Genomic DNA, 255,120 nt, shown 5'->3' on the forward strand with positions numbered 1-255,120 from the left:
TCACCACCGTGTTGTGTGGCCAGGGCCTGCCCTGCCAGAGTGCTGAGCTCCTTCCCGCCAAGTGGCCCAAACCCAGCGCCTCTGTCCCTTTGCACCCCAAGCAGCCAGGGCTTGGCTGCCACCCCCCACAATCCCTCCTCTTTTGGCTCCCAAACCCTTCCCAACCCTCTGATGTGCAAAGATAGAGTTGACAGGGAAAGTTCTGATTCTTCTAAGACATCTTTGTTCTACTCCCCCTCCCCCAGTGATCAGAGGAGCTCCCAGCTGCACCACACCCCAGTTCAGCCCTTTGAACTCCTGTCCCGAGGGCCTTGCAGGGAAGCAGGGGCAGTTCCGGGAAGAGCCGAGGGTCAGAGAAGACCCCTGCCGTGAAGCCCTGCCCTGCCCACCAGCTCTTTTCTAGCTATCCCCTGCCCGGGCGCAGGGTTGCGTTTGGTTCAGCTCCTCCGCTGGGTGGTAGCACAGGTGTATATATGTTTTGTACGTCTGCCGATGACTGTACATAGTGTATGAAAGTTATTTAAACCTCATGCTGTACATTTCTGTTCCCGGACCAGATGTGAGTGTTCTAAGAAGCTGTCATAAATAAAACGCGAATGACCCTTGTCTATGGTGTGTGGTGTGACCCTGAGGGCTACGGATGTTGGGCTGGTGGTCCTCCCTGGGGCAGGGGTTGGGGGAAGGGGCTGGTGGCGGGCGGGGCCAGGCAACTGGGCCAGGCCCTGTGTCCCCTCCTGGGACAGGTGCGCAGCTGGAGGCAAGGGCACCGGTGTTTCCTGAGCGCCTGCTCCATTCCAGACACTGTTCCAGGCGTCATCCATCGGGTTTTCACTACCTGTGTGACAGGCGGCGTTTGCATTTTCTGAAATGAGAAACATCTCAGAGGAAGCGGCTTGCCGGGCATCCTAGCTGCTAAGGGCAGTCATGGTCGACACCCGTTCCTCTCGCTCCATCGGGCAGGAGGCGCCGTGCGGGTTGCCCCCCAGATGCGGTTCTGTTCCTCGTAGCTTAGGAGGAGGGGACAGAAACACAAACGGTCACACGTGCCAACGGCTCCACCGAAGGCGTGACGTTTGCTTCCAGATCACGGCTTCTCAGTCTTAAAAACTCGTATTCCCTTTTCTTTTTCCCACTGCCTTAAAAATCCTCTGTGCTCTGCCTAGACGTCCCATTCTTTTGAACATAAAAGCCCCATTTTTAACATAAAAACGTCTATGAGACGCCGAGCAACCCTGTAATGTGGTCTTCACCCCGGAAGACACAGAGTTGTTGCTGTAAAACGGAGCTGCTCTCGTGCTTGTAACTCACTAGATCCTGTTCGTTACTACGGTTTTCCAGGCATCGGTGATGCTCATATAACTTAGGAGTGTACGCACTTCCGGGTCCATAGTCCCGATGCTCTGCACTAGCTGTGTGTGCAAATCTCTGCTTCGTCAGGTTTAGCTCTATCAAAACTTTTTCATAACAGTTTTATTGAGATGTAATTCCCATACCATAAAATGTACCCTCTTTTTGGGGAGGTCAGTCCTGACTTCATCTTGTTTCTTTCTGTATTCCCTCAGCGCCTTGTGGCCACAGATGCTGAGCAAACATTTAAAGAGGGAGAGTGGGAGTGAATGAAGAAAGAACAGCCATCCTGGCGGGTGGAGTGATGAGCTGTCAGCAACTATCTAAACCTGCCTTTTCCTTTTGAAAACCACACATCCCCCCCCGCCCCCCCACCCCCACCCCTGCACCACCACCTCGGGGGCCAGTCTGCACCTTCTTCCCTCCCCCGACCACTCGGAAGCTTTCCTTTCTGAGGTCTGTATTAAGAAGACAATTGGGTCTCTCTTTTTGTTTTCCCAATACCAAAGCAAGCTGCTTCCTCAGCCCGCACGGGCCCTGCTGCTGATCCGGACCCACGGCTGGTGACAGGTGATGGTGCTGAGGGGGTCGCCGTGGGCGGAGGAAGGTTCCTCCCCAGAGGGTCCTGGTCCTCACAAGGAAGGGGCTTGGTAAGTTGGGGGACCCTGAGCCAGTGACGGAGATGCATCCCCCCAGCCCCGCGGCGGGCACGGGAGCCTCCCAGCCCCGGGGAGCAGCGGTGGCTCTGGAGTCCGGTTGTTTTTGGCTGGTTGACCGAGCTCCACCCATGCTACCTCCCACCCGGCCTCACCCCACCCTTGCTCCCCACAGGCCATCTTTCACATAGGATTCTGCCCTTCGGGACAGAGCCTACTGTCGACTGCGGGAAGTGACAACGGGGCATCGCCAGCTGCATACCAGCGGGGAGGGGTGTGGATGAAACCAGAAGACGGAGGACCCGGAGCTGACTGCACCCAGCGGACTCCCCCTCCGCCCCCAGACTTTGGCCACAAAAGGTGGTTTTTCCAAATTCAAGTCTTGAAGAAGCCAAGGCACTTAGGGGTGGGGAAGCAGGAATAGTGAGTTAAGGGACATTGCTTTTTATTCTTTTAATGTGGGATTTTTCCCTCCAGATTATGAGTAATAACTGCTTATTATGGCCTCTTTTTAAAAACTTTTTGGCCACACCCCACGGCATGTGGGACCTTAGTTCCCCGACCAGGGATCGAACCCATGCCCCCTGCCCTGGAAGGCAGAGTCTTAACCACCGGACCACCGCGGAAGTCCAATAACTGTTTATTATAGAAAACTTGGAAAACAAACGAGGATGAAGAAGAAAAATTCTGTTTAGGATATAAGTTCCCAGGCGGCTTTCCCAGGCAAGAAATTTGCACTCCTCGGAATCTGACACGAGCCATTCATTGCCAGGGCTGGGTGGCATCTTAAAAGATAGTTTTTTCCAAACCTCTCAGTTTACAGGTGAAAGGAACTGAGGCCCAGAAGCCGACAGATGTGGCCAAGATCATCCCAGGACAAGAAGACCCTAGAGTCCATTTCCCGGGCTGGTCTCTGCCCATTGAGTCCCTTAACTTGGCTTGACCAAGGCGAGGAGCGTGATTGTCTCTGAAGAGGGTCCTATACCAATGCACTTGACCTGCTGATAGGTTATAATACAATCCATCCTTTGCCATTGCTTGTAGCAAAGCAGGATCGCGCTTTGGAGGGCGAGGCAGGGACCGTGAGTGTATACTGAGTCTTGTGACTTTCCCCGAGCACCGCCAGCTATAACAGGTGCGGCCGGAAAGGCCCCTAGTGCCAGCTGGTGACAAAGGCGGTGGGTGGAAGAGGCTTCTGGCCATTGCCGGGTTAGCGCGAGCTTCAACGCTGCCTCTGAGGTCTGTTTGCAACCGTGGCAGTGACTCCCGCCGCTCCCCGGGCCCAGATAACCCGGGGAGGGTGGCCACTGCTGAGAGGGAGGCGTGGAAGGTGGAGACGCGGCCACCGAGCGGGAGCTCCACACGTCCCCGGGGTCTGGGGTGCGGGTAACAGAGGCCAGACGCTGCAGGGCCAGAGACAGAGCCAGGCTGGGCGTCCGCCTCGCTGTGGCCAGTTTGGGCCGCGGGGCCCCTGCTCTGTAGGACATGGGGTCACTGTCCCTGTACCCAGAGCTCTGCCCAGGGCCCGGCTGACTGAGGTTGGGGGTAACAGGTGACACCCCGGCTCCAAGGCGGGGCGGGGTGGTGGCGATGGGAACAGCCAGTGGCCCTGCGTGGACGGAGAGCCGCCCCGGGATGGTGGGACGGCCCCCGGCAGGGCCGGTTCCAGCAGGGGCAGTGGGATATGGTAGGCGCTCACCCCGCTGACCCGTTGGCGTGGCAGGAGGGACAGCAGCCAAGTTTTCCATGCCCAGGCCTGAGCGCTGTCACCTGGGCCAGGGTGTGCTGAGCCACAGGCCCGCCACAGCGGTGCTGCGGGAGCCGCCTGGTGCCCGGACCGCAATATCCGAACGCTGATCCCCCGGGAGCTGACTGATGCCCTTTAACAAGCGGCGTAAACCAGCCAGCGTGCACTGCCTACGGCCAGGAGCCCTGCCCACAGCCCCGCATCCCAGCACCACTTTCCTCCCAGTTCGCAGTGCAAGCTGAGGTTCCGCACTCTGGCCTCAGGGCCCTGGCTGAGTGAGGGCGGGGCTGGGAGGGGCCTGGACCCAGAGGTTCGCTGCCGCCGAGAAGGCAACTCTACCCCGGGCGGCAATGGGCTCCAGGGGAAAGACGAGGAAACACCTCCTGCTCGGATGTTCCCTCTTTCTCCTTTTATTTTATTTTTAATTTAAAAAAAATTTTTGGTTTTTGACCGTGCTGCACGGCTGATGGGATCTCAGTTCCCCAACCAGGGATTGAACCCCAGCCATGGCAGGGAGAGCCCAGAATCCTAGCCACTAGGTCAGCAGTGGTCCCTCTCCCTTTATCATAGAGGCTTTGCAGGGACGCACCCGCACGTCTAGAGCAGGGCTTAGAAGCCCAGCGCAGTCACCGTGGCCACCGTCTTGTTGGCCCTGGACGCAGGCTCATTAACGGGCCTTTCTCGGCCTCCTGCAACAGAAGCAGGAGCTGGGCGCTGGGGATCTTCATCTTCTCCTTGGCTTCCAGGACGTAGGAGGTCTGCGTGGCCAGGCAGCTGACCGCGGGGTCGGGGTCTTCCTGCATGTGCTTCAGGGCTGCAACACAGACACAGCGGTGCTGGGCAGGAGGGCCAGGGCCTGGGGGACGGGGGCTCATGGGCAGGGGGGCGGTGCTGTGCAGCAAGGGGCAGGACAGCTTGTAGAGTGTAAGCAAGAGCTCCTCCTGGGGGTGCACACACCCGGTCACAAGCAGGACGTCCCTGGGCCCCTCCCTCCACCACGCCCCCCACTGACCCTGCGCCTGCAAAGGTCACAGCAGCCCCTGTGGTCCAAATCCAACGGGCCGCCCCAGCGTCTCTCTTCCTACACTCATGCTATGGTCACCATCATTTCCCGAAGCTTCTCCTCTTGGGTGACCGTGACGCTCCTCTCTTCTCGTCCCTCTTCCACTCCTCTGCCGGATTCTCTTTCCTAGACTCTCGCTGGGTCCCGGAATCCCGATGCTGACTGCGTGCCTGTCCCGCTGTGCGAGTCCAGGCAGGGCTGCAGCTTCCACCTGCCGTTCAAGTGCACGTCCCTGCCCACGGCCCAGCCCGCTCTCCCTGCGTCAGTGACCCGTGTCTGACGTCCAGTGGGACGGACCCCACAAGCCTTACTGACTCCACGTGTATGAGTCGAGCCACCGGCGTCCCCTCCACACCTGGTCCTACCTCTGGATTCTCCCCTCAGCCTCCGACGCCAGCACTCACCTGTGTTAGGAGCCCGGGAGTCCACCCTTACCTGCACGCTCCACGTCAAATCAGCCTCCAAGACTGGCTAACCCCCATGTCTTCGTCTCCATGACCCCATCACCTCTCCCTGGCCCCCGGCCCAGACCCAGTCCTGTCCCGGGAACTTATCCTCCGATCTGCCACCAGGCGGTCTGTCAAAACTGCGCGGCCATTCGACCACGTGACCCCCTTGCTTAGTGCTTCGATGGCTCCCCGTTTCCTACAGCGTCAAGTCCTGCTCTTGTGTCCCAACCTCCACCAAACCACACGACCCAGCCTCCTGCTTCCTGCCCTGTGGTCCTGTGCCAGGACGGCACCCCGGCAGCCAGGAGCCAAGCCAGCCCGCAGATGTTTCCTTCTGCTCCGCACACTGTTTCAAACCTTCTAAATTAGTTGCCAATATAAACGCGGGAAATTGCACCTAAAATCAGGATTTCCACTTCCTAGAGCGAAGTGGAAGATGTAGCGACCCTGAGCCCACGTTTTCTCATAGATGCAATCAGGGGGTCTCAGCCTTCTCAGGTGGGGACTGTGCCGTCCGCAGAGGGATGGATGGAACTGTTGAGAGGATGAGGGGAAGGACACAGTTCCTCATGTCCTACTGATACCTGTGCAACCAAAACCTTATTTCTAATCGTCTGTGCCCAGAACTTGACTCTGTCTTTTATAGAAACACAGAGTACTTTTTACGGTTCAGATATACACTGGATTTTCTAGGGACGCAGCTACAATATAGATCGAAGCAAGACTGTACTTCACATTTTCAGAACTTCGCCAAAAATCGTCCATCACTTTGGAAGTCACATCACCAGCGGCAACACTTGTTGGGTCACTATTTGCGCCCCCAACACACGACCTGCCTTTGTAGCCGGTCCATCCGCGGGCAGGAGGCCCCACGTCACGTCTCCTAGAGGCGCTGGGCCGGGCGCGGCCACGCATATATCACGGTCACATCCTGCCATGTTATCACGTCATGTTATGTTACATTCTATGAAAAAGTACTTTCATTTCTCCTCTGGAGCTAGGGTTTCATATCTCTTTACTTTGGGAGTCTGTAGAGGCGGTGATATTACCCACACATTTCACTTCAGGATAGTAAGGGGCGGTTGTCGAACGTGTGCTCTGTCGAGGCCGAGAAGCAGGGCCGGAGCTGCACCACGACCCTCAGCCCTCCAGACCCACCTGGCCTGCTCCTCTGCTTGACGTTACCTGTGTGGCCCGGAGGCATTTGAGTTTTCTGCTCCTGCTTTAATGGTTCCAAGCCACTTGTAGCTCCCCACACACTGGGCTCTCCCGCCCTCATTTCCCATTATCAAGTCCTATCAGATGAGGTGGCCCAGGCCCCGGGGACAGAGTGAGAGCCCTGCTCCACGCCCCCTGTAGGGCAGCGCCTCACCTGTACCCCTGAGCCCAGCCCTTTGCCGCAGTGTTACCTCGCCCTCCACTCCCCACTGCCCCCAGAGGACACCTCTGCAGGAAGCCTTCCTTCAACCCCCAGACTGGGCTGAGCGCGCCCCCACCTTGCATTACGAAGTACATTCCTCTCTTTCAGCCTTTACTCGACTATTCCAGAATGATCCACCTGTGTGCCTAGTTCCCCAACTCAGACAGGAAGCAATGGGAGCGGGGTGGGGCAGGAGCCACATGTAGGTGCTGGGCGCAGAGTGGACGGCCAGTGGGCATCTCATCACCGCACCACTGCAAACCCGGAAGCCGCAGGAAAAAGACCCACACGGCTGGGTGCCCCGGCCTCCCTGCCCAGGAGCAGGCGCCGCGGGAGCCGCGACTTACCAGGGCTCTGAGGATGGTCCAGACGTCTTTCTCGGCAAATATCGCTTTGGGCTTTGACCAGCCCATCGAGGTGGCCATAAGGCAGAGGGCGGACCGGGCAATCTGGAGAGACGGGGAGGCTCAGTGCAAGGTGTTACAGGGCAGGGCAAGGAGGAGACCCCGAGGGGCATGGAGAGAGGAGACGGACGGCGGTGAGGTCAGCCCTGCGGGCACGGGACTCAGTGAACTCCGAGGGACCCCGGGTGGGAGGAAAGCCGGGCCGTCCTTTGGCTGTACCTGCACCCTTTCTCCTACCAATGAGAAGTTGAAAAATCAGGGTGGTAATGATTTTCCCAGTCGCTATGTTACTGTACGGAGACCCACCCAGCGCCCAAAACAGTTTCTCAGAGAAGAGATTTCCCCATCAGGGTCGGCTCTGCCAGAAATGTCCAAGCCGAGTTCCCTGGGAGGGACCCCCCCCCACCCTCCACAAAGATAACGTCCCAGCTCAGCTGCTGGTTCAGCGCATCCTCACGCGCCCGTCAGAGCCCTGCCGGGCAAATGAGCCGGGTGTGTGCAAGCCAATATCAGCACTTCTCAGCTGCAGTTCACGCGCCCAGGCTCCCGGGCTCAGAGCCAGGCCATCCACTGCAGAACACGGACCGGTTCCGGGCCCTCTCTGTTCTGGACGCCGTGCTGCCTCCAATGGGGGCCTCCCCGCCCTGGGAGCCCGTCTCTGGTCAGTGGCAAAGGGCAGAGAGCGGCTTGGAGAGAAGGCCAGTGATGCCTGGGGCCGGGAACCACGGGGGCACTCCTGGGAAAGGAAGTGTCACACCCACAGCTTTCCACTGTGCGCTGGTGGCCAGCCGGGGAGCCGGGGCTGCAGAAAAGCCCGGTGCAGGCGTCGGGTCACCCCGAGCCTCTAAGTGCTGCCCTCCAAGGTCAGAGACGGGAGCCTCCTTCAGCCCCGCCCCCGGTGCGTTCCCCTCCAGCATTCCGTGAACTTTGGGGGCCCGTCCCCGCACTGGGGATTACCCCTCTGCGCCCCAGGCCTCTTCCTCCCCTGCCAAGGCTCCCCGTCTGGGCATCCCATACTCGGTGGAGGCCGAGGGTTACCATTGTGAGATCCTGTATGTTGGCAAACCATTCCGCTCGGAAATGCTTCTGCAGATCCTTCAGGATGTCCTCTGTCTCGTGTTCATATCTCCGACCCAAAACCAACAGTTCGGGGCAGGGCCTTAACAGGGAAAAAGGAACACGCCCTGCCCTCTCCCCTGCAAACGTCAGAGATCAAGAGGGTTTATAGGTGGGATGACGTTTGCCCAACAGAACAAGGAGGGTTCCCTGGTCCCTAGTGCCAGGCCAGTGGGTTGGAGGGGGAGTGTGGCGGTGAGGTGCCTGGTCCTCTAGCAGCTGCTGCTCCTGTACCATGTTCCCCCCTCTACCCGCTGCTAAGCAGCCAGGAAATACACCCTATTCACTCACAAAACGTCAAGTTCCTGAAACTCCCTTTGGGGGAGACTTGCAAATTCCTGTGGCACCTCTGTAAGTGTGTGTGGTGGTCTGTATCTTTGGTTTTCCTGGGGCAGAGAAAGCCTAGATCAGGGACGCCCACGTTTGTTCCGTGAGAAAGGAGCCTCCTTTTCCCAGCTTCACACCTCACGGTGGCAGTGGGACAGCTGAGAAACACTGAGGATTCAAGTTGATCTCATAGGTGGCTGCAAGCCTAGCTCGCTGTTCTCCCAAGACTCTCCTGGAACCTCTGAAAAGAGGGCATTGCATCAGCACTGCACTTGGGGTTCATCTAGATAAAGCACATTTACAGCATTGCAGCTGTGAGAGAGGCAGGCCCTTTGATGCCCCCAGCACCACATGGGGTCTCCACGGTCGTCCTTGTCACTCCTACGAACCAGAGGGTCCCACGGCCACGGCCACAAGGCAATCCAGGCTCATAACACTTACCTCTATGAAGACGAGGATTTTGAACAGGTAGTGCAGGGCCTCTAAGGCCCCCATGCTGATCTCCTGGTTGGGGTTCATGCAGAAGAGGCCTAGGGTGCCCATGAGCTGCCCGCTCATCGAGAACTCTGCCATGTGCTGCAGGAAGAGGACACTGGGTGCGCCCAGCCGTCCACAGGGGGCTCCTACCCCCACCCCCGGGGGCCACCATCCCCTCCCCGCCCATATCACTCAACATCTGCTGTGGGTGCCCACCCACCAGCTCCGCACTGTACTGGCAAAGGAGACCTTCCAAGTCAGCACACAGGGGAGTGGAGCAGCCAGACCCCTGGGACACGGTAGCCAACGGGAGCTGTGGACCCAGCCCGGCTCTCTAGGCCAAGGTCCCCCACCAGGGCTGAGATGTGTGTGCCTGATTGGAGCTTACAGGCGCGGGGTAGGGGGGAGAAAAAGGCCCTCTGACCACCCTCCAGGGCCCCCTGCAGAGCCCCAGTCGGGTGTCCCATGTGCACAGAGGCAGGGGTCAGCCTTCCGCCGCCCCAGGCGCTCACCGACAGCTCAGGGAAATTGCAGGTAAGCCTCAGCAGCCGGGAAATGGCCCCCAAGGCCCGGGACTGTTCGTGCACTTTCTCCGACTGTACCAAGCAAGGCAGGATGATCTGGAAGGAGAGCGAGGAGACTCCATCCACACACGTGGGAGCACCGCCCCCTCCCTTCTTAGTCTTTTTAGTGAGCGGGGACCACTCTTCATTGCGGTGCGCGGGCTTATTGCGGTGGCTTCTCTTGTTGCGGAGCACGGGCTCTAGGCGCGTGGGCTCAGTAGTTGTGGTGCACGGGCTTCATTGCTCCGCGGCATGTGGGATCTTCCCGTACCAGGGCTCGAACCCGTGTCCCCTGCCTTTGCAGGCAGATTCTCAACCACTGCGCCACCAAGGAAGTCCCTCCCTTCTTAGTCCTGAGTCCACATCCCCGACCCCCTTAAAGGCAAGCAGGAGCCTCCTGCTGCAGCATGTAGGCCAAAGAAACGACAGGAGGGAGGCCTCAGCGGGCAGCAGAGTTCACGTATTTCTAGTTTTCTGCAATGAACATGCTTTGCTTGTAAAATTAGAAAGAAAACAATAAACATCATTAAAAATGAAAAAAAATACAAGAAATGATACGTTCCAAAAGAATGATGTCCCAATGTGGACACAGTTCTTCTCTAGATACGGCCCTCATCAAAGTTCTTTAGTAAGATATATGGGCAGGGACTTCCCTGGTGGTCCAGTGGGTAAGACTCCGCACTCCCAATGCAGGGGGCCCAGGTTCGATCCCTGGTTGGGAAACTATGTGCACCGCAACTGCTGAGCCCACGTGCCGCAACTAGAGAAGCTCGGGTGCCGCAACAAAGACTCAGTGCAGCCAAAATTAATTAATTAATTTTAAAAATTAGATATCTGGGCAATCTTGTCTCCTTATCTTTAGTCACACCTAATATTATATCCAAAATTATATTATCCTAATTAATTCCCGTCTTGCTCATGAAAGTTGGTTTCAAGTGACTCTGGGCTATTTCTCAAATTCACACTCACCCCTACGGGTGACAATTTATCATAACTGAGAATATTTGGGAGACTCTATGAAGACAGAGAGAGACACAGGAACCTGTCTCCGGGTGACAGTCACACCTGCGGAGGTTTGAGGACCGATGGCCTTTGGCTGGAGCGGCCCCCAACACACCAGATTTAACCCAGGACTTCAATTTCCCTGACTGCTGTGGACACTCACCTCCAGGAGGCTCTGCAGGGTGACCATGCTGGGCTCCAGACGCTCCAGCACAAGAGCCTGTAACATATCATCTAAGGCCTGGACGGTCTCGCAAGTGGGGGACGTGGGGTGTCAGAGGATGGACAGCTCCTTGGGGCACTCCATCCCCCTCAGACCCCTCCCCACGGGGAAGGGAGCCCGGCCAGCTCTGCTGCCACACTCCCAGCTTCCCAAGCGCTGGCCTTTCTTGACCTCACTGAAGCCCGGACCTGCTCCCCTGGCAGGCCAGAGAGCAGCAGTGGGCAATGGGCAGTTCTTGCCAACAAATACAGCCCCACGGGGCCCTCACCGTCAGCGATTCGTTCTCTAACGTTTTCGATCAAGGAACCTTCCAGCTTTAAAACTGAAAATTCTCGGGAAGATTTGGCCAAGTCTATTGGTCAGTAATTCCATAGAATCTGTGGGTTTATCGCCAGACTGTCTCCTCCTGAGACTGGGGCTGTCATGGAACTAGAGAAACGTAGCCCTCGTGAGAGGAGGACGTGGGCTGCGTGCGAGCAGGAACCAACCCTGGGGAGATGGGGAGGGTGGGCAGCCCGAGGAGATGGGGAGGGAGGCCTGGAGGGAAGAGGACGGTGGGTGGGTGGGCTCCTCGGGGGCAGACCAGCCCCGGCAGATGGGCCAAGGTGGGTACCTGGCTGTAGCGACTAGCACTGTCCTTGCGGTCCAGACTGGGCGTGATGGGCGGCAGGGGGATGATGCTGGAGAGGCCAGCCTTGGCCAGGTCCAGCTTCTGGGACAGGTGGAGCGGCGGGGTCACCTGGCTGGAGGGGAGGGGAGGGGAGGAGCCACGGGAGGGCTTTGGAGGACAGGTTAGTGTCGAGGGCCCCGGGGGAGACTCTGCTCTGCCCTCTTTCTGCGGCACGGGAAACAGTGGGACCTGAGCCCCACACGCTTCCCTGCCAGGGAAGGGGGCCCCGGCTTCTTGGGGAGCCTTCCCCACACGGATGTCCTAACAGCTTTCTAACAGTGAAAGCTGGGGGCATCCCACCCCAGGAGGCTGGGAGGCCAGGTGGTGGTCATGGGCCCTGCCACCCACAGCCCAGAGCTCAGGTCCCCAAGCCTTGCCCTCCTCACAGCCCCAGTGCTCCCGCAGCAGAGACCCTGCGGCTCGGGGGAGGGAACGGCCTGGGGAACCTCAGGGCCGCGATGCAGAGCATGGCTTGCAGGCGCACGGTGCTGACCAAGGCCTCCGTGGATTCTTCAAGGATTAATGTCTGGAAGGGCTAGGAGGAAAGGAGAATTCCTCTCAGAGAGGGACGCCAGCCCCGGCTCAGGAACTTCAGCGTGTCGACGTCGAACTAGGACGGAGGGACACTCAAACCTCTGCCCGCGGCCCCCCTGCCGCCCGCCCCCAGACCCTGCCCCACGCCGGGCGCAGGCCCTGCCCTGGCGTTCACCGTGGCCCGGCCCCTCCGTAGGCGTCCGGGGACGGGGGCCCACGAGGCAGATACTTTTGCCCGGCACCTGTCCGGTGGCCTGGCCGCCTAAGAGGCCAAGTCAGGCAGCTTCCAAGCCAGGGCTAATATCCAAAACCCAAGGAAGCGTGAGCCCTCGTTTTTTCCTACTTTCCTCCGCAGCTCTCAGAAAGCTCCAGAGAATTTCCTTACCACCTGTTCTTGTCCCAGAGATTCCAGAATACACTCGCAGGCTTCCCTTTCCGACTGGCGCAGTCCTGCAGCTGGGAGGAGGCCTGGCCGATTCCCCCGGTGCAACAGGAAAGCAGAAACCCCCTCCCCCCACCCTCGGCCAAGAGGGCTCCGCAGCCGTCGGGGGCCAGCGTGGGTGCCCCAGCTCCAAGGACGAGCTTCTCCAGGCCTGTGGCCAAGAGTGGACCTCAGGAGCCTCTGTGGAAAGGCAACCACGTGGGGACTTGGTTAAGAGATTTTCTGCATCAGGTATGGCCGGGATAGGACAGCAGTGGAAAGAGAGAGTCCTTTAAGTCACCCCCAGGGGCCGCAGATAGAAATCCCTGAACGGGAGGGGACTGGAAACCGCAAATCAGCCTCAGCATCTCCCCTGACGACTGGGCTGGTGTAACCCTCGGGCGAGCCTCTCTGAGCAGGGACCCAGGTGTGGACACAGAGACCGGGGGAGGGGGTGAGGCTAAGAATAGGCCTGCCCACCCACGGCCGTCGGGAGCGGGTGAAGCAAGAGGACGGAGGTGGTGGCAGCCCTGGGACCCGAAGCAACACCGGCTACTAAGCCTGAGGTCAGGCCATGTCTCACCGCCCTGCCGCAGAGCACCCTGGGTGTGCAGGTGGGGTTCAAGGCACAGCACAGCTGCCACGTTTCAAGTGCCCGAAATCAGGGCCCTGTGCTTTACGCGTCCTGCGACCTTCCCGAGTTAAAGTCCCTCAGCTCGCTTCCCCATCTGTACAGTGGAGAGGATGACCGCCCCTGTCACTGTTGTGAGGATTAAATGAACGACAGCATGATAATGATAAATAACAAATGATAATCATAAATAATGAACACAGGATAATGATAAATAAAGGAGAAATCTTGAGCAAATTAAATTCTCCTTTAACTCGGGGATGATAATCACAGTGTCTATCACTGTTATGATGGTTAAATTAATTCGTTCACGTAAAAAATTTAGAATGGCCTCCGGCCCGCAGTAGGAAATCAATAAGTGCTTTCTTCTCCACACATTTCATTGAGCACCTTTTACGTGAAATGTGCTCTTTCAGGCAGAGCTTACGGACGTAGCGTGGACATATCAACAGGTCCCTTCACGGGACATGCGTCTTCTGCGTCTGCTCGTACACTTTTGTCTGTATGCATGTACACATTGTGTGTGTGTGTGTACACGCAGGAGGTCAGAGAAAATCTCACTGACTGAACCTGAGTGGCCCTGGAGGCCGTGAGGAGCAAGCCCTACAGATACCTGGGGAAAGAACTTTCTAGGCCAGAAGAGCAGCCCTCGCAAAGGCCCTGGGGCAGGACCACGCCTGATATGTTCCTGCAACAGCCCGGAGGCCTGGAGCCTGGAGTTGGGGGAGCGGGGAGAGTGGCCAGCCACGAACGCAGAGCGGTCAGGGCACAGGTCAGGAGGGCCTCGCGAGGCCACTGTAAGGATGGCTGTAGGGACTCTGGCTTTTGCTCTGTAAGGGATGGAGCCCTGGGTAGGTTCCCGGTAAAACAGTGGCAGGTGGTCTGCTGTGTTCAACAGAATCACCCTGGCCGTTGGGTTGAGACTAGTTGAGACTAGAGGGACGGTGTGGAGTGTGGCAGGGGGTGCACGGTAATAACCCAGGGGAGGGGTGATGGGGGCTGGGACCAGGGCACGTAGGAGAAAGCGCTCAGACTCTGTATCTCTGTGGAAGGCAGGACCAAGAAGGGAGAGCAGTGAGCTGGGTGTGAGAGAACACAGAAGCGCAGATGTGGAGCCTGAGGGACTGCACTAGTGGGTGGGGCGGGTCTAGGGCTGGCAGCAGAGTCCGGAGGGAGCGCAGCTGGGACACCTACGAGGCATCAAAGTGGAAATGTCACCGGGCAGCTGGATTTAAGAGTTGGGAATTCAGGGGTGGGATCCGGGACTTGCTGACACACCGGTGGGTCTAGAGGTTTGCCGTGGCTCTCCTGAACGGTCAAGAGCCCCAGACAATGTCCTGGCCCCCATCCAGCTCCAGGCCCCTCAGGGAGGCAGGTCTCAAAAGGGACAGGCACGCAGAGACCAGAGCTGCGACTGGGCGGCCAGGAGTGGGCAGACTCGTGCCGATCAGTGAGTCCCCAGCGAGGGTTGGGCAACCAAGCACCATCACCTCTGAGCCGCTGGGAGCTGAGACAGAGCCCCTTCCTGGGCTGACTCACCTGCTAAGTTAGGGTTCCAAGAGACGCGGTCAGCCAATGGTGAAAAGGTGACCTTGTTGGGAGGTGAGTCCATCTGCACACTGGGGGCGGCAGCCAGGGCGGCTGCGGAAAAGCAAAGGCAACTGGCTGAGCGGTGCCCCCTCCGGTCCCACTGCCGGCTCCCCGCTCCCTCCCCCTGGGAAGTGGGGACCCTCTGAAGGGCCCTGCTTCCTCCCCACCTCTCTGCATGTGGATGCTTCAGACTCAGAGGTGGCCTCCCATCCCTCTGCCTTGGGAGGCTCGCTGCTGAAATCCTGAAGCCCCCGACCCCTTGCCCAATTCATAATCCCATTCTGTCCTGCGGTTGGGGGGCTAACAGCCCCCAGATGTCTGCCCAGGTCCTGCCTGGGAGCAGGAGGGAAGTGCTGCCTGGCCGCGTCTCCCACGCTGGACACTGGGTCCCCAGCCGGGGTGCCCACTGCCCCTGCCCCCAGAGGACCCTCCAGGGGCCTGTCTCCTCCTGCCGCCCCGTCCTGCTCGCTGGACTTGGTTGCTCCCTTTGCCGGGGAGCTTCCCCCTCGGCATGCACCCTGGGGCCTCCGGTGATGGTTTCCCTGGGCCTCACTCCTTATAATGGTCTAAAACACAGAATCCACAAAATCTGGGCCGTGATCCACGACTCAGTTTGGTGGAAGAGGTTCAGGTCTGAGATTGGGATGCTCACACTTTTCCAGAGACCCTGGGCTGTGTCCCCTCGGAGCCCACCCCAGAATGGAGCGCCCCGGCCCCCAAAGCCGCAGTCCCTGGAGCCCAGGGAGGGCAGAGGGCACAGTGAGGCCAGCCCACCCACGGGCATCTGCCCAGCCTCACGCCCTGCCCCGGGGCCGCCGCGAGGGCCGGCGGAAGGGACGCCTCACCTGACACTTGGTGCCTCAGCTCTGGGGCGCACGCCCATCTTGGGCATCGAGGCTCCAGGGGGCGCTGCGCTGGGTTCCAGAGCGGCCCCTGCAGGGCAGGCATGGAGGTAGCCGATGCGAGCTGCCCTTCCCGCCCCGTTGTGACCTGGGCAGTCCACCCCCCCCGCCCCCGACCTCATCCAGCTTTGGAGAAGAGGGGCTGTTTCTCCCCCCAGAACGGCTCTGAGGAGGCTCAGCCCCTCCCATCACTGAGCACAGTCTCGGAACCCCCAGGGGCTGCCGTGGCCCCAGGTCCTTCTCGGGGAGGGACTCCCAGAGCCCAGCTCCTCGGGCCTCGGGCGTAGGGGGACCAAAGAGCTTCAACTCCTGCTTCCATCCTGCCCGGGGACGCAGAGAGCTTCCCCCCCACCCCACCCCCCGCCCCCCAGGGACCTGGCCAGATCCTCTGCTCACGGAATTCAGCACAAAAGAACCTTCCTCACCGGCTCCGCCTCACAAAGACAGACTTTATTGGAGTAACTGGCACGGAAACCCCACCGCTCCAGCCCCGCAGCTGAGGACACAGCCACTTCTCAGGCGCACCAGGCATCACACAGGACCAGTAAGTCAACGCGAAGGACCCGCGGGCGTGGAGGGCGCACTCCGCGAGGACCCGGGGCGGCAGGGGGCAGAGGCTGTGCTCAGGGGCAACGCGCTCAGACACCCACCGCCACGGAACAGCGCCCAAAGTCAACACGACGGGGCAGGTGCTCCCAGAGCCAGGATGCTGCGGGCCGGGAGCACAGGGATGCGGGCTTCCCCTCAGGCCCCTCCCTCCTCCCGACCCCTGGGCCGGGCCGCCCTCCCCAGGCAGCGGGAGAACTGTGCTTCGTCCGGGTCAGGCCTCAAAGTTCTTAGAGCCTCGAGCTGTCTGTGTAGCCCCCGTCCTACAGACAGAGGATGCCACGTGGGCAAGGTCAGCGCTTGGTGCGTCCAAACCTCCCAGCCTCAGCTCAGTGGCTCTCTCCTGGGAGCAGGACCCCTATTTGGGGATCTGACCCGGCAGCAAAGGCCCAAGGATGAGAGCCCGGGACCACGGACGGTCTTAGCACGGCCGGCTTCCGGGCCTCAAGTCTCAGCACTAGGATGATTCCTTAACACCCTGCAAGGCGGGTGTCCCCATGTCTGTAAAAACAAGGACTTGCCCTCCTTCAAGGAAATCCGGTCTCAGGGCAGCACAGCCGAGTGCGGGAAGGAGCAATGACACCCCCGGCCCTGGGAACGCGCCACAGGGGGCGCCCTTCCAGAAGCACATGTAAAGCGCTGGTTTTTAGGATGACGACGATGAAAAGACAACAGAGGAAGTGGGGCGGTGGCGGGGGGGAGCAGGCGGTGGCCTGCAAGCCCTCAAGAGGCCCAGAGAAGGTGGTCAGCTCCCGGCCAGGGCCTACGGATGCTCCAATCTGGAGAGGCCTCCAGCCCAAGGCTCCTGGGTCCGGGTCGACGCTGGGAGCCTCAGGACAAGAGCGCACACAGTGACAGGGGCCCCTACAAGGAAGTCACGGGGTCAGGAAAAGAGCAGAGCCCAGGAAGACAAGACTCCGCCAGGACACGCTGACCTTTAACCTAGCTCGGTGCGTGCATCACAGAGCACATCACAGAGGGGACGACTCGCCCCCAGCCCGGGCACCCTACAGCCTGAGAGCTGGGAAATGGCGGAGGGAGGTGCAGCCCCCAGCGGCAGTGGGGCGGGAGGGCCAGGGGCTGTTCTCTGGGGATGCGTCCCCGACCACACGTCTTGCACACGGAGACAGGTGCTGTTAGTCAGAGGCAAGGCCTCGAGTCCAGTAGGCCTGTCTCTGGGGAATAAAGCATTGTCATATTACAGGGATCTTGGGGACAAACCACAAGTATAAATCCATAGGCCAGAGCTTCTGAACAAAAACTGGTAAAAAAAAAAAAAAAAAGTCTCAGCTCCAGGTCATCGACCTGCGATGGGGGAGGAGAGCCGAAGAGGGCTTCAAGGGTGGGCGGTCGCAGCCCCAGCCCCGCTGGGAAGCAGTCTCTTCGGCCTGCCGGCCACGGCGTCCGGAGCCCAGGGTCACACCTGGCTGATGATCTCTCCATTCTCAGGTACAAACACTTGCACGGGGGCCCCCTCAGGCGATCTCCGGAGCACACACACGGTGGGCACCTGCCCGGGCCAGGGGGAAAGGAGAGGTGGGTGAGCAAAGCAGGTCGAGACATCAGGACAGCAAGCCCGGCCACACCATCCTTGTCCCCTAAGGACGCTGACCGGTGGCAGCACCGGCCCAGCCACTCAGCCCTCGCCTCCGCGGCAGGCTCTCTGTGCCCTCGTCCATTTCCACTCCAGCTTTCTTTCGGGTGTGACGGGCACCCTGACCTTTGCTCCACCCCCACCCCATCCCCCCCAGCTCACTTCTCATCACCCTCCCCGTCTGGCAGGTTGGGATGGGCTGGGCCCGGGCCAAGGACAGGTCCAAGCTCGCAGGCATGGAAAGGCACGTCAGCTGGAGGGTGCGGCCTGGGACTGCGGCCAGGGTGCTACCAGGCCCAGGATGCCAGCTGCAGCCCAGAGGACTGGGGGCGGGGGAGGGAGGTGCAGCTGGGCCCGGCCAGAATCTTGGGTCTCAAAGCAGCAGCCTGTCGGGGGCTTCTGGAGCACACCCCCTGCAGAGCCCTCCTTCCCAGGGAGCAATAAAGAAAGGCTCACTCAGCACTTCCCTGGCAGTCCAGTGGTTAAGACTCAGCGCTCCCAGTGCAGGGGGCATGGGTCCGATCCCTGGTCGGGAAACTAAGATCCCACATGCCACGCAGCCGAAAAAAAAAGCTCATGCACGGTCCCCCTCTTCCAGAAAGAAAAAACTGGGCACAGAAATCAAGAGTGGCCATGCTACCTCACGTCGGGGTGCTCCACCTATATGCTGCCCACCAACTCGGTCCCCGACCTCGGGGGGCCCCAGGTGATAATAACACCACGTATTAGGACTTTCTATGCATTGCTCTAATCATTTCCCACATATTAACTCATTTCAAGTTCTTACTGCCCCTCTGTGATGGGTCCTTTAAGACTCCCATTTTACAGAGAGTGACGGAGGACCAGAGGAGTTAATAAACCTGCCCAGTCTGGCAGGGCTGAGACTTGAACCGGGGCCTGCGCCCTTAGCCATCAGTCACCCTGCTTCTCAGCTGGGTGGCGGGAGGGGAGTGGGGCACAGTAGCTGGCTGACAGGCGGTCACAGGTTATGGCCCCTGCATACACACTGCCAGACTCTCCCTCCGTCCTGGGCACTCAAGTCGGGAGACTGGGGGGTGATGGGGATTGGCCTTACGGTTATAAATAGAGGCCTCTCTGTTTTGTAGATCATCGGTGGAGCCATTAGGAAAAAAGGTCTTAGGTGTCTGGGAGGGTCACCTCCACTGGCGCACGTGGACACGCGCTCTAGAGCTAAACGTCCAGGCGAACTCAGGAGGCCGCCAGGGGAGTCTTCCTGCGGGCCTTCCAGAGCCGCGAGGAAATGCTCTGGGGCCTATTCCTCCGAGCTGAAAGCTGCCCGGCCACCGGACTGCAGGCTGTGCGCCTGCGCCCCAGCGCCGGATCGCGGGACCTGGGAGGGCCGGACCCGCGCGCGTACCTGTGTGCGCGCGAAGCTCTCGGCGCCAGGCGGTAGGCTGCGCACGCGGAAAGCCCCCTGGCGGTCCAGCGAGTGGGGGCGTGAGCTCCGGAGCCGGGCCCGCTCGTGCCACGACTTGAGCTCCTCGGACACGGCCGCCTTGCTGAGCCCGCGGCCCGCGGGGCTGTCGCGCAAAGAGGGCGTCCGGACCACGCGGCCGTGGGCGGGCGGTGGGCGCTGCCAGCGCGGGGCGGCCGCGTCCTCGCCGCGGCCCGGGCCCCACTCGATCCACTGGCCGGGCGGCGGGCGGCCCTCAGCCAGCACCAGGTAGCGCGCGGCCCTCAGGCAGGCGGGGGGAGGCCGGAGTCGGGGGCCGCGGGGCACGCGCGGGCGGGGCGGCGCGGGCGGGGACAGTGGCCGCAGGAAGGAGATGTCGGGGCTGCTGCTGCCGGGCGGCGTCGGGTGCGACAGGCTGGAGGCGTCGGAACCGCTGTCCTCGGAGCACGAGTGGCAGGCGGGGCACGGCACGGGAGCGGGTGCAGTCACCGTGTAGTAAGTGGGGCGGCGGCGCGGGAGGGCGCTGCGACCCCTGCCGTCGGGGCCCGCGCGGAAGGGGTCGGTCCTATGGAGAGAAGAGGGGGCTCTGAGCCAGCCCTGCCTGGGCGGCGGGGAAGGCATCGCGCGTGCGCGGCCTCGGCCACGCCTCCCCATGTGCCCACAGCCTCCTGGCCCGGCTCGCCCTACACGCCCCTCCTGCACCCCACACCACTGCTCCACTGCACGCTGGGGTTTGGGTCACGGAGGCCACCCACAGCTGCCTCCTGTTCTCAGCCATCTCAGGTGCGAGGCGTCCAGTGGCATTTCAACCACACAATCTGAACGGGCGGACACCATCAAGAGTCCGAGGTGAAGGCGTGAAGCTGGTGTGTGGCCCATCCCGAGGGACTACCAGTGAAGAGAGGAGAGGGCGGGCCCCTCTACAGCCAAGGGCAGAGGCCTCAGGAGAAACCGCCCTGGGGCATCTGCGTCCTGGACTTGCCGCCTCCCAGTCTGGAGGCGGTGGTGTGTGTCCAGTTCCGCTGCTCTATACGGCAGCCCCAGCCGGCTAGGACAGGGTGGCCGCATGCAGGTGGCCCTCCCCAGGGCACTAGCTCCGGACAGCCAGCGGGGCTGGAATCCAGCCTCCCTCTGCCAGCACCCCGGGAGCAGGCCTGTCCGTCCAGCGGGGCGCCTTTCACTAATCTGCACAAAGGCCCTGTGTGTAAAAAGGCCCCCCAGTATGTAAACTATAAGATGCATTTCTGGCCTCCAGCCCAGCGCTGCCCAGAAGCAAAGTTAACCTGACGGAAGAACCCAGCAATGTCCTGAGGGTGCCCTGGGCTGTAGGACGGTGTGGCCGACACTGCCTGTCGTAACTCGGTCACTGAAACGAGCACCAAACAGCAGGGAACTTGGAAAGGAGCATTGAGTGGATTCTCGTTATTCATGGGTTCTGTATTTGCAAATTCACCGACTGCTCAAATTGATTTATAGCCTCAAAATCAACACTCCCGGCGCTTTTGTGGTCACGTGTGGACACACGCAGGGCCCAGCAGGCTTTCCCAGCCGAGGCTCTGAGTTCTGGGTTCAGCTCTCATACGATTCCCACAGTCTACTTAGTATCATGCTTTTCGTATTTTTGTGCGTTTTGTTGGTGATTTCAGTGTTTAAAATGGCCCCAAAGTTGATGCTGCAGGACCGTCTGGTGTCCTGAGCTCAAGGAAGCTGGGACGTGATTTACGGAGAAAATAACATGTTAGGTGAGCCTCGTTCAGGCGTGAGATCTAGGGCTGTTGGCCCTGAGTTCAATGTTAATGAGTTGATGGTACGTATTAGATAAGGTGTCTTTAAACAGAAACCCCATAAAACAAGGTTACGTATGGATCAGTTGACAGACACGTTGTGACCAGAAGCCGTAACCCTGTGTGTCCCCGGGAGCAGCGGGTCAGCTTTGCACTTCACAGGACATAACTACCCAAGTAATGAGAATCAACTGTACGTCCGTTGAGAACGTGACCCGTCCATCGTCAAGAGACTAATAATAAAACAATCACAGACAACTGCAAAAGTATCTTCTAAGGTACACTCCTGCTCTCGCAGGAGAGTCTGCAGAGACGGGGAGAAAAGTGGAATCTGGTTGTGCAAAGAGACAAAACCGGAGTCTTTGGAAGAAAACACCTTGCTTCACGAGGGACTCGCCCTTGGCTTTGCTGGTTGGGGTGCAGCCTCTATTGAGCGGTGCTTAAGAAAACATCCCAAGGAGAAGCCACTGCACAAGCCATGTGTCACCCACGGGTGTCCCACATAATCCTGGAAGCCACCACCCTCCAAAGGTAAATTCTCAATGGTGGGTCTCACCCCCTGCATCACTGGGGTGGCCTGTCTCTTACCTCAGGGGCTGTGACTGGCCCCTCCTGCCCTGCATCTCAGGGGTGGCCGGGGCACTGATGCGGCCCTGCCGCTGCCCAGCAACGTTGCGGACGGGGACCACGTAGCAGGAGGCAGGACTAGACTCGCTGGGCCCATCCTGCGGGGTGCTGGCCGGGCTGCTGGAGATTGGAGGGATTGGAGACAGGTCAGCAGCAGGAATGCCTCCATCCAGGGGCTCCGGTGTGTGGAGGGACGGACTCATGCCTCCCACCATCACACGCAGGATCGGGGTCTCCTGCACTGTGCCCCCCACCCAGATCCCACCTGCTCCTGGCCCTCCCTTCCCCCCGCCTGACCTGGACTCGCTTCCGGGCTCGGAGGACTTCCTGGGCTTCTCGTAGGGGTGGTCCAGGCTCGTCTCCTTCCAGGGGCTGTTCTGGATGGGGGCCCGCTCCAGGCCCCCCGTGTCAAGGCCTGCTGGCTGCAGCCCCTCGAGGGTTTGGGGAGGGAGAGGCCGGGAAGGCGCATCTGGGGACTCTGGGGGAGGTTTTGGCACTTGAGATGCCTCTGCAGGTAAAGGAAGCCCGGGAAGGCAGTGGTGGGGGAACCAGCCCAACCAGAACCTCCGTGGCCTGTGCCTGGCCCGCCCTCCCGTGGCTGCCAGTCTGGCAGTGCCAGGCCATGGCTCTGGGCCCAGATGCTTCTAAACACCTTATTCTCCTTTCAGACTTACTCCTTACAGCTCCATCTTATACCTGCCTCCTACAGGAAGCCTCCCCAGATTGACTCTCTTGGCTCACATGACTCCCCTTTCTAACCTTTATTCCTGATGCCGTATCTGCAGCTAACCTCCTGTTTCCCTATTCTTCCTCTCACGCTGTGCCCACGTGTGCTGTTTCCTTACTGGCCTGGGCCCTCCCCTGGGCAGGACCTCACCACCCTCTTGGCCCACCTTGACCCCTCAGCATCGTTAGGGTTTGTCACCAGGGTTCTCAATCTACGGACTTGTGTTTCCTCCCTCAGTGCTACCCTGTTTTCACAAAGGGCAATGACTGTGGCCCGATGGCTGAGGCTCTGACGGGTGCGTATTGACGTAAAGGCTAAGTCCCAGGCAAAGGCAGGGAGGCCCGGGGCCCAGGGCTCTGCTGGATTCCCCTTCCCCTCCCGGTCACGATGACCGAGCACCTGGACCGGCAAAGCGTCAGCACATCCCCCCCTCACCCACGCACAGGGCGCACAGGTGGAACGGACGCTGAGCCCAGCCCGGCTCCCGCCTCCTTTAGCTCACTGAGAAGTCACAGCCAACGCCGCCCAAGCCCCGAGTTCTCGCGGAGGAGCCCAGCGCTCACAACAGCCCCTAAACTGCCCTCTCACCTTCCTCACGGAGCAGCCCGTCCAACAGGGAGTCATCTGAGGTGCCGTGCTCTGGGGAGGCCAAAGGAGAGAGGAGGAGGTGAAGAAATCCCCCCGCAGAGCTGGGGCATCAGCAGTGCTGAGCAGCTGCCCCGCCCCCTTCCTGATAGCATCCCTTATCGGGAGATACCAACCACGTGTTCAGTTCTGTGCTAGGTGTGAATTTATCACTTGGAAGGAGAAAATAAAAGTCAGTAAATAGGAGTGAGGAGACAGGAAACTCCATTTTAATCCTGGCTCTGCCATTAGCTTTGTAACCTCGAATAAGCCATCTCAACGCTCTGGGCCTCCGTTTCCCCATCTATTAAAAAAAAAGCCAGGCCTTCCTCTGGCGGGGTTTCCAGGCAGTGGAGGGGAAGGCAGAGAGTCATTTTGGAAGGCCCCCGGGGTAAAGAGATTTTTGCTAACTGTTGTATAGTCTTCTGATACCATAAATACAGCTCAACTCAAACACCCGCAAATCTGAGAACCCCTGCATTACCAGCGAGAGTGGGAATTGCAGCTATGGGGTCGTGGGCTCTCACAGTTCAAGTGAGAGTGGCCGTCTGGGTCAGGAAGGTCCTTCCCTGGTGACAGGACAGCCGCCTAAGGACATGGAGGACGGTCCTTCTGCATGGGCAGCAGCAGTCTGGACCCAGGAAGACAGAGGACTCAAATTTACCATTGTCCCTAAAACACTGAAACTTCAGATACTCGGTCTAACCTAACATGACCCGGAGGGAACTCGCAAAGCATTTTCAACAACATTTGAGAACACGGGTGAGGGCAAACTGACAATAGCTAATTATTTCTCTTGGGCTTTTCTAAGCGCCTTATATACGTGAATTCACGTGAGCCTCATAACAACCGTGTACGGTGAGATGACCATCTCCCCGTAGCAGCTCAGGACACAGAGGCTTGGAGGAGCTGATAACATAGCTTAGGTCAAACCGCCGGAAGGTGGTTGAGTCAGATTCACACCCAGACCGTCTGACCAGAGTCTGGTCCTTCACCACCACCATTTATGGGCTCTCCTGTTAGCTGGCCTTTCATGCAGAGGTCATTAACCAGAAAATTCTAAGAAAAGTAGATTCCGTTTCCAGCCATCTGAAAATCCTCTATAACAGGGATTGGCTGGTGGCAGGCCTGTGGGACAAATCCAGTTAACTGGATTTTTTTTTTTTTTTTTTTTTTTGGCCACACCGCGAGGCATGCGGGATCTTAGTTCCCTGACCCGTGCCCCCTGCAGTGGAAGCACAGAGTCTTAACCGCTGGACCACCAGCGAAGTCCCTTAAAAACAATTTTTTTTTTTCTGGCTGGTTTTATAAATAAAGTTGTATTGAAACACGACTGTGGGTTTGTTTACGTAACGTCTGGCTGCTTTCATGATACGATGGCCAAGCTGAGTAGTAATGACGGAGGCCACATGGCCCACGAGCCTAAAACATTTACTCCCTGGACCTTTACAGAAGTTTGTCAACGTTTGCTCCTCAGTTTAAATGAGACAGAACCTTTACACAGAGCAGTCTGTAAACATGCAGGGGCGGCTGCCCACGGAGCAGCCCGTGCTTTAAGGTTCAACTGGGGAGACGTGCTCTTACCTAATGCTGGTTCCCAGCCTCTGATCTTTAACAAAAACCTGGGGAACCGAGATGTTTATGTTTCACAAATGTCAACTTGAAGAAATTGTGGGACTGTTACTGTCACGGTCCAGGGATGCCGGGGTCGGGGGCTGGGTGTAGTCACGTGTTTGGGGTTTGAATATATGGTCTGGGAAGACAGCCATCAGCCCCGGTGGCTTAATCAGGTGGTTCGTGGGGGCTGCTTGCTGTCTTGGCCATGCTGCCCCACAGCCCTACCCTCGGCCCAGCAGCGGCAGGCGGACACCCCAGGCAGAGGCCATGCAAACGCTGGGCATCCTCAAAGCTGCACCGTCCCGTGCAGCAGCCACTGGCTGCATGGGCTATTTTAGATTAAATTAAAATTTTAGTTTCTCAGCCGCACGGGTCACAGTCCAAGTGTTCAACAGTCTCATGCAGTGAGTGCTGCCGATTGGACAGCACAGATCTGGAACGTTTCATCATGGAAGAGCTCCTACCAGCGTTGCCAGCACGGGCACCGCTAATCAACAAAAGCGTCCTGAGCACCTGTTACGTCAGCTCGGTGCTGGGGGGCCTTTCTCATCAGGCTCCCTGTGGTCGATTCGCCCCGCAGCTGACCGCTCCCGCCACCCGCAGGGGACAAGCTAATGGCTGCCACCTGGTAGAATTAGGTTCCAAACTGAGTAACCTTCCTGCGGAGACCAAGAGGGTGGGTGGATTTTTCTAACTTTTTTTGGGTTAGTTTGTTTGCTTTTTTTTTTTCCTCTTTAATTCAAAACACCTTTCAGCTACTAATTATTTTTTCATACATCTTTATTGCTAGTTAACTATTAATCCCTCTCTACTTCCTGCTTTCAGGGCGAGCCCAGCTGGGCAGATGGCCAAGAGCAGGAATTACCTGTCTAGAACCACCTCCTCCTGGGCTCCCAGGAGAAGACATTGCAACCAGGACCTCAGGCCTCGTCAACACAGGACACTAGACCCAGGACCTCAGGCCTCATCGACACAGGACGTTAGACCCAGGACCTCAGGCCTCATCGACACAGGACGTTAGACCCAGGACCTCGGGCCTCATCGACACAGGACGTTAGACCCAGGACCTCGGGCCTCATCACCACAGCACACTAGACCCAGGACCTCAGGCCTCATCGACACAGGACGTTAGACCCAGGACCTCAGGCCTCATCACCACAGCACACTAGACCCAGGACTTCAGGCCTCATCAACACAGGACACTAGACCCAGGACCTCAGGCCTCATCGACACAGGACACTAGACCCAGGACCTCAGGCCTCGTCGACTCAGGACACTAGACCTAGGACCTCAGGCCTCGTCAACACAGGACACTAGACCCAGGACCTCAGGCCTCGTCGACACAGGACACTAGACCCAGGACCTCAGGCCTCATCAACACAGGACACTAGATCCAGGACCTCAGGCCTCGTCGACACAGGACACTAGACCCAGGACCTCGGCCTGGTCAGGCCAGGGCTGCGGGTGGAGAGCAGAGCTGCCTCTCTGATCAGGAGGGTGGAAGCAGTCGCATGGCCAAGCCCCTTCCCCACAGCTGTTTCCCCTGGACTAAGTGCCCCCTCCCGCGGATGGCTGGCCAAGCCCCAGGCGTGTCCTGGCCTGCTCCCCACTCCCAACAAGCAGCCTCATCGTCGCAATGATAGGAGCAGAGCCACAGCCCTACACCGTCCACCACCCCACACCGCAGGCCTGTGGTCAGAGGAGCCCACAGGGCGGTGTGAGGCCAGACGGGACACAGGAGGGGCTGGGACACACAGACGGGGCACAGCCCCCCGGGCCCCTGCCACCAGGACAGCAACGAGCCCTCGGGGGCTTCCGTGCCCAAGTCAGCAGCTGCCTTTCAAGGGGAGCTTGCATCCTGGGCCCTGTCAGGAAGAGGGAGGACGGAGGCCCCTCTCCACCAGAGCCGGTCGGCCGTCCTGCCTGGGTCTCCCCGCCGCCCGGGGTTACTGGGTCAGCTGTCGCGTGGAGGCATCTCCTCCCTCGTCCTCCCCTCCTGGCTGCTGGGGGGGACCTGGGAGGCGTCTGGACTCACCCTAAATTAGAGGCCACGTGCCCAGCCGGGGCAGGAGGCGGCCTTGGCACAAAGCTGACCTGAGGGGCAGGGGTGGGAGCTGGGGAGCCCAGGTGGAGGCCCCAGATCCGGTTCAGCCCAGGGCCCAACTCCCTGTGCCAGCTCCCTCACACGCACGGGAGGCCTGGGAGCCAGGAGAGGCCTGGGGCAGGGCGAGCCCAATGCCCTGGCGCCGGAACGGAAGGGAGGCCTCCAAGGACTGACCCGACAGGTTGGGCTCGGGTCAGGAGAAAGAAAAAGCCACACGCGAGGGCCCAGAACCACTTGCTGGAAGAGGAACTGGCCTGGACGCGTGATGTCCCCTGACGCCTGGGCCTGGACGACTCACTAGGTGCCGCACAGTCAGCGGGCGCTGGACCCCGGGCTCAGGGACTAGACTAAGAGGCACAGTAACTAGAGAACAGAGCGCGGGGGCCCCAGTCCTGACTGGGCGGTTCTAGGTACTTCAGGGACGGTGGGTGTGCACTTCCACCAGAGCATCCGCCGGCAGCCGTGGGCCCTGCAGCACTGCAGCGAGCAGATATGCACAGAATGTGGGCCCTCGGCCGTGTCACGGGACCACCTGCCCTGTGGGCCTGGGATCGGAGGGCTGGACAAGCCCTCGAGATAAGCTGAGGTCAGCCTGGGGGTGCCTCCTGTCCGGGAGGCCTCCTGCAGGGCGTGGATTCCGAGGGAGGAGTGGGTTGTTTTCTAAGGAAATGGGGAGGGTCTCAGGGGAGGGCGATGACTGGGCTGAGGCTTGTGGGGTTGCCACGGGTCAGGATGGGGTGGGGCGGACCGGGGAAGCAGGTTTCCCCCAACGACGGGACGGATGGGTCTGGGACCGGCCGGATGGGTCTGGGACCGGCCGCTGCTCACCTGGGCCTGGGGCCGGGGCGGGAGGGGCCCCGTTGCCTCGCTGCCACTCCCCCAGGCAGCGCTGCAGGTCCCGCAGCTTCTTCTCTTCCTGCTGCACCGCGTGCTTCCGCTGCCGGCGCGCCTGGCGGCCCAGGTTCCCCTCCCGGCACAGGCGCCGCGCGGCCTCGGCGATCTGCAGCTGCAGGGCCAGCTCCCTCTCCAGGCTGCTCAGTGGGTCCTGGGGGAGGACGCAGTGAGCGACACCGGAATGGCCCAGACCCCCAGCAGACGGCGGTGTCCAGGGCCCAGGCCTCCAAGCAGCTGGCCCAGGACCCACCCAGCAGCCTGACCCCGAGCCAGGCAGGGAGGGACTGAGGTGGACGCTTCCCTCCCACCCCAAAGGGCCAGGCAGACGAGCCACCCGTCACACCACGGGGAGGGACCCGAGGGTCCAAGCCACCCCACGGCCCCCCTCCTGTGCTGAGAAAGGGGAGGATGGCCCCAGGAGCCAGAGCGACCCGTCCACACAGGCCACTGCCTCTCCGGGCCGGCTGCGCTCTTGGCTGGCCTTCTGCCCTCAGGGGACTGAACCCCACGTCCTCCCTTGAGGTCCCAGCCCTCCCGGCACTGGCACGGCTTCCCTGAGGCCACGTGGGCTACACGTTGGCGGGTGCCCCTCGTCCACGCAGAGCCAAGCGGCCTGAGCTGTGTGATGCTAGAGCAGAGACCCCTGCGGAGGGGAAGCAAGGCCTGGGGACCACAGCCGCCAGCCTCGGGGAGCAGGGACGGCACCCTGCAGCACCTCACCTCTCTGTGCAAGGCCCACTCGTCCAGTTTGTAAGCGGCTCCGATCCTGCGGCGGACCTTGGGGGCCTTCTCCCCCGGTCTGAAGGGGTACTCTGCAGGCAAGATGCCCGTCAGCTCCTGCGGGGGAAGCAAGTTCGTGCCAAGCCGCTCTCCACGCCCAGCCCTTGGCCGAGCAGGAACAGCCCGTCCGGCGGGCCCTGGGTGACCTGTGCCGCCCTTCCCCAGAGGCCTCTGCCCATCTCCGCGCGTCCCAGCATCCAGGGCTGTCCCTCGTCCGGGGATCTGCCCTGGCCTGGCTATGGTCCCTGCAGCCCCTCCTCTGCCCGGCCATATGCCTGGGCGCTGCGGGGAGAGCTGTCCCCTCGCTGTGCCATCCGGTGCCCCGTCGGACCCCCAGAACTTTCTCAGGGCCGGGCCTCCCACTCCTCGGCACCGACAGCCCCGCACGCGGCTCCAGCCCCCGGGGTTAAGCCCGCGCTTGTGGGCGGCGGGGCCCAGCCTCACCGCTTCCCGCAGGCAGATCCTCCTCAGCTCCTCCAGGCAGGCCTCCAGCCGCGCCTCCAGGGCCCTCTGCTGCTTGCGCACCGCGTGGGTCAGCTCCTTCGCGGGGGCCACCGGGCTGTCGGGGCCTGCGGCGGGGCAGGGGCGCGCGCTCAGGGGAGCCTGTCCCGGGCGCCGCGGGACGCCCCCGGGGCTGACGGCGCACACGCGCGCTCAGGCGGCCTCGCCTGCCCAGGCTGCGGGCCGGCCGCCACAGCAGGCCGTGTCACACCCAAAAGGCGGCGTGTACCCCGGCGGCCCGACGGCACCGTTACGGCTCGGAGGGACGGGCGGCCCCTCGGCCGTGTGCGGTGAGGGCCAGGCTGTGGTCAGAGCCCGTTCCTTCCCGCCCTTCCCTTCCCAGCCGCCACCCGTGGCAGGTGCCTTCTTCCTTGTCTGCTCCCCCACCCCTCTCTCACACACACATACACATGCATACACATATACACACACACGCATACACATATACACACACGCATACACACACACACACTCACACACATGCCCAACACACACACACATACACACACACACATGCACACATATACACACACACATACATACACACACTCATACACTCACACACACATATACACACACATACACACATACACGCACACACATACACTCACACACATACACACACTCTCACACACATACACACACACACACACTTACACACACACACACACACACACACTGCACGCGCATCTTCTCTCTCTGTCCAAACCAGACCCGACTGGGCCCATCGGCTGTGGCCAGCCTGAGCCACGGCCCCTTCCCGCGAACCAGATAAGAGTTTTCAGCTTCTTAGGAATCATGGGGCCAGAGCTGAACACGGCAGGTAGCTGTTCAGATAGGATTGGCACTCCAGGCCAGAGCCCCCACTCCCACCCAGGGAGGAAAACTCTCAGCCCTTCCAGGGTCTGCACCCCCCTTCCCCGCACAGTGGCCTCCCCGCCGCCCCCGCCTTGGGCCCCTCAGCCTGGCCGGGCCTGGAGCCTGGGACTCGAGGAGTTGGTGGGGTCGGGGGCGCCCAAAGCCCTCACCAGACTGCAGGATGATGCCGCTGTCGGTGTCGCTGACCTCATCCTTGCTCTCCATGGTGGACTTCTGGGAGGAGGGGGCACAGAGGAGGAGGGGCCGACACCCTTCCCAGCCTGGGCCAGGATGTGCAGGTGGCCTGGAGTTTCCCCAGCTTTTAAAAGAACAAAAAATGATACACGTAAACCCCCTTGCCTCCAAACAGAGCTGTTGAGTCAGGTGGGTGAGGGTGCGAGATGTGGCGTGAGGCCCATGCTTCCGGGGGAGTGAGTCTGGGATGGGGGTGTCAGTGCTAGGGGCGCTGCGGACAGAAGGCTCTGTGGGCCTCTCCAGCGCACCTGCCCTGGGCCCAGCCTGGGCCCCTGCTGCCTCCTTCCCAGAGAGGCCTCCGAGCCCAAGGGGTGACAGCAGTGGTGGCCACAGGGACCACGACACTGGGGAGAAAGCCCATGAGGACAGGAGCAAAGAGAGAGGATGGAAAGGAGGGAACGAGAAAAAGGTGGGAGGACAAGTCAAGGAGGAAGGGAAGGAGAGGAGGGAGGGGAAACGTCGGTGCCAGGAGGGAGGCACGGCTGACGGTCCTCAGCCCGAGACCCATCCCGCCGCCCCCGTGGGTGAGGGCACCGGGCACTCAGCCAGGCCCTGTCCCGAGGCCCACAGCCCAGGCTGCCTGCTGTCTGTCTACACCAGGCGGTCCACCCGAGGGCAGGTGCCCAAAGCCGTGAGCCAACTCCCGGGCCACCAGCTATGCCTGGGAGGCCCCTCGAAGGGGAGGGGGCCCGGACCTCACACCCCACAGCCGGGAGCGAGGCAGCGCGCACGTGCATGTGTGTTGGGCGCGTGCTGCCGGGGCTGGAGGGGTGACCAGAGCCGAAGCTGCCCCAAGATGGGAAGGAGACCACGGCCACTCTGCTTGCCCGGGCCGGGCGCGCGTGTGCAGCTCAGGTAGAGTTCCAGGTGTGCGTCTGCCGGCAGCAGTCACCCCGGCCGCACCCGCTGGCGCCCCCTCTCTCCTCGCCAAGTCTGCACCCCTGCTCAGGGTCCCAGCTGGCCGGGGCCTGGCGGCGGCTGGCTGGAGCCAGGGTGGGGAGCGCGGGCGGGGCCCGGGCAGGCGGCCTGGAAGCCCAGCCACCTGCTCCCTGAGTCAGCCATTGAGCAACAGTGCAGAAGTCCTCCGGAGTCTCTGTCTGGAGCTTCTCCTGCTTCTCCTCAGGGCATCACTGCTGGGCAAGGGGGCTCCTCAGCCAGTGGGAGACAAGCTGAGCCCGCAGCCAGGCCCCTGGAGGAGGGACCGCTGACGGCCAGGCCCCAGGAGCACCTCTCTGCCCATGGACAGCTTTACAGACCTACAGAAACAGCACAGCCTATCAGAGCACCTTGGGCCTGTTAAAAACCTCGCCCTGAAAACAATAGGTACCTGCACTTTGGAGTTTCAGTTCTCCAAGGAAGTCTAGAGAGTGGAGGGGAGGATTTTTTTTTTTTTAAAGTTTATATGGGGCCTTTGCGAAGATGCCAAGGAGAGAGCCTGGCCACACGTTCTGGGAACCGAGACCAGGGTACTGGGCGTGAGTTAGCTCTGCCCGGTTCACCCTCCCAAACCCTCATCCCTCCTGGAGATGGAGCGGGACAGACGGCAGGCAGCTCCCCCGCCGCCCGCTGCAGAGCCCTGGGCAGCCTGTGGGCCTCCCCAGCAGCCAGGGGCAGGGCCCTGTCAGAGCAAGGAAGGAAGGCCGTCCTAGCACGTCTGCTTGGACGAGGGAGGGGGTGATGTGGGAGGGAAGCCATCCATTACTCACACTTACTAATTAATTATTAACCATTAAGGAGTCGCCTTGGGAAGCTCTGACAACTCAGCCCTGCTTCTCATGCTGTTGCCTGTTGCAGAGTGAGCAGGAATTGCAGGGACCGAGGGGTGGCCCAGCAGAACGGCCCCCTCAGCCCCTTCCTCCCTCTGGCCAGGGTCGGGGGCAGGCCTGCTCCAAGTAGGGCAGAGAGCACGGACCGGACGTTGGGAGCCCCAGATTCCAGCCTGGATCCTGCCATCACCTATGTGATCTTAGGGGAGCTCACCTCACCTCACCTGGCTGGGCCTCCCGTCCTCACAGGCACGGTGACAACTGGACGGTACCCGGGGCCCTGGCCAGTCCCCACACTGAATCTGGATAGCGCCAGGTTGAGCAGGAAGGACCCACACGTGTGCGGCCCGCTCATCTGCCCCCCCGGGGGCGGCCCTCCAGCTTCGGGGACCCTGTCCCAGGGCCTGCAGGCTCCCGTGGGTGTTGAAGGCATGCCTTTCAGATACAGGCAGTTCTGGGAATATCCCCGCCTCTCCGCATGGGAACCCTCCCTGCCCTCCAGACCCGCAGCCCCAGGTGGCAAGCCCTATCCGTCCACCCTGAACAGAGAAAAAGAACGGAGAACAAGCAAACGAACGCAAACCCCCAGGAAAAGGCAGAGGAGGACAAAAGGGGAGGAAGGGGAGCGCCGTGCACTTGCCCTCGGGCTGAGCCACTGGGACCCTCTCCCGTCACAAATGTGGCCCCAAAGGGAGGCCCTGGGACTCTCTCGTCCCAGCCTTCCCCGCTCCCGTGGAAACTGAGGCCTGGGAACTACAGTGCTGGGTCCTCATCCGAGCCCACCAGCACCCCCATCACCCCTGTGCCCTGTGGCTGACGGCCACTGCTGGGCCCCCCACCCCTAGGCCGGCTTGCCCTCGCCCCAAAGACCCGCTCCAGCTGCCCCACCCTCACCTGCTTCCAGCTCAGTCCAGGAGTCCGGGAAATGCCCCCTGGTCCCAAGTCAGGGGACCGAGGGGCCTGGCATGTCTCCTCAGGGTGTCCCAGGCCGCCCCGTGCTCTCTGGCCCACTTCCGCTCCCCACGCCGATGGCCGGTGGCTGTCCCTCCCCTGGTCCCGCCTGTGTCCCTCCCAGGCTGCCCGGCCAGGGGAGCCAGGTTACTTGTTCCAACCTGAGTCAGAGGGAGGAGCGGTGAGCAAGCCCTTCCCAGAGCAAAGCCTGCCCCACAGGCAGCCCGGGCCTCTGCACTTCCGGGGGCCGCACAGGCGGGAGAAAGGGGCTCCCCACGGAGGAACCCCAGAAGAAGGCAGCAGGGATCAGGCCTTCGCGGCCTCAAGGGCCCCCCTGCCCTGTGCTGAGCCGCCCGCCCCCCCCAGATTCCGGCTCCGCGCAGCGCCCAGAGCAGGCGAAGACCCCAGCGCGTGGGGACCACCGGCGAGAAAACTACATGCTGACAAGGAGGGTCCCTGCTCCCCAGACCCTGAAGCGGGGCCAAGGCCAGATGAGATTAGAAACTCCGGGCCGGGCCGTGACCCCGGAACTCCACGCGGGGCGGCTCTGGGGTCCCACAGCAGGCCAGGCTGTTCTGATCACAGACATTTCCCTCCAGAATCATCATGGCCGCCACCTCCCTGTTTATCTTTACAACCATCCCTCCACAGGGCCCATGGCGCACTGACCTGGACCCCAGTCCTCTCCCTAGTCCACAGGAGGGCCACTGGGACCCCGGGGTCTAAGCTCAGTCCCCAACCACCAGGGGCCAGAGACCAAAATGGAACTTGTTCCCTACAAGAAATGAGCCTCTGGGTCTCCACGCCACTGACCTTCAAGGAAAAGCAACAGTTTGGAATTCACTCTATTTCATTGGTGGAAGCAAGGGCCAAAGACACTGTGACCCATCACAGGAGGCAAGAAGACAGACAGCGCTGCACACGAAGGAGACCCCTCAAGGCTTAACGCCACCTGCTTTTCTCACCACGCCCCTCACCTTGGGATCCCAGCACTCACGAGTCTCCAATAGCTCCACTCCCCCAACACCAAGACGACCTCGCCAGACGCTAGACCACATCCCCAGCCCCAAGACCACCTCCCCAGCCCCAAAGACCTCCTCCCCAGCCCCAAGACCACCTCCCCAGCCCCAAGACCACCTCCCCAGCCCCAAAGACCTCCTCCCCAGCCCCAAGACCACCTCCCCATCCCCTAGACCAATCCCAGCTCCAAGACCACCTCCCGAACCCCTAGACCACCTTCCCAGCTTCAAGACCAAATACCTAGCGCCAAAGACCACCTCCCCAGCCCCTAGACCACCTCTCCAGTCCCTAGACCACATGCCAAGCCCCAAGACCACCTCCCCAGTGCCTAGACCACCTCCCCAGCCCCAAAGACCACCTCCCAAGCCCCAAAGACCACAACCCCAGCCCCAAAGGTCACCTCCCCAGCCTCTAGACCACCTCCCCAGCCACTAGACCACCTCCCCAGCCACTAGTCCACCTCCACAGCCCCTAGACCACTTCCCCAGCCCCAAGACCATCTCTCCAACCAGAAGACCACCTCCCCAGCCAGAATACCACCTCACCAGTCCCAAAGACCACCTCCCCAGCCCCAGGACCACTGCCCCAGCCTCTAGACCATTTCCCCAGCCACAAGACTACCTCCCAGCCCGCAGACCACCTCCCCAGCCCCTAGACAAATCCCCAGCTCGAAGACAACCTCCCGAGCCCCTACACCAACTCCCCACACCTAGACCACCTCCCCATCCCCAAGACCACCTCCCCAGCCCCAAAGACCACCTCCCCAGACCCAACGACCACCTCCCCAGCCCCGAGACCACATCCCCAGCCCCAAAGACCACTTCCCCAGCCCTAAATACCACCTCCCCAGCCCCTAGACCACATGCCAAGCCCCAAGACCACCTCCCCAGCGCCTAGACCACCTCCCCAGCCCCAAGACCACCTCCCCAGCCCCAAAGACCACCTTCCCAGCCCCTAGTCCACCTCCCCAGCCCCAAAGGTCACCTCCCCAGCCTCTAGACCACCTCCCCAGCCCCAACGACTACCTCCCCACCCCCTAGACCACCTCCCAAGCCCCAAGACCACATAGCCCTTAGTCCACCTCCCCTGCCCCAAAGACCACCTCCCCAGCCCCAACGACCACCTCCCCAGCCCCTAGTCTACCTCCCCAGCCCCAAAGACCACCTCCTCAGTGCCTAGACCACCTCCCCAGCCCCAAAGACCACCCCTCAGCCCCAGGACCACTTCTCCAGCCCCAAAGACCAACTCCCCAGCCCCTAGACCACCTCCCGAGCCTCAAAAACCACCTAGCCAGCCCCAAGACCCCGCCCCCAGCCGGAACACCACCACCCCAGCCCCAAAGACCAACTCCCCAGCCCCTAGACCACCTCCCCAGCCACTAGACCACCACGCCAGTCCTAAGAGCAACTCCCCAGCCCCTAGCCCACCTCCCCAGCCCCTAGACCACCTCCCCAGCCCCAAAGACCACCTCCTCAGTGCCTAGACCACCTCCCCAGCCCCTAGACCACCTCCCCAGCCACTAGACCACCTCCCCAGCCACTAGTCCACCTCCCCAGCCCCTAGACCACTTCCCCAGCCCCAAGACCACCTCTCCAACCAGAAGACCACCTCCCCAGCCAGAATACCACCTCACCAGTCCCAAAGACCACCTCCCCAGCCCCAGGACCACTGCCCCAGCCCCTAGACCATTTCCCCAGCCACAAGACTACCTCCCAGCCCGCAGACCACCTCCCCAGCCCCTAGACAAATCCCCAGCTCGAAGACAACCTCCCGAGCCCCTACACCAACTCCCCACACCTAGACCACCTCCCCATCCCCAAGACCACCTCCCCAGCCCCAAAGACCACCTCCCCAGACTCTAGGCCACCTCCCCAGCCCCTAGACCACCTCTCCAGCCCCTAGACCACCTCCCCACCCCAAAGTCCACCTAGCCAGCCCCAAGACCATGTCCCCAGCCAGAAGACCACACCCCAGCTCCAAAGACCAACTCCCCAGCCCCTAGACCACATCCCGAGCCCCAAGACCACCTCTCCAGCCCCAAAGAACATGTCCCAGCCCCAAAGAACACCTCCCCAGCCCCAAGACCACCTCCACAGCCCCAGAGACCACCTCCACAGCCCCAAAGACCACCTCCCCAGCCCCTAGACCCACTCCCAGCCCCAAGATCACCTCCTCAGCCCCTTGACCACCTCCCCAGCCCCTAGTTCACCTCCCCTGCCCCTAGACAACCTCCCCAGCTGCAAAGATCACCTTCCCAACACCAAAGACCACCTCCCCATCCAAAAGACCACCTCCCCAGCCCCAAAGACCAACCCCCAGTCCCAAAGACCAACCCCCGAGCCCCGAGACCATCTCCCCAGCCCCAAGACCACCTCCCCAGCCCCGAGACCATCTCCCCAGCCCCATGACCACCTCCCCAGCCCCAAGACCATCTCCCCAGCCCCATGACCACCTCCCCAGCCCCAAAACCACCTCCCCAGCCCCAGAGACCACCTCCACAGCCCCAGAGACCACCTCCCCAGCCCTAAAGACCATCTCCCCAGCCCCAAAGACCAAACCCCCAGTGCCACTACCACCTCCCCAGCCCCAAAGACCAACTCCCCAGTCACAAAGACCAACCCCCCAACCCCAAGACCACCTCCCCAGCCCCAAAAACCAACTCCCCAGCCCCAAATACCACCTCCGCAGCCCCAAAGACCACCTAGCCAGCCCCAAGACCACGTCCCCAGCTGGAAAACCACCACCCCAGCCCCAAAGACCTAATCCCCAGCCCCTAGACCACATCCCGAGCTTCAAGACCACCTCTCCAGCCCCAAAGAACACCTCCCCAGCCCCTGTCCCAGCCCCCAGGGCAGGGATGACAGAGGAAGTCACCCCCCCCAACCACCTTCTGTGGAGCTGTGTCACCAACACAGGCAGTCTCCCCACTCCCCCTGCACACACACCCATCTCCCCTCACATTCCTGTGCACACCCTCTGTCCAAACAATGTGAGCCCTGAGCCCTCCAGGCTGACCACCGCCTTCTTTACCTAGGCTGAGGGGCCCCAACAGGGGACAGCCCCCCTGTGCTGGGGGGCCTCCTCTGGGTCTCCCAAAGAGCCCGCAGCCCTTCCCTTCCCCCCCACAGGTTTGTCACAGTCTTCCCACAACAAACAGAGGAGTTGACTCTGAAGCTGCCTCCACCCAGCCTCCACCTTGCCCATCCCCCAGCTCGGGGGGGGGGGGGGAGGGAGTGATGGAAGTTTCTAGAATCAACTCATAGCATATTTTTTAATGCATAAACTAAGATGAAGAGAATCACTAAGATAATGGATTATATTAAATACAGTTCTAAAAACAGTGAAACATAGTAATCTATATATGTTTCTTTATTAACATCAAACAGGATCTAGTAGTGGGCAGTTCCGTAGCAATGACGATGGTAAACGATGTTTCATGACCGACGGTAAACCAGGTTTCAAGACAGCGATCACAACTGCACCGTGATATGAAACCCTCTGTGGTGTCTATTAATGGCAAATCACAGGTACTACCAAGGGTTACAAGGCAATGCTAAATTTCAGTAAAGGTTAGTGAAAAATAAACCCTTCCCATCCGAGTACACGACCCTCTGAATGCTATCCACAGATGCTTGGGTGCCCACGGACCCAGTTAAGAATCCCGCCCTCAGGTAACCACCCCCATCTCTGAGCTCAGGGAGAGAAGGACAGAGGACCGACCAGTCTCCGCGTTGGTCCTCTGGAATCCTCCAAGGCCCCTTGCTCCCTCAAATTCACACGCAGCATTTCCCAGCCCAGCAGGATCTGAGGCTTGGAGTGGGACAAGCCAACCAACTCTCCCGACCCCCAAGGCCATGGATCTCCCTGGCTGCCATGCCCTTCAATTCAAAGTATCCAGAGTGGGCATTCCAGAGGCCTGCTGAGAACGTGGGGTTCAGCGCCCTGCTCCCAGCCAGTGCCCCGAACCCCAACCCCACAGCATCATTGGTGAGGAAGTGGGGTTTCCCCACACACTTGGAATCTGATCTTTGAAAGAAGGGAAAAAATTGCATCTCTTTAGGGTTTTCATCTCCTAAGGAAAAGTCCTGAATCAGAAAACTCTTGCACCTCCTGCATCCATCCACTCTCCATTATTTTTTTTAAGTTCCTCCTTTAAGTTTCCTGTGATACATGAGATCGGAAGTCAGAGCAAGGGCCCGACCTGACGCCCCAACCAGCACCCAGCAAAGAAGAGTCTCAGGCGCTCCTACAATTTCACTTAAACAATTAAGGAGCCAATGGTCGGCTGCTCGAGCCAAAACAGTGAAAAGAGAAAGGAGGGAAATATCCCGGGACCCTCCAGGCGAGGGGGGCGGGAGATGGTTCCTCAAACTGTTTTCTTTCCCCTCTCCTCCCTTCCCAGTGGGAAAGGTGCTCGCCTCCAGCGAGCGATGGTGGAGCGGGCTGGGACAGGGGACTCCACGACGGCCTGGAATGCGCCCTGGAATCAGACCTCTAGGCTCTCCTCAAAAAGCCCCTTTGTCCGGTCCACCCTGCTCCCCTCCCCCACCGCGCCCTCCGCGTCCAGGCGGCCCGAGACTCGGCTCCTTTTGTCTGCCTTCCCGGAACCTGCCAGGGGATCCACAGGCGTGGGGAAGGTCGGAGGAGAAAGGTCGAGGAGACGGAAACATGCATTTTCGGTAGGAACTCGGAATTCCCACCCCCCGGCAAATTCCCCCCATTCCCCGCAGGGCCCCCTCCTCTAAGGCGGAAGACTGTGGGTTAGGGGCTCGATCCCCCCGGCTCCCGCGTCGCGCCCCGGCGCTCCCCCTTACCTGTCCCATGGAGATCCCTCGCCGCCCGCCTGCCCCCGCGCCCCCCGCGCGCGCCTCGCAGCCTCGGGACCTGCTCGTCCAGGCCAGCTCTCCTCCCCCCGCGACTCCTCCCGGCCTCCCCTCCCCGGAGGTATTTCATTTAACTTCGGCATTTGCAGCATCCCAAATGTTAAAGATCCCAAGACATCTGTCCCCTGGGGCGTACCAAGGCCCAGAGGAAAGAGGGGAAAGACGCAGGAAGGGACCCGGGAGTCCGATCCGGGAGCCGGGGCGGGGCCGCGCGTCGGGGCGGGGAGGTGCCCGCGGGGGTGGGCGTCCCGCGGGGACCCGGGCGCGGGGCGAGGCCGGCCCCCTCTTCCCGCTTCCGGAGGCGCGCGCGGCGGGACCCCCCCGCGCAGCCAGTTCCCGCGGCCCGGCGGGGGAGGCTCCTCCCGGACCCGGGCCGCCTTCCCTCCGCGCGCTCCGGCCGGCCCGGCGGCTTCCGCGCCTGGAGACCCGGGCTGAGCCGAGGGGGTGCCGCGCCCACCCCCAAGGGCGCTCCCCGCCCCCCGGTCCCCCATTGCCGCGGCCCCGCCGCCCCCCGGCCCCCCTGCGGCCCCGGCCGGGCCCCCTCCCGCCGCTGGCAGCCCCGCCGGGAGAGGGAGGTGCGCGCTCCGAGGGGTCGCCTCCTGCAGCGTACCGCGAGCCGGCGCCCCGCCCGTCATTCATTCACTCACCCACTGATTCAGGGAACACGCTGAGCACCTACTAGTGCCCGTCCCGGCGGATCAAAGTTAAAGGGCTTCGGGGATCCCCAAGCTAGCCGAGCAATCCCTTGGCAAGAGGGTCAGAGAAAGAAGGCCGGCAGCACCTAGGCGGGGGGGCGGCGGGGCTGACTGAGCGGAGGACGGCACAGCCTGCCCGAGGAGGCCATGCCAGGGAAACTGGGGGTCGGGGCGCGAGGAGGAGCCCACGGCAGCAGCGATGGGATGCGCAGAAGCAAAATGGCAACGGAGCTCAGGAGGGTCTAGGCGCAGAGGGCACTTGGGGTGTGGGGCCAGGAGGGGCAAGGGACTAGAAGACTGGAGCCGCAGGCAGTGGGCCTGCAGGAAGCAAGGCCGCCCCGTGCGGTTGTCCAGGTTGTGCACCAAACTAAGAGGGAACGCTCACCCAGGCTCCACCCACCAAGCCGTGGGCCTTGGCCAGAGCCGCATCTCCCCAGAGGCGGTGGCTTTTTCCAATTTGTACTGAGGCGCTAGGTGAGCTAAGTTGGCTGAAGAGTCATGTGGGCTGACTAAGGATTTCAGATTTTTATCTTGAAATTGAGGAAGAGCTCCCAGGAAACAGAACCAATAGGGGATCCCCCGTGTGTGTGTGTGTGTGTGTGTGTGTGTGTGTGTGTGTACACACAAAGAGAGAGGAATTGGTCCACGCCATTCCTATTCCAAAGGCTGACAGGTCCACAACCTGCAGGGTGGGGCTGGCAGTCTGGAGACTGGGGGGAGTTGCAGTCCGAGCCCAGAGGCCGTCTGCTTGCCAAACTCCCTCTTTATTAAAGTCAGTCTTTTTGCTATTCAGGCCTTCACCTGAGTGGATGCGGCCCACCGACATTATGGCAGGTCATCTGCTTCACTCAGAGTCTACTGTTTATTTCAATGTTAATCTCATCTAAAAAAAAAAATACTTTCGCAGAAACATCTGGAATAATGTTTGACCAAACAGCTGGGTACCGTGGCCTAGCCAAGTTGCCACATAAACTTAACCATCACACTACAGAAGACAGTCCGCCCGAGGACAAGCTGGGCAGACTCACGTTCCCGTCACTTTGGTGTGTGAGTAATTGGTGCGGGGAGAGTTGCAAAACAGGGGAACCGTGGAGAGATGGCATTCAGACAAGGGGTGAATTCACGCTGTGGAACTGGGGGGACGGGGGGAGTCAAGAGCTATTTGGGACCTAGTCTGACTCTGTAAGTGACTGACTAAAGGCTTGGCAGAGAGGAAAGGGACGAGCCGGGGGTTCCCGTGTCTGCCTGAGTTCAGGGTAACGTGTGTTCATTTTAGGACACGGGTGATAATGTCCTGAGAGCAGCCAGGCTGCAGGGAGGGCTTGGGAGCCGCAGCAGAGCTGCAGCTCCGGGACCGGGTGAGATCACCCGGGAAGGGTGTGCAGGACGAGAAAGGATGGGGGCGGGGGGAGGAAATTCTGGGAGCACTTAAGGGGTGGACAGGTCGTAAAGCACCTCCAAAGGTAAGCATTATTATTATTACTCACGCGATGGAATAATTTGTTGAAATGTTGATTGGTAGCCCCTCCCCCTCCCAGTCACCCCTGCCTTTTCTCTTGCTGGGAGGCAGTGGCTTCCTGAAGGCCTCAGCTCTGGGCCCACTGAGACAATGCCAGGGGGCCCGAGGTGCAAGGGTAGGGATGTGGCTTTGAGGGCCCGGACACAGAGGGGAGATAGACTGGGAACGGGAAAGAAGACGCCCTGTGCAGCGAGGACCCTGAGGTGCCTCGGGAGGTGGTGAGACCTCAGTAGAGATGGGGGTCGGGATGCGGGGCCCCAGATTTCTGGCCTCGGCAGATTCTTCCACTGCACGCGTCCAGGGAGCAGGAGCCCTGGCGACAAGAGACCCCCCGGGGGCCAGAGCCACTAGGATGGCTGCCTTCCCCCTGCCTTCTGGCCTCCTTTAAGCCTTAAAGGATACTGCATGAGAAAATGCAATTTTTTGCCATCCCAGCAGGCCCAGGACAGAATCAGACTGATTTAAAATAAATTAAGTAACATATGTGTCTTGCAAGCCTGCGCTTGTAGGTTGAGATTTGCAGCAACGCTGTTCCCTTCATTTACAGGTAAGGAAACTGAGGCCCCGAGGAGCTCAAGCTGTGTTAAAAGCACACAGCCAGTAAGGGACTGACGTGCTTTTGCGAGGTAGACCTTTCTGATTCCATAGCCCTAACCTGTGGCCGAAAAACTGCAGACACGCAAAGGGACCGGGCAGACACGGTGAAGGGAGGAAGCGTGTCAGGGCCGAGTGCTGGTCACCACAGCTCTTACCCGGCCTTGGTGTGTGTGGCAGGGGTGGGGCAACTGTGGAGGGCTTCCTGGAGGCAAAGTTCAAACACTCAGGCTCTGTCTCAAGGGGCCATCGCTGCAAACGTGGTCATAAGAAAAAGGCGTCTGTTTCAAAGACAAAGCTGGAAATCCACATTTTCTATGTGAAATCAGATGGGTACACCTTCGATTTTCTTGTTAAAAATTCAGAAGCGTCTGGGCTTCCCTGGTGGCGCAGTGGTTAAGAATCCGCCCTCCAATACAGGGGACACGGGTTCGATACCTGGTCCGGGAAGATCCCACATGCCGCGGAGCAACTAAGCCTGTGCCACAACTACTGAGCCTGCGCTCTAGAGCCCGCAAGCCACAGCTACTGAGCCCACGTGCCACAACTACTGAAGCCGTCACGCCTAGAGCCCGTGCTCGCGACAAGGGAAGCCACCGCAATGAGAAGCCCGCGTACCACAACGAAAAGTAGCCCCTGCTCACCGCAACTAGAGAGAGCCTGCGCGCAGCAACGAAGACCCAACATAGCCAAAAATAAATGAATTTAAAATAAATTTTTAAAAAAAGTATAGGTAAAAAAAAATTTCACAGGGGTCAAGCAAACCGTGTCTACGTGCGTTGGGCTGTGGGGCAAGGTGCTGCTCCGGGACCCGCCACCTCTAGGAGCCCGAGTCGGAAACTGGTTTGGACAGGAGGCCCGGAACACTGGAAGATGCTGGGCTTGGAAACAGAAGCCGGGCCCTCACTGGGGACTGACCGGCCCAGACCGTGGAGGGAGGGGTGGGTTCAGTTTGGGAGAGCCCACCAAGCCCGGATCAGCCTTCCCTCCTGTGCACTTTGGCTGAAGGGGGCAAGGGCACGCCTCCATCAGCCATCAGAGGGGCTTTTGGTGGCTGGGCAGCGGCCCGTCTGCACCCTGAACCCACCCACTCACACCCCTGCCCCAGTGGAGGGGGCTCACCCATACCTCTCCCTGCCCAGTGGGAGCTGCCCTGGTCCCGCTGACTCGTCCGCTGGGGCCTCAGGCCCAGCAGAGAGGATGCGGCTCCCCTTGCCCACCCCTCCCCCTGCTCTGTGGCCCAGACGGTGCCCTGTCGGTGCCCTCGGCCAGAAGCTCTCTGGAGACTCCAGGATGACTCGGAGCCGAGGCCCTGCTTCCTCTCCTGACCGCATCCTGCAGCTCGCGGCGGGGGCAGGTGCAGGGGAGGCACTGCCCCAGGCCTCTGTCTCGGTTGCCAGAAGCTAGAACTTGTCCGGACGGCCGCAGGTTGGTGAGTAGCTCTGCGAAACTCAGACAACTGACTTTGGGGCCAAGCCAGGGGACTTCATCCCACTTCTTCTCAAGGGAAGGGAACCCCGACACTGGGGCCAGACAGGAGTCAGGGCTGCTTGCAGTGCAGGGCAGCTCTGCTGCCTGGGGCTCAGGCTCAGGGCGGGAAAGGACCCACTGCCCAAGAGGCCAGCATCCTCCAGGCCGGCGGCTCTCGCTGGTTTCTCTCCGGAGTTTAGGGTCCCGCCCCGCACCCTCCCCGCCTGCCCTCTCTCTCCTCTTTCATTTTTCCTGTGCCTTCTCTCTTCCTTCTCTGCTTCATCTCCAACGCCTCCATCCCGGCCTGCGCACTGCCTGGACCAGGATCCCTGAGGCGCCACCCTCTCCTCGGCCCTGCTCCCCCCGCCGCGACCACCAGGGGGCGACAGTTCCCGGCGGAGCCTCCGGTCTCCGTGCGACGGCGGGGGGACGGGGATGGAGAGCCAGCCGGGGCCTGGGGCTCTAATCCAGCAGGGTCTCTACCTCGCTTCCCGCCCGCGAGCCCCCTGGCCCCGCTTCCCCTGCGTCCGCCGTGGGGCCACGTGTCCAGCCTGCCCCACCGCCCTGGCCTCTCTGGCCGGACCCCCTTTCCTTTCTGGAGACGCAAAGAGAACTGGGAACTTAAGAAAAGGCAGTGAATGGTGTTGAACATAATACAACTGCAGAGATAAGGCTAGATACCAGAACAAGGGGAGACAGGCATTTTGGGAGCTTTTTCCACCGTGGCAGAGACCAGCATCTAGACCAGAAGACACCCGGGTCCTGAGGGTGGGTCCAGAGGGCGGCTCCGCCCCAAGCTCCCCAGCGGGAAAGCGTGTCTGCTTGTCAGGTGGCAAGTCACTGCCCTCCTGGCCCCCACCCATGTGGCCCCTGGGTGGGTGGGTGTGCTGGAGAATCCCAGGCCCCAGGAGCAGCCCCGCCGCAGGACCCCATGGTGCTGCCCCCCGGAAAAGGCTGAGAACCGTGCAGCTGGGAGTGTGTGTGCCCTGCCCAGGGCTGGATTATCGCCAATACTCCAGTAACCCCTGCCCTTTTCAAAGGCCCGGGCTGGAGGTGCGTCTGAAATAGCGCCGGAGCCCCCCCAGCCCCCGGGCCCTTGCATCACTTTACCTGGCAGGTGCGAGCGTGCAGAGTGGCTCAGGGTCATCATTTAGGAGAGACGTTAAAACACGTGGGTTTTGGAGTCAGACAGCCTGGGTTTCTTCCTCTGTAAAATGGTGGGGATGGGATCACGCGTGTGGCCGTGATGAGGATAGTGAAACTGCGCGGATAGAATGTCCTCTGCACAGAGTAAGCTCTCAGAAAGGCAGTGACTTGTTGAAAGATGTTTTTTCGACATTCCTCATCTTATAAAAAAAAAAGTTTTTCTTCTTTCTCGCACTCAATTCTCAGGAAAAAATAATAATATTTCTGCACGATAATTGCATCTTTCATGTTCCAAACCTGTTACCGGTGACCAAGTTCCACTTCCTGTGGTTTAGCTGCTTCAGGCTTCAGAAGGCGCACCTCCTCCTGTGACCAGGCCGCCGGGCCCGCGGCCTTGGCACCGGTTAACTGAAAACAAGCTAGTGCCTCACACCTTTGGCGTCGCTTAAACTCCTCAGTGATGAGAATGGAAGGGAAGGGAGTGTGTTGAAGGGAAGTTGGTTTAAACTGAGGTCAGATGCTGTTGAAATGGTCCATGAACGCCGCTGCGTGTGACCTTTCGGCACCTCCCTCAGAGCTCTGGTTCCAGTCACTCCTGCCCTCACCCTCTGTGACCTGGTGACTTAGGTCAATGCATTTCTATTGATTTGTTCATAAATGCACTCACCAAAGTGTTCTAGGTGCTCTGATTACTCTGTAGGGGGTGGGTGCATTCCATGGAGTGGCCGAGAGGCCCCAGGAGGAGCTCAGGCCGGCTGGGCACTTGTGACGGGACGGGCAGAAGGTCCAGGCTGGAATCGGGGGGAGATGCCACCCGGTTTGTTCAAGGAATGTCAAAACTTCACTGTTGTCTTGGAGGCTGGAAAGTGGGTGATTTCCATCTTCTTACGCACTGTTGAGAGCTGGGATTTCCAGCAGGAATAGGTAAGAAATTGAGAAGCGATTAATATGCACCCACAGGGTAACAGGGCGGTGGGGGGAGGTGAGAGGACAGAGGGACGTAAGCTTTACCATTTCTGCGTGAGCTTTTTGTTGTGAAAATGCATTCTCTGTGTATGTGCAATTTCTGTAATGAAAATAGTGTAAAACTTGATATGAAGACTTTCCAACATTAGTAGAAGCAGAGCCTAGTATAGTGAGTTCCCATTTATCATCACCTAAACTTAGTAATTATCAACATGTCCCTGTATTTCCATAGTTTATTTTTTCTTTAGTGAAATATTTTAAAGAAAAATCCCAGGCCTGGTAACCTATCACTTCTAAATGTTTCAGAACGCATCTCAGGAAAAAAAAAAAAAAAAAAACCGCACCTTTTTCTTGTATAAACATGTGGCCATTTTCACAATAACTCCTTAGTAGTACACCTAACACCAAATCCATTCAGAGTCCTTCAGTTGTCCCAACACTGTCTTCTAAAGTCAGTCTTTCTATCTGGATCCAGTAAGGCCTACACGTTGCATTCTGCTCTTTTAATCTTGTGTGGGTCCCCTCCCCACCCTGATTGTTTTTTAATCATGTCAGTGACTTTTTGAAATCGGGTTAGTCGCCTCGTGAAATGGCCTACATTCTGTGTTTCGTCTGCTGCGTTCAACTTGCTCCTAACCCCACATTTCCTGCGACCTGGAAGGTATCGGCAAAGCCTTAGACTGGGATCCTGGCTTGTGTTTTGGGTGAGAACACCTCACAGACGGTGTCCGCTGCTCCGTCCCCGCCTCTCCCAGAGGCAGGTAGCCTCTGGTCGCCTCTCTTACAGCAATGATGTGGAGCTGACATGGGGGTTCCGGGTGACAGCGATCCTCCCCCATCAGACTGTGTTTTCCCCTTGTCACTGGGAGATAATCTGTGAGGTGACACGTCCAGCCCCCATCAGCTCCCACCGAGTGGTTTTAGTATCTTTTTCTCTAACAAACACCCATCACTGTGGCCCGAGTCAGTTATTGTACTGAGACTGCCGAAGGAGATTTTCTATGTCTAATTAAAATAGTTTTTCTCTTAAAAAGCAATAAATTCCATACGATGTGAGCAATTTCCTTCTTCGTGATCCATTTTCCCAACTCAGATTGTGACACAAGAAAACCCCCAGAAGACGTCCACGCTGGTTTATTACATTTTACAATAACCTCCCTATTTATACCACATGCTGGGGAGCCCCAGTGCTGGGGTCTTGCCCGCAGCTGCCCGACTGTCCAGCACTGGATACAGCACCTCAGCAGAGTGGTGACCGTGGGTGAGGCTCTCAGCCCCTCTCACTGCAGGGAACACTCTGGCCTCTGCAGGACATTCCCCGGCCGGAGGGACCAAATGTCCTCGGTCAACTTGAAGGCTTTCACTGAAGGGTCCCTGGGATTAACTGATACCCTGGAAATCAGTGATGTACAAAAAGTGGCTCAGTCACAAGACGGAATGCTGTGTGTGATTTTCAGTTTCAAGAAAAGAGAACTAGGAAAAGAGAAATAAAGCTTTACCCAAATTAAAGGTCCACCTGGCTTTATTTCCTTCTTTGATGCCAGTGAGGCTACCATCCCCATCTTTTTTGTGTTGCGGCTGGAGACTCAATTTACCGGGGTTATCCTGGAGGCGAGCCGAGACTCTTTTTAATTTCTGTAGTCCTGTGGTCTTGCACGCTGACTGGCACATAGTAAACTCAAAATGAAAATGAGTTGAATCAGTGATTTTGAGAAGAGAAATCCAAAACGATGGTATGACTCAATTCTATTTAACGAATGTCTTTCTCGGGTTTTTTACTCCCAATAATTATAGCAAACATACGATGCTTTTTTAATATGTGTCAGATAGTCCCGAGCACTTTTCACATATTAACACATCTAACTTTTTCACATTCCCTTTGTGCTAAGAAGCATGATTCCCATTTTAGGATGAGGATTTTGAGGTGAATAACAGGACAAAGACGGGGAGGAAGAAGCTGAGAGCTGCTGGCGTGGTTCACAGTCAGCGCCTAGCATCTAAAGTAATCATGGTAATTCTGACAAAAACCTGGTTACATAGTTGTTGTGCTACTTTTCAAGGTGCTTTGTTCCCGAAGCCGCTGCTCCTGGGGAAGGTGAGGCGGTCTCCAGAGGCGATGGGTCACACGGGGCCCGAGGGCCGGGAGCCCCGAGGAGGGCCGGGTGGCAGGGGGTTTGGGACCCACGTACAAACCAGCCCTGTACCAGGAGGAGGAGGTGATCACCGCACACACTGACCAGAGCAGGGGTGCTGGCGTCAACTGTCTGACAGCGGAGGCCCCGCTAGTTACATGCAGCCTGGCCCCGGATGGAGCCTTCAAAGGGACCACTGTGACATCTACGTGGTGGCCAAGAAAAATGCTGCTAATACCTTCCGGGGAAAAAAAGCAGAGCACCTTGTGATTGCAGTAACGTGACCTGGGACCATGACAGGAGAAGGGCTGGGGAGAGAAGGTCAGAAAATGAAAATGAGTACAGTTAGGCGGCAGGATCCTGAGCTAGTCTACTCTGAATGGGGCCTTGTCTCTCTTTATAGTGATCACAGTTTTAGAAAATGAGACCTGAGAAGGTTTGAGGCAGTAGCTTATATAAAAACCGAAACTTTGGGCGAACCTGAGACCCTCCCCGGCGCTGTGACTTTGCGGGCACGGGATCTGGGGTAGGGACAGCCCGGGCGTGAGCTGCTTGTTTTAGGGTATCTGTGTGGCAGGGGAAACGGGGAGTATGCACACCCGAAGACGGTCGTTTTCAGAGCAGGACGAGCTAGATGAATCACCCCTCGTCTGGCGCCTCTTCCTGGGCAAACCACAGCCTCCCAGACGCTGCACTTTCAGCTGCTTCGCGGGCCAGTGCCTGAGGCTTCTCCCCGGCAAAGCCCAGCACCTTCCACCCGCCTGTGGGGTTACCCAGGCAGCCCTGGGCGGGGGCGGGGGCGGGGGCGGGGGGGGGGCTTTAGCACTGCTTCTCCCAATCCCGACCCCGAGCCCAGCACGCCTGGGAAGAGCCCCCTTCCCCCTCTTAATCGGATGCCCAAACTCCATCTCCTGAGGGGACCCTGGTTGTATTAGATTGGGTTCTTCAGAGAAACAGAATATATATAAAGACGTTTATTATAAGAAATTGGCCCAGCCTTCCCTGGCAGGCCGGTGGTTAAGACTCCGTGCTCCCAATGCAGGGGGCACAGGTTTGACCCCTGCTCAAGCAACTAAGATCCCGCATGCTTATCACGGCCACTCCCCCCCCCCCAAAAAAACACAACAAAACAAAGAAACTGGCCCCCGTGGTTATGGAGGTTGAGAGGTCCCAGATCTGCACTAGGCAAGCTGGAGGCCCCGGAGAGCCGATGTGAGGGGTCCCAGTGCCAGTCCGGGTCCGCAGGGAGCAGAAGCCTGATGTCCCAGCTCAGCGGGTCGGGGGAGGCTGGGTTCTCTCTGACTCTGCCGTTGTGCCCTAGTCAGGCCTTGAGCGGAGGCATGAGGCCGGCCCTGTGATGAGGGCCATCCGCTCCACTCAGTGTCTGATTCAAATGTTAATCTCATCCCAAAACACCCAGAATAATATCCGACCGAGCACCCAGGCGCCCGGTGGCCCAGTCAAGCTGACACGAGGTTAAGCGTCACACCCGGATCTTCTGAGAGCAGAAGCAGGGCCAGTGCCGGTGGCCTTCACCCCAGGTCACCCTTTGGTTTAGGGCTAATCGGTGAGAAACAGGGTAAGCCGGGCACCAGCAAACTACAAGAAGTGGAGGATGGCTTGAGCTGGGCACCAGGATATGGGCTTAAGTCCTGCCCTGGGCGTGACCTCGGCAAGTCAACACACCTTGGTGTTTGAGTTCCCATCTATACGGTGGGGGCAATAACACAAGTCTTTAAGGCAAGTTACATGAACTCTCCAAGGCTCGATTTTTTCATCTGGTGAACAGGGAGAATAATATACATGCCATAAAGTTGCTGTGAGGATTAATAAGATAGTACATATAAAACCCTTAGGTCAGGGATTCCCTGGTGGCGCAGTGGTTGAGAGTCCGCCTGCCGATGCAGGGGACACGGGTTCGTGCCCCGGTCCGGGAAGATCCCACATGCCGCGGAGCGGCTGGGCCCGTGAGCCATGGCCGCTGAGCCTGCGCGTCCGGAGCCTGTGCTCCGCAACGGGAGAGGCCACAACAGTGAGAGGCCCGCGTACCGCAAAAAAAAAAAAAAAAAAAAAAAAAAAGAATCTATGGCCTTTATGTTATCAGAAAATAAGGATTTGATAAATTAATTTGTCTTTTTTGTTTTTAACCTTAACACTCAAATCCTTTCTGGACTCTAAAATAGACATGCTAAAAGAGGAAATAAAATGGAGTCATTTAAAATGTTCAATTAGGGCTTCCCTGGTGGCGCAGTGGTTGAGAGTCCTCCTGCCGATGCAGGAGACGCGGGTTCGTGCCCCGGTCCGGGAAGATCCCACATGCCTTGGAGTGGCTGGGCCCGTGAGCCATGGCCGCTGAGCCTGCGCGTCCGGAGCCTGTGCTCCGCAACGGGAGAGGCCACAACAGTGAGAGGCTCGCGTACCGCAAAAAACAAAAAAAAAAACCCTTAGGTCAGCACCTCTCATATAGTTTGTGCTCAATAAATATTAGCCATTATTTTAACACCTACTTCAGAGTGATATTGTAATAATATGTTGTATAAAAAAGGTATTTGAAATAACATAATAAGATGGTAATATTGTATTCTTTTAAACTTGGGCAGATACCAAATTGGCAAATATTTTTTTACGAGAATAACGCCTGGTGTTTGTTCAGGGTGTGGTGAACGGGCACCCGCATACCTCCAGAGAGAATGTAAATTTTTCAACATTTTTGGCACAGTGTACCGAAGTCTTAAATGTTCATACTCTCTGATGAATAATTTCACTTCTAGGAATTTGTCCTGAACAAAGAATCAGAAGTGAATATAAAGATTTTTGTCCAAGGATGTTCATCACAGAATTACGTATAAGAATGAAAACTTGAAAAAAAGTTTAGGGGCTTAGTTAAATAAATGTGGTTACATTTCATATAATGGTGTAATGTAACCTTAAAAAGATGTTTAGAATAATATATATATATATTTTTTTTTTTTGCGGTACATGGGCCTCTCAGTGCTGTGGCCTCTCCCATTGCGGAGCATAGGCTCCGGACGCGCAGGCTCAGCGGCCGTAGCTCATGGGGCCCAGCTGCTCAGCGGCATGTGGGATCTTCCCGGACCGGGGCACGAACCCGTGTCCCCTGCATCGGCAGGCGGCAGGCGGACTCTCAACCACTGCGCCACAAGGGAAGCCCTAGAATAATATTTAACGACCTGATAAAATACGGCATTTTGCAAGTGAAGGAAGCATGCCACAAAATAAAGTATATAACATATATTCAACAAACTGTTACTGAATGCCAAGTTTGTGCCAGGCACTGGGTACACACTTGGAAACACAATAGACTCAGTTTTTGGTCTCATACAGATTGACCCCAATTTACTGGTTTATTTATTTATTTTCATTTGATTTACTTTATTTACTTACTCATTTATTTTTGGCCACGTGGCAGGCAGGATCTTAGTTCCCTGACCAGGGATTGAACCCATGCCCCCTGCAGTGGAAGCGCAGAGTCTTAACCATTGGACCGCCAGGGAAGACCCCAATTTAGCTGGGAAACAATGTACATGTCTATCATTATATACACAGAAAAAGAAGGTATCTTCAAGGTGGAATAATGGATGTTTTCCATATTTTTCCTTTATATTTTCCCGTAATTTCCTTTTTTAAAAAAAACAAAGAACCTGCATTACTTAAACAATCGGGGGGGTGGGGCGGGACTTAACAATTTGTAAGAGAGAGCCTGGGCCTGGGCATCCCTGGGCGTGAGCTGGGTGTCACCCGGGAGCGGGTGACAGGGTCCAGAGAAGTCGGGAGGGAGAGACAGAGGCTTAAGCTGCCCTGTTGCTGGTCTGCGACCCTGACCAGGCTGCTTCCAAGCCCAGCCCCACCATCAATAAAATGAATGGATCATTCCTGCCTGCCCCAGGGTCATGAGGGCCAAGGAAAGCATGTCTATGTGCCTTTTACAAACGTGTGCTGTGCTGCAGAGATGCAAGTGGTCGCCGTTACCTTAAGCAGGTGAGTTTCCGGGTCTGGCCCTCCCTGTCCCTGACTTGGAACGAGCAAAACGGGCCTCCAGCTCTGCAGGCCTGCGATGGACGTACTTAGGGGTCGCACACAGCGCCCATTCTCATGAGAGATGCAATGGCACGCGCAGAGACACTCTGGTGACAATTCACCTCCCCGCTTCCTCCTTCCCTCCCGCGAGCCCAGCATCCCTGCCCTTGGGCTCCCGGGTCTTTCCATCCTTTGCCCCACTGGACTGAGCGGGGGTCTTGGTGGGGACGTGGGTGGTGAGGAGCTTGGGCTCTGACGAACGAGATGTCCTCACCATGCCCAGAGCGACGGTGGGGCTGAGTCATCTCACCAAGCGTGGCTTCACCCACTCTGCCATTCCCATGAACTCCCCAGATCACTCACCCAGGGGCCTGGGTGACAACACGGTGCCCTGAGAAAGGGCCCAAGAAAGCCCAGAATTAGTCACAAGTTCAAATCAGAGTCACACAGGCCGAGGTGCCCAGCCTTTGCCCAACGTTGACCTTTAAAAAACCCAGAGAGGGCTTCCCTGGTGGCGCAGTGGTTGAGAGTCCGCCTGCCGATGCAGGGGACACGGGTTCATGCCCCGGTCCGGGAAGATCCCACATGCCGCAGAGCGGCTGGGCCCGTGAGCCATGGCCGCTGAGCCTGCGCGTCCGGAGCCTGTGCTCCACAACGGGAGAGGCCACAACAGTGAGAGGCCCGCGTACCGCAAAAAAAAAAAAAAAAAAACCTCGGGCAAGGGGAGGGGGCACCCTTGGAAGGGGAGGGGCAAGGGCAGCCAGGCCTGGACCCAGCTAATCCTGAGGGTTGGGCTCCTGTGATTTCTCATGTACGGCTGAGCCCCTTTGCTGTGCACCTGAAACTATCACAAGGTCGTTAATTGGCTATACTCCAATACAAAATAGTTTAAAGAAAAGAACGTGATTTCCCTCGATCTGTGAGGTGCCTGAGTAAACTAGAACCATCTCCATCCTTCAGATGAAGAACCAGAGGCTGGAGGGAGCTGGCAGAGATGCCCAAGGAAAGCCCCCGCCGGGACTGAGCCAGGTCAGGACCGGCTCTGTCTTCAGCTCCAGCACTGGGGCACTGTGACTGCTCTTTGTTCGCTGACCTTAAAAGAAGCTTGCAGAAAATTTCATGACAGAGACATGGAGGGGAAGGGGCTACCACTCCCTCACCCCTACAGCCCTTTCCTGTGTGCCTAGATCGTAATACCATGCAGCAACCCCGCTTTTACGCTTCGCGTTATTTCTTATCATTTCGGATGACGACGGGGTCCCGATGACCGTTCCCTCCACGGGGGGTTCATGCGTGTCCCCTTCCCCACCAGACACTGGGGACACAGCCTCAAACCAAACAGACATGCTCCCTTGGCTTATGGAGCTCGCATTCTCAAGGGAGAGACAACACAAACAGAGAGAAACAGGACGGCTTCCCACTAGTTGAGAAGAGAGACGCCTATGGCGCTTAACTGGAGCTAGAGAGGGAAAAGCACAGAAGGTGGTTTTTACCCAAAGGACCCTGTGGTTCCTAATGTTTTGCTTCGACAACACCAAGGCTAACAATTATTTTATATCCTCCAGCCTTGAAGTGTGTGGGTGTTTATTTAACACAAGCAACTCTGTTACCCCTTTTTTCTTTTCACTTATCAGCATTTTCCAATCTCCCAGCAGGGGGAGGGAAATGCTGAGCTTTGATAACTGCTGTGCTGGGGGGAGCTGGAGAAGTTTTCTGTCTGTCTGTCTTCAGGGAACTCAGTTCATCAGCAAGTCGGGAGAAGCAAGGTGACAGGGGTCCAGGTAGGGGCTCCGTCCGAACAGCCCAGTAAAGCCCTTCTGCTGTAAGTTGAGGTCCCATCATATGAAACGGTCACCTCTTGCCTCGGAGGGCGATGAGGTGAGGATGGGGGCAGCCCCGATGTACCGAGGTTAAAGTGTCTGGACTCGGTCCTGCCGGCCCGGCGACCCCACAGGCTGCAAGGCCTGCCTCCCTCGGGTGCGTGGGGAGGACGTGCCCAGGTGTGCTTCTTCCCAGCTTGACCTCCCAGGGCCGCTGACAGGCGGGTTTGAACTGCTCTAACCCATCAGCCCCAAAGACTGGACTCCACGCCTGCCCGGGGGTCTGGCGGAGAGGGGGGCCCTCAGAGAGAAATTCTGAGCTCCTTTCCGCAGCGACCAACACTTCTTCAGGCCAAATCCTCTTAAAAGTAGAAACACTGAAATTTCAACCCCTCCAGAAACCTCAAACGATGTCACAGAGTCAGAAAATGGACACCCTCAACATTTGTACTGGATGGTCTCAAAAGGGGTAGGAGAAAAAGCCCTGTGCTGATCTGAGAATCACAATGACACATTTCCTCTTTGAAGTGGCACCTGGCTGGCAGATGACCTTAAATCTTTTTTTTTTTTTCCTCTTCTCTCTTTGAAATCTTCAAAATGTGAAGCATCCTTTAAAATAATGAGAATTAAAAGCTATGCCGCCCTCCCGTGGGACTGCTGTGCCCACGGTGGGATCAGCTCTCTCGGTCCCTGACCTTCACCCCAAATTCCGATCACTTTGAGGTCAACCTCAACTCCTGGGTTGAGTTTTGTCTGACCCAGTGTTCCATCCGCCTCTGCTCAAGTAAAGACCGACACAGTTGTCGGGCGAGGGCAGCGAGAGTGTTTATTGAGAAAGGGGAACTCACACTGAAGGGCCTGGTGTCCGGGCTGGGGGAGAGAGAATCCAAACACCTGATGAGAGATGCCGGAACCCTCTGTCCAGAGGGAAGGTCCAGGATAACTTCCAGGGTGAGTCCTGCCGCTTGTTGGGAGAGGGGAGAAGATACGGAACTGGGGCAGGCCCGGGCTTCTGGGGAAACTCAGGAGGAATGGCTGGGTGAGCCGATAGCAGGACTGGTTCCCACGCTTTGGCAAGCTTTGAAAATGAAGATCTGAACTGATGGTGACTAATGATTCAGCAAACTCTGCCCCAAGACCGCTGAGTATAAAGGGCTGTCGGTTTCATAGTCTGTAGGATCTTTTGGAAAGTGAGGGGCCAGAGGGTCTGGCTTGGAGGAGGTATTTCTCAGACGGCAATGGCGATTGTAGGGACCAAAGGTAACAGAGCCCAAGACAAGAGTGGCTTTTGGGGGGCTCTGGCCAGTGTTGCTATCCACGGGGCAGAGAAGGGAGGCCCACTTCCCTTTCCCCTACTCGGCGGACCCTGCGGTGTCCGGGCTGCTGTGGGCTCCATCTTGCGGGACCTTTCTTGGGCTGGAGACAAAGAGCCCAGGTGCCCGCGGGGCCGAGCGGCAGAAGACCTGGTCTCAGCCGCCTGGCGTGGGGGGAGTTCGAAACGCTGAGGTTTTGGGAAAGCTGGTGAACCAGACCCGCGGGGTCTAGGCGGTGCCGGCGGAGCCGCTCTCCGCGCTCGGGAAGGCAGGTCCGGGGAAGGCAGGTAGGGGGTTGGGGGCGGCCCACCTCGCTATGCCTCCCGCCCCTCTCCGCGCGCCGCTGCCGCGCGCTCCTCCGGGCTGGCCAGCTATGGGCCCACGGCCGAGGAGGCGTTCGTCGTCTGGGCTCGGCGGGCCGGGCTCCGGAACGGAGAGCCGTAGTCCTGGGAGAGCGAGGACGCCGAGCTGCCCCCGCGCGCCGCGCGCGCCGCGCGCGCCGAGCGCCAGCAGGCCCCGCGCCGCCGCAGCTGCGCGCGGAACGAGCGGTCGAGCAGCAGGTAGATGAGCGGGTTGGCGCAGCTGTTGACGAAGGCCAGGCAGGTGGCGACGGAGAGGCCCCAGCGCAGCGCCAGCAGCAGGCGGCAGGGCAGCGGCAGCGCGCGCAGGCTCGCCAGGTGGAAGACGGCGCGCAGCGCGCAGAAGGGCAGCCAGGAGCCCACGAAGGCGCCCTCGACGGCGAAGATGATGCGCAGCGAGCGGTTCCGGGCGCGGCTCAGGTGCGCCGGCCCGCGCAGGCGGCGCGACACGAGGCAGTAGCAGACGACGGTGACGGCCAGGGGCAGCGCCAGGGTCAGCAGCAGCGACAGCAGGCTCAGGCCCTGGAAGGCGTCGGACGGCTCCTCGGCGCACTGGCTGCCGTGGCCCCCGGGGAGCGGCCGCAGGCGGCGGAAGGCCAGCGAGGGCAGGCCGGCCGCCAGCGCCGTGGCCCACACGGCCCCGCACGCGGCCAGCGCGCAGCGCCGGGTGCGGCGGGCGCGCGCGGCCAGCGGGCGGCCCACGGCCAGGTAGCGGTCCACGCTGAGGCCGGCGAGCAGCAGGGCGCCCGCGCAGCGCGTGCCGGCCATGGCGAAGCTGCTGAGTTTGCACAGGCCCTCGCCGAAGGGCCAGAGGCCACCCCGCGCCGCCGCCGCGGCCCACAGCGGCAGCGTGAGCACGAAGCCCAGGTCGGCGGCCGCCAGGTGCTGCACGAAGGTGTCCACGAGCCGCCGCGGGCCGCGCCGCCCGACCAGCAGCCACAGCACGAAGGCGTTGCCCGGCAGGCCCACGGCGAAGGCCGCCAGGTAGAGCGCGGGGATGTAGGCGTAGCCGTAGGGCAGGTCCCGGGCCGCGCACAGCTCCTCCTCCAGCTCCAGCTCCAGCTCCTCCGGGGCGCCCGACCCTGAGTAGTCCCAGGACGCCGTCCCCGGGCTGGGGCTCCAGGGCTCGGTGGGGCGCATGGCTGGCGAGACCCGGGCGGACGCGGCGTCGAGAGGAAGGGTGGCTCTTCACGAACGGTGCCCAGCACCTCCCTTCCTGTCACCCACCCGGGGCCGAGGCGACTGGGTGGGCAGGAAGGGGTGGGGGAGGACGGGGGGGAGGGGGGCGGGGAGGAGGGGGGAGGGGGGAGGGGGCGGGGAGGAGGGGGAGGAGGGGAGGAAGAGGGGAGGGGGAGGGGAGGGGGGGAGGGGGAGGGGAGGGGGAGGAGGGGGAGGAAGAGGGGAAGGGAGGGGGAGGGGAGGGGGAGGGGAGGGGGAGGGGAGGGGGAGGGGAGGGCCAGGCTCCTGGGGCGGAGACGGTGGCCGACGATTTGGGGCGGGGTCGGAGGCCGGGGCGGGGGGGCTTCCCAGCTGGGTCCTAGGAGGAAAAGTCCCCAGGGCTGGGACACGGCCCTGCCTCCCTTGGGAGCCTAGCCTGTCCCTCTCCGTAAGTCGCTCGGTTTCTTTGTTTGTTCATGGGCCAAGAACGGCAACCGTCTCAGGGGTCTGGTGGCCGGTTGAAGAGACGCCCAGAGCCCCAGGCGGTCCTCATCCCCGCTTCCCCCGCTCCCCGCTGCTGTCTGTCTCTGGGAGGAGACAGGACCAGGGGTGAGTATTTTATCTGGGGAGGAGCCTCCGCCGCAGTTCCCCTGCCTTCTAGGAAAGAGGGGTTCTGCCATCTGTGCACAGCGGGCATGTTGCGGGGAGCCTGCCCTTGGGGGGCCTACCTACTATCAGGGACTGGCCACCAGGCCCTCGAATGGTGTTAGCTCCCTGAGATGCTGGGCCGCGTGCCTTAGCCCAAAGGGTGGCTTTTCTGACCAACTCAGGTTCCCAGGGAGCCACAAGGGAGGGCTTGACCCTGGAGGGGGAGGGTCAGACTGTCCAGATGAAAGGAGCAGAGCCTGGAATCCAAATCCCAGCTCTTCCCCACCTTCCTGCGTCGGCAAAACCTACCTGTTAAGCCAGACACAGATGTAAGTTCAGTACGAAAGATGACACGCGACGGTACCTGACTCAGCGGATTAGTCGTCCTAAATCAGGAGTCAGGATCTTAGAAGGCGGGCGAGATCCCTCGTGCACTGAGAGAGGTGGGGAAGGATACACGGAGAAGGGTGGGCGTGAAGCCTGGCCTTGAAGGAGGCGGTGGGGCCAGGGAGGGAACGGGGAAGGGTGCACGGGGATGCTGGACGACTCCAGTTAGGTCCCAACTCTTCTTAGCAGACTTCCTCCCATGAGCTGCTGTGTAGCAACTGATGTGACAGTGTGCGTGTCCCCCCAGAGCCCCCGCCCCATCGTCACCAGGAATGAATGAACTGTTGGGCCATCTGGCTTTAAAAATTTGAGGTGGATTATCTATCCGTTTTATAGCATACCGTCCCGTTACAGCGAGCTCCTCCGTGCGCAACGCCCTGTTTGGGCGTCACAGAGATGCCGTTCTTGACCTTGGAGGGTGTCTGAATAGGAGGCAAGGGAGACAGATTCATGCACAGGACGTGCAGTGGCCAGCGTGCTAGAGGTCAGATGGCCTGGAGTGAATGTTAGCAAAGTCCCCCTGGAGCTCAGACGGGAGGGAGCAGCTGCCTTTGATGAGAAGAGTCAGAAACCTTTCCCGGCACCTGAGGTCAGTTCCAGAAAGGAGCTGAAAGGTGAATTCTTCGAGCAGCAGAGCCCAGGTGGGAGGAGGGTGTTAGGAGGGGATGCAGCAGAGGCAACAGGGGACTTGGATGTCACCAGTAGGAGCCCCCAGACATGTTGAGGAGGGCAGTCCCCCCATCTGCTTTGCACAGGTCAGTGCAGAACTGTGGACTGGATGGGGAGAAGCTCCAGCCGGGGGACCCCACCGTGGGCTGTTGTCATTGTTTGTGTTGGGGAGAGGCAGGGTCGGACATAGGGAACTGGACGAGGGGACAGAAAGGAGAGGATCTGTTCAAGAGAATTGCGGCACCGAGGACCTCAGCGCAGAGGAGTCGGCTGGGCCTGGACGGCCAGTGGGGAACGCCAGGGGCACTGCCCGTCCACTGAGGTCGGGGCCATGGGGCGGCTTGTGTGTGCATTCCGTTTCATGTTGATTTGAGGTGGGGTGATGGAATAATTCTTTCTTTGTTGGTTTTTGTTTTTTGTTTTTGCGGTACGCGGGCCTCTCACCGTTGTGGCCTCTCCCGCTGCGGAGCACAGGCTCCGGATGCGCAGGCTCAGCGGCCATGGCTCACGGGCCCAGCCGCTCCGCGGCATGTGGGATCTTCCCGGACCAGGGCACGAACCCGTGTCCCCTGCATCGGCAGGCGGACTCTGAACCACTGCGCCACCAGGGAAGCCCTGATGGAATAATTCTTGATCCACAGCAGGCACTTCTGAGAGTGAAAGAAGCATTATCACGATCAACCTGGCCCGTTCTGCGCAAACTGGGACATGAGGTCACCCTAGCTGTGGCCCCTCTGGTCCATGGAGATCCCCAGGGGTGGCAAAGCCTAAGGAGGGGTGGGCGCGCGTGTCCACGCCGTTCCGGTCAGGAATTTCTCTCCTGGGCCAGTTACAAGACGGGAGAAGCAGGCAAGGGAAGAGGCTGGGGAATGGAAGGCTCTGGCCCAGCCCTCCACGGCATCCCAGCCCCCAAGCCTGGGTTTCTCCTCAAGACCCACATACAGCGTGGACACCTGAGGGGCCACGGGACATGTGGAGCAATTTTTCTGATGTTTGATCACGTGCTTGCTGCTGAGGGATGCTCTCGTCCTGGGGGGCCTGGGGGCCACAGCCTCCTTCCCCAGAAGGCCAGCCGAGGTGGTGCTGCCTTGCAGGAGCCCGGGACAGTCAGGGACAGGCCCAGACCTGCCGGGCGCCTCTCAGCCTGGGGCATAGAAGGGGCGTAAATCTGAAAGCTCAAGATGAACGGCCGGAAACCTCCAGGTGGAAGAGAATAGGGCAAAGAGACCAAGAGGGTCATGGAGGCAGGGGGTGGAGGGGAGGCAGAGTGGCCTGTTTATTAAAAACACAGAGGTTCTTGTTTCCTGGGCTGTGGTCTTGTGGTCCCGAGCACATGGCGGATTTTCTCTGCCAGGGCCTGGGCGTTGGGCCTTTCCGCATGTCTCTTGCTGGCAGGAAGCAGCTCGGGCCAGAGCTGGGGGCGCTGCTCTGGGCCTGGCCTGCCACGTGTCCAGCCTGGCTTCAGTGACTAAGGCCAACTCCATGACACTGGTCTCTCCTCCCCTCTTCAGGGGACCCCCCTCAGGGTTAGAAACAGTCCATGAGTGGAAACTCATCGCGGTCAGCTGAGAATCCAGGCCACTGCTGATGGGTGTCAACACAGCAGAGAGGAAATGGTCCTCCCTCTCTCCATCCCACCCGGGGGCCTTCCTAGGCCAACGGGCCCTCCTCCCTCTGGACGGCTGGAGCCCGGGTGGCCTGGTCACCTGGGCCAGCCTCACCCTGCCCGTGGGATTATCAGCTCCTGGGGTGAGGGAGGCTCGCCATCACCGCGACTGGTACAAGCCTGAGATCAGAGGAGATACTTAATAAGTAAATATCCGACGCTTTGAACTAGATGGCTTCCAGGAGCATTTTTATTTCTGGCCCTTTATGGGCTGTATATTTAAGCCCTTACCACTTCCCCCCTCAATGTTAATTTTTCTGTACAAATAATCATCTTAACTCTTTTGGAAAAATTTTGAAAATTATGTCGCCTTTTTCATCATAAAAACCACAGTCACGTCGCAGAACGTGGAATAAGAAAAGGCGTCCCAGCCCTCGTGAAGCATGACGTGGTGAATTTCTTTCCTACCAGTGAAAGACATTTTCAGAAGTGGAGAATTCGTCTGTAATCCCATTATTCTTGGGTTTTCTGTTTTGTCAACATTCCATTTCAGATGTTCTCCACGTACATAGATTTTACACAACTATTTCAGAGGCATGTATGTCATCAGAATGTGCCCTGTTCTATAGTCTGCTTTTCTCAATTCATGCAAATTCACATTCTTCTATGTTGCTGAATTTTCTGATCCCTTAATATTGGACATTTAGGTTGTTTGCAGTATTTTTTGCTGTTATAGAGATTTGTAATGAGTAACCGCACTTACAGCTTTTTTCTTCTTTCACTGTTTTCAGGGTATAAATGCCCTCGTGAAGGTCAAAGGCTATAAGCATTTTCCTGGCTTGATACAAATGCTTGCAGTGATCAGTAATCACCTGGCATTGTAGGAGGGTACGGGTTCAGTGCAATCTTGTTAGAGACATTCATCAGTAAAATATATTTTTCCACTTTAATAGGTAATGAGGTCAAATGGTACCTCATTTAAATCTACATTTCTTTGAAAACAATAAGACTGAAAATCTTTCTAGATGTAATTCCTCTTATGTGAACAGCCTAATTACATCTTTCAGACATTTATCTATTATAATCTTTTGTATTTCTTATTAATGTGTATGGACTATTTTATTTAGGATAAACCATTGTCCCATTTGGTTTAAATATTTTTCCAGACCTTTTTCTTAGCGATTTTTAATTGTTTGTTTTACATTTCCATAGTCATTTGTTGCTTTTAGCAGTTTCAGAGTTTAGAATGTTATCTTCTCTTTGATGATCTAAAAACATTCAATTCTATTCTTGTTAAAATTTTGTATCTTTTTTAATCCACCTAGAGTGTGGTCATTCTTTTTAGATTTCTGTCGAAATTCCCCAACACCACTAAATTAAAAGTATTTTTAAAAACCCTGCTGTGTTGTGATGTCAAGTTCATCATGTACACACCTCACACGCTATGTCCGAGTGTCTGCTTCTGGCCAGTGAACAAACGGGTCAGATTGTTACTGACCTGAGTTTGGCTCCCACGTCAGTTTTATAACTTGACACTTGTGTGCAGCTGGGCTCCAGTTCCTGTGTCTTAGAGCGGGCGGGAGAGGGTCTCCCTGAGCGGGTGAGGATCACATCAGAGAGCCCTGGGGAAGGCCCCCCTCCAGCAGGGTCTGAGCAGGGGGGTCAAGGGCTCCCCCCCACCCGGAGCTGCCAGGCTCAGCTTCCCCCAGCCCCATCCCCTCTTTGCTTTCTGTGCACACAGTGGGTGGTGGGTAATGATTTGGAATTGCTCTGGGGAACTACCAAGGGATCATCCCCATCTGGGGGCTTGTAGACCTGACCACCACAGGTCCCTGGGCCTGGGCTCATGGGTGGTGAACTCCACGGGGTGAGGGGGCTTCTGCTGCAGATGCTGACGGGGCTGAGGCAGACAGGTGGCATTTTGCCAGTTCTGCGGTCGACGGGTTAACGGCCCGTGTGTGTACCTGTGTGTGCACTGTGCATGCGCGTGTGTGCATCCGAGCATGTGTGCCTGTGTGCGTGTGCAGGGCAGGGAGGGGTGTCCAGGGAAGGAAGGCGGCGGTCCTGCCCCTGCCCTGCAGCCTGCCCAGCCGAGGGGCCCCACCCTGGCTGCCGGCCGAGCACTGTGTCACATGCTCGACTGTTTCAGAAACTCTCAGGAAATAAACCTGGGTGGCTGGGAAGGGGCATCAGCGTACCCCAGGTGCGCCGAGGTGACTCAGAGTGAAAGCGCCTCAGGGCTGCGACCTCACTGCCAGCCTGCGGGTCGGGGGTGGGGGTGGGGGTCGGGGGCGGAGGGTGGCTTTCAAGGAAAGGGAGACTCCATCCCCTCCATGGCCGGGGCGCACACAAGGCGGCAGGAACCTGACAGATGGGCGGCAGGGAAGTCCCTCGGCAGGACCAGGACCCCAGAACGTGTTTGGAAAGGAAGTCACAGCTCTCGGTAGCCATGACTCAGCCCACACAGGCTGCTCGCTAGGACCTGCCATTACTTTCCAGTGATTTCACTGAAAGCTGGAGTGGGAAAGTGGGTGCACATTTCTAGTCATTTCAGTAGGAACTGGAGCGGGGTGGGGGTTGGGGGGCGGCTCTCTTGGTTCTGTGACCCTGCCCTTCCCACCCCATCCTGCCCGACCCTGCCCTTCCCACCCCATCCTGCCCGACCCTGCCCTTCCCACCCCATCCTGCCCCTGCCCCTGCCCTTCCCATCTGACCCTGCCCTTCCCACCCCGTCCTGCCCCTCTTACCACGGGGTGGATGCCCCACCTGTCAGGTAACAAAAGACAAGAAGAAAATGACGCCCTGCTTCCCTGAGAACCGCTCTCACGTTACTGGAGAGGATGAATTCTACCACATGAATCAGCATGACTCGAGGCAGCCCGCGGCATCCTGTCCCGGGTGCGGGCAGCGGGGCGGCCTCGCAGAGAAGAGGACTGCGTCGGGGGCAACGTGATAAGCGGGGTGATGTCCTGAGTGGCCCCAGCGCCGAGGGGTCACAGTCACCCCAGCACCATCCTCCCCGCAGCTCGACAGACACAAGAGGAGTTAAGATAAGCCCAAGACCGTCCTTACAGTTTGACCTTTTCTACGAGTACCTTGATGACTTACCTCGGAATGTCAGACTGTCTTCTTTTCGCGGTGTCTACTGGGGATCTCCCTGCCGGTTGCCATGACAGTGACCCGGCCGGCTGGGGAGGGCTCCCGAGGCGAGGTCCGGGCCCAGGCGAGGCGGCCCCGGGGTTGTGGGGGGGAGACACTCGAGATGCATCGGGACCCGAGGCTCACCTGCGAGAGCCGCCTGACAGGAGACTGGGGGCGGAGGGAGGCGAGGATGGGACACGTGACGGGGGTCCGGGCCTGGGTGCCTTCCGTGCTGCACGGGGGAAGGAGGAAAGGATGCTCTTGAAGGTTTCGGCCTCGGTGGCTGGAGGCTGCCAGGAGGGAGTTGGTTCCACTGGGAGGTTTGCTGTTCGGTTCCTGAGCAGGTTGAGCTGGGGATGGCCGTGAACTTCCAGGGGACAGGTCAGACGGATGGTGGCGGCGGGCGGGGCGTGGGGGGCCGGGACCCTGAGGGGCTGGAGGCCCCGAAGGAGGGCAGGGGGTGAGGAGGGCCTGGGGTGGGCGTCGGGGAGTGCGGAGCTCTGAGACAGGCCCATAACTCGCGGGGGGAAGATGGGGGCCCAGAGAGAAGGTCAGAAGGTCACCGTCGTGATGACCCGGCAGTTTGGAATTTCGAGCTGCCCCCGGGTCCCAGGGAATGCTGTGTGAACCGGAGAGGTCAGAGCGGGAAAGCCAACGCAGGGTTCTTACTTTGAGGGCAGAAATATCTTTAGTAGGAAAGCAGGGGTGGCCCAGCAGAGACCAGACTAGGTCTGGGTCTGATTTTCAATTCCGGGCCTCCACTGACTCACCTGGCGAATACTGACTCAGCACTGTTATGTTTACACACGGATCGCAGGGTCAGGGATGTAAGCACAGACTTCCAGTGTCCGCAGGCACAGCTGTGTGCTCCCCCGGGGCCCCGCGCTCCGCCACCTTCACACCCTGTGGGACGTGGGACGGGCAACACAGTGGCTGCCTCTGGCTCCAAGTCAAGAGGGTGCAGTTTACAAGCCGCTACCTTGCTGAAGGGCCGTGGTCGTAAAAGTAGGCCCTTACGGCGACTCAAAATTCAGGTCTGAGACCACGTTGCACGCGCGTCCTACAGCTAGTACTGTAGGACCGTCTTATGTTCCTTACAAAACTGGCTTTCATGAGACTGAACTTGCTGCCGTTAAGGAGAAAAGGACTCGCTTGCCCCCATCACAGTAGAGACTCTACCAGCTGTTTTCAAGGCCTGAGTGCGTCTGCCTGGAGGCAGTCGAGCTCCCTGACGGAAGGGACCCTACCGTGGTGACCCTCGCACCTGACGACTCTTTCCCCGATACGTGTAGTCAACCTGTTGGCAGGCTTCGTTTATCTCCAGTACACTCGCGATCGCTCCGTCTTCCCATCCTTGTGAATCCAGGTATTCAAGGCCACGGGAACACACTCGGCTGGTTTTAGCTGCTGCTGCTGTGTGGACGTTTGGAGAACTGGGCACCAGAGGGAAGCCCACCTCAACCCTAAGGGCTGTTCCCCACCGCCGGTGAATGTGTGACCGCCTTTTGCAACCGTCAGACTGCGTTGTCTTTTCACGCCACAGCACCTACGGCAGCGGGAAAGGCTGCCCCGTGTGGCCCGGGCGGGGAGGGGACCTGAAATCCCCAGGCTGACACGCCGGCTGGGACGCCGCCACTTCTTAGCTTTGTGTCCCTGACAGAGTCACTAACCTTCCAAGGCCTCGGCACCCTCGTCTGTAAAATGGAGATGTCAATGCTCGCGTCTCCACGGAGAGCACGTCAGAGGACCCTTCAAGTCCTCAGGCGATGTGAAAGGGGACGGTTTCTGCTTGGTCGGGGCTGAGAGCCACGTTTCCTTTCTCACATCGACGAGAACCACCGCAGCCGAGTGTAACTGTCAGCGACACGCGCCCCCCTGTGTCTTCAGCCTGCGGTGCTTCGCACCCCAGCAGATGCTCCTGAAGGAGGGCGAGGATTCAACCACCTCAAGCCACAGACTGGGGTGGAGCAGAATAAATGCATCAGGAGCTGAGGTTCCACAGTGGCTTCGCTTCGTATGGTAAAAAAACCCCACAAAAACCCTTCGCGGGCCTTAAAATATGTTTCTGTTAACTCAGTTGCCTTTACCCTCTTCAATGGAAAGTAAAAAAATCCTTTTTTTCTTTCTTTCCGACATAAATAGGAACTCACTCTTGTTGGGGCACGTGGAAGGGAACCCGGAGAGAGCGGGCCACCGAGACGAGGTTCTAGAGCCCCGACGTGAAGAGCAGCTGACGTACCCCCCAAATGACACAAATAGTTAATTTCTCATGTGTCTCTGAGAAGCAAAACTGCCATTTTAAGGAGATGCAGGTCTACTTTTTAAGCACCCGTGATTCTGAGGGAGGGCAGAGCTTCAAACTCACGCCCGATTCCTAGGTCAGAGCCTCACAGCCGTGTTCCCTTTGCTGTTACCTCTCCGCGTGGACAGGTTACGAAATAAAGGCGCCTGTTCCTATCCACCAGGCTACCTTCCTCTGCCCTGAGTAAGGACTCCCAATGAGCCAGGCCAGGGGGCGCACTCCCGGGCACCACGGTTTGCGCACGCTTCTCTAGTGTCGCCTGAGTCTCACGGTTAAATACTTTCAGTTTTGAAAATGGAAGCGCAACTCCGTGCTGAGGCCCGAGTGTCCTGTCAAAGGACCAAAGGCGGAGGACGCACTTGGGCTTGGCAACCGCAGACATTTCTTCAGGTGTGGAATTATGCGGGAAGGATTTCTGTTGTTGTTAACCGGTTGTTAGATCTTTCTTTTTTTTAACTGCTCTGCTCTGAACGAGGAGAATCAGCAAAATCAAAGTGAAACTTAGAGAATAATGGCCAAGACCTGGCTTCCCACCGCTGCCAGAGACGGCGGGGTAGGCGGGGAGGGGGTCGCCTCAGCAGCCGTTCAGTTCCAAAGGTACAGAGGGTTAGTTCTGACACGATTACTAACTCACCAGAAGGAAGTGAAGCAACACGGACAAAATTAGTGTGGGACGAGCACAAACACTTACACGCCACCACACAGACCGTCTGAGCCGAGCACGGAAGGCAACAGACTTTCAGCACTGCCTAAGTCAGGGTTCAAACAACATCTAGTGTTAGTGGCCTCTTATGAATATCTCAACTGTTCAATGTAAACAGAGGTGAAGAGATAGGAAAAACAATATGATGAGTTTGCCCAAGTTCAAATTTTTTTTTTTTTTTTTTTTTGCGGTACGTGGGCCTCTCACCGTTGTGGCCTCTCCCGTTGCAGAGCGCAGGCTCCGGACGCGCAGGCTCAGCGGCCATGGCTCACGGGCCCAGCCACTCCGCGGCATGTGGGATCTTCCCGGACCGGGGCACGAACCTGCGTCCCCTGCATCGGCAGGCGGACTCTCAACCACTGCGCCACCAGGGAAGCCCTCAAGTTCAAATATTACCCCCAAAACCCGTATTTTATTCAAGAAACAGAAAAGGTCATTTGGTGCCATGCTTTTATTCAAATGAAAGGGGAAAAACTACACGGTACCAGGAAGTAGCAAATAGGACAGTCCTTTACAGCACAGCATCGTAAAAAACCTGTAAGCGATGCTCCGGGGCGCACGGTAAGCACACCAGACACTGCACCGCCCGAAGTGCCCATGAAACCACATTAAAAAGCTGAATTCGGCTTTAAAAACAGCCAAATAAAAACGGTTAACAGTCGTTCGAAAGCAAAAGGGAAAAGCCGAGAGGAATGAAAAGCTTTCCAAGGCTGTGTCACGTGGCAGAATCTGACAGGCCGCACTGGTAACCGTTACGGGTCTGTTTGGCAAACGTAACTGAATAATTGTCCTAATAACGTGACCCTCCAATGAAGAGAAGCACCAATGTGTTTCAATAGGGTGGACGGATATCTCCAGACTGTATGAAGTAGCGTAATTTTCATGTGTATAATTTTCAAAACATAATTTAAAAAAGATCTGCAGACTTAAATAGATCCATATTCTTTCCGCATGAAGAAAGCAAAACATACTGAGAGCGAGGAACTTCTGTGGCAACATTCACATTCTACCTTTAGACACTGTGGACATTGCTGGACACACACAAATTTGAGAATAAAGGGTGGTCCTGTCCGGTTTTACATAGTCGGTTCCTCCATTGTCTGGCAGCCAATTTAAAAAAATTTAATGGCCAAGTAATGTCACCAAGAAGATTGCTTTGATAAAGGAAATTTAATTGATCGAAAAGAACAAATTTAGTAATGTAGAACGCTTATGAATTCTCCTTTTGTCTCTATTATTTACCACATTTTGATTAGATTCACTTACTTGTTTTTTTTTTTTAAAACTAGTCAATCTAAACATGTATTTGACAATCATTTCCTTCTCATTGTGATAGAAACGGTTGTCTGAAAGGTAACATGTGCAGTCCCCCAGTTTAAATCTCCATATATTATATACACAGTATGTATACACTTAAAATATAAGAGTTACATATATCCTGGTCTCTTACATGCAAACAGTAGATCACAAATAGTTCTGAGCTACACATATATCTTGCACAGGTACTGGAAAAAAATCTGTGAATTTTTTTTTTTTTTACAGTTTTAACAAATATACATAAATATAAGGACATAAATTACAGTAAAATATTGACAGCATTTGAGAAAATGTTGACAACCCAGATGCACTGATGCCTAAAGGCCTTATAATAATAGAAAAGTACAGTTCAGGGACATCTCATTCCTACTCTTTTTAAAAAATAAGTAAATACATCATATGAGATATTAGTTATTTCTCTAAACAACTCAGTTAGAGAAATGTATAAATTTTAGTCTCTACTTCCCGTGAAAGAAAACAGACTACACATCTCATATATGCTACAATACTGTCTTTCCCTCTAAGTTTACACGGTTGTCACAACACTGAAACATAACAGGGTCACAGAATCATTCAAGTCTTTTCCTGAGAATGAAGTTTTTCCCCAACTAACCCTCTGGTATACACTGTTAAAGGAACAAAGACCACATAGAGAAGATTTCAAGTGTGTACTTAATCTAAGCTGAACCACTTGAAAAGGATAAAGAAGAAGAAAAACTCAACGTAAGCAAAAGAATGTGAAGCTATTTTAAAATTAAAACGTAGCCCTTTGTACATGTTTAAAAATTCTAAATATAATTTTTTATATCAGTTATAAATATAATGTAAAGACCTCTTGAGAACTCATGGCAGGAAGTCTTACATCCTCTGATTCCGAGACTATTCTCCAAGTGTCCTTCACTTCCGCCAGCTTATAAAGTGACATACTTTCAGAGAGACAGAAAGCCTTTTTGTTAAAAGAACAATCCAAATTATTCTGAGTTGGCCAGAAGTGGTGTAAAAACAGCACTGATTTAATCAGCAACTTCTTATAACATCTTCTTGGTTAAGCTCATGTGGTTTAAGTGAACCTATAGCAGCTCTTCACGACTTCTCCTCTTATTTAATAGAGAAACATTAATACTTGAGTGAATAATAAATATGGAATTGTAAATACTCAGCAGAATAATTCTTGCAAATGCTCTAACACCATTAAAACATGAGGATTGCTGTAAAACTAAACACTAGTGTTTCTCTCGGCGTCCTAAGAAAGACGCAAGTTACCTCTGAAGGCCCATTTCCTACTCGCATGATCTCCACGTGAAACAAAATACAAAGGTATCTTGGGACAAACCCCCAGCAGAGAAAAACAGCAAAATAAACCATCTGAAGACAGGCATGTACGTTAAAAAGTTCTTTAAAAAAAAGCAACAAACAAAACACACAATTCGTAATCTTAGCCGTATTTCAACTAGTGTCCATATGAGAACTCAGTGCTTCGATGTATCGAATACCGAGCAGGCGAACCTCCACCTGTGAGCTGGACAGCGCGTCACCGCCTGGCCTATCACCCGTGTGGGTCCTCCTGCACTCCAAACACTGCGGTCTACATTCCAGTTGTCATGACAACAGAGCTGGATGTCCAGTTTCAATTAATAAAAGTCTGTTGGCAATTAGAAAGGTTTTCTATAGGCAGGAAAGATGAAGTGCAAATTTAGCATGAATGTTCTGAAGCGAGTATTTCCCGGTTCCTATGCTTTAGTGGGCAAAAGTTTCTTGGGCGTCACTGGTCTCTTGGTCTGCCATAAATGGCTGTGAATGGTAATGGCATCAACACTGGCAGATAAAGTTTTAGCGGGGATGTGGCTGAACTGTTTCCTGTCAGAATTATATTTGTAAAGGCCCTCGATCATCTTTTTAGTGATAGATTTAGGGCCTATCCCAGTCAGCTTATTAATCTCTTCAGTCTCTGGGCAGTAAGTGTACAAAGACCTGAACTGGCAGCCTGAATCCCGGAACAAGATTAGGAAGTTGTTGGCATCTGACTTCTCCATCTCCTTTAGGATAAGAAACAAAAATAAAAGCCCTTAAACATTTTGCTGAATATAATTTATATAACTGTGTTACATTTCTTGGCCAGTTTTTACGACATGTAATTTAAAATATAAGTTCTTAGTAGCCGAGATGAGGCATGCAATCCGCGTCCAGCACACGGGGATTGAGATGTGTGCAGAGACCTTACCGCTGAGGTCCTGTTGGCTGTGCCGGAATTGTAATCCCGGAGGGACTTAAAAGGGCTGCAGGGTCTGCTAACTCTCGGTCTCAGTCAAACTGTCTCTACCACTAACAAGCAGGCACTGGCCATCTCCTTCGCAACAGAGCTTCATTTTAAAAAAGGCAGATCACGTTATCTGCATTTATGAAACGTGAATGAGTGACTCTGGGCAAGAAAATAATTTATAATTTTATATTATCATCTTAAGTCTATGCCTAGTCTTTAATAAAATCTGCGGTCTTCCGGAATCCCGTTTGAAAGTAGACTCGGTCTAACAATGAGAACATAGTTAACAGATCTTTCATATGCTATTGAAATTCTAGGAGTCCCCTGAAGAGCATTTCCTCCTGAACTGAAAGAGAAGACTCCGACAGTTTTACAGTGTTGCCAAGTCTAATTTTCATGCAGACATGCTTACCTCCAGTATCTTTTTCTTCTGACCTTCATTTACTTTTCCAGCCAAACAGCAATGCGCTAAAGCATTTTGTATTATGTGCTTATTGGACTTTGCACTGGGTTCTTTGAAGAGCTTTGGTCCTGTGGCAGAATTTAATAACAGTAATAAAACAAAAACAGCATTCCTACGTCAGAAATACGACTGTGTTTAAACGATGCGGCTGTCCCTACGCTGATTACACTCTGTGATGGAAAACCACATTCTGTGCCTGAGGGCCTCTGGCTGCTCTGCAGCGGTCAGAGGAGGTCAGAGCACTGCTGCATCCCCAGGGACACCCCTGGGGGCCTTCGCGGGCCTTGCTGTGATCGTCGCACTGCCCGTTTCCCCTCTTTCTCGGGTTTGGTAAGGTGATTGGTGAGCTTAACGCACAATGGGACCGCAAGTAACTTTAGCTTTTAAAAGACAAGAAAAAGCTTCATCTTTTTCTTCTTCCGCACCTCTGGGGTTTTTTCTTAGCATTTTTTTTTCACAACGGTGTCTGTAAAGCACAGAAACCCTTTCTGCCACTTTGCTGGGACATTCGCGCTCGTGAAGGGCCGTGTGTTGGCAGGCTCCCTCCCCCTCACACTAACTCAGCTCTGCCCCGAAAGGCCCTCGGTAGTGTGCCGAGAAACTGGTTCTTTGGGAAAGAAAAAACATGAGCCCTGACCTTTACCTATTTCTAGAGTAAACTACTCCTACCGTGGCTGACTCAGGGCCAGCAATTGTTCTGCAGCCGCATAATTCCTGGAATTTTACAGTCAGCCGGTGAGCTGGTCTGAGCTGGTCAGGTGCGTGCCGCAGGCCTGCAGCTCTGGGCTCCCAGTGGTGCTGCAACACGGCCATTAAGCTGGCCTTGAAGGCTGACACGCTGCTGAACGGGGCTGTCGTAGAAGCCATAGAACAGGGAGGGAAAGCTCACACCAAGTCAGCCAGCTTTGCCTCCCTGGGCCTTTGGGGGCCACTTCCAGGGCCACACGGATGCAGGCGGGACGCGGGCGGTCTCTGCTCCTCCGCACTTCTCCTGTCCTCCCACCTACCTCTCCAGGGCGCTCACATTTCCTCTCCTGCTTCTTTTCTTTAGTTCTTACCTACTTTCCATTCCATGAGCTTTTCCTTCAATAACACCTCTGCAAACAGAGGCTGGAGGCGGGCCTGACGGGGACGTGCAAGGCTGGGTGCCCTCCTAGACCCAATGCATTCCCATGTCTTCTAGAGCCTCTCAACATTTTTTCAAGACGCACTGTTCCAGATACTGAAATCCCAGCGTTAGAGCAGGGGCTTGGTGGACTCTAGCTGTTCCCAGTACTCAGGACCGATGCACTGCTGAGGGACCCTCTCTAAAACTTCTTCAAACCCAAACCACAACACAGAAACGGCCTGCATTTTTAAGGGAGAAGTAGAGGAACGAGGTGTTAAGTGGTGCTACTACCTTTTAGAAACTTACCTTAATTCTTCTGGGACAAACCATATCACTGAAACCGACTTACCTGAAAGCGACCACCTGCGTTCACTGTTTTGGATCAGTCTTCCGTGTTTAGACCAAGAGGCAAATCAGTGAACCTTTCTTAGCACAGCCTGCGGTTAGTCTCAGCCCCATGTTAAACTGTTTCCCTAAAAATGCACAGGCACTGACCTGTGTACTCTGTTCCAGAAGCCACAGAAGAAGTGGTCGAAGCGTTCTCCCAGTCCTTCTCGCCATTTCTACTGCCACAACGGCTTGGGGACAAGAAGCCTTCTACAGACTCTGATCTAAATAATAAATAACATTTTAATGCCTCAGATAGAGAAAAACATTTGGGGTTCAGAAGGGTATACGTGAGCACCAAACACACTCAACCCAGAGGCTTTAAAACAAGACGACGGTGATAACTTCGTCTCATTCACAGCTATACATCCAAGTCCTGAGAACTCAGCAGGCACTCCCTAAGTGTCTGCTGAATGACAGGATGAATGGTTTGTCCACATGACAATCGGCAATTAACGCAGTGGGGTGGTGATACAAAGATCAGAGCTCAGAGCTGATGACTGTCCCTAGAAACGCTCTTTTCTGTATATGGGTGTTATAGTATAAAATAATGAAATACTGATTTTTAGCTTCTAAGGTACATATATCCTAGAGAAAGAAAGAGACAGCGTACAAAAGAGATCTTTCCTAAGTCACGAGCAATAATTCCTTACTTTGGAATTATTCTAAAGGGGAAGAAAACTAGAGGCCGGCACTATACCGATGAGGTACTTTCTGTTTTTACCATGATTATATCACAATCGTAGTGGCAACGACTGATGTACAATTACGGTTAATGTCTTGTTGGTGTCATAATTCTAAAATTCTGCAGGATAAAAAACTGAAAGATGAACAGACCTCTTTACATATAAATTTCTTTTAACAGAAACCCAAACTCTCCTAGCGAGCAACACTTATAAACATTTGTGACTATGGTCCGTTCACTGGGAAATACAAAGTAACGTTTTCTATGAAAACGCTTACGCTGCAACTTACCTCGGGGTCCTCCTGCCTGAATGCACACTCTCGCTGTCGCCTGTGTTCAGTGACGCCAAAGAAAGGCTAGAGACTGAAAAGACACGATAAATTTGTGATCCTGAATAAAAACAAGATTAGAAATTCAAAAGGAACAACTGGAAAAGAGTCTGCTCATTAGGCAACACCAGCATATGAAAACGGAGCTCACGCAGTTTCTTTTCCTTTTTAGATGCATAATATGCTTGCATGCATGTACGCACAATTTATTCAAAATGAGCAAGGAACTACTTTTGAGAAATAATGAAATAAGTGAGGAATTAAGAGGTACAAACTTCCAGCTGGAAGATAAATGAGTCACGGGGATGAAATGTACAGGGTGGGGAACATAGTCAATAACTGTGTAATATCTTTGTACAGTGACAGGTGGTAACTAGACCAACCCTGGTGATCATTTTGAAACGTATGGAAACATCAAATGAATCACTATGTTGTGTAACAGGAACTAACACAGTGTTGTAGGTCAATTATACCTCAACAAACAAACCAACTCATAGATAAAGAGATCAGATTTGTGGTTACCAGAGGTGGGGGGAGGGAGGGGGAACTGGAAGAAGGTGGTGGAAAGGTACAACTTCCAGTTACAAGACAAACAGTCCTGGGGATGTGATGTACAGCAAGACGATTACGGTTTATAATTTATCTAACACTGCTGTGTGATATATGACACGAAAACTGCTAAGAGTAAATCCTAGGAGTTCTCATCACAAGGAACAAACATGTTTTTCTTTTCCTTTAATGTTGTATCTATACGAGATCAGATGATGGATGTTCGGTAAATTTACTGTGGTCATCATTTCATGATGTATGTAAGTCAGATCATTATACTGTACATCTTAAACTTATACAGTGCTGTATGCTAATTATATCTCAATAAGGCTGGAAGAAAAAAAAAAAGAAATAATGACAAAATTAATTGCTGTTAGGATTTATTCCAGAAACAACGTGGTAATATGAGATATAATACAGTGATTATAAGGAAGAAGTTAACAATAAGAAAAATTAACAAAGAAATCAACAAGAAGAATAAAATATATTTAGGAGTATCTAATTACCAGGTAGAAAATTAATTTATTAATTTCAGCCAATACCGGGTATCAAAAATTTTCACTGACTAGAAAAGGTAGAGTTCTCTTTATTTTTTGAACTGAAGTATAGTTAATTTACAATGTTGTGTTAGTTTCTGGTGTATAGCAAAGTGATTCACTTATATATTATATATATATATATATATATATATATATATATACACATTCTTTTTCAGATTCTTTTCCATTATAAGTCTATTACAAGATACTGAATATAGTTCCCTGTGCTGTACAGTAGGTCCTTGTTGGTTCTCTATTTTATATATAGTAGTGTGTACCTGTTAATCCCAAACTCCTACTTTATCTCACCCACCCCGTCCCTTTTCCCCTTTGGTAACCATAAGTTTGTTTTCTATGTCTGTGAGCATTAGAGGTCTCTTTAAACAGTCAATGTTATGTTATTTTCCTTCAGTTTTAGAATTACTCTAGGAATTCTCTAAAATTTTCCATGGCATTTAGTTGTAATAAAGTAAACATTAAAAAAATAAGAATATGCATGTTGAATTTAGAAAAAAATATTATCTCAACTCCAGAAATTATAAATTTGGATTTTTGACCATTTATATCTTAAAGGAGGGACTCATGAACTCCTGATCTTATATTCCTGGTTCTACTGACATGTTCTGTACACATTCCTGGCACACAATGCTTATCCTTCAATTTACCAGTACAGAAAGGGCAGTTAATGATCCAGGGAGCTGACGTCTGCGGGCGAGCTCCCTGCCAGGTTAGTGTTTAAGCTGGATGTTCAGCCCCTGCGTTTGCTCTGTTGGCCATAGGCATGCACACATAATACACTCAAGTCACCGGAAGCATCCTCTGCTCGTTCTGGTTCTGCACACAGGGAGTGTGCAGTTCAGCCCCGAGCACCCCCTGCCAGCGTGACTGCCCGGGCTGCTGTGGCTATGAACAGACTCCTCACAATGCACGTGTTACCTGGAGGACCTTTTATGGGTGTTTTGGGGGATTCAATGTGGTCTCTGTGGATAGACTTCGGCCGCTGCTTTTTCTGCTTTGCTCCCTGAGGCCGAGGTTTGATGACCGTGTCCATGTCTTCCATGAGCTTCAGCTGCTTGCGCCTCAGGTACTCCTGCCGGATGAACTCCCGGCGGGCTCGCTCATCCTCCTTCTTCTGACGTTCTTCCTCGGTTTTACGCCTAGGAAACAAGCGGGTACATTTCTTTGTGCACAATACTGTCAGGTGTGCGCTTACGTGAGAAGGAAGAATGATTCAGCCCCTGGGAAACTGGTTCATTTAAAATGTACTTGAGGGCTTCCCTGGTGGCGCAGTGGTTGAAAGTCCGCCTGCCGATGCAGGGGACGCGGGTTCATGCCCCGGTCTGGGAAGATCCCACATGCCGCAGAGCAGCTAGGCCCGTGAGCCATGGCCGCTCGGCCTGCGCGTCCGGAGCCTGTGCTCCGCAACGGGAGAGGCCACAACAGTGAGAGGCCCGCATACCGCAAAAAAAAAAAAAAAAAAAAGGTACTTGAGATCATTTAGGTCACTTAAATATACCATTAATAAGTAAGTACTTAAAAAATGCGTGTGTGTGTGTGTGGAAAATTACTTTCAATTAATGTTTCTGGAGAACTTTAAGATGCCTCAAACTCAGGATAAAAATATGCAACCAAGTAACACTTTGGGAAAATAACTTCTGAAAAGCACCCCAAATCAGCGTCGTCTCTATATTCTGCAAAGGTCCCTAAACACCGTTAACAAGAGTCAGGGGGGCACCACCTCCCACGGACCCCGCGCAGCGGCCCCCACCTGGTCTCCTCTTTCTTGTGCTCCATCTCAGCTTCCAGCTGTTGCTTCCGCAGCTGGGTCTCTTTCTCCCTTCTTAATCGTTTCTCCAACAAAGCTGCCCGTTTCATGGCCATATCATTTTCTGCTTTTTGATCATCCTAAGAGTGAATGTCATTGAGAAAGAGGAAACATCTAAGGCACCAATATCCTCACGTTCAATGCTTGTGGCCACATGGAGGGGTCACTCTTAATAACTGAAACTCCAAACTGTCTAGTGAAGCTCACTCCAACCGCACCATAGATGCACATGTTCCAAAATTATGAGGGGAGAAATGAATTAAAGTGGTAATACTTTTATCAAGTAACAGAGGACACAAACTTCTTTGATTACATGTTTTCAAAACTTAGGAAGTTAGCAAAGAACAACATAAAAAGGAAAAAAAAAGACAAAGTTTTTTTGGGCCCTGATAAATAACTGATAGAGTGGAGAGTTTCCCCACAATTTTTAAAACTGCATTTAAATTGTATTTAAATAATGCTTAATATAGAAAACTCAAGTAAAAGCATCAAAAAAATTAGCTACCCAAAGCTGTATCACATAAATGAAGCTATTGCTCCATGATTTTTTTTAAAAAGTTGAGGTCCTGACAGTTTGCCTGCTGGGTTCTGAACTATACCACAGGTTTTTCCTTTGAAGAGAAGACGAGCATACTTATACTCCTAACCCCAGAGCTAGTTTATGACCTGTAGGTGTCCTGAGCCTGCCCCAGCTTCTACCTGAACGCTCAGGGAGCTCAGAAGTCAGGAAAGTAACCAGCTGTAGAAGTGGTTCCCTGTCGTAAGGATGCCTTGCTTATTAATTCAACAAGTGTTTCCTGCGTGTCTAATACATTCACAACATAGTGTCAGACATTACAGATACTAAAATATGAAAAAGATAGGGCACCTTAGGTTAAGGAGCTTCTAGATCCCACGGGGAAGAGGTACAAACAAGGTGCTTTGCACAGAAACCCAGAGAGAGATGAACTCTGAATGGAGAAAGTCAGAAGATACCCTTCAAACAGTCAGTCCAAACATTCACACGTCTGTGTCAAACAAACTACACACACTGCAATTTGCCAGGCACTTTACTATGCTCTGGGGATAAGGAGATGCAGTGTCTCTAGGAGTTCACAGTCTAAGAGAAATCGTAACAGAAGCAGATCACAAGGTAGTTGGAAATTCTGGGTCAGCAGCATTACTATGAGGATGTTTAGGATACAAGAGACCCAGAGGAGAACATATTCACATCTACCCAAGGAATCATGAAAGGCTGCAGCAAACAGATGAGGCCTGAAGTTAGTGTTACAAAACATCCCAAACAGAGTTATGGGGGGAGAGGGTGGACCAACAGGCTTGGATCAGTCTGTGAAAGGCCCCTGAATACATGCTGAGGGGTTTAAGTTTATCCAACAGGCAACTCTAAGAGACTCTGTCGAGTTATGCTACCAAGTGGCAGTGTGACGAATGGGACCATGACAGAGGCAGGGAGCCCCGTGAATGAGCTATGACCACGGTCCAAGGGGGGAGTACTGGGCAGTGAAAACTGAAGTGAGGAAACGAGGGTAGAGATGGACTGTACGTTTTACACCCAAGGATGCCCCTCTGTTCTCCTTTCTCTGCAGGAGCAGAGGTAGCAAGGTCTCTAAAATTAAACACATCTATTACTGTCTACAGTAGCAGCCTATTAAAAAAAAATAGTAGTTCTACACGGTTAAGAGACAAAAGACAACCCACATTCAAATTTCTAAACATTAAAAAGGGCCGAGAGGGCCATCTCTCTATGACCAACTTCAAAGTAAGTTACCAGGTTCCAATATTTAATGATCCTAAGTAAAACTAGCAGTTGTAACCACTTCAGTATTCGCGGGTTTTGACCCCGATAGGACTGCTGTACGTTTCACTTAAAACCTGAAATTATAAACTGTTGCCACTGAGTGCTGTCTTTCTATCTATATTCCCAATTGTGGAGCTATTCAGGATCACAAACTATTTACTTTAGTCCCTTAACTAAAAAGAGAAACATGAGTAGCACACATATACATGTTTCTGATTATAAAGAACCCTGTATTATTCCCTATAGGGAATTTGGAAAAATGTAAAGATGCAAAAAGGGATGACAGGAGAGACATTTTAAAATACTATTAGGCTTTTCTGGTTCTAATACCTATGATAAATTTCAAGATCTTACCATCACGAGGTGATCCTGCTCAGTATTTGTGTTAGTTGGCTGTAGTATTGTTTAAACACATGTCACACCCAACACCGACCCTGAGATTAGGGGTCATAGGCTACACCTTCGCCAATGCTTCTAGAGAAGCTATTTCAGTGACAACTGCTCCAATTATGTACTTTTAAATGTTTCACCTTGCACGAGTCTGTCTGGTCAGTTTTCAAAAGATTTTTTAAAAAACAATACATACAAGGGAAGATGGTCAGTATTAAGAAAATAAACTAAAACAGACTCACATGCAATGCCAAGTTATGAGCTTTTTACGAAGTGGCCACTGAACACCTTTTGGAAGAGTGTGAATCACTTGGTTTTCAAAAGGCTTTGGTGAAAGTGAGAGAGTCAGAGGGACAAAAACCGCACGTCTAAACATGTACCACGATGTGATGAAAGGAGGACTGTTCTAGAAACCAGTGTGCCCGAACAGAACCGCAGTCCACCAGGGGCGGGCCAGAACACATTTTAGGGTTAATGGCAGACCTGGAACGAGAAGGGCGGCTGCTAAGGCAGCAAGCGCGCCGACTGAAAACACCCACCGGCGAAGAGGCCTGGGCCACGCGGGTCGGCTTTACCTTAAAGAAGAATCCACAGCATACTTTCTGGTCGTCATCAACTGGTTCTTTATCACTTTCTCCGTCATATTTTTCAACAGATACATCAGCCTTTTCAGGGGCTTTCAAATCTGAGAGGGAGACTTCAATCAGATTAGCACTTTTAGGAGCAGCGGGTGGGAAGGCAGGTCTGCAAGGAGGCTCCGCAGGCTGACTCACGCGGTCCTCGCTCCGGGTGGGCCACGCGGTCTCCGTGGCGGGCCGCGCCAGGCCCTCGGGAGCCGCAGGGGGCGGAGCCTGCGCCTCCTCGTCCTCCGGGATGTGCCCGTGCTGCTCCCGAGGGCCCGTGGACCCTTCCCCCTCCTCCTCCCCCTCCTCGTCCTCCGCTCCCTCCTTGCGTCCGGACTCCTTCGCTTCCGGCTCTCCGCCGCCCCCCAAGCACACGAAGGACCTGGTCTGAATGGGGACCTGACTCGGGGAGAACCTCCTGAGCCGAGGGAGGCTGTCCACAGAGCGAGGGGGCGTCAGCGTTCGGTGCAAGGGCGTGAGTTTCAATTCATTTGGCCTGGGAGTTCTCTGAGTTTTGACGGAGAAGGAGGCGCTCTTCCTGGCAGCGGGCTGCGGAGACGGGTGGGCAGGGCGGGGGGCTTCGGCCGGCGGCCGGTGGGGCTTCCCTGCGCGGGCCGGCCGGTGCGGAGAGGGCGGGGGCGGGGAGATGACCCAGGCCTGCTGCTCGCGCATGTGCATCAGCAGCTCCTGCTGCAGCGCCAGGCGCTGCATCTCCCGCTGCAGGACGAGCAGGGAGGCGTTGAGCCTCTCGATGGAGCGCGTGTGCTCCAGCAGCTCGCCGTCCTGCGGCGGCTCCTCCGCGGGGCAGGCCGGGCTCCACGGCCCCTCGGGGTCGCCGGGCGCGCTCGGGGACGGCGGCCACCTGCCCACGGGGCTCTCCGTGCCCTCCTTGGGGTCCGCCGGGGACCCGCTCCTCGGCCCGTTCGCCTTCTGTGGCTCCTTCTCCGGCGGCCGCTCCGCGTACACTTTCCCGTCTTCCGCGCCAGCCGCCTCCTCCCGGGGCGGGGAGGGGCCGTCCCCTTTCCTTTTCACCACGGTGAGAAAGGCCGTCCGCCCCATCTTCTGCCTCTGCTTGGTGAACGCGGCCTCCATCTTCTTCTTCTGGGCCTCGATGGCCCGCCGTTTCTCCTCCAGCTTCATCCTGAGATGCACCACCTCGGAGGCCAGCAGCTGCGTGGTGTCCCGGCCGTGCGGAAGGCCCGTGTCCTCTGGGGTCTGTGCCCAGGCCACCACGTGAGGGATGTTGAGCTCCGAGCCCTCCGGCGTGGTCTTCTGAGAACTGCTGCCGCTGCTTTTTCCGTCGGTGTGATTCAGCTTCCTGAACTTCTGTTCGGCAAAGCTGGTCATCTTCACGCCGGAACTGGAGGAGGCGCTGCTACCGGGCTGGGACTTGGTGCTGACGGTGCTGGGACAGGGACTCAAGGCCTCTCTGGGGTTGTAGTCCTGGAGGAATTTGGATGTGTCGTCCACGTCAGAGTCCAGACTCACGGTGTAGTCTCTCAGGGAAGAGTCTTCATCCATAGTTTCCGGAATGTCCTCTGAAGGGACGTGGATCCCCGTGTCCACCTCCGTGTTGTCAGTGACGGGGCTCGAGGCGCCTTTCGTGTCCGCCATGCTCTCGGGACTGGACTGGCTGCGCGGGACGCTGCAGTTCAGGACGCCCACGTCCTGGCTGTGGAGGAAGAAGCCGTTGGCAAGCTGGTCCGGCCGAGGGGTGTGGGCAGGCTGCTCGGTGTCGTGGATTATCTGTAACGCCTCTTCGATGCTGGGGGTCCCGACCTGACTGCCGAACTCATCGAGGAGCACCCTGCTCTGCAGAGCTCCATTCGGAAGCCTGTGAGCCATGTTCTGCTTAGAACCTACTTCGTTTGTGTTTAGGGGCACGTAGGCCGTCAGGTGGCCGTGAGAGCCCACCTGAAGTTCTTCTTCAATGCTTCCTGCTCCCTCCTCCCCATTTACTGGCTTGAAGGACAGATTTTTCCTAATGTTCTTGGATACACGACTGTTGTTCAGAGTAAGTCCTTCATTACTAATAGAACGAGTGATTCCTTGGTTTGGAGTGGATCTCTGTATACTACTTTCTTTATCGAAAGAAATATCAAATGAAACGCCATGCACTGATGATCTAAAAAAAAAATTAAAGAGAAAATCTTTAAATAATCCCAGAAAGGAAACAATCTGATATCACTGAACAGCAACAGTTATTTGAAATTATGCTTCCTTCCTTTCCCATTTCTCATAAGCACATTGTCCTCAAGGCGAGGGTAAGGCTGTCGGGCCACCCGGCACATTTGGCCCCTTTGGTCACTCTATCATCGGCCCACGTTGCCCTTTTCAAATGCAGGTACTAATTAAATTGCAATCTGGCTAACAAGGGGGTGGGGGCGGGGGATGAGCAGTTCTTGAGAACGTGAGTACACTAAAAGCAAGTCTCTGTGTACCTTTTCTCCTTGGGCCATGTCCCTATGAAGCCGTCAACATAGGACATAGATGAAGACCTTCTTATTCCTCCTTCAAATGCATAAAAGTAAAAGTCATTGAAATCATGTTAAAAAAATTTAACTTACAATAATTTAACAGATTTCACATAAGGTAAGTACATGTGGAGAAATAAAGATCATTTTGTTAAAAGCAAGCATAGAGAAGCAGCCCTTTTACTGTGTCATATGTAACACTTTTTAGAAAAAAGAACTGGATACTTTTATTCACATTTATTCTCAATCATTTTCTAGTTAACCACTTAAATGGCATTTTCCTAGGCTTTTTCAAATACATTACCTGAGGCTGAAGGATGAGCTTGGGGACGTGAGTGTCTAGAAGGCAAATGAGGACGAGAGTGTGTAAGCGCAGCTCCTTCCCCACTGCAACGTAAAATACACGTCAATCAAATGTCATAAAGTGTCTAGCTCTTGCATATAAATTTTAGATACAACAGCTGAAGTCGGAAACAACACTGTCACTTCCGACTCTCCATCCTAAGTGAAAAAAAAAAATAATAAGGAAACATAATATAGTGTTTAAACCAAAGAATGGCGGTGATTATATGTATCTCTATGTATTTTATGGCTTTTAGCCCAAGAGCTTGAAACACTACTTTCATGTACAGCTCAACGTCCTTATGAGACAAGATACGGCACATTATTTTCATTTTACAAATAGAAAGACTGAGAATTAAAGTAAAGTCGTCAACTTGCAGTATTCTGGTCGAATCTCAATCTCTAAAAGTACAGGAATGATGAATCCTTGTGAAAGAGCCTGGCACCCCCTGCTCGCGGGCAGTCTGCACGTCTTTAACATTTACATTTCTTCTGATTTAACTCCACCCTGTTCCAGTTAATGCAGCGGATCACACAGTCTACTTCTCAGTTTCTGACAACATTTGGCTACAATTTAGTTTTTCTTTTTCTACGTTTTCAGTCCACCACGGCCTACCTTGTAGCAGGTGGAACTAAGCATCCCGACCCCAATGGGCTGAGCCTAAGCTGGGAGCAGGACGCCGTGACCTCTGCAGCCCTCTGCGACCACACTACCTCTCGGCTAATGCAAACTGCGAAGGTGGACAAGCAGCTAAAGGATACAAAGGTAAGCCACAATGCTGCGTTCTTATTATTTAATGAAAGCTTAATTCACGAGCTTTCCAGAAGCAACAACGCCCGGAGCACGTGCACACCTTCGCTGTCGCTTAGCTCCCACAGCCCCCGCCCCTGCCCCGCACATCAGTTTCCTCTCACTGGCGTCCTGGGTCGTTTCCTGGGAAACCCGGGGAGAGGACCCCACGCTGCTCCCTGTCTCGTCCGTCTCTCTCATCCCCGCTCCAGTAGCCTTTCCGCAACCTCTACCCTTCCTACATCTACAACAGGAGCATAATCCTGAAGAGATGCAAGTTCAGTTATTAAAATAGGTTCACTCTTTTCTTCTTCCCCAAGAAATGGCTAAACCGTGGTACCTTCCTACAGTTGCCTTACTTCACGCCTGCACAGAGGATTTTGATGTGGGGTGATTCCCGTACAGGTTAGTAGCCAAGCGTGTGCAGTAGCTGCTACCAACGTCTGGCTTTGCTGTCTTCTTCCTTTGGCTTTTTTTCCTCGTAAGGTCACCATTCAGGTGCGATAACATTTGTAAATGTGGCTGCATTATTCCCAGGAAGAGCAGAAATCCTTGAATCCTTCCCCAAAAGTTCTACAATGGGAGAACTACAAATGGACCATATGGAAACTCATAGAAATGAAAGGATTACACAATGACTCTTCAAGGAAAAGGATTCAGACATCCATCTGGTTATAGGAAGTTCTTCTGCTGGGAGAAAGGAAAAAGGTAGCCACTCAGATATCTGAGAGACAGAGAAGGAATGAGTCTTCCAGAGAATCTTAAGACATTTCCCAGTGTCAGAAAGGTGGAAGGTCGTCCACTCAAGTTCCTAGAAATAATAATCATGGAATAACCTAGTCTTTAACTGGAAAGTTTCAGAGGTTTTAAAGATTTAGCAGTACAAGAGTTACGACCCAGAATACTGAGTGTTTTCTAAATTTTCAGGGAAGGAAATGCCACTATCCAACCGACCCAGGAAAGCACTGAGGAAGTAGCGTGTACAAAGAAGTTTCCGACGGGATAAAACAGAGACGCTCCTGGATCAGCCACACTCTAACCTAATCCCTTTGTGGTAAATCTCAGGGGTGGTTACGAAATAGAAAACTTAGTGGAAGTAAGAAAATTTATAGGAGTCAATCAGAGGGTAAGGGAAGGAAAATGCCTTCTTAATCTGAAGGAAATACTTAGCGAGATGAGAAGTTCACAGCGCTAAATAAGAAGCCCTACCGAAGGCAGTAAGAGTAATGTAAGGGTTCTGTCCGTGCTCATTAGCACACAGTGGAGAGAGAAACTTCTTAGATGTGAGGAGGGGGTGACAACTTCAGTACAAGTTCATATTTCATGCAGAAAGATTCAATTTCTTACTCATAATTTTTAAAATGTATTTTTAATAGATCTGCTTGAATTTCTAAAAAAAAAAAAAAATCCCCAAATACATCCGTTTTAAACTTAAAATAAAAATCAGGTAAGTTAGGGAGCCCAAAGTCAATACACATTTTAGGTTCTAGTAAATACGCATTAAAAGTGCTTATAGGATCTGCTGAAAGACAGTTTTAAACAAATTAATGTCTCTATCACATACTTGGGTCAGAAGTCAGGATTACCCGGCTATTAAATGTTTACTTTGCTTCCAGTTCAGTTCCTGATACTAAGAACTAAAGCATGAGATAAAGATTCAACAGGACAATAAATATTCCACTGTGCTCTATGAATAGCTACAGTAACCAGCAAACAAAACAGTAGGGAAAACTGCCTCAAAGATTAAAAAATTATTAAAAAATGGAAAATTAAAAAATCTCCCCCTGGCCTAAGAGCTACCTGTCGTTTAAGCGTCATATAATCTCAATTATAAACAAGTTATGCAGCAAAAGTTTAGTTTTAGGCCGATTACTTGGACCTTCCCACCTTTCAGTGCGATTCGTAAAAGCCTATTTATGAAACATTCATTTCAGTGTAAAATTTCAATTACGGTGATGTTAAAACAGGCTTTAATAGGGTAAGTTAATTGAAACGTACTTAGTTCAAAGTCCAACTGAAACTTTAAAAACTCTAATGTAATAAGATTTTGATTTCCTGAGTGAATGGAAGCGATGTTCTGGACTCTACCTTGGGGTGAAGTCAGAGCTGTCCAAGGCGTTTCTCTGGGCAGCAGTTAAGACAGGATCTGAGGGCAGATCGTCCACAGGTTCAGCTACAGGAAAGGAAAAAAACCCTCAGAATTACATAGTTAGCATGTTTCCGACACTGCTTCAGGAATTATGAGCCACAAATAAATGTTTAAGTTTAACCACAATTTTCCTTATTACTTATAGAGAAATCTTAGCATATTTAATTTTCTCCTTAAATAATTTTCAAAAGGACAGATTTTCTTTAAACTGTTCTTGGAAGTGTTCTGGCTTAAAAAATCCACTTGACCGGGGCTTCCCTGGTGGTACAGCGGTTAAGAATCCGCCTGCCAATGCAGGGGACACAGGTTTCAGCCCTGGTCTGGGAAGATCCCACACACCAAGGAGCAACTAAGCCCGTGCACCACAACTACTGAGCCTGTGCTCTAGAGCCCGCAAGCCACAACTACTGAGCCCACGTGCCACAACTACTGAAGCCCACGCGCCCTAGAGCCTGTGCTCTGAAGCAAGAGAAGCCACCGCAATAAGAAGCCCGCGCACCGCAAAAAAGAGTAGCCCCCGCTCGCCACAACTAGAGAAAGCCCACGCGCAGCAACAAAGACCCAACGCAGCCAAAAATAAATAAATGAATTTAAAAAAATCCACTTGATTAAGGCTAATTGGGAAAAAAAAGGCTTAATATAAGATAAATAAACGTATTTAAAACAAAAATAAACGAGTGTCTAATTTTGCTACAAGCTTTCACAGAACTTCAGTTACACATGGTCACTTTTACATCTATGAAATAGTTGGTATTTTGGTAATCAATTAGAGACAGAATTTCATTGGTTAGTAATTAAAACCACTGGTATAGTTTACATTTTTGTAAATAACGCTCATTTATTTTTTGCTTTGGAGGCCTAATGTAACAGCTGTTGAATATATCGAATAGTGGGCTTCACAGATGAGATCACACAAAGCGACGTACATGAAAACTCCATGTTAATGGTGAAAAGCTGTACAGTATTGTTTGGGGTAACTACTGAAGACACCTGGCTTTACGCAATGGCCTTCGGGAAGGGCCTCAGCTGCTCTCTAGGTCTGCCTCGTTACGCAACAGCTCTGCCCTAAGCAGCTCGGAAGCACAACAGGTTAAATAAACACTCATTTCCTGCATGTTTTACAGAATTTGGCCTGGGACGCAGTGGGCCAGCCGACTGAAGGCAGCTCCTTCTACTCACCAGACTGGTATCGCCCTCCCACGTCCCTTACCCACTGCCGCCTGAGTACGCAGTTTTCCCTCCTTCTTGATCTCTTGCTCTTCTTTAATATTTTTTGAGGGAAGGGGTGGGGATGGGGAGAAATAAGGGAAAATACAAAAATGGGGCACCAAGGAAAGCAGCTAGCTAGCTGGGAGGCACAGTAACCCCACTTCGTGCCGGGCAGACCGCTGGCAGCAGGAAGAGCCCAGAGTTACGACGGGGGCAAGTTCTCCAGTGGGCCCACACTTATCATGTGGAATTGATTTTCCCCTACAGAAATTAAACTCTGGTCTTATAATGGAAGCTGATGGAAAATTTGTTCTGCTTTAGAGAAAATACAGAGAGATTTTTTTTTCTTCATTTCCAGAGATCTTTACAGTAACTTACCCCTTTATTTCTTACCAGTGTCCTTATTATGAGCAATCAATAGATCGTGGTACCGTAACAATCACGAAACCTACTAGGGTTAAGAATAAATATAACAAGCCCCTATATGGTTTAAGGGCAAGCTCAAATTACAGTTTAAAGCCAAGCCATAATTTGAGTGGCTTCTGGGCAACAATGTTAAAAACTCAGACTCTGACAGGGAACAAAAAGCTAGGGATGGGGGTAAAAGATGCAAAGAGAGGAAAGTGGGAAACAGTTAAAGCTACAAGTTCCACAGCATAAGCCGTGGAATGCAGGGCTATTCTCGCCACCCCCTTTGCCTCCCCTACACCATGTCTGTCACGGAGAATTTAGTGGCTTTGAACGCTGAGAGAGAATTTATCAAGGCTAGCCTAGGACACAGCAACAGGCTTCCCTGTAAAAGAATAACCAGGTGAGGCTATCTGAACGCCTCATCCTGCTTGTTTACGGGAACATTGATCACCTCCTTGCGGACGAGCATCGCGGGGCTGGACGAAGGAGGGCTTCACGACCTCAAACCACCAGAAGAGCTCCGCCATGAACACCAGGTAGTTACTCTGTGCGAGAGGCAAGAAGTTAGGAGAGAAAGCAGGTAACGCCCGACCAGAAAGCAATGACAGGGAGTTACCTATTAAAACACAGCTCGAAATAGCATTCACCCATCAAAATCTGTGATTTTTTTTTTAAAGAAATGATAAAGCTTATAATCCCTAAGGCTGTGCTGTGGGTTACCTTCTCAGAAGCTTTCCATTCTCAGTTATATTCCTTTCTCCTGTATGTTTATTCTTCTCCTCAGCTGAGTCCTTCCTGCTTGGCTTTTACACGTGCTCAAACCTCTGCCACTGAACGCAGCCGAAACCGGCATGCGATCCTTCACCCTCCGGCATGCGCCCACGTGGCCTGCTCATCGCTTCGGACTTCTGTAACACCGGCTTCTCCCACAACCTGCTCTCGGCCCTCCTCTCCCTAATCCACTCCAGTCTGGCACTCAGGCGCCCTCGCTCTGAGCCAGCATTTGCTCAGGTCACCAATGTCTGTGTCACTAAATGAAACAGATTTTTTTCGTCTTCGTTGCCCCCAAGCCCTCAGCAGCATTCGATACCCCTGATGTCTGAAAACTGCCGCCCACACCCACCAGCTATCGAACGGCCCCCAAAGGCACAACTGCACTTGCACATGCACTTTCTGTTTCTCTCACTGTGCCAGTCGTCTTCCCCACAAGTCTGATCAGCCACCCTTATTTCCCTGAATGGCAGCCACCTTCCCGGCGCACAAAGCAAACCTGGGAGTCACCGCGACACCGGCCTCTTTCTCCCCTCATACCCGATTCACCGCCGAGGCCTGCAGGTTCTGCGCCTCAACAGCCCTGGAATCCACCCACTTCTCTCCACCTGCATCGTCACTACCCTCACTCAAACTGTTTCCGCCTCTTGGTCAGCACACGGTCATTTCTTCTTCGGCTTATGAAGCCAAATTTTTCAAAATGCAACGCCCCTTCCCCCGCTCACCCTTGCCCTTGGGAGACTGACTATAGTTTACAAGCGGGTGCCTGATGGGGTCCCTTTTCAGTTTCCCCAGCTTCATCTAATACCATAGTCTCCAGGGTTCCTCATCTTACCCATCAGACTATATGGTCAAAAGGACAAAGCTGTGCTCACCACTACATCTTCAGTGTTTAAGACAGTGCCTGGTACATAATAGATGTCCAATAAATATGTATTGAATGAACATAGAAATGAATGAATAAACATATTATAAGAAAGGCCAGTCACTGGCAAAGCATCGAAATGTTGATACGGAATATCTCTGGGTAGTACGATGATTGTGATTTATAGTTTTTCTTTATACTTATAGTATACTTTCTAAAACCAAAGTATAAAATTGTATCTAAAGCATTGGTGCTAGGTTCCAGCTCTACTGGTACAGTTCACTGAAAGCTATGTGTATCTTTTGGAAAAACACTGTTGAAGTACCCCATAATTGTCTGTTGATAGGAAATTAATTACTATCTTAAGGACCCTGAAGCTCAACATCACTAATCATCAGGGAAACGCAAATCAAAACCACAAGGAGATACCGGCTCACACCTGTCAGAATGGCCATCGTCAAAAAGATAAGCGATAACAAGCGCTGATGAGGGTGTGGAGAAAAGGGAACCCTTGTGCACTGTTGGTGGGGATGTAAAATGGTGCAGCCACTATGGAAAACGGCATGCAGGCTCCTCAAAAAATTAAAAATAGAACCACCCTATGATCCAGCAATCCTATCTGGGTACATAAGCAAAGAAAATGAAAACAGATCTCTTGAAGAGATATCTGCACTTCCATGTTCACTGCAGCCAAGACATGGGGACGACTCGAGTGTCCACCAGCAGATGAATGGATGAAGATGTGGTGTACGTGCAGCCACGAGAAACAAGGGAGGTCTGCCATTTGCAACCACACAGACGGATCTCGAGGGCACTGTGTGAAGTGAAATAGGTCAGACGGAGAAACACAGACGCTGTACGGCATCACTTGTACGGGAAATCTGAAACAGCCAGACCCACAGAAACAGAGAACAGAGCGGTGGTTCCCAGGGACTGGGGTAGGGGAAATGCGGGAGTACTGGTCAAGGGTGCAAACTCCCAATTATAAAATGAATACGTTCTGGGGATCAAATAACTATAGTTAATGGTAACTGTATTATATACAGGAGAATAGCTGAAAGAGTAGATCTTAAATGTTCACAACAAAAATGGTAATTATGTGACGTGATGAGGGTGCTGACTGATACTATGGTGATAATCGTTCTGCTGTATAGAAGTGAATCAAATCAACACGCTGTACACCTTAAACTTATACGATGTTATATGTCAATTATGCAAAAAATTTATTTTAAGCACCTTGGTAAGATAACTGTCCTAATAACATAATTGTAATGTGTCTGGCCACTAGATGTCAGCGTAGTAAGAAACAATTTTCCCAGTAACTAGTTTATGAAGAGAATGTCTTTCTGAATTTACGATGATTAAACAGCAATAAATCTGTCACCATGTTCCTGGAATGGTACCAGATTAATTTCATTTAAGAGCTCTTCTTTCCTTCTTTCAGTTAAGACAGTCATGCAGCTGTACATTAACGTTCTTAAACACTGTAAATGATATCAAAGAATACAAACACACGGAACATAGAATAAAAAGTAAAAGTGCGCTTTAACTCCTCTCCCTCAAATCCTACTACTGCAGTCAGAAGAAACCACTGTTAACAGTTCCGTGTTCATCTCTCTACAGACCTCTTCCCACGCCTCTGTATGTGTGTAGATGTGCACACAAACAGAAAAAGGATTTTTAAAACATATGTAAATTGCGTCATGCCGCACATAAGGCGTGCTCCCCGCACGCTTCCCTTAGTAACTCCCAGCGAGCTTTCCGCCTCAGTAAGATGCCCCTGCCTCCTTCAAACAGCTGCTTTACAAGACGTTTCAAGTGTGGCCCTCCCAAGGTGAACTGCTGCCAACTCTTCACCACCACGAACAATCCTTATACGTCCTTCTGTGCGCTCTGAATGTGGTTAGACAACGCCCATCTGCCCTCTAAAAAGAGCACACCGGTTTACAAGTCCGCCACGAGGGGAAAAGAGGGCTCGCTCCCTACTCCCCACAAACAGCTGTTACTCAAGTTAACAAATGACAAGGCGGCCAGCACCATGGACCGAGCAACCTCTTGCGGGCTTAGAGCCTTAAAATACTCATTTGAGGTCAAAACTGTGGTTCTAATAATTTAGCAGAGAACACGGAAAGTGACCAAAGTCTTCTCTGCAGTTAAGTATCTATTTTTAAAGTGCCTGATTGAAGAAAATGTCTTTGTATCCGGATCATGCCCAGACTAAGTTGATCTAAACAGCAGGGATATATGTTATTTATTGGAAGTCCAAGGTATACAACTTAAGCAAATGTAACCTTACAATTCAATGTGTTTAACGAGGTCATTTTTCTTCTTTGAGATCTCAGTAAAAGTATTTAAAATTTTTAATAGGAAGCGCCAGAAAAAGTATTAAGATAAATATGAAAATATCTCCTAACTTCCATTTTGGTAAAAACGGCAAAGTGTAAACATTCAAAATCAGTCCAGGTTTTTCTTGTGATGTGCTGGACAGTGGGGAGTGAGCGCTATTCTGGTCAACAGGGGCAGTGGCTTATTCTGGAAACGCCGTTGCCCCTGGCTCCGTCAATCTGCCTCACGGTAACCGAGGAACGGGTACAGGAAAAAGAGAGAGGCCGGAGAACAAGAATTTAAAGCGTCACGAGGCACTAGCATTGCGCTGGGAGGGGTCCTTTGGCAGCTTCTATGAAGGTGGGCATCGCAGGTGCAATTAGGACTGACATAAAGCTGTCCCTCTCAGACGTCAAACAAATCGATTGTAAGATCATTTACTCCTAAAGCCTTTAAACAGAAGTGTTAACTTCAGGCAGGTGTACGAGAGCCGTGAGCTGCAGCTGCCGGTGCCAACAAGGGCAGTGTTCCCACCATGAAGTTCTGGAACCTGTAGCTCAGAAGCCATCACGCCTTAGACGCGCGTCTGTCTTCACCACTAGAAAGAACGCCCTGAAAGGACGGGGGTGGGGGGGGTGTGGGGGTGTGTGTGGGATGTGTCTTTGTGTTGTCTGCTGAGTTATCCCAACCACCTAGAACACTATGAGGCGCTCAATAAACACTTCTTGAAAGAAAGGCACTAAGCAACGGCCCCGAAGCTAAGAGGTCATGTGATGTCCTGAAGCAAGGGACAAGTGTATGGCTAGTAAATGCGATGACTTCCTAAAAGGTTCATTTCCAGGTAACTGTAATATTTCCTTCCCTCTTCCTTTCCCAAGGCTTTGCCTCAAGTTCTGGGACCTGAGGGCCCCTTCTTCCCAGACAGAGTCCACAGTCCTGCTGAGTGTCCCGAGCGGCCACACCTCCTGCACGCTCCCCACAAGCGGCAGCAGCCCTCCAGGACCCAGAAACGCTTACTGGCTCGTCCGCTGTTTTACTAACAACATCAGAACAATGGTTTAATTCTGTACTATGACATTAAGTTTAGCTTTGCGCTACAAAAGAAACCTGTAGCTAACAGTGTAGGTTTTTAAGAAATAAGAAATAAAATAAAATCAGCAGAAAAATCAAACAAAAACGATTTTTTCAAGAGTTCTTTTGCCTGAAATTACAGTTAATTTCGTAAGCTTAAAGCAGCTATACTGTTTATGTACCTGGTTATATGTTTTTTCAGCAAACTTGAACAAACAAAGGGGAAGAGGATGGTTGAAATACCTTTATGGAGGAAGCGGCGTACAGCATGTCTTCCAGGGCGAAATGGCAACACTGGTTCAAATATTCTTGGCAAAATTCTTGAATCAGCTGCAGATTATAGAGGCTATCAGCCAATGACATGGTTTCTTTCAAGCAAATATCTTCAAACAGGAAAAGAGCCAGGGTTAATTCTGATAATGTACATTTCATGTTCATTTTGTTCATACCTTCATACAGATACACAACTACGTAGAATCTGTCTGACCCACACATGTAACGGCAGTGATCACTACACAGAGGCTTAGAGACCAAGCACTCCTTCGCTCAACCACTTCCTAGAATTATACATAAATGTTCTTCTTAAAAGAAGCCGTCATTACTTATTAAATTTACTGTCTTAAATATTTCTTACCATCTATCCGCAGTTTCGAGACATTTCAGTGGAACACTTACCTTCTAATCTGACGACACCAGGACAGTAAAAATGAATAAGGGCAGCTAACGCACAGCCATCCGAGCCGTCTTTCAACAAATTTTCTACCAACGGAATGCAAGGCAGTTGCTTAAGCAATGTCTGCTCTTTCCTGTAACGAGCCTACATTTAAAAAAAAAAAAAAAGATGAAAATGAATAAGTACTAAGCAACATACAGGAAAAAGACAGTATTGTAGATTCCAATGTATCAGTAATAAAATGTAAGTCAAGAGAAATGAGAACTACTCACCAACATCCTTCTTTTCTAAACATTACCTAGACCTCACTTTACCAACAGCACTTTGGTTCTGAAGCCAAGTACTTAACGTAACATTACAGCGCTCATTTACGTGAAATTCACTTAGCCTAATTTACACGTGAAAGCATCACAAAATGGATTTTGACCATTTGTTAGCCAAATCATCAGTTCTGCTCTTTTGCAGATGATGAAATTCTTTCACTTTAAGGGTAGACTTCACTTAGACCACACGTTCTCACATGGAAAGAGTGAGACTCGAGCTGAAAGAACGAGGAGAGGCATCAGAGTTGGGAGAGCGGGCAGAGGAATGTGAAACCATTCTTAAAGGAAATGTGGCGAGAAGAAACATCACTTTAGGAACTGGAATAATATCCAATACCACGAAGATATTCTGGCTCCTCATCTGAATGCTGAGACGATGCAAATAAAGTGTAACGACTTGGCAACTGAAAAACACCCTCCTGGTTGAGGTCGCATTAACCAATAACAGAGCAAGTACGAGGGTTTCTGCTCCCTCGCAGAAAAACAGATGAAATTCTTGTTTTCTAAAGACTGGCTGGCGTGAGTGGATACAAACGTGTAAGGCGGTTCTCTAGACATGAGACGTGCTGTAGAACTCAGAGGTCACGAGAACGAGCTCTTAAGCCAGACCACCTAGGCTCAAGTCCTGGTTCTGCCACTTCTTAGCTCTGTGATCTTGGACAAGGTACTTCAGTGCTCATTTCTCGCTTTCCCCATCTGTGAACTGGGGACAATCACAGTACCTACTTCACAGCAGCACGAAGGACTACAGAAGATGATGGACAGAAAGTGTGATGCACACACGGGCACACAGCGGGTAATCGCCAGTGGTCAGCTGCTACTAGCTATTAGCTCTCCTCAGGCCAAGAAAAGTACTGCTGAAGGCTTAATGAAGATGCACCCTGAAGTACTTTCTTAGCAAACTTTACAATTGTAGTGGTTACTGATATTTAAATACAGTTTTTTTTTAAGTAATCAAAACTAATTTTTCTTCTAACTCCATCTAACCTGATTATATTTCATAATTAAAATACAATTATGAAATATAATACTTTCGTGAGAATAACAGAAAAATATTATAATTTACTGAAAGAGAAAATTTACTATTTGGTGGTGAGGTCAGATTTCCTCTAAATGATATCCCTCAGAAGAGCACACACGTTCAAGGAGACATTTATCCCTATTTCTCTGTCACTGGCTACTCAAGAGCAAGGTTCATGGAACATCTCTTCCTCCGAAGATTTTCAGAGGAGCTTGTTCTTAGGAATCAGTGGGGACTAGACATCTGTGTTTAATGGTATGTTCCAAACTCACAGACTACCTATATTCAGAAAAAAAAAAATCACACAGATACACTACATAAATTCTTTAATTGATTACTGACTTTTACATAATCCTTAGAAAACGGCCTCATTTTGCTGCTGGCAGACGGTTTAAAAATCAGCCATGAAAAAAGAGGAGAGAGGAGGGGAGGAAGGGGGAGAGAGAAAGCAATCAGCCAGTGGCCTCTTCCGGCCTTACGCTGCCCCTCACACTTGGTAGTAAGCACCCTTCCAGGTCCTCTTGGGCCGGCTAGAAACAAAAGAGTCACCTCTTGGGAATCCCCTACATGGGCTGGGCTCAGGGCCAAACTTCCCAGATCTCCAGGTCTACCCTTGTTTTCGGCCCACGGTCTGAACTGGACTGAGCCGAGTGCCCAGAGTCATGGAACAAAGAACTGAACTGTGTGCTGTGTTGTACCGCACCCTGCACGAGGCACACACAGACACACACGTACAGAACTCATAAGGCTGCAGCCACAGAGGCCCACGGCTTAGACCAATCAGAGGTTTATACGTGGCACGCCGAAACATCTTCCTGAAGATTATATCCTAGGAGAGGCATCAGGTAAACCAACTTTTAATACTCCCTGAAAGTTCATCTGCAGTTCACAAAGGGTACAGAGTCTTTTATACTTGAACATGCTCTATGCCTCACAAACTTACTGCTCTTTCTACAAATGGAGAAATCTGGCATTTAAAAGGGACATACTTTCTATCTTTCAACATTATGGTGCACTTCTAAGTTACATTTCTGTTTCCGAGGGTGTGAAATACTTAAGTGGTCTAACCCCCAGATGTCACCGTGAAAGATGAACTCTTCAAGTCAAACCAGAATTGAATCTAGCTCAGGTCCAGTGCTGGGAGGGACACAGAACCTGTCACTTCTTTATTACACAAAAAGTATCCTCTACAGTTCAGGCCAAAAGGAAATGATCCTTTCAAAGAGATGACTTTACAATACAAATAATTTACATGTGCAATTCATATTCACTTTTACTAACATTATTAAAACTAATGCAAATCTATATCCATACTTTTTTTGTTACCTAGTTACTGATGGTCTGTGAATACTGACAGACTAGCTTACACTTTAAATTATTTTTAAAGCTTCTAATCCAAAATTTGACTAGATTTAAAAAATCTTTCTGTTTTACATTATGATCAAAAACACCTTAAAATCCAGTCTCTACTTGTGACTAACAGAATTATACGTAATGACCATATCGGCAAGACATAAACGATACCATTCTACAATTACACTTCTGGAGAGCAAGTTGAAGAAGCTGTGCAAACTTACTGGAACCAATTTCCAAAACCATTTGGAAGGAGACTTCAGAGGAAGCAGCAGGAAGAAAGGGGAAGCAAAAGGTAAAGGGAAAATTCATCAGAAGTTTTTAAAATTAACAAGTTATAGTAAAGTTTCTGTTAGTGGAGTTCCAAGTTTATAGTTCTCAAAACATTTTTTAAATGTTAATACTTTACAATTTAGCTTAAACTATAGAGGTTCCTAACGATAAAGACCACCACCTTCCCTCCCCTCTCTCCTCTCCCAACATGGATGTGCGTTTTTAGGGTACCCAGGATGTGCTGTGTACTTCGGCAGCAAAGAATTTTACCTCCCAGTTCTGGGATCACACATCACGTTAGAAACTAAATTTATATCACAAGAGGGAGTAGAGAGATTCTAGGGCTGGACTTGCAATCATTAAAATTCTTAGACATTAGGAGGCCAAGTCTGATAAGGTAGACTTCTTCCCAGAAGGAAAAGAAGAAAGACTGTTTCACAAGTGCATGAATAAAAGCAAATAACAATGTAGAATGGAACACAATGATCATTTCTTTTAACGACATAAAGAATTTCTTTCAATTAATGCGGGATAAAAAACCAGTTGGCAATTCTCACCAGTTAGTATTTTTATAGAGTCTCTAAGGCAAGTAGCTACTAACACAAAGAGAATGTAAATGTTATTAATTTTACTGTCTAGGGGTGTTCCAAAGAATATAATTTTATGTCTTTAAGCAGATGAATATACAATAAGCCCATCATTTCAGATAATATGAGCATAATTTGTAACTGTTTATCTTGGTATTTCCTAGCACAGTTTTCTGGCAGCCCTAAATAAATATTTGTTGAAGTGCACCAAACTAAATGGGGTCTGAGTTAAAATTCATATTCAACTTCTATGCAGAAAGTTTTTCCTACAGAAATTAATAGCACAAATAACATTATTCGGAAAAATAATATAAATGAGGTATTTTCAAGAACTTCAAAGATCAGAAAAATGTCATCTCAAGAATCAGAAAAGTACCAGCTTCCCACAAAGAGATAATATTTCCAATAATTTTTTCTTATTGCATCAGGAAGAATAACCCTAATAATTCTTTTGCATGTATTTGCATCTCTCGTTTAGCCAAAAGTTTTTGGCAGCTGCAGTTATAATAGCCATAAAAAGTGCACGAGCAGGACCAGAGAGCAGGAAGCCCCCGGGAACGCGTCAGGATTCCCAGTGAATGACAGGAATTTCAAAAACAGGAGTTCTCTCGTTTCTGAGACTAGCAGAATCCATAACACAGAAACTGACGACAACAAGAAATTACTATGGATTATACAAAACAGAAGATAAGCAAAGGAGTCTCTCGTGGTTCAAATGAGTCTGCATTTCTTGCAAAATATTCAATACTTGACCTTTTTACTAATTCAGACAACTCTGAAAGAGCTCCCCGTGGCTGCAGCTGGAAAAACGGAACAAGTCAATACCACAGACTGGATTGTAACCCAAACTATACAACACATACTGGAGCCCATAACGATACAAATTAACACAGACTGGATTGCAACACCAAGTACAGAGCACATACACACCCATCCACACTGATACAAATAAACGGCTGAAGGACATAAATAGATGGAGAAAGTACGAATCTCACTTACAGAATTCCAGATGGTGTATAAACTCTTCCCTTCAGGGAGGGAGCTTAACTTCCCTCTCCTGGAACACGGGGTGGATTTAGTGACCCACTTCCAAAGAAAAGAGCATCAGAGGGGGAAACAGAAACGTTACAGTGAAGGAGACCACTTTCAGCAAGTGGTCAAGGTGGACACCATCAGTGACAAATCGTGTTCATGCCACGTGCTCCCTGATGTGGCGTGATGAGATGTGAAGCCACTTCTGTGGTGTTCTTCTCAAAAGGCCCACAGGCCCAACCTCATCACAGGACACAGGAGACAAACCCCAATTCGCGGACACTGGTAAAACACCCGGTCAGGACACAAACTGGTGTAATGTACATAAAGTCTGTAGTTTAGTCAATGAGAATGCACCAATGCTATTTTCTTGGTGTTGCCAAACAGGCCACGATTACGTAAGATGCTAACATCGGGGGAAACTGGACGAAGCTGTACTATCTTTGGAACTTCTCTGTAAATCTAAAATTATTCCACAACAAAGTTGATTTCAAAAATAAATACACACGAAATTAAGTGAAGGTGGCCAAAAGGCACAAACAGTTACAAGATAATAAGTACTAGGGATGTGATGTGCAGCGTGCTGTCAACACTGCCGCATGCTATATAGGAAAGCCGCTAAGGGGGTAAATCCCAAGGGTTCTCATCACAAGGAACAGATAGGTTTTTCTATTCCTTTATGCCGTATCTATACGAGAGGATGAATGTTCACTAAATCTATTGCGGTCACCGTGTATGTAAGTCAAATCATTATGGCGCACACCCTAAATTTACACAGGGCTGTATGTCAATTAGATCTCAATAAAACTGGGAATGAACGAATCAATGAACAAATGAATAATGATGGACAGACACAGATTATAACCCATTAAATAAAATAAGAATCCATCAGTTCATACAGATAATAAAGAGAGGATAGGTAGACTGATAAATAGATGAGGTCACATTTGCTTATAATAGAATCCTAACTAATAAACGTAGAAGAAATGATAAAGTTAGAGAGTTGCCATTTGTAACCGCCATGGTAAACAGTAACTGAAGTAGGCGTCGTCAATAAATGCTAAGCCCAGGAGGTGGGACAACACTGAAGAGGAACAGAACATTTACAGTCTCAAAATACCCTCCTCTCCAATTACTTATTACGGAAGGAAAAATAATCATCATGCAGTCAAAAAACCCAAACAACATCTGAACCAACTGATCAAAGTTAGTATCACCTAGTAGGGGCAAATGGATATCACACGCCTCTGGATACAATACTGGGAAAAGGACACACTTTACATAGTATTCTAGGCTAAAGAAAGCACAACTTAATCTAACGATGAGGAAACATCGGAAGAACTGAAATTGAGGGATAGTCTATGAAAATGACCTGTATTCTTAAAAAATGTCAAGGTCACGAATGAAAAAGAAAAGCTGAGGACTGTTCTAGTTTAAAGAAGATGAGAGATAACAACAGCTAAATACCTTACCTGACCCTGGACTAGAAAAATATATAAAGTTCAATTGGGATGACTGACAAAACTAGAACATAGGCCGTAAGTCTGATCAAAGCACTTTATTGACATTGTTACCTATCCTGTGGTCGTGTAAATGAATAGCCTTCTTCCTAGGAAATATACATTGAAATATTTAGGGGTGAAGGGGTATGATACATGCAACCTTCTTTCAAATGTTTCAGAAAAATGTACACATATATACGTCTGTGTGTGCAACATGTAATGCACAGAGCACACAAAATGTTACACTGATGAATCTGGGTAAAGGACGTGTAAGGGTTCTTTGAACTATTCTTGCAACTTTTTGTTAAATCAGAAATATTTCAAAATAAATGTTCTTAACAAGTTATATTAAATCCATACCAATCCAAATCTTTGTAGGGTCTTGTATCCAAATGCACAAGACTACTGATCTATAAAGCTGCTGAAGAAACCTCATTTTTATAGTACTCTTAGGCAAAGATTAAAATCACGGTACTAGGATATCTAACTAATGTATAAGTTTCTTCAGACCAAATCATCTTTATAAAATATTGCTTGGAGAAAAAAAAGTTACGGTACCATCTCTGAATTTTAAAAATGTTTAAATATATACATGAATGTGAAAGTTTATAAGGAAGAATTTTGTTTTTACAAGAATGTAAATCAAGAATAAAATGATTCTATTTCTAGCCAAACCAAATAGTTCAAATGCCCAAAATCCCACCGTTGGGTAACAGAGCAAGGCTTCATCACCTACTCTGTGCTTGGCAGTGTGCTCTTCATGAGGACCCCTGTACTTCACAGACTATGTGAAATGAACACTTACCTTCACAAAGATTTTCACAATGAGAAAAAGGATAAAATTCATTTGAAAATGAAGGTATTGAATCTAAAACATGGCACAGATGAACTTATCTACGAAACAGAAAGAGACTCACAGACATAGAGAACAGACTTGTGGTTGCCAAGGGGGAGGGGAGATGGGGGAGGGATGGAGTGGGAGTTTGCGATTAGCAGATGCAAACTATTGCATATAGGACGGGTGAACAACAAGGTCGTACTGTACAGCACAGGGAACTATATTCAATCTCCTGGGATAAACCGTATGGAAAGGAGTATGAATAAGAATGTCTATATGTGTATAACTGAGTCGCTCTGCTGGACAGCAGAGATTAACACAACATTTTGTAAATCAACTAGACTTCAATAAAAAAGTAAATGAAAACAAATAATAAAAGAGGAAAAAAATGAAAATGAAGGTATAAATGCTATGCTTGTGCTCAAGTAAAAATGTGTACTGACCCAAATATTTAAGTGAAGCACACTCATTCATTCATTTACTCAATCACTCACTCAGCAAATACTGGCTGTGAGGTCAGTATGTACAATTCCATGGGCCAAGTGCTGTGAAAAAGTCAGAGTGACGTGATCCAGTAGTGTCTGGATACCATAGTTTGCTTTTCTTAAAGGTCACTTAAACTGAAGTTGTTTGGAACACAAATAGCATTTTTTTCCATAGAAACAAGGTTTACTGGATCCTATGTCAGCACATAAAATCCCCATTTAGTTCATAATGTGTATGCAAAACTACAGAATTAAATCATATATATAATAAACGAGGTTTCCATGGAAATCCTGTAACGCAGGATGATGCTGAACCTTATTCCTGATTAGAGCCAGGAGCAAAATGGGGGGTGGGGGGGGCAGGATTAAATCCATCTCTAGGGCAAGGATTTCTACTACTAAAGGGAGGGAAAGAGCAAGGGGGGAAACTGGAAAGGGCTGGGGGACTCAAGGGACAAGGCGGGGGCAGAGCTGGGGGAAGCAGGGAAGCGGGTGCAGATCTCCACTGGGGAAGGTGGTCAACAAAGACAAGAATCAAGCCCAGGGAAACCACTGTGACCCCAAGCACCAGATTGAGACAGAAGTGTAGGTGGTCTCCACACAACTTGCCTGGCGCAGCTGGTGATGCACAAACCAGCTTTTTCCCTTTCCCTCCTCCGGTCTCCTCTCTTACAGAGTATCAGTAACTAGCAGCATTCGCCCAAAATGAACAGAAGTGCTGTATAATAATGAAGAGACTTAAAATAACCCAGATGGAAAATAAAGTCTCTGCATAAGATAATTTCTTATACCTCAATTCAAATGCTAGACAACATGTTTAAAGGGCTCTCATTATAATATATTTTAAAAGATGTAGGAAATATACTTTAGGTCTTAGTATATAACAAACACAAACACACAAGTGTTTGGAGAAAAAAAACTCTAAAAGCCTGTTCAAGAAGTTTAAAGAATTAATCCGTGTTAATGTTTCTTCTTCCTTCACAAAATAACCATATGTACAACTTATAATTCCTGGAATGTAATTTTAGAGGCTGGTCTTACTACAAGTCATTATAAGGCTGATATATTGAAAAATGTTTTCCTGTTTCATATATTTTATCAAACAAAGACAAACCCATTATTTTTTGCCAAAAGAATGTCAGAAGCTGAGCTCTAGTCATTAACAAATTTTCCTAAACACCGTCATCCAATTAACCTTCATTTTGCACTGCTACTTACTTGGTATTTATGGAAAGGCCTTCTACGGTACAGTTAAGATCACCAAAAACTAATTTGATGAACACACTCTTAACGCTTCCCCAAACAGCACACACATATGAACACAGGGTCTCACAAAGGCGCCTTTTTTTCTTAAGAACATGTACCTTTTGGCCTCCTGAAGCTTCCACTGTGTGGTGGTCTTTCAATTTCTGTGTTTGTTCCATTATGTCTTTCAAATGTTCATTTACCTTAAAATATAAAAACATTAATTTGAATTTATAGTCAAATATAACAGTAAAATAACATGTACCTTAAAATGCCTGTGTTTGGATCTCTGATGTCAAATACCAGTACCACGCAAATGAACAGAATTCCATTTTCCCAACCAGAAAAAAGTATTTTACAGGTGTTCTGTTTGAAATTCTAAAATTCATGACTTTACCAAATATTTGTTGAGTACCTAGTACACGTCAGGTACTAGCTGGAGTGCTAGGGGGAAAAAAAGGTACTTGATAACTTCTGTTTTAATGCTTGGGAAACAATAAAACTTTTTTCAGTAAAAAGTTTACAATCTCTTTTAGGACTGCTAAGTGAAAATTATTTTCCTCAAAAACACTCGGAATCAAACTCTTTTTTTTTTTTAAATGTCTTCCTTGTCTTTTATTCTTTTCTTTAAAATACATTTATTTATTTATTTATTTTTGGCTGCGTTGGGTCTTCGTTGCTGCACGTGGGCTTTCTCTAGTTGTGGCGAGCAGGGGCTACTCTTCATTGCGGTGAGCAGGCTTCTCATTGCAATGGCTTCTCTTGTTGCAGAGCACGGGCTCTAAGCGCCCAGCCTTCGGGAGTTGTGGCACGTGGGCTCAGTAGTTGTGGCTTGGGGGCTCTAGAGCGCTGGCTCAGTAGCTGTGGCGCGTCGTCTCAGTGGCTCCGCAGCATGTGGGATCTCTGAGCCGGACCAGGGCTCGAACCCGTGTCCCCTGCATTGGCAGGCGGATTCTTAACCACTGCGCCACCAGGGAAGCCCTGAATCAAATTCTTAGGCTGTGATCTCATAGGCATGTCCCTGGATCATGAGTAGGTTTTAGTGTGGTCATAAGGCCACAGTTAAAATACATGAAAAAATTTTGCATATGGGAACTTCTTAGGGAGAAGGTCTGACTTATCTATCAGATTGTTCAAACAGCCCATAATTCAAGATGATTAAGAGACACTCTGTCTAGTGCAAAAGTATTTCTTCAGAATAGTTTAGACAAGTTTGGATTCTGAATCACTGATTTTAAGGTCAGTCCAGTAATAATAAGCAAATGTTCAAGTTAATTAATAATGGCATTCTGGAAACTCTGAATGGTACTATCAACCACTGTAACTCTAAACTAAATCAATAATTTTCTAACCTCTTCTGCTGCTTAAAATTCAGTTCAGTGCCTAAGAAAAAAAGACTGAAGAATTTGAATTTATGGTAAATTTAACTAACAGTTACGATACACTCCGAGGCGTCAGAAGGAATTTAACCAACACACAGATTCATCTTGGGCTGTACTGCCAAGTAGGCTGCTGTGCTCTAAGATCTTAGGGCGCCGACCTGGCAGTGTAAAACACTCTTCCGAAGAGACAGCAGAAGCAGAAGCGACCCGGCTCTGACTCAAGACCCCCACTCACAAGCCACGACCTTAATAATTTCCTGATACCTGAGCCTTCGTTGCCAGCTGGAATAAAACCTACTTCACAAGAGGTCTGGAGACGATGGCTCTAAGACGGTCCCCAATGATCCCCCTGAGCGTGGGCAGGGCCTATAATTTGCTCCTACCCAACAGAATACAGCTAAGGGGATGGGATACCACTTTGGCGCTTACGTCTCGCACGCTAAGCCCCACTCTCTCCTGCTGGCTTTGAGGAAGCACGCAGCCATCCCTCGAGCTGCCCTACAGAGAGACCTGCATGGTAAGGAGCTGGGGGCAGCCTCCAGCCAGCAGCCAGTGAGGAACCGAGGCTCTCCGTCCAACTGCTGGACCTAAGCCCTGCCAACAACCATGTGGGCTTGGAGTGGACCCTCCACACCCAAACTTTCCAATAAGACCCCAGGCCTGGGCAACACCTTGACCCAACCTTGTGACAGACCCTGAAGATGGAGCATGCAGGTAAGCAAGGTCTGGATCCCCGACCCACAGAAACTGGTAATCCTGAGATGATTATAATAAGTGAGCAAATAACTGAGCTACCAGAAGTTTTAAGCAGTTAAGTTTGTGGTAATTATTACAGCAAAACAACTAATACAGAGAATAAAAGAGAAAATGTATAAAATGTACCAAGTAAAGTGCATAATACAGAGCACAGACCCCATAAATAGAAACTACTGCCCTTACTTAGAAACAATACACCCCCAATGTAATTCCAGGTATTACATGTCTGTAAGGGCTTTAACAAATCCTACTCAAAATACTTTAAGTTGATGTAATGGCATAAATCATCCAAAATACCAAACTCATGATTATAAGCAAATTTTACATGTTGATAATTCATTAACTTTCTAATAGGGAAACTACACGGAAAGTACAAGACCTGGTCACTTCAAGTCATTTAACCTACCTGGGTACACAAGACAGATAAATGAGATAATTAGCTTAGTAATTCTTAAGCCAGCTCCCAGATGCTGGTTAGAAGGTTCTAGCACTAAAGTTGAGTCGTGACATTCTTTGCGCAACTCACGGATAAAAGTTAAAGATGTGTGCGTATCAGAGAGCCCATCGCGACTTGGAGGCGGTTCACCGCTGGAACGAGCGCTGAGGACCAGTGAACTAGAGAACATACAACGAACAGCCGGCGCTGGCATATGAATTAAAAATAAATGTGCTAAAACGTCACATGCATTTTTAAATATCCATTAATTTAAAAATGGACACTAGCTTTTATTTAATTTTTTTCATTTAAAAATACAAAATAGTCCTGTGTATCCTTGCCTTGATGTAAGTCTAAAGTCAGTCAATACTTTTTCCTTCCTCCTGAATAATACAAAAACCTTAGAAAGGCTTTAATTCAAATCACCTCCTCTCACCCCTCATGTTACTTTAACCTAGCAACATAGTTCTTCCTTTTTAAGGGCCTCAGAATTAGGCACGATGGTGATTTTTTAATAACACTTGCTTAGATTTACCCATGTGCACACCAACCCCCCTTTTTATCATTGCTTCCTACACCCCACCTCTTCCTCTAGGTTCCCCTTCTTTCTTCCTGAAGTACAACCTTTCAGTACTTCTTTCTGCAAAGGTCTGAATGATAGACCACCTCTGTCTGAACAAATCTCGATTACAACTTTAGTCCTGGGCCAAAGTACAGAACTCTAGGTTCGTCGTTATTTTTCTTCGGCACTTTGATGATTTTGCTGCACTGTCTTCTGGCTCAACTATTACTGCTGAGATGTCTACTATCGCGTTCCTTTGAGAGAGACTGTCTTTTATCTGTGGATTCTGCAGTTTCATTGCTATATATGTAGGCGTGGATTTATTTTAATTTCTCCTGCTTCAAACTCACGATGGTTCCTGAATTTGAACGTCTATGCCTTTCATCTATTGTAAAACATTTTCATCCATTGTCTCTTCAATTATTCTCTCCCCAGCCTACCCACTCCCAGTTAACTCCTTTTGGAATTCCAATCAGGCCTCTAGGCAAGTCTGTTAACCTCAATGTCATCTATCCCATCTCATCTCTCTGGGCTGATTCTGGGTAATTTCTTCTCGTTAATTAACTCCCCTCTTCAACTTTGTCTAATCTTCTGTTTAATCTTTTTTTTTCAACGACTAAAATTGTCAATTTCTAAAGTTATATTTTATTCTTTTTCCAATATACCCTCCACGCTGCCTTATTCTTTCCTATGGCCTTTATTCCGTGTTTTATTTTCAGCCACTCAAGCATTTATTTTTGTCTTTTCAGACTGCTCTGCTCTCTGCAGCTCCTGCGTGTGGGCCTTGTTTGTCAGGTTTGCTGACTCTCCCGTGTACGTGACGGCATCTTCATCATTTCCTAAACGCTTGTTGTTGGTACTTTTGCATCTGCGAGAAGAGTGTCCCTCCCCCACTGCTGGGGACTCCCACGGTTTGGGTGTAGAAGTGACCTTCAGAGCAACTTTACCTCTGCTGGTCTGCCAGGTGCCAGGAAGATACCACTGGCCTGGCACTGGGCTTTCTGGTCATCTGTCGCCCCCCACCCCACGCTCAGTCCAGGAGGCCTCCTCCTCAGACCTGGAGGGAGATGCAAAGTCAGCCCAAGACGACCCGACAGGCTGCATCTTCTCGCCAGGGGGTGGTTTAGAACCTGCACCTCAGAGTAGTTCAGAGTAGCTTTTTCTTCCTGGTTCCACCAGCCCCGGCGTCGGCGTCTGTTCTCTGGGTGTGACGTCACCTTCCGCTCTCCTTCTGGCTCTTATTTTGCCTCATCCTGACCTAGTTGCCTTTTCTTCTGGATAATACAAGTATAAAAAAAAAAAAAGCTACCATAGAAAAATGGGAATTACATGGCAACTCACGGATAAAAATTAAAGATGTGTGTGTACTGAACTGGTTCCAATCATGCCCTGTGAGCCTGAGAACCACCCTCCTGGGGGAGACCTTCTGGGGGAAGGTTCCTTTGCTGATAGCAGCGCCCAGAAGACCCTACTCTCATCTTTGCCGGGCACCGTTATGACTGCACGTGTACGACCTCTGGAATCACCGCAGCCATCGTAAAACCATGCGTGGAAGTAGCCCCGTGGCAGAGCTGGAGCCCCTGCGTTACTGACGACACTAACACCGACAAGGCCCGCCTCCAGGTGGCACTTAAGAGCAACGACATCGCGGCTGGTGCGCTCGTTTCCACTGAGGGCGCGAGCTCTTGGTGGGTCTCCACAGAGGTCACGGTTCCAACTTCCCGCAACCGGCAAAACCCACGGCCTCCTCTGGCACCCAGCGACTCTCGAGCCCCGGCAGAGGCTCCACGGCCCCTGAGAGGCCACCAGAGCCTGCAGCCCCACTTTGTTTCTGGCACCCGACAGTTTCCTTTTCTGTCTCTGATGCTCAGCTCTGTAGCATAAACCTTTCCAACTGCATTTTATCAAACACGTCCAGGAGTTTGTAACAGGAAGGGCTACTGCTGAATGTGACACGCTGCCAAAATAACTAAAATGTTCTGTCCCGGCAACATGTGTTACAAGGCGTCATAACGTCCATGCATCTTGAAGCATTTTGATGGATTTACCAATTATGGGGGGGAGGGGTTGATAGGGCCCAAACCTGGGAAAGTTTATAACTTTTTCTGGGTTTTTGGTTTGGTCCTTTTTCTTAGCATTTTCTTTTATTTTCTTTTCTTTTTTTTTAAGTTAAAAAAGAAACACTATCAAATTCAATATCAGGTAGTTGTAACTGATCTGTCAGTTTGGAAATATCTTCATGATTTTTTAAATAGTCCTTATCTGATTCTCTCCACAAAGCAAACTGGTCACATGTGAACATTCTGAACCACTATTCCTTCACTTACTCATCCACACAGTCAACAGCGACTTACTGAACTCCGGACGTTATATTAAGAGGCTATAGGGACACAATGGTGCATAAATACAGTCTAGTCCCCGTCCTCACGGAACAAGGGAGACGGAACAAAAAAGGAAAAAAGGGTGAAAAACTCCCTCCCACAAAAGCAATCTGTAAGGAGTGGTACAAATCAATAAAGAGGTGAGTAGAAAATCACAGGAGTGGGGAGACCTATCTTGGCAGGAACACTGTCCCAGAGGCGGGCTCTGAAGCGGCAGCCACAACACAGAGGAGGATGAGAGACAAGCAAAGGCCCTGTGGTGGGAAAGCCCGGTGTGTTCGAGGGAGTGAAAGAGAACAGGAAGGCTGAACCCAAGGGGGGCTACAGATGGAACTAGAGAGAGGTAGGGCCGAGTAACAGAAGGCGCCTGTATTCACAACTCTCGTGTACCCTGCCTGACTTAGCCATTGCAATCTTGTCCTCTGTGATCTTGCTTTTTTTAAGTTTAAGCTCATTTACAGTCAACAATGCTGATAACTATTCTAGCCCTGTAATTCCCATTTTTCTATGGTAGCTTTTTTTTTTTTATACTTGTATTATCCAGAAGAAAAGGCAACTAGGTCAGGATGAGGCAAAATAAGAGCCAGAAGGAGAGCGGAAGGTGACGTCACACCCAGAGAACAGACGCCGACACCGGGGCTGGTGGAACCGGCGAGAAAAAGCTACTCTGAGCTACTCTGAGGTGCAGGTTCAATCAACTGGTTCCAATCATGACCTGAAAACGGAAGAGGACACGGCTGCCTAAAGGTGCTGGACGTTCCGAATCAGGTGATCTCCTTATCTTCCGTAGACTCCGGAAGTTCTACAGCGCCGAGCCTGATTCTGTGGCTTAAACTCCCTCTTCGATGTATTAAACACCACCGCTTTGCCAAACACGGCACTAGTCCAGGCACTTACCACTAAAAAAAGAAAGATGGGCACAGTGCCTGTCCTCACATCGATTATTCTAGTTTGTTCAAAGGATTAAACTCGGAAAAGTGCTATAAAGGAAACAGAGCATCACAGTAGAAAATAAGACTTGCCAGGTGCCTACTTTGGACAGGCTGCGAAGGAGAGCGCCATCCAAGCTGAGAAATGATAGCGCAGAGGCACCGAGCCGCACAAAAGGCTGGGCGATGGGCCACCCAGGAACGGGAAGCATCGCGTCCAAAGGGCCAGAGGTGAGCCCCGCAGCTGGGATGAAGGTCCTGACCTGGGTCGGGCTGGGGGGTACTTTGTCGGCACTGGTCCACTTGACATTTTCAGTGTAAGATGTGAACTCAGCATGATCCGAGTGGCCTGAAAGCAACACCCTGGGGGTCCTGGCTCTGGTCCTGCTGAGGCAGCAGGTGTCACCCGGAGCTTCCCGGGGACACCGAGGAGAGCCCTGGACACGACGGCAGGAGCGGGAGGGGGAGCCGCTGAAGGAGGAGCGCGCCGAGCGCGGTCGGCCTGCGTGGCTCTGCCCTCAACCCACGCGAGGCTGAGTGGCTGGACTCCAGCAGGGAGCTGCGGCCCCGGTGGCTTGAGGAGCAAAGGGGTCAGTCACTGGCGTGGCTGGGTACCAAGGAGGAGCAGCCTGGCCGGAAGGACTCGTTCACGGAGGGGACCCCAACCCACACGGAAACTGCCACAGATCCTTGGCTGGCCTGCACAGTGCGAGCAGGAAGGGGCCCCGGAGCCCAGGGAGGGGACAACTGCTGGGACCCCGGCAGGGCGGTGGCGTGGCGCTCGGGCTTGGGGAACGCCCGGCGGTCCCGGGGCTTCACAAGGCTCACGTGCGAATTCGAGACGCGGACAGAAAAGCAGCCACTGGATTTGTCCCAATGGGAGCCTGCAGTGGCCTCAGCAGCGACTTCAGGGTGGGAGTGGGGGAGGGGACGGAGAGGTTCTGTGAACAGAGAAACAGGGTCTGAGGTGGATGGGGAAGCTTTGTTTACCGAGATGGGAGACAGCAGACCAGCCTTATTCTTAGAGGACGACCTGACAGGGAGGGAGTCGGGTGGCGGAGGAGCGTGAGTGCGGCCCACAGACCAGCGCTGCGACATTACCAGGAGCTTCTCAGAAACGCAGACTCCACCCCGGCCCAGACCTACAAGCTCCCAGGAGATTCTTCTTCTTTTTTTTTTTTTTTTGCGGTACGCGGGCCTCTCACTGCTGTGGCCTCTCCCGTTGGCTCCGGACGTGCAGGCTCAGCGGCCATGGCTCACGGGCCCAGCCGCTCCGCAGCACCTGGGATCTTCCCGGACCAGGGCATGAAGCCGCGTCCCCTGCATCGGCAGGTGGACTCTCAACCACTGCGCCACCAGGGAAGCCAAAGGTGAACGTTTTTAATAGTGGGGGTGTGAGAGTGAGGGAAAAGAGTTAATCAAGAACGGAAGGTCTGCGGTGGGTCGTGAAGGCCACGTGGTTTCTGACGATGAGTGGGTCCAGGATAGGACCGTGATCCCTACAGCTAACGAGTGGAGGGCAGAGTGCCAACACGGGCATTTGACACTGACGCCGATACTACAGACCACGATGGCAGGTGCAGGAGTCTTCACACTTAGCTTCTTGTTACAAGCTCCACGCAAGCACTCAGCGGAGGACACCTGAAGATGCAACTGCTTTTCAATCCATTCAGGTCTGTCTTGCTCACAGATAAGGTCTGATTTCTCTGGGGTTACAGTTGTAAACGAAAGAGAATCAAGAGGAATTGACTATTCAAATTGGTAAAGGGAGCGACAAATCGACAATTGAAGCATCTTCAGAGCACAAATAAGTAATCACAGCTCTATAAAAATTTCCAAGAGGAGGAATCTACAATCTATATAGTCTTATGCAAGTCAGCCAAGCAAACCTAAAAATCATCTCGTTGGAAATGAGAAACTTACTTCATTCCTGGATGTAAAAAACACTTACTGAGCGCTTGCAGCATATAGTTAGTTCCCTACTTGGAGGGCTCTGAATTTTCTAATAATCTAATATGAACTAGATTAATCATTAAATGTAACTACAGATATTGTGGAATAAATAAAATCTATTTCCATCATTTTAACAGTATATATATATTTTTAAGTCTAAAGGGAATGGGAAATTTCAAGTAAGATCGCACAACTTTCGTTTTCACTTTGATTTCAAACAAAAAGAGTAATGGAACCTGTCTTAGTCTGTTCAGGCTGCTACAACAAAAATACCACAGACTGGGTGGTCTGTAAGCAACAGAAATGTATTTCTCAGAGTTCTGGAGGCTGGGAAGTCTGAGATCAAGGCGCCAGCAGACTGTGTCTGGTGAGCCCGCGTTGTCACACGGCAGAAGCGGCGAGGGAGCTCTCTGGGGTCTCTTGATAAAGACAGTGGCACAGGTCCCACGCATGAGGGTCAGGCCCTCACGACCTAGCCACCTCCTGACACCACCACATTGGGGCTTATGACTTCAACACATGAGCTGGGGGGCAGGGGGACACAAACATTCAGTGTGCAGCAGAGTGAGGATGTGTGATGTTTTCTGGTTCTGAGACTTTTTTTTTTACCCGAGGGAGCATATCCCTACCTTATTTATCCAGTACATGACGGCATCCTCAATGTCATAGGGCAGATCTGTGGCTTGGAAGAAGGCCGAGTACTGCTGAGCACACGCGGCCACCTTCTCCACACTGACCATCTCCACGGTGTAAGCCATCATGAGGGTGTCCATCATGGCCAGGTGAGCGCTCTGGAAACAGAAACCGAGAACAACCGTCAGAAACGGCTGCTTCTATATGTTTACACATTAATAATATTTCCTTACGAACAGGAGCAGAACTCAAGGCTATGGAAGACGAGCCTTGGTGAGAAAGCACAAATGGTCCAGGCCAGAGGTGAGCTGACGGAACCCAAGTCATCTATCACTCAGATACTTCCTGAGGACCTATGCTCAAGACACTCGTTATCTCCTGCTCAGAGCACGCTCCTTTTGCTCTTGTCCTGCCTTCGAAAATGTCGCGGTCATCGGCTCGGCAACGCAACTTCAAACTTCAGAGCAGTCTCTGAGTAAGTGCTCTCCTCACTCCTCTCGTCCACGTGGTAGAAATGTACACATGCTACTGGTAAGCTGTCTCTCAAGGCTACCCTCCTGGTCTGGTGGCTCCGCTTCCATTCCCCTGAACAAGGCAAAAATCCTGAGTGTCCTGTGGCTCCAACTTCTTCCTCACGCTCTGCACACAGCACAGGACTTCTAGTCTTTCCTTTGTGGCTGCTTTTTGGGAGGGGTGGTTTCAATCAGAAACGTTATATGGGGGGAGGGGGTGTTTCTTAACATTTCCCAACATTACAAAGTATCTAAATTCGAAAGTACCCTCTCCCCCTCCTGTTTCCCAAGAGCATCTACGGTTTGGTACGTATTCTTACCAAAAATGTAATTTTGGTAAGAATTTACACTGCTTCCTATTCTTTGGCGTCACAAACAATGCTACAACCTTGTGTGTCTCCAGGGACGATTCTCCACCATGGGGCTACTGGGCCCGAGAGCAACCGCATGCTAAGTTTTGAGAAATAATCACTTATCTGCCCTCTAGAAAGGTTGCAGCAACTTTCACATCCCCCAAGAATGTTAGCAAGGGTGCTTGTTTCCCCACGCTGTTTGCCAACATTAGACATCATTCCCTTTTTATCATCTGTATCGGTCTGAAGGTTAAAAACCCCACTCTTGTTCAGGCTTTGCATTGCTCTGACTGAGGACGGGCATCTTTTGTATGTTGGGCAATTATTTGTATTTTTTCCTTGGAAAACTGCTTGCTCATGTCTTTGGCCTACTTTTCTCTTAGGTATACTCACCTTTCTTTATTTCTTGATTTGTAAGGGCTCATTATTTATTAGGTACATTAGCTCTGGATCATTCAGGTAGCAAATACTTTTTCCTAGCCTGTCTTTGGACTTTCAACTTTATTCGGAATGTATTATGCTGCAGAGAAGTTCTAAGTATTTACTCGGTAAAACCTGTCAATCTTAACGTTCTCCTTCACGACTTTGGAATTTCTCCCAAGTTTACAAGAGGCTCCCCCCGCACACCCCCAAGAATATAGAAATAGTATCCTCTACCTTTTCTGTTATTGATACTTTAAATCCACGTGGAATTTATTTTTGAAGATGTTATCAACTAGGGACTAGTTATTTTTCCACATCAGAGACGTCATCATATCAGAGACGTCATCATATCATGCTCCCCTAAAGTGTATCTCATCTTCTATATAATAAAGTCTAAGGCCCCTCCCCATCAATCTAGTTTTACAACCCGCATTTCCTTCCCCCAATCTACATTCCATTTAGAACAGCCTCAGAAGAGTGTCTGCTGCTCCCCAAACCTGTTGCCAGGCTTCAAGCTCCCATGCCCTCACCTGCTGTCGCCACCTCACACTGCAGACTAAGTCCTGTTGTTGGTCTGACTGTCACCCTCTTTCCGACCCCCTTTCCAATCAAGATGGATCATTCTTCCTACAGAGTGAGTATACTATTTATACTTGCATGAAATCCTTTTCTTCTTTGAGTTTTATTGCGATGTAACTGAAATACCACGCTGTGTGAGTTGAAGGCTGGACATACAGATATTGTGAAATGATGAGCACAAAAGGTTTAGTGACACGTGCACTGAATTCCGACTTCATTATCTGAAGCAGGGCACGGAAAACAGTATCTGTAAGAAGCTCCCCGGATGAGGCTAACGAGAAGCTGGCTGAGGACCACAGACTGTCTTGCTGCAGGACAGGCACCATCTCCCTGGTGAGACAGCGAGACCCCAAGGGCAAGGGCACTGTCTGAGCATCTTCGCACTCCTACACCTCGCACGGTGACTGACAGCGAGCACGGGCTGAAGGAAGGAAAGGAGCTGGCCTGCTGCTCATAAAGGGCGAAGAGCTAGCTCGACTCTGGAGGCTGAGGAAGTGGGTTCTGACTTGGAGGTGGTGGACCAGCGTACTGAAAGCTTAGCGGTGTTTACAGGAAGGCAGGTGCTCTGTCCGAAGCGGTGCTGTGCTGAGGGCTTTATTAACATACGAGCTCTTCCAGTTCCAATCTTTGCGGAAGTGAGGCTGGAGATAATATACATTTGTTATAACCCTTAAAGCTCTGAAGGGAGCATCGTTTATGTTTTTAATGTGAGGAAGCTGAAGGTCCAGAAATTAAATAGTTCGTCCAAACCCATGTGCTCCTCCTACTGCGTCGTGCGGTTGGCAGAAGCTAAGTCACGTACCAATAGTTAGGCAAGAAATATGTTCTGGAAATGGTAAACAGACATCATATGCAAGAAAGAAAAATCAGCATCATTATTTGAACCTCAAGTCATATTTTCACATTCTCCCTCTTTTTCAGGCGGCTACTGTCCAGAGAGAGACCCCAATTCCTTTTCAGACTCAGAGTGGACACGGGATCAACCGCAGCGCGCCCTTCCACTCAGGTGATTTCTGCGTCCTCTCTCTATTCACTCGAGCCCCAGGGAGCGGGGTCCCGTCTTTCTCATCTTTGTTCCCAGCACAAGGTTTTGAGGGCAAAGTCTCAGTAATCAGTATTTACAGCATTACAAAGCATAACTCTTTTGAACAAAAATGTGGGAAAACATCTCAGGAGCTGTAAAACCATTCACCTCCTCTTCACTAAGACTCTTTCTCTTGGCAATTTATTCTACAGATACAATTTAAGGGCGAAAACGGAGCTGTAGGAATGAAACTGACCGTTACAGAATTGTATATAACAAGAAAGGAAGCAATGTTACCACCACAATGAGCAATTTATGCCATCCTAAGCTATTTAACAATAGGGGAAAATGCGCACAGTACAATGTTGAGTAGAAGAAACAATGCCATACTATAGCAATGCTCAAAATAAATATATACATATAAATGGGCAGACGTAAGCATATGTACATATACACCTTGAATATACATATAATATATATATATATAAAAAACAGGAAGGAAAAGGAATGAATAAAAATAACACTTACTTAGAAATGACCTTGTTATAATATGCAAAAAATACATTAAAAATCTATAGTTTACTTCAAAACTTAGGATAGTAAACGCTAAGTATAATTAGTAATACATTTTCAGAACAAAGCTCATCTCACTGATTACTTCACTTCCTAAATTTAAAAACAGACTTAAAAAAATTCCACTACAGTGTTTACAGATATTTCCGTAAGACGTTCACCCACTTTTAAACTAAGAACCTTCAAATTTTATTATGATTTTTTTTTACCCCTTAACTTTATGAGGTAGAAGTAAATTTAGGAATTATATATAACAGAAACTATATACATAATGACTCTAGAAAGCATCGACAGTGAAAGATAAGCTGTAGGCTACACTCAATCCATTTGGGACGATTTATGTCTCTAAATAAAATACACGCATTTAATTGTTTACCCAAAGCATTGAGGTCAGAATAACAATAACGGCAGCTAGCACTGAGTGTTATGCTCCAGGCAATGTTTCCCGCGTTTGTGTCAACTCACTTGATAACACAGCGCTGTGAGATGCACTCTTATTAAACCTGTTTTACAGATGAGAGAACGGAGCCACCTGTCCGAGGTTACAGAGCCAGGAGGTGCGGAGCTCGCACGGCCCAGCAGCAGCCTGCAGACCCCAGGGCTGGGCGCCGCGGTGGCAGTGCAGAGCCCGCCACCCAGGAGCAGCAGCAGAAAGGCTAGTGAGGAAGGAAAGCAGGAAGGTTCCCTGCATTTTAGTGAAAAAGGCAAGGACAAGGAGGCCCGGGAACTCACTGAGGCCTCTACTAGCTTCTAGATCTGGGTTACAGGTTACATTTTTGTTATCTCTGACCAGTGGAGTCTAGACAAAAATGATTTACATTTAGGTATCAGAAATGAAGGTCAAGGCTATTAAATAAAGAAGAGCATCGAAGTGTTGTAGGTAAGAAGGCTGTTAATGAGCCTCACAGATTAATAACATCCAAGTTCTACTATTTCATGGCTTTTTTATTCTTTTATCAGACGCAGGACTAAGAAAATATTTCCGAAACTGAACTCAGGCCTGTGGCGCAGTGGCCAGTGCACCAATCGTGTCCAAGCCCTCTTAGAGGGACACGGGAGGGAACAGACTTAACAGATGGACACGAACAGGAAGAATTGGAATTATTCTGCTAAAATGGCACACAACAGCATATACATATCACGCTATAGTTTGTCAAAGTTAATTCCGATTCAGAAAATAATATTTTACACATCATTTATTTATATAAACAAGTTCACCAAAATTTTCATTTATCCTTCATTTACATGGAGATACAAGGAAAACAGCACTTAAAGCCCTACTGAGCTACCACTTCCCACCAGGAAGGCTATAATTAAAAAAGTCAGATAATAACAACCACTGGCAAGGATGTGGAGAAATGGGAGCCCTTGTGCCCCGCTGGCGGGAATGTTAAATAGTGCAGCCACTGTGCAAGAGTCTGGCAGTTTCTCAGAGTCTGCCCCAGCAGCTCTGCTTTTAGGTTCATTATACCCAAGAGAAACGAAAACGTGTCCACACAAAATCTGTACACAAATATTCAGAGTAGCATTATTTGTAAGAGCCAGAAAGGTGGAAACAAGCCAAACGTCCATCAACTGATGACTGGATAAGCAAAAACGATACCGCCATGATATTCTGAATGGAATATAATTCGGCAATAAAACGGAACAAAGCCTGACATGGGCCACAACATGTGTGAACCCGGTAAACAATGTTGTTTTCTAAAATGGATTGTGGCAATGCTTACACAACTCTGAATATACCAAAACCATTGCACTGTACGCTTAGAATGCATGAACTGTATGGTGTGCCGATTACACCTCAAGTCGTTACCCCCCCGAAAGATGAGATTGATTTATGATGCTCTGCTGACCCTTTTCCAGTGCAAATACCTCAAAAATGACCGTTTAGGTCTAAGTTAGGCAGTTAGCTATATCCGTGTGTTTGCAAAGTATCTTCAGAAGGACTTCAAGGTGAAGGGACACATTTTTCTGGACAGTGAAGTATTTTAGATATTAAAAAATAAATTAACATTTGCTTACTACCATAAGTTTGTTTCCTACATAACGTTAAGCAGGAAACATCTATACATGAATTGATGACAAAAAGAAAAATAAATAAATACGCTGAGTGAATTCTATTTTCCTCCCACAGATATTTATGTTCACTTTCTTTTTTTTTTTATGTTCACTTTCTTAAGGCTGCAACTAATCTGGATAAAAGGTATAGTTTACTTTAGAAGATTATTATTTACAATCTTTCTTAGATACCGTTCATTATTTTAGTAGCTAGGATCTTAGCGATAGATTTCTATAGTTGGTATGAGAATAGAAATTTTCCAGAAAAACAATTTATTTCCAATCATAATGTTGGTCCCCTTATATGATAAGAAAATCTTAGCGTATCAAAAATTCAGGCTATCAAAAGTAGGCTGGACTCACAAGTGTAGGTAGTGTGCTACAGGAGGGGCAAGGTTTTTGCTAACATCACAAGGGTCTTTGGCCCAATGAGTGGAGTAATTTGATTTGATAGTAATACTTGCTACAAATGTAAAAAAAAAAAAGAAAAAAAAAAGTAGGCTGGGCCAAGGAGCAAAAAGCACTGGCCTTAAAGACAAAGGCAGGACTTCCCTGGCGGTCCAGTGGTTAAGACTCCACGCTTCCACTGCAGGGAGCATGGCTTCGATCCCTGGTCGGGGAACTGAGATCCCACGTGCCATGAGAGGCGGCCAAAAAAAAAAAAAAAAAAACAGAGGCAGACTATCACTGAGGCAGACTATCACTGAGACAGCAAAGAGTTTAGCTGTAACCTACAGGAGGATCCAGGCATGGCTGTTCCGGTCATAAGGATGCTGTATTCAACCTGTAGTAAACACACTCAGGACCAAAGTGGGCCAGCGTTGTTCTGCTACACCAGACGGAACGGTGGAACTGGGCGCCTTGGCAAGGGAGGTGATGTCCGTGAGGTTCAAACTCTTAACATGAATGACATTTGCTTGTGACCACACAAAAGTGATACATCGATTTTATTTGGACGCATCTGGTTAGACATGTGAATGGGGTAAAGAGAGAAAGGTAAAAAGTATGATTACCAGCATGGGACTGTTAGCACAGTGATGCTTACTTAGCTGCCATTTAACTCTGCCTAAATTGAAAACATACCGTAGGACGCACAATAAAGCAGTCGAGAGTTCTCTTTAATCTGTGTCCATAAGGGCGGCACGAGCATCTGGCTTACATTCTGTCATTTGCACTTGGTGAATCTGATAATCACACACCCAATGGAGAACTGTTTCCGAGATAATGTTGAACCAAACTGATATCAAGCTTTATTACAAAAGGAACACATGCAAGAAACAGTGCAGCCCAAATGTCTATCAAGATGCAAGTCCCAGGCCAATGAAAGAAATGCTGTCTCCTGAGCAGCTCCATCACTTCCTCTGGACTATATTTAACCTCAGCTGGCAAGTTAAGGATGTTTGCCTGAGGCTGCACCAGGCGGACGCAGACAGGGACTGCACATTAGTGGCAAATAAATACGGTAAACACAGGAAATGGTTTACAGCAGTGGTTCTGAATCTGGATCATCATCAAAAATCACAAATTTCCCGGCCCCAAACGTCAGAGGGGCCCCAGAATAGCATCCTGACAGGAGTCCTGCCCCCAAAGGCCCTCAGCACGACAGACTGACAGTGACGTCACTCCACAACCCAGCGCCGTCAGGGGCGTCCCGGGGCCCACCGCCCTCCAGGGTCTCCTCTTTACTGCTTCTCTACGTGAGCCTATGGTCCAGGAGCGCAGGTGACGAGCAAGCAGAGTGCCTGCGTGCAGCCTTGACTCTACACCCCCTACGTAACCCTGGGCAAAGCCCTCAATTTCTTTATGCTTCACTACCCTCAACGGCAAAGTGGGCTGACAACAACAGTACGGGCATTCCGTGCCCTGACGACAACACGGTTTACGTCAAGAACAGGGCTGGGGTAGGCACCTCTGTGACCAGGAGGTAACCTGGAGAGCCCGGCTTCCACCGGGCTGGAAGCTGCCCCAGCGCGCAGGGGAAACTGCACAGAAGCGAGTGTGGACGTGCTGCGTGCTTTCTAATTAGAGGCTGGCTGGTGGACGATGACATGATGACACAGATGGACGTGGATCTCAGCCAGCAGAGGTGGACCCGGGAAGCAGTGCAGCTGTCCCCAGGCAAGACTGCACTCGCGGGGCTGCCCTCGGGAAAGGGCCCTGGGCAGGTGCCCCTCTGAAGAATGAAAAGGAGAGAAGGCTGTGGTGGCAGTTTTGGACTGGAGGCTGCACTAAGAGCTCATGATCCTACGTGTACGTCTCCCCTAGCCTAGAAGCAGGAACACGATAAATATACCTGTGCCCATCTCCACATTAAAATAAACCCAAGGCTCTTTAGAGAATGGCTGATTCCAAGTCAGAGACAGGAAAAGCACAAAGTGAGCCTGGAATAGCTAGTTGGGTCAGAAAGAAAAAAGTATTCAAAGACTGCTGGGGAGCTGTTAAAAGGATACAGGCGTCAGCCTAGCGGGGCGTCCCATTGGCCAAATATGGGCCCACATGAATACAAAAAAGATTAACAACAAGAACGAATCATAACACAAGTAATCAAAACCAAAATGAATCCATGAGTCCACAGTGATGATCACTAAAGGGGAAAGGAGGATGAGAAAGCTCTTCTTCACAGAACAATGCCAGGTACGAAATATAAAAGGAATGAGAGAATTTTTAAATCACCATATTGCAACCACCACTGCAGTAATTCATTCAGGCACAGATCACCCAGAGATGCTAAAACCGCTAGGTGGTGTATCACTGGGAAACACAATATGCAACAAATGTCAAAGTAACACTCCACATAATGTCCCCGGTTACAAAGGGAAAAGTGGTCAAACTTAGAATCACCAGTAATGGGACATGATAAGATTTAATCAAGAGTATAACACATCACCTATTCATGTCATAGCGCTCATGTCAAAAGATTTTACTTGGGCTTCCCTGGTGGTGCAGTGGTTGAGAGTCCGCCTGCCCATGCAGGGGACACGGGTTCGTGCCCCGGTCCGGGAAGATCCCACATGCCGCGGAGCGGCTGGGCCCGTGAGCCATGGCCGCTGAGCCTGCGCGTCCGGAGCCTGTGCTCCGCAACGGGAGGGGCCACAACAGTGAGAGGTCCGCGTAACGCCAAAAAAAGAAAAAGATTTTACTCTGAATCTTGTATTGATATTCTTATCCCACAAAATTACGTTTACAGAGCAAGCTTTAAATGCTGTCTAGCTAAAACAGGAGCTGCTGATATATGCACAGAATAAGCTGTTTCTGTTTACCTTTTTAATTCCTAGGTAACTGTTGGTGGCTTTCTCCCCAAACCATACCACACAAGGAATGCATTCCACATGTGTATCTGTCCATTAAACAAGTCATCAGATGGGTACAGGAGAATGTACGGCCTTAATGAAGTTCTAATTAAGCGATACTTGCCAGTCCTGTTGCTACAATTAGATACAGAAACTGAGGAGTTTTCAATAAGCCAAAAAGAAAATATATATAAAATCAAGAAAAAGGCTTAAGGAATAAAAGGCCTTCAACTGAGGTACATATAAGCCCCGTAAACGATTGGTCAGTACACAGAGCAAAGAGGTCGGAAAACTGTCCTGGCATCAGTGCCATCCAGGTGAGGCAGGCTTCTCTGCAGCACCCCTTCCAGAAACAGCACCACTCCTGAGAAATTTTAGGATCTAAAGTGAAGATAAATTTTATTTCTTTTAGTTACTATTTTGCTTTACCACACATTAAGTAACCATTTTTATAACAAGACATATGTAAATATATTATTTTGAATTAATTAACATACTAATATTCAGTTTACAAAAGACCTAGGAAGAGAAATAGGGCAGCAGAAACCGATCACAATTGCTAAAATTTACTGACCTCTTATCGCAGGTCAAGTACTACATTAGACGCTTCCCCGGCCTACTCTAATTCATCCTCACAACTGTGGAAGGTAGACAACAGTGTCGTTCCTTACATGGACAAGAAATTGGACCGCAGAGAGCTTCAGAACCAGTCCAAAGGCAGACAGCTATTTGCTGCCACCCGAGCCTGTCCTGCTCTAGCGACAAAGGGCTCCAGCACCACCACTCTGCCTCATCAGCAGAGACGCGTTTGCCAAAGGGCACAAACCATTTCTGCTCCAAACTGTAGCATTTCCTTTCAATCTTAAACGTCCATCCTTCATACACTTTTTTTAAATCAAGCTTTTTATTTTGAAATAATTACAGGTTCACGTGCAATTGTCAGAAGTAACACAGAGACGCCACGTACCCTTTACTTGGTTTCCCCCAACGGTAACATCCTGTAAAAAGCACAGCGTAACGTCACACCCAGGAGACTGCATTGACACAACTAAACCGCAGAAGCTGTCCATCCCAAGGGTCCCTCCTGTCGGCCTCTTACAGCCACATCTACCTCCCTCCTGCCCCTCCCTCTCCTTAGACCCTGGCAACACTGATCTGTTCTCTGCTTTTACAATTTTGTCCTTTCAGGAATGTTACGTGGATGCCATCATACACTATGAAGCTTTGGGGATGGGCATTCTTTACTCAGCGTATTCTGTGGAGATTCATACAAGCTGCTGTATTTATCCATCGGTTGTTCCTTTTTATTGCTGAGCCCCAATAAAGCTCTTGAGACACTGATTGCTTGAGATTATGACTGTTAACACTTCTATAAATGTACACACGTCAGCTTGAGCTACACGCTGAACATCCGACAGAAACTATCTCACGTACACTTTTAGGGGCCTGCTAAACAGATTACGCTGAAGTACTAAATTAGTCAACATCACAGGTGGCTGAACTTTCCCAGGTTAACTGGCCTTTCTTATGAACATTTGAAGCTCTAACTAAAGTTTGCACTCTTAAAAAGAAGGTTGCAATGGCACAGTTAAAGTAAGAAGCAGTTTATTTTTGGTCAGTAGTAACTGAATTCTTGACCTAACCAGCTTATACGAAAGGTAAAGGTCTGTGAGGGTGTTTAAGGAAATAATAACTATAGGTGGTAGCCGCCCCAGAACACGTCTTCGATGGACAGCACAGGAAAAAGTCTAGAAATGTAACAGACCGCTCCAGCTCTCAGTGGCATGTCAGGCTCTCCAAGCGGCGACAGGAGGCGGTGGGCTCAGAGATACCTGTACACGCGGGGTTATCCACTTTCTACCAAGCGTGCTCAGCCCGAAACAGACGAGCACACGCACGTGTGCACCTGTACACACATACAGAAAAATGCCAAGCCTTAAAGATTTCACAAGGACTTGTCGGGCAGTGAATAAAATGCACATCTTAGTTCTTGTGCTTTTGTATGTAATCTTCGGTTGACTATGTTTAACTCATGAGAAAAAAATCTAAGCTAATTTCTACTCATTTCTTTAGGTCTTGGACTACACATGGCATCACCCAGAAAGGTTTCCCTGATCACTGCTCCCCATCTCTGACTAGATTGGGCTTAGGTGCGTCTCTGGGAGGTTCCCCAGCACCTAGAGCAGCAGCAGGTCCCATGAAGCAGTTGCTTCCCTGTCTGTCCCTCCTGCTGGACTCTACGTGTTCCGATGGTGTAGCTCTGTATTAACACACATTAGGTGATCAGCAGAGGAGAGCCTGCCGACGAATGAGCATGCAAGACACACACAGTGTAGCGCTGACTGGGAGAACCAGTCCTCTCATGACACACCCTAGAGAACTGAAAACAGGTATCCCAACAAGAACGTGCAGATGAATACTCACAGCAGCACTGTTCATAGTAACCAAAAAGTAGAAACAACCTAAATGTCCATCAATTTATGAATGGATAAACAGAATGTGTTCTACCCATACAATAGAATGCTTGTTGGCAATAAAAAGGAATGAAGTATGGCTATGTGCATAGAAGAACCTTGAAAGTATTATGCAAAGTAAAGGAGCCAACCAAAAGGAGGCCACATATTGTATGAGTCCACTTATATAAAATGTCCGGAATGAACAAATCCGCAGAGACAGAAAGGAGACTAATGGTCGCTGTGGGCTGTGGCAATGGAGTGGGGAGGTTCGGGAGGAACTGTTGGTGGGCTTAGGCTTTCAGGTGTGATGGGCTTAGGCTTTCAGGTGTGCGGTGGGAAGTTCTGGAGCTAAGTAATGGCGACGACTGCACAACACTGTACTTAAAGCCACTGAACTGTACTCTGTAACATGGTAAGTTCTATGTTTTATATAGTTTATGATAGATAAATAGATAAATAAACTGGTCATACAACCAAAACAAACCCCAAGATTTTTCCATTGTTAATGAAAGATTTCAACCCATAGAACCAAAAATTTAAGTGAGCCCTTTGCAGAATATATATAAAGAAAAATGCACATAGGCATCTCATAGTCAAACTTCTGAAAAAAGGGGAAATCTTGAAAGATGCCAAAATATTAATATATGAAGAAAAACAGAATTAAAAAGAGGAACAGAGAAATCCAAAATTAGTTGAGGTTTTTAATACTTCTTTTTCAAGAATCAGTAGAATAACTGAACATAAAATCAGAAGGGGTATGGAAGACTTGAAGAGCATCAAGCAAAATGACCTGATGTTTACAGAACACGATACCAAAGAACAGTTCTTTTCAAGTACACATAAACACTCACCAAGACAGATTCAAATGCTGAGGCATAAAACAGTCTCAACATAGTTAAAAGGACTGAAATCATATAAAATATGTTCTCTAACCACAACAGATGTAAATTAGAAATCAATAATAAAAAAAAAGGTATCTGGAAAACATCTAGGTACTTGGAAATTAAATCATCTGAATTTCTATGAGGCAAAGAAGAAATCACCAGGGAATTCAGAAAATACTTTGAACTGAATGGTAATGAACAACATTCACTGGTTTTTGACTCCATGTCAAAATTTGCAGGTTGCAGCTAAAGCAGAGCTTAGAGGGCAACTTATGGCTTTCAGTGTTTTTAACAGAAAAGAATACTTTTAAATCAATTACCTATGATTCCATCCTTAAAAAGCTAAAAAAAGAGGAGCAAATTAAATCAAAATAAGGAGGAGAAAGGAAATAATAAAACTAAGAGCAGAAATTAATGAAACAGTAAAAAAGCAAAAAAAAAAAAAAAAAAGAGGGCTTCCCTGGTGGCGCAGTGGTTGAGAGTCCGCCTGCCGATGCAGGGGACACGGGTGGTTCATGCCCCGGTCCGGGAAGAGCCCACATGCCGCAGAGCGGCTGGGCCCGTGAGCCATGGCCGCTGAGCCTGCGCGTCCGGAGCCTGTGCTCCGCAACGGGAGAGGCCACAACAGTGAGAGGCCCGCGTACCGCAAAAAAAAAAAAAAAAAAAAGAAATGAAAGCTGGTTCTTGGAAAAGATTAATAGACTTGATAAACCTCTACACAAATTAATAATATCAGAAAAGAAAAAGGGGGCATCACTACAGATTCTACAGATATTAAAAGGATAATAAGGGAATATTATGAACAACCTAGTGCTAGTAAATTTGACCAATTTAGATGAAATGAACAAAGTCCTTGAAAAGACACAAAATAACCAAAACTGACATAAGAAACAAAAAAAATTTATAGCTGTAAATATAATTTACAGCATTTATAGCATTCACTACCCACCTAAACCTATTTTTTTAATGAAGTCGTAATTTTAAAATTTTCCCGCAAAGAAAACATCAAGCCCTGATGGTTCACTGGTGAATTCCATCAAACATTTAAGGAAGAAACAATGCCAATCTTAGACAAAGTCCTTCAGAAAACAGAAGAGGAAAGAACATTTTGCAACTCAACATGTAAAGTCAGTATTACTCTGATTCTGAAACCAGACAAAGAAATTAGAAGAAAAATATCTTTCATACAAATGGCTGCAAATACCCTTGAGAAAATATTAACAAATGAAATCCACCAATATATAAAAGAGATAATACATCATGACCAAATGAATTTAACTCCAGGAATTCAAGATGTAATATATATATATAATATATATATTATGTGAGAATCAATATAATGTGATTATATTGATAATCACAATATATTGTGATTATATATTGATAATCACAATATATTGTGATAATATGTGAGAATCAATCAATGTAATTCACATGTTAACAGAATAAATGAGGAAGCCATATGATCATATCAACAGAGGCAAAAAAAGCATTTGACAAAATACAGCACCTATTCATGATTTAAAACACACACATACACAGAATTCTTAGCAAGCCAGGAATAGAAGAGAACCTCCTAAACTTGATAAAGAACATCCTACAGATATTCAAAATTCCTACAGATAACATCATGCTTAACAATGAGAACCAAATACGCTCTCCTTAAGACCAAGAATAAGGCAAGGATGTCTGGTCTCACCACTTTTATTTAATATTGTCTGGAAATCTCAGGCAGTTCAATGAGAGAAGGAAAAAGAAGGCAAACATACTGGAAAGGAAGAAGTAAATCTGTTTATTCATGAACAACAGGATCGTGCATGTAGGGAATTCTGACTACTGCACAAAAAGCCTACCAGGAACAAATGCAAGGTTGCAACATACAAAAACCAATGTTCAAAATTCAACTGTATGCCTCCGTATTAGCAATGAACAATTGGAAATTAATTTTTTAAAATTCCATTTATAATCAAAATAAAAAATATGAAATAGAGTAAAATTTCACAAAATATGTGTAGAACTCATACACTAAAAACTACAAACACTGCTGAAATAAATTAAAAAGACCTAAGTAAATTGGGAAAAGATAGCATGTTCACACAGGAGGAGTCAATAGTGCTAAAATATCAATTCTTCCTAAAATGATGTATAGATTCAACACAATTCCAATCGATATCTAAGCTAAATCTAAGCTTTTTTGTAGAAATTGACAAGTGACTCTCAAATGTATGTGGAAATACAAAGAACCTAGGATAACTAAAACAATTTTGACAAAGAACGACAAAGTTCAATGACTGACACTACCAGATTTAAGACTTATTGTAAAACTACTGTGATCAAGACTGAGTGGTGCTGGCCTAACAGACACATGTGTCAAAGTCAGTCAGTGGGGAAAGGACGGTCTTCAACAAATGGTTATGGAACAACTAAATATTCTGGTTAAATAAATAAATAAACCGTGACGCTTCCCTCCCATTATACAAAATAATAACAATCCAAAATGAGTCACAGAACTAAACGTAAAAGCTAAAACTATAAAATTCTCGAAGAAAAAACAGAGAAAAAACTCTTTTACAACCATGACATAGGCAAAGACTTCTTAGGACATAAAAGCACTAACCATAAAAGAGAAAAATTATAAATTGGTCTTCATGAAAATTTCTGGAAAGACATTATTAAGAAAATGAAAAGGTAAACCACAGACTAGAAGAAAATATTGGTAATACATATAATGGACAAAGGACTTGTAGTCAGAATATAAAAGAATTCTTAGAGTAAGAAAATAAAAAGCCCAATAAGAAAATGAGAAAAAGATTTAACACACAAAAGACAACGTATGAATGACCAATAAGCATATAAAAAACACTAAACTACATTAGTCATCAAGAAAACGGAAATTAAAACCATACGGAGATACTGATTCACACTAGAATGGCTAAAATTAAAAAAACAACACCAAAAGTGTTGACAAGGATGTGGAGCAACTGGAATCCTCATACACTGCTGGTGGCAAAATTAAAAATACAGCCACTTGGGCTTCCCTGGTGGCGCAGCGGTTGAGAGTCCGCCTGCCGATGCAGGGGACACATGTTCGCGCCCCGGTCTGGGAAGATCCCACGTGCCGCGGAGCGGCTGGACCCGTGAGCCATGGCCGCTGAGCCTGCGCGTCCGGAGCCTGTGCTCCGCGACAGGAGAGGCCACAGCAGTGAGAGGCCCGCGTACCGCAAAAAAAAAAAAAAAATACAGCCACTTGGGGAAACTGCTGGACAGCTACTTAAAAGTTAAGCACGTGCTTACATATGGCCCACCAATTCAACTCCTAGGTATTTACCCAAGGGAAATGAAAATATATGTCCTCACAAAAATGGACACAAGTGTTCACAGCCACTTTATCTGTAATAGGTCAAACCCTGTAAGCATCAATGTACACCAACAGGTGAATGAATACTGTGGTTTTCATCAAATGGAATGATACTAGGCAACAAAAAGGAACGGACGACACATAACAACGTGACCGAATCAACAAAGTATGAGCGAAAGCATCCAATTTCAGAAGTTCGTTTTTCCCTGCAGCGGTACGTGCTGGGAGGTGGCGGCACTGACTCCTGGGAGCCGGGCACAGGGACAGCCGTCACCCTTGGACCTCCTCCGGGGACCCCTTCTGGGTGCGCCGAACCATGGATGGTGTGGGGCTGACCCTGATGCTAGGAGCTTCGGCCTCTGGGGTGTCTCTGGGCATCTCCGAGCTCAACGTGAAGACCCTGGTGAAAACTTGAGAGTGGACCACGTTACAGATTGAAAAAGGAGCCTCAAAGGAGTCAGTTCTTAAAAACTCAGCTTCCAGAGATGAGTCACCCGTGGAAAATGGGCTGTCCGGTCTGCGAGGAAGGGACCTGGAGCTGTCTGACGTGTTTTATTTCTCCAGGAAGGTATTGGAGGCCACTATGGAAGATGAAGTGACCCAGCGGTTCTCCTCAGAGGAGCTAGTGTCATGGAATCTCCTCACAAGGACCAACGTAAATTTCCAGACATCCGTCCGTGGCTCACCATGGTGTGGCGCTGGCCGTCACAGTGCGCTACTGTGTCCTACTGCCTCTGAGAATTACCTTGGCTTTCACTAGGATCAGTTTGTTGGTTTACAGCAAGTACCCTGGTTGGACAGCTGTCAGGAAGCAGCCTCAAAAACCGGCTGAGTGAACTGGTCCACTGCCGGATCTATGTTCATGCCCTCCCTGTACTACTCGCTATCATAACACGCAGTACAGACCCCAGAAGGGAGGCATTTGTGTTGCAACCATACCTCCCCGTAGATGTTTTATCTTGACAATGGATGGATGCTATGCTACGGTTGGCCAGGTGCATGCATGGTGGATGGGAATTATTCAGAGCTATGGTCAAGGCCTGTCCACATGTCTGGTCCGAACGCTCAGAAATGAAGGCCTGACACCTGGTTACCAACAGACTAAAAGAACATATTGCTGATAAGAAAAAATTACCCATACTCATCTTTCCTGAAGGAACTTGCATCAACAATACTTCAGTCATGATATTTAAAAAGGGAAGCTTTAAAACTGGAGGAACCATACATCCAGTTGCAATTAAGTATGATCCTTAGTTTGGTGATGCATTTTGGAACAGCAGTAAATACAACACGGTGAGCTACCTGCTTTGAGTGATGACTAGCTGGGCCATTGTCTGTGCTGTGCGGTACGCGCCCCCCATGACCAGAGAGAAAGGAGAAGATGCAGCCCAGTTTGCTAATAGGGTTAAGTCTGCTATTGCTGTACAAGGAGGGCTGACTGAGCTTCCTTGGGTTGGAGGGCTGAAGAGAGCCTAGGTGAAGGACGTCTCTAAGGAAGAGCCACAGAAGAAGCACAGCAAGATGACTGTGGGCAACGGGCATCTCAACACGGAAGCAGACGGAACGCCACCCAGGCTTTCCAGAACTAGCCCTCGGAAATGGAATGTGGTGGAGCTTTTTTTTTGGGGGGGGGGGGTGCACTGTTTTGTTTTACCGTTTTTTTTATTGTTAATCTTTTCTACTGGATGACTGTCTCTACCTCTTTATGCCAGAGGCAGAATCCACGGTGCCCTTTTTGGCTTTTGTTGTTGTTACAGCATTAGCCTCATGAGCTGTTAAGTAGTTTACTGAGTTTCAACATGTTCTGCCTTTTGTAAAACGACTGTGTCACTGTGAATTGAATGAAATATTTGCACCGGAAAAAGTACTTCTAAAACATCTGTGGAACTCAGTTGTGTTTGGAACTCGTTGATACAGTAATTCTCAAGAAAATACCCCGAGCTGTGTTCGTGATTAGCTTTCTCACGCCCCCTCCTCCCATTTCCTTCTATCACTTAAACATGGATTTCACATCACTCGAGTTACTGTTATGGTCTTGTTCTACTACCAGGTTGAAGAGAAAAATGGAGGACAGTATTTAGGAGAAAGGACAGATTTGTGGCCACTTGATCTGAAAGGTGAAAGGAAATTAAATATTTTTTACTAGCGTGCTAGAAGAGACCTTCTATTTGGTGAGTTTACCAAAGAAAACGAGTCCACGTTGCTGTGTGCGCACGTCTGTATGTAGGCAACTGGCGAATAAGCTAGCCAGCAATAGGTGATAATGTTTTTAGTCTTCCTTGTTTGTACGCTAAAGATCTATACTTAAGGCCTCTCCCGTCTACTGATTTGTCTGATCTTGTAACCAAACACATTTCAAATAGGAGCCTTTGACAACTGCGAATCCCACTGGGTGTCTTCAGCGGGGGCAGGAGTGAAAGAAGCACTGTTCCTCCCCTTCCACCCCTTCGTCCTTTATTGCAGAATTTTCCCAGTTTCTTGAACAGGAAAATAAGTGGTAAAACTACCTTTTGGAAACTGAGCTTTAAATTTTTTTAAAGGGGAAAGTAAGTGTTTCCCGACTCTGCAGCATAAGCAATGTTGATAGCAATATAGTATCATCCAAGTGTTATTTCTCTTCCGGTAACCATGTAGAAAATGTGACACCGTCTTACGGTGAATATAAGTAAATTATACATTTCTAAAAAAAAATAAATTAAAAAAATAAAAGTTCATACATTATGCTTTCATCTATATGAAATTCTAGAACAGGCAAAACTCACCTACAGGGACAGGAAGGAGACTGATGGAGATCTAGCATGGGATGCAGATAGGGATCTGACAGCAGAGAGGCACGAAGGGATTTTGGGAGCCAATAAAAACATTTTATATTTTAACTGGAGTAGTATTTACATGAGTGTATACATTTGTCAAAACTCAAACTATTTACTTTAAATAGGTACACTTTATTTAAATGATGCCTCAACAAAGCTGATTTTTAAAAAGAAAGCTCTGACCTGAAAGTCACTCAGACTTCATTGAGATTCCTCTTCTTCATCTGTTAAATGTGGATAATACATAATTTCTCACCCCACAAGGCATCAAATGAGACCAAAGTACATCAAAGTACTCTAGAGGTTGTTCTGTGACACAATGATTTGTAGTGTTTTATTACTTCAGGTATTAGTCAGTGTATGACTATGGGATTAGCCTGCAGAACAATTTATTACCTGAAGATAATCTTCAAACTTCATAATCATTTATTTTTTTTAATTATTATTATTTTTTGTGGTACGAAGGCCTCTCACTGTTGTGGCCTCTCCCATTGCGGAGCACAGGCTCCGGACGGGCAGGCTCAGCGGCCATGGCTCACGGGCCCAGCCGCTCCGCGGCATGTGGGATCCTCCCGGACCGGGGCACGAACCCGTGTCCCCTGCATCGGCAGGCGGATTCTCAACCACTGCGCCACCAGGGAAGGCCCCGTAATCATTTATTTTTATGTTCCCCCACACAAATGCTACATGGATCGATACTTTAAGGAATGAAATTAGGAGTGTGCCTGGCCCACTAAGAGTGGGGCTGCAATGAGCCACCAGACAGTGGAAGCAGGAAAAGACAGCCACCATGGGGACAGCAGAGCGTGCGCTGCTTTACGGAAAACCCACGAGAGTAGATGATTATATCCAACACATCGCGATTTAAGTACAGAACGTCTGTGTTTTTCAAACGTCCTAACCATAGTGACCTGGGCAAGTTTTATTTTTATGACCGTTTATATATGGCAGCTCAGGCTCGTCCACCACCACTCAACATAACTGCTGCCACCTCATGCCAACAACGTAGAATGACAGCTATGTTCTTTCATTTGCTAACCAATGTGACATTCCTAGTAGAGCTGAACCAGCCACATATGGTGTACTTCAAAGTATGTTTGTGTTTTATAGCTTTCCAGATTTGAAAGTTTTCCAGGCATATGGATACGCCGAGCCAAAAACTGCCTCAAATCTCAAAATCGAAAACATGTTGCATAAAATACACCGAAATATGCTTCGTCATATAAAAATAACCATCAGTAAAAGCTCCAGTTAACACTCAAAAAATTACCCGAAAGGAAGTTGGTCAGCAGATTTCTTTCAGCTGGGTACGTATGAAGACTGCACCTGACAGTACTAGCTTTACCAGAGAAAAAAAGACAGTGAACCACACGAGGTTCCGACACAATCATAGCTGTTCCCTGACGCCCGCCATGCAGTCAGGACTCACCTGCCAAGCACCGTCTACGGGGAAGAGAACAAGGAAGGTCATGATGTCTCTCCCTGGCGACGTGGAAGGTTACCGCCCAGGTTTTTAGAAACTACAAAGACAAGTTAAAGTTGAACAACAGTGGGCAAAATGTCACAAGATTTGGACACAGTTATGGCAGAAACTCGAACAGCAAAGGAAGAAGTAGGAACACCTTTCCTCCAAGCCACCAAGTAGAGGTCACCATTTCCTTCCAGATGAAGGCCTGTTGGCAAGCAGTGCCGAGACACACAGGCCACAGCGGCGGAACTAAGACACCTAGCTTCACCGAGGCCGGCATCACGGCCTCTACACATAGATACTGGCCAGAGGTAAAGAGCTGTAGATCTGGGAGGTACCTCACTAGGTAACTGGCAGGAAAACGAGTGCTTACATGAAAGGAGTTTAAATATGTACAGGAGCCAGTGCACTTAGAACAGATGCTGTCAGCACGAGACCCCCAAGCTAATCTGGTGGCGTAACTCTCAAGAAATGCTCCTACCTACGATAAAACTGTCAAATCTCCCCTATGTTCATTCTAAGGTGAAGAAATGTGTAAAGAGATCAAAAGACTATCAAGTTTTTTTGTTAACCCTCTGAGCTGGTAATACAATACCTTACTGTCCACATAAAATGACACGACTATAATTTTGGTAGACCATAACAAACATAACTCCTTTAAAACATTAATTTTTAATGACCCATTAAGTACTGACATTATTCAAATCTAAATTCTAGTTTAGATCACTAAAAAATTCAAGAAATAATGCTATTATTTATCGATAACAATGCTGTCTAACAAAAGAAAGATAGAAAAAAATCAGTTTTCCTTGTATTTTCAGGCTTTCTTCAGTAACGTTCTTATAGCTATATGGAAACTAGCGGTGTGGCATCAATTCTGCCAAAGATGGGAAGGAAAAGCTGAATATAAACAAGTGGTACCAGTGCACCATACTGCAATTAATAAAATGTCAAAATACCCAAAGCATTTCTGAACCTATATGCCTCATCTTTTTTTTTTTAAAGGAAACTTGTAAGGTTTTTTTTCAAAACTACTTTAGAAAAATCTATGAGATCACTCTTAATATATCATGATGTTCTACATATTGAACAGACAGGTTAAAATATTTTCCCAGTCTGGGATATAAGAAGAAAAGAATAATTACCGAGCAAAATGAGGATAAAAATCATTAAGAAAAATAGATGCCATCAGAACAAGAAGACTCCTGATACTATCCAGAAATGTTCAATTCTTCATCCCACACCTTTGTCTGTTCTCCACAGTGTCTTCTGTGCATTACTTAAATATTGGTTGCTTCTAACAATTCCATCCCTAACCTTCTCTCTTTCCTCTAAAACATGCCCTCCCCGGTCACCTCAATCCCGTGGCTTCAGCTCTCCAGGACTACCCAGGTGATTCCCAAATCTCTATTTTCAGCACACACCTCAACAGGCATCTCTTCACTGTAGCGTGGCCATTCCCCGCACTGCAATTCCTCCTCTCCCCGTTTCCCTGCCTCAGGAAAGGTCACTACGATATGCACTCAGCCTGCTCAGTCTTAGTGACACAGTCTCTTATTTCTATGTTTTAAACATGGAACTCTGATCACGTCACCGTTATACTTACAAACCTTTCAGTGCGGGGAGGTTCTAAACATCCATCAAGGAACTGGGCAAATAAATTATGGTCTTTGGGCTTCCCTGGTGGCGCCGTGGTTGAGAATCTGCCTGCCGATGCGGGGGACACGGGTTCGAGCCCTGGTCTGGGAGGATCCCACATGCCGCGGAGTGACTGGGCCCGTGAGCCACAGCTACTGAGCCTGCGCGTCCGGAGCCTGTGCTCCGCAACAAGAGAGGCCACGACAGTGAGAGGCCCGCGCACCGCGATGAAGAGTGGCTCCCGCTCGCCGCAGCTGGAGAAAGCCCGTGCACAGAGACGAGGACCCAACACAGCCATAAATAAATAAATAAAATTTTAAAAAAATAAAAAAAATAAATTATGGTCTTTTCACACCACAGAGTATTGTACAGTCTTGAAAAATGATGGCATGGGTCTATATTCATCAATATGGAAAGATGGTTATGACCCTTTCCAGGCGCTCTCCCTGCCCCTAACTCCACCGTCTGCCATGCCTTCCCAGCCCTAACTCTCCCTCCTCAGGACTCTCTGCTTAGTTTCTCCATCTGCTAACAAGCAAATTCCTTCCACGGTTTGTTCAGATTTCTAAAGCAGAGACTCTCATTGGCTTCGTTTATCACCTTGGGCTAAGCAACTAGGCAGAAGCTAGGGGTCAACGACTCCTTGGATTTAATCTGCTCTTACCAAAAACTGGCTCTGGCCAAATGCAAGAAAACTCTGAAGTTACTTTATAATTAAACTATTTCTAGAGAAATACCACGTAACTCTATAATGAAAGAATCTGAGCAACAACCTAAAATCTGCTGTAACTGGATTTAGTTTCTAAACTATATCCTTGGTATTAATAGACCTAATTATATCTCAGGCATACTTCACTTCATGAAAACAAACTGGTAAAAATGCATTAATTAATTCTGTGTTATAAACAGAATTAATTAATGTGAATTTTTTTTAAAATTTCAGCTTTACTGACATAAAATTGTTAAGACATTTAAAATGTACATCCTGGTGATTTGATATATGAATATGAATTGTGAAGTTGTTTTGTTTTGTTTTGTTTTTTTACATCTTTATTGGAGTATAATTGCTTTACAATGGTGTGTTAGTTTCTGCTTTATAACAAAGTGAATCAGTTATACATATACCTATGTTCCCATATCTCTTCCCTCTTGCGTCTCCCTCCCTCCCACCCCTCCCTATCCCACCCCCCCAGGCGGTCTGAATTGTGAAGTTTTAAACGGCACAGCTGGATACAGAAAGCAGAGGTGGAGAGGGAAGTCAACACATGCTCATCAGCTGATTATCTGAAAGCAGACAGGCGCTTACTATATTAAAATGGTAAAGTAGAAAGCCAACAATCTCATCACTTAATTAGATTCTCAGGGTCTCCCTCCCCCAGAAGACCTCATGTGGAAGCTCAGTAAACATGCGTGTCGTGTCATGAATAATCAGAGCTCACGCTTTTCAAATCTGTAGGCAAACAAAAACAAAAACCACATCTCTACCACTCTCGGTTGTAATTCTGAATGACTTCTCTTTCAAAATAGATTTAATTCTTAATTTAAATATTCACTAACATCTCTTCTTCCTTCACTGAGGCAGCATCTTCTCTGGGCCAGGAGCTGGGAACACAACATGATCAACACAGCCCTGATTTTGTGGAGCTGATTCGGCACAAAAAGCGCACTCCCTGTCGGCTGGATGGAGAACTGAGAAGTAGTAAACGATTTTTCCCCATTTAGAACTTTATCTGAGGAATTTCATTTTGGCTCCAGCATACAAAAATAAGCTGAACTCTGTGATTCACTCTTTCTAAAAAAACAACTTCTTATAGAGTTAAAAAAAAAAGAAAGAAAGAAAAAGAAAAAAGCCTTAGCAGATAAAGCCGTTTGTTGTGTGTAGGATCAGTACTATCTCTCCATCCTCATCTCCCAAACAGAAACCCAAAAGGCTTCAGAGTAGGGATAAAACGGAACCTACTGCAATCCAGCAATATAAACATGTATGCTGTACACCTAAAACTAATACAACGTTCTATGTCAATTGTATCTCAATTAAAAAAAACACTGTAAGAAAGAAATGGAGATAAATACAATATTCTATTTCCTTCCAGATTATTATCCAAGATTTTCCACCATTGCTTTTCCAATTAGTTTTAAGTGTTTTTCTGAAGTAGCTTTATCATCCAGACAAACAACAACAACAAAAATCTAAACCCTTTTAATCATAAAATTGGCTTAAGGAAAAGGAAATACACTCTCTCTTCTAAGCCCTCACATCCTTCCCTTTAGTCCATACCCAGGAAAGGGAAATATTGATAAGAAATGGACTCCAGCCAAAGCAATTGTGAGAAAAAAGAACAAAACTGGAGGTGTCACGATCCTTGACTTCAGACCATACTATACTGTCATCAAAACAGTACGGTACTGGCACAAAAACAGACATATAGATCAATGGAACAGAATAACGAGCCCAGAAATAAACCCACACACCTATGGTCAATTAATCTACAACAAAGGAGGCAAGAAATACAGAGGAGGAAAGACGTTTCTTCAATGAGTGGTGCTGGGAAAACTGGACAGCTACATGTAAAAGAATGAAATTAGAACATGTTCTCACATCATACACAAAAATAAACCTCAAAATCATTTAAAGACCTAAACATAAGACCTGAACTCCTAGAAGAAAATACAGGCAGAAAACTCTTTGACACTGGTCTTAGCGATCTTTTTCTGGATCTGCCTTCTCAGGCAAGGGAAAGAAAAGCAAAAATAAATCAATGGGACCTCATCAAACTTAAAAGCTTTTGCACAGTGAAGGACACCGTCAACAAAACAAAACCCCTACTGAATGGGAGAAGGTATTTGCAAATGATAAGGGGCTAATACCCAAAATATACAAAGAACTCATACAACTCAAATCAAAAACAAAAAAAGCCAAAAAAAAAAAAAAGACCAAAAGAAAGCAACCAAAAAAAAAAAAATTTTTTTTAAATGGGCAGAGGACCTGAATAGACATTTTTCCAAAGAAGACATACTGTCGGCCAACAGGCATCATGAAAAGATGCTGAACATCACTCATCATCTTGCTCATGACCAACCTCAGTGGCCTTTCAGTTCCTGAAACACACATCTAGGCCTTTAGCTTGCTGTCCCTTTTCCCTGGATTGTTCTTTTCCCAGATGTCACGCATGCTGCTTCTTTCTGGTATTTAGGTCTCAGTTCAAATGTCAACTCTCTAGACAAGCCTTCCCTGACCACCTCCTATGAAAACAGCATTCTTCACTCCCTCCACCTCTTTCTTTTTGATTTATTTTCTTCAGAGCGTTTACTACCATCTGCAATTATTACAATTTGTTTAGCTTTTCATCGCTCGTCTTTGCTACTCAAATATTAGCTCTGTGCAAGCAAGGCTTGGTCTGTCTTCTCATCTCTGTCTCCTATCGCCTAGACCTACAGTAATTCTCAACCAGGATTACTGAATGAATCAAGTAGTTCATACTGTACAAATTACAAGTCAAATAAATGTGGCCCTAAAAATTCAAGTTCCTGAACATGTTTCGTCCAGGAAACTCTTAGTAGGAACTTTATCATCCAGACGTGAAGCTGATTTATTTTGAGGCTCCCTCTGTCAGCGATGCTCTCCCCCTTGTCTCAGCCTAACTGAACCCTCATGGACACCTCTGCTCATTCTCGCGCACAAGGCTGCCCCAACCATTCTATCCATGATGGACCTGCACACGATTCCCCCGATCGCTCTGTCACATCATCCCGCTTTTATATGCTCCACAGTCCTTCCTCATCACTCTCTAAAGTTACCTTTTTAATCTGTTTACTAGCTGGACTGTTTACCACAAACTAAATATTTTAGCTTCAGGAGAACAATAATTAGCATTCTTAGATCCCTGAAAGTATATAAGAACTTCCTGAAAAGACAGGCCCCAGGGACGGCTTTGTAACACAGCTCACTTTGTAACACAGCTCATTAAAACCCTCTTTTCAACCACAGAACAGTGTGAGCTCAGAAGAAACCGAGTATTACAAAGATTTTTTTTCCCCCTTTACAGAAGCTCATTTATCCAGGTGTCTAAACACAGGCAAGCATTCAAATGGAACAGTCTGTAAAGTTTTTTTTTTTTGGGTAAAGTTTTTAAATAATCATCTATTTTCCTCCTTTAAAGCTCATCACTGACATTAATTAAAAACAATCTGCTAAACTGCTACACTCTACCAAGCTACAAAAATGGGTCGGTATCATGGGGATGGGGATGGGGGATCAATCTGTTCGACACAGACTGGGGTGTCGGTGGCTGCGAACCACTGCTGGGACCGTGCACCGCTAGACAGCACTGGACTGTAAGCGTGCAGGTTAGAAAAATCCGCATTTCTACACCAAACCTGCTAAAACAGCTCAATCTTGGTGCTCCAATTATATATACTAATGCTGTATATATCATATAAATAAAGAAAAATCATCCTCTACAGTACTACCTACGTAAGTTTAGTAACCTACAATGAATAGATAGGTATCTTTCTTCCCTTCTTAAAAGACGAAAAGTCCTAGTTAATACACATTTACTTCACCTTCAATAATCATCAAAAAGTACTCCTGGCAGGTCTGTAATATCAGACAACTTCCTAAGTATCTTAGCTTTTGCTACTTTGAATATGTTATGGAGATGAGATTACAAACAGAAAGAATAAAACTTTCATTATTTACAAGTGAATTATCCATTTTACAGACAAAGTTTGAAGTAATTTGTTACACCACACTTTAGACACTAGCTCCGAAAGTCAAATTTTTTCAAAAGAATACGCATCTGAATCTGTAATGTATACTGCATTTCAAGTCAAATAAAATGATTAAAAAATTTTAATTGGAAAATAAGACAGATATCAAAGTGTTATTTCAGGAAAATTAATCTGGCAGCAGTATACCATAGAAATTAGATAAGATAGATAGATATAGATATAGATATTTTTTGCCTCACTGTGTGGCTTGTGGGATCTTAGTTCCCAGACCAGGGATTGAATCCGGGCCCACGGTAGTGAAAACGCTGAGTCCTAACCCCTGGACTGCCAGGGAAGTCCCTAGGTAACATAAATCTTAAGGAGGCAAGTCCACATACAAACTCTATTCCCACAGTTCTTTTCATTAAAACAGATACACGTTGGTAACTTGTATATTAGAATACATTTTTAAGAAAAACATGAGTATGGTTATTTAGTTTTCAGTACCAAGACTGTCATTTCGCCATTTTTTCTCTATTAAAAAAAAAAAAAAACTTAACTAAACAAGCAACTTTAAACGTGGGTTTACGCCCCACTCATGGTCACGCGTGAAGTAGGTTCAGTCAATTGCAGTCCACATTTTTTCCAAATGGAACAGGAAAAGAATCAAGTTACAAGGATAACTGTCACATGCATTTATCTAGCTAGACCAGGCGTGGGTCCTGAGGCAGAATGTATTTCTAACTGTGAGTCTTAGTCAAGAGAATTTCAAAAGTCCAGGCCAGATGGTTGTGATGGTCTCTTCGCTCTAAAACTTTTACAGTTAAGTCTGTCCTCACCTGGAAATAAAGGGAAATGAGTGGCTTCTTTATTTAATGTTTAGCTATGTTTCTTTTAATGGCAGGCAACAGAGTCTGTGGAACTAATTACGCTCATTTAAACAACAACTGGGACTTACTGATGGGGACATTGAAGCAGTGCACAGACTCTGGGAGCGCTGGACCCGTGGGCTCAGGAAGGACAGAAACCGAAGGGCTCCGGGGCCTCGGCAGGACACCTGCAAGCTCGGCCTCGTCTTCCACCACAGTGCTGTGAGTTTCTCCCCGCACAATGCAATCAGCCCTCCTACATCAGGCAGCCTAACTCCTGGATAAACCAGCGACAGCAGGGAGGGAGTGCAGACATGGTCTCTGGGGAAACAAACTCTCCACCATCCCAATTTGTCTAAAACATCTGATTTTTATGGCCAGAAATTAACATTTCATTTTTAAGCACTATGAACTAGGCATAATATTTGGTTCGATATGATCAGTATACATAGTGTATGTGTATATTAAAACATTAAATTATATACCTTAAATATATGCAAATTTTATCAATAAAGCTGGGGAAAAATGAGAAATATAAAATATGTTTTCAACAGATAAAGGAGACTGTGCACTATATGTAAGAGCAAGTCTTTTAAAATAATGAACATTACATTGAACATTATAATATGGACGATATTTTTCATTTCACATATTCTTAGAAACTTGGGTTATTAAAAGGCGTATTTTTCCAAAGCAATGTTGTGAAAATAAATCCTGGTGTAAAGCATTTTTAAAATTTAAAAATTATTTTGCAAAGTGAATCACTGTATTTTTAAAAGTCTGTATCTTCATACGTCAGCTGTCACTAAATGAGACGTCCCTATGTAAGAAGAGTACCTGCTGTGATCTGAATGTCTGTGTTCCCCCAAAACTCCTATGCTGAACCCTGAAGCCCCAGGTGATGGTACGAGGAGGCGGGGCCTCTGGGAGGTGGTCAGGTCCTGAGGTGGGGTCCTTGTGAAGAGGATTCGTGCCCTTGTAAGAGAGGCTCCGGAAAGCTCCCTGCCTGTTCCCCCACGTGAGGTCACAGCGGGAAACTGGCAGCCTACAACCCAGAAGAGGCCTTCACCAAAACCCGACCATGCTGACTCCTTGACCTTGGCCTTCCCAGCCTCCAGAACTGGGGGGGATAAACTTCGCTTGTTCATAAACCACAGAGTCTGTGGGATTCTGTTATCGCAACCTGAGGAGACTAAGACAGCCCCTCGCTTGGGCGACCAGGACAACTCCCCTTCCCGCCGCCCTCCCCTGCTCTTGGGGTTCCTAACCCTCTCCTCTCACCATTCTGTGTGTCTGCTGCACACCCTCTCACTGTGTCACATCCTGCTTCACGCTGACATTCTCTGCCGGGCTCCCCAGAATCCATGCAGAATAAAATCCACAAGGACAGGAACAAGGGTGGCAGCACAGCGTATGTGCAGAACAAGCACTGGGTCAGGAGTCAGGGAGGCCCGAGCCTGTCACTGTTCTGTCACCAACTGGCTACACAATCACCATCTGTTCACTGCCTCTTTGCACACCTGTTCCAGTCGGAACTGAACAAGTAGTTACTCACAACATCCATCCATAAAGTTTCCTTACTTGTTATAAAAAGAGATGGTAATAACTGCCCTATTTACTTTTCCTAGTTGTTACCAAAAAAAAAAGTGTAAATGCTTTATAAACTGTTAAGCACTACAGAAATAGTAGGGTTTTTTGTGTGTGTGTGTTAGGGTTTTTGGAAGGCCATACGTCTAAACGGGATGAGCGTGGGCTTGGGAGTCAGCAGATACAAGCTAAGCCCGAGCATCAGCATTTCTCACCTGTCTGGCCTTGGGCAAGTCAACTCACCTTTTGGAGTATCAGTTTCCTCATCTATAGAACAGTGATACTAACACCTGTATCACATATTGCATGGATAATTAACATCTGTAAAGTATATTCAACTTTCCTCACGCCTGACTTCATCCCCACAACCTTCCGCCTTCGGTCCTATCCCGTTTTCACACTACAGATCCTTCAATCCATGTGACTCCTCACCTCAGGTCTCCAGGAGCATCTTTAGGGCAGAGACCATAGACTTCATCACCAACGCCTAACCTAGAGTACACAGTGGGAGCTCAGTAAGTACATTAAAGAAGTGAATTCCCATCCGTCTTCTTGGTAAAAACATAAATGTAACATAACAAACTAAAAAACCAGACATTTCTAACAAAATGCATGTCAATCTTACTCCATTCCTTAGTACAACAAAGACCCACTTTCACTTACATACATCCTTATGTTTTTCAACAGGTGCTAAGAAGAAAAGAGAAGCTGAAGACGAGACTCAGAGTAACCCTTATCTTTCTGACCAAAAATAAGACGTAAGACCATCAGCTCAAGATTTTTAAACTAAAAGGCTGTCCCTTTACTTATTTTGTTTTTTTTAACCTATTAGGTAAAAGTATCAGCATTCAAAACCACCAGAAGCAACAGAGGATGGGGAGCTAAAATCTAGAGCCTGGGGCTCCCAGAATGAAGCGAAACCAGAGAGCTGGTTTTCCCAGCTTCTAGCAGTTAGCCAACAATTAATTACTTGGAGTTGATCTAAGGGCTAAAATCTTTTGGCCAGTCCTTATCCTAGGTTCTCTTCTTCATTTCCCAACTGCGGACTTGACTTCAGACTATATTACAAAGCTACAGTCATCAAAACAGTGTGGTACTGGCACAAAAACCAACATACAGCTCAATGGAACAGGACAGAAAGCCCAGAGATAAACCCATACACTTATGGTCAATTAATCTACAACAAATTGTAGAGGTTTGAGGCAAGACTATTAAATGGAGGAAAGAGAGTCTCTTCAATAAACAGTACTGGGAAAACTGAACAGCTACATGTCAAAAAATGAAATCAGAACACTCTTTAACACCACACACAAAAATAAACTCAAAATGGATTAAATACCTAAACGTAAGACCTGATACCATAAAACTCTTAGAGGGAAACATAGGCCAAACACTCTCTGACATAAATCGCAGCAATATATTTTTCGATCCATCTCCCAGAGTAATGGAAGTAAAAATAAACAAATGGGACCCAATTAAACTCAAAAGCTTTAGCACAGCAAAGAAAACCATAAACAAAGCAAAAAGACAACCCACAGAATGGGAGAAAATATTTGCAAAGAATGCAACCGACAAGGGATTAGTCTCCGAAATTTTCAAACAACTCACGCAGCTCAATACCAAAAAAAACGAATATCCAATCAAAAGATGGGCAGATGACCTAAAGAGACATTTCTCCAGAGAAGACATACAGATGGCCAAGAGGCACATGAAAAGATGCTTAACATCACTCATTATTAGAGAAACGCATATTTAAACTACAGTGAGGTATCACTTCACACAGGTCAGAATGGCCATCATCAAAAAAATCTACAAACAATAAATGCTGGAGAGGATGTGGAGAAAAGGGAACCCTCCTACACTGTTGATGGGAATGTAAATTGATACAGCCACTATGGAGAACAGTATGGAGGTTCCTTAGAAAACTAAAAATAGAAGTACCATATGACCCAGCAATCCCACTACTGGGCATATATCTGGAGAAAAACTTGGTTCAAAAGGATACATGCACCCCAGTGTTCACTGCAGCACTGTTTACAATAGCCAAGACATGGAAGCAACCTAAGTGTCTATCAACAGAGAAATGGATAAAGAAGATGTGGTACAGATATACAATGGAATATTACTCAGCCATTAACAAGAATGAAATAATGCCATTTGCAGCAACAGTGATGGACCTGAAGATTATCACACTAAGTGAAGTCCGTCAGACAGAGAAAGACAAATACCATATGATATCACTTACATGTGGAATCTAAAAAAAAATGATACAAATGACCTTATTTACAAAACAGAAACAGGCTCACAGACTTAGAGAAGGAACTTATGGTTACCAGGGGGGAAGGGTGGGGGGTAGGGACACAGATTAAAAAAAAAATCATCTCAATTCCACCTCAAAAACGCTTCTGCTGAAATTCCACGGCCTCCAGCAGTGTCTCTCCCATAGCAGAGTGACTGTAACACAAGTCTGATGCCCTCCTCCCTGGTTTAAAGCCCCATCACTTCCAGGATGAAGTGACACTTGGGGGACACAGAAGCTCATCCGTGCCCTGCCCCCATGCAACGGTCTGGCCTCGGTTCTCATCGGCCCCGACACGTACCCTGGGCTAAAGCTGTGACGGTGCACACGGCTCTCACACCCTTGGCACTCATGCACCATCTACAACAGGCGCTTCTGTGCCCACCTGGCAACCCCTTCAGAGCCGTCAAGACTCAGACTAAGATTAGGACTGAGTTTGGTGCCTCTGAACTCCTGAAACGTACGTACTACAGTGTGCTTAGGTTTCTATAATCTCCAGTAGAAAGTGAGCCACTGAAGGACAGGGACTGTTTCATCACAGCAGGTAATACAGAGTACACGACAGAAGCTCCGTAACTAAACTGAATAAATTAATAAACGGCCTGACTGACTTCAGTTTTATTATAAATATAAAGGTTACTGTGAGATCATCTGGTGAAATAAGCACCAGTCGTCAAGTTATTTCTATGAGGAAGTAATCTGGAGTTCTAAATAACTGTTACAGATAAACGCAGACACAAGAAACACGGCTGTAAGATACCAAGAGATGCTGTGACTTTGTAACTGAGGCGTATACGCTACCTCGAAATACTAATGGAGCCCAAACTAGGTACATGACCCATGGGAAACAGAAAGACCCGGCGCTATGCATGAAGAAAGAACCCTGCTCAACAACAGCTATGAGAATTTAAAATAATTTTTCACAGACGAGCTCTGCTCTTAAGTTTGTAAGGCACTATTATACAAGGGTGACTAGAAGTAAGTACCTTCTCAACCACTACTATAATGTTACATGTATATAATCCTTTTCCTCTAAAGTGCAATTTTTAACCTTCTTACGTGGGGAAAAGATTTTTTAAAGCTTCTACATGGGTACAGGACCCCGAGTTCCAGCGACAGAGGTGCCAAGGAAATCCCAACAGCAGCTGCTGACCGGCCCAGTGTGCCGGCAGTTGGCAGGGAGGCAGGGAAGGAAAACAGGAGGAAGGAGGACTGCACGACGCTCCCCCAGCTCGGCTCGTCCGTTCCGCGCTTTCCATGTGCCCAGCAGAATCGGTGGTAACCGGGGGATCACCACGCACAGTCTTAAACCACCCCCCAGGAAGACCTGATCACAACTGCTTCACCCGCCCTCCGTCCGCAGCCCTTCACACAAGGCTACAGGAGCAGAAGCCGGGGCAGAGGGCTGCGCAGGCTTCCAGAGGCACACGGCCCTGCTCCCTCCCGCCTACAGCCCCTCTCTCCTCCCACCCGCTCCCGTCGGCCCACCTCCCAGGACTTCCCGTACCCAGGCGAAGACGAAACTACAGCCAGCCGCAGCAGAGCTGGCCTGGATCCCGCCTCCGCCCCTCCCTGCGCTGGCTCCGAGGCCGAGGCCGCGTTCTCAAAGCCCCAGCTTCCTCATCTGTACAGCGGGGACCATACACTCTCCTCTAAGGACTGTTGTAAGATTTAAATTATGTGAGACGGGGGATGAAACGTGGAGGTACACTGCCGGGCACAGAGTAAGCTAAACCAACAGGGCTTCCAGGTGGGATGGTACGGGAACACGTATACAGATGGATATAAGCAAATCAGCACACAAAGTGCTTCCCAGTGTTTTGCCACGTTTTGCTTGCTTGACGCAGGCTGGAAAAAAAAGTCAACAAACCACCACTACCACCACCACCACCGACAAAAACCCCAGAAAAACAGTATGAAAACTTACCCCATGATCCTGTAACCACAAAAAGAGCTACAGACCCTCAACTTCGGCTCAGAGCCTCCCCACCATCTAGGAAGCCCACCCTACCTTTCAGCCTCATCTCACATTTATGCCTCCACACAGGCAACACTGTAAGTAGTGACATATATGCTTTCAGTTCCAACTTGGGCCAAGAATTCCTTCAGGGCAGTCACCTCTGTCACCCACCCCTTTTCCCAACCGCTGGAAGCCCATTAACCATTCATCCTCTGAAGCCTTTCCTCATCCTCCCCGGCAGGAATCGTCACGCCCGTCTGTACGTTCCCAACGCCTATTGCTTAAACTCACACTTAGAGCACTTGTTTCATGCTAGTTAGCATTTTTTCCAATCTCCTTCCTCACTGGATTCTAAGTTCCACGTCATTCAAGTGGAGGTGTCAGCGGTCAGGTGAATGCACAGACCACAAAACGTAACAAAATAAAGGAACACTTCTTCACCTACAGGAATGTCCTTCTTGAGGGTAAACAAATATTTCAGTCATCTTTCTGTGTTCTAAACACAGCTTCACTGGCCTGCCGCTACTACAAAGCAGTGTAATGGACAGGAGCAGGGATACGTACTAACTTTTTAGCTGATGTTTTCTGAATATCCAAAAACATCCCTTATAACAATCCTGACAGTTCACTGAGAGAACATTTTATGCCTTACTTATCAAATGATTTATCAGCCCACTTTAATTGCCATTAATTAAGCAGAGTATTCAATCTTTTTGCTACTCATTAAAAGAAAGCACTTCAAAATAAAATTTCTGTTATATGAGGATGATTGTTCCAAAACAAGATCTGATTAAATAATAAACGGTACTTTATAAATCAAATATGAAAATCAATCTCCTTGTTTCATATCACACATCCTATGTACATTCACTCTGTGGAGTTTTATAAATATCAACGCTTATTTCCTACATATACAAGCATGGCTGGAAAGCTGATTTACAACCAAGAGTTTGATTCATAAGCAGTCTACGGTTTAGACAGCATGAGTCCAAATATTAAAGTGCTCAAATTCGCTTCCAATTACAGCAGTCTAAATTAGAAAGCCACAGTTTTAGCTCATTCAGATTCTAATTCTACTTTTGCTACTAAATAACAGTGCTGCCCTAGGCAAGTCACTCGACCTCTCTAAATTCTAGGTGTTACATATTTGAAATGACTCTGGATTAGATCAGATTTCCCAGATCCCATTCTTATCATACAAATCACCTTGAACACTTGTTTGAAAATACATGTGCTGACCCCTCTTCCAAAGGCTCTATGCTAGCAGCTCTGCCTTGGGGGCCGGGGGTCTGTGTTCAAAGCTCCCACGGACTCGTGTTCCCCAGCCTCCTCCTGTTTGGGAAGTCTCCTACTACACACCGGTTTCTGATCTCTAATGCTCTTTATGGCTCTAAAGTTCTATGAATTTAAGATTTTATGACATGGATCAAATCCCCCAGCCCAACCTGATGATATCGAACACAGTCCACACGCAACTTCATTTCGCTGTGCAGGAAAGGTCAAAAGCTATCATTCTTAACATCTGGCTCCATTTGCTGTACAAGTCCCTCAACTCTCAAGCCATCCTACATACCAGTATTTGTGCTGACAAATAATCTGACAGCTAATGTGATCTGGGTCAGAACACACTTCTGGTGGGAGGGCTCCCCTGTGGTTTTAACGCACACAGCTCGCCGTACGTTTAACGCGGACTCACGTGGTAGCGTCAGCTCTCAGAGCCTGTGCTTCCAGCCCTGCAACTGTGCCTGGTTCACAATCTGTCCTTTACTCACATATGTGTGACAGCCATCAGGCAGAACACGACTCTACAACCCCTTCTAGCGATCTGACAGATAATTCAGTTAATAGTTATGAATAAACGTTAATACGTCATAACTACTAACTGGCTTTGAAACGTAATGCCTGAAAACACTTGCCCATGGTTATAAATACAGAAGAAAACATTTTAAAGGCTATACTCTCAAAATCTGTCTTTAAAAGCACTGTGATAGAAAGCATGTGCTCTGCAACGGGTGTTGTCATTTTTTTAAAAAGGCATTGCTTTCAATCCCCGCCCACCCCAAGTTAATAAACTCTGGTTAGTCACACTTGCCTTAGAATGATATTTCCGCTACCACCACACATTTCTTTCCCCCAAAAGGCTGTGAGGCAGCATACAGAAATACAAGATCTCAAACACACCAAGATAATTTAGAGGTGGGAAGTGTGGTGGGGGTCAATATATTCAGTACAGTTAAACATACCAGTTTTCATTATACTTCTCAAAAAGCAGGACAAGGCAGGAAACTGATTCTTACTACTGTCAAACCAGACCAAACAGCTTCTCAGGAAACAAAGCTTTTACTAGTACTCTGAGAAATTTTCTCACACGGGTCTTAGAAAAATAGTTAGAGTACGGCATCATCAGTCAAAATTTCACAGCAACTGGAAAACTTTAAATCAAACTGTAAGAAAAACTGCAAGTATACAATTAAAACACAGATCAGTAGGTGTGACACCGCAAGGGTGAAGGTGATGTAGTCAAGCATGAGTGCCTGATGCCCACAGACAGAAGCCAGACCCAGAGGACCAGAGGCCGTATCATCTACATCACGTTCCTCAAGTCTCATCTACTGGAGTCCGATTTAATAGCAGGATCGATACAGAGTGAAAGAAACCTGACAGGAATGCGATTAGTCGTCTACCAGACTGCATCTTCACACACACAAGCTGCACTAGGAAAACTAATGAAGAAAATGTGGCAGGTTTGTTTCACTCTTATTGAAGAGGATCTAAAATAGATAACCTCCTCTAATGCTACAAGGACCAGGTCATGTGACGTGTATCTTTGGTACCTGAAGGAACGGGTACTGAGCAAACACAGACACAACGTTGCGGACGTGCTTTATAACCATCCAGTTGGCCTGAACGATGGAAGCAAAAACAATCAGAGCAGGAGCATCCCACCAGCGCAGTGACTGCAGAGAGGTGGCGGTGAGCGCCTGTGGGGACACCTGAGCACAGAGACAGGTGCACAACGATAGGGGGAACCCGCAAGGTGGACCTGAAGCCGTCAGTGAGAGGTGAAAGTCTCACATCTGATAATAAACACTCTTTGTTTTCCTTAATAATTCTATTATAAATCTATTACTAAATTCATTAAGTTTTTCTTGAGACATTATTCTCCATTTCTTGAAAGTAACTGTTTTTTTTTTAAGAAGGAAAATAGGCAGAAAGCAAAAGCGGGTCAATCATCTCTTTCAGCACTATATTCGGGAAACTAATTTTCGTTCATTCTTCGAAATTCTTCAATTTCAAAACTTCATCTCTTCTTCTTGCATATTTCTCTCCTTCCTCCGAAGTAAGGAATGTCTCATACAAGAGCATGATTTAATTAAACGTGCGAAGCCGCTGTTCTCATGCCATTCTTGACGATGCCCAGCGGTTTGTCAACCTGAGCTACAGCGGTGCCGCAGATGGAAGCGGCATGCGATGCACCTGAGCGTCTGTGTGTCTCCACAGACTCTCATGAGAGAGGCCTGCCTGCTAGTCCCCAGCCAGCGCAGAGCCCGTCATTGTGTGTTTTCCACAAGAACGCATTCACGTTGTTAAATAAACTGAAGTATCTGATATACAGACATTTACCAAGAGGTCATTCAAGCATGTAAATGAACACTTACAAATCCCATCTCTCTCCTAATGAGAATAAAAGGATGCACTTTACATCTCTTCTAGTCTCTATGATGGAAAAAAGTTTTTAAACCAAAACAGAAATCACTTTCCTTTCGTTGGAAATTATGTAATTGTTTCTCCCAGGCCTTATAATAGCACCAAACATTCCAAAATAGTTTATTAAAATCTTCCTTAATTTGTTCACTTTGCTATACACCTGAAACACAACACTGTAAATCAACTATACTTCAATTTTAAAAAATCTTCCTTAATCTGAAAATGAGGCTTGTGGGAAAAAAGGTATTTTTTAAACTCTAGGCAGAGATGCCAATGCAACTGTAAAACCTATGTCCCTCTGCATTATGATACAATTCGCAAACGTACACACTTGAAACAAGATAACCTTGGGTGTGTAGACTCACCATCTGTATGGGCTTCTTGTGGAGATCTCGTTCTGTTACCAACTTCTCTTGGTCAGTGACGTACAGACCCTTCTGTGCTAAAGCCTGGATGACAGCGTCATGGCCCAAAAGGGGTTTGGCAGCGTCGCTCTTCAGAATGAGGCTCCCAGCGCGACAGTACAGTTCAGCCGAGAGAAGCAGGTTCACAACAGGCGGCTTGATGTGTTCCTGGTCATACTGATCTGTGTAAAATGGCTCTCGAAGCTCCTCTGGCACATTTTCTACAAAGATTAAGGGGAAACAATTTCTTACAAGGCTTTTATAAAAGAAACACAGTTTATCTAATAATCATTCATGTCTTAAAAGTTAAGATTCCTTCTAAAAATAACAATAACCCTTTAGCTGAAAAGATGATTTAGTCGACCTTGGCAGGTAATCTGGAACGAGAAAGACAGAGAATTTTCCTTTACGGAAGATACGGTTCCGAGAATATTCTAAAAAGCGACTCTACCAAGCCATCAAGGAGAGCCGTCTTCTGAGTCCGGGCAGTCTGCGCAAAGTATTCCCACGTGCACGCTGGAACACAGAGAGCGAGCTACAAGGCTCCGAAGAGCCCATTCCAGCGGATCCGGTCACATTCAAGCGCTCACGACAACAGCTGCTTCCGGGCACCGCTAGGCCTCGACGCCTGGGAGTAGAAAATCCTTTGCCCAAAGCTGCCCGGCTCGCCGGCTGCCAAGCAGGACGCGCCCAGTGCGCGCCGTCCCTCCGCCTCCCGCCGCCTCTGGCCTCTCCTTCCTGCTGGCCCGCGGAGGCTGCTGAGGGGCTGCTACAGCTGCGGTTCTCGGAGAACCGCCCTTACAGGTCCCGAACGCCAGCAAGCCCTGTTTCCTCCGCCTTCCCACCGACCCCACCCCAACCCCAAAAAGCCTTCCTGGGCACCCAGCTGCTCCCTTCGAGCGAGACAGACAGGGCAGCTGGGCGATGGGACGGTCTCTGAGCTTCTCTCTGGCGGCCAGGCCATCGCCCGGGAAGAACGCCAGGCAAGGACGGGCGTCGTCCCCCGCGAGGAAAGGCGGGCATCTGAGCAGGAAGCTGGCGTAGAGCCACAGTCACAGAACCTGGCAGCTCTGGCCCGACACCAGCCAGGCCCCCGCCTGCCTCCTCCGGAGCATGAGGGCTCGGGGCCACCCGCCGCCCATCGCGGCTTTGAGGAGCCTCCTGAACAGGCAGCTTCAGCGTGAGCCCGACGACGCCACAGCGCTCAGCCACGCCAGCCTTCCAAAAGGTGGACTCGCGAGTATTAATATACTCCGTAGCAATTTTACCTTCAAGTTCTTGACAGGTCCTATCATTTAGAAAAATATTTTCATCAAATAACAGTATCATAATGATTGCACGTTCACTTTCTGTATGAGTATGGTTCTGGGGAATTCAAGGATTTAGAAATAATCCTTACCCTCAAGGAGCCAGTAGTCTACAAATAATCGAGACAGACAGGTAAAGTTCAGCAATTCAGAAACTGGAGACAACACTAAGCAATAAATGATCAAGGGGCTTCCCTGGTGGCGCAGTGGTTAAGAATCCGCCTGCCAGTGCAGGGAACGCGGGTTCGAGCCCCGGTCTGCGAAGATCCCACATGCCGCGGAGCAAATAAACCCGTGCACCACAACTACTGAGCCTGCGCTCTAGAGCCCGCGAGCCACAACTACTGAGCCTCTGTGCCACAACTACTGAAGCCCGCACACCTAGAGCCCGTGCTCCACAACAAGAGTCACCGCAGTGAGAAGCCCGCGCACCGCAACGAAGAGTAGCCCCCGCTCGCGGCAACTAGAGAAAGCCCGCGCGCAGCAATGAAGACCCAACGCAGTCAAAAATAAATAAATAAATTTAAAATGAGAAAAATAAAAGAGAAAAGAAAATCAGAGGAAGCATCAACTCCAGAAGCAAGATCATAAACTTAGTTTTACATATGCTGAGTTTGAAACAATAGCAAAAATACCCAAGTGGAAATATCCAAAAAGCAGCTGGGAATACAGGACTCTGGAAAGAGGTCAAGAGTAGATGTACCAATTTGGGATTTTCGAGACATCTAAAAATATCATCCTCATTTAATAATTGAAAACACTTTCCTTCCTTCATAGCTGCATTAACCAGTAGTGAGCCAGCCTTAAACTTAGCAGCTGCCTCAGCGTGACACATGAGCTCCGCTGTAATCTACAGAACACGGTGCTGGCACTCACTTAAATTCTCGTATCACAGGAGCTAAATGGAAGCTACTCGTAGAGCAAATTTAAAGGGAAATTATTTGCTCTGAAGACAATTATTATAAAATGTATACATAATAGATTTTTTTCCCCTATAACAATAAAAAGTGACTAATGCGGTGACTTGGTACCTAAACATCTGCTGCGCAAAGAAAAGTGACTGCTCATCAACGGGGTTGCAAACTTCACCGCACCTGTACATCCGCTTACATTTATTTACGGCTTTTACATCCATTCTCACACACGATCTTTATTACAACTTGGTGGAACTGTCAAATCAGACAATACACAGAAAAATATCAGGAATGTATAATACTTAAAAAGGGCTTTATGTGCGGGCACTGTCACAAACATGCATTCTGTCGTTCAATACTAACAACCCTCTTGTCCCTATTTTACAGATAAGGAACTCAAGAAAGGTTACCTTGCCCAAGGACACATAGCTGATAAGTGCAGAGTCTTAGCTCTAAACCTTGTAGCTAAACAGATTCAAAAATAACAATGGTTTGCCAGGATCAACAGGCTGGAAGGTGGAAAATATACAGCTTAGGGGCTATTTTCATTTTATTATGACAAACCCACAAATCTAAGTGATGAAAATGTAAGTTTCAAAAAGATCTCAATGCAAGGAAAAGGGAAGGAATCCAGCAAGTCAAAGAATGTTTCAAGAATATGACAAAAACAGATTATTCCACCCCAAAAGAATGCAAAACTGCATACTGAGTATTGTAAAGTAGGTCACTTTTAAGAACAAGTCTTCAGGAACTAAATATGCTTAAAAGAAGACTTCGAAAATGTCTATCATTTTGCCAACAGTACAAGACTATCATTTGTTAGAAAACAGTTTGGACTTGTATCACATTTTTAAAACAAATGACCTGAAACCACATATTAGAAAATAAACAGGCAAAATCAAAGATAAGAGGTTTCACCCTGCCCCTCACCTCCAGAGTACAAGAAGGTAAGAAATTAATACTTCAAGAAACTGAAACTCCCAGAATTGCAAAGGATAAGAGACAAGTTTTTCTTGTGCACCAGGACTTAAGCAAGAACCTACCTTACTCATGTTATTATAAATCCTGACTAGAGCTAAGCTTTGAAATTAACAATCACCTGAAATGCTTGGGCACAGGCAGAGGGCACAGAAACAGTCTTGCCCAAGGCACTTTTCCATAAAGCTGAGTTAGTACTAGTTGCATCCATGCACCAGCAAATGACACAGATTTCCTTAAAGCAGTGAATGGTCAGGGTGTAAGGGGAATGCAATTCAGAAATATCAGCACTCAACCATGGGAACACTGCCTTATTTTCCAAATCTAAAAATTATGTCTAAGGCAATTACTAAGACAGAATTTGTGAGTTTCAAAAACTCCAAGTAAAAGTAAGCCCTACACCTGGAACTCTAAATTAACCAAAAGACACAAAAATGGTCAGTTAACATTTTTTTAAAAAATCATAGTACTGGTAATCAAAGAAAGTTACAATGAGACTTTGCCTATCAAAATGGCAAGTAATTTTTAAACCCACAGTTGACAAGGATGTATTAAAATGAGTACCTCACAGAAATCCAAAAAAAGAGGGGAGGGCTTCCCTGGTGGCGCAGTGGTTGAGCATCTGCCTGCCAATGCAGGGGATACGGGTTTGAGCCCTGGTCTGGGAGGATCCCACATGCCGCGGAGCAACTAGGCCCGTGAGCCACAACTACTGAGCCTGCGCATCTGGAGCCTGTGCTCCGCAACAAGAGAGGCCGCGACAGTGAGAGGCCCGCGCACCGCGATGAAGAGTGGCTCCCGCTTGCCACAACTACAGAAAGCCCTCGCACAGAAACGAACACCCAACACAGCCATAAATAAATAAATAAAGCAAAACTGTCAACAAGTAAAAATAAACACTAGTATAAAAAAAAAAGAGGGGATATATATATACTATAGCTGATTCACTTTGCTGTAGAGTAGAAACTAACACAACGTTGTAAAGCAACTATACTCCAATAAAGATTAATTAAAAAAAAAAGAGTACCTCCTACATGACCAGAGGGCAAGGACCATAATTATTCCCCATAATACAAACCGTAGCATCTTAGTGCCTGATCATGGCGAGCACGAAATAAATATTTGATGAATGAAAATGTTATTATTTTTTTTTAATTTTAGTCATCAGTCTTGTCCTAAAGGGACTCCCAGATTTCAAATTTCCCCTCAACTCCCAGATTCTGTACTAGTAATCCTAATGTACTCCGAGTACCTGCTTTGAAAAACCTGACAGTTTTCCCCTAGGCCACTCTTTACTTCTGCAATAGTATCCCTCTCAAAACCAAACCTTTTCCAGTTAACCTACATTCACTACCAGCAGGAGGCAGCATGACAGAGTGGGGAAAACGGGCTTTGGATTTAAAAGCTGTGTCTTCCCTGACCCGGGACCGTGAGTACAGGAACTGCCTGTCCTGAGTTCGGGCTCCCCAGCCTGCACAGGTGTGCAGCCATGGTCGCTCCTGACTTCAAGTTCCTCCACCTCTGGGCCCACCACACCGCAGACGCTACAGGGTGCCACGTCTGTCCCTCAGGGCCTGGGCACCAGCTACTCCCCGGCCCCTCACCCTCCTCCCGCGGTCGGCCCTTCCCATCGGGAGCTCAGTCAGTGGTCATCTCCCAGATACACCTTCCCTGACCCCACGCAGTCGTCCTGTTTCAATGACTACTATCCCATAATATTTAGGTTAGCCTATTTCTACCCCCTCCCACTACAATGCAGCCTCGAGGAGAGCGGGATACTTTGAGACGCAGGGACCTCTCCTGAGCTCCAGGTCCTCACAACCCTTCACAAACCCCACACCAGAGCCTGGTTTCTCAGAAACATGGAAAGGGCGGGGGGGTCCGAGCGAGCTCTGTGGGGCTGGACTGAGATGGGAAGTGTCAGTGTGGACACATGGTGGTTGGCATGTATCTGTGACAGAGAGAGTCACACCTGCACGTGCGTGTTTCCTAGCTCTGTCTGCTAAATCCCAGCGGCAATAAGCCTCGCACCTATATCTCAGTTTCTAATACGCCTCCCATTAAAACGAACCAGGACTCCTCCAGAAATGGCTGTTTCCTCCCGGGCTGGAGCAGGAAAACTGCAAGATCAGCTAAGAACGTGTGTGTGTGTGTGTGTGTGTGTGTGTGTGCGTGTGCAAAAGCTAACAAATGATGGGACCATGTCAAAAGTTCACAGGATTCAGAAGGAGATCCCACTGACCAAACCTGAGACAATCTGAACATCAAAATAAATAACGACAATAAAAGATTAGAACCCACGGAATAAAACAAGAATGTCCACCCTGATGGAAACAAATAAATGAATAAGTATGTGAAAGAAAAAGAAGGGAAAACTCTTCTTTGTAGTGGAATACCAACTAAAAATGGGATAAAATAAATGGGATAACAACTGATTCAAGCAAGAATCATTCTGGATGCTAAATTGGTGGGTTTGATGAACAGGGTATTTCAAATTATCTCCCCACGAATTGCTTCTTAATTAAAGATGGAAAATAATAACTTTATAGCGGAGAGAAGTGGCAGATACCGCCTGAAGCGAGTGATCAAAGTCTGCACCACCAACTGAACGTACATCGCGTGTCCCCGACACAACCCACACTGAAAACACAGCACCTCTTCTGTGGTCGTCCCGCCAGGTTTGTATAACTTGAATCCATCAAGAAGACACGTTAGATCCAAATGAGGGACGTTCTATAAAATAACTGGCCTACTGTTTTCATAAGATAAAAATACATTTTAATAAAGGGAGCAAATCAACACTGCAGGCTCAGACATTTCGGGGGTACTGAGAACCTGGATTTCCTACTTCCTGACCCCCCCTCCCCAGCATCTCGGTGCATGAGGGAGGATGTCAAGCGGTCTGATCCTGGGAGCAACAGAGGGTAAGGAAACTGCGCTCTGTCTAGATACTTCTCCTCTGCGGCTGCCTGGCTGCCCAGCGGTTCATCTCTGGTGCCTCCCGGGCATCCCTGCCCAAGCCCCCTGAGGAACGCAGGGATGCGGCCAGGCAGGGGGCAACGAAGCACACCTGCTGCTGGAGAGACAGGTGATGGAGGTGGCAGGGATGAGGGGGTGCGAGGGCGGGTCAGCTGGAGGCGAGCAGGGAGGGAAGGAGGGAGAGTAGAGAGTAGGTGGTCAAAGGACAAGAAGGAAGAAAGCCAAAGACGACGGGGTGGCACCAGGGGACGGGAGCGGGGCGGGGGTCGGGAAACGTCTCCGGTTACTGGGTCTCCATCACTTCTTGTCTGGGGCAGGGGTCTGTGTACTGTTCCTTCAGACTGTCTAGGTTTTCTTGTTGGGACACTGCCCGCAGCCACACCAGAATCTCATCGTCGTCCCAGTCATGGAGCCCAGGGGCGGAATGAGGGCCCAGCGTTCCAGAGAGGGCAGAGGACCACGAGGCAGGAGGTGGCCCAGGTGGAGCCTGCAGGGAACTGCCTGCTTGTGCCAGGGGCACCGGGCAAAGACAGTGCCCAGGGCAGGGGCCTGCCACCCAGCTCAGCAGGCAGCTGGGGCGCTGAGGCTTCACGATGTCCGTATCACGGGAGACAGAGACAGACTGAGACGCCGTTCCAGGTTAAGGAGCCGACGGAGACAAGTCTACCAAATGTGATGCCCGATCCTGGACTGCATCTTGGAACGGGGGAAAAAAGGAGCAACACAGGACATCAAGACGATGGCAAATCTGAACAGGGGATGTGGACTAGGTAATACGGGGTCCAAGTTAAATTTCCTTATTCTTATAATTTTACTGAGATTACCTGAGACTCATCGTTCATCTCTCATCAGGAGAAAGCCTGAAGTATTTAGGGGTAGAGGGTACAATGTCTCTAATTCTTTCCCAGACAGCTCAGAAAACATTACGTGTGTGTGTGTGTGTGTGTGTGTGTGTGTGTGTGTGTATACAGACACACACAGATTTGTGTGGGGGAAGGGGAAGGGAGAAAATGGGACAAAAGGTTAACAACTGGTAACCCTGGGGAAAGGGTATGCAGGAATTCCTTGTACTATTCTTATGCATTTGAAATTACGCTGAAAAGAGTCATGAAACCTCAGAGTGCCCCAAATCAATCTTCTCCCCAAGCGTAATCATTCCCGGTGTTCCCTGCGTCACAGAAGTACAGCGGCATCTAGGCGTCGTCCCTCAAGCCCCAGACCAAATCCATCACCAAACCCAGCCCAACCCTCCCCTTCTCGCAATCTCAACTCCCACCTCCTGGTCCTGGCTCTCGGAACTTTGCATCTGCACTACTGCATTACTCCTCAACTTGTCTTTGCAATGCTCACACCTGTCCCCACTCCAAACCATTCTCTACTGTAGCTAGAATCTGCTTCCTTCCCGTAGGCAAACTTGAGCAGGTCACACACCCTGCCAGACCTCAGGGTTTTCGATGACCTCTGCTTCTTTAAGGACTCAAAGCCTTCCTCTGACCTACAAGAGAGACACGGCCCTGCCCCTGGCGGCCCATTCAGTTCCTGGAACCACGCACGCTCCCTCCCCCCGCAAAGCCTTTGCACATTCTCGTCACCACTGTTCACGTGCTCTTCCTCCCTGTTCTTTACTCCCTTCCAGATTCTCGGGGGCCAGTGATCCATTCAGTTTGGTCCAATAAAGGGAAAGAACAGAACAGTTATCCTGCCTTTCCTGTACCTCAGAAAATGCACTTTTACTTCCGAGGCTATCCAATTCTGTTATAAAAGATGCTTAAGTTTGTAAAATATATGTGAAACCTTTTAAGATATTTGAAGTATAGATAAGTACTAGTAAGCAAAAAGTTGTTAATCACGGACAGAACTCAAAGAATTTACCAAATAAAGGTTAAGTGGTTAGCAGCATATGTATGTTAAACATAGTAAGGAATGGAAAAACCAGAAGATACCTAATATTCATGAGGTCCCAACGTGCTAACTATTCAAGATACACCAGGCAATAAATATTCATGATATATTAAATAAACATGAGGCTAAACAAACAATAGGCAGTGAACACTAAATATACAGGAACACTTAAAATTCATGAGTGCTTAACTGGGCCACCCATCAGTGACACACATTCTGGCCTGCGTGTGCTCTGCCCAAGGCGCACGGGACCCAAGCCTATTCATCAGGCTTCCCGACAAGCCACAGCTGCGGCAGGCATGCATGTCCTCTGCGTCTCCGATGGAGCAAGTGTGCGGCCTTGTGTCACCGTGGGCCTCCTTGTTCAAACCTCAGCGCTGGTTGTTGCAACCGTACCATCTGTGGGCAAGGCTGATGGAGCACAAAGAACGAGGTGTGGTGTGCTGCAGGACTCGGGGAGGGTGTGTTAATTCACCCCACCTTTCTTTGCCCTCGCTTCTCACTGTCAACCGATTTAACAATCCCTGTGATTGAAGCTCTCTGAGTTTGTCTGTGAATATTCCTGCTCCGTGACCTCCAGGGTGGCTGCCCGGCAGCTCGCTGTGGAAACTTCTCCCCCAGGGCACCCAGACATTTAATACAGGGAAGAGAATTCCCACTAACAAACAAAGAAGCCGTGACACAAAGAGAAATAACGAGACATTAAGTGCCTCCTGGTGGAAGTACACAAATCTATGGAGTATGCAAAAAAAAAAAAAAAATCAAACTTGAATCTGTACAATTCTCTATATTTAGGTGTCAATGTATAAGAAATACAGGGGACAAAAAGAAACCTGTTAAGCAATCTCATGGCGATCCAGGCCGTGGGAAACGACAGGACAAATACTATGGTTTCTCCAGTAAGTAAACTGTAAGGAAAACAAAATTAGATGGAGGGGGAGCCGATATATTTAAAAAACTTAGACATACCAAATTGCAAAGGCTGGCCCCTATTTAGATACTGACTGGAACAAATGAACTGTAAAACAGAAAAGTGAAAACAGAAAGATGACTGGTGACGTGGAGCGGTGTGATGCTGGCAGCGCCACGGCAAAGTTTAAAAGGGAGCGCCTCTTCCCCGGCGGTCCAGTGGTTAAGACTTCACCTTCCGAGGCACGGGGTGCGGTTCGATTCCTGGCTGGGGAGCTAGAATCCCACATGCCTCCGGGCCAAAACAAAAACCAAAACATCAAACTGAAGCAACACCGTAACAAACTCAATAAAGACCTTAAAAATGGTCCACATCAAAAAATCTTAAACAATAAATAAATTTAAAAAAATAAAAAGGGAGCCCCTGGTTGCCGGAGACACTAGTATGTTTACAGATGCAATGACACGATGTCGGGGACTTGCTTTAAATAGCCGGTGGCTGGGTCGGGGGTGAGCCGCGGCCGCGGAGGTCAGACGCGGGGTACAGGGAGCTCGCTGTCATCGTAGCTGTTTGGGACGTGCCATCGTCACATGGCTTTGTCTGCTTGAAGAGGAAGGAGGAGGCGGGAGAAGGGCAGAGAAGTTTCTCTGAGGAGCCCTGGGTGCCGTGGGAAAGGACGTGAGAGAGGGCGGGGCGCGGGAGGAGGGCTTCCCCCCCACACACACCGCTGCCGTCCGCCGACCCAGGTGCGCTTTCCATGCCGCAGCGAACACGCCCCGGCCGCCCCGCCCGCTTCGCTCCCCCGCTTCCCCTCCACACCTTCTGCCGAGCTGCGAAATCCCGAGGTGCCTCCGGCCGCGCCTTCACCCCCCAGGCTGGGCCTCCTGTGCCGCTTCCTCGCTTCCCCTCTGGTCACTCTCTGCGGCTCTCCTGTCTTGGGGGCCTCCCCACACTCTCCCACGGGGTGACTGGCACCTACCCACCCTGTGTGTCTCCATCACCACCTCGCCTCTCATCCCCGAGATCTTCTGAGCCCCACCTGAGTGGGACTCTTCAAGGGCCCAACGCACACCCCACCGTCTCGGCGCTGCTCTGTCCCGCCCTCTTTCCTTCGCACACACAACCTGGCCCTCTCCCACTGTTCTGTTCCCCAGTAAGGAAAATCAGTCTTCACACGCCCCACAATATCATCAGGTCTTACCTTTGACGCGCATCCACTTCCTTCCGTATCCATCCACCTTCAAGACGCTGCCACCTCTCACCTGGACGGTAACAACTTCCTAACTGTTCCCCCTTCACAACCCTCCGTCTCCCTCCAATGCATTTCCTGCTCTGTATCCAAGAGATCTTTTTCCTTGTTGTGGCCAAATACACGTAACATTAAAATCACCATGTCAACCATTTGTAAGTGTACTCCCAGAGATCTTTTGAGAAACAGTCTTCCAACGACATTACCAAGTTTAAAACACAAACTGAGTGGCTCAGGGTCCAGGAGGGAAGGAGATTTTCCACTAGACCTAGCCCTTTACACCTCTGGACTTTTGAATCGGTGCCTGTCTCACCTCTTCAAAAACTATTAAGTGTCAAAAGTAAAATTTCAAGAACTTATAATCAAGACCTCTAAAGTCTATGTTAAAAAAAAAATGGAGGTAGCTAAAAAAGAAAAAAGGTTATTTCTGCTGTTTCAAAATCTGTTACAATACAAAATTCCACAAAACGCGTAAATTAGAGAAAAATTTACAAGCCAGCACCCTCGTCATATGAATGTCATAAAACAAAAAGAATGGAAAACAAGAAGACAGTTGAAAGAGAATCTTGAAAGTAGCAATAAAATGCCAGCAGACAAAAATGAAACCATCTACTTTGAAACGTTCCTTTGCTGAGGACAAATGTCTTTTAAAGTATTTCAAACATTTCAAATATTTTTTATTCCAAGAGCCTAAAGTACTTAAAATTTCCTTGTAACTCCCATTTAGAGACAAAATGGTTTGAAGGAGAGGGCTGGGAGTGGGAGCGGGGGTAGATTCAAAATAACTTTTCAAGATCATATACACATGTTCCCAGGAACCTATATTTGTTAAATATGGAGTAAGGAGACGAACACTTTTTCAGTGAACTGAAATTCTATTTCTTTATCTCAAAAAACCATTTTCAGGTGCTTCATAAACACGACTAGGCCTAACACTCAGGGTGTGACCGTGACGGTTACAGAGGGACTTCGGTTTTCTCTCTAGTGCTGGAGTCCCAGCCTCTGTTTTATTTTTCCCAGTTCATAGTTGAAAAAGTTTATTTTTTTTTAATTTTTGAATTTTATTTTATTTATTTTTGTATACAGCAGGTTCTTATTAGTCATCGGTTTTATACACATCAGTGTCTACATGTCAATCCCAATCGCCCAATTGATCCCACCACCACCACCCCCGCCCCCACTGCGGCTTTCCCCCCTTGGTGTCCATACGTTTGCTCTCCACATCTGTGTCTCAACTTCTGCCCTGCAAACCGGTTCATCTGTACCATTTTTCTAGATGTCACGTATATGCATTAATATACGATATTTGTTTTTCTATTTCTGACTGACTTCACTCTGTATGACAGTCTCTAGATCCATCCACGTCTCTACAAATGACCCAATTTCATTCCTGAAAAAAGTATTTTGAATAAAAAGAATTCTTTGAAATTATTAAAGAAATACAATCCCATTCCACAACGGGAAACAGAATATCCAAAAGTAGCCTAAGTGTGAGATGGATCAATTCATGTTTCAATGTATACGCTTTTTCTTCTAAAGAAGGCAAAACAAATGCTTATTATCATGACTATTTGGCAAGCAGGGGAACTGAGACAAAGACTTTAGGGAAAAGGCCCCCCAAAAGGGAGCAGGTGGTAGAAGGAGAGCTGGAAAGACACTACAGTGTTGGGGTGTCGCCCTTTAACCCAGAATGTTACGTTGATGCAGAATCCGTGTTTAAAAAGAAAAGGAGAGACCCTGCAAGGCACAGGAAGGAAAGTGCTAAACGTGATCAGTGAATACAATTATTATCTCAGCAGAAGCACCACGCTGTGACTACTGACAAATGTGTAATATTAAGTTAAAGATCATTATTTGTAATTTACCAATAGAAAAGGTCCATGAACTAGTACCTAAAAAACTAGATCCACTGGGGTGGGGGGTGGGGACGACCCTGAAATGACAGACCGATGCTAAACATGTTTCCTATTTCTGTACTAACTAATCAAATACAAACAGGTTTGCTGAAGAAAAATTAAATATATTTTTAAATTCCGCAAAAAACAAAAAATTTAAGACTTACTTTTGAACGGTTTTCACGCTTTCTTTGCGCCTTCACTTCCAGTATTATACTACAGAACTGTAATGAACTCTAGGCACAGAGGTAGAACACAGAGGTCAAAATACAAACTTTAGTATCATAAAGGTTTTGACTCTAATTTTTGTTCCACCATCTACAAGCTGGATGATCAAGGGCAAGTTATTTAACCCCTCTAAACCCATTTCCTCTTTTATAAAAAGGGCAGACTGTCATATTTCCTAAATTCTTATTTTCCATTTGAATATCTGTGAAATCAGGACATGTTGTAACAAATTTGTACTTCAATGTCCAAAAAACCTTTTTAAATTGAAGGTGTATCTCACAGTCTTCATAGCAGTGATTCTTAAGCTGGGGTCGTATTGGCCCCGGGAGACACTGGCAATGTCTGGAGACATTGCTGGGTGTTACAACTGGGGAAGAAGTAGGAGTGGGGAATACCACTGTCACCTAGTGGGTGGAGGCCAGGATGCTGGTAAAATCCTACAGTGCATAGGACGGCCCCCTCAACAAGGAAGGAGCCAGCCAGAAGTTCTGCAGTGGGAAACCCTACCTTAGAGTGGCAGACGAAGAAATAAAATGGTATCAAATAGGGTCGTTCTCAGAATTAAAATAAGGCATATAAAATGTTCAAAACTGTACTTAACACAAAGTATGTGCTCAATAAATCATAGTAGCTTTTTCAAAAATCCAACGTGCTTAGGATAATTTATTTATCTGCTAAACAAATACCAAATTCCCTAACGTGGTCCTTCAAACAATCCCAATTTACCTTTCAAGCTGCATCTCCCACTACTCATCACATAAACCTCCTCCACTCCTACTGGTCTATGTTGTTGCACTAATGGTACTCGGGTTCGGAGCTCTGTGCCGGCACACAGACCACGTGCTCCACCCGCCACCCGTATTTGCCACTCAGGCATGGTTTAAATACCTGTAGCCTTTGACACTGTTAATAAGACCACCCGCCTGGGAACTTTCTCCTTCCAGGGCCTCAGTATCTTTACACTTTCTTAATTCTCTTCCTAACTCTCTGCTCTCATTCCACCTTCTTTTCCTCAGCCTCCTCCCAAAACTATTCTAAGTGTTCACCACCCTAGATTCTGTCTCAAATCTTTTCTGTCGCTCTATGGTGTCATCTCCTTCTGATTTCAATCACACTTTATACGCAGAAGATTCCCAAATTGCTATTGTGTTGCCTCACCTGGTCAATCATACTCCCTACCCACATTTACAGCTACCTACCTTACTAGATTTCTCAGATAAGGTATCTGGCCAACACATCAAGCTTAAGGTTCCCCAGAACAAAGCCGACTTGCCATTTAACTTGCTGCTCGCCATCTCTGCCAGCGGCACTGGACTCACCCTTCCCAGTCACCAGATCTCAAAAGCTCAAGTAACCTCATTCTCCTTGCCACCTCAGGGGGCCTCATCCTCCCCCCAGGCACCCCGAATTCAGTCATTTAGAAACACGAGGGATTATACCTTTGCAATGTTTTTTTCTATCTTTTGCCTCTTTTCCATTAATTTGACTTCTCCCCAAACAGCACATGGTAAAGTGGGAGGCCTGAAATCAGGTTCAGAGCACAGCACCATAAGCTGGGTGGCTTTGCGTGAGTCCCTAACCCTCTGGGCCTCATCCCCTCATCAGTAACACTGGAGTGATGGACAGTTTCCACCTCTCAAGGCCGTCATGAGGATTAAAATGAGATGATACATGGAGAGTGACCGACACACAGTAAGTACTCAATAAATATTAGCTGCATTTCCGCGCGGCTGCTTCAAGCTCTCACCATCTCTTGCCCAGACTCCTACGAGAACTTCCCAAACAGGCCTCTCTGCAATCAGTCTCTCTTAACCAGAGTGCTGTCCGCTGACAGCACATCCTTCACACGTGCATGAGAGTCAGGTGTGAGACGGGATTTTGAGAAAACGTGTTGGGATATATAAAGAAATGAAATAAGGGGTATTTAAAATAGCAGATGATTTTATATTCTCCTATATGTTTTGTAGTTTGTATCAAACTACACTGTATGAAAGGGAGAATGATAGTTGATAAAGTTGAAATGATAAAGTGACACTAGGAATTGGGCCTTAAGCTCCATGTTTCGAACTCCAAATGCTGGGAATTCCCTGGCAGCCCAGGGGTTAGGACTCAGCGCTCTCACTGCCATGGCCTGCGTTCAACCCCTGACTGGGGAACTGAGAGCCTGCAAGCCTCACAGAGTTGCCTCCAAATGCAAGAATTTAGTAAGGAAGAAGGTCATAAAAGGGTCTGCACCCACCATTTTCCCCAAAGCACTTAGAGCAAACTCAGTAATATCACTGCTAGATGGGTTAAGCTGTTCAAATACAGTAGACACAGCACAGTTTAACTCCCCCCTCTTCCGCAATTTGCTTAAGGTATCTATTTGGTTTACAGATTAAAATTCACCTAAACAAACTTATTCTTCATTTGATCAAAACCGTACCTGCATTCTTCCACAAAATAAACTATGAAGATTTGAGTTATGTGGAATATTTTTAGTGTAAAGAAAAAGAATATGATTCCAAGCTCTGATAGAAGACTTCAAATTAAGTAAATACTCTATTTGCTTTCTAGGTACTACAATGCTAGCGCTTTATTTACTTTTTATAGTTCAGTAACTTCATTCTGTGCCCAAAATTGATTTCTAGCTATCATTTTAAATGAATTGTCCAACATAGGGTTTAAAATTGACTTCTTTTTAATATGTCAAAAGTTAGAAACTTTCTCACAGAAAAAGACTAAATTGGTGACTGAGGACCGGACATGTCATCATTAAAGAAGCGATTTTAGTAAATCATAACTTAAATTTGGGCTAATGTTTTGAATGATTAGCTGAACACCACCTGCAATACCTCTGAAATATGTTGTCTACTATCATCTGCCATGTAACAGTGTCTGCAGCAAATGCACAAAATTTACATCAAAAGAAATGAAACACGACATTGTTTCAACTCACTCCATGTAAATTTGTACTTTCAAATACTGTTGATTAAAGAATAAACAAAATGCACAAAGATAACATTCTGAATAATATAATTTCTCGTTACTAAGTGACTCTTAAGGTCTTCTGAGCTTGATTTTCATTCCATTTTGAATATGACTTTCATCCACTCTAACTGTTGCCAAGACAACTGCAAGTACCAACAACGTTCATCTAAGCCATCTGAGAGTGTGTTAAGATCTGCCCACCCTTTAAAGGAAATAAATCAATAAGACTTCTAACGCGTGCTGTGCGCCCATTCTGCACACTGGCAGACGAGAGGCTTACTCTGCAGAGCAGGGTAAACAGTGCAGACTTAAGAGTCAGAAAGACCTGCACTGGCCCGCAGGATCCGCCGCTCGCCAGATGTTTAACCTTGAGCAAATTCATCCGAGCTTCTTCCCTCACCTGCAAAATGAGGACAATATCTTTCCAGAGGGATGCTGTGGGAATAAACGAAGCAATGTGTTTGAGGTATCGGGCATACAAGAGGCATGCCTGCCCTCACCAACGCCATACCCTTTAGGCAGACAATCAAATCAAAGCTCACGTCTGCCCGTACTAAAACTGTGACCGTGGGGAAGTTGTTTAACCTCTCTCTGCACTGGCGTCCTCTCTTTTTTAAATGGGGAGTACGCTACCTACATCACAGAGCTGCTGTAAGTCCCGAACATACAACATAATGCAAAGCATCTAGCGCAGTGCCCAGGCACAACACACATTCCACTGACACTCTGTTTCTTCCTCTTCTCTTCTTCGCCAAGTGTGTTCAACACTTGTTTCTCAAGTGGTCCAGGATCTAGTAAACTTGCCTGACAGGCATCCAGAGAGTAGGCCGTTTTCTGGTTAGGAACCCTTGTGAATCCAGGGCAACGTTGTGACATCTGTACTACAAGTTTCCTCTCAGTTTCAGAAGGAAAGAAAATATTTTTGCTATTCCCTCTGCCTTCCATTTTGTACACACTGCTTTTCCACAGAGGTCACTATATCAATTTTACTCTTTCCATCTTTTCTAAATACTTAAATAGGGACTTCCCTGGCAGTCCACTGGTTAAGACTTCGCATTCCAATGCAGGGGGTGCGGGTTCGATCCCTGGTCGGGGAGCTGAGATCCCACATGCCTCCCAGCCAAAAAACCAAAAACATAAAACAGAAGCAATATTGTAACAAATTCAATAAAGACTTTAAAAAATGGTCCACATCAAAAAAAAATCTTTAAAAAAACCCCCAAAACTTAAATAGCTTTCATTTCTCTTCTAAATGGATATTAGCTTCAGTATGCTGCTTAAGTTAAAACCAAAATACATCAATTATTTTCACCACCGATATCAGTGGTGCCAGAAAACAAAAATATACTAAACACCTTGTGTTTCCTCCGAGCTGCCCCTCTACACATTTGGTTCCAAAGAAATCTTTAAAATCTAAATTATTTCAAAATAAATTTTTTATTATATTTACTCCTGATGCTAGTTTTAAAACCTTTAACATCAGGACTTCCCTGGTGGCGCAGTGGTTAAGAATCCGCCTGCCAATGCAGGGGACATGGGTTTGAGCCCTGGTCCAGGAAGATCCCACATGCTGTGGAGCAACTAAGCCCACGCGCCACAACTACTGAGCCCACGCGCCACAACTACTGAAGCCCGTGCACCTAGAGCCCATGCTCCGCAACAAAGAGAAGCCACCGCAATGAGAAGCCCACGCACCACAACGAAGAGTAGCCCCTGCTCGCCGCAACTAGAGAAAATCCGCACGCAGCAACGAAGACCCAACGCAGCCAAAAATAAATAAATAAAACCTTTAACATCTTTCTACTTCAATATCAAAGCATGATAATTCAAATAAAACAGAAGCTGTCATAAGCACAAAATCACTGTAACGTGAAGTTTCCCTCAAAACTAATTCAAATAGTTTTCTAAACACTGAGATTCATTTGCTAGTTAACTAAATATGCAGCCCTGATAGTCACCTGTGTATGTATCCAGCTGTGTATGTTTAAACAGTAAGAATGCATTAAAACATTTACCCACAAATTTTCACGGTCCTAAAGTTGGAAATAAGCCATCCTCTTCCCCTCAAAAAAAACAAAACAAAAAAACCCCTGTATTTAACATCCGGAGAAAAGTCTGTAAATACTAAGAAACTTCTCAATAAATATTTTACACATCCAATCTTTATGAACTAGGCCACAGAAATCTTACAAAATAACTCAAAGTTATCAGATTAAATTACCTTCCAGGAGCATCTCCACATGAGAAGGTAATGCTTCCAGAGCTCCACAACATGGGCTCCTAAAGCAACAGCTAAGGAATTACAACAGGAGGCCCTTTTCCTGTCATTTTGCAAGGACTGGGTAAAGGTGGGAGTGTCTGACGCCTACTGTCCTATACAATTTGTGTCAACAGCACATGCCCTCAAAAAACTCTTCTATTAAAAAAAAAAAAATCCCACAGTAGGGAGTTGTTGTTTTTCTTAATTTATGAAGCCAAAATGTTTGGGAAAAGGAATGTGTCTGAACACGAAGTAAAATTAGGACGTGACACTCAGCAAGCTAAATATTAAATAGCTGGTTTAATAGAGCCTGAAACGTGTACGGGAGGACACGGGCTTCAAAAATGACGACAAAAATTAATACTGCGCTCCGACAGAGGCCACGGTACAGTCCACGGATCCTGAATCGCAGCCATGGTTACAAATGTCAAAATCAATGTAGTCTGTGTGCCATCCACCTCTTTCCAATAATAACGAAACCAACTCAGATTTCTCGGTGGTGTAATCACAACTATGACTGTGGGGGAAATGAATGCAGCACAATGAGGAAAATACCACAAATTAAAACCACCCCATGTAAAAACATGACAAAATTGGTCACTGGGAGGGGGGAAAAAAAACCACCCACTTTTGCTATCCAATAAAAGAAATCTGGCTGCATCCCACCTGCCCAAATCAAGGGCTCCTGATTGAAGAGCAAACCTGCGTTATCCCCCCTCCTTTCTTCTCCCATCGCGTCCCCGAGCCTGTGCGCGGAGACACGCGCGAAGGGGACCAGAGGATGGGAAACAAAACGGGGACGCGCGCAGCCTGCGGGGACGGAGGGATGGAGGGATGGGGGGCGGGCACCACGTACCTGTCCCGAAGGCCTTGGCCACCAGCCAGGCCAGATTGCAGGCGATTTTGGCCCTGGAGAAGTCATAGTGGTCGAAGGGCTTGATGGCTGGAACAATGAACGTCCTCCTCCCGTCCCGGGGGTCCGCAGCATCCCCCATCTTCACGCGCTCGGGGCGCCGGCCCGCCCTTCACATGGTGCTGCCGGCCGCGGGGTAGGCGCTGGGGGGTGGGGGTCGGGGTCTGGGTCCGGGCCGGGATCCGGGCCGCTCAGAGCATCGGCCCCGCGCGCCCGGCCCGGGATGAGGCGGCGCCGCGTCCGGCCGTCCCGCGAGCCTCCCGCGAGCGCGCGTGCGGGCGCCTCCCCTTTGTCTCGGCGCGGCCGGGCCCGGGCGCGGCGGGGGCGTCCTCAGCGGTCACGTCGCGGGGGCCGTCCCGCCATCGCGCCGCCCGCAGCGCCGCCCTCCGCTCGCGGCCCTGCCCTCGGGGCGCCCGCCGGCCGGAGCGCGGGGCCGCTGGGACTCGCCGGAGACGCGGCCGGGGGACTCGAGCGGCCCCCACCCGGCGCAGCCGGAGCCGCCGCGGAGAACGTCAAAGTCCCTGCGGCGCGGGCGCCGACAGCCGTCCCTCCTGGCGCCCGCTCCCCGCCGCCGCCGCGCTGCTGCCCCGCGCCCTTCGCCTTGCGGACGCCGTCAGCCCGGAGCTCGGGCCCCGCCCGGCCAACCCTGCCCCGCGCTTCCCCTGCGGCCGCCCGCGCTGTAGCCGCCTCCGCCGCCGCAGCTGCGGTTTTCCAGCTGCCGCACTGGACCGAGCGGCGGCGCGGGTCTGCGCATGCGTCCTCGCGCGGCCCGCCCCGCCCGCCGCCCCGCGGGGGTCCAGGCGGCCCGCGGAGCATGCGCGGTGGCGGCGGTGGCTCTGCTGGTCAGCCGAGTGCACATCCTGGCGTCCTGGCCCGGCGTGAGGCGGCCGCTGACCCTGCTGGAGAGGCGGGGAGGGAGGGGGAGACGGGCCTCGCTGTGGCTTTCGTGTTTTCGCGACGCAGTGCTGAGGCACAGAGAACTGATGTTTAGTAAAATGCTTATTCGGTGACACACACTTTGCTGCCAACTTGTGCCTAAACAATTCCATCTAGTCCTCGAAGTAACCCGAGGGGATGGGTGTGATCGCTGGTTGACCACAGAGGTATAGAGGTTAACGTGGGGTGATTAAGTCACACGTGGGGCTTGACCACGATTGAGGATCTGGGAAGCTCCGCACCGGTGTTGATTTCACGACTTCAGGATACTTTACTCCATGCTCTCCACTTAAATGTCCTCTCTCGGGAGGGGGCACATCCATCAGCGCCTCCAAACAAAGCGTCAGTTCCTGCACAGAGCCAACCGCATGACCTGGCATCCACAAACCCTTGTGGCTGCATTTTGTCAGAGCTGCTCCGTTTTCCCGAAGGGGCGTCTTCTCAGATGTCAGTGTCCTGGCTCGGCCGTACTCCTTCTGTCCCCTTGGCTCACTCCTACTTGGCCCGCAAGGCTCTCACAGGAATCACCTCCTCCTGGAAGCCTTCCCTGACAGCTCTTGATCCTCCCGGTCAGGGCTGCCAGGCAGGTGCTCTCCTGTTCCCAGAGCACCGTCTTCTTGTTCTGTCCCAGCTCTTGCACGTACTGTACATGCAATCATCTAGGACTTGTCTGTCTTCCCACTGATGACAGCGTCTATCTCCCGCACCCGTGTAGGGCCCAACCCATAGTACTTGCTCAATTAATGTACAAGGACTCGGGATGGATATCATTGTAGTTCACTCTTGTTGAGCTTATTTAACTCAGAATTCCTCACATTATCTCCTTTCAATACATTGTTGACTTTTAATTGTCCAACTCTGTGTTATCCTCATTTCACACACATACAAAAAAAGGAAAGCTCAGAAAAATTTGTAAATTACCCCAGATCACACAACTAGTAAACTGGTTGACCCAAGATTTGAACCCAGAACTGTCTTACTGCAAAGCCCATGCTTTAACTACTAGGGCTTCTCTGGTACTCCCTGCCCTTAAGATAGAAGCAGGACATATGAAGTATGGGGGGTGGGGAGGGGGCTTTGGACCCTACTATCTAAAAGGGCAGCTCCACTGGCAAGCAGGCCCCTTTGATCCCTACAGATACTCCCCCGGAACCTAGTAGGGCATTACAGATAAACCTACTAACAATAGGGGCTACAAAAAGAAGACAAGAATAATACACCACAGAGTGGTTGATGTCATTTTTCAATGAGTGAATGAATATTAATAAAGTATTTCTCATGGGCCAGGCCTTTTGCTAGATCATTCAGGGGATAATAAAACTAGCATATGAATGACAGTTGACACAGCCCATTCATATGATAACTACCTTAATTCTCACATCCATGCTGTGAAATAGGCGTTATTACTATCTTCCAATTCTAGATACAGGACTGAGGATCTGAGGGATTAAGTTGCCTGGGCAAGATTTCATGGCTGATTCATACCTGGGGCTGGCTTCAAAAACAAGCACAGGTCTTCTGGCTCCACTCCCAGGGTTCCTTTCCCTGTGCCTGTTCCCTCCCCAGATTATGGAGGTTGACATGTACATAAGTAAATACAATACAATGATGTAAGTGCACATAAAGTGCAGAGGGGACATCCGGATAGAGGAATCGGGGGTTTCGTAGAGACTCTGTTAAACCAAATGCACTCAAGTTCACCTTCAATGAAATCCTGAAGTGACAAGTCAAATTAAGAGAAACCTATATACTGGAAAGGTTGAAGAGAGACACCAAAGCATTTCACCAGTCACCGTGACCATCTGCAAACAAATGCAAGATTCTCGAGGCCAGAAACCACGCCCAACCAACTCTATGCTGTGTCTGTGACCTAACACAGTGCTTCACTCACACAGGGTGCTGGGTGAATGCTTGTTGAATCTTACGGAAAACAATTTCAACCTAAATAAACACAATGAGGAAGAGAAGGGAGCACAGACAGCTGTTCTGCTTGTCCTTCGATTCAGTGGTGATGCATTTAGTAGCGATGGCGTAACTATGACCCCAATTGGGTAGGAGTGTGTGTAGGAATGGAAAACAAAAAAATGCCTACACAAAGAGTAGCTTTTACTTTCAGGGAGGCTGTGAAACTTGGGGTCATAGTAGGAGGCTATTATTAACAGAGAAACACCCTGAGTACAAAGGAGGAGGATTTACTTTCAGGGAGACAGACACTCTAATAGGGTGCTCTTTGTGATACCTTCCGAATGATCCCTTTTAACAACTGGAAATCTCTGCAGAGTACCGCTGTCAAAAAGAAACGCTCTCCGCGGCCTTCTTGAGGTATCTGACTTCATTAAAAAACAGAAACAAAACCCAATGATTCTTTGGGCCAACTTGTCCAACTGCACAGCCATCCCTCTATTTTTTATCTCCAGGCTTGGAATCTAGCCATCAGGCAACAGTTACACTATTCCTACATGTCTATTCCTCATCCTCTCTGTTTTAAAAGTTGATCTCCTTTCTCCTGGAAAATCCACAGTGTCAGCCAGACTTCCTTCCTTGGGGCCGTCCTCCATTTCTCTGTCTTTGGATAGACTCATACATTTATTCATTCATTCATAAGCCAATATTGATTGAGTACCTGCGTGCTGAGGCTGCAGTGTCGAACAAGACAGCTGAGAAAGCAAATTTTGAATGGGAAAACAGAGATCTCGGGGCCTGGGCAGCCCAGCTCTCCTCCCGTTGTCATGATTACATCTTCGTAGGCTCAAAGCCTTGGTACTTCACCCACGGAAATCTTCATCGCGTCCCCTCGGAAACAGAGAAACACTAAACACTACACTACACTAAGCACTACACTAAGTGCACGTTATTTCTTTAACTGAAGGCGTGTATTCACATACTGTCATCCATGTTCAATTAGTTACACTGACAGGAGCTAACGCTTATTGACACTTTCTGTGTATCAGGCCCTGCTCCACATACATTAACTTTTTTAACCTTCACCACAGCCCTATTTTCCTCATTTGGCAAATGGAATAACCAAGGTACAGAGGACTTAAGGAGGTGGTGGAGACCTTATGTTATTTTGAAACTCAAGGAACTAGAATAAGTCACCTTTGAATCATCCAAGTTAAGAATGACCGGCAGGGGTGGGGTAGGTTTAAAAAGGACAAGAATGCTAAGCTAACCGATGACAATAAGAGGTTAAACTGGCTGAAGTATAGCCGCATCTGATAAACCAAGTTGGGGTAGAAGAGTGTGGGCCGAATGGCGGGCACTCCATCATTTCTAGACACGGTTGTGGTTTTCGTCCGCAGAGCTAACAGAGTTCTACAAGGATTACCTCATCAACCTTCACAACGACTCCAGCAAGGCCTGTGTGGTCTGAGGCCAAGTGTGGAGCTGCAGCAGCTGAAACACTGGGATCCCCGAAACCTCCCAGCGGGGCAGGAGGTGAGTCAGTGTCTAAACCCAACCGTGAAGCCTGGCCCTCAGCTTCCCAGGGGCGGCCCTCCCGTTTTCCAGATCCCTAAGACATTTGTCCTTTATTTATTCCCTGCTCAAACCTGAGTCTCCAGTAATGGGCAATGCTTCTACCACTTTCAGAATCACTGAAGACAGGTAAGGATGTTGGAGGAAACAGAAAGAACACCAATCTGGGGGAATTCCCTGGTGATCCAGTGGTTAGGGCTCTGCGCTCTCACTGCCGGGGCCGGGTTCAATCCCTGGTCAGGGAACTAAGATCCCACAAGCTGCATGGCGTGGCCAAAAACCAAACAAAACAAAAAAGGGAGTGAGGGCTTCCCTGGTGGCGCAGTGGTTAAGAATCCATCGGCCAATGCAGGCGACACAGGTTCGAGCGCTGGTCCGGGAAGATCCCACATGCCGCGGAACAACTAAGCCTGCGCCACAGCTACTGAAGCTCGCGCACCTAGAGCCCGTGCTCCGCAACAAGAGAAGCCACCGCAGTGAGAAGCCCACGCTCACTGCAGCTAGAGAAAGCCTGCATGCAGCAACAAAGACCCAATGCAGCCATAAATAAATAAATTTATTTAAAAAAAAAAAAAGGTAGTGAGGATACTGGGCTCCACTACTCTTTGGCCACATGATTTGGGGGAACACATGTCACTTCTCTGCTCTCCGATTTCCACTTCTGTAAAACAAAGGAGGTAGAGTTATGCAAATTCTAAGGTACTCGCAATGCCAACAGTCCACAATGGGAGGGTGACATCTCTCCCATAACTGAAGGTTTAATCAGTCAGCTGGCTAGCACTCAAGATTTAAATCTTTAGAGCGGAAGTTACTTTTTTTATTTCCAGAAAGCATTATGATAGGATAATGCAAAAAGGCTAGGGGAGGTTACAGGACAAGAAATGGGGTCCTCCAGTGAAGGCAAGGACCAAATAAAAACTGGAAGTGGGGGCTTCCCTGGTGGCGCAGCGGTTGAGAGTCCACCTGCCGATGCAGGGGACGCGGGTTCGTGCCCCGGTCCGGGAAGATCCCACATGCCGTGGAGCGGCTGGACCCGTGAGCCATGGCCGCTGGGCCTGCGCGTCCGGAGCCTGTGCTCTGCAACAGGAGAGGCCACAACAGAGACAGGCCCGCGTACCGCAAAAAAAAAAAAAAAAAAAAACCTGGAAGGGGACTTCCCTGGCGGTCCAGTGGTTAAGACTGCGCATTCCCAACGCAGCAGGGAAGGGGGCACTGGTTCAATACCTGGTGGGGGAAGATCCCACATGCTGCATGACTTGGCCAAAAACAAAACTGGAAGGAGTCTAGCAAGAGGGAATGGATGCAGCTGTTTGTGGGTAAATCCAGCAGTTCTGCTACTTGAGTCATCAAGGTCTAGAGTTCTGGAACGTCACCTAGTCACTCATGAAGATTTTGTTCTTTTTATCAAGTTCTTGATGGAAACATCCCACATATCCACCAGTAGAGCATTGTGTCAAGACTGATCAAATAAATTACGCTGTACGTCGGGATCATATAGAGAGATCTCCAAGACATCATATGGTCAAGTAGAAAGAGGGGTGCAGAGTAGTAGGTTTTAGTTGGTATTTCGAAAACGTGCCTGATATGTTACTACAAATTCAGATTATGAAGAATCAGGTATATATTAAAATGTGTGAAACGATCATAAAATAACAATAAAAAAATTCTCGGGACTTAAAAATCCCGAAAACCAAAAACAAAAATACCTATTCATTGACTCTCCATGGATATTCCTGAACATTTGAACAGAAATTGGAGGAGTAGGTGAGAGACCTAGGTTTCTCTTTATATGCTTTGGTACCTTCTGATTCATAGGCAGCTTTACCTATTCCAAATATTAACTTAATCTATTTTAAACTCACCTCTTCACTCTTTCCTGCAATGTGGCTTCAGCTCCCCCGGAACCACTGACACTGTGCTCACAAAAGTCCCTCAGGAGCTCCCGTTGTGACTCCTGTGCTCCTGTTTCTTTGGCCCCTGTGACGTGTGGCACTTACAACTGCCCCTTTGTTCCCGAGGCCATCTTCTCTCTCAGGTTCCGTGGGCTCCGGGAGACCCGTGTTCTCTCTGCTGTCCTTCCGAGCCCAGCAGAGGAGATGGTCAAAACTCAGCCCTTGGTCCCCTCCTTCCTCTACACTCCTGCTCTTGGCATCACAGGGATGTCTTTATGGCTTCAACTCTCACCACTGGGCCAGGCGGTTCCCTAATCCGCGTCTCAGCTTCTGCCTCGCACGTGCTGCTAACATGTGTCATTGTCCTTGAGTCCTGCACCAACCAATCCGAATATCTCTCACTTCCGTTCCCTCTCATCCACTCCCACTATTTCTCACTTTCTGAGCCCACAGGTGAACGTGAGAATCTTCCTAAACCTGGATTTTGGTGATTCAGCAAATATCCACGACCAGCAAACTGTCATGGTTTCCGACTATGTGTCTGATACTGTCCTAGGCCTTTCCCGTACTGCGGCTTATTGAACTGAATAATACGATAGCACGTCATCGAGGTATTAATCACATTTTACAGCCGGAAAATGGAGGCCCAGAGAGAGTAAGAGAATTCCTCAAGGTTTCATGGGGAGAACAGCGCGGACGCTCAAAGTCGCGCCTCCTGATTTCAAGGTCAGGAATCTCTCCATCCGCACACACCTGCTTGCTCGCTCTGCTTGGCTTCCTAGGTGCGGTCTAAACATTCGCCTTGATTCTGAGGATCCCCTACGAAATGGCCTTCGCTATGTTCGTATTTCCCCAGGACTCTCCAGTACATATCGAGCCATACTGCTCTCAAGACCTTGAACATATTGAATCCTTTCCCAGGCTGACTGGTTTGGATGATTTTTTTTTAACCTCCTTCCATAACACCCTCCACCAGACCAACGTGAGCTATGGAAATCCTCTCATCTTTCAATATCTGCCTCAAATGCCACCTTCCCCATGAAGCCTTTACAGCCCCACCCTTGGCTTCCCGCATCGATCTGTGCCCTCTCATGGTAAGTTTTGTCTTGAATTATAATTCTTTCTGTGCACCATAAGAGACAATCTTCTCATGCAGCTCAATATTAAAAAAAATAAACAACCTAATCAAAAAATGGGCACAAGACCTAAAGAGACGTTTCTCCAAAGAAGACATACAGATGGTCAACTAACACATGAAAAGATGCTCAACATCACTAATCATTAGAGAAATGCAAATCAAAACTGCAATGAGGTATCACCTCACACCGGTTAGAATGGGCATCATCAGAAAATCTACAGACAACAAATGCTGGAGAGGGTGTGGAGAGAAGGGAACCCTCTTGCACAGTTGGTGGGAATGTAAACTGACACAGCCACTATGGAGAACAGTATGGAGGTTCCTTAAAAAACTAAAAATAGAATTACCATATGACCCAGCAATCCCATTACTGGGCATATACCATGAGAAAACCATAATCCAAAAAGACACATGCACCCCAATGTTCATTGCAGCACTATTTACAATAGCCAGGACATGGAAGCAACCTAAATGCCCATGGACAGACGAATGGATAAAGAAGATGTGGTACATATATACAATGGAATATTACTCAGTCATAAAAAGGAACAAAATTGGGTCATTTGTAGAGACGTGGATGGATCTAGAGACTGTCATAGAGAGTGAAGTCAGTTGGAAAGAGAAAAACAAATATCGTATATTAACACATATATGTGACATCTAGAAAAATGGTACAGATGAAACCGGTTTGCAAGGGAGAAATAGAGACAGATGTGGAGAACAAACGTATGGACACCAAGGGGGGAAAGCGGGGGGCGGGGTGGGGCAGTGGTGTGATGAATTGGGAGATTGGGATTGACATGTACACACTAATATGTATAAAATGGATAACTAATAAGAACCTGCTGTATAAAAAATAAATAAAATAAAATTTAAAAAAAAAAAAAGAGAGAAGAGACAATCTTATTCTGCTTTATAACCTCCATCAGTGCCTAATATATAATAGACCACAGCAAGTATTTGTTGAATAGAAGAAAGAATCAGTGAATTAACAGGTAACAAAAAATACACATTAACACACATTCTAAGACCATGAAACAGACCAATATAACTTAACTAGCTTATATGGGAATTAAAAATGGAAAGTTAATCTCAATACTATACTAAGTCGTTTCCATTGGTTCCTAAGTACTAGTCTATTATGTTTTATTAGAATCTATAGTGAGAAAATGTAGTGATTTTTTTCCATAAACTAATTTTCTTCCTCTGAAGGACTATTTTTTATTATGAGATTGTTCCCTTCCTGATTTTTTTCTGTTAAAATGTCCTTTCTCTCAGGGAATAACCATGATTATTGACGATGGTTGAGCTTTTTGTATCATTTAGAGAAATGAAAAGCGGACAACCCTGTATTTTCTCCTCTCCAGTTTATTCACTTATTCATTCATTTGGGAACCATCGCTGCTCTGTGAAATTCCAGTCTGGAGGTCACTGCTCTAATCGACCGAACTAAGTGAATTAGTCCTGCCTAGGCTTCTTAGACAAAACTGGCTCCAAATAGCATTCAGAAAAACAAAGCACAGATGTGTTATTTTTATGTTACCATATTTGCTATGGAAACAGTTATCACTCTCATTTCAAATATGTTCGTATTTGAACAAGCGATGGCATATGGGCTAAATTTTCCTTCTTTTTTAGTCACTAAAAATATAAATCAATTCTTCCTTTAAACCTCTTGTTAGGAGTTATGCTTCAACTTTTGTGGACCTCTTTCTAAATGGATTTCGAACTGTTGCTGAAGATAGGATATGGTCGTTCCTTTCGTGATGCCCTATAGACAGCTAGAAAAATGTACTGCCCCCCCCCCCGATGTTTGATCTTTTGGGCCAGGGTACTGGGACGATGCTGCATATATGATTTTGATGAACAGAAACAAAATACGGTGGCTTCCTTCTCCAGATTTAGTTTTCTCATCTGTCCCCATCTTCCTTCCCATTTTCTACATCAGAGAAAGGCAGCTTCCTGTTTAGTTTCTTCTGTTGTTGATTTAAAGGTTCTGGATAAAACTGGAAGAGGAAAATTACAGCTTGGGCTTGAGCATTTGAAAAGGAAAAAGCCTGTGGCATCCAAAATGATATTGCTTATGGCGCTTGGGTAACTCAACATTATCTTTGCCACTTGAGAAACACTTGGGGTCTTCAAAATCAAAGCTGGAGGTGAAAAGGCAGGAAAAGCAACAAATGGCCCAGAGGGTTAAAAATGTGCAAAGATCGTCCTCCACGATTCCCAAACAAACGAGGTGTCCTTGAAAACAGAAGAAAGACTCCGGAGCTTCAGCTAATCCATTTTAAACCTGCTTAAACCTGTTTCTTCTTGCATTTTAAAACATTTTTTGATACATTAGTGGACACAATTCAGAATAATAACAAGCATTTGTAAAGAGCATCAGGAGATTTTTATTTGAAGGTAAATAGGATCGGAAATGCTCGGAGCCACCTGGACATGTGCGAATAGCAAACCATTTTCTCACCGCCGATCTCGTTTGTCCACATGAATATTCACAGAGCGGGGCTGGTTCAAGCAGGTTGGATACTTGGACATCATCTAACTTTTGATTTCATTTGAAGTGAGTTTTGTTGTTTACCTTCCACAGGCCACTTAGCTAGTCTGGTTAACTTTTGGGAGTGAGGATGGACGTGAGAGATGAGAGCAGAGACGTGGTGGGTAGGATCGGAAAAAAAATGGTCGGGACCACAGCCTGTTCCCAAATCGTGGCCAGCACTTTTTAAAGTATGTATTTTTTCATTAGGAAAAGGGAACACAGTACAGATAACTTCAGGAACCCTACATTAATACTAAAAACAATTTAGAATACGGTCTTCTAACTGCAATTGAGTATATTTTTTATACTTAAAACTCACAATTTTTTCTCACGCTGAAAGCAATCCACATTTATTTCTTTGATTTAGAAAATACAGAAAAGCAAATGGAGAAAAGAAACACCTGTAATTTCACCACCCAGAGATATGCTTTGTATGTACTTCCATATATTTTGTACCAAAGTTAGATCATATTGTATATCCCATTTGTACCTTGTTTCTTTCACATAATAGTATTATTAATATACCTTGATATTAATAATTATTCATCTAAAACATCAATTTAATGCATAGTGAATTCCATTGTTTCGATGCATTACTTTTGTTTGTTTGTAACCAAACCCCTGTTACAGGATATTTTTGTTATTTCGATAATTTTTGTTTTTATGATAAAGCTGTAAGGAATACCCTTGAACATACATCTTTGCTTACTTCACTGATTATTCTTAGATATGGATAAGTTCTTAAATGTGAATTGTCCATTCATTTTTGTTGCCTTTTGATATATATGCTATACTGTTCTTCGGAGAAGTTGTACAAATTTTCATGCATACCAGCAATAGGTAAGAGTACACATTGTTTTTTTTGTTTGTTTGTTTGTTTTGCGGTACGCGGGCCTCTCACCGTTGTGGCCTCTCCCGTTGCGGAGCACAGGCTACGGACGCGCAGGCTCAGCGGCCATGGCTCACGGGCCCAGCCGCTCCGCGGCATGTGGGATCTTCCCGGACCAGGGCACGAACCCGCGTCCCCTGCATCAGGCAGGCGGACTCTCAACCACTGTGCCACCACGGAAGCCCCACATTGTTTTTTAAATTTATATTTCTTTAATTGCTAACTAATGATGTGAAACATTTCTTCATAATTTTATTTGCCTTTTTTCTCTTATAAGACTAGTTTCCCATTTATCTATTACAGTATTCATCTTCTTGTATTGATTTGTGAGAGACATACTATATATTAAATATATTAGCTTTGTCTCTCAAATAGTCATTTTTCCAAATTTATCACTTCTTTTTTTTAAAAATTATTCCAAATGGATGCACCATTTGTTTTATTTTACTTTTTATTGGAGAATAATTGCTTTACAATGTTGTTAGTTTCTGCTGTACAGTGAAGTGAATCAGCCATATGCATACTTATACCCCCTCCCTCGTGGACCTCCCTCACCCCCCATCCCATCCATCTATGTCATCACAGAGCACTGAGCTGAGCTCCCTGTGCTATACAGCAGGTTCCCACTAGCTGTCTATTTTATACATGGTAGTATCATTTCTCTTTTAATGTTACTTATAGCATTTTTTTTTCGGTCGCACCATGCAGCTTCTGGGATCTTAGTTCCCCGACCAGAGATTGAACCCCGGCCCTTGGCAGTGAAAGCACCAAGTCCTAACCACTGGACCGCCAGGGAATTCCCACTTATAGCATTTTTTTTTAACAAATGTATTTTTTAAAATTTATTAATTAATTTATTTTTGCTGCGTTGGGTCTTCGTTGCGGTGTGAGGGCTTCTCATTGCAGTGGCTTCTCTTGTTGTGGAGCACGGGCTCTAGGCGCGCGGGCTTCAGTAGCTGTGGCACGGGAGCTCACTAGTTGTGTCTCATGGGCTCTAGAGTGCAGGTTCAGTAGTTGTGGTGCACGGGCTTAGGTGCTCCGTGGCATGTGGGATCTTCTTGGACCAGGGATCGAACCCATGTCCCCTGCATTGGCAGGTGGATTCTTAACCACTGCGCCACCAGGGAAGCCCTGCCTCTTCCTTTTTTTAAATAGGTCCCTTGACAAATATTCTTTGGGGGCCATCAGCTACAATATGTTTTGTGTCTTGAGGTAAGTTCTTTCCTTCAATAAACTGTTTTCCACCAGACACTTCCAACTAAACATCCAAAAGGCTAGTATGTCATTTTACAGAATAACTGTATGTAAGAAAGCAATAAAATCTCAAAATAATGATGTGTTGTAGCAGGACCTATAGTATGACTCCACACAGAACTATCTCTTCTGAAACATAATGACCAAATACAGTAAATGTTTGAATTGTGCTAATCTATAAGTTACCTACCACCCTAATATCCAGGCCCAAACAGAATTCCAACGTAAGAAAAGAGGGTCATTGCCTTAATTTTAAATCTCTTAACGGAGATCAGAAGCCGCATTCAATTTAGGAAAACCACTCAGCATTGCTTCAGTTGATGAAATGCTGGAATAACAACTGTAATTCCAAGGACTGTGTTGTGTTGCTTTAGACATTCCAAGGGGACTAGAGAACAATGCTGAATAGAACAATGAAGGGGACAGTCTAGCCTGGTGGAAAGACAGACTGAGTGGCCTCAGAGGGCTTGTCCAACCCTTGAGCTCTGTGACACTTCAGTGGCTTCTCACAGTTTCATGAAAGTTAATAAAAATGGTTTTGTCATCCTCTTTTTAAAAAAATCTATTAATTATTGTAGTTTAGAACAACATTACATGGTCTCTACTACAAGGTGTTTTTTTCAACTGATTCAGTAGGACCCCAGGTACTTTTCTGCAGAGGAAATTCTCTAAAAGAAAACAAATTACCACTTTTTCCAGGCAAATATCTTAGTTCTTTCTAAATCCCAAATGGAACTAAAACTACATTATGTAAAAGATGCTTGCCAAGAGCATGATCGGGTTTTGATCAAAGGTCTTATTGAAACACACACTTTCCTAATTGCATCCTTTCCCCAAACTTCTTACAATAAAAAGTGAGAGCATAACTAATGGAGAAAGTCAGGCTCTACACAACATGTTTGGTTTGCTTTACCTGGTGTGTGTGTTTTCAGAATTTGTAAAAAAAACAAAACAAAACAAAAGAAAAAACCTACCACCACAACAATCCCCTGAAGCAAAGTTGTATGACGAATAAAGTGTTCCAGCCAAGTTATACATCTCTGCAAAGGGAGGTTTGAATGGCAAGTGCTGGGCAGGACGGAGCCCTCAGGTCAGCAGAGCTCCGAAACAAAGAAGCATTCAGGAGTCTCCAGGACACTGCACGCTCCAGTCTGTCACTAGCTAAACATGAGGCTGCTGGAGCTGTTAGTGGGGTTTGTCTGGAAAACGCAAAGGCATGGAAAGAAACACATTGAAGGGTGCCTGGATCTGCCCATGCACTGCACTTCTGATAGACCAAATATTATTTTGGCACATGGATTATTTCATTAGCTAATAATGGGCTTTTACCATCCAGCAAAACTAAGACACTTCAAGCTCAGTGTATCATGCCCCATTTGGTTTTTGTTTGCTTTTTTTTCCCCTTAACTTCACATTCTGTCTTAAAGCACATAACCAGTTCCTAACCATCAACGTCAAACAATCATCAAAAACCACAGTTTAGGGGCTTCCCAGGTGGCGCAGTGGTTGAGAGTCCGCCTGCCGATGCGGGGGACGCGGGTTCGTGCCCCGGTCCGGGAGGATCCCACATGCCGCGGAGCGGCTGGGCCTGAGAGCCATGGCCGCTGAGCCTGCGCGTCCGGAGCCTGCGCTCCGCGGCGGGAGAGGCCACAACAGTGAGAGGCCCGCGTACCGCAAAAAAAAAAAAAAAAAAAAAAAAAGAAGGCTTAAAAATACAAGAGGAAGACTACACAGGTGTAAAAGTTTAACTCACTATGTCCCTCTGCTGCCTTTTTTGGGTTTTTCTCAGCCTGGGTGTGTCCCTTGAACTGCCCTCGCACCCCACCCTCACCCAGCACCCCTTCGTGGCAGATGGAGACCCAGGTGCATGAGGTGGTGCTGTGAGGAGAAAGAATCACTGCATCCAGGTGCCCTCAGGGCCGTGCATTCTTCCAGCTCTGCACTTGACCACAGGGTGACTTACCTCATTGGGACTCAGTTTTCCCATTTCGAAGTAGGGTGTTGAAGAAGGCGTTAGGAATGGCCTAAGTTAAATTAAATCACATTTGGCATCTAAGTCTGCCTTTTAAAATCGTTTCTATAATTATGTAACGAATTACCCACTCTATACATATATACAGTGAAATACTACTCAGCCACAAAAAAAGAATGAAATAATGCCATTTGCAGCAACATGGATGGACCTAGAGATGATCATACTAGGTGAAGTAAATCAGAGAGAGAGACAAATATTATATGATATCACTTACATGTGGAATTTAAAATATGACACAAATGAACTTATCTACAAAGCAGAAGCAGACTCACAGACATAGAGAACAGACTTGTGGTTGCCAAGTGGGAGGGGATTGGGGAGGGATGGACTGGGAGTTTGGGGTTGGCAGGTGCAAACTATTATATATAGTATGGATAATAACAAGGTCCTACTGTAGAGCACAGGGAACTATATTTGATATCCTATGATAAACCATAATGGACAAGAATATTTTTTAAAAAAGTATATTGTACATATAACTGAATCACTTTGCTGTACAGCAGAAATTAGCACAACATTGTAAATCAACTCTACTTCAATAAAAAATACTAAAATTGAAAAAATGAAAATAAAAAAAATTAAGGTTCTGAACTTTAAAAAAAAAAAAGTACCCACTCGTATTATTTTCAATTTGCTCCCTTTATTTTTGGTCTTGGGCCTGCTTATTTAAAACTTATTTTCCTTTCCTCTGGTTCCCTTCTCTCCTGGTTGCTCAGCTGTATTCCTCTCTATCCCTATGCTCCCCGCCAAGCCTGGTTCACTTTTCACTTCATTGTTCTCCCAATTTTATTAAATATGACTGCGTCTTCACTCTTTCACCCTAGTAAAGTAATTTTGGAAAACACTGCTTGATTTTAAATGATTTCTTCATTTGCTGTGTTATAAGTAGAAAATGCTAGTATTAAATCAATGTATCATAAGACATTCCTACTCAAGTTCAAAATGTTAGAATAATAGGACTTGTATTTCAGCAACTACTGCAACATTCAAAGGTATAAATCAGGCAGGACTGGTTTTACTTTGTTTTAAAATATTTCAGGAAACTTGCTTAGAATATTTCAAGAACACTGCAGAAAGTTACAGAAAATAGCATAAAGTACTGACCATTGATCTTTGTCAAATCTGAATATTTTGCTATATTTGCTCCAAGTTTTTAAAAATAAAATGTTACAGGTACAGTTAAAACCTTCTGTATGTTTTCCCCATCTCATTCCTCACCCTCTGCTTCCCATGTATACATTATACACTGAACGTTTTTTCCCTTACTTCTTTTTATAATTTTATTACATATGAGTGTGTAACAAATAAAACACATTATTGACATATGCTTTTAAATTTTATATTAATGATATCAGACCACCTTTCAATGTTAACATTTACCCATGTTGAACCACTCAACTCAAGTTCATTCTTTTTTTTTTTTTTTTTTTGCGGTACGTGGGCCTCTCACTGCTGTGGCCTCTCCCGTTGTGGAGCACAGGCTCCGGACGCGCAGGCCCAGCAGCCATGGCTCACGGGCCCAGCCGCTCCGCGGCATGTGGGATCTTCCCGGACCGGGGCACGAACCCGTGTCCCCTGCATCGGCAGGTGGACTCCCAACCACTGCGCCACCAGGGAAGCCCAAGTTCATTCATTTTGATTGTTGTATAGCATCCTTTTATATGAATATACTACGGTTTATTGATCCACTTTACTATTAGTGGATATTTAGGTGGTTTCTAATTATTTGCTATTGCAAAGTGTTACAGTAAATATTCTTGTACCTGTTTTCTTGGGCACGTGTGTGAGAGTTGCTGGGGGTTACAAAGATGCACCTTTTCAACCTAAATATGTATTTCTCAAAGGCTCTCAAAAGTGTGTGTTTCAGGGGACTTCTCTGGTGGCAGGTGCAGTGGTTAGGAATCGGCTTGCCAATGCAGGAGACACGGGTTCGAGCCCTGGTCCAGGAAGATCCCACATGCCTCGGACCAACTAAGCCCATGTGTCACAACTACTGAGCCTGCGCTCTAGAGCCCACGAGCCACAGCTACTGAGCCTGTGTGCCACAACTACTGAATCCTGTGTGCCTAGAGCCCATACTCGGCAACAAGAGAAGCCACCGCAACGAGAAGCCCGTGCACCGCAACGAAGAGTAACCCCTGCTCGCCGCAAGTAGAGAAAAGCCTGCGCCCAGCAACAGACCCAATGCAGCCAAAAATAAATAAATGAATGAATGAATTAAAAAAAAAAAAGATGTCTCCTCGGTTGTAAAGAAGTGTGTGCGTTTCTCCTGGTCCACATCCATACCAGCTCTTGACATCATCAGATGTTTACATTTTTTCTGATCCGATGTAAGGAAATGCAAGATCATTTTCGTTAGAATGTGCATTTCTCTGATTGCAAGTGAGTTGGATCATTCTTGTTTCATGTTAATTGAATTTCTTCTGTGACTTGCCTATCTTCACCCTTCACTCATTTTGCTTTTGAGTAGTCTTTATTTTATTTAGGCTTTTCCTTTGTGCATTGTGTGTGATAGGTATGTTATTTTATTTTTTCCCACATGATTGATCAGTTTTGCCACCAATTATTGAAGTGTTTGTCCTTTCCCCGCAAATTTGTAATGTCATGTGCAGATTCCATGTAGGAATGGTTTCATTTTGCAAATTGTTTGGTGTTTTTGATCTATTTTCCCATCACTGAACCAACATTAATTATAATAGGTACAGTCATAACTTATAATAAGCTTTCTTACATGGCAGGGAATATTCTTTTACGTTGTTCTTTTTCTCTAAAAGCATCTCTTCATATAAATTTTAGAATTCATTTGCGAAAACCCTGTAGAGATTTTGGTTGGAAATACTGTGAGTTCAGAGATTCACTGGAAGAGAACGGACATTTTTACAATATTGAATCTTCCAACAAACAAGATATAGCTCTACATTTATGTCTCCTTTTATTTATTTTGACTAGTCTCAGAATTTTTTTTTACAGGTTTAGATTTACTCCTAAGAATCTTATGGGTTTGGGTACTATCATATTGATGATATGTAGAAATGCAATTTGGTTTTCTAAAACTCTATTATTTATTGATTTATTTTTTTTGCAGTACGCGGGCCTCTCACTGTCGTGGCCTCTCCCGTTGCGGAGCACAGGCTCCGGACGCGCAGGCTCAGCGGCCATGGCTCACGGGCCCAGCCGCTCCGCGGCATGTGGGATCTTCCCCGACCGGGGCACGAACCCGTGTCCCCTGCATCGGCAGGCGGACTCTCAACCACCGCACCACCAGGGAAGCCCTTGAGTCAGTTTTGATCAGTTAAATTTTTTCTAGGAAAATTTTCCCTTTCATTTATGTTTTCAAATTTATTTACATAGACTTGCTCATAGCATTTTCTCATTACTATTTCAATTTCTGCTTAATCTCCTAGTTATTTCCCTTTTCTCATCCCAATATTTCTTCCTTGTGTTTTTCTCTTATTTTCTGATTAGTCTTGCCAGAAACATGTCTATCTCATTAATAGTTTTAAAAAGTAACTTTTGGGGAATTCCTGGTGGTCCAGTAGTTAGGACTCAGCACTTTCACTGCCAGGGCCCGGGTTTGATTCCTGGTCAGGAAACAAAGACCCCACAAGCCATGCAGCGCAGCCAAAAAAATAAGTAAATAAATAAAAATAAAATAAAAACTAACTTTTGTTTTTATTGATCTAGTCTCCCTTTGTTTCCTACCTTGTTAATCTCTGCTCTTACCTTTATTTCCTTCATTCTATTTTCTTTGGGTTTACAGTGCTGTTCTCTTTATTACTTCTAAAGTTGATTCTAGCTCACTAATCTTTACTTTTTTTCCTTTTTTAATGTGACTATTTAAGGCCGTAAACTTCTAAGAACTCCTTAGTCTTTGACCCACAAATGCTGATGTATATTATTTTCCAGTTATAAGAATTGTCTAGTTTATATTATTACTTCTTTCTTGACACGATAATTATTTGTGCTTTTATTAAGAAAAACTTCAAAGCACTGTGTTCCGAGAGCACATCCTATGTAAGATATTGATTATTTGATATGTGTTAGGATTTTTATTGTGCTCCTGTGTGATGTATTTTATATATGTTCCATGCATGCTTGGACAGACTGGATTTTATCTAATTATTTGTTGCAAGGTTCTTTATATGTGCATTTGATTGAGGTTGATACATGTTTTTTCCAAACATCTATATCTTTTCCAATTTTTGTCTGCTTTCTATGTCCATTACTGAGAGAGGCATATTCATACCTCAACAATATGCTTGCTCATGTTTCAGTTTCTCCTTGTACTCTGGACAACTTTGGCTTTGTATACTCTGAAGCTATGTTATTAGGTGCCTGCAAGTTTAGTGTTATTACGTTTTTCTGGAAAATTGTTTCCTCTTATCATTGGATAGTTACTCTCTTTGTCCCTGATAACGCTCTTTGGCTTAATCACGGAGCTTTCTTTTGTTAGAATTTACCTAACATAGCTTTTCCCATCTTACCTTTTCACCCTTTTGGTGTCCTTACATTTTAAGTTTCCTGCTTATTGATGAGAGACACACAGGTCGTCCTTGAGGCTCATTCCCTCCTACATTTGGTAGCTTAAGGAGAAAGTAGCTCAGCAGATTAACTCGATGGAAGGACAGGCTGATATCACATCCTAGTAGTGCCAGCTTCCTCTTTCTAATAAGTCCATTTCTTCCATCAAGAAGGTCCCACTGTTTTGCTGTAAAATAGATGTTCCTTGCCTCTCCTTCCAACATCCCTAGAAATATGTAGAACAATAAAGGGGGAGCCTCTTTTTGGATCCTGTGACACATCACAAAGTCCCCACTTGAGCGCATTTCTCTGCGGGATAATGAGAGATGGGAAGATCGTGTGCCCTCTGTTGCTCTCGGCCTCTAAGTTTCCTCAACAAACAGCACTTTAATTTTCCATCACATGTACCTAGTGGTATATATTAGTCTGCTCAGGCTGCCAGGACAAACACCATAGACTGGGTGGCATAAACAACAGAAATGAATTTTCTCCTAGTTCTGGAGGCTGAAAGTCCATGATCAAGGCTCCAGATGACTCAGTTTGTGGTGAGAGCTCTCTTCCTGGCTTGCAGACAGATGTTTTCTCGCTGTGTCTTCACATGGCCTTTCCTTGGTGTGCACATGTGCACACGCACGCATGGACACACACACACCAAGCTCCCCGATAAGAACACTAATTCTATCAGATCAGGGCCCCACCCTTATGACCTCATTTAACCTTAATTCTTCCTTAAAGACCCTACCTCCAAATAGAGCCATACAAAAGGCTTGAGAAAAACTCCAGTATAAGCAGTGAGAGGTAAGGTAAATGATGTAAGGTTATTTTTATATTTATTTAAATTTAGAGAATTTATCAGAAACATTTAGTCAAATATCTCCTAATAAATTTGGTATGAAAATCTGAACATGTGCTAAGTCAACTATCACATGAAGTGTTAATCATTCTGTTATTACTCTAATGTTAGCCAAGAAGGCTTTCATCTTGCATAACATCTATAATATACAGCAAAGTAGATGAGGAGATCATCTTAATGCATTCTGTAACTCATTCCTTAAAATTAAATATCAATTATAATCGTTTTGCCTAAATTCTAAAGTGTCTCTTAAAGGAACTTTGAAATTACTACTCTTTTTAAAAAAATAAGTTTATTTATTTATTTGTTTATTTTTGGCTGCATTGGGTCTTCATTGCTGTGCTTGGGCTTTCTCTAGTTGCAGCGAACGAGGGCTACTCTTCATTGTGGTGCACAGGCTTCTCATTGCGGTGGCTTCTCTTTGTTGCAGAGCGAGGGCTTCAGTAGTTGTGGCTTGCGGGCTTAGTTGTTCCGCATGTGGCATGTGGGATCTTCCTGGACCAGGGCTCAAACCTGTGTCCCCTGCATTGGCAGGAGGATTCTTTTTTTTTTTTTTTTTTTTTTGGCAGGAGGATTCTTAACCACTGCACCACCAGGTAAGTCCTGGAATTACTACTCTTATTCAATATTCAGAGAGGGAAATTTTGATGACAAATCAATAACATATTGCTTTAAATATTTTATAGAAAGTGTTTTAAATAAGACACTTGAAATGATAACCACTTTTTCAATAATCAATTTCCAGTACTTGCATTTAGGTGCAACTTTGCCTACCAAAAACCTTGCAAGAGCCGACGTACATCTACACTAGCAATAAAAACTGTCGTAAGTCCTTTAAGTGGTGCTTGGGTGAAATCAACTTCTAAATACTCAGCTACAATGAATGGCAGGGTTTCTTAATCAGAACTGTTTTGGTTTTGGGCAATAGAAATCTACTCAAGCCATCTTGAAAATATACTATATAAAGGGTTTATTATAAGTAATTAGGTTATCACAAGGAACCTCAAGAATGGGGTAATGTGAAGAATTAGACAACTAAACAAGAAAACTAAATTAGAAAACTAAGCCTCTGCATTCTTATTTGGGGACTCTGTGGTTTCCTGTGTTCATCACATTTCTCTCTTTCTCTCTGCAGACCTCTTTCCCTGTGCTCATAGTCAAACATTTGCCCCCATTTGCTCTCAAGTATAATCATAATGTAAACCTGAAAATGTATGAAAGGACTCTCTAATTTCAGGTAGTCATATCTAACAACTAGGCTCAAAGCTCAGGAGTAAAGGTGATTTTTTCAACAATTATCTAAAAAGTTTAGAATTCTTATTTTCATTCACCAAACTCAGGAAGGAAACTATTAATTTTTGAGTTGGTTTATTGCTGGAGTTTCATAAGATTAAAAGCAAGTTTGAGGGATGTGATGGTTTCTTTTTCCAAATCACCATATTTGGAAATATAAGACATGCTCCAATTTTACAAAGAAATCTTTCATTGGGAAAATTAAATACTTGTCATCACACGTGTATTGATCCTGCCTTGCTTTCCATCCCTTCTTCCCGGGACCCCTTCATCAGTCCCCAGCCTCTGGCCCCCGTTGCTTTTTGCCCGCGTCCCAGGCAGGACTGCTCACTCTTAACTGTCCCTCCTGAGATACTAGCTGAGGTCAGAGCCCGGGCTTTCCACCACCAGGGATACAGATCACGTGTCGGACATGTTGCTTTAAACACTACAAATTAACTTTAAACAAGTGAGGGGAAGATGGAGGTTGGGCTGACTTATCTGTGGAATAGGCAAATTCAGATCCAGGTGATGACAGGTAATCTAGACAATTCCATTTCTGGACTTGTTTTCCTGAATTAGCCAGACAATTAACTCGGCAATTAAAGCTCACCAGATAATCTCATCATCTTTCATTCGGCAGCTTCTCGAGACAAAGCATGGCTACTTGCTGCATCGGGAGCAAATGCTGATTTTGTACTTAACCTGCCCTGTGCCGTCATAGGGCACAGAAGACTCCTGGTGACTAACAGAGAAAGAATTGGAAAACGGGAGTTAGGTACAAGTTTCAGCCTTTAGAGGATGAGGAGCCTTTGGGTTAAGTCTCTCCTTACATCGTTTGAATCTTTGAAATGAATCACGACTGATTCATGGCCCAGCTATTTTATTTTATTTATTTTTTTACTTTATTTATTTATGGCTGTGTTGGGTCTTCGTTGCTGCGCGCGGGCTTTCTCTAGTCGTGGCGAGCGGGGGCTACTCTTCGTTGCGGTGCGCGGGCTTCTCATTGCGGTGGTTTCTCTTGTCGCGGCGCACGGGCTCTAGGCGCGTGGGCTTCAGTAGTTGTGGCTCACAGCCTCAGTAGTTGTGGCTCGCAGGCTCAGTAGTTGTGGCGCATGGGCTTTGTTGCTCTGCGGCATGTGGGATCTTCCCGGACCAGGGCTCGAACCCATGTCCCTTGCACTGGCAGGTGGATTCTTAACCACTGCGCCACCAGGGAAGCCCCCCAGCTATTTTATGTCTAAAGGACTGACATCTTGACTTTTAAATTGACAACAGTAAAAAGTGAAAGTCTTTCTTTGAGAAACTGGTATCCTTTCAGATCATTTCTGTATCTCTCCAGAAATGATGTTGCAAAAGGCTAATGATATATAATCAGATTTACAGAGCAAATCAGTTCACATCATTTCATTTGGTTCTACTAATATGTTTACTGGTTATGCAGAGGAAAATATATTGTTGTTCCCGTCTCAGAAATAGAGAAAGTGGCACAAAGTCCTTTTAGAGTCCTGGCCCACAGATCGCTGGCAAAACAGGGAGTGAGCCGGTGGAGCCCCGCCCCCCATGGTTTGAAGTGCTATCTTTTTCCCTATTTCCTGGCTCTTCTGTGTTGAAACGCTTCATGCCTTCAGTCGGGAAATGCCTTCATTAGAAATACAGTTTAGTCATTCTGGCCTTTTGGAAGTGGCTGTAAAATGACGGATCCTCGTGTTTTGGTTTGTGTTGGGATGTTTCAGAGCTGGGCGGTCCAGGAGATAATTTACGGGCAATAAGGACTTGCAGGAAGCTCCCAGGAGGCGGGAAAGCACTGAATTATTAGCACCGGCAACACCACCAACAAACACTCCCGAGAATCTACTGCAGGCTAAGTCTGGAGACATAAGACCAAAACAGACAAACACATAATCATGATGTAAACACTGCCCTCAAGGAGTTTCTAATGAGGTGTGGGGCATAATCGTAAACATAGATGACAATGTAAAGTAATAAGGCTAGGTGTACAGTGAGCACTTTTTTCAAATGAAATTTGGGTGGTGTGGACTAAGGGTACTTATGGGGGTGGAACCTCTTATTTTATTGCCAGTCAGCAGATGGACCTCAGAAGAAGGGGTGATTCTTAAGCACCTGGGCTGGTTGGTTAGACCTTGTGGAGGAGGCGTGGCTTGAAAGGAAGCCTTCAAAGAACATTGGAGCATAGACAGGCAGAAAGGAGGTAAGGAAGGCATAACAACAAAACAGGAGATGGCATGGGTGTGGGACTTCCGCGTAATGTTAGTTGGAATAGAGGGAATAAGTCATTAAGAAATAAACTTGGGGGCTTCCCTGGTGGCGCAGTGGTTAAGAATCCGCCTGCCAAGGTAGGGGACACGGGTTCGAGCCCTGGTCCAGGAAGATCTCACGTGCCACGGAGCAACTAAGCCTGTGCGCCACAACTACTGAGCCTGAGCTCTAGAGCCTCTGAGCCACAACTACTGAGCCCATGTGCCACAACTACTGAAGCCCGCGCGCCTAGAGCTCGTGCTCTGCAATGAGAAGCCCACGCACCGCAGCGAAAAGTAGCCCCCGCTCACCGCAGCTAGAGAAAGCCCGTGCGCAGCAACGAAGACCCAATGCAGCCAAAAATAAACAAATAAAATAACTAAATTTAAAAGAAAGAAACTTGAAGAGCACGTAAGGGCCAGATGATAGAGGGCTTTGAATGCCAGCTAAGGACATACGAGTTTACAGGTAGCGAATGGGCTGAACTTGGTTGGATGCAATTAGGAAGTGATTTTACTTATCACCACTTGCTGAAAACATACTCCAAATAGGAATTCTCTTCTTCACCCCTTGAGTGACTTTTTGAGCAAGGTCCATAGTTTTCAGGGAAACTTAGGGCTTTGAGTAAATATAAATAAACATGCCAATCCCTCATCCGGTCAGAGCTCCTCTCTTGCCCTCAGCTCAGGCCAGACCTCTGGTTTGGGAGCCAGCAATGGGTGGGCGTCTGGTCTGTTCCTGCTCTATATCCTACCCACCACTGCTCTTGACTTCTTTAGGGTTGGAGACAGTGGCAGGTAAGGGATTAGAGGGAAAGTGGCAAAGTCTATTTCTCACATCTGGTGATGTCTGTAATTCTCATTTGGCCACCTAATGTGTGGCGCGCATCCAAGTGCTGGCTCTTTCACACAGCATGTAGCGAGGTCTTTGGAAGTCCCACTGGATGTCCTGTTACAGCACTGTTCCTGGCCTGTATCACCTCCATCCCCTGGTGGATCACCCAGAGTATCCCTCTGTAGGGATCTAGGCAGATGGTTCTCTTGGATGGGGCTCCTCCAAGATCATCCTTTCCCGGCTACTCGCCATGGGACTCACTTTGTCCACCGGAAACATTGCACATCCTTGCTCCAGGATTGGACGATGCTCTCCGGAACAGCAGACTGTTCCCACTGCTGCCTTTTCTTCCTGACCTGACACCATGGGCAACTCCAGCTCAGCTCCCCACCCGACGAATTTTCCAGGGGAGAGTTAGACATTAGTCCCTACCTTCGTCCTGTATGACCCAATTTCCTGGGGACATTTTCTCCCCCAAATGTTATGTTCCCACATTAGTAGCAAAACAGCCGGCTGGAAAGTGAGATTCCAATCTCCCCTCTTGTAGATAGCGCCAATCTCTATAAATGGGTCAACTGGGATCCCTTCTTTTGGTTTGGAGGTGGGAGGGGAAGCAAAACTACAAGACTTTCTACTCACATTTGAGTTCCCTTACTACCAAGAATCTCACTGAGGAATCTCTTCTGTTATAAAGGTTGGAAATGGGGGATGGTATTGATTATTGATGGATCCGTGTGGTCACCCCTTAGTTAGTCCTGCAGGGATGTGTCTAGTCTCTTTCTTAAATATGGGTGCATTGTCACCCGTTGTCCAAGCCTTGAGGCTTTCACTGAAATATTGAAACAAAATCTCCTCTCACATCCTGTGACATGGGAAGTGGAGTCCAAGGAGGAAGACACGAGGAAAGGGAACACATTTAAGTTCTCTTCATTGCAATTTGCCTAGGACTCTAGTGGTCTGTCTATGAGCTTCTGCAAACCGTCCTAAATAATTCCATTGGCTTGTTGGCTCGTTGGGCTGTGGCTGCCTGAACTGAACTGGAGTGAGCACTCACAGGCCCTAAAGATTGCAGTTCTGTCTCTTTGCATCATCGGTATCACATGTCCAGCCACACGAGTCCATCTACCTCTCCTGCTTCGCATTAAGAATCATTCTGATGCTTTATTTTCGAGCAGTTGCTATCTAATATTCTTTCAAGCTGAGATTAAACGAATATTTATGCACCTAAATGTGGGTATTATTTTCTCTCCCAAGTTATGTTCCTTAAAGTACGTCCGTTTTCAGCCACGAATGCCTGTATCCCATCTCCAAAATGAGTTTTCAGTACATTCCTCTTTGATGTGTGCTCTCCACAAAGATTATGGCATGCATTTGAGGCGTCATGTGGGAAAACTTGGGGTTTATGTTTTTTTAATTTTTAAAAATGTTTTGAACACTTCTAATAACAAGTGCAATAACATGGAACGAACATATATAAAAGACAAAGCTAATTGTCTCCTCTTTTTTCTTCCTCTGCCCCAACGCCATCCATTCACTGCTGCTACCCTGAGATAACCAACGTCAGTATTTTAACACATATACAAATATATATTCAGATACGTTGGGGGCTTATCTGTTATCATACTTTATACAGTTCCAGATTTTCCAAGGTTCAGTACTGAATCCCAACTTGCTTTTAAGTACCCTCAGCCCATGCAGCCCAACTTACATTTTGTTAATCTGACAGTTTATCATAGATTTCTCTGCAAGTCAGTAGATCTACGTCTGTAACAATGTTTTCTAATTTCTTCATACTTAATCTCCCTCACACATGCCATTTTACATAGAAGAGTTTATTCCGTGTATACTAGAGTACGTTCACTTTGCTTAGTCTTTCCATATTATTTATTTATCTGCATCCTCTCCTTCTCTCCTCTCCTGCTCCCCCATCCCTCTGACCACCCCTTTCTCCTCCAGGGAATTTGTGCAAACAAGATGATGCATATTTTTCTGTGTTTTTCTCCAGACATATAACTATACATAGATATGTAGATTTTAAACCATTATTTGCTTTGCAAAAATGCGATTATATTATATACTCTGCTCTCAAACCTTAGTTTTGTCTTGCAGTAACGTCTCATCCAAATCCCTTTGTGTCGACTGGCAGAATGCTAATGCATTCTTCTTCACGGCTGCACAATATTTCACAGTGTGAATGAATGTAACATATTCAGCCATTCCTCTCTCAGTGGACACTTTGTTTCAAATCTTTTTCACTATGAATGACCGCATGCGGGATCTTCATTGAGGTATGCAGGATCTTTTGTTGTGGCACACAGGCTTCTCTCTAGTTGTGGCATGCAGGTTTTCTCTTCTCTAGTTGTGGTGCGCCGGTTCCAGAGTGGGTGGGCTCTGTAGTTTGCGGTACACGGGCTCTAGTTGGGGTGCACGAGCTCAGCTGCTGTGGCACGCGGGCTCAGCTTCCCTGCGGCATGTGGGATCTTAGTTCCCTGACGAGGGATCGGACCCATGTCCCCTGCATTGTAAGGCAGATTCTTTACCACTGGACCACCAGGGAAGTCCCCTATTTCTGAGTTCTTTATTCTAAACCATTGAACTACGTGTCTTTCCCTCTTCCAAATCCACACTCTCTTAGTCACTGTAGCTAGATTACAAGCCTTACTATCAGGTAGAGTGATTCCTCCCCTTTTATTCTTCTTTGTCAAGATAGTTTAGCTATTCTAGGATGTGTTCCATATAAATTTTAGAATAAGCTTGTCTATGTCTTAAAAAATCTTTGCTGGGATTTTGATAGGAACTCCATTGAAGCTACAGGTTGATTTGGGGAGAATTGACATCTTTACTGTTTGGTCTCCCAGTCCGTGAACACAGAAAGTCACTTTATTTATTTAGGTCTTCTTTTATTTCATCAACATTTTACAATTTTCAGTGTACAGATCATCTACATGTTTTGTTAAATATATACCTAAGTATTTCATTTTCTTTGGGGTGATTGTAAATGGTATTGTGTTGTTGTGGGGTTTTTTTTTGCGGTACGCGGGCCTCTCACTGTTGTGGCCTCTCCCGTTGCGGAGCACACGCTCCGGACGCGCAGGTTCAGTGGCCATGGCTCACGGTCCCAGCCGCTCCGCGGCATGTGGGATCTTACCGGACCGGGGCACAAACCCGTGTTCCCTGCATCGGCAGGCGGACTCTCAACCACTGCGCCACCAGGGAAGCCTGGTATTGTGTTTTAAATTTCTTTTCCACATGTTCATTGTTAGTATGTGGAGATACCCTGTGTTTTGTGTGTTGATCTCTTATCCTACGATCCTGCTGAACTCAGTTCTAGGGTTTGTTTGTTTTTTGCAGATTCCTTGGGATTTTCGATTTTCTATGTACACAATCGTGTTATCTGCAAATGGGGATAATTTTATTTCTTCCATTCCAGATGATATGCTTTTTATTTTATTCTTGCCCTAGAGCAGCGACTAGACTTTCCAGTACTACGTTGAATAATAAAATGGTAATAAAAGGGGACATCCTTGTCTTGTTCCCAATATTAAGGAGAAAGCATTTGGTCTTTCACCATTAAGTGACATTTTAGCCATAGGATTTTGTAGATTCTTTGTGAAGATGAGTTAATTCCTCTATTCCTATCTTGCTGAGAGTTTTTTTTTTTAATCATAAATGGGTGTTGGATTTTGTCAAATGCCTTTTCTTTGTTAATTGATATGATCATTATGATCCTATGATTTTTCTTCTTTAGTCTGTTGATATAGTGATTACATTGATGGATTTTCAAATGCTGAACCAGTCTTACATACCCAGAGTAAATCCCACTTGGTCATGGTGGATAATTTGTTTTAGATACTATGTTGGAATCAATTTGCTAACATTTTGTCAGAATTTTTGTATCTAAGTTCAAGAGAGATACTTGTCTGCAGTTTTGTTTTGTTTTACTGTCTTTGATTTTATATCAAAGTAATACTGGCCTCCTAACACATGAGTCAGGAAATATTCCTTCTGTTTCTATTTTCTCGAAAAGACTATGTAAAACTGGTATTAATTCTTCTTTAAATGTTTGATGATCTCTCCAGTGAAGACATCTGGGACTGGATTTCTTTTAGGGAATTTTAAATTACAAATTCAGTTTTTTAATGGCTGTAGAATGATTTAGTTTCTCTATTTCACCTTCATTGAATTTTGGTAGTTGGTGGTTTTTAAGAAATTTGTCCATTTCTTTTAAGTTGTCAAACTTATGAACATAAAGCTGTTCATGGGATTCCTTGAAGGATTTAGAGTAGCATCCCTGATATTGTTTTGTGTCAGCTCTCTTTACTTTTGTCAGTCTTGCTAGAGATGATCAATTTTAGTGATTTTTTTTTTAAGAACCAGCTTTTTTTTTCATTGATTTTCTATTTCCAATTTCATTAAATTTTGTTCTTTTTTTTTTTTTTAAGTCTCCTTCTACTTGCTGGGGCCTTATTTTGTTTCTCTCCTTTTAGTTTCTTGAGGTAGGCACTTGGATGACTGGTTTAAGACCTTTACTTGCTTCTAATGTGTGTGTTTGATGCTATAAATTTCCCTCTCAGCACTGCTTTAGCTGCATCACACATATTTTGATATGTTGTATTTTTACTTTCCATTATTTATATTTTTAAAAAATTTCCATTGAGACTTTCTCTTTGACCCATGGGTTCTTTAGAATTATGTTGCTTGATTTCTCCATGTGCAGAGGAACTAAGACCTCTGGCCAACAGCCATCCATCTTGCTGGTCGTATGAGTGACCCATCTTGGGTGCAGATTCTGCAGCTCCAGGTAAGTCTTTAAGTGACTGTAGTCCTGGCCCCACTGTGAGTTCATCTTTGTAGCCTCCTAGCTAAGCCACTCTTGATCCACAAAAACTGTGAGAGATGATTAGTATTGCTTCAAGCCCCTAAGTTCTGGGGTAATTGTTATCTGTCATGGATAATTAATACAATATAAGCTCTGTTCAGATTAATTTGTTATTTTTGCTCACTTTCTCAAGTTTTTTCCTCAACTGGTGGTTTGTCTATGATATATTCTCTGAATCCTTGTATATTTACAAGTATCTTTCATTCAAACTGATGGGTAAGTGATAATTCACCTGGGTATAGAATTCTTGGATTTCAATCCTTTTCTCTTAGTACTTTGCAAAGTTTGCTCCACTGTCTTTTAACCTCCAGAACTGAAGATAAATCACATGCCTGTCTGATTCTCTTTCTTTATAGTTTGCTCATTTATTTTTCTGGAAACTCATAAGATTTTATCTTTATGTTGAAGTTCAAAAATTTTACTCATATATGCCTAGATATGGTTCTCGTTATTATGCCTGGAACTTAGTCAGCCGTTTGAAGTTGCAGACTCTGGTGTTTCTTCAACGCAAAAATATTTTCTTCTATTTTTATCTCTTCTCCACCTGCTCCTTGCCCTCCTTCTAGAATCCATCCTCCAAGGTCTATCTTCCAAATCTCTTATCTTTATGCTTTTGTCTATGCAATTTCTATCTCTTTGTGCTTTTGCTCTGTCATTTGAGATTTTATTCCATTGAATTTTCCAGGCCTCTAATTTGAGTCTCAGCAATGGCCTTCATTTTACTAAAATTTTAGTCAGAAAATAAAGGTTTGATTTATCTAGAGAGCCTCTTTTATGCTGCACATAGATCTCCTTCATGTTCTTATTAGTTTTTTCTTACTGTTTTTCTTACAAGTTGTTGTCTGTCTCTTCCAGTGGCTCTATTTCCTAAGGGACTTAATCTGATAGTTTGATTTGCTCCTTCTCTTTCTGGTTGTGGAATCCTGGGAGAAGCTTAAGTTATCAGTGGTCCAGGGAGGATGGAAGGACAATGGTCTCTGATTGTCTGATGGCATGGCAGCAGACAGGTCCTCAGGAAGGAAACCCTTTTGCTCCCTGATCTCCTTTAATTCTCCTGGCCTCAGTTTGGTTCTTCTCCAGCTCTTTGGGGTCAACAAGAATATACCCATGTACAAGGGGCAGAAATCAACCTGCTGGCAGGCCAACTATCATGGCACAATCAGGGGGTCTGTCTACGAGACATCATCGTTTTTAGTTCTTTACATCAGTTCCATCCTACCCTGACCCCCAACCCCCGTCCTACCCAGAGTGAAGAAGCCATCACACAGGTCTGTGATTCCCACCCCTCTTGCCTACTGAGTGGCCCCAGCAGGAGTTGGAATGCAGTTGGAGTTAGAAGCAGAGGGAACGTGAGAGACAGTAAGCTACAATCTTTCCCTTGCGTAAATTTGAAATTAATTATTTTTTCACATTCATTCAGATCATCTTTCATGCTAAGTAGACAGAGTGCAAATAAAGTTTTTGTGAGTCATCTAAATATAAAAACATACTTGGAACTAAAATTCCAAGAACGTTTTATAGACTCCTTACTGACCTCCAGCCAACCAAATGATTTTTGTTCAGACTCTCCAATGTGAATGTTTATATGTAGACATCAAGCATGAGAAATGTCAGACCTGGCATAAAAACGGAACAAACGGCAGAATCTATGGTTTTAGAAAGGAACGGTTATTTGATCTCTGTGCAAACCTCAGCATATTTCTTCTCTCTCCCTTTTTTTATCCTCTGGAAAGCTATAATTTGAATTTAAGAGCAGTAGTTAGGAGCAAAATGCTAATCAAAATCAGAAAACCATACATTAAACCCTCTCATGAGTGAGGCACTATGTAAAGCAGAACCCAGCAACCGTTCTGAAGACTCGAAGCACTTTTTCTGACCCCAGCATCAGCCCCTCACTGTCCCAAATTTCTTCTTGCTGATCCCAGGATTTCCCCAGATGGCTCCCCTCCTTGGCCATGAACAGTCTGGTTTCTCTTCCAGAAATCCCATTCTCCAAGGTTAGCTTCAAGGGGGGCTACTCCTGCCATTTTTTAAGCCAGAAACAAGCCTTTTCATTTGAAGGGTTTTCACTGCTCCACGTTATTGAGAAATAGGGAATTAAAAGTAAACAAATGTTGGAAAAGTTACAGAAGTTTAAGAACTTACCAAAAGTTATCTTAAATATGTGTCCTTAGGCCGCAGTAAAATGTAGCCGAGGCTGGGATGCCTCATCCAATGTCTCTCTTTGGTTGCTCACATAGAGAGTTGTAAGCGTCAGCCTTGCGGGGCTTCCCCCTTCTGTTTCTATCACCCTTATTCCTCTGGCTACAGCTCAGGGAGACTTCCTCTCCCAGGCCCCCACCCTGAGCCCCTCTCCTTTTCTATCAGGTTCGGATATTCTGATGATCTTATTGGAGTAGAACTTTGGGTGCCCTAGTAATTCAACCAAATGCCTACAGGCATTTGAAGTGGGTCATTTATATCCCCAGAGCAGTTCTGTGTCTATAACCTTCATACAGGACATGTCATTAAATTATCCTTTAACAAGTATCACAGATGGAGGGAATTATAAAGCAATTATGAAGTCAGTGTCCTTAGTTTTCAGTAACAATCAGGCTCACGTGTAAGTCACAGCTCCAAATCCAAGTGGGGTAATGTAAGTTGGAGAAGAGGTTCAAAGCAAATTCAAATGATTAAGGACTTCCCTGGTGGTGCAGTGGTTAAGAATCCATCTGCCAACGTAGGGGACACAGGTTCAAGCCCTGGTCCAGGAAGATCCCACATGCCGTGGAGCAACTAAGCCCATGCGCCACAACTACTGAGCCTGCGCTCTAGAGCCCGCGAGCCACAACTACTGAGGCCATGCGCCACAACTACTGAATCCCTCGTGCCTAGAGCCCATGCTCTGCAACAAGAGAAGCCACCACAACAAAGAGTAGCCCCTGCTCGCCACAACTAGAGAAAGCCCGGGTGCAGCAACGAAGACCCAATGCAGCCAAAAATAAAATAAATATTTTTAAAAATCAGAAAGAAAATTCAAATGATTACTAAAGGTCTGGAAAATAAGAATATACTAAGAAGATAACTAGTTTATCAACCTTGGTACTATTAACACTGGAGGATAATTCTTTGGAGGGCTGTGTGCATGTGTGTCCATGTGTGTCCGTGTGTGTGTGTGTGTGTGTGTGTGTGTGTGTGTGTGGAGAACCACCCTGCGCATTGTAGGGTGTTTAGAGCATCCCTGCCCTCTACCCACTAGACGCCAGTAGCATTTGCCCTTCAGTTGTGACAACCAAAAAAGGCTGCACACGTTGCCAAATGTCCCCTGGGGATAAAATCACTCCAGTTGAGAATGACTGGGTTAAAGGTTAAAGATATTCAGCACAGGGGGAGAGAGAAATTAGGAGTTTGGGATTAACATGTATATATAGAATAGATAAACAACAAGGACCTACTGTATAGCACAGGGAACCATATTCAATATCGTATAACAACCTATAATGGAAAAGAATCTGAAAAAGACTATTATGTATATATACAATTGAAAATATATACAATTGAAAAAATATATATATACATCTATATATAAGACAGAATCACTTTGCTGGATACCTGAAACCAACATAACATTGTAAATTAACTCTACTTCCATTTAAAAATGGTTTTTAAAAAAGAAATCATAAAGAAGATGTTCAGCACAAAACAGAGCTTTTAATACAGGGTTCAAATACATGAAGGGGCCTCACACTGATGACAGGCAGTAGCTTTCTAATTCCACTGAGGACAGAGGAATTTCAACCCAACAGATTTGGATAAAACATAGTTGATTAACTTCTTGTGAGGCTTGTTACGTAACTACATGGGTTACTGAAAAGGACTGGAATTCCCTCTTTTGCCCACCTTTTTAAAAAAAGTAATTAATTAATTTATTTATTTTGGCTGCGTTGGGTCTTAGTTGCTGCGTGCGGGCTTTCTCTGGTTGCGGTGAGCGGGGGCCACCCTTCGTTGCAGTACAAGGGCTTCTCTTCGCAGTGGTTTCTCTTGTTGGGGAGCATGGGCTCTAGGCGCGAGGGATTCAGTAGTTGTGGTGCGTGGCCTCAGTAGTTGTGGCTCACGGGCTATAGAGCGCAGGCTCAGTAGTTGTGGCGCCCGGGCTTAGTTGCTCCGCGGCATGTGGGATCTTCCTGGACCAGGGATTGAACCCAAGTCCCCTGCACTGGCAGGTGGATTCTTAACTGCTATACCACCAGGGAAGTCCCTGCCCATCTTTAAGATGAGATAAACCCTTTGTTTCTAAGGTAACTCTGATGCGGTCGTTCGTTAGAGAAGATGTGATAGAACACCTTTGCATTCCCCTCTGCCCGCGCGTCCCTTAACCTCGCACAAGGCAGGAGCCTTGCAGGGTTCACGTGCCTGTTACCAGCACCATCCTATCGGTCAAACGGGCCTTTGCCAAACAGACAATGTGAAGTATGAGTGTTGTTATTATTTTGACCTTATTAGGAAGAATAGAGGAATCCATAAAAGTGGTCTTCAGTGTTTTCTTTTGAAGATACATCTTAAAGGGCTTGGAAGAAGTCTATCAGTTCTAAGTTCCACTGGGTATTATATTACCCTGAATTATTTATTCAGTGTAAGTGGTAAGGAGAAGTATTGTTGGCGTCTTTTAAGAACCACAGGGTGAGAACAAGAGGTCTGTGTAAAAGAAGAGTTTGACTTCCTAGAAAAGAAGCTGTTAGAAAGAGGAAGGAATGGCTTGATGCCTTTTAAACTTATTTATATTCCCACGTCGTTCCAGAAAGATTTCAGGCTGAATTGTTGATAATGACGGAATTTTCAAGCTCTTAAATCTACAGTAATATTCGTTACCGAGCAACGTGTGGCAAAGAATTCTCGCAGCCTGTGATCAGGCTAGGGCTTCAGATTCTGGCTGCATGGTGCAGAACAATGACGCTTTGTACATCTCTGCTATATAACAGTTCATTCATGCGAATAGATGAACTAGTCAGATATCTTACTTGGTTTTTAATTATCTTATTTAATTATTTTAATTGTTTATTGTGTTATTTTCCATGTAGGAGAGTTAGGAATAATCTCAAATGTATCAGTTAGGATTTTTTTTCTATTGCAAGTTACAGAAAACCCACTACAAACTGGTGTAAGGAGAAAAACAAAACAGGGATGGAGAAGAGGATTTCCTGGATCTCGTGCCTAAGAAGCCCCAGTGGAGAGCAGACGCGAAACGTGGCTGGATCCTGGGCTAAAAAAAAAGTTCTTTCATTGTCATATGCTCCACATGGCAAGATGGCAGCAGAATTAAAGGAACCTGCTTTTCTAGTAGCTGGAATGAGTCACGTGCCAATCCCGACCCAGTCACGCTCGTCTAGGGACTGTGGGGTTCTGAGAGGTTTGGCTAGGTCACAAGTCACCCCCAGACTCCCCCTCAACCAGATGGACAGAGAGGAAGACTAGATTCCCAAACAAAACCCGGAATTGTGACTGGAGGTGGACTGAACGGGTGTTAGCTGAGAACAAACGCCTTTCGCACACGTTCCTTGTATTTGAATATTTCAGTGAAGCTCTCAGTTTAGGACGGTTACGCTGCAGTCTGTGCTCCCTGCTTGTCTGGTGTGAAACTCCTCGGATTCAAGCTTTGTTCAGCAGTCAAAGCGGAGTCCCAACGGCCAGCGTCAACTGCCAGGCTAGTTGTTCCAAAGCGTCGGGTGCCGGGCTGTGAGTGCGTCTGTATGGTGAGCTAAGAGCATTCCTCTAGATGAGGACTTTGTTTTTTGTTTGTTTGTTTAATTTTTATTGTATATTGAAGCATAGGTGATTAACAATGTTGTGTTAGTAAGACCAATATATGATATCGATATGAGGAATCTAAAAAGAAAGATGCTACAAATGAACTTGTTTACAAAACAGGAAGAGACTCACAGACTTAGAGAATGAATTTAAGGACTTGCCTTGTAACATCACGGAAACCTTCGCTGGCACAGAGTAGCTGCTGGAGACGAGAGGCCCTGGGGCAGCACCTGCCCACCTCCAGGCAGACCCCCCAGAGTCGGACACTGAAGGCTCTTGGCTGGAGGACCCGACCAGACACTGTGGAATGCCCAGGCGCTGCCCGAGGCCCTGTCCCAGCCGAGGGCGAGTCCCACTCACAGACATCCTGAAACCATCACCAACCAGGGACCCTGCTGGCGCTGAGCTGCCTCCCCCGGACTTCTCCTTGGCGAGGTCGGTACCCCTTCTCTGTTCTCCCTACTCTTACTAAGCTGTGCTGTGTGCTCATCACGTGCACTAAATCCTATGATTCCTGAACTGAATACTGGCTCCGTTCTGTGTGTCTCCACTCCCGTGACCCTTACGCAGCCTCACCGCTGGGCCTGGTGACAAAACCAGGACACACTGTCATTATGCTATGTGGTCGCATAGATTCTATTTAGAGTTATCGTGGCAGAGATGCCAAGAGCCCCCCACGCTGCCTCTTCCCTCCTTCCAGAGCAGGGAAAGTTTTACCCCGGCCAGACACACACTACCTCTCCCAGCTCCCTGACAGCAGGTGCAGCCACGTGGCAACGCTCCAGCCAATGAGATGTGACGACAAGTGATGTGTACAGTCGCTAGGTCTTGTCCTAAAAGTGAGTGTGGGTGAGGCTACCCTTTTCTAATAACATACATATATATTTTAATATAATATACATGTAATTTCTTATATATAATTTATACTTCATTATTTATTATATTTTAAAAAATATATAAACCTGTATTACCAATATTTCAAAGAGCAAGCAATGTTTACCCTGGGGAACAGAAAACTTAAGAGAGTGGTTTTAAAACCACTTTTAGGGACTTCCCTGGTGGTCCAGTGGTTAAGACTTCGCCTTCCAACGCAGGGGCTGTGGGTTCGATCCCACACCCCCTGCACTGGGGGAGCTAAGCTCCCACATGCCTTGTGGCCAAAAAACCAAAACATAAAACAGAAGCAATACTGTAACAAATTCAATAAAGACTTTAAAAATGGTCCATGTCAAAACCGAAAAATCTTTAAAAAAAATAAAATAAAACCATTTTTAAAGATTTTAGCGTATGTTCTTGTTTTCTAACCACTGAAATAAATTTCTAACCTCAACAGAGCATCACGGCATCTAAGGAAAAGTCCCCAACTGCTAACCTTGGCTGTTCCAAGGAGCTGCTATTGTCCAATAGGATGGCTGTCCCCTCACATTCCCTAGACTCCAGGTAGGAATCACTGACTCGGGGTGGGGATGAGAACACTGTCTCTAAGACTTGAAGTGCTGTCCTGGGAAATGGGGAAGACTGGTTCCTGGTGAGGCAACAGTGAAGCTTCATAAAATGTGGCCGAGATTTCCTATTGGAGGTGTTTATAGAGAGTGGATGGTTACCTACCAGGGATGCTGTCGAAGGACCTCACACCTTGCCTTTCCACCTTCACTTGGATTGCACCTTAATTTGAAAAGTGACCCCGTGGCGTATGGCCCTGGGAGACCAGGAGACAGTCTTGCTGCTTTGGAGTCAAAAACGCACCAAAGGGCTTCACTGGTTGGTTTGAAATATTTGGTCTTCTAAACTCTCGTTCATTCCTATGAAGACATACAGAAAAAAAAAAAATTCCAAAGACAAAACACACAAGAAATCAGAACATCACCATCTTCGCCAGGCCTGCTCCAACCCCCTTGACCAGCGTATCACTTGCAATCGACTCTGAAGAATCAAACGTGTAAAGACCAGGGAGCTCAGTACCCTCATGAAGTCGGTGGCTTTTAGAAAAATCATCACCTTCGAGCTGTAGATGTTTCACTGACGCCCGCCCTTGGGAAACAAGCTCATGAACTCAGCAAAGTCTGAGAATCTGTGACTGATGAGGTTTAATGTGCTGACTTGTAAAGGGTGTGAGCTCTGGACAAGAAGGTTGAACTAAAAGGCACACCTCTTTAATTACAGGATTTAAGCCAAGAAAAGTCAAAGACAGTGGGTGGGGTTTGTGACCCTGTCTCTGCCTTTAGTAGAGAAAGCCTTCTGGGTAGCTCTTGAATTTTTTTCTTTCTTAACGACCAGTTTGTTTAAGAGCCAAATAAGGGTCACGTGTTACATTCAGTTTCTATGTCTCTTCTAAGCCATGGGTTCCTCCTCCGTTTCAGTCAGGCTCACTTCCTCTTTTCCTGGAAATGTATTTGTCATTTGTTCCTGTAAGTTTTTCCACAGTCTGAATCTTGCTAATTGCATGCCACTGACGTTGTTTAAAAGCCTCCTCTGTCTCTTCTATTTTCTGTAAATTCATACATCTAGAGGCTCAATCAGATTTAGGTTCAATTTCTTTGGCGTGAATACTGTGTAAGTGGTTTTGCGTGCTTCCATCGGGAAGCACGGAATATCTGTCTGTTTCTGTGACGCTGGGATTGTTCAGAGGGCCCAGGCCCTGCCAGGCTGACTCATAACACTGTCAAGTTCTGTCCTTTTTTCACCTAATGCTTTTAACAGCCGTTGGTGATCTTTGCTTACACCCACTCTTTCACTGGAGGCTGCAGCCCTGTGATATTTCTGGATCTATGAGGCCTGCTTCGCTTCTTAGCTGGAATCTCTCTACAAAGGGAAACCATTTCATCAACCAGTGGTTACCCTCAGGTACAGTTTGTACAGGAAGGCCAGACAAGTGTTTGATTCTTTCTTTTTATTTATAAGTTGTTAGAATGATAGGTTGGTTCCTAAAAGAAAACTATGACTATTTCTTCTACTCACAAAACTTCTGAGGCCAGATGTGTGGGATTCTCTGTCCCATGAAGCAATTCTGACACTAACTACCCAAAGTTAGTGCAGACGGGCTAGAGGCACAGTCCCTCAAGACCATCCCCAACTTGAGATGCTAGTTGCAAATCCCGGGTACCTGTACTTCTGATCAACCAGCTATAAATTGGAGATCCCCACAACCCTCACCTCAGCTTGATCATTTGCTCACAGAAGTTAGGAAAGCACTTACTATCACCCATTTATTACAAAGGACACAACTCAGGAACAGCCAAAGGGACAAGATGCACAGGTACTGGGGGAGGGGTGGGGCATCCATGCCCACCACTCCCAGGACTTTGACGTGTTCACCAGCCCAGATGCTCTCCAAAACCCGTTGTTTAGGGTTTTTACGGAGGCTTCATTTCTTAGGCGTCATCGATTAAATCATTGGCCATTGTGATTAAGTCCATCTCCAGCCCCTCGCCCCTCCCCCGAGGTCAGTGGGTGGGGCTGAAAGGTCTGACCCTCTAATCAACCCAGCCTCCCCTCAGTCCCATCCTTAGGGTCTTTTCTAAGTCATCTCATTAACACAAACTCAGGTGTGGTTGAAAGAGGCCAGTTACAAATAAGCAAAGAGGCCTCATTTTACCCGATCGCTCAAGAAATTCCAAGCGTTTCAGGAGCTCTGTGCCAGGACGCCCGTGTAGACACCACACACATATTTCTTATTATGTCACAGTTCCCTGGCGTCCTCTGTGGGTGACTCACGGTTCCTTCTTTTCTTTTCTTCTTTTTTTTTTGTCATTATGAAATCTATCTACATAAAAGATAAACATAAGAAAGGCTCAGCAAAATGATTTATTACATTCATTTTCCAATTTTTTACGTTGTAAAAGGAAATCGATTCCACATCCTACCGTATAACATATTTAAGCTACTACGGTGTCTTAAGCTGTTCCAGATGCTCTACCGAAGTACCACAGACTGTCATTCTGTAAACAAAATTTATTTCTCATAATTCTGGAGGCTGGGAAGTCCAAGGTCAACACCGTGCCAGCAATTCGGTGACTGGCGAGGGTCCAGTTCCTCATTCATAGACGGTGCCTTCTCACCGTGTCCTCAGGCGATGGAAGGGGCGAGGAAGCTCTGTGGGGTCTCTTTTATGAGAACACTAATCCCACTCATGAGGGCTCCACCTTTATGACCTAAGCATCTCCTCAAAGTCTCACCTCCTAAGACTATCATGTTGGGAGTTAAGATTTCAACAGATCAATTTTGGGACGACACAGACATTCAGATTATAGCATATGTTTTTTTTTTAAAGTAATTGCAAGGTAAACTAAATACTGATATTTTTACTCACAAGATGAAAATTATAATTATAGACATACCAATTGATATTTGGCTATTTACAGAAAGCAAGTGAGGTAAAGTTGCAGCAGCCATATTCATAGGGAAATCTTATTTGATTTAGGAAATGTAGCATCTTCACGTTTCTCAAAGTTGAATCCTAATCCAGAAATATTTGTAATGCTTTTTAGGAATAATCCAAGTGGCACACTTGGATTAGGTAATCCTATTACCTATTAGGTAAATCTATTACCTTTCAGAGAAACAAGCTAACCAAGCTTGTGGTACAAGCTTTTGTAATGACCCACTCTTATAAAAAGGAGATACTGGGACTTCCCTAGTGGTGCAGTGGATAAGAATCTGCCTGCCAATGCAAGGGACACGGGTTCAATCTCTGCTCCGGGAAGACCCCACAGGCCGCGGAGCAACTAAGCCCGTGTGCCACACTACTGAGCCTGCGCTCTAGAGCCCGCGAGCCACAACTACTGAGCCCTCGTGCCACAACTACTGAAGCCCACATGCCTAGAGCCCGTGCTCCGCAACAAGAGAAGCCACCACAGTGAGAAGCCCCAATGAGGCAATGAAGAGTAGCCCCCGCTCGCCACAACTAGAGAAAGCCCGTGCACAGCAACGAAGACCCAACGCAGCCAAAAATAAATAAATAAATAAAATTTTAAAAATAAATAAAAAGGAGATACTCTAGGTGTAGGAACGAGAATGTTTAAGGTGGAGAATATTAGGGGCCAGGAACTCCCTTTGGTTGTTATCTTACCCAATGAGAATCTGCAAACAGCTCCTGTTAGCAGCTCTCTCTACTCTGAGAGCCACCAATTACCTTAAACTGGAAAATAAATTCTTATCGTTTAGTTGGTAACTTGGTAGATTATTACATCCTTGTAAATCATTCAAATATTTTTGATGTGCCAAGGCCTACAAAGGTGTTGGTGACAAAAAGGGGAAAATTCAGGGTCTCTACCCTCAAGGAATTACAGCAGGTGAGGCAGACAGGAGACAGGCAATCTTAGCAAAGGGCTCTGATAAAGCCTCAGTGTGATTCCTTTTCCTTCAAAATAAGTATTACATAATAATCCTGAGTGGAAGCGTGTATCTTGTACTTGACAGCATTTCTCCGACGCGCCACCCTCTGGTCTTTTGCTTAATAAGCGAAGTCTCCAAGGGGTACACACACAACTGCATCCTCCGCTCTTTGACACAAATCTGGGCTGTTACGTAGCAAACACTTCTGACAGCGGGTTCTAGCCCAGCTGCGGGTCTGCCTGCATCGCCATATAAGGGCTTTCCCTTTTCCACCTTAGAATTCAGGGGCAGGTCACGACTGCAAAGATGTAAACGTTTACATAAATGGTCACTGAAAAACCAGCGTTGGTTTCTAAGCTTTTTTCCCTTTTTTTTTAAGCTCCAGACCAAGTATTTAAATGAAATCACCCCTTGGTAGAAAACTGAAGGCTGCTACCCACACTCCCAATTTCCAGGCGCCTCTGCAGAACTCCGGCTGTTTCTCAGAACACTGACTTCAAGGATAAAAATTCAAAAACATAAGCAAAAACCTTCAACTTGAAATTTCTTGCAAAGGCTTATGTTTATGCTCTTTAAGAACATATATCTTCTTGCTTCACATAATAATAATAATTTCTATTTTATACTGCTTTTAACTTTCGGAAGTGTTTTTCTATGAATTATAGCAGATTTTGTGGTCTGGTCCCCCCTTTTTAATGTAGTTATTTCTAATTTCATGGCCTATGTCTAAGAAGAAAATTTGATATTATTACCTATTCATGGATTTTTCTCACTGTTTAAGCAATGTAGCCTTTTGACTAAGTAGATCTCTTTTAAGCAAGTATGACTTGAAAGTTATTTTCCTTAAGCCCAGTTATCATCTGATACTGATTGATCCACCCACCTGCAAAAAAGAATTAATCAACATATTAACATATGCTATAATAAAGAGAAAATCTCCAATTCTTTAAAATACTTTTATATAATCTTTCAGACTATTTATAATCTATTTTAACACAGTCATTTTAATTCCCACAGTATATTATTATACTGTCAAATTGAAATTTAAGATTTTTTTTTTTTTTTTGCAAAACACTGTTGCTTGTATTTATCACTGTGAAAGGATTACCACCAAATGCTAACCCGTCATGGGGTAAGGGAAGGATGTGCTAAAGTGGATTAAAGTATTAAACCCAATTTGTGAAACCACACTGAATATATTACCATTGCAAATTAAGATTTTTAAAGTGCAGAGGTTCTTGGGATGCAGCAAACAATGAAAAGTCAAAAATGGAAAGGCATGCAGCCTGGAATGAATCACCACACAAGACGAGAAAAGTAGAAACACCCACCAGATATCATTATTTGATGGAAAAAAAAAACAGAAACGTTCCTCTATTCTGCAGTAGAGGACAGTTAGAAGATGTAGGAATGGCTTGGGAGAATGGAGCAGTTTGCTTCTGAAGACAGTGATTTAACTTAAGAACGGTCTTGGGGCTTCCCTGGTGGCGCAGTGGCTGAGAGTCTGCCTGCCGATGCAGGGGGCACGGGTTCGTGTCCCGGTCCGGGAAGATCCCACATGCCGCGGAGCGGCTGGGCCCCGTGAGCCATGGCCGCTGAGCCTGCGAGTCCAGAGCCTGTGCTCCGCAGCGGGAGAGGCCACAACAGTGAGAGGCCCGCGTACCGCAAAAAAAAAAAAAAAAAAAAAGAGAATGGTCTTAAACCCAAGAACTTCTATACTTAATTCTAAGAAGTTACCTTGCTGAGACAACAAACCATTGAAACGAATAACTTTCTTTTTTCTTACGACTAGAAACGCTTGTTCACTGCAGGGGATACAGATGAACAAAAAGATAAAAACCAGCATAAGCTCACCTTCCAGGAAGAGCTATTAACACTTTAGAAAGCTTTCTTGAGATTCACGTACCGTACAATTCACCCATCTTAAGTGTATAGTTAAATATTTTAAAATATGTGTACTGGGTTGTACAACCATCACCACAGTATAATTTTAGAACATTCCATCACCCCAAAAAGAAACCCATTAGCCATCACTTCCCATTTTTCCCTACCACACAGCGGCCCTACTCAGCCCTAGACAACCACTGATCTGCTTCCTGTCTCTGTAAATTTGCTTATTCTGGACCTTTAATATAAGTGGAATCACAATATGTGGTCTTTTGTGACTGACCTCTTTCACTTCGCTTAATGTTTCCAAGATTCATGCAAATTGTAGCATGTATCGGTACTTAATTTTTTATTGCTGAATAATATTCCAATGTATGGATATGCCGCTTTTTAAAAATCCATTTATGACGCACATTGGATTGTTTCCAGGTTCTGATGGTCGGGAATAATGCTGCTATGAATATTCCTGTACAAGTTTTTGTTTGAACACCTCTTTTTGAGTCTCTTGGAGTGTAGGAGTAGAATTTCTGGGTTACACATGGTGACTCTATGCTTAACATTTTGAGCAACTGCTAGACTGCTTTCCAGAATGGTTGTGTACCACTTTACACTCCCATCACCAATGTAAGAAGGTTCCAGTTTCTCCATATAACACTTTTTATTGTCTGTCATTTTTCTCTTTTAAATAGCAATCCTAGTTGGTGTGAAGTGGTATCTCCTTGTGGTTTTGATTTGTATTTCCCTAATAAATAATGGTGTTGAGAGTTTTTTTCTTATGTTTATTGGCTATTTGTATATCTTCTATGGAGAAATGTCTATTCAAACTGTTTGCCCTTTTAAAAATTGGGTTACTTTTCTTTTTATTGTTGGGCTGTCAGACCTCTTTATATACTCTGGATATAAGCCTCTTATCAGATATATGAATTACAAATCATTTCTCCCAATCTGTGAGCTGTCTTTTCACTTTCTTGATATCATTTCTAGCACAAAAGTTTTAAACTGATCTATTTTTTTCTTTTGTCCCTTGTGCTTTTGGTGTCATATCTAAGGTTTTGCCTAACCCAAGGTCATGAAGATCACTCCTATGTTTTCTCCTAGGAGTTTTAACATCTTAGCTCTTACATTTGAGTCTGTCCATTTTGAGTGAATTTTTGTGTATAGTGTGAGGCAGGGACCCACCTTCATTTTTTGCATGTGGATATCTGGTCCCACCACCATTTACTGAAAAGACTATTCTTTCCCCTACTGAATTTTCTTGGCACCCTTATTGAAAAACAGTTGACCATAAATGTAAGGATTTATTTCTGGACTTTCAATTTTATTCCACTGATCTAAATGTCTACTATTAATATTTGCCACAACTCCTCCCTCTTTTTTTCTGGGTATTTATTAATATTTTTCAAAATAACTGGATCATACTAAATACAGTTTTTAACCTTTTTTTTTAAAAGAAATCACTAACATCCTCTCATGTCATTAAATATTCAACATAAGTTTTAATGGCTGCCTTTTATTCCATTGTACAGATATACAATATTAATTTAATTCCCTTTTGGTGAATATTTAGGCTGTTACCACAACAACATTATCATCAAATGACGTAAAAAAAAATACACCCAAAATATACCTTATGTGTCTCAGTAATTAGTTTATAAGGAAAAAACCTAGAGTGGGAATTGCTATGTAAGAATATTTTTAAGTCCTTGATACATATAAGAGCTTAAGCGTCCCTCATTGAAATCTTGACTAATTCTAAATTCACATTTTATCATAGACTTACACAAAGAGGGACATCTCAAAACTAATAGTTTTTGATAGCTTGACTTAAAGTCAAATAACCAACTCTTCCCCCTGTCTTAAATATCTCAGTTTAATGTTATTTTCTTCTCCTATATGAAGTACTGATTTGTTTTGCTGCACTAGGTAAACTGTCACTGAAAGTGAACATTTCAAATGAAGCAACTGAACGAAACCACCAAGATTTGTGGCAGGTGTGCTGAAGTTAACCCCACAGTACAGAATCTAAGTTGGATACGATGGGAAAGGAAGACATAAGATGGCATACATGTTGGGAGAAAATAGAGAAATTAATAGACTAGTGGTCCCAGTGTGGTTGAAAAATGATCACGGCAGGAAAAGTAGGGCAGGGAAAACTGGGAGGAAGGAAGATTATTGCCAGATAAGAGAATATCTGAATTGCCGCTCTCAATATGTCCACTGCTGAGAAATTTAGAGTTGCCTTGGAAAAACTTAAGATCTCTTGAGGGGACTTAGCTGGTGGTCCAGTGGTTAAGAACCTGCCTGCCAATGCAGGGGACGCGGGTTTGATCTCTGGTCCGGGAAGATCTGACATGCCGCGGAGCCACCAAGCCTGTGCGCCACAACTACTGAGCCCACATGCCGCAAGTACTTAAGTCTGTGCGCCCTAGAGCCCATGTGCCACAACTACTGAGCCTGCGTGCTGAAACTACTGAAGCTTGTGCGCCTAGAGTCCATGCTCCGCAACAAGAGAAGCCACAATGAGAAGCCCGCGCACCGCGACGAAGAGTAGGCCCTGCTCGCTGCAACTAGAGAAAGCCCGCGCGCAGCAATGAAGACTCAACACAGCCAAAAAAATAAATAAATATTTAAAAAAGAAAAAAAAAGATCTCTTGAGAATATAATGTCCCAGAAACAGGCCTAATCTTGAAAGGGACAGTCCACGCAGCATCTTTCCCTGTGGAAAATGGACGCACACTGGCAGATTTCTAAGTGTTCCAACGGGCACGGCTCTTGTATGACGTCTTCAGAGTATACCAGCTTTGCAGTGTTTAATCTAATGAAAACTGTATGTACCTCCCTTCGCTAAGGTCTACGTATGCAGACTTTATAGTGTAGGGGACCAAAATTTCCACCCCAAAATGTCTCTTTGGGACATGGATTATTTTGAGCTGAAAACAATCAAGGCCAAAAGATGCAGGGAGAAACTCTGACCTTCCCCCAGCTGCCTAAAAGAATTTCGATAGAGGGCCTGTTCCCGAAATAGAGCTATCGCCAGAGATCTCTGCAAAGAATACGGGCCGGGTCGGCAGGGCCTGGAGACCAGAGTCCACTCTGTCCCATTGTGTCTGCTGGCTCAGCAAACTCGCTCACCAAGCATTTGCTTTTCCATCTCCATGTAAATGGCCTTCCTCCCCTTTGAGGTCCCAAACCACTACCCGCAACTTCCTCTTTTGTCTTTAGTTGAAGATGGTATTTAAGGTGAGGGTTTTGGCCGTTTGGGGGAGTTACTCAGTTTTTGTGGATCTCTCCCATGAAGACATGTTATGAAACTTTGCGTGATTTTCTCCTGTTAACGTTTCATGTCAATTTAATTCTTAGACCATCCAGAAGAACCTAGAAGGGTAGAGGGAAATCTCTTCCTCCCTGACAATCGCTCAGTACCAGTCTACTTTTTCTAACCATCCAATGACTTTGTAAGTTCGAGGGGTTTTTTTAAGATTTTTTTTTTTTTGATGTGGACCATTTTTAAAGTCTTTATTGAATTTGTTACACTATTGCTTCTGTTTTATGTTTTGGTTTTTTGGCCGCTGGGCATGTGGGATCTTAGCTCCCTGACCAGGGATAGAACCCGCACCCCCTGCATTGGAAGGCGAAGTCTTAACCACTGGACCGCCAGGGAAGTCCCATAAGTTCAAGTTTTAGGATGAAGTTTTAGATTTGTAACACACACCTAGTTTTAACTAGACACCTCCTAATTTGGCATCCCAGAAGCCTCACTGCCAAGAACTATGTAGTTCTGTGAATACATCTGTGCCAGGAGTTTGGGCAGAAGGAATAATATGATTACCAAGATCATTAACTCTATGATGTGTTCAAGATTAGTAGGAAGACGTTTCTAAAATTATTAACAATAAAATATTTATCACACTATTGTATTAAATTCATCTCTATAAAAGCTTTAATCTTCCTGCTCTGCTCTGTGGTTAGAATAAAGCAACTCGAGTGTCAACCATGGTTCCTTTCTTTCACCCGCCACATCCAGTCAACCAGGGAGAGCTAGTAACCCTACTTCTTATGCATCTCTTGATTCCGTCCACTCCTCTGTATCCCCATGGCCTCTACCTGCGTTCAGGCCACCGTCTGCTCCAGCCTGAATTATTACCTCAGCTTCCTCCCTCAGTTTTACGCCCAACAATCTTTTCTCCACAGTGCAGCATGAATGAGAAATAAACCACTGTTGTTGCTGTGTGCCACTGAGACTGGGGGTCACTTGTTACTGCAGCATAACCTGGCCTAAGCAGATGACCCCTAACTTCTTTCAGTTCCTTGCATGTGCCGTACTCTCACTTTGGGCCTTTCCCTCCTCCTCTTTTTCCTGTGTCAATTGTCCCAATTTATCTTTGGCCTTTCAGATCTCAGCTTAGGTGTCATTTCCTCTGGAAGGCCTTCTCTTTTCCCCCACGTCTGGTTTGTGTTCCCATCCTACACACTCCTCCGACATTCTGTACGTCCCCTGTCACAGCACTTACTGTGTAATTATCGCCCCACCTCTACTGTAAGACAGAGACTACGTCTTTCTTGTTCATCATTGTATTCCTACGCTCGCCATGTGGTAGATGCCAGAAATCCCTTGAATGAGTAAATCAATTTTTAGAACTTGAAGATTTTGTCATAGTGTTTATCGGGAAAAGTCACCGACGGCAGAAAGTAGTTGAGTCCAAGTTGTGGTCTGATTCATTGTGATGATACAAGTGAAAAAAGTATCCATGGCAGCCAAATGCTATCAACCTGTGCTTTCCTGTCTTCCCCTCGACGTAAGTTATACGGGTTTCCAAGCCTCCCATACTAAAGGAATAAGGAGTAATATATATATTTATAACTGAATCACTTTGCTGTACACCTGAAACTAACACAACATTGTAAATCAACTATACCCCAATTAAAAAAAAAAAAGGAGTAGCTATAAACGAATAGGTGTGAGACTGAAGGTCCCCGGAATCAAAGAACGATAGGCATTATTATTTCTGTACATGTCTGAACAGCGCATGAGGATAACGTACAGGTCAGCTCACATTCTTGCAGCATTTCCGGTTCTAAGACACAGCCTAAGGCAAACTCTTAGCATGGTTATGCAGGATGTACGCATTCCACAACTCTTGTCTAACTGAGTCACCCTGGATAGTTTCCTGTCCCTCCCTGCCATAAAGCATAATGCACAAGAACAATGCATTCATCGTGCCATCTGTGATCCCCACGTGAACTACCATGGGTAAGGCTTCCCGTGGTCCCACAATTAAAAGACCATCTGAAAACCATGTCGGTGAAGACGTTTTGTGCAGAAAGCAGGAGTCGCAGCTTAGGTTAACTAGACTGTGCTCTGGTGAGACCTAAGAGGAAATCTGACTCTGAGCTCGTTACTAAAGAGCATACGGTGGGGTAGAGCCACATGTGAGGCCTGAGTGGTTCTGAGGTTGACTTATTAACACCAAAAGATGAAGGGCTTGATGTTTAATAGTAGGCTTCATGCAGCATGCCTAACTCACGTGCAGAAATGAGTTTAACTCACTAGGCTATATATTAAGAATGAAACACCCCACACGTAAAAATTGCCTAGTTTTTGAAAAAGAAAGAACAGAAGAAAAAGACTGACTAGTTTTCTTAAAGTCATAGTAAGAAGAGGCATGTATACAACAAGGGTCCAAATCTTCTATGAGAAAACTGATGAGCGTCAGGCAGGGCAGGGTTATGCAACACGTATTAGCTTGAACTAGTTCTGAGGTTTCCAAAGGACTAGAAAGTGCTGGGAATGCTAGAAACGACGGTTAGAACCAGGTCCCTTGATTGAAAGTTAAGGGGACATGGTTTTAGGCCCAACGTAAAGAAGCACTTGTGGGGGCTTCCCTGGTGGCGCAGTGGTTGACAGTCCGCCTGCCGATGCAGGGGACGCGGGTTCGTGCCCCGGTCTGGGAAGATCCCACATGCCGCGGAGCGGCTGGGCCCGTGAGCCATGGCCGCTGAGCCTGCGCGTCCAGAGCCTGTGCTCCGCAACAGGAGAGGCCACAACAGTGAGAGGCCCGCGTACCGCAAAAAAAAAAAAAAAGAAACACTTGTGAATGTTACCTGTTTCTTCATTAGTGCAATTTGGATAAAATACCTACTTTATAAGATTGTACTGAGAATTAAACATGATAATGTTTGTAAAATGCTTTGCACAATGCTGGCTAATTAAATGGTAATTATAATTAAGCAGAGATCTCCAATGAAGAACTGGGCTTCCCTGTAAGGTAAGAAGTTCACTGCCTCTAAAAGTACTTAATAAGTCAACTGGTCACGTGCGGTAACACAACTCCTCCTGTTTGGGTACGGAGAGTGGCAGGGGCTATGATTGGACTCTGGTAAATGTATTCAAATCTAAGATTCTAAGACATATTGATGCTTACATTTCTTTGTACACACTGATTCTAAAATAAAATGGCCCCCAAATACACAAAACTAAAATTGCTGGAACTACAGGGATAAATGGACAGATCCACCATTTTAATAAGAGATTGACTGACCTATTTTATCTATTCATGGGTGATAGATAGGCATATTGATAGGCAAATCTGAACATGAGCGTTAGTAAAGGTGTAAAACGTCTGAACTACCAAGCTTGCTTTATTTGATACACATCCCTGCACCTATCTACCTGCTGGTGAAATCAACATTCTTCTTTGGTTTAGACTATTTCTAAAAATCGACCATGGACCAGCTCATACAGCAAGCCTCCAGGATCTTTGATTCTCTGGCCACAATGCAACAAATATATATGAACAAAACATAAATACATTTTGAATTAAAAAGTCCTGGGCTTCCCTGGTGGCGCAGTGGTTGAGAGTCCGCCTGCTAATGCAGGGAACACGGGTTCAAGCCCTGGTCTGGGGGGATCCCACATGCCGCGGAGCGACTAGGCCCGTGAGCCACAGCTGCTGAGCCTGCGCGTCCGGAGCCTGTGCTCCGCAACAAGAGAGGCCACGACAGTGAGAGGTCCGTGCACCGCGATGAAGAGTGGCCCCCGCTTGCCACAACTAGAGAAGGCCCTTGCACAGAAACGAAGACATAACACAGCCAAAAATAAAAATAAATAAATTAAAAGTCCTTAAATAACTCATGGTTTAAAGAAGAAATAACAATGGACATTTTAATATACGAGAACTGAATAAAAATACTATGTATCAAAACTTGTGGGATGCAGAAAAAGCAGTATTTGAGGAAAACTTATAGCCTTAGATGCTTATATTAGAAAAATAGAAAGATTAAAGGTGAATATGCTAAACTCATTAACTGAAAAATAGAATAATCTGAAGACAGTAGTAGAGAGAGAAAAAACATAAAGCAGTGAAACGGAAAACAAACTTGCAATAAAGAGGATCAACAAGGTCAAAAGTTGATTCTTGGGAAACGTACAATGAGACAAACTTTTGGTGAGATGGATTAAGAAAAAAAATGAGAGAAAGATCAAGTCAGTATTAATGAAAAAGAGACATAATATTATATATAAAATACATTTTAAAAAGATAAAATGAAGAACTTTCTGAAAGTAAATATGGAACAGTTGAAAAGAACATTAAAACACATATAACTTAGCAACACTGACCCAAGAATTCCTTAAGAAAGGCTGAATAGTTCTATGACTGTGAAAAACAATAAATCTAAAGGTAAGAATCTTTCTACCCACACAAAAAAAACTCGACACCCAGATAATTTATAGGGAGCTCTGCCAAACTTTCAGCAGACAGGTCATTTCAATATTATATAATTTATTCCACAGAATAATGGAGGAACAAAAAGAAATATTCCCCAATTCATTCTTTGATGCCTGTAAAACCATGGATAGCGTGAGAAAGGAAAATTACAGATCAATTTTACTTAGAAACATAAACTTAAAAATCCTAAACAAAATGTTAACATAAAATATCAGATATATAAAATATATTATGGACAAATTAGGCTTATTTCAGGAATGCAAAGGTGTTTAACATTCGAAAAACCTTTAAATTATAAATATAATTCTTCATATTGCTAGATAAGGGGGAAATGCTTTTGCTGATCTCAACAGATTAAAAAAGAGAGGAAAAAAGCATTTGATATAATCCAGTACTCTTTCATGGTGAAACTTTTAGCAAATTCACAATGAAACAGAACTTCCTTAACTCAATAAAGGGTACTTGAAAAACCTGCAACACACGTCATTCCTAATGAGGAAATGTGTGAATTAAAGTATTTTAAAACCAGGAACTACACAAGAATGTCTGCTATCATCACATGTGTTCAACCCCGTGCTGGAGATGGTAGCCAGCATGATAAGGTAAGAGAAAGAAAAGGAAAGGAAAAACAAAACTGTCATTACTTAAGATGTGACCCTCTAAATAGAAAACTAAAAATAATCTACATATTATTGGAAATATGAAGAGCATTTAGCAAGGTGGCTAAAATATCAATATGTGAAAATCAATTTCATTTTTATAAACCAGCAAATAATTCAAAAACATAAGTTTAAGGACTTCCCTCGTGGCGCAGTGATTGAGAATCCGCCTGCCAATGCAGGGGACAGGGGTTTGATCCCTGGTCCGGGAAGATCTCACATGCTGCAGAGCAACTAAGCCCATGCGCCACAACTACTGAGCCTGCACTCTAGGGACTTCATGCCACAACTACTGAGTCCATGTGCCACTACTACTGAACCCCGCATGCCTAGAGCCCATGCTCTGCAACGAGAAGCCACTGCAATGAGAACTAAGAGTAGCCTCCACTCGTCACAACTAGAGAAAGCCCACACGCAGCAACAAAGACCCAACGCAGCCAAAAAAATAAATAAATAAAAAGTCACCAAAAAATCTTATTAAAAACAAAAACATAAGTTTAAGACACATTTATGATAACAACATAAACTGTAATGAATCTAGAATAAATCTGACCAAAGATGAGCAAGTATCTCTAGAGAAAATTAGAAATTCTATAGAAATCGTTAAAGAAAACCTAAATAACTAGAGATATATAGCAAAATCTTACTATAGGAATTTCAATTCTCCCCCCAAATTGACCTACAGAATTAATGCATTTCCAATCATAATCACATCAGGACTTTTTTGTGGAAATTGACAAGTGGATCCTAAAATGTATGTGCACGAAAAAAGGGCCAAGAATAGCCAAGCCAATCCTGAAGCAAACCTGCTCAACCAGACAGCAAAATGTATAAAGCTATAGTAATTCAGGCAGAAGGGTACTGGCACAGGGACAGAAAACTAGGAAGAGAATAGTGAGTCCAGAAACAGACGTTCACACTTTGGAGCCTTGATATATGACCAGAGATGGTAACCGCAGGTCACTGGAGAAAGGATTCTAGTCAATATAGGGTGTTTGGACAGTTGGCTGGCTATCTGGAAAACAGGAAAGGAAAGGAAATGGATCCCTACTTCACACCAGACAAAACCCAATTCCCTATGGATTAATGATTTAAATGTAGAAGGCAAAACTTTAAAAATTTCCCCCCAATTCGAAGAAATACCTTTCAGATAGCAGGGTGGACAAGGATATTTTTTTCTATTTGATAGACTTTATTTTCTAGAGCACCTTTAGGTTCACAGCAAAACTGAGAAGGTACAGAGATGCCCCGTCTACCTGCTGCCCCTACACAGGCCCAGCCCTGCCATTATCAACGCACCCCCCCCACCAGATGGCACGTTTGCTTCAACGAACCTACAGACATGCATCACCATCACCCAGAGTCCATGGTTCACATTAGGGTTCACTCCACTTGTTGTACATTCCACAGGTTTGGACAAAGGTATAATGACATGTGTACCCCATGACAGTGTCACACAGAATAGTTTCACTGCCCTAAATATTCCCTGCGCTTTGCCCATTCATCCCTCCCTCCCCTCAACCCCTGGCAAGACCAGGATTTTTTTAAGACATCAAAGTTTGCTAATTACAAAGGAAAGGCTAGACATATTTAACTACGCTAAACTTAATATTTATCTAAAGATAGTATAGAAATAAAGAAAGTGAAAAGATCTTGGACTGGACCCTGGCCTGGGGGTGCGGGGGATTGCTCTAAATCATTGGTCCCCAACCTTTTTGGCACCAGGGACCGGTTTCGTGCAAGACAATTTTTCCACGTACAGGGGTTGGAGGAGGGTAGTGGAGAGATATGGTTCAGGCGGTAATGTCAGCCATGGAGAGCGCAGATGCTGCTTCGCTCGCTCACCCACCGCTCACCTCCTTCTGTGTGGCCCGGGGGTTGGGGACCCCTGGTCTAAATGACATTATTGGAACAACTGATGGAATTTCAATGTGGACTGTATATTAGACGTATCATATCAGCGCTAAATTACCTACATTTGAAAATTGTTCTGTGCCAACATAAGGAAACATCATTGTTTTCAGAGGTGCATGCTGCAACTTACTCTCAAATGGTTCAGCAAAAATAATTTATATCTTGTCTCTCTTACACACAAATACAGCAAACTGTGAATCTATGTGAAGGGTATACAGGAGTTCATTGTATTAGTCCTAAAACTCTTCTGTAAGTTTGATATATTTTTTTCAAAATAAGAAGTCAAAATTTTAAAAAATATTTGAAAACACACGCTATAAACAGGGAGAAAATATTTGCAACGCATACAATTGACAGAAGATTGGTATCCGCTTAGAAGAGGAAAAGAAACATGAATGAACAATCAGCACGTGAAAAAATGTTCGACATTATCAGTAATTAGAGAATGCAAATTAAGACCATAATCTTGTACCAATTTACTCTCAGTAGACTAGCAAAAATTAAGAAGTTTGACCAAAACAATGATTGGAAAGAATGTGGAATAACAGGAAAGGGCTGATCCGTGCTGGTGGCAGTATAGATTGGTACCAGCACTTTGAAAACATTTTGGCAACATCGTGTAAAGCTGTATACCCCATCCCTCTGATCCAGTCCTGTTACTCCTGGGTTCAACTGAGACGAGTGCAAGAGGTGTGCACAGGAAGGCCCTTGCCAGCCTTGTGAGTATCACCCAGGCAGGCTCAGGTTTTGTCAGGCATGAGCTTATGTAATTGGAGAAAAATCACAACAAATTGCAAATGTGACAAAACCCAGGAAAGCACCATACTAATTTTAAAATTAACTGTCTCACACACCTCTCTACCCTTTTCCTTCATTCTTTTGGCTGCATAGGCTTAATCCCCTCTTTATATGACAATGATTTCCATAACATCACTTTCCATAGAGAAAATGAGAAGATTGCCCTTCTTCTAACATAGTTTACTGAACATTTTTTATTATTGATATTTGGGATGTAGAAAACATGTGTCTTCACATCCAGACAGACTCACTGTAGTTCTGTTATAGGGTTATGACCTACAAACTCAGAGAATCTGACAAATTTTACTTTGTGTGATTCTCATCATTAAAGAAAACATGTAAAGTGCATTTATAAACACAGAAGCATGAGTACGTTCCTGACAGGAGAGAACTTCCAGGTCAGAACTGGATCCTCCACTTACAATTTTACACATCTGAGTTTTTTCAGATTAGCTTCCAGCTCCCTACATTTCAAACTAGGTTTCTGCCCCAACACACACATAGGTCAGGTGCTGGATGTTGTGGGACATTCCTATTCTGATATGACCATCTGTTCATGCACCTTCCTACCCTGGGGCGAAAAGCAAACGCCTGACATTAAAGACTGCAAACCTCACACATCCTCTCCACTGAACTCAAACGCATTCCTGATGCAACCCACCTTGGCTCAACCCCAAATGCCTGCAGCCGTGTATCACCCAAGCTGAAAAGGGCTGAAGGAGGGGGCGCAGGAACGTAAAGAGAAACTGGCCCTCTTCCATCGCGGTTTAAATGTCTTCCTTCTGTAGATTTTACAAACATATGACCATGGGAACACACTGCCAAGGCTCCTCTTTCGGGTCAATGGGAGAGACCCATGGGAGGGGCCCTGAAACTCCAATTTCATTAGCTTCACGGTCGGTTTGCCTCCAACAATAACAAAATACTGGAGACAAGTGTCCACAGAAAAATGGATAAACAACTGGACATAAACGACTTCACAGAAACGCAATGTTACAGCAGTGAAAATAAATGTTCTACAGCTTGCTTACACTTAACAGCTTGGGTGAATCAAAGAAACGTTCAACGATAAAAGCAAATCCCACAAGACTGTGTATCATTTGTATAAAGCTCAAAAAGAGAAAAGTCAAACAATATATCCTTTGGGAATGCCTCCACCTATAATCAAACGACTAAGAATGTCAAGGAGAGACAAAGTTCAGGACAGGGGTGGTCGAGGAAAGAAGCAAGGGGTAGAACCCGGGAAGCGCCCGTATATATGCTCCACGTGGATAATGTGGAGTCACAGGCTTCCGTTTTCTCAGTGTGCTTTAAAACTTACATATTTGCTCAACATGTGATTTCGTGTGCATCCAGTATTAGCCTGAAAGCGCTGGAAGTCCTGGAGCCCCGCGTCCCTCCTTCCGGTCCCGCGCTTTCCCCGTCACTTCACTGCCAGCGGCTCGGGGACCAGCTCCAGCGAAGTGCGACCCCCGGGACCCACCCGGCACGTGACTGTGTGACTATCCCCGCAGTCGGGTGGGGCGGGTGGAAAGGTCCAGAGTATCTCACGTGCACACTAAACCTGCTCCGTTAATTCCAGTTATTCGCCGGCTAGAAGCAGATCAGGGTTCGAGGCCCACGGGGCCCCACCCACTGCCCGTAACACTCCCCCGCCCCCGCCTCCAAGCTTGCCGACCCCCCCCACTCCCACCCCCCTCCCCGCCCCCACCCCTTTCCCGGCGCCTTGACTCTTTTCCTCCAGCCCCGCCCACTAGATTACGCGAATTTTTCCAGGAGGATCCCCACATCCGCCCCTCCCCACGGAACCCGCCCGCTTCAACCAGTCTCCGGGATTTACAACCAGCCGGAAGCCGGGAAAGGGGCGTGGAAAACGCGCGGAACTGCCCGCCCCCGCCCCCTCCCTTCCGGCCTCTCCGTCGGGCCCCGCCTTCCCCGCGCGCAGCGGCGCATCCCAAAAGCCGGAAAAGTGGAATCTGCGCTCCGCACGGTTCCCCAGCGGCAGGGTGGCCGCGTGGCCGGGCTCATCGGCCGGAAGCCCGGCCCAGCGCCTCAAGGGGGAGCTGCACCCGAGAGGGAGCGGACGCGGCCGCAGTCCGCACGGGTGAGCGTGCCCCCGGCCCCACGGCTCGGGCCTGCCTCCCGTCCTACTCCTCTCGTGCGGGACCCGGGCGCCGAGCCCCGGCGGCGGGACGGGCCCTTACGCAGTCCCCTCCCCCACTCCCTGTCACCGCCCCCACCTCCGGCCTCGTGCCCAGCGCGCTCCGCCCGGGCCTTGGCAGCGCCGTGACGTCACGCGCCTCTGCGTGCGGAGCCGCGGTGGAGCGGGCGACGCACGAGGGGGTTGACGTCGGGGGGAGGGACGACGCCCAGGGGGAGGGGAGGGGCGTTGGCGCGAACAGGAGCAACGCGTCTGCAGCCCCGCCAGCTCCGCCTCTGTTCGTCGCGGGGACCTGCGTTTCGAGCTCCTCCCTCTCGAGTGCAGCCGCCCCCCACCCCCACCCCCTTGACCTTTTCGGGGACTTGAGGTGGTAACCCTAGACCTTCACTTGTAATTTCGTTGGAATTTTTCTGGAAAAATGGGATCTGGCAATGTATCCTAAGAATTTTTGTTTTGAGAAAAATGTTTCTTAGCATATTTGGCAGCCCCCAAATTAGGTTAAAGCCTGTTTACCAAACGCTGTCATTTTGCAAAAACCTGTTTGGTTGTAAATGGGAAGCGCTGTGGTTGGAGGCTTGCACACGCTGAGAAGGTGTGAGCTTCAAGTCCCTCAGCCTCCAGGTGCTGAGTCCCCCGTGAGAACTGACCCCACGTAAGAGAACACGCGTGTGTACTTTGCGCTCAGCTCTGACCTTGGAACCTAGTAACTGCTGCACACGTATTACTAGTGATCTTGTGGCTTCGTTTTAAAGACTCCAGTTGTGAAGTAGACCTTTTTCTTTTTGTGTTTTCGTTTGTGAACGTATAACAGAAGGGTTTACCCCAGAATTTCTGTGATGTCTGGTATGTCAAAGTGCAAGTCAGTCCACAGACGGAGGTCAGTGGTGTGAAGCCGTGTGCAGTGTATGCAAACAGAACTGTCCTCACCCGGCGGACTCGGGCGGGGGCGGAAGGGAAGCTTGATGGGAGCATCGCCTTCTTTGTTCTTTTGAAGCAAAACCTGGGGACGTGATGAACTTAGGGTTCTTTATCTGTGACTTTATTGAGGGTAAAATAAATCTCAGTGTATAATTTCTTCCACAGAATATTGAAGGATGTTCGTTCCAAGATCCCTGAAAGTCAGGCGGAATGCTAACGATGATGATAGAAGTTGTGCAGCCAAGAAAGTCAAACCAGAAGCAGAAGACCCCCAGCTGGGTGCGGGCGGGGATGGTCCAGCCGATGATGCCTCGGGTACCAAAGAAGCTGCACTAGCGGCGCATCACGGTGCCCAGCCGTGCCCTCTCCCCGGGCCTGCCAGCCAGGTGCCTGAGGGGGGTCTGGCTGGACCCGGGCAACAGGCACAGGACAGCGATCTCCTTGAAGAGCCAGTGAAGTCCTTCTCCAAAACGCAGCGCCAGGCCGAGCCCGGGGAGCCGGTGTGCGTGGTATGCGGGCGCTACGGAGAGTACATCTGCAATGAGACGGATGAAGACGTGTGTAGCCTGGAGTGTAAAGCAAAACACCTTCTGCAGGTGCGCGGAGCGGAGGCGCTGTTAGCTCCGGGCGGTCCACAGAAAGCGGGTTCTGAGCCAGCGGCTCCACATCCTGCTTCGTATGTCTACACCGAGCACGCCTTCATCTCGAACCTTCGGGAGGACCAGATTGAAAACCTCAGACGGCAGCTGGGAATCGTGGTTCAAGGGCCAGGCGTCCCCAGGCCCATCATTGACTTTGAGCATTGCGGCTTCCCTGAGGCCTTAAACCTCAACCTGAAGACCTCGGGCTACGAGATCCCCACCCCCATCCAGATGCAGATGGTCCCCCTGGGGCTTCTGGGCCGAGACGTGCTGGCCAGCGCGGACACTGGCTCTGGGAAGACGGCCGCCTTCCTGCTTCCCGTCATCATGCGAGCTCTGTTTCAGGTAAGGTAGAGCTCACCTGTATGAGCCTCAAGAACAGTCAAGGTGTTTACCAAGTGTCATCCTCAGCTACGTTAAAATTGCAAACTGAAACCAAGTACTTCGATCTTTAGTCACTGGAACTAAATTTTATTATATTGAACCAGTCTCTTCATTGAAGGTCTAAAAAATTGCTTTCCTTACAAAGTGTTGTCTTTTTAACACATTTTCTATTCAAGGAACAGGCTTTGGGTTTGGGGCGAAAATCCTGCTGACCAGGTGAGCTGTGATTTTTGTGTCAATCTAGCCTGCTTCGATTTTGTGTTTTGAAAAACCTGATACCGAAGTCAGAACACTATTGTAGAGTTTCAAAATATACCGCTAAGCGTGACCTGCGTTTCATCTTAAAATGATACCACCTTGCCTTACTCGTTGGTTTATAAGCACTCCTGCACATAATTAGTTTAACAGACGTTTTGAGTAATTATTTGCCAAGTACTAGGGAGTTTGTGAGGTTTGGAGGATGGCAAGGGGGGAAAGGAGTGAGAAATGTAGGCAAAAGGAGAAGAGATAGAGGAAATTTTGGAACGCTAAAGCGTAGTAGAAGATAATGTGAGAAAAAAATAAAAGACTAGATTTTCAAAATATAGACGAAACTCACCGGAAGACCAAAATAGAATGTTTGTATAAGTAAGGTCTCCTGACAAAGAAAGAAGTGAATCTACAAGAGCGCCGAGGGGAAGTCGAGGGTAGGATGCCAGGCTTCACCCAGATCTTCAGGGCAACCAGCAGGTTTCTCTTCTGAGGAGGCTGGCTGGAGGTCGCACAGGCCAGTCGGTGGGAAGCCAAGCTTCAGTTTTCCCGCCGTGATTGAGGCAGATGCCTCTCCCTGGTCCTGATGGTGGGTCTTTCATTGTCTGTCTGTATTATGTGAGAAATGGGTGCAATTTATGCTGGTTTTGGAGGAGAATTCTGCAGTTGAGCAGAAGGCCGGTGGGCTGATGGGACCACTTTCAAAGAAAAGGGCTCCTGGGGCTGCCTTGAGGCTTGTGTCCACAGCAGCAGAGCTCACTGCTGGTGTGTTTCACATCTTTGCAGAGCAAGATGCCATCCGCGCTCATCCTCACGCCCACGCGGGAGCTGGCCATCCAGATAGAGCACCAGGCCAAGGAGCTGATGAGCGGCCTGCCCCGCATGAGGACCGCGCTCCTGGTGGGGGGCCTGCCCGCCCCCCCGCAGCTCCATCGCTTGCGCCAGCGCGTTCAGGTGGGCTCCCTGGACCGAACGCCTTTGCAGAGGACCTAAGCAATGCAGGAACTAAGGGTTTTCGCCCCCTGAGGAACTTCAGAGTGTGATTTTAGGTGGCCTTTAAAGTCTTGCCACGTGAGCCTTTCTGTGGGGAAGGCCAGGAGCACAGGTTAGGGAGGTGCCTTTTGTTTTCCCAACGCTGTTGGATGTTCTCACAGCCATTACCACCTTTAATCATTGCGTTTGCTCTGGGAGGTGGGGTGGCGTACCCCCTCTTTTCACGGCTGAGAAGATGAATCTCCGAAAGGTGGGCCTTACCTCAGGATCGTGGCTGATACACTTTAGAGCGGGATTCCTACAAACAAGGACATTGTCCTTCATCATCACAGTCCAGTCATAGACCCAGGAAGTTCACGCTGGTCTGTTGGGATGCGTTAACATTGGTGTCACGCTTCCGACCCAACTCAGGTTTTGCTCGTTGTCCCATCAGCTTTTTTCCGTCAAGCTCAGAGTCTTCCGTTGCTTGTAGCCGTCATGTCTCAGTGTCTTCAGTTTGGAACCGATCTTTCCTTTTTTCTCAGGGTCTTGGCACTTTTTAAGGATTACAAGCCGCTTACCTGGAAGAACAGCCCTGAACTGATTAGATTCAAGTTGTGGCTCTTGAATTAATTCTTTAACAGGACATCACAGAAGAGACGCTTTCCTTTCCATTATGTCCTTCTAGGTGGCGCACAGTTTTAGTTTGTCCTTTGACTGGTGCTTTTATCTGCCAAGTTAAACTGTAGAGTTTGTTTGTACCCTTTGTGTTGAATAAGTATTTTAAGGGGAGTACTGCCAGGTTGTAAATTTATTGAGCTTCCCCAAACTTTCCACTTATTTACTTTTTTATATCAGTACGGACTCATGGTTCCCTGTTTTTTTTACAGGGGTATTATCTGTTTGACCAGTGGAAGCACCTTGCAGTCGGTTTCTGTGTCCTTTTATCATATCTTTGTCATTCTTTGACTACTTTCTTACTTTCCATCTAAAGAAGATGTTCCGTCCTTACCTCGTTCTTTCCTGGCCTCGGCCCTGGAACTCTCTCCACGGAGCCCTGGCTCCTTTGGTGTGGAGAATAGTCTTCAGAAACCGAGACTTGGGCTCTACCTGGGCTCCTTGCTGTTGGACTGTCATTGCTTCTGGGACCTCAGCCTATCCGAGACCATGAGTTCATGTTGATATTTCCAGTTCTCATTCATCACAAGGTTCTTTTTACGTTTTCTGTTTCCACGTTGGTAACTCTGACGATGAGAAACCTGCCATCCCTTATCCTTTATGTAGTTATTTATCTGCCCCATCCCCCGGCATGTCACCAGTGTCCCTCCATCACAGCGATGCCTTCCTCCCTGGACTCTGCCCTACACGGCCTCACCTCTCCTCGCCCGGCTGCCGCACCCCCTGCCGCCCAGGCCAGGACTCACAGACACCTACCCTCTGGGAGGAAAAGCAGCTGAAGCGTCTGTGTGCTCGGCAGAGCTATATTTCAAGAGTAAGGACAAGACGAAGACCTACTCAGATAAACAAAACCGAGAGAGTGTATTGCCAGTGGACCATCTAAAGGAACTTCTGGAGGAAGCCCTTCTGCAGATAAAGAAGATTCCAGAGAGGAAGGTGGGGGGTGGAAGGAAGCTGGTGCAAAGTCGGCAGTAAGCGTGTGGGCGAAGCTAAACAAACACAGGCCAAGCGAACAGTGGCCAGGAGCAAGCCGTGGTTTCAAAATAATGGGGTGAATACCATCCCACAGCGTGTAAGGGCAGGCGAGATGCGATCGCCGTAAAGCAGCGCCCTGGATCTTTCAAGAACAAGCTAAAAGTGCCGGTTAACTTTATATTAAGTTATAGCTTTGTTGACATTCAAGGCGAAGCACTCAAAGAATGAAAAAAGTTGATAACTTCCAAACCATCAGAGGGGAAAACGGAAGAGAAGGAGTGAACTCAAGTCAAAGTAATTAAAATTGACTTGATATCTGTGGATGTCTGAAGTACCCACGCCAAACCCTGTGTTCTGGGGATACAGACCTTTTATCGTCCGCGGCGATGTTACCACTGTGCGGGTGTGGACTGGAAAAGTGGGTACAGCTGAACATAGGAGGTCATTTGTAACTCCACCAGAGTTATCCCGACACTGTCTCATATAATCCCCACGATAGTTTTCAGCATTTCCATCTTACGACGGGAGAACAGAGACTCACACCATTATTAAATGCTGAAGCCACGATTCCTGCTGAAGTTTCACTAAGCCCCTACTTCTAACCACAACTTCAGCTAATATATGATAAAACTGTTAAGACCCTTGAGTGACCTTAGAGTTCATTGTACCCAGCCTCGTAATTTGAAAGTGAAATAGCAGGCCCAGAGAGGGCGAGGGGTTTGCACTTGTTCACGGAGCCAGATAGCGGTGAGCGTGCTCGTAAGGCCCGCCCAGCGTGGGCCCTGCCAGGTTCTCAGGCCTCAGCCGCCTTCTCCCCCCTCCACCCACGCCAGCCTCCCCGCCTCCGAGCTCACCGGTCACGATGCCCTTCCCTCTCCCTGGACCTGCCGGTCGTGCTCACTCCCACTACTCCCGTGGGTGTTGGCTTGTGTTTTAGCAGCACTGAGTACATCCCTCCGTTGATAACACCCTGTCGTGATTCTCGTGAGCACGTGTTGGCTCTGTTTCTTCCTTAGTGTCATGACTTTCACGAGAGCAGAGACCAAGGCTGACTTACTCATCATCGAGTTCCGAGTACTTACACCAGAGTCTGGCATGCATTGGCCACTCAGTAAGTGTAGAATGAAGGAATACGTGAGTGAATGAACGCGATCGAACTTTCTAATTTGCCTTTTCTCTTTCGTTCAGGTTATCATAGCAACTCCTGGGCGACTTCTGGATATAATAAAGCAGAGCGCTGTAGAACTTGGCGGTATAAAAATTGTAGTAGTGGATGAAGTAAGTAGTGGTGTTTAAAAACAGAGTTTTATATAATCTGTGAAAAGCGCGTTATAGTTATATAATTGCATTGTATATTTTCAGGCATTTTCTCTCCCAAAGGAAAACAACTCAGGGATTTTTTTTTAATTGGCAATAGTGGTTCTTAAGCTGGTTCTCGTGTAGCACCGCAGCTAAACTAAAATTAAACCGCCACTGTCTTGTCCTAATTGATTGAAAATGTAAACTTAACAGGCATACTGTACTCTCAAGTGTTAAGTTTTTTAAACATGCTGGGTGTCATTTGTCTACAGAAAAAAGAAGGAAATCAGTGGCCAGTCACTCAGTGGGAATTTTGGAAGTAGCTAATGATGCTTAGTTGGAGGAGGTTCTTTACTTTTTTCTATGTGGACGCAGGTGTCTGTGGTTGTGGTTTCTGTGTTGCATATAGCAAATAGGCATTTTTATACTTTGGGCTTGCTTAATAAGAAGTGAATGTGTTATTATTTGATGGTAATCCAGCACGTACCAACGGGAGAGGGTGGGGGGCACGGCTGTCCTGCCTGCATGCTCGTCCTGCTGGCTGTGACGGGGCAGAGCCTTGGGCTTACCCAGCAGTGATCAGTGCCGACCAGTGACAGCAACCTGGCCTGCGTCTGTGGCACCAGGGAGTAGCCTCGGGACAGCCTTGGCCACAACACAGCCAAGACCCAGAAGACGGGGGTTTGAGCCTGTACTGCGCCTGCTGTGAGACCTTGGGCAAGTCATTTCATTTTCCAGAGCCGTGGCAAGGAAGAGTAGTGGCTGTGAAAACGTCTCGCACTGAAAAGTCCCGTATAAATGTAAGATAAGATCCAGTCCTTTAGAAAGTGCTGCTAAGTCAGCGTTTTCCTGGCCCGGCCTTTGGGGGACCTGATGTGTTGCATTGGGTTCTCGTCCTTACTGCCACCCTGAACGTGTGGCTGGGTTTCCCCTGTGGATAAGCCCATGTCCTTAGGTTTCCCCTCCCCGTCTCATGAGCCAGAGGATGATCCTTGTAGAGAATTCATTCATGCCCCCCTCTCTTCAGAGCATTTTCGTTCTCTTACATTAACAAGGTGTCCGGGGCACCCCAGGGCTGCGCTCAAGGTGATGGTGCCCGAGGAGTGCTGTCCGGCAGAAGTGCACCGATGCCCAGCTCCTCGGTGACTGGGGACGTGGCTCCTGTGTGGTCAGGGGAGAGGAGCCGGTCAACAGCATAATCGGTCATGTACTGAAACTGAAGTCAGCACAGAGGTGCTCTTTGGGTGCAGGGGACGAGCCCTGGGTGAGATGGGTGGCGTCACAAAGAAGCTGTAAACACCCTCCAAGCCTACAAGGTGCCCTGTTTACAAGAGCAGGCGAAGGTCTGAATTCGTCCGGAGAGCTGAGGTTTGCCCTCCCCCGATGCAAGCTGTCAGTAGGACCGTGTATGTGCTCAGGGTTCAGGAGGAGAAATGAGAGGGTCGGCGCGTTGGCTTCTCAGAGGTCACGGGACTTGACCTGAGCCTCGGAAGAGGGAAAAGGATTTAGAAGAGTAGAGGATGCATCCAGTGTCCCAGGTGAAGAGACCAAGGCGAGCAGACTCTGTCGGGTGCAGTGCACGTGTGCGGGGCTGGCGGGAGAGACGGGCGGGTGTGCCACGTGGGAATTGGTGGTTGACGAGGTCTGCTGCCCATGCTGGGGAATTAGAGGAGGAAGAAGAAAGCCAGCCATCGGCCCAGAAGAGGGGGGAGGGTCGGGGACGGAATGGAGGCAGGCGTCGGGGTTCGCCTGAGGGTCACAGGGAATCACTTACGGGTCGTGTGATGACCGGACACGCGGGAGGACGAAGGTGGGTGGGGTGTGCCTTGATTTAGGGCCCACGGGAACGGGCTGGGGCCTGGTAGACACACTCGAGTTGGTGCTGGATGAAGGGGCAGGTACCAGACCCATGCGTGAGAGTCCGCGGGACATGCTGGCTTCTCTAAGGAGGAAGTTGAGAGAGACGAGCAGTGGGCTGAGGCTCTGCCTTCTGCAGCTGAAGACAAGTCAGTGAACAGAGAGGTGGTCTGAGAGCCCAGAGGGAACCGGGAACAAATGATGTCCCTGGGGAGAGGGGCCACTGTTCGGGGGCGGGGGGAGGGGGCCGGACACAGGAATGGTCAGGCCGGAAGTCTGACAGTCCTTTAAGATTAGGAAAATCTGCTGCCACCCTCTGCGTCCCCCGTGTCCCGAGGATTCTCTCCCACCCCCTCCGCCTGCTCTTCCTTCGTTCCGTGTCCATGACTCAGAACCTTCCCTCTGGAGCCGCCCTGCAGACCTCAGGCCCCCTTGTCTCTGCTCCAGGGACCCGTGCGCAGACCGTCCTTCTGCAGTGTGTTCCCTGCTCCACCCTGGGACCAGGCGCACTGTTTGCCGTTTCCCCGGTGGCTGAGATGGAGAACCAGAGCTCGTGCTTGGATGCTCTGGTTCCGTGGGTCGGGTGGAGTCCAGGAATGTTTGTACTGCTTCCCTTTAGGGAGGCTTGGGGCACACGGACCGTCCTACCTGCTGACGTACAGTGCTGAGAATAATGAATGCTTATCTGTCAAATCCATTAGGGCTTTTCCCGTGCTAGCCTTTGTTCTTGGTTGTGAGGATGTGATGGAAAGCGAGGTGAGCTGTGACACAGGCGTGTACACAAGGTGACGGGACAGAGGCGCCCGAGGAGAGGGGGCCCCTCAGGTGGGAGGGGCCTCTGGGGGGCTGAAGAGCAGCAGCTGCCACGCAGAGATCTGTCTGGAGGAAGGACTCCGAGTGGGAGAAGGGCCGCCGGCCACAGGGGGACAGGTGAGGACAAGTGGCGAGTGGGGCAGGTCCGGGGAGGGAGACGGGCTTGCAGGAGGGGCGAGGGGGAGGCCGGGCCGGGCGGGCGCCCTCCTGGAGTGATGGGAGGTCTCGGGAGGCTTGGGCCAAGGAGGAGCACCTGTGACACGTCCTCGGGCATCTGTCTCCTTGCCTGAGGTGAGCGGGTTCTGGTCGGCCGAGGCGGGAGTCGGGTCCGCACGGACGTCAGCGGAGTCTGTGGGGCTGCTGATGGATCGGAGGTGGGGTGATGATGATGAGAGACAAAACAGAGGTGCCGGACGGTGCCGTCTCCCGAGATGCTGCTGGAGTAGGACTGGGTCTGGCAGTGGGAGAGACGGTCTGTTTTGAACATGTTAAATTCCAGGGGCCTTGAGGTCCAGCTGGGGCCACGGAGTGGGCAGTGAGTCTCCACCACTTGAGTCCAGGGAGGCGGTTATGGCCCCGAGTGAGGTTTGCGGCATCTTTGACGTGTCCGTGGTGCACAGAGCCCTGGAACTTGTTGAGCTTCCTGGAGAGAGAGCATGGGTTGAGACGGAGGGAGCCTGGGACGTAGCCCACCGGCTCATTGACATACAGAAATTGTCTGAAAAAGGAGAGCCAGGGAGGGAAGGAAGACCAGGGCTTGAGGAAGTGCTGGTCAGGATGTGCCGTGCTGTCATTTAACTGTATCATGTTTCGAGGATACGAACATAGTAAGTTTCCCTTCTGGACCATCAATTCTGGAAAGGTAGGGTCTCCTTCCGTGTCCTCACCGTCGAGCACACAGCATTGACCTTGGTGTTCATGACGTAGGTTTGGAGCCAGTGGTCCCCAGTCCACACCCCAGCTCCACCACATCGTAGGGCACGGTGTCATGTGCCTCAGTTTCCACATCTGTAAAGCGGGGTCGCGATGGTGCCCACTTCCCACCATGCTCCCTTGAAAGGTGCCCAGCGTCCAGTAAATGCCCATCGAATGGGGACTGTCAGCCACCGTTGGCTACGAGTTAAGGTTTGCTGAGTGGAGTGAATGTTTAGCCTGGGGACCCTCAGGAGTGAAGTTTTGGTGGCAGAGATGGAAGTCAGATTGTCTGGGATTAAGGACATCACGAGCAGTGAAGAAATGCAGGTGACACCAAGAACAGTCCCCAGAAAATTAGGCCAGGTTTGCTGTTTAATTAGGGGACACCTACGTTCACCTCTTACCTTATTAATGCTTACTCTGTATCCAAGTGCCGTCTCCCCCTGGGGACTCTGAGATTTTCAGAGTAGCCTTGTGTTCATTATGAGTGGCTCTACTATTTGAATCACCTTAAATTTAAGTAGTACTTTTAATTCTAAGAGGTTTTTTAAAGTACATGTTCCCCCACATTTTAATCTGTTAACATCCCTCTAAGGTAGGTAGGAAATAGGTTTATAAATGGAAACTGAGGTGTAGAAAGAGTAAGATTTTCCCAAGGTCTGATTGATAATGGCTTTCAAAAAGTGCAGTTTAGATGGGAACCAGTCATGAATATTGTTTAGGTAGGGGCGTGTGTGTGTGTCTGTGTGTGTGTGTGTAAATGAAAGAGAACTTTCATGAAACAATACTTACCCTTGTGACATGTGATTTCTCTATTCTCACGTTTTATTCTGTCCTATTTTGTGGTTTTAAAAAATGATCTTCATGGCCCATTCTGCAGTTTGAATAACAACTGTATTCTATGAGTAATCCACGTACATTAAAGAGAAGTTAGAAACAGGAGGAAAAACACCCATATTCCCATTGAAATAACCATAAATAACCATAGTCATTGTATTTCTTTTTCTCCTGGCCTTGAGAATTCAGACATTATTCTGTAGACACTGGGAACCTTTAAAGGATTTTAAGCCTGAGTGTATTACACTCAGACTCATATTCTCCACGTGGAGAATAGCCTTTGAGCAAGAAGGCTGGTTCCCAGGAGGGAGGGGGGAGGGCTTGAGCCAGGATGGTGGCTGTAGGGAGCGGGGGGAGGGTTTCCAGACACAGTTAGGACATGGAAAGTAAGTGAGGCAGTGCTGGTGTCTGGGTAGTGGGATGATGGGCGAGTTTGGTTTTCTCTACTTTGTTTTGTTTACCAAGTTTTCTACAGTGAGCACGTTATTACTTCTAGTATTTAAAACTAATAATAGGGCTTCCCTGGTGGCGCAGTGGTTGAGAATCTGCCAGCCAATGCAGGGGACATGGGTTCGAGCCCTGGTCCGGAAAGATCCCACATGCCGCGGAGCAGCTAGCCTGTGAGCCACAACTACTGAGGCTGCGCGTCTGTAGCCTGTGCTTTGCAACAAGAGAGGCCGCCATAGTGAGAGGCCCGCACATCGCGATGAAGAGTGGCCCCTGCTTGCCACAACTAGAGAAAGCCCTCGCACAGAAACGAAGACCCAACACAGCCAAAAATAAATAATAAATAAACAATTTTTTAAAAAAAGAAAGAAGTATACTCTTTAAATAAAATAGTAATAATAATAATTGCATCTTAAAAAGAGTTAGACAAAGACTTAAAAATGGCTGTTGAATGTGGCACCTGGGGAGTGATTGAAGACCTGAAGGAGCCGGTGAGGGGCGGGAGGTGAGCCCTGGACCGGACAGTGGGGGGAGGGCGGGGAGGCGGGGGAGAGAGACCGCAGGGCTGGAGGACTCTTCCAGGAAGTTTGGGTGAGAAGAGAAACTGAAGGAATTTATTTCTCATGGTCTTATTTTTTCTGAACCAGGAGAAGCAAGGCCATCTACTGAGATGAATGGGGCTTAGTGGGATTACTGAGGCACGTGGGGATGTTTGCAGACACACTGTGGGTGTGTGTTCTCTCTGTCTGCTAGTTAGTTGAAACACTGAGAAGGACCTTGCTGGTACTTTATATACTTTATCTCTTTAATCCTCATCACAGCCCCAGGAGGTAGTTACTATTATCATTTCCGTTTATAAAGGGAAAAACTAAGGCTTAAAGCTCTTCATTAACTTGCTTGAGGTCATAGGTAGAGCCAGGATCAAACCCAGACCATCATGATAATTTCATATTTTTTAAATGTCATAGAGTGAATAATATTAAAACAAGGGATCAAGCTTCAGTCTAACTGACAGCACATTAGTGGACACTAAAACAATTCAATGTCTTATTTTCCAAAATTATAGACACCCAGATTATATTTGAAAATCAAGATAGCCTTAACTTTTCTTATTTTTTTCCTTTATTTATTTTTTTTTGTGGTACGCGGGCCTGTCACTGCCGTGGCCTCTCCCGTTGTGGAGCACAAGGCTCCAGACGCGCAGGCTCAGCGGCCACAGCTCACAGGCCCAGCTGCTCCGCGGCATGTGAGATATTCCCGGCCCGGGGCACGAACCCATGTCCCCTGCATCGGCAGGCGGACTCTCAACCACTGCGCCACTAGGGAAGCCCCTGTTTTTATTTTTTTTAATGTTTATTTATTTTTGGCTGCGTTGGGTCTTAGTTGCGGCATGTGGGATCTTTCGTTGTAGCGCACAGGCTTTTCTCTAGTTGTGGCACACAGGCTTCAGAGTGTGTGGGCTCTGTAGTTGTGGTGTGCGGGCTCCAGAACACGTGGGCTCTGTAGTTGCGGCTCACGGGCTCAGTAGTTGCGGCACGCGGGCCCCCGCGGCATTTGGGATCTTAGTTCCCAGACCAGGGATTGAAACCTCGTTCCCTGTGTTGGAAGGCGGATTCTTAACCACTGGACCACCAGGGAAGTCCCTCATTGTTTTTAGAAACCAGCAATGCAGAGGTATATACAGAAGTGAAAACCCCCAAATTAAATTTTTTTTGTTTATTTAAAATCATATTTTATTATAAATATATGTTCATGGTAAAAAAAAAAAAAAATTCAAGAACTTCCCTGGCGGTCCAGTGGTTAAAACTCTGTGCTTCTGATGCAGGGAGTGCAGGTTCAGTCCCTGGTTGGGGAACTGGGATCCCACATGCTGAACGGTGTGGCCGAAAAAAAGAAAAAAAAGATCAAACTTTGCGAAAAACTATAAAATGAAGAATAAAACTGTTCCCCCCCCCAGCTCACAGGTCTCCTCTCCAGAGTTAGCAATTAACTTTCCTGAGTATATACACAAATGGTCTCATGTTATACATAGTGTTCTCTATTTTGCTTCTTTTCTCCTAGCAGGGATAAAGAACCTTCTGGTCATTTTTCATGCTAGCACCGTGTTGTATGGTATGGATCTATCATAATTTACTTACCAAGTCTCCTCCTGTTGGATATTTAGGCTGTATATGGTGGGGGGTTTTTGGCCACTATTACTAATGCCATAGTAAAAATCTTTGTATATCATTATAAACGTAGTTACACAATATGTAGTTTTATATAAATATATTTTTTTCCCAGTTAATCCTTTGGCTTTTGACATTGTGGTGTATTTTTCCGTGTAAAGAGTTTTAAGTTTTTTACGTTCTTAATTGTATCCGGTTTTTTTCTGGGGTGGCCCTGGGTTTTCGTGTAGGACTAACTTTACAATGATTTTGTTTAGGCTGATACCATGTTAAAGATGGGCTTTCAACAGCAAGTGCTTGACGTTTTGGAAAATGTGCCTCGTGACTGTCAGACCCTTTTGGCTTCGGCCACGATTCCAGCCAGCATAGAGCAGCTCGCAAGCCAGCTTCTGCGCGACCCCGTGAGAATCATCACTGGGGAGAAGAACCTGCCCTGCTCCAACGTGCGCCAGATTGTGTTATGGGTGGAAGAACCAGCCAAAAAGAAGAAACTGTTTGAAATCTTGAATGTGAGTGGCAAAGCGGTCAGCCCTGCTTTGTTGATTGCACTTGCATTTTTCACAGTTTTTTGTTTTTTTGCTTTTTTTGGCCACATGGCTTGTGGCATCTTAGTTCCCCGAACAGGGATTGAACCCGGGCCTTCTGCAGTGAAAGCATGGAGTCCTAACCACTGGACCGCCAGGGAAGTCTCCACAGTTCTTTTTTTTTTTTTTTAATAAATTTATTTATTATTTTATTTATTTATTTTTGGCTGTGTTGGGTCTTCATTGCTGTGCGCAAGCTTTCTCTAGTTGTGGCGAGCGGGGGCTACTCTTTGTCACGGTGCGCAAGCGTCTCATTGCAGTGGCTTCTCTTGTTGGAGCACGGGCTCTAGGTGAGCGGGCTTCAGTAGTTGTGGCACACAGACTCAGTAGTTGTGGCTCGCAGGCTTTAGAGCGCAGGCTCAGTAGTTGTGGCGCATGGGTTTAGTTGCTCCGCGGCATGTGGGATCTTCCCGGACCAGGGCTCGAACCCGTGTCCCCTGCCTTGGCAGGAGGATTCTTAACCACTGGGCCACCAGAGAAGCCGTCTGCACAGTTCTTGAGAGAGTGCTTTTTAGATGCAGCTTCAGGGGAACCTGCTGTAGATGTTTAATAATAAATTGCTTTGCTTACTTCAGAATTCTTTAGGGTTCAAATAAATTTTTATTTGTGAAAACATGCAGTATAGACGCGAGGTTGGTTTTTTTCGCATTATTACAGAAAGATATTTAAATATCAAGGTTATTCCCAAAGAATATTTTTTTTGTTTCAAAAATTTTTAGTAGTTTTATATATAAGGTAAAGACAAGTTCTTTCTTGGCTGTTCTGTCCTTGAGAAATAGAATTTTTTTAACAGTAACTGGTTTAAGCAGAAATTTGTTAAGTGGGTGGTATGTATAAGCGTAGTTGTTAAAAATACAGTATTACGTTAAATATGGTTTATTTTGACTTACGAACAATTTTGGAAATTTTAAATTGCACTTAAAATCATTTCTGCAGTTTTCATGAGGTGATGCAGAAGCGTGAAGGACGTACACTGTTTGCCTTCTGTTTGTGCATATTTTAAAGAAAGCACTCATTTTAACAGAATGTGCCTTTTTTCCTTCTTAGCAGTGTTGGTAAACCTGTTGATAACTAGCTTATACTAAAGCTCTCAGAAAAACGTCCCATTGTAAATTATGTTATACCAATAATTCTAAATATGTGTTTTTAATGTTTCAGGATAAGAAACTCTTTAAGCCTCCGGTGTTAGTATTTGTGGACTGCAAACTAGGAGCAGATCTGTTGAGCGAGGCCGTTCAGAAAATCACAGGTCTGAAAAGCACCTCTGTGCACTCGGAAAAGTCACAGCCGGAAAGGAAAAACATACTGAAGGTGACACCCAGCGTTCTGTTGTCTTCTCTTTCCTGTAAATCTGTTTTGCCTCATTTTCAAGAGATACCATATTATCTGCTGCTTTTTAAAGCAGACCTTTTTTTTAATGACCCTGAGAACTTCAGGCACGCAGTGGTGTGAAGTTAATTGTTTCTCTCGCTCAGGCTTCTGTGTTTTGGGAGCAATAAGCTTGTCCCCTAGGGACTGTCTACTAAATAGATTAATCATTCAGAATCCGCCATTTCTGAAATCAGGTCACTTTGGACTGAGGCATAGAGTAGTTCACCTTTGGAAAAGGTTTGCCTGAATAAATTATTGGAAAAAATTGGGGGTTGGGGTCGGAAGGCCTTTAAGCTACATATGTCTCTCAGATGTACTAAGACCTATACTTACTGCGAAGGTATTGCAACACCAGTGTTGAAGAAAGTGTTGAGAAAAGAAAGGATAATCTGAACGACAGAAAACCACTCAAGAAAAATCCTCAATAATGAATTTTGTTGCTGTTTTGGAAAGGGTTTACTTGAAGGAGACTATGAAGTTGTGGTGAGCACGGGGGTCCTAGGAAGAGGCCTGGACTTGGTCAGCGTCAAGCTGGTTGTCAACTTTGACATGCCTCCCAGCATGGATGAGTACGTGCATCAGGTAGATTTTATATGTTACCACCGTTCTGCTCATGAATTTCCTTATGCAAGGCATTGTCGTTACAATGGTAAGTTAAAAGAAAGCAGGGCGTAAAACTGCATGTATTTTTGCTTTTAAAATATATAAACTAAATTATGTTTTTCACAACTATATGGATGCGTAGAATGCATTAAAAATCAGTTGGAAATAAAAAACTAAAACATTTATTTAAAAAATTTAAGTGATTAGCTTTTGGTGTAGTTTAATTTTCTTTCTATTTTTTGTTTTCTTCAGTGAGTATATTAAATGGCTTTTATAAGCAGAAAAAGAGGGCTTTGTGTAAAAAGGTTGTTTTAAGTTGCTGCATCTGGCCAGAATAAAGTCGATCTGCTGAAGTGTTTGTTTTTTTAGGAATCATGTCTTCATCTCCTCTTCATACCCTTATTTGCTCTAGACTTTCACCTTTCAGAGTTTGGTTCCTTTCCTTTGCTGCCAGAGATAACAGCAGCTCTTCTTTCTCTCAGAAATAAAGCCTCTCTGAGCGCCACGTTATCTCACTGACCGCTACCTGTCTTCCTTCTCCGGCATCACTTACAGACTCTTCAAGTAAAGCCTTTCTCTGATGTTCTTAGAATCACCTCTGAATGTCACATTTACTGAAGTTGCCCACTGAAATGCCTGTAGCACCCTTACTGAGTTGTTGCTTTATTTTTCATAAGACTTAATAATCTAGCAGTCTGCTCTCTCTCTCCTTCCTTCTCGCTCGCTCTTTTTTCCTTTCTTTCTTTCTTTTTTTTTTTTTTTTTTTGGTACCACCTCATTTACCCATGCCTCAGGGATTTGACTATTCCACAGGAGCTGACTGTTCACGTAACTAAACTTTACTTTCTTCCAAATTTTCAATTTTTTTTTTTTTTTTTTGCGGTATGTGGGCCTCTCACTGCTGTGGCCTCTCCTGTTGCGGAGCACAGGCTCCGGACGCGCAGCCTCAGCAGCCATGGCTCACGGGCCCAGCCGCTCCGCGGCATGTGGGATCTTCCTGGACCGGAGCACGAACCCGTGTCCCCTGCATCGGCAGGCGGACTCTCAACCACTGCGCCACCAGGGAAGCCCCAAACTTTCAATTTAATGATTTTGGCTGGATGGGACTTCCCTGGTGGTGCAGTGGTTAAGAATCCGCCTGCCGGTGTAGGGGACTCAGGTTAGAGCCCTGGTCTGGGAAGATCCCACGTGCTGCGAAGCAACTAAGCCCGCGAGCCACAACTACTGAGCCCGTGCTCTGCAACAAGGGAAGACACCACAATGAGAAGCCTGCACACCTCAACAAAGAGTAGCCCCCCTCGCTGCAACTAGAGAAAGCCTGCATGCAGCAACGAAGACCCGACGCAGCCAAAAATAAATTAATTAATTAAGTAAAAAGAAAAAAATAATAATTTCAGCCAGAAATCTGTCTAGAGTATTAAAATACTTAAGAAGCTTCTTTGCTTGTTACATGGAACATGCTGGTTATACCTATGTACCCGTCTCTTGCTCTCCCCAGGCCAGCCCTGTGGCTGGCAGTTATCACGCTGCACCTACTGTAATACAGGCAGCGTGCCTCAGGGATGCTGACAGGTGCAGAGCTGCGTGCCTCTCCTCAGAGGGGCCACAGGTCCTTCTGCTTTTTTAGTTCTGTATTTGGGTGTTTTTTGTTTGTTTCAATCATCAAAGTACACATACACACGATAACAAAGCACGCAAATAACGAAAGATATAAAGTGAAAGGTAAGTCTTTTCAAGGAAGCCCTCCTACCTTTGAGTGGTTCCCCCAGTTAACACTGCAGAAATGGTAAATGCATGCGTGTGTGCATATATACAGATGTGATGTGCATGCCCTGTCACACCTTCCACATAAATGGGACCATATTATACCCTCTATTCTGTGCCTTCTTTCTTTTTTTTTTTTTAACGAGGAAATAAATTTATTTTATTGAAGTATAGTTGATGAACAATATCATGTTAGTTTAGGTCTGCAGCACAGCGATTCAGCTCTATGTGTGTGTGTGTGTGTGTATAAATAATATATTCTTCAGATTGTTTTCCCTTACAGGTTATTACCTAATACTGATTAGAGTTCTGTGTGCTATATAGTAGGTCCTTGTTTTTTATTTATTTTATATATAGTAGTGAGTATCTGTTAATCCCAAACTCCTAATTTATCCCTCTTCCCACTCCCCCTTTCCCCTTTAGTAACCATAAGTTTGTTTTCTGTGTCTGTGAGTCTCTCTGTTTTGGAAATAAATTCATTTGTATTTTTTTGTTTTTTTTTTTTTTTAGATTCCACATACGAGTGACATCATATGACATTTGTCTTTCTCTGTCTGACTTACTTAGTATGATAATCTCTCTAGGTCCATCCATGTTGCTGCAAATGGCATTACTTCATTCTTTTTTATGGCTGAGTAGTATTCCGTTGTGTATTTATACCACATCTTCTTTATGCATTTGTCTGTCTGTGCCTTCTTTCTTTATTAAAGAGACCTTAGACAGTTTTCCTTATCAGCACACACACTGGGTGCCGTTTAATAAGTGTTAATATGTATTGAGTGCTTAGCCTAATGCCAGGCACTGTTCTAAACTCTTTAAATGTTTTTACTTGTTGAATCTGCCTCGTTCTATTTTCATGGCTGCATGGGAATGTATTATATGGATGTCCTGTAATTTATTTAACAAATCCTTCATTGCTGGACAATCAGATGTTTCCAGTGTTTGTTATTAATGCTGCAGTGAACACCTGTATACACAGCTCCCTGGGCCTCTCCTGCAAGTGCATCTGTAAGAGAAATTCCTAGTGGGAGAACTGCTGGGTTAAATTATATGGGTATTTAAAATTATAGTCAGTATTCCCACGTGTCTGATTTTTAATTTCAGGGGTGGTAAGCTTCTGGAGAAATAATTTGTATTGTTAACATTAGCTGTCTTTGGCCGGGCTGCGTGGCTTTGTGGGATCTTAGTTCCCCGACCAGGGATTGAACCCAGGCCCACAGCAGTGAAAGCTCCGGGTCCTAACCACTGGACCGCCAGGGAGCTTCCTAGCTATCTTTTAGAATTTGGAGACCGTTGTAGTTAATTTTTAACTGCTTTTTATCTCAGTATAACATATCTAGTATAAATTACATCTCAGATGTAATCCACATGCTATACAATTTGCCAATTTAAAGTGTACAGTTCATTGGTTTTTAATATATTCATAGAGTGGTGCAGCCATCCGTATAATTGATTTTAGAAAATTTTCATCGCCCCCAAAAGAAACCCCTTGCCCCTCCGCAGTCACCCCAGTTCCTCATCACATGCACACACCCTCATTCTCAGGCAACCGCAACTGTACTCGGTAGATTTATGTCTTCTGGACGTTTCATGTAAATGGAATCATACAGTATGTGGTCTTTTGTGACTTGCTTCTTTCACTTAGCATAATGTTTTCAAGGTCCACACGTTGTTGTAGTATTTTATTGACAGATAATATCCCATTGTAAGGATACACCATATTTGTCCATGCATTCATTGGTTGCTAGACATTTAGGTTGTTTCCACTTTCTGGCTACTGTGAATAATGCTGTGAACGCCCAAGGCCATGTTTTTGTGTGGACATGTGTTTTCATTTCTTTTGGACATAAACGTAGGAATGGAATTGCTGGGTCCATGTTGAACATCTTGGGGAACCACCAGACTGTTTTCCCATGTAGCTTCATGTTTTACATTCCCACCAGCAAAGTATAAGTGTTCCATTTTCTCCATATTCTCATCGACATTTGCATGCTTTTTTTTATTATAGCCAGGTTCATGGATATGAAGTGTTTTGGATTTGCCTTTCCCTGATGACTAATGACGTTGCACATCATTTCATGTACTCATTGGCCACTTGTATACCTTTGGAGGAATGTCTGCTTAAATCCTTTGCTTTTAAATTGGGTTGTCCTTTTGAGTTGTAAAAGTTCTTTATATGTTCTAGAGACCCTTATCAGAAACATGATTTGCAGATATTTTCTCCCATTCTGTGAGTTGCAGGTATTAATTTTTAGTTTTATTGAAACAACTCAGTAAGGTAAATAAATCAGGTAAAAACAAAAGCTGATACTGAAAAACAGCATCTCCCCCTTATTTCTCCCCAGTCTCATTCTCTGCAGGCCTCCCCTTCCAGCTTTTTTAGAAGTTTCTTCTTTTACAGCGTTAAGAACGTTCTGTCTATTGGCGGGAACTATCTATTCATTTAGATAATCTGAGTATACTTTAAGTTCTACGTTTCAATTAAGGAGCAGAAGTTGACCATGATTGTATATTTCCCTCCCTTCTGAAGAGTTTCTCAGTATATTAGGAGACACGTTTTGTTCCTTCTCACGGGTCTCCACAAATTTGTGTCTGTTTAACTCTGTCAAAATGAGAAATAACTTTATGCAAAAATGGACTTGCTTCAGTCTCACATTTCAAGGCACTTAAGTACTATAAAGGAGATACAGTCCTTTTGCTCTTAATGCAATAGCTTTCAAAAAGTTTCTACCTTAACCCACTCACAGTAAGAAATATCTTTGCCTCCTTACCCCCTACACGTACATACAAACATGCACACACGCGCATAACTGAAACACAAGTTTCACAAACAATACTCACTTTTCTTATTTTTATTTTCTATTTGGGTTGTTTCCTTAACACTGTGCTAGTGGCAGCCCACTAAATTGATCTCACAAGTATATTGAGGTGAACAACTCAAAAAATGCTCTCTGAACAAATGTTCATCTCAGTGAAGCTTCTGTAAATACTAGTCTTCGTTTTCTTTCAAGAGACGTTAAGATTCTATGTGAACATTTTGAAAATGTCCTTTGCATTTCATTTCAGGTTGGAAGAGTCGGGAGGTTAGGTCAGAATGGAACAGCGATTACTTTCATCAATAACAACTCGAAAAGACTCTTCTGGGATATTGCAAAACGAGTGAAACCCACAGGGTCCCTTCTCCCCCCGCAGTTGTTAAATTCCCCTTACCTTCACGACCAGAGGAGAAAGGAGCAGCAGAAGGATAAACAGACACAGAATGATCTGGTTACGGGGGCTAATCTTATGGACATTATTAGAAAACATGATAAAAGTAATTCTCAAAAATGATTTGTGATACCACGTTGAATAATTTTTATTGCATATTGTCAGTGAAATTTCTGTACATTATTCCTGTATGGTTTGATGAATGTGACATGCACATGAAACAAAAAGTTAACATGATGTAAAAAGCTTTAATAGACTATCAAATTTATACAGCAATATTGTATTTATTTTCCTTTTTAATTTTCATAAATTAAAAACAACAGAAAGTGAATTACTAAATGAAGTAAAAATTTCTTCTCTCTGGAAAAAGTCCTTTTTTTTTTTTTTCAATAAAGATTCCTTGTAGCTATCATCAGAGCCAGAAACCCACACATCCTGACTCAGATGGTGATTCTTCTGTTTTATATCCACTGTGCTGCGTGCACATTGGCACCTGGATTATTGTTGAATCAATGAATATTAGCAGGAAAGTAAACGATAAAAAATGGAAGAAATGGTCAGGGCCCCTTTTGGAAGAAATGTTAATTAAATATCTATTTTCTCTCTCCGTTTTCCTTTCGGCTAGATAAACGTAAATTTATTTTACATCTGATGAGGGCTGCTCATCAAATAATGTCGACTTATGTGAATGTTGCATAGCAATATATAGTTTTATGTTAACGCCACTTTGCTAATTCAGTTGACTTATTTAAAAAATAAATGTACAAGATGTATTAGTGTACTCCACACATCTTTCCTGAGCTCACACTATGTTCTGGACGTTTGTTCAGTGCTCAGGACACAAGTGGACATTGTGCCTGCCCTCAGAGCTTACAGACTGCATAATAAACCAACTTTAAAGTCTGGGGAATTTAACAAAACCAAGATGCATTTCTCACTTATGGCAGGACTGGCAGCTCTCCTCTGGGTCTGAGTTCTTCCATCTCTTGGTGTCACCGGCTTAAACACGTGGCCTCCAGGGTCGGCCTGAGAAACACGTGCAGGTGCTGGCCCGTCTGGGCTCAGGCTTCCAAACCTCTCAGCTGATGATTTTAAACACTGGGAGGAAGGATGGGCATTTTGCTTTGATGCAGCAATACTTTCATTTCTTTAAAAACCATTAGTATTGGTTTAGCTGGGTTAGTTAGAAGGTATGTTACTTAAATGTTGACACTTAAACAAGCATTGTACCCTCAGCATCCTCCCCGGGGGTGAGGGACCAATGCAGGTAAGTAAACCCTAGCGTTTGTGGTCGCCACCCAATGGGAACAGTGGGGTCAGAGTCTCCCCAGAGTGCGCAAAACCTCAGGACTCCCTCTTGCCCCATTTCTGTCTGCCGACTGTTGAGTGGTATTTCAAGGGACCAGGCTGCGGCAACCCTTAAGGCCCAGGGCGCTGTCAGAGGTGCAGTGAGCACAAGTCTGCACACACACCAGGCGCTGTCGACGTGTTGGTAATACTCACCAAAGAAAGGGCAGCTTTTCAGGAGACTCAGACGTGTTTATAGATAAAAGCAGTATGACCAGAAACGCAAGAAAGCTTTGCAAATCAGCATTTGCAGGGGAACGTATTTGAGCAAAACCAAGTACTGTTGGGCTGTAACATCACCTCCCTGGTAAGCTTAACGCGCGGGCACCCTGGCTTCTGCTCCCACCGCTGGGCACACGATCCTGTGTCTCTGTTCACCTTCTTCCAGCCACGCGTGCCGCGTGCTCTCCGTTCCGGGTTTTGTATTGCGTGGGGCATGTGGACCACGCTCTTGGAGACTCACTTCTCAAGGCAGCAGGTGGAGGAGATAGCGGTGGGGAGGGAGCCCTGACTCACAGGCTTGTTATGCGGACCAGACCTCAGTGCTGTGCAGAGCGCGGCGGCGGTGGGTAGAGGGAAGAGGGAAGGCACCAGTGCCCTGCCCTTCCTCCTCCTCCCTCACCATCCCCCCACTCCTATTTCTGGTCTTTCCTGCTTCTCCATATCTCAGCCTCTCACTCCTTGAGATCTTGGCAACACCTTCCACCTCTCCCATCTCCCCTCCTGTTGGGGACAGGTGGCTGCAAGGCAGTGGTTTCCTCCCTTAATATATCAATAATTCACAGACCAGAAATTAAAACTTGTTTTCATTGGTCCCAGTGTTGCTAATATTTTTTTCCCAATTAAAGATGTTATTTTTTTAAAAAGCTACCTTCTCTCATTTCATGAAAGAAAGAACGTGAGATCTATAACAAGAAGGAAGGACATACTCTCTGAATGAGAGCCACTTCTTCCCAAGAAGGGAGAGATGGCAACCTTACACCGATGAGCCATATGATAAAATTTTAAGTAATAGATGTTTGTGACGAATTACTATACAGTCTGAAATTTTAATTAGCTGAAATAACTAGTCATGTATGCTCTCAGACATTTGTTTTGCTCTTCTGCTAATTGTGTTACGTGACAGAGTTACAGAATTCACTCTTTAATTGCTTTATTGCCAGATGGAAGCAGACATCTTTTGTATGTCAAACACCTTAATGAAATTAAGCAGCTTTTAGACTCTGCAGTATGCAGTGCCACTTTATAAGATACTTTCAATGGCATTCTATTCATATTTCTAATACCAAGCACATTGTTAAATCAGAATTTTTCTTCCAAAAGCCCAAGTTTGTGTGTGTGTGTGGTTTCATAACATCTTTATGAAGAACATTGCCACATACTTAAACTGTGACTCACGCTGATGAATTTAATAAATCTAAGTTGGCTCCATGAACTGTCATATTTTCTGATAAAGCAATACTATTGGGGCTTCCCTGGTGGCGCAGTGGTTGAGAGTCCGCCTGCCGATGCAGGGGACGCGGGTTCGTGTCCCGGTCCGGGAAGATCCCACATGCCGCGGAACGGCTGGGCCCGTGAGCCATGGCCGCTGAGCCTGCGCGTCCGGAGCCTGTGCTCCGCAACGGGAGAGGCCACAGCAGTGAGAGACCCGCGTACCGCTAAAAAAAAAACAACAAAAAAACACAACAACAAAAAACAATACTATTTTCTGTTGGCAGGCTGAGTATTATTCGGGGTGTGCCCTTCTTTGGAATTAATATCAGCACAGGCCTTATTGCCTTGTTATATTTTCTGCTTAACACAGTCAACACAAATTTCGCTCCATAAACTAGGTAGGTATCCAGAGGTGACAGGTCATTCAAGGTGACTTTCCTGGAAGCCACTTGTAAAACGACTCCGGGCAGATAGGACTCTTTCGGTGTCTCCCAGGCGCACTCAGAGTGACCCCAGAGGCACTAGGGCCACAGTGTGAAAACCAACTAATGATAATTAAGGAAACACACTTCTCTTGTTCTGCTGTGGGTGGGAGGACCAATTTTATAACGGCACATGTGGTGTTATTGGACAGAATTACAAATAAAGTCAGTATAAGACAAATGTTTACTTTTTGGATGTGTTGACAGTCATTTGTAAAATGTTTACAAACAGTGATTTTAAATTTTGAATTTTAGCTTTCCAAAAAGTTTGCATATCCTTCTTTTTCTCACTTCATCTCAGAAAGATGAAAACTTGGCAAAGCCTTTTGCAAATTTTTTTCATTAGAGGAAATTAATTCTATCTCTAATCTTTAGCTTTTCTCATCTGTAAGATGAGAAAAGGATTGCTTTAAACTTCTCTGAGGTCTTCCCAAACCTACATGTTCTGTGCTTCCTGCTTTTAAATCTCTCCCTGTCTGGAATATGCTTCAGAATCACACAGGGTGGAGGAGTCTGGAGGAAACTCATTTGGCCAGGAATTGATCATTATTGAAGCCAGTGCTGGGGGCGTGGAAATTCATTATTATTTGGTCTACATCTGATGTGTCTGAAACTCTATATTCCATAAGAAAAGCATACAGGGCTTCCCTGGTGGCGCAGTGGTTGGGAGTCCGCCTGCCGATGCAGGGGACACGGGTTCGTGCCCCGGTCCGGGAAGATTCCACATGCCGCGGAGCGTCTGGGCCCGTGAGCCATGGCCACTGAGCCTGCGCGTCCGGAGTCTGTGCTCCGCAACAGGAGAGGCCACAACAGTGAGAGGCCTGCGTACCGCAAAATAAATAAATAAATAAATAAAAAATAGCATACATATATGTATATATATAATCTGCAATCCTATCCTTTTATTTGTGCCCTAGTTACAGATCTTCAATTCTCCACTGAGCCTTTGGCTCAAATTGGACCCGTCTAGAGCCAAACTGACCAGCTTCCTTGCAAAAAGCCAATTTCCCCCTTTCCAATTTTCCTGTTGCCTGTGGTGCATCTGCTTCCTATGCTCAAGATCAGGGAGCCATCCATAGAGAACAAACTTGTGGTTGCCAAGGGGGCAGGGGTGGGGGAGGGACAGACCGGGAATTTGGGGTTAGCAGATGCAAACTATTACATATAGAATGGATGGACAACAGGTCCTACTGTATAGCATATGGAACTATATTCAATATCCTGGGATAAACCGTAGGAAAAGAATATAAAAAAGAATGTATATATGTAACTGAGTCACTTTGCTGTACAACAGAAATTAACACAACATTGTAAATCAATGATACTTCAATTAAAAAGAAAGATCCGGGAGTCATCATTAGCCCATTTCTCTCCCTAGCCTACGTTATCAGCTTAGTCACCGAGTCGTTCTGGTTTTCGTTCAAAATGTCCAGATTCTTACGCTGCTACGGAAGCCCGGGACTCCATCACCTCAACTCAAATTCTACTAGCTGCTTCCAAACTGGCTTGTTAATTCTAGGACCCCTGTCACTCAGGATCTCTCCAATCCAGAGCAGGAGAATATTTTTAGAGGATAATTTCACTACTTCTCTGATGTTTCCTTGCTCAGAAAACTTCGGCACGCTTTTGACAGTGATAGCGAACCTGAGTCCTTCTGGCCGGAGTCCGGATCGCTCCTCCGCCTGAGTGCACCGTACAGCATTCTCCCCACTGCTCCCAGCCCGAACCAGCTGTTCTGCACTGGGGCAGCACTGAACATCACAGCCTGGAGATGAAACGGGGACACATCCCGGCAGCTACAATTAGCAGCTGGCCGCCAGGAACTGATGTGTCACTGGTGTTGCTCTGTCTCCCAGCACAAATAAAGAAAGGCCAAGAATCTGCTAACGGAAGGGCAACTTAATGAGGGAGGGAATGTTTTCGCATTTTTTCCCTTGAATCCTGGTGATATTTTCATTGGGATTACAGACAACTGTAAACGCTTGGAATCAGGAAATAATAAGAAAGTGAATTCTGAAACCAGGGCAGCATTTTAGAACTGACAAAGTTGCTATGATTTGAGCTAGGCAACTGAGTGCATTTAATTGAATGTGGTGCTTTGTGGGGAGGAAATTAAGACGTTTGTAAACCATTGTTACGATTTCTGAGATGTTTCGCACAATTAGAGTAGTTTATGACTTTTATGAATGCAAAAATATAAAAGATGCAGAAAATTTGTAATTGAAAGTAGCATCTTACATATGTGTGTGTGTGCATGCACGCGTGCGCACACACACACGGAAAGTACCTTTGGAAGAATAGTAAGAAGGGAAATGTGTAGCCTATGAGGAGAGGGCTGGGAGATTTTCACTATATGTCCTTTTAATATAATGCACATGGCTTCTCTGGTGGTTAAGACTCCACAATTCCACTGCAGGGGGCGCCGGTTCAATCCCTGGTGGGGGAACTAAGATCCCACATGCCATGCTGTGCAGGCAAAAAAAAAAAAATTTAAAAAAAAAAAGCACAGTATGGTTAAAGAATCTGAAAAATAGCGGATATATGTATATGTATAACTGCTTCACTTTGCTGTACAGCAGAAAGTAACACAACATTGTAAATCAACTCTACTCCAATAAAAAATTTTAAAAAAAGAATACAAACTACTAGATATAAAATAAGTAAGTTACAAGGAAGTAATGTACAGTAAATGGAATATAGCCAATATTTTATAGTAACTTTTTAAAAAAATTTTATTTATTTTATTTATTTATTTATTTTTGGCCGCGTTGGGTCTTCGTTTCTGTGCAAGGGCTTTCTCTAGTTGCGGCGAGCGGGGGCCACTCTTCATCGCGGTGCGCGGGCCTCTCACTGTCGCGGCCTCTCTTGTTGCGGAGCACAGGCTCCAGACGCGCAGGCTCAGTAGTTGTGGCTCACGGGCCTAGTTGCTCCGCGGCATGTGGGGTCTTCCCAGACCAGGGCTCGAACCCATGTCCCCCGCATTGGCAGGCAGATTCTCAACCACTGCGCCACCAGGGAAGCCCTACAGTAACTTTATATGGAGTATAATCTATAAAATATCGAATCACTATGTTGTACCCCTGAAACTATTGATAATATGGCGTTGTAAGTTAACTATACTTGAATTAAAAAAACATAGTGTTCAAAAAAATAAATAAAATCATGCACAGATTTCATATTTATTTATGGGTAAATGGTTACTAAATTTCCTTTTAATTCTTTCAGATTTGGAGGTGGAGGGGGAGTGTGGAGTTTGTGTGTTTGTAAGTAGCAGACCTGGCTGCTGTGGTTAAACACGGAACAGGTCTGGGTGGGACGGGAGGCGGTTAAAGCTGAGTGCAGGACACTGAGTGGAACAGAGAGTCAGCCCAGGGCCCCCAGACTGGCAGGCAGCCCCAGTGGGTCAAAATCTGTGCTGACGGATCAATAAAGCCGGGGTGGGGTAGAGGGGGCACCTGCAGGGAGTTGGGGGGACAGTGCAGAGAAAGGGAACCCCCCCTCCACCGCCTAGTTTATTTCTCAAGGAAAAACCTCTCCCCTCCTAGAAATGGAAGCAGAAATGAAACTTTAGCTGGAGCCGAGGGTGGCAGCAGGGCAGGGAGCCTGGCATTGAGAGAAAACTCCGTCTATGAATGTGGAATCCATCGCCCCTCCTTCCACCTCCAAGGTGCAGGGCGGGGAGAGAGAGAAGCACAGCCCGGAGGGTCCAGACCAGGCGCCCACACAGACTGGCGCCCACCACCCTGGCAAGGCAGGGCCCTGTGCCATCCTGATGACCCCGTGCTGGGTACCTGTCCCACAAAGGGAGAATTGAGTTCATGGTGTCCTCAGGTAAGAAGGTGAGTTTACAGCTGAGCCAGCGAGGAAGGAGTATCAGTTGCCACATTCCAGGAATGGGCCAGATTACTAAAGATTCAAACAGTTTAGGGAAACGGGCAGAAACGAGGCTAATGAAATTCAGTCTCACAAAGCTGGAAGGTCAGCCATTCAAGCAGAATCCATAATACATTTAAATGGAGCCTTAACGGGGAGAACTGCTGAAAATAATGAGGAAAGAGCCCGAGGGCAAAATATATCATCCACGGTCTAGGTGCCCATGGGATTTCCTTCCAGAGCAGTCGAGGCACTGGGGGCTCTCCATAAAGGCACCTCTCACGCCTCATTTAGAATCTGGGGGGCAACCCTGGGCTTGCAGCTACTCAGAAAAGGGCTTAACACAAGGCAGAGTCTTGTGTTAAAGGGGGAACAGGAGAAACGAGAGGGAAGGCTGGCCTGCAGCTCAGGAACCTGCATTTTCACCCTCTTCCTGAGCTGAGCACAGAACCTTTACACTCAGGTGTCGCGAGTTTCTGAGAGGGGTTCCCCCAATTCTTTTCATGATTTTGTCCTGACTCTTTTGCTGACTTGGTTCTTCTCTCTGTTGTGTGTTTTTGCAGCAGAGCCTCTAAATCAATTGCAGGGAGAGAGCTGGGGATTTGAACCAAGAAAAAGGAAATGGAATGATTTTGAAATTAGCATTAATTGAACAGAGTCAGGTACCTAATAGCTGTGAACAAGCTATGGATACAAATTCATGAAATCTGAAACAGCCTCAGACTACAGACCTGCTGGCAGCAGGACCAACAAAAGCCCAGACAGATGAGGTGAGAGACCACGGAGTGTGCAGCCCGAGATCGGAGCTGTGGAACTCTGTTCCCTTTGCCCAGCTAGAATGCCATTACCCTCCCTGTGATTGACGAAATACATTTTGAACCCACATCCTAAGACCCTGCTCTGTTATTCCTATATGCAATGAGAAAGAGAGAGAGAGAGAGAGAGAGAGAGAGAGAGAGGGAGGGAGGGAGGGAGAGCCCCTACACCTGCACTGTCCAATATTATGGCTCTTAGGCACTTAAAATGCGGTTGGTCCTGGAAGTGTAAGGTACACACTTGGGTTCTGAATAAAAAACATAAAATCTCTTATTAATCATTTTTATGTTATCCAGCGACAGATGAATGGATAAGGAAGATGTGGTACATATACATATATACACACAATGGAATATTACTCAACCATGAAAAAGAATGAAATTTTGCCATTTGCAGCAACATGAATGGACTTGGAGGGCATTATACTAAGTCAGACAGAGAAAGACAAATAGTGTAGGATATCACTTATATGTGGAATCTAAAAAATACAACAAACTAGTGAATATAACAAAAAAGAAACAGACCCCACAGATATAGAGAACAAACGAGTGATTACCAGTGGAGAGAGGGAAGGGGCAGGGGCAAGATGGAGGTAGGGGATTAAGAGGTCAAACTACTATGTATAAAATAAATAAGCTACAAGGATGTATTGGACAGCACAGGGGGTGTAGCCAATATTTTACAGCAGCAATAAATGGAGAGTGATCGTTAAAAACTGAATCACTATGTTGTACACCTGAAATGTATATAATATTGTAAACCAACTATACCTCAGTTTAATAAATTTATGTTGATTATGTATTGAAATGATATTTCTGATATGTTGGGTTACATAAAATATATTATTAAAATGAACTAACCTTTTCCTTTCCTTTTCTTAATATGGCTACTACGGGATTTAAAGTTCTCACGTGGCTGACATATTGGACAGCCCTCCTTTAGACTTTCAAATAGTGGAACAGATCCCTAGGGCTGTAGTTTGCACTCCCCCTTGTTAAATTCAGGAGACTGGGCGCAAACTGATCAGCCAGAAGTTTGTTTTCACTTTCTTTTTTCAGGAAAATGATCTCAAACTGCTCAGACCTGATTGTTGTCAACTGGAGTGGACGTTTGGGGCCAATGAACAGTTGCGGTACAGAAATTTAATGAATAATATTGAAGACATGCAGCTGGGAGAAATAAAGGACACAGTGGAGAAGACTAATTCTGTGAGCATTATTTCATATCATTTCATATGAATTAAACCCATAAAGTGCACACAAACCTTCACCATGGCTTGGGGGAAACACTGTTATCACAGAGGACAGAAAATACCATCATTATTCATCTCTGTGCTGCAGGAAACTGAGAAACATTAATCCAAACAGAACACTACACTCTCTGTCGAGCCCCAGACCATTAGATCCGAAAAAAAAAAAAAAATGCAGAACTCTTTCTGATGGCGGATTTCTTTTTTTCCTGAGTGAGTCAGAGAACAGACTGTGGTTTAAACCAAAGAAAAAAAAATGAAGCCTTCTGTAAACGGGTAAAGGCATGTGGACGGGTATGGAATGATTCATGAAGCCGTGAGACTGACAAGCCCGCCTTTTCTCCCACTGAAAAGCCTGGCATGATGTATAATTCTTGCCATCCAGGTGGCCTCTTATTTGACAGCTGCCCTTTGAAAACCACAGATAAGAGAAGCAGTCACTCGACACAACCTTTTTTATGCTGTTTTTTAAATGAGAAAACTCATTTATATGAACACACACTGAAAAGGGGTTATAAAAACAGCTAAATTTGTATCAATTTAGATAATTCGAGATACTCCTAGTATTACAATTTAACAATAAAAGCTATGTGATTCTAAACTATTTTGGGCTTAAGATGGACCACAGAGTGATTTATACACATTCAACATCCTTCCTGAGGTCATCTTTTTAAACTTGTTGAAAGTTAAGTGGCACAAAATCTTTCATTCTCCACTTTGGAAAAATAGCTCCAATTCTACTTAGAAGAGTCAGCATCATTTTTAACAGGATGTCAGAAATGACTTTGGGCCATGTTGGCAAAGCACAGAGGGGAGAAGACACCTGATCGAAGGTCAAACTTGGCCTGTTTTAAAAAAAAAAATGTTCTTCCTAAGCGAGCCCCAGAGCTCCCTTTATGTAGAAATAGGTTACCCGGTAGACTTTGGGGTTGACAACGGTTCTAAATTTTCCTAATCTTCTCTGGAATGAAACCAGCAGGATTCAAAGAGAAAAGAGCGGTTGGACTAATCCCTGAGTTCTTTTCGTATTAAAAAAAAAAAGGATTACTCACTTAATGTCATTGTTTCTTTTAAAATTCCTGGCAGTGTTGCTAAATGTATTTAGCTTATGAAACTGATCATAAAGGTTTTCATCAGCTTCATCAAAACATACAAGCCTGCTATATGCCTGCTTCCAAGACCGTTGCTCTAACATGCACTAGAATTTAGAAAGAAAATAGAAAATATGACAGATTTAAAACTACCCTTACGTTTGTTTAACTCTTGTGCTTATCACAGTGCCACAGAAATGTGAGAATTGGGAACAATCTTAGTAAAAACAACTGGTCAGGGTAGTGATGCGGGACACCAGCAATGGCGCCCCATTTCCTGAGTTCTGAACTTGGCTCTGTGACTTAATAGGCTAATAAGATCAGGCAAGTTATTTAACAACTTGGAAACTCAGTTTACCTCATCTGTAAAACAGCAATAATCACAATAATAGTACCTGCCTTACAGGGTTATGGAAATTAAATGAGATAATGTACGCATCTTACATAAAGAAGAGACTCAGGAGTTGCTGGTTTACTGGATAATTTAATCCAGTCATTGAGTTTCACAGGTGAGGAAACTACACACGGAGACCCCGCCTCAGTTCCCTCCACTGAGCCTCGACGGAGCTCAGCTCTGATCACTTCTCCTCCACTTCCCATCTGGGCTTTAAAATTAATCCCCATAGTCCTGTTTGGTTATGGACCCCAAAATGCAGCCAGTTACAAACACCTACACACCCAGAAAATAATCCTCATTTTAATAATTTAAAAATTATGAAATTGGGTAAATTGTAATAGATCTGTATCCTAAGAGACCATTAATTAGCATGAGTTAATCATTTTTCTTTAAATCTTAACATAATAGAAGGCTTCAGATGTGCTTGCTTTACTTCTGAACACTTTCTACATGTTTTCTTTTGGTTTGTCTCCCTCTGGTGGATTAAAAAAATACTTCCTTTCATTTTCAGAATAACCACGGATTTTTTGGAACAGGTTTTGCTCAAGTTAAGAGTTTGTCTGAAAAAAAAAAAAAAAAGAGTTTGTCTGTTGTCAGCCTGGTTCACGTTGTGGAACTTCTAGAAAACTATCTTTCCTGGATGGGAATCTCTGCAGAGGCTCAGATTCAGGGAGGGAACCTGCTCCCTGACACTAAGAAGCTCATGCAAAGACACAGAGGAGTAGTCAGAGAATGACGTGTGGTTTGAATGGCTGAGAATAAAGTACCAGAGATTAGGGGTGAAGGGCGATGGTAAGAGATGAAGTAGAAGGTTGAGCAGGGACCAAATCATTGGGCTTTTAAAGTTATGTTTGAATTTTATTTTGTAGGTAATGGGAGTTGCATTAGTTAGGATGAGGCTGCAAAAACAGGAAGCCCAAATAAGTAGCTTTAAACCAAAAGGGATATTTCTGTCTGCGTAAAAGAAGTCAGGAAGTAGGCAGTCCAGGGTTTGACATAGAGCTCCCTGTCATCAGGGATCCAGGCTCCTTCCAAAAAGTCCTACTCCATCCCTAGGGTGTGGCCTTTGTCCTCATGGCCCAAAACAGCTGCCGGAGCTCCAGCCGTCACTTGCATTTATCCAACTGGACATCTACATTGGCACTTCAATCTCAACTTTCCCAGAAAATACACCGATTCCTACCCTCAAACCAGTTCTTCTGTTTTGTTCTTTAGCTTCCCATTTCACTAGAGGAAAGAGCAGTGAAATGAGGCTGAGAGGGAGGTGCAGGAGACTCTGAAGCTAAGGAGAGAGAGTTCAGAAAACAGCAGAAGAGTGATTTAAAGGGGAGCAGTGACCAGTCATCTAAATGCTGCACAGAGCTCAAGTTGCACGTGCTCTGCAGGTTGACTTTTATTAGAGGTGCCAGTGAGGCTGGTGACCTTGGTGATGATGTGTCTGCACTTGTTTTGCAGAGCAGAGCCCTGTTCAGTGTTGAAGCTCGTGGCAGCCCTGACCAATGCGGCCTCCATCACATGAACCCAATGTGCGGATCCCCCCTGCCCAACACCTACTCACCCCCCCCCCCGTAAGGTAACCTAGACGTGAAGAGATAGAACAGCAGCCAGAGGCCTCCAAGAGGAGGGCTGGGGGTATCTTCAAAAATTTTCTTTTTCTTATGAGAGAGATGCTGAAGGTAGAGGGAAGTTGGGGATGTGCTGCAGGGAGGTCCCTGGGGAGATGTGGAAGCTGCGTCCAAGATACAGGTGTGGCACTGGCCCTAAGCAGCAGGAAGGACACCTGTTTCTCTGAGGCCAAGACCTACACAAGGGCTGAAATGAAGAAACGTTTGCAGCTGGTGGCATATGAGCTCACAAACTAAGACAAAAATATTACCAGTAGAGCTACCTTAGATGACGAAAGCCACAGCTGCTTCTTAGTTCCCGTTTATGGAGGCCTTTTGTTCCATGCAATGTGTGTGCAATTTTCATACACATTATCTTTTTTTTCTTTTTGGCCTCGTGGCTTGTGGGATCTTAGTTCTCTGACCAGGGATCGAACCTGGGCCCACGGCAGTGAAAGCGCCGGGTCCTAACCACTGGACCGCCAGGGAATTCCCCACATTATCTATTTTAATTCTCACAAATATCTAAGTTAACTATATACAGTCAAAACATATATCAGGGGGCTTCCCTAGTGGTGCAGTGGTTGAGAGTCCGCCTGCCGATGCAGGGGACGCGGGTTCGTGCCCCGGTCCGGGAAGATCCCACATGTCGCGGAGCGGCTGGGCCCGTGAGCCGTGGCCGCTGAGCCTGCGCGTCCGGAGCCTGTGCTCCGCAACGGGAGAGGCCACAACAGTGAGAGGCCCGTGTACCGCAAAAACAAAAACAAAAAACATATATCAATTAAAATTTACATGCAGTAATGTGTCGCATGTTTCAGATGGTTTTGCGTGCATTATCTAGTTTGATTTTTCTAGCTATTGTTGACAATATCCCCCCATTTTACAGGTCAAGAAGCCAAGGGTCAGAGAGGTAAAGTAATCTGAGTGGCAAGCAGATTGTATAACTTTAGATTCCCAAAGTAGGCGTTATTTTAATGAGTCAAATCTGAAAACAGGTTTGAACTATAGGGCATTTTAAACAGCTGCTGTGTCACCAGTAAGGAAGCATTCCCTCTGCCTGAACTGGAGGGCAGAGCTCTGACACCACCAGTGTCAGTGTGGCTGTTGGAAGGGCTGCATGTCCTCAAAGTCAGGCAGCAGGCCAGGACTAGAGGCCCCGAGATTTCATTTCACTTCATTGCATTTGCGGAGAAATGAGATTCCTTCAGGATGCTCGCCCTGGAATCTTGTGTGACTGAATCTGAACTTTCTACATTCCTTTTTCTTTTTTTTTTAGTTCAATAGTATTTTATTTTTATTTTTTTAAGTTGAAGTTTAGTGGATTTGCAATATCATGTTAGTTTCAGGTGTATAGATTCCTTTTTCTTGTCTTCCATCAAAAAGCATAGATGATCTGAAGTTCTAAAAAATTTTCATCGTATTAAAGCAGAATGGAGGTTAGTTCTGCTTCCCCTTGGAGACCATTTGTCACTGCTTTCTCCTGATTTTTAATAGCCTCCAGTGAGTCCAGTACAAAAGGACTCGCTGTTTCATCTTGTGGTTATTTCTAGGGATTAAATCATAATCCTCAGCCTTCATAAAGTAAGATGTGTCATTACAGAGAGCCTGTAAATGTACGATCGCAGTTTGTCAACACTGGCCAGGGCCCTGCGGCGTTTTGGAGAGTGGTTTTAGGCGATTCAATTTAGTAGCTTACATTTATGGAACGTAATCCTGTGCCCAGCTCGATGCTAAGCACTTTGCATGCACTATCTAATTTAATCCTCACGACAACTCTTTAGGGTAGGTGGCAATAACATCTGCAATTCCCAGATGAGGAAGCTGAGGCCCCCAGAAGTGACTTTGCCTGCTGGTCAGCTGTGGGCAGGATCTGAAGAGAGAAGCGCCGTGTCAGTGTAATATATAAAAGACCCCAAATCCCTCTTGTGTAACCCGGAGGTGGCTCACAGGTGGCCCTTGATTCTGTGGAGTATTATCCCTGTGGCTGGAATTGAATCGGGAGCTTCGTACAGAGCAAGAAGAAAAGGGAAGTGTGGCTAGCGACCTGTGAATGTTCTCTGTGCCAGGCGCTGGGGAGACAGGGTGACATAGACGAGGCCCCTCTCCATCTTGGGCTCACAGTCTGGGGCGGTGTCTGGTCTTTAGGCCACACACTGTCTGCTTCTAGTTAATTCGTAATTGTAACTTTAATGACACTTAATTGTTGTAATAGAATTTATTATTTTTTTCTTCATTTTTAACCATTTAAAGCATTCTCTCATGGTTGGCCATTGAGAGCTTTTCCAGTTTGGGGCCTACAAACTTTTAGGATGCCACTGAGATATTTTCTAAGAATAAAGTTTTGTAGTGCAGTAACTAGGTCAAAGAGTATGAATCTCTTTACGGTTCTTTCAATACATTATCATATCACTTTCTTTGATATTTACTCAACAAATATTTATTAAGCGTCTTTTATATATTAGGCCTTACACTGAGCAGTAGGGATACACTGTGAATGGGTGTGGTCCTTGCCCTCAGGAAGCTTACCAGTTGCTGTCACTAGAAATGTGTACTTTTAATTCTGATGCAAAATCACTAGCACCAAAATTAAAAAACATTTATTTTACTTGTACCTCTTTTTTTTTTCACACTTGCATTTAATGGCTGGGTTTTACATTCTATTTTTATCTGAATGATTTTTGTGTGTATATGAATTCTTTATTGCATGAAGTCCCTTTGCCAATTTTTACATTTTATTTATTTTCTTATTCTATTTATAAACTTATTTGCCTTATAACATTGAAAGAGATCTTTACATCTTGTCACACTTAATGTATTTTTCTAGTTTACTACATTTTATTTTTGTTATTTTGAACGATACTTAAGTTTAAAGTTTTAATGTATTTGTCAGTCTTCCTTTGCCATATCTTCTTTTGCTTCTAGACTTGATCATTTCCCATATATCTGATAAATACAATATTCTTTTTTTGATAGCTGCTCTATAACTTAATTTTAATAAATTTTAGCATTTTTTAGCATGATTTTTAAAGTGAGCTTTAGAATGAGTACTTTATCATCCACTCAATTTTTCTTTATAGTTGGAGTCCATTTCTGTTTCTCTAGCCTACTGAATACATTTCCATTATCTGCACTTTTTGCTGTTTAAAAAATATAGTTGCTTTATAATATTTGCTGGACTAGAGTCCCTCTCACAGATCTGGTTACTTTTCAGCATGTATTTTTATTGTTTTTTCATGCTTCAAAATCTTATTGTAGGGCTTCCCTGGTGGCGCAGTGGTTGAGAGTCCGCCTGCCGATGCAGGGGACGCGGGTTCGTGCCCCGGTCCGGGAGGATTCCACATGCCGCGGAGCAGCTGGGCCCGTGAGCCATGG

The 255,120-nt window shown here is 47.6% G+C and overlaps 4 protein-coding genes, 1 long non-coding RNA gene and 1 pseudogene across 12 annotated transcripts; 2 read left to right on the forward strand and 4 right to left on the reverse strand.

Moving 5' to 3' along the window:
* Positions 1 to 16,022: 16,022 nt before the first annotated feature.
* INAVA (innate immunity activator) lies at positions 16,023 to 38,672 on the reverse strand. The gene is made up of 10 exons (XM_079931679.1): positions 38,479 to 38,672; positions 29,843 to 29,991; positions 28,758 to 28,882; positions 28,254 to 28,370; positions 27,468 to 27,684; positions 22,883 to 22,933; positions 21,865 to 22,075; positions 21,529 to 21,687; positions 19,121 to 19,721; positions 16,023 to 17,658 (listed from the first exon to the last, which is right to left on the reverse strand). The coding sequence occupies exons 1-10, from the start codon at positions 38,637 to 38,639 to the stop codon at positions 17,566 to 17,568; spliced, it is 1,884 nt and encodes a 627-aa protein (XP_079787805.1). The 5' UTR covers positions 38,640 to 38,672; the 3' UTR covers positions 16,023 to 17,565.
* Positions 38,673 to 54,037: 15,365 nt separating this feature from the next.
* On the reverse strand, positions 54,038 to 55,796 carry GPR25 (G protein-coupled receptor 25). The gene has a single exon (XM_079930889.1). It carries the CDS (start codon positions 55,737 to 55,739, stop codon positions 54,612 to 54,614), a length of 1,128 nt encoding a protein of 375 aa, XP_079787015.1. The 5' UTR covers positions 55,740 to 55,796; the 3' UTR covers positions 54,038 to 54,611.
* A 9,863-nt stretch (positions 55,797 to 65,659) lies between these two features.
* Positions 65,660 to 163,810, reverse strand: CAMSAP2 (calmodulin regulated spectrin associated protein family member 2; the record flags this gene model as incomplete). 2 transcript variants are annotated; one of them, XM_079916360.1, is made up of 17 exons in its annotated part: positions 65,660 to 68,566; positions 69,203 to 69,321; positions 70,857 to 70,972; positions 71,724 to 71,796; positions 73,787 to 74,007; positions 74,619 to 74,755; positions 77,439 to 79,611; positions 79,928 to 79,997; positions 80,265 to 80,299; positions 83,181 to 83,265; positions 85,313 to 85,406; positions 90,137 to 90,276; positions 90,569 to 90,710; positions 99,345 to 99,428; positions 108,254 to 108,415; positions 145,185 to 145,444; positions 163,672 to 163,810. In XM_079916360.1, the coding sequence occupies 17 exons, from the start codon at positions 163,808 to 163,810 to the stop codon at positions 68,261 to 68,263; spliced, it is 4,356 nt and encodes a 1,451-aa protein (XP_079772486.1). In that variant the 3' UTR covers positions 65,660 to 68,260. The 2 variants fall into 2 exon arrangements, with proteins under 2 accessions (XP_079772486.1, XP_079772485.1); XM_079916359.1 differs by having other exon boundaries at positions 80,265 to 80,347.
* Positions 121,919 to 127,184, forward strand: LOC307183626 (glycerol-3-phosphate acyltransferase 3-like; annotated as a pseudogene). The gene has a single exon. The product of its transcript is annotated as a glycerol-3-phosphate acyltransferase 3-like (transcript).
* A 35,771-nt stretch (positions 163,811 to 199,581) lies between the features above and the next one.
* LOC307194787 lies at positions 199,582 to 218,234 on the reverse strand. The gene is made up of 4 exons (XR_013830626.1): positions 217,934 to 218,234; positions 204,380 to 204,510; positions 201,889 to 202,056; positions 199,582 to 200,095 (listed from the first exon to the last, which is right to left on the reverse strand). It is a non-coding gene; the product is annotated as an uncharacterized lncRNA (long non-coding RNA).
* Positions 218,235 to 218,517: 283 nt separating this feature from the next.
* DDX59 (DEAD-box helicase 59) lies at positions 218,518 to 240,146 on the forward strand. Of its 6 annotated transcripts, XM_079902832.1 has the most exons (9): positions 218,518 to 218,716; positions 219,857 to 220,200; positions 220,288 to 220,677; positions 221,752 to 221,919; positions 224,779 to 224,868; positions 232,184 to 232,435; positions 233,669 to 233,821; positions 234,335 to 234,463; positions 239,315 to 240,146. In XM_079902832.1, exons 2-9 carry the CDS (start codon positions 219,868 to 219,870, stop codon positions 239,576 to 239,578), a joined length of 1,779 nt encoding a protein of 592 aa, XP_079758958.1. In that variant the 5' UTR covers positions 218,518 to 218,716; positions 219,857 to 219,867; the 3' UTR covers positions 239,579 to 240,146. The 6 variants fall into 6 exon arrangements, with proteins under 6 accessions (XP_079758958.1, XP_079758955.1, XP_079758960.1 ...); XM_079902829.1 differs by having other exon boundaries at positions 219,857 to 220,677; XM_079902834.1 differs by having other exon boundaries at positions 219,857 to 220,677; positions 234,335 to 234,450; positions 239,315 to 239,467.
* Positions 240,147 to 255,120: the final 14,974 nt, after the last annotated feature.

Source organism: Stenella coeruleoalba, assembly GCF_951394435.1.
Source record: "Stenella coeruleoalba genome assembly, chromosome: 1".
NCBI lineage: Eukaryota > Metazoa > Chordata > Mammalia > Artiodactyla > Delphinidae > Stenella > Stenella coeruleoalba.

Excerpts from the sequence above, each read along its gene's own strand:
- DDX59 (XM_079902829.1), top strand. The coding sequence starts at position 219,868 with ATGTTCGTTCCAAGATCCCTGAAAGTCAGGCGGAATGCTAACGATGAT. Across the intron at positions 220,678-221,751 it reads TCATGCGAGCTCTGTTTCAG|AGCAAGATGCCATCCGCGCT; the intron begins GTAAGGTAGAGC and ends ACATCTTTGCAG. Across the intron at positions 224,869-232,183 it reads AAATTGTAGTAGTGGATGAA|GCTGATACCATGTTAAAGAT; the intron begins GTAAGTAGTGGT and ends GATTTTGTTTAG.
- GPR25 (XM_079930889.1), bottom strand. The coding sequence starts at position 55,739 with ATGCGCCCCACCGAGCCCTGGAGCCCCAGCCCGGGGACGGCGTCCTGG.
- INAVA (XM_079931679.1), bottom strand. The coding sequence starts at position 38,639 with ATGCTGCAAATGCCGAAGTTAAATGAAATACCTCCGGGGAGGGGAGGC. Across the intron at positions 28,883-29,842 it reads CGGCATCATCCTGCAGTCTG|GCCCCGACAGCCCGGTGGCC; the intron begins GTGAGGGCTTTG and ends GCCCCGCCGCAG. Across the intron at positions 22,934-27,467 it reads CGCCCCGGCCCCAGGCCCAG|AGCACGGCACCTCAGATGAC; the intron begins GTGAGCAGCGGC and ends TGGCCTCCCCAG.